This window comes from Erpetoichthys calabaricus, chromosome 8, assembly GCF_900747795.2.
Source record: "Erpetoichthys calabaricus chromosome 8, fErpCal1.3, whole genome shotgun sequence".
Lineage (NCBI taxonomy): Eukaryota > Metazoa > Chordata > Cladistia > Polypteriformes > Polypteridae > Erpetoichthys > Erpetoichthys calabaricus.
This window is the reverse complement of record NC_041401.2, coordinates 1,381,598-1,644,629: the sequence shown is the minus strand read 5'-3', so window position 1 is coordinate 1,644,629 and position 263,032 is coordinate 1,381,598. Positions and strand designations below refer to the sequence as shown.

General features: G+C 48.8%; 7 protein-coding genes across 28 annotated transcripts; 5 read left to right on the top strand and 2 right to left on the bottom strand.

The window, feature by feature from the left end:
- Positions 1–9,317: 9,317 nt before the first annotated feature.
- cdk15 (cyclin-dependent kinase 15) lies at positions 9,318–18,547 on the bottom strand. Of its 3 annotated transcripts, none has more exons than XM_028806143.2 (13): positions 18,387–18,547; positions 16,845–16,994; positions 16,486–16,580; positions 16,084–16,163; positions 15,559–15,653; positions 15,409–15,471; positions 14,892–15,015; positions 12,942–13,062; positions 12,559–12,652; positions 12,229–12,292; positions 11,161–11,209; positions 10,559–10,701; positions 9,318–9,525 (listed from the first exon to the last, which is right to left on the bottom strand). In XM_028806143.2, exons 1-13 carry the CDS (start codon positions 18,495–18,497, stop codon positions 9,428–9,430), a joined length of 1,287 nt encoding a protein of 428 aa, XP_028661976.1. In that variant the 5' UTR covers positions 18,498–18,547; the 3' UTR covers positions 9,318–9,427. The 3 variants fall into 3 exon arrangements, with proteins under 3 accessions (XP_028661976.1, XP_051787131.1, XP_051787132.1); XM_051931171.1 differs by having other exon boundaries at positions 15,409–15,468; XM_051931172.1 differs by lacking the exon at positions 16,845–16,994.
- A 1,611-nt stretch (positions 18,548–20,158) lies between these two features.
- als2b (alsin Rho guanine nucleotide exchange factor ALS2 b) lies at positions 20,159–72,571 on the top strand. The gene is made up of 34 exons (XM_028806141.2): positions 20,159–20,297; positions 43,701–43,765; positions 44,050–44,198; positions 47,544–48,502; positions 55,757–56,075; positions 56,370–56,538; positions 56,681–56,777; positions 56,863–56,940; positions 57,022–57,207; positions 57,541–57,712; positions 57,803–57,992; positions 58,214–58,279; positions 58,388–58,550; positions 58,627–58,758; positions 59,963–60,091; positions 64,672–64,742; positions 65,540–65,606; positions 65,690–65,889; positions 65,970–66,035; positions 66,113–66,211; positions 66,546–66,710; positions 66,915–67,026; positions 67,103–67,180; positions 67,265–67,398; positions 69,561–69,725; positions 69,906–70,023; positions 70,100–70,257; positions 70,691–70,813; positions 70,895–71,071; positions 71,161–71,206; positions 71,360–71,421; positions 71,522–71,671; positions 71,752–71,848; positions 71,932–72,571. The coding sequence occupies exons 2-34, from the start codon at positions 43,746–43,748 to the stop codon at positions 71,968–71,970; spliced, it is 4,956 nt and encodes a 1,651-aa protein (XP_028661974.1). The 5' UTR covers positions 20,159–20,297; positions 43,701–43,745; the 3' UTR covers positions 71,971–72,571.
- Positions 72,572–72,976: 405 nt separating this feature from the next.
- LOC114655272 (MAGUK p55 subfamily member 4-like) lies at positions 72,977–80,950 on the top strand. Of its 8 annotated transcripts, none has more exons than XM_051930457.1 (22): positions 72,977–73,090; positions 73,728–73,868; positions 74,007–74,128; positions 74,209–74,286; positions 74,367–74,447; positions 74,531–74,662; positions 76,748–76,829; positions 76,924–77,009; positions 77,090–77,161; positions 77,244–77,440; positions 78,238–78,302; positions 78,602–78,619; positions 78,701–78,742; positions 78,825–78,845; positions 79,473–79,487; positions 79,577–79,618; positions 79,698–79,868; positions 79,963–80,043; positions 80,115–80,208; positions 80,286–80,394; positions 80,477–80,611; positions 80,696–80,950. In XM_051930457.1, exons 2-22 carry the CDS (start codon positions 73,814–73,816, stop codon positions 80,885–80,887), a joined length of 1,890 nt encoding a protein of 629 aa, XP_051786417.1. In that variant the 5' UTR covers positions 72,977–73,090; positions 73,728–73,813; the 3' UTR covers positions 80,888–80,950. The 8 variants fall into 8 exon arrangements, with proteins under 8 accessions (XP_051786417.1, XP_051786416.1, XP_051786419.1 ...); XM_051930456.1 differs by having other exon boundaries at positions 78,822–78,845; XM_051930459.1 differs by lacking the exon at positions 79,473–79,487.
- A 3,326-nt stretch (positions 80,951–84,276) lies between these two features.
- Positions 84,277–97,588, top strand: LOC114655271 (transmembrane protein 237-like). Its single transcript, XM_028806139.2, has 13 exons — positions 84,277–84,602; positions 91,567–91,598; positions 91,701–91,717; positions 91,807–91,863; positions 91,949–92,068; positions 95,673–95,799; positions 95,892–96,049; positions 96,145–96,268; positions 96,355–96,546; positions 96,630–96,703; positions 96,820–96,916; positions 97,005–97,126; positions 97,223–97,588. The coding sequence occupies exons 1-13, from the start codon at positions 84,576–84,578 to the stop codon at positions 97,288–97,290; spliced, it is 1,215 nt and encodes a 404-aa protein (XP_028661972.2). The 5' UTR covers positions 84,277–84,575; the 3' UTR covers positions 97,291–97,588.
- A 3,159-nt stretch (positions 97,589–100,747) lies between these two features.
- LOC114655268 (cytochrome P450 20A1) lies at positions 100,748–142,833 on the top strand. The gene is made up of 13 exons (XM_028806138.2): positions 100,748–100,933; positions 112,426–112,475; positions 112,683–112,849; positions 118,134–118,270; positions 118,387–118,554; positions 118,648–118,726; positions 122,940–123,055; positions 141,226–141,280; positions 141,536–141,656; positions 141,741–141,852; positions 142,128–142,192; positions 142,291–142,380; positions 142,459–142,833. The coding sequence occupies exons 1-13, from the start codon at positions 100,862–100,864 to the stop codon at positions 142,607–142,609; spliced, it is 1,383 nt and encodes a 460-aa protein (XP_028661971.1). The 5' UTR covers positions 100,748–100,861; the 3' UTR covers positions 142,610–142,833.
- Positions 142,834–147,427: 4,594 nt separating this feature from the next.
- LOC114655267 (abl interactor 2) lies at positions 147,428–174,277 on the top strand. 13 transcript variants are annotated; one of them, XM_028806127.2, is made up of 12 exons: positions 147,429–147,591; positions 164,060–164,227; positions 164,332–164,508; positions 164,839–164,856; positions 165,570–165,667; positions 165,748–165,897; positions 165,994–166,115; positions 166,469–166,684; positions 167,056–167,214; positions 167,469–167,561; positions 167,659–167,832; positions 173,604–174,277. In XM_028806127.2, the coding sequence occupies exons 1-12, from the start codon at positions 147,475–147,477 to the stop codon at positions 173,777–173,779; spliced, it is 1,668 nt and encodes a 555-aa protein (XP_028661960.1). In that variant the 5' UTR covers positions 147,429–147,474; the 3' UTR covers positions 173,780–174,277. The 13 variants fall into 13 exon arrangements, with proteins under 13 accessions (XP_028661964.1, XP_028661960.1, XP_028661959.1 ...); XM_028806126.2 differs by having other exon boundaries at positions 165,991–166,115; XM_028806131.2 differs by lacking the exon at positions 167,469–167,561 and having other exon boundaries at positions 147,428–147,591; positions 165,991–166,115.
- Positions 174,278–176,474: 2,197 nt separating this feature from the next.
- raph1a (Ras association (RalGDS/AF-6) and pleckstrin homology domains 1a) lies at positions 176,475–259,139 on the bottom strand. Its single transcript, XM_028806124.2, is given in 20 exon segments — positions 176,475–177,906; positions 177,908–178,025; positions 178,027–178,151; positions 178,153–178,372; positions 178,374–178,715; positions 178,717–178,997; positions 179,448–179,566; positions 179,647–179,767; positions 179,874–179,972; positions 181,564–181,674; positions 181,769–181,912; positions 182,001–182,066; positions 182,258–182,379; positions 187,633–187,792; positions 188,625–188,702; positions 195,656–196,155; positions 197,837–197,939; positions 198,077–198,196; positions 200,794–200,860; positions 258,961–259,139. Coding segments are annotated over 18 exon segments (3,624 nt in total). The 5' UTR covers positions 200,794–200,860; positions 258,961–259,139; the 3' UTR covers positions 176,475–177,111.
- Positions 259,140–263,032: the final 3,893 nt, after the last annotated feature.

The following is a 263,032-nucleotide window of genomic DNA, read 5'->3' as shown; positions in this document are numbered from 1 at the left end:
TCTCTGGACGTAAAGGCCTTACTGTATGGTTGGCCAAATCCTGTATGTAATGTAATAGGAAAGTCGCTGAACTGGGTGGAGGACCAAGTCCAGCATGTGACTCGGAGTGGGGCTGACTGGACTGGGAGGTGGGCCAAGTCCTGGACTCGAGATTACTGGCCACACTGGGTGGCTGACCAAGTCCAGTTTATAACCTGGCATGGAGCTCAGGGCCAGGTCCACTATGTGCTGTGGCCACCAGCAGAACAGCCCTCTGCACTGGATGCTGGCTTTGGGGCCCCTGACCGCGCCAACGTGCCAGTCATGGGCTGCCCCCTCCACCCCCCCTCGCATACAGACAGCTCAGGCTTTTCTCTCAGTGTGCCCTGGCAGCCCCACCCCCTCACGGCCCCATCTTTCAGCGGCCAGCCCTCCCCACTCAGGTTTCGCTTTCTGCCCCCTTTGTGAAGCCCCCTGTGTTTCTTTCTGCCTCTTTGCTGCCAGTAATCTATTCCTCCCCTTAAGCCCACCTTGCATGAGAAAAGGCAAAGTGGGGACAAAAAGCCGAGTGTTCCACCTTCATAAATATTAATGAGGCCCACCCCTTCCCATTTAGCACTGGAGACTGGGAGGAATTTGCCCCTTTTTCACATGCCAGACGTTCCCTGAGGAGAAACGAGAAGACCCTGGGAACCCTGGCAGCAGACACACTGGCCAGGCAGAGCGGGCAAGGCCCTGACCTCTGGGACCCGGGGGGTCAACACTCATCCTGCAAGCCCACCCCCACGGCCTGCCAGTCTGTCGCTGTGCCCCCCTCATGCCGACAGACTTTGATGTGATCCTCACACACGTTGTGATTGTGATTGCTGTGAAGGTGCCATATGGACTGAACTTTGAGCCACTGGTGGTCCGTTCATTCGAATTCCTGAGTGGCATGTAAGGCCACACCATGAAAGGCACTATAGAATGTTTTGCTGCTGGCTTTGTCAAAGGCGCTATATACTGTGGCGCTGGCCCTCTGTGCCCAGGCTCATTGTCAAACTTCCACTGACGCATTCCATATTCCCGCTCCCCCCCCCCCCGGGGTGGAGGAAGCCGCCTGCTTCGCTTGGGCGCTCCGTCCAGCTGGGTAAACACCCCTGGGGGGCAGCTCACTTCCTCCTGTTTTTTTAGGAAGTTACTGATTTACACTGGGGGGGGGGAGTCGAGGGCTTAACCGCCCACCCGTACACCCGCCCTCACCGCCACTCCACTCGGGTGAATCTGCGCCAGTGAAGCGTTTGACCACCTGAGCGAGCCGCTTCCCAGTGAAAACACGGCCAGCCGAAAGTGACCTCTCAAAGTGACGGCGGGCCGTGATTTGGTCAGCTGCTGGGGTCACTGCCTGCCTGGTGGGGGTTAGGGCAGGGGGGGCTGCAGGATATTTTTCTTTCCACCTCATGCTGTTCAGGGAGTTGAGCGCGAGAAGGGCAGAGGGGTCCAGTGGTCACTCTCCGGCCTGACCCCTGCGTAGTGCTCACGCAAGGCAGTAGAGTTCTCCACTCTGGGGGACCAGCCCTGCATTTAGTGGTCAGTCTCGGACATTTCACATCTAATGCCCATATGGTACTCACACCCGGTCTTAGATTTCTCCTTTGGTCATTCTCAGGCAACACCCATGCATTGTGGTCAGTCTTAAGTCTCAGCCTGATATCTAAAAAACACCAACGCAAGGCTGCGGACTGGTCACTCTCAGATATCAGACCTGCATGGAAATGGCCACTGGCTTGATGTCCATATGGTACTCATTCAAAGTCTCAGATATCAGGACTGTGTTGTGGTCAGTCTTAAGTCTCCAAATGTCAATGTCCACTGGTCAGTCTCATACCCGATACCTAAATACTGCAGCACTCAGGCAAGGGTCACTCTCGGGCATCAGACCTGCATGCAGTAGTCAGCATGTCCATTGGTCAGTTTCATATCTGATGTCAGTACATCCACAGGTCACTTTCAGGCATCAGGCCTGCATATGATGGTCAGCCACAGGTATGTCCATTGGTCAGTTTCATATCTGATGCCCTAACTGTCCTCGGGTCATTCTCAGACATCAGGCCTGTGCTGTGGTCAGTCTCAGAAATGTCTGTTGGTCAGTCTCAGACCTGATACCTAAATAATATTCATACAAGACTGAACACTTTTTTACAGGTCACTCTCAGCCATCAGACCTGCATATAGTGGTCAGTCTCAGAAATGACCTTTGGACAGTTTCATATCTGATGCCTGTATATCCACAGGCACACTCTCAGGCATCAGCCCTGAATGTAGTGGTCAGTCCTAGCTGGCATCGGTAAATTTTATATTTGATACCTGTATCTTACTGGTGCAAGGCATTCGATTTGTCCAGAGGTCACTTTTACGTGTCAGATTTGTCTTAGATCTGATCATTAGTCCTAGCGGTCAGTGGACACTCCTGGACATCAGACCTGCATAGTGCAAGTGGTCAGTTTCAGAAATGACCACTGGTCCGTTTCATGACAGGTGTCTGCACAAGGGTTTTGCAAGATCCAGCCATAATTCACTCTTGGGCATCAGCCTTGTATGTAGTGGTCAGTTGTGGGTCTCTGAAATGACCACTGGTCAGTTTCACACCTGATGCTGTATGGTTTGTCCAGAAGTCATAGTCAGATATTAGACCTGGACTGTGGCCAATCTCAAATCTCAGATCTGTTCATTGGTCAGTTTCATGTCCGCAGACCCACCTCAGGTATCCTGGTATATAGTGGTCAGTCTCAGGTGCATCGGTCAGTTTCATACTTGACAGCTGTAGAGACCTGACATAAGGCCATCAATTTGTCAAGAGGTCATTTTCAGGTATCAGTCTCAAGTGTCAGATCTGTTCGTTGCTCAGTCACATTTGTGACCTCGGTATAGAAATCACACATGGCCACAGACTCGTGCAGAGGTCACTCTAGATTTGAAATTGCCCAGCGGTCATTTACTGGTCTCATACCTTTATGATAATCATACTGATTCACATACACAGTGGGCAGTTTTAGGTTTCAGAAATGTTTAGTGGTCACTCTCAGGCCTCACACATATATAATAATAATAAAGTGGACAGTCTTGTGGTCACTTTCAGGGCAGAGATGCGGTCACTTTAAAACCACAAATCTATGCAGCCCTTGCCCACAGTCCTTAAATGAGCTCAGAGATCTCTCTCTGGCCTGATGTCCGTAGCGTAGCCATGCAGAGGTAAACACCTGGCCTCTTACCCGGACAGAAATGCTTAGTGGTCACTCCCAGGCTGAACACCTGCCATGTCTTGTGGTGACTTCCAGGCCTTAGACCCACAGTCCTCTAAACTGTCCAGTGGTCACTGCCATGCCTTATACCTATGTAGTAGTGACAGTAGGCTGGAGACTCCCATGGTGGTCACTCTCAAGCTTCACTAAAGGCCTGATATCTGTCATGGTGGACTGGTCAGTCTCTCTTTCTTTAGCCCTGCCTGCAGTGACTCACACATGATAACAGGCAACGTCTCAGTCTAATGAGAAGCTAAGGCCTCATACTGGCCACACTGGGGGTCATCTAGTCAGGTGTCCTGTAAAGGGGTCAGTATCTCATTTGGCTTTCGAGAGTAGCCACACAATGACCACATCAGAGTCAATTCAGCGTGGCTATCAGTTTCTGTATTTCAGACCCTTCAGCACAATGTAAGGCACTATACAGTATAATCCAACTTCCTATTTGAGGAGCATTGGGTTTCTCTTTGATGTCTTTGACCTGCGCCCCCCCCCCCCCCCCCCAGGCCGACACAGGACACTGTGCTCACCACTGAGGGATTTGCAACTCTTATGGCCTGGAGGGCCACTGACCAGCGTGTCCTCTCTGCTGAGCTCTCCGGGGAGGACGGCAAATCCTCTTCATGTGGTCAGCAGATTGACTTTCAGCTCATTGTGATGGAACTTCTCCCTCTGATTGAATTTCCTCCGCAGGACTTAAGCCCCCGCTAAGCTGCTATCCATTTCAATGGCTGGCCATTTACACTGCTGGATAGGTGGGGGGTGGGCACAGGCACAGGACCTGGCCGAAACGGGAAGAAATGTCCATTGGAACAAAAGTGGAGCAAATGGCCAGCCAGAGGAGGAAGTGAGGTGGAAGAGGAGGAGGAGGCCAGGATTGCAGGTCACCCGTGGACTGTGGTGGGTGGACAGCCAGAGAAGTGAATACTGCTGTCCGTGTCAAAAGTGAGCTGTAACTGGACAGGCTGGTCCAGCCACTGGTCAGTTTTTCATCCTGCTACTGTGGTGAACAGATTGACCAGCCCAGGAGTGCCAGGACACAGGCTCTCCTCAGACCAGGGAAAGGACTTTAGCCCAGGGCTATGTACCACTGACGCGGCTTAGACAGGCACTGAGCGCCAATCCTGGCACCGAAGCACGCTGGCATTGGAAGGGTTAAGCCCGCAGTCATGCCGTTTAACTCCTTCACCTTGCCAGAGCTGAACTAAACGAAGAGAAAAGCCCAACAAAAGCCCCCCCGACAGCGAGCCCCCTAATCCCTTGTGCAATCGGGGCCGCTCAATAGAGCCCCTCCAGCTCTCCCCACTGGGCCATTGAAGTGGCCTCTCCCTGCCTCCAGAGGGGTCCGCGCCGCCTCAAAGGGCCGCTCATTAATATGCTAATTGAGCAGCTGCTGGTGCGGCTCCTGCGGGGTCTCTGCAGCGCACGTCAGCCTGCCTTCTCTATGTGACAGGAAAAGACCCCCGCCATTATTTAAGGGGGACAAGTCCGCCTTAAGAGCGCCACAGCTTCTGTCCTCTGGCTCACTAGTGTGGACTGTGCCAGTCCTGTGCCAGGCTGTTGTCTCAGATCGCAGGTACTGGTGGTACTGGTGCTGTTGGCACTGTGAGATTAAGCGTGTGTAGGGGCTACTGCACATGAAAGGCACTATATAACATACACTGTTTCCTCCCAGGTGTTCTATTGTGAACCTGGCATCATGGAGGGCACTGTGGGCAGAGATGGTCAGTTGCTTGAACGTGCCTCTCCACTGCCCCTGTGATCACATGTGAGGCTGGTGCCCCCTCCCCCATGGCCCCCCATTCCAGAGCTCTGCTGATGGCTCTTGATGGCCTTTAATCTCCACTAATGATCTCCAAATGCAATGCATTGAAAACACAAACGAGCAGAAGAGCGAGTGGAGGGGCCACTAAGCCGGACCCTCTGTCACTCAGCCACTTACAAGCTACTTGATCCCACTCACAATGTGCTATACCGAGGGTCTGCTTATCTCAGGCCCAATGGAGGGTCTCTGGACCTTAGGACACCCACACCAAGGGCCTTGGGTCATGTGAGAGGGGCTCTTAAGTGACACAGGGTGGGTATCTAGCTTCGGTCACATAGAATGGTACGGGGGGTCTTTTTGTCTGTTCTCTTTTCTTGGGTCAAAGGGGTCTCCACATATCAGATAGCCTGGGCGTCTTGGGACTTGTGAGACACCAGAAGCCTTTTGTTCAGGTCACGTAGAATGAGGGGGTCTCGTTTCTCAGGTTACACAAGTGGGTCTCTAGGGCTCAGGCATCACTGGGGTCTCCAGGCCTCAGGTCACATGTGGGAAGTTCACTGCACCTAAGTGACATTTGGTGAGGTCACAAAAAATGGTTTGGGTTTCAGGAGGGGTTTTTCTCACTGTGGGGTCTCCAGATAAAGTCACACTGGGGATCACATACAAAGATTGCCACCTCCTTTCTTGGGCTTCTCCAAGGGGGTGTGTGTTGGGGGGGCCTCTACATCTCCGACAGCCATATGGAGGGTCTCTGGACACTGTGAGCCTTTGGTCACACTGGATGGGGGTGTCTGTCTGAACTGAAGTGACACAGAGAGATCACTTGAGAGACAATAGAAGTCTTTGGCTCAGGTATCACTGGGGGTCTCCGTGTCACCTGAGAGGGGGTCCCGCTGTTTGTTTGTTGACACACAGGACAGATGTGGCCGGCATCTGCTGCCACAGCCTCCCTCTCTCTTTGTTTGAGTGGCAGGCCGACTGGGCCTCGCACCCCGGGGGCCGCAGTTGGAATCCCCCCGGGACGCCGATGCTAATGTTTGAGCTGTTCTTGAATTACAGCGCCGGCCCCCCTCACCCACAGGAATGCCAGAGTGTGAAAAGGAACAAAACACATTTGGGAGATAATCTCATTTCCTCTGAGCAGAGGCAGCTTTCAATCAAAGACTCCTGAGGGGCTGCCGCCTGCAAACAGGTGGGCTCCCTGTGCCCCCCCTGCCCCCACCGTTCTAACTTCCTAATCCAGAGATGTGGGGGAGAGAAAGAGGGGGCACATGAATGTGTACAGGGGTCATGCCATCCTCTCTTACTATGCCATGCCAATCCCATCAGCATGGCTACTCTGCCAGCGCCTGCCTTGCTTTGCCACACTCCTTGTTGCTGTGCCATAGACAGCTGGCGCCATTCCCTGCCCTGCATTAGCAGGCAGTGCCACACATTGTTCTTCATGAAAGCCTCCACTCAATTCCATGCCTGCCTTTGCCATGTCGTCTTCTGTAATCAAGCGCCTTGAAAGGTGCTATATAAATAAAGTCCTTCGCTATTCTCATGAATGTCCCGCTTTGCTTTCCTTTGCCAGCCTCCTCTTTTCCACACGTTGCCATCCCACACTCCTCTCTCATTCCCAGTGTTGTCACTTCATGCCATACCTTTTAATGCAATGCAATTCTATGCCATGATTCCTTCCATTGTGCCACCTGGTGCCATCCCATGCTCTTCATGACAAGAAGCCTGGAAGGCTTGGCACTTTGAGGGGCTACGAACCGACTCTAGAGTAGTGGGCATCACAGAAGTGGCTTGGGCATTCCCATCATGTGAGATGGCCTGAGCATCTGCTTCATTTACAGCCCACCAGAGTCCAGGGGTGCCAAAACAGCCAGGCCCACAGGACCATTTGCCCCTCCTGCAGAGAGCGTGAGTTGCGGTGGGCCGCTCTGTTGCTTCAGGTGACGGCCAGCCAGACAGATGGTGGCCAGCTTCACGCCTCCCTGTGATCTCACACTGACCAGTTGCTTGTCCTGGGAATGGGGGGGCTGGGATGAACTGGTGCTGCGAGTTTGAGATGCTGGGACTCCTGCGTGTTCCCCTTCTGAGTGTCACTAATGGTCTGTTGACCCGTCAGTGTCCCTCCATCTCCACTGGTTCCCAAATGGAGTTTCTGGGCTTAGAAGGCATCACTGGGACCTGGGGGCTCCTATGGCTCCGGTCTTTGGGGATGTGTGTGACGGTCACTGGGCCACTAACACACCTGGGCACAGTTGGGTCTACAAAATCACGTGTCCTGCTGATGTCCCCTCTGCTATGGTGAGAGTGTCTCTAGTGTCTCTGGGGTCCCGTTGATTTACTCAGCGCTGACGTGGCTGCGCATATTTCAGGCCTCCATGAGCATTGGGGGGGGGCACAGTAGGGCTGTTTTTGCACCTCACCGACTGATAGTTTGGTGTTAATGGCCAAAGGGGCCGGACGCTGCCCTCTGGGTAAACACTGGGGACCACTGGGGTCACGCTGGAGTTTGGATGGGCCGGCAGCCTGCTGTGTGTTTGTCGACGTGAAGAACGTCAAGAGGAAGTTGAGGCGAGAGGCGAGTGCAGTTGGGGGGGAACTGCGTCATCTGACTGACCACTGCCCCCCTCTGCCCACCACGTCCAGCTGCTCTGCAGCTGCTGAGCACCTAAATATAGAAGGACAGGCGGCCGAGTTCAAGATTCACGAGCAGATGGTGACAAAAGTCAAAGTTGAGATTGTTAGGAGGCCGCGGCCGTGTACTGGTGGTCATTGGTCAGAGGGGACTGCAGGCCCGAGGTCGGTCTTACTGGCCATTTAGACTGAAGGCCTGGGTTAGAGTCTGGCCTCTTTATTACTGACCATGGCAGGCTTTAGGACCTCCATGTTGACCACTCAGACTGCAGACCTCAGCTCTCGAGCTGGTGACCAAGGCAGGCTGGCCGCAGGACTGGACATTCAGACCACCCACCTGATCTCCTCAGTGCTGACCATTTTAGACTTCAGGTCCTAACTCCTGAGTGCTGACCCCTCATCACTGACCACATAGACTGCAGTTCCTCATTGCTGACCATGTTAGCCTGCAGGCTTGAACTCCGTATACTGACCATGGCAGCCTACACAGGCTGTGAGCCCCACCATAGTAACCAGTTCAATCTGAAGGTCTCAAGTCCTTGGTGGTGACAAGCCTGAGCTCTTTATTAGTGACCATGGCAGGCTACTGGATCAGGTCCCTCCGTGCTGACCACTGCAAACTGCAGGCCTGAACTCCTTGGTGCTGATGAGTGAGATGGCAGGTCCGCAGTGCTGACCACATCAGGCCACAGGCTGGAGGCCATTTGGACTGCAGACCTGAGCTCTTTATTACAGACCACGGCAGAGGCTACTGGACTGAGTCCCTCAGTGCTGACCAGTTCAGCTCCTAGGTGTGGACCACTCAGGTTTCAGGCCCAAGGTCCATAATACTGACCAAGTTAAACCACAGGCCTGACCCCTGTATTGCTGACCACACAGATTGCAGACCAGAGCTCTTTAGCTTGTGACTTTGCTTCTCAAGGCTGACCATTTGTAGATCACCCAGACGATCTCCTCAGTGCTGACCATTTTGAACTGCAGGCCCGAGCTCTTTCTTACTGGCCATAGAAGACTACCAGACCAAGCCATTCCATGCTGGCCACTGCAAGCTGCAGGCCTGAACTCCCAGGTGCTGACCACTCAGCCTGTAGGCCCAATGTCCACAGTAATGGCCATGTTAGAGCCACAGGCCTGAGCACTTTATTACTGACCATGGCAGGCCCAAGTACCTCAGTGTTGACCATTTGCTGCTGCTGGCCCAAGGTCCACAGTACTGACCACATCAGACCACAGGCCTGAACTCATTATGACTGACCACAGCAAGCTGCTGACCCCAAGTACCTCAGAGAAGACCAGGTAGGCCAGATGTCCTCCTGCAGGCCTGAGGTGCGGCTCAGTGGATGGTCTAGTGGTCATTCCTGAAGTGACCCCCTAGCCACTGTCCACACATTAGCTCAGTAACCCAATTAAGATGTCTTTGCACAAAAGAACAATGGAGGGCTGAGAGATGAAGAGCCCAGCGAGGGGCCCTGTAAGCCCCCAGGCCCACTAATCCTATTTGTACAGCTGCTGGGCGTGCAGAGGATTAGATGAGGACCCCCGAAGGCCGCGCGGAGCAGGGGTCAGTCACCTGTCCCTACAGTAAGCGTGAGAGATAAGCCTCTGGCCGGAGTTGATGGCCTCAGCCTGTCAATCAATATGCGACTGGACATTGGATGTCAAAGTGGACGATGCCACCTTTAATGGATTCTGAAGGTGCTGCACACCGAGGTCAGTGGCTCTTCTGTTGTCTTCTGTTTGGAGTGTTGACCACTTGAAAGTGGCAGAGTCACTGCTGCTTTCTGCTCCTCTTCTTCTTCTTCAGCCTGAGAACATCCTCCTCCTCTTCCTCCAGCCGCACTCCGGGGACAGTGAAGATGGACACCTCTGAAAAGAGAGAGGATGTTACACCAGTGGGGCCTGTGCCAGGTGTTTGCCACTGAGCTGCTCTGCACTACTGGAGGTCACTGGGTGCCTCAGCAGGACGCCCGCTCATTAACGCTGTCCTCATCAGCCTTCTCGTGCCGACAGCCGCCGCCGCGCCTAATGAGCTCAGGGGCTCATTGGCACCTTTAATTGCCTGGTGGGCGCTGGCACACAGAGGCTCCCTTCGTTTTTTATTTCGAGAGTTCTTTGAAGTCAGGCCGGTGTGGCCGTCAGTCGGGCTGCTCGTTTCTAAGTCATCGGTCTGCGCCAGGCGAGGGTCTCGGCTCATTAGGCTCCTTGCTGAGATGTGCCTGGGCGGGACAAGCCATGCGGTCACTTGCAGGTCAGTGGGTAATCGCTGCTCTGTGGGCAGGGGAAGGGGCCTGAAAGAGTCTATGGCGGACCTCGGCGTGACGGAGTCTGATCATCCGTGTGGACGTGGGCCTCTCAATCAGAGTCCAGAGACCACCTCACCAGTCTGCAAAGTCACGTCCAGTCTAGTCCAGGGAATGGCCACCTCAGGTCAAAAAATCAACCCACCTAAAGTCCAGGGCTCAGTCCATAGCAAAAATGGAAGTGAAAGTCAGAAGGAAATGACCTCCAGTCCAGCCGAGTCCACAGGGGCCACACTCAGCGTGGTGGTCAGTCCATGTGACAGGGGGCTCCAGCTGACATTACAGTCATAGATGACTTGCTCGGCCCAACTCAGGTGACAGGACATAGCTAGCCTCTAGTGCGGGGGGGGCAGTCAGTGACACAGAGGTGGACAACTTACAGTCTGAGTGTGACAAGGCCACGTCCAGTCCTGGAGTCACTCATGTCAGAGGTGGAGGAGAAGAAGTGATAGGTGCCTTCTGATGCCCTCCTACCTCTGGGCTCCCCCCGTGTCCATTACAGTCTGAAGCAGACATCATCATCATCATCATTACTACTACGCCAGCCTTGGGGGTCATCCTGACTGGCACTGGAGTGCCCCCTGCTGTTTACGACTTACCTTTTGGCAGCTGCAACAGCACCGGGGGCAACAGGCTGAAATACCCATGTCTGAGGGTCTCGGCTGCTGACAGCCGGTCCTTAGGGGCGCACCGGAGCAGCTGGCCGGCCAGATCTTCAGCCACTCTGGACAGCCTCCCGAGTCTGGAAAAAGAGTGAGAGAATGAAAGAGTGAGAGAAAAAGAGAGAGAATGAGGGAGAGAAAGTCAAAAGAATGAAAAGAGGGGAGCGAGAGAGGGAGGAGAGAGTGAGAAGGAGTAAGTGTGAGAAAGAGAGAGAGAGAGAGGGGAAGGTGGGAGTGAAAGAGTGAAAGTGTGTGAGAGGGAAAGAGTGAGATAGATGGGGTGGGGGGTAAAGAAAAAGAAGAGAGAAAGTTAAAAGTGTGAAAAGGAGGGGGGAGGAGAGAGTGAAAAAGTGAGAGAGTAAGTGTGTGAGAGAGAGTGAGAGAGCAAGGGAAAGAGAAAGAGGGAGAAAAAGAGAAAGGGATAGAGAATGAAAGATTGAGAGAATAAGAGAGAAAAAGAGCGAGAGAGTGAAAGAGTAAAAGAGAGAGAGAGAGAGAGAGATGTGGCCGGTGAGCCAGGAGTGCACTAGTACGCTTACCTTGGCCAGGTGTCCCGCAGCTCTGGAGGCGAGTGGAGTGAATGCCATCCTGCAGAGAAACACCCGGTCAGAGTGAACACAAATGGCCCCCCGTCACAGACACTCCACTGACTGCAGGCCTAAAATGGAGCCCCCTACCCACTTAACCCCCTGGCTACCCTCTGCACCCACGTACAGTCGAGTCCGGTTGAAAGGAGCAAAAAAGGCACCAGGGAGGGAGTGGGGGTTTGCCCCTAAGATGGGTGAGATGGTAAGTGTAACTTCTAAGGGGTGAGCTAGAAGGGCATGAGTGCGAGTGTGCCAACAGCACTCTGGGGCTCTCTGTCTGGAAGGAGTGAAGTGATTGTGGGAATCAGAGTGAACCAGCCCTGTGTGTAGGAGTGAACAGTTTGTGAGTTGACGTTGGATTGTCAAGGGCAGGAGTGAGACACCAGCGTGTGTGTGTGTGTGTGTCAGGCGTGACAGAGTGAGAGAGAGCTAACACTGTGGGGGCTATCAGAGGTCACTCTCCCTGTGTTAAAGGTGAGAAGAGTACACATCTAACAAAGCTTGGCTGGTCGCCCTGTAGTTTAAACGGGTCACTTTCACATGACATCAGTGGTGTGACTGCCCTGTCCCCAAGTGGGAAGTCCCTGGACTATTCAATAGTGCTGTGTGTGCATGGGAGTGCTTCAGGAGTGAGAGCACACAGCTATTCCTGTCTCTGATTGAACGCTGACCTGTAAAGCACGAGTGGCTTCTCATTGCTGGCGTCTCTGGCCATCTTTAGGCATGCAGCCCCCTAGTGACCTCTGCTGGCCAACCTGGAGAAGAGTCCTGAGGAGCAGAGGAGCACAGCACTGGCAGTCTATGCTAATGCAGTGTGCCATCTGGTGGCAGGGACTGGTGATGTCACCCTCGTGTTCTGGTGACTGGCTTCCCATGCTGTCCACCTCACTGTCCCTGGTGAGCCCCCTGCCCACAAACACACACGGAAGTGCTTGGTCCATCATGAACTGCGAATGAGTGACATGGCCATCTACTATAAGGAAGCCATGACGTGTAAAGACAAATCTCCTGGCCACTGACCTGCTCGGTAGTTGGGCAGCTGGCTCACTCCTGGCCAGGTGTCTTCTGTTGGAACACCCAAAACCTGCAGCGATGAAGGACATATTGGTCATATCAATATCACCCACGTACCCTTTAAGTATGGCCAGCCCTCCCATCCAGGTGAGCTCAGGTGAACACTGGCCACCATGACAGGCTGCCCTCAACCAGGTGTCCCAGGTGAGTCCAGGTCACCGTAGCCATTGACTTACCATATATGAGTAGCACCCAATCCACTATAAGTTACACTTCAATTAACAGGTGAAACACTCACCATCCTGGAGGGGGCGCCGTCTTTACAGTTTCACTTACCCTCCAGATCATCTGCAGCAGCTCACAGGCGTCTGTGGTTCCTGGGAATGCTGGGACTCCCTCGAGCATTTCGACGAACACACAGCCTGCACCCCTGGAGAGCACAGTGGGACATGTCTCAGAACGAGGCAGGGGTATTGAGACTGGGCATCAACAATAAGGCACTATTAGCCAGGAGACCAGGAACACTGCCACCCTGCCCAGGTTCAAAATCTGGCACCATCTGGGTGGCTCTAAAAGCCAAAGACCACTCCAGATTCCACATTAGGACTCTATATTGGGTTGGGGACAGTGACTCAGTGGTATCCAGGCTGTCCAATACCATGCTTCTTTGGAGCAATGACATTGGCACCCTGCAGAGTGGGTCTCAGAGATCTTCTTACCAGACGTCTAGTGCAGCAGAGTAGTCTGTGGACCCGAGCAGGACTTCGGGCGGCCGGTACCAGAGCGTCACCACCTCAGAGGAGTAGTTATGACTAGGAACAGACTGGGCGCGTGCCAAACCTGGGATGACAATGACACATGTTTCAGCATTGGTTGCTACTGTCCGCTGTTCTGTGAACTGTGCCACGTGAAAAGAGTGGCAGTCTGGGCACCTGCAAAGTGAGCTATGCCAAACATCATCCTCCTGTCCACCACATGCAAAGATCTGATATGAGGGAACATCATGATCTGGTGATCCAAGCCAGGCCAGATGGACGGGTGCTGTACCCGTGATCATCTTCACTGTGCCCATTCCACTGAATTTAGGTGGGCAGTTCTGAAGAAAACATAGCAAAAGACAGTGGGTGAGACAGGAAGAATGACATGTCCATCGGTCCAGTCCAGAAATCACCAAACTGGAAGAAACCCATTGGCCCAAGCTGGACTCCACTGCTCAATTCACCTGCTGAAAGGGACCCTCGTCTCACTAGCACATTAGTAGATCAACCCAAATGGGGGCAACATCATACATTCTGTGGGACAGCCACCACTGGCACAGGGATTGTCTGCATTATTTAAAGGGGACTTTTCCCTTCTGGGGCCCCAAATCTTTTAATGTCATTTTATACCATGTAACCTTTGTACAGGTGAGTCATCTGTAATACTGGTGATCAGAGTGCTGTACTGGTGGTGATGGTGTGTTAGACATCTACAGGTGACATACTTGTGGTCAGTGGACAGGTGTACTTGTGATGGCTGCAGTAGTGACGTGCATGTTACCTGAGCACAGGTGAGCCATCTGATGTCCTGCCATCCTGGTCCACACCAGTGGTGACCACTAGTAATTATTGACATGTACCGGGGCACAGGTAAGCAGTCTACAATACTGGTAATGTACACTGGTCAACAGAGGAGTGTACAGGTGAGTCATCTGACATACCTGGGGTCAGTGCTTGACCCTGGTAAATGGACAGGCGTGTTTGTGACTCACATGTTACCTGAGCACAGGTGAGCCATCTGACATCCTGCCATATTGGTCCATGGAGTGGTACACTGGTGACGATATTTATAAAGCACAGGTAGCCCATCTGTAACCCTGGTGATCAGAGCTCTACCCTGGTCAACAGAGGAGTGTACAGGTGAGTCATCTGATGCCCTGCCACACTGATCCACACTGGTCCACACCGCTGGTGGTGACTTTTAGTAATGCTTGGCATGTACCTAGGCACAGGTAAGCAGCCTATAATACTGGTAATGTACGCTGGTCAACAGTGTACAGGTGAGTCATCTGACATACTTGTGGTCAGTGCTTGACCCTGGTAAATGGATAGGTGTGTTAGTGACATGCGTGTTACCTGAGCACAGGTGAGCTATCTGATGTTCTGCCACCCTGGTCCACACCAGTGGTGACCAGTAATAATTTTTGACATGTACCTGGGTACAGGTAAGCAGCCTATAATACTGGTAATGTACGCTGGTCAACAGCGTAAAGGTGAGTCATCTGACATACCTGTGGTCAGTGCTTGGCCCGGCTGTATTTCTGATGACTGCAGAGCAATGACTTGCCTGGGCACTGGTGGGTTATCAGATGTCCTAGTGGTCACTTTGCTAAATTAGTCCATAAAGGAGTGAAAACTGCAATAAGGTGACTAACATGAGACTGGCAAAGGGAGACCCATCTGAAACAACTGTGACCACAGCACTGTGCTGGTCAGTGTGCAGGTGCCTGCTAGGTGACTTTTGTATTATGACTGATGACTGGCCTCACTCACTCACTCACTCACTCACTCACTGGTGTTGGTGACCGGCATATAAACTGACGGGCAGGTAACCCTTCTGACATGCTGGTCACAGCCGAGTGCAATAAGACACTGGTGCCAATTTTTTCACTTAAATGCCAGGCTACTCACTGAAGTCTGCCAGCTTTAGTTCACCCAGGTAAGTGAGAAGAAGGTTCTGGGGTTTGATGTCCCGGTGCAGAATCCTCTGCTGATGGATGTACTCCAGTCCTCTGAAGAGCTGGAACATGAAAAGCTGTGGGTGGGAGGAAGAGGGTGGTCAGTAAATGGGGCAGACTGGCACATGGCAGTGCATTCTGGTGCCTGTCGATGTTGGATTAGAAGTCACAGGACTGCCACTCGTGGAGTGCACGTCTCCATTTCTCCTTGCTAGCTGTCACAGGTGAGCCCCCTGGATGCGTCTCCATCAACACTGAATTAGAATTGAGACCGGCAGACCCTCAGGCCATTGTGCTTTCTGGGCTATGCCCTCTTGGCCTGTCCGCTGTTGGCATTGGTCCTGGGCTTCAAGGATCTTTTATTCTCCCTTTTAATTAAGTGCCTTTTGACAAGACATGGCATATTTTTGGCAGCATATTGTATACCAGGTCAGATGGCTATCACTGTGCCACTAACCTGAGTGCCTCACCTTCACGTTGTTTGGGCGCAAGCCTCCCGGGTGCTGAGTGATGTACTGTGCCAGGTCAGTCTGCTAGAGACACAATAGTAAAGGTTTAGGAGGGGGCATTACAGGCATTACTGGCAGCCAAAACAAGAGATGCCCTAAGGTGCCACTCACCACATACTCAAAGACGAAGGTCAGGGTCTCGCTGTTGTGGACAATGTCGTGTAGAAGAATGATGTTGGCATGCTTGAGACCCTTCAGCAAGGAGGCTTTGAACATGGAGAAGAGAGAAAATGCAGGAGGTCAGTGGGCAGCTGTCACGTGGACACCTGGCCATCTGGTCCTAATGACAATTGACCCCCTCAGCCTAAGAATGATGTCATCACGGATTCAATAGGGAAACCCCTCACCCCTTCACGCCCAGCCTGAAAGCTTTGCCTGCCACTCAGCCAGCTTGTGGCCAGTCAGAAGGGGTACTGCGCACCCAACTGCAGTCAGGCTCAACCTCAACCGAAAGACACTGTGGTCAGAGAAGAATGAGGAGGGGAACAGTGGCCACAGCTGGCCTGTAGTTGTCCTTGTGGACACCTGGCTTCTCTCCCATTTAAGACACCACTTGGCTCCTTCTCAATTCATACCACCTCAGTGGTGACCTGCTCTGGTGAAACACCTGCTGAGTAACTTAAAGTGGCACATTACCCTCTCGAATGGCGGTGAAGGGGATACCCTCCTCGGTCTTCAACCTGATGACCTTTAATGCCACAAGCTGTCCATTGATCCTGAAAGGAGAGGAAAGATGTGACACTGTCAGCCATTTCTGTTATATAGTGCCTTTCACATCTATCTATCTATCTATCTATCTATCTATCTATCTATCTATCTATCTATCTATCTATCTATCTATCTATCTATCTATCTATTATATAGTGCCTTTCACATCTATCTATTTATCTATTATATAGTGCCTTTCACATCTATCGATCTATCTAATATATAGTGCCTTTCATATCTATCTCTATATCTATTTATTAAAAGCTTATACTTCCTTCCATTTCTTTCCATCTGCTATATAGTGCCATGACAGAAGTGCCTCCCACTGACCGGCTTATGCCTTTGAAGACTGTCGAGTAGGCGCCGTCTCCCAGCTTCTCCAGGTTCAGGTAGGACGTCACCACTCCAAACTGAAGGCCGCTTCTCTAGAGGCACAAGAGAACAAAACCATCAGGTGAGGTACTGGGAGAAGAAGAGGGCAGGAACGCCATCCACAATAGGATCAGGACAGCTGGCAAAGGGACACTTGACCTCCAGATTTAAAGGCAGGAGGGAAGTTCACTTTGAGGTCAGGGCACTCAAGATCAGTTGGCCCCAATGGCTTACAGGCATGAGAAACCTTTTTGAGGTCTGAGGGTCTCTGTCCTCTCTGACTGCATGTTTTGTGGCCCATGGCACAGTGTCCTCACCCACTGTTGTCCAGTGTCAAAGCTTCTTCCTCCCAGCGGCTCACTGTTCCTCCGTGGCCTTTCCACCTTCGGCCTCCTGACCTGCAGGGTGTGGTAGCGGCTCGGCTGAATGGGCACCAAAGAGAATGTGGACTCAGCGAGGGGAGTCAGCTGGAAAGTAATAACATGTGACATGATGGGTGACAGAAGGAGACACCGACAGGAGACTAGCACTGGGACTGGTGTGTCTGGTGAGACCATAAGAGTATGGGATGTGATGGTTCAGAGGGGTGAGGAGATGGACACCATGTTTATCAGACACTTCATTTAATACTTGTGTGGGTGCCTTGCAGGACAACTCAAATGGACATCACTGGACACAATGTGCTGGACACTGGTAGACATCAATATAGTTCTCCTTAACAACTGGCCAAACATTCTTGAGGACATGCTGAGGGTCTGTCCCTGTTTGACATCCCTGATCACGTCAAAGTGTGGCTGCTCAGTATGTGGTTCAGTATCAGGACGAGGCACAAATAGAGATGGCCAGCTGAAAAGGCAAGAAACCGTCACAGACAGACACCTGACTGGTCATTTTGGGGCTGGGTCCACCTTGAGCTCAACTGGCTATGATGACAGGACTCTGAATACAGTGACCAGAATTAACATTGAGCAACTTGAGTGGGGATGTGTGACTAAGGGAGCAGCCTGAGTGAAAGAAACAAAGACAGATAGATGTGGAAGGCACTATATAATAGATAGATAGATAGATAGATAGATAGATAGATAGATAGATAGATAGATAGATAGATAGATAGATAGATAGATAGATAGAGGAAAGGCACTATATGATAGATAGATAGATAGATAGATAGATAGATAGATAGATAGATAGATAGAGGAAAGGCACTATATGATAGATAGATAGATAGATAGATAGATAGATAGATAGATAGATGAAAGACACTATACGATAGATAGATAGATAGATAGATAGATAGATAGATAGATAGATAGATAGATAGATAGATAGATAGATAGATAGATAGATAAGAGAGGCACTATATAATATAAAAACAGATAGATAGATAGATAGATAAGAGAGGCACTATATAATATAAAAACAGATAGATATGAAAGACACTATATAGCCAGGTCCGAGTTCTCCTTTAGTTTGACTGGCTTAGACAGATGGACACGGCCCATTGACCGCAGTGACCTGAGTTCACATCCAGAAGCTCCAAGTGCTGGCTGCCAGACTCTTTGGTGGACACTGGTTGGGAATGTGCATGGCACTGCTGTACCCACCCTTGACTCTTTGCTGGACACTGCTCTGTACTGCTTTATGCTGGAGTGGTAAAATGGGTCACTCTTGAAGTTGCGCCTAAGGTCTTCCTGGCCTAATCTCTGTCATAGGCCTGTAGTGATGTCCAGGTGATCTGGTCATTCTCCCCACCCCTCAGTCCCTCCACCCTCTTTTCTCAATGACACACTGAGTCCACCTTCCCCTCCCCTCTTAATGGACACTACTTACCAGGCCCATGGTCAGCTGGTTCAGCCTACCTGCTCTGGTGCCACAGCAGATTCCTCCTCGATGGGTGGTGCCCACAGGCCACAAGGGCAGCAGAGGCCCCTCGACTTCGGAGAACCTGTCCAGTAGTCCTGGCGCTGCATGCTGCTCTCTCAGCAGGCGTCGGCCTCTGATCATATGGTCGGCTGGTGCCTCGCCTTGAATCCCATGACTTTGTCTGCTGCTTCTCATAGCTGGGCCGGCCCCCTCAGTGATGGAGGGAGGGGGGTCCTCTGGAGGACGGCTCTGACTCTCTGGGACTAGCCATGAGCTGAAGTGGACAAGAAGGACCTCTCTAGTGCCACTGGGTGTCTGAAGAATGAGACCTGGCCAGCTTGGGTACCCAAACGTTAGTGTGACCAAGTTGAGCGTGTGACACCAGTCTACACTGAACACAAGCTGCCAGACCCACTGACCAGTTAATACCTGATTTAATTCCTGCCATTTTACTGAGCAACTGTCCAAATCATTCTCCTATCTAGGATCACGACCAGGGCCACAATGTCCAGAAGGGTCACTCCTGTGTTGGGGCCTCTGCACTGCCTCCCTGTTAACTTTAGGGCAGATTTCAGAACCCTCCATTACATAAAAGGCCTTGGCCTGCATTTGCTTAGAATGACTTGCCCCAGCCTGGTGCCCCAGCCTGCTCGAGACAGGGACCACCTATTAGTCCCGGACCAATTACTGTCACAGTGGGAGTGAGTGAGTGACACAGTTCTGTTGTGCCACCACTGATGTAAGCTGAGCAACCCGAAATCGGAGTCAAGTGAACAACCGCCATTTCCAGACAAGAAAGTCAAATTCTAGGGGGCGCTGTTTCCTATTAGAAATGCCGAATGTGCTTTATTAGCTGTCAAAGTAACTGATGTGAGTTACACCTGCTGAGGGTGTGCCGGACTCGGCTGTGGGTGTTGAGTCACACATTAGAAAATCATTTTCCCGAGCAGGGCGGCACAGTGGCACAGTGGTAGTGCTGCTGCCTCGCAGTAAGGAGACCCGGGTTCGCGTCCCGGGTCATCCCTGTGTGGAGTTTGCATGTTCTCCCTGTGTCTGCGTGGGTTTGCTCTGGGTGCTCTGGTTTCCTCCCACCGTCAAAAGATATGCAGATTAGGTGGGTTTGGCGATTCTTAAATTGGCCCTAGTGTGTGCTTGGTGTGTGTCCTGCAGTGGGTTGGCGCCCTGCCCGGGATTGGTTCCTGCCTTGCTCCCTGTGTTGGCTGGGATTGGCACCAGCAGACCCCCGTGACCCTGTGTTCGGATTCAGCGGGTTGGAAATTGGATGGATGGATTTTCCCGAGCAGCAGTGATAGTGCGCCCCCTGGGGGTCAAGCGCAAAATCAGCTGCAGATGTGTTCTGGCAGAGTGGCATGTTGGCGGTTTAGACAGTCAGCATTCTGTTTTCAAATCTCATGCCCGGTCGTTGTCTGCCTAGAATTTGTTCGTTCTCCACGCATTTGTGGTGGTGGTCTCCTTGACCGTCAGTGTTTAAGTGAGTGCGTTCTGTGATGGACTGGTACTCCGTCCTGCCTTACGCCAAGTGTTATGTCGATATGCTGGCTCTACATGGAATAGGTACCAGCCGGGGGACAATTAGGGTAGGATGATCAGTGGCCTTAAGAATGTTACGTACATGCGTCGTAAAAAAAAACCACGATGCACCGTCTGTTTTCGCAAAACGCCTTTTTTACCCGACGTGCAACATGTCACTAAAGGGCTCCCGTTATCGAATAACTGCGCGTGCGTAATCGAGAGTGCGGGGCTCTGTTGCTGTGTAACTGCGCATGCGTAGTCGAGAGTGCGGGCTCTCCTTCAGTGTCAGAGCGCTGAGTTCGGGCGGGTAGAGCAGACCTGACGTAAACAATCGTGGAGCCATCGACAGCTGGACGAGCGTCACTGGAAGGCAGGTGAGCACTGAAGTAGTGTCCGGGGGTCCCGTGTTTTTGACGACGGTGAGCTGGAGGTGCTGTCAGCGTCTTTCATAAACGGCCACCGTCGCATAGGGTGGTAAGCGTTGGAGTGGCGTAAAGCTCGTGGGGATGCAAAACGTGCTAAACATCCGAGTGACCGCCCGCTGCCCCCGCGTATAAACCACTGGACTCCCTTCTCTTGACAGTCCACAGCTACTGTGATTGTCGTCTTGGAGCTCCACCCAGCTGCCCAGCCACGGCTCGGGTTACTCCTTAAAACGGACGCAGCCTCGGGGGGCTATAGCTATGCGGCCGCTGCCAGCTTCCACAAGGCTGATTGGATGTTGAATTATATAGCGTCCGCACTCATTGTGCGCGTGTGCCACACTTCGAAGTTTACACTACAAGCACCTGTAAAGTTTGGTGTCCACTCTCCACTCTCACTAGAGTGATCCCCGGTCACTAGATTGTCCGGTGCCAGGGCGCGGAGGTGAAGTCGGCCTTTCGTAAATCGCGTTGTACCCGGGTGTTACTCTGCTGACTCATCCCATTTCTGACGTGTGGCAGATCGGACAGAGTCGTGAGCTCATGGAGGCGACTCACGGCTCTTTGTGCAACTGGTGACCTTTGTGGAGCCAGCGTTTAAGGCACGGCTTCGGGGTTTAGGGACCTTGAGAACAAGTGGCGCACTTTACCAGATTGTTAGATTGCTGCCGCCCGTCTTCATATTCTAATTTAGTGTCAGTTTTTCCGGCTCTATGAGTTCCTGCCTAAAGCTTTAACTGCCTGCTGCTGGTCATTGTTATGAAGGTATTGTGGAGCAGGTGGAGTTCTCATGGCACCTTAAAGGGCTGAGTGTTGTTGGCTGTAAGTGTCTGGAATGCTTTTAGAGCTCAAGATATTTAATAAAAGTGAGCAGAAACCGAACACGTATTGCACACTTTGAGCAGAACATCTTTTGATGTGTAACCAGCTGTCTTTGCTGTATGCTATGCAGTAAGCTAATATACACCGATCAGCCACAATATTAACACTCCTGCGTAATATTTTGTGGGTTCCCCTCGTTTTGCCAAATAACTGTGACTTGTTGAGGCTTTGACTCCACAAGACCTCTGAAGGCATCCTTAGGTATCTCACACCAAGATGTTAGCAGCAGATCCTTTCAAGTCCTGTAAGCATGGAGGTGGTGCCTCCATGGATTGGTCTTGTTTTTCCGACACTTTCCAAAGATACTCGATTAGATTAAGATTTGGGGAACATGGAGGCCAAGTCAACACTTTCAGCTCTTTGTCATGCTCCTCAAACCATTCCTGAACATTTTTTTTTGTGTAGCAGGGCAGGTTATCCTGCTTTAAAATCAGTGTCTTGTCACTTCCATCAGGGAATTGCCAGAATAGGATGTACTGCATGTGGTCTGCAACAATCTTTAGGTAGGTGGTACTTGTCAAAGTTACAACCACATGAACGCAACGACCCAGGAGATGAGACGTAACTTTCTCAGAGAGACACTTTCACGTCCAGTGAGAGGAGACTTTGTGCCAAGAGGTTTAACCAGGCTCAGGGCCGGAAATAAGACAAAAAGTAGATGATAAAGTAGAACGTTTTAAAGAACTCAAAAACATTGGCACGATACACATGCAGAGCAGGTTAGAGATGATGGAAGTAATGAAATTCGAAAGGCTCAAAAAACTGATAGTAAAGATCGCATTAGCGCAAACGGAAATTATTCCTTGGTGAAATAACAGAACAGCGAAAAGAGATCGAATATATGGTTCGGATTTAAACTTTAAGTCGGAAACTTGTAGATCGTCTAATTCATGTTGCCATCAGGGGAAAAAAAAAATTTCTTCCTAATGAAGAGGCGTATCCATGAGAATTAAAAGATTTGTTTTTTGGTGAAAGTGTAATCCCACGAGAGAAAATGTCAAGCCCTGCAAGACAAGACTTTATGCAGAGAGATTTGGAAAAGTCCTGCGCACATAACCACGTACACGGTTCAGTCATTTCTCATTTGTGTGAATGCTATTGTCAGACACAGTTTGTGTAGAGAGAAAGAAACGATATTCACTCACGGGCAGTTATACGTTGCGTTGTCACGGTCATTCCAAACACGGAATCAAAATTCAATGCGATATTGACGAAAACTTAAAAGCGAAAAGAGATCGAATATATGAACATACAGTAGGTGATTTGACAGAAGTATGTAGTTATTGTTTGGCTTTAAACTTTAAGTCGGAGACTTGCACATCGTCTAATTTGTGTTGCCATAAGGGTAAAGTCGTGTTTCTTCCCAATGAAGAGACGTACCTGCGAGAATGAAAAGATTTGTTGTTTGGTGAAAGTGAAATCCACATACGTGAGCGGCAGAGACTTGGAAGTTGCTTGCGCATAACGCAGGCGGGGAGGGTTGGCGAGCGAAGCGAACGGGGGGGGGGGGCAAAGCCCCCTAGTATTCATAAAAAAACTGAAGTGAAAATATATATATAAAAAAAAAAAAGCCTAACCCCTAAAGGCCTGTACCCATGGGACTCTGAGAAATCCCTGACAATTGCCTGCCTTTAACACACAGACACTCCATGGGCGCTCCGCTGTGTCTCAAACTCGTCTGCCACTCTTCTGAAGTCCATAACTATTCAAACAGATGTTTTTCTCAGATTTCCACTTAAACCTGTGCTGTGTCTGGCCAGTTTGTTGCTTGTTTTCAATGTGAAATATACAGTCAGGTCCATAAGTGTTTGGACAATGACACCATTTTCATAATTTTGGCTTTGCGTGCCACCACAGTGGATTTGAAACAAAGCAATCAAGATGTCATTAAGTGTAGACTTTCGGGTTTAATTTAAGGGGTTTAACAAAAATATCATACAAGCCGTTTTTACATGATTCCCACCCCCCATTTTTAGGTACTCCAAAGTATTTGGACAAACTAACTTAGTAATAAATATAACGATCATTTTTAATATTTGGATGAAAGTCCTTTGCAGTCGATGACTGCCTGAAGTCTGAGCCCATGGCCTTCTCCCAGTGCTGCATATTCTACCCCAGTGATGCTTTGCCAGGCCTTTACTCTTCAGGGGCTTCATGTATAAACGGTGCATACGCACAGAAATGTTGAGTAAGAACGTTTCCACGTTCAAATTGCGATGTATAAAACCTACACTTGGCATAAAACCACGCACTTTTCCACGGTACCTCATACCCTGTCGTACGCAAGTTCTCCGCTCAGTTTTGCAGACTGGCGGCACACAGCGTCAAAGCAGTGCTACTGTTCCTGTGTGGTTACCTTTCTTAGATCCACATCCACGAAGGCGGCTTTATCAAATACACTGAAATTAACCACATATCGTTCATAAATTTAATGCATCTGATTGTAATTAACCTGTAACAATATAACAGTCCACAGAATGGTCAAACTATTCTAAATACCATAACTGCTTTAGTGTTGTTACTTTCATTGCACCTTCTTCTTCTTCTGTCAGCTGCTCCCGTTAGGGGTTGCCACAGCGGATCATCTTTTTCCATATTACTCTCACTGCACCACTCAGAGTATTTATATCACTGTATCTGAGTGTGAATCACAGATCTACAGCGATTGGAAAGAGAATTATCAGGAATACAGCATCAAGCACTCTGTGCCTCAGCCATTCACTATTTGAACTGCTCTTATCTGACCAACACTTCACAGCCTTTCCTGTTCGGACCTCGCGGTTCACAAACAGTTTCATCCCAAGAACTCTAAACGCACTCTATCAGTCCATCAAGTGCTCCTTGTAGAACTGTTTGTACTTGTAAGTTACCGTGAGGTATTTGTACTTAGGATACAGTTATAATATTGCACAACCTGAGCCACTTTATAAAGCGCGTATTTACATATGATGATGATATCATTTTTAAGATGAAATGCAGCAAAATAGGTTGATTATATTATACAGATAAAACTTTTAACTTTAACTACATGGTGCCGCAGTGCTAGCAAGAAGCTGGCTCTCCGTTCACGGATTGTTCCTGTCTCGTGCTGTTTTCATGCTGTGGCTGGCGCAACACTGGAAGGATAGATGGATAGAATAATTAAACATTGCGAAGATATTTTGATGTTCCTTAAAAGTTTTCAAAAATCGGCGTTCTAAGCTTACAGATGGCTTAACGTCTATTACAGAGCTGATTGTGTGGCGATTGGGTATTTGGAGAAAGAAAAGTAAGGACAGGAATTAGGGGTTAGTACGTTTGAAAGAGACAGTACTTCTGTAATAAAGCATTTTATTGAAGGTCGCTCATGGCGCAGCAAGCATCTTGTTTCTGTAAGACATGAACAATCACTTTTCCAACGTGTTCCCATGTTTAATAACATGCTTTAACGCATATCATCATGAAAATGATATCACGTATACTTCTCAGTATTTGAATTACTCAGAGAGCTGTAATATCACGAACGTAATGGATTCTGTGTCCTGTCGGAGGAAGAGCACGTAGAAGATCAAATACAAAACAAAGCATTTAATGTCCTACTTTAGTTACGATGGGATTTGAGAAACTAGTAAATTAAACGATTTTAAGATGACGTTTATGATGTTCTATTTTAATGACAAAATAAACTACGTGATTAAAGTGGAAATTTTGAGATTAAAGTTGACATTTCGTGCTTTTTTCCCCACTGTGTGCCTATTTTTTTTCCACTGTACCCTAATAAGCTTTTATATGACACTCAGACGTTGGGCTATGAGTCTCCTTTTCACGGCGACTTTGATATCTGATAACTTGTTTATTTCGGGCACTGTGCGACTTTGTGAACTTGAGCTTTCGAGTTTCTCCGACACACTATGTCACTCGATCAACTTCCTTTTGTTGCTTATATAACTGTTTAAACCAACAAATAGTACGTTTTTCTTTGCCTCCATTTGGTATTCACTGAATTTCTTCTATTTTTCCTCTTACTTTTGCCATTGCCGTTTTACAGAACACTGGCCTTAAGGGCTATTTTATATTGATTTGCATATTCAAAGAGGCGTAATTCTGGGAGGAGTTGGGGCGGGACAGCAAGCGCGTGCACGTGCGTTTATTTCCACGCTTAGCGGGATTTATGTAGCGGAAGAATGCGGAAGTTGGCGAACTTCCTGCATCAGGATTTTTCTGTGCATAAGCACATTTTGGCTTTTGTGCTTACATCATGTTATAGTGCGAATTCTACGCACGGCGTTATGCATGAGGCCCCAGGTGCTGCTTGTTTGTTGGACTTTCTGCCTTCAGTTTTGTCTTCAGCAAGTGACCTGCATGTCCAGTTGGGTTGAGGTCACTTGATTGACTCGGCCATTGACGAATATTCCACGAAAGCTCTTGTTGTTGTCTCAGTGTGTTTTGGCTCGTCGTCTACCTGTACTGTGAAGTGTCATCCTGTCGACTTTGTCACATTTGTCTGACTCTGTGCAGACAGTACATTATAGCGCCCGCTACACTTCAGAATTCATCCTGCTACTTCTGCCAGCAGTCGTATCATCAATAAAAACCAGTGACCGACTTTCACTGGCAGCCATGCATAATCAGGCCATAACATGGCCTCCGCCATGTCTCACCGATGATGTGCTATTCATCGCATCATGACCCGTTTCTTCTCTTTCCATCATTCTGCTTCATATCGATCTTAGTTTCCTTAGTTCAAAAAAAAAATGTTCCAGAAGCAGAAAGGCTTTTCATAAAATATTTTCTGGTAAAGTCCAATCTGCCCTTCCTATGCCTGAGACGTGGTTTACATCTTGTGGTAAACCCTCTGTCTTTACTTTCATGAGGTCCTCTCTTGATTGTAGACTTTGGCAATGACAGGTCTACCTCCTGGAGAGTGGTCTTGGTTTGGCTAGATGTCATGAAGGGGTTCTTCTTCAGCAAGGACAGAATTCTGCAACCAATCAGCACAGTTGTCATCTGTGCTTTTCCCTGTCTTCTCGTGTGGCTGAGCTCTTCTAAAGCTTCTCTTTAAATGTACCAAATGGTTGACTTGACCACTCCTGGTGTTTCTGCCGTCTCTCTGATGGGTTTGTTTCATTTGCTCTGCCTAATGATGGCCTGTTTTTTACTTACATGGACAGCTCTTTGGACCTCATATTGAGAGTTCACGGTGACAGCGTCCACATGAAATGCAAATTCCACACTTGGAATCAACTGCAGACCTTCTACCTGCTTAAGAGTTCCTGAAATAATGAGGGACCTGCGGACACCTGACTAGGGAATAGCCTGGCAGTCAGATAATAATAATAATAATTCATTTTATTGATATGGCACTTTACAATTGTAGTAAACCTCAAAGTGCTACATAAAAAAATGTAAACAAAGACACAACAAGATAGAACAATAATTAGAGGTAATTTTGTTAATATGCTTTCCTAAATAGAAAAGTCTTGAACTGTTTTCTAAAACAGCCCACAATCTGCTGTGTTCTCAAGTTCTCATTCCAGGGCTGTGGAGCAGCAGCTACAGATGTCCAAATACTTTTGAGCCTCTGGAAATGGGGGGCTATGCAGAAAAATGGCTGTCATTCCTAAACGGCTCGTGTGATATTTTTGTTAAACCTCTTACATTAAAGCTAAAAGTCTACACTTCAATGACCTCTTGATTGCTTTGAGACCAAAATCATGAGAATCGTGTCCCTGTCCAGATACTTATGGACCTGACTGTATATTGTTGTGGCTGGTGTTGTAGAGGTCTGATGAGGGGCTCCTTTGGGTCTGTAGGCCCCCTGCTTTGTACAGGCTGCAGCGATGTCTGTATGTATGCATCTTCTATACAAAATCCAAAACCTGGCATATTTTCTCAGAATAGCTAGCAAGCCCGCGATTCTCGAAAGAGTCGCAAATCCAAGAATGGCAATCACTTTCTGTTCCCTCCGATATTTGGAGGGATGAAATATCATGGATGGTGGGAGCGTCCTGGTAAAGTTCATTTAATTAAATAAACATATTTGCATTAAAGCGGTTTCTTTTTGGAGCTGTGACTCATCTGCTTTATCCATGCAGTCTCTTTTTTGTTTTTCTATGGCTGTGTCGTCAGCGAGAAGTCGTTTGCTGACGGTGGCGGATTGGCATTCTGAAGTGACCATGTCGGCGGATCCGGGCATGGAGGCCTACATTACTAAACGAATGTAGTATATGCGGTGGTGTGGGCGGTCGCGTTCAGGCGGCTGTACAACCTGACGTGCACGCTTTACCTCAGGTTTAGTTAACAGGTTGTAGCCATGGTAAAGTTTTCATGTAATTAAATAAACATATTGTGGAGCTGTGACGTCTTTGCTTCTGGTGTGTCTGAAGCGCGTCGTAGGAGCCTCCGTGTATTGTCTTTATCCATGCGGTCTCGTCTTTGTTGGTCTGTGGCTGTGTCGTTAGGTAGAAGTCGTTTACTATTAGGAAGTATACTCCAACTTATACACACTGACTGCTGGCACAGTGGATTACAGCAGGTGTAGTTTACAGGTTGTGGTGTTTGGGCGCCATGCACTGACTTTGGGAACTACGGGCTCGGTTTTGTATTACAAATCGTTCAGCTCTTTCCATTTGGAGCCGTGACTCGTTTGCCTCTGGTGACACCAACTGCTGGCACAGTGGATTACAGCAGGTGTAGTTTACAGGTTGTGTTGTTTGGGCGCCACCTACTGACTCTGGGAAGCCACTGGGTCTGACTCTGGGGCACTGTGGCGCAGTGCGCATGCGTGTCGGTGCATCCGCCGTGCATAAATTAAACTGTCGTTTAGTAATATAGATAATATGAAATATTAGCAAAGGAAACTTAAGTTTTGAAAATAAACAGAAAACCTCACTAATAACTGTGCCTCAAAGAAACTTCTCGTTTAACTGTTTTTTTTTTTTTTCCAGTTATTTTTGACTTCCCATTGTGTGTATCGCAGTGAACAGCTTGCCCTGCCCACCTCAATGTGTGCCATTCTGCAAATGTGGCTCTCTCTGTCTCCTTTTATATAAGGAAAGTCAAAGTTCCCAATTCATGACTGCGCTAGTCGCAGATTGTAACGCATGCACTTGTGTGTGTCGTCCACTGTAATGATTTTTGTCATTTGTCGAAGTTCCAAATTGCGGTTTTTGCATATTTGTGCTTGTTGTTGTCAGTAACGGCCCGTATGCTGCGTGCGGGTGTTTATTTTATAACAGCTACCAGCATTATAATCACAATGTCTGCAGCCGGGCAACTTGTGTTTTGCATTCTCTGTTCTGTTAAAGCTTCTTGCATCCTTTTTCTTTGTGACGTAGATGGCTGCTTTAGTGCTTCTGGAATTTCCAGATAGTGTGCTGACATTTGGATGGACCTGCAGCCGTTTTGTTTCAACTAGCCAAACATTTAGTTTCATGATCCATGCCAATGCACACCTCCCTATAAAAACGTGGCATTATCAAGTCACATTGATTTTATCTTATTAACTAGTGAAATACACAGAGCTGTGGTCGTAAAATAAAATGCAAATAAAAACCAAGTTAAAGGTAAGGAGCTGTTGATGCTTCAGATGTTTTCTAACCTGGTGGCTCATCCAGAGCAAGCGGATCTGTTCTATTTTGACACCACATCCTTTTGTTTTCAGCGTTTAAAAATACATTTTGACTTTCATCACGTCACTGATGTAAATTTGCTTAGTAGTGGTCTTCATAGAAACACCGATGTGAAATCAGTGCTTTCATGTGGTTGGACTTCTTCACTATTGGACGATCTTCTCAATTGTTGCTGTGCATTTCTATCTCCTCTGTCTTTGAATAGAATGCCTTTTATAATAATAATAATAATAATAATTCATTACATTTATATAGCGCTTTTCTCAGTACTCAAAGTGCTATCCACACAGGGAGGAACTGGGAAGCGAATCCACAATCTTCCACAGTCTCCTTACTGCAAAGCAGCAGCACTACCACTTTATTGTCACTATACACATGTACAATGAGATTAAAAGCAGCTCCTTCAGTGCAGACATATATGTAGAACACAACAGGTAAATAATCAAATAAACAAATGGTGCAAAAAGTTGCAAAAAAGTTCTGCGATGCTATATACATATGGAAAGAAAGGGCGGAGTGGTGGCTCTGAGGCTAGAGATCTGCACTGGCAGTCGGAAGGTTGCCGGTTCGAATCCCGTCAATGCCAATAGGGACTCTGCTCTGTTGGGCCCTTAAGCAAGGCCCTTAACCTGCAATTGCTGAGCGCTTTGAGTAGTGAGAAAAGCGCTATATAAATGCAAAAAAATTATTATTATTATTAATTAAAAAAATTATATATGTAATTCACTAAGGCAGCCGACCATGGCAGGCACGACAGAGCCCCGCCCGCCAACTCTAACACTCCTCCCATGTCCATTACTTTCACATTGTTTTCCTTTTATTTCTGATCCCGTTGAACAACTATATGGCGACATCGATTTCTCAACTGTGACTCCGGAAACAACTCCGTGCGTGAGCTATATTAAGTGTCACTAACGAAGACTCGCTACACCGTAATGAACAAGTACTGAAACTTATCCCTACCGACGAAGTAACTTTCACCAGCGTTGCTTCCATCGTCACAGACGATCCCACAGATCAAGTTTCATTCCCCGAAGAATTTCTTAACAGTCTTACTCCCACTGGCATGCCTCCGCATAAACTCAAAATTAAAATTGGTTCAGTCGTCATGCTTCTCGGAAACCTCATGCCAGCAAGAAGTCTCTGTGATGGCACTAGACAGACTGTTACCAGCATTCACCGCAATGTACTGGAGTGTAAAACTATCGCAGCTCCTACCTCACAAACTGTCCTTATTCCCCAGATATCCCTGACCCCATCAGATTCAAATTTACCTTTTACTTTTACACACAGACAATTTCCTGTTAGATTGGCCTTTGCAATGACAATTAACAAGGCACAGGGACACACTTTCAAAAAGATATGCCTGTATCTGCCAAACCCAGTTTTCAGTCACGGACAATTTTATGTTGCTCTCTCTAGAGTTCCATCTTTTCATTCACTCACAGTCATATCCTCAAACCCACCCCATTTGGACAACTGTGTCGTTCAGGAAGTGTTCACCCATCAATAAATAATTATGCGGCGTATGCTACGCCACGGGTCGGCTAGTAATAACTATTGCACTATTGGGTTGCATTCTGCATCCACGCCCTATGAACTGTCATGTCTGTCTGCTGCTCCGTTACTCCATATTCAGGATAACGTCTTGCTTGTCAATGTGCCTCAGTGTCTTGTCATCTTATTCTTTCTCATTGTACGTCACTTAGTTGCCTTATGCGTTTTGCTCGATGCTTAGCAGATGTTGCGTAAACTCACAACTGCATTTATCTACCTTTAATAAAGTCTGATGTTCAATAATCACATAATAAACACAATACAATACACAAAGCATCTGTCATTGTAAGGTGGGCACCTCTTCACCTAATGAGTACAGACCAGTGGGACTTGCGTCTTGCATCACGAAAACCTTTGAGAGACGGTCCTGGATATATGAGTTCTCCTATGGTAGACCCACTGCTGTTTGCCTGTTTGGGCAAAGCTTGGAGTGAAAGATGCAATCAGCCATCTGCTCCATAAGGCTTATTCTCAGGTGGACAAAGCTGACAGCACCGTGAGGATTCTGTTTTTTTTTATTCCTCCAGCTCCTTCAATACCACCCAGCCATCCCTGTTAAGAGGTAAACTCAGGGATACACAGGTGGAAGAGCCTGTGGTGTCCTGGATGACGGCCTATCTGTCGGGCAGACTCAAGGACCGTGCGAGTAACATTGGAGGACCACAAGGAACAAAGAGCAGGTCAGCTCACCTCACAAATTCTCAAATGACACTGCACTTACGGGGTGTGCTGATGATGAAGGAGAGGAGTCAGGGGGAGAACTGTCTGCAACTGAACATCAGTAAAACCAAGGAACTGCTCTCCACACCAAAGAACCTCAGTGTTTAAGGAGGGGATGTAGAGGTGGTCCACGTCTACAGATGTTTGGGGATCCACAGCAGTGTCAGGTTGGACTGCTCTTGTAACACAAAGGAGCTGGAGAAGAAAGGGCAGAGCAGGCTCTTCTTCATTAGGAGACTGCATTCCTTTAATGTAGGATGTGACATCCTTCACATCTTCTACAACTCTTGAGATGGCCAGTGTGGTGTGCTGGGCTGGTAACATCACCTCAGTAGAGCTAATTAAAAGGGCAGGGTCGGTTATGGGATGCACACTGAACTCCCACCCCAAGGACGTCATAGAGGAGGAGAGAATGAAGATACAACTGAGTGCCATTATGAACAGTGCTACACATCCACTCTCTGTGACACACAAGCGCTTATTCAACAGAAGTGTGTCAGGAAGCGCGACTGGGGGTCTTTTATATCAACAGAAATACGCCGGTATAGCGTCTCACTGGGACTGACGAGGCAGAAGTTTTTTGTTTTTCTTTTTTAATTTTCTTCCTTGTTAGTCATTCTGATGTGTGTGTGTTTATTAATTTAATGTAAAAATCCAGATATCCCCCTGGAGACAGAAAAAGGGTTCTATCTGTGTAAAAGTTGTGAGGGAAAGCTTGTTAAATAGGAAATCTATAACTACAGGAAAAAATGAGAAATATCCTATAGACATTAGCTAATCTTTTGGAACAGTTTTGTGTTTTTTAATTCAATCATTTGATCTTTGATGCTCACAGCTTGTGAAATACCACAAGTTAACCCTTAAACTGCCACATACTTGGGGGTTAATGCACCCCCGGACGCTAAAATACTTTTTTGCTGCATTTTTTAAGGAAACGTCACAATTCGCCAAGAAAAAGTGACATTTTAATGGAACACATTTTTTTTGTCATGCCATTACTGCAACCCTGATCATTTTACACACCGCCGATGAATTGTAAAAACTATTAAAAAAAACTGCCGATATGTACAAGGGGCAACTGACGCCATTGATGAAATTCAGCAAATCACCGACTGCGCCAACTGTGCTTGAACTGGCTGCACACAGAGGCCAACGCTGAGGCTCGCAGGTTAGTCTAGTGCAGCGGCTGACTCCCTAGGGGGCGCCAGTGGTCATGAGCTGGCTGTTCAATGAATGTGCGTCACCGACCAATCAGCTCTCGCATGCTGGCAAATTGCACTGGGCAGCGACTTTAGTTGGTTACGGCGTTCAATGAATGTACGTTGCTGATTGTATGTCGCTGAATACTCGGCTCCGGCGTGCGGGCATTGGGAAGCGATTATAGCCGGTTCCTGCGGTTTAAGGGATAAACACTGCAAGGCAGCAGCAAATCGGCAACAAGACACACGGGATGGTAAGGATAAGCGGACAGCAGAACACTAAGTGGGATGCGACAGCAGCACACCATAACGCGGTCATTCAGCACAGGCTCTCACAGTCCAGTGGGGGCCAGGTGGTCTCGGGACCCCTGCAGATTTTTGTTTTTGTTTTCTAGCCCTCTGGAGTTTGTTTTTTCTGTCCTCCCAGCCTTTGTACCTTACTTTATTCTTTACTTAGTATTGCCTAATCTTTTTATACCAGTAACAGGGCACTGCAAGATAACGTGCAGTGAATACACTTGACTTGAGCATTCATAGTATTCATGCTGTTTCTCTGTACGCTGAGCAGCTCTTCTTCTCTCCACCCTAGCGGCCCACTTCTTCTCTTCTTTCGTCGGCGTCTTTTCGCGTTTAAACTGATTAAGACAGCGATTGTGTTGTAATTCCTTAGTATGTTTTTCTTAATTTTTCACTTAAGCTGGCACTTAAGTCTTCAACCTGCCTTTAGAATGATTTAAGATATGAAAAGGTAGGGGAAGAGATGGCAAAGGTGGTAGGGATGAGAACGGCGCCCATATGCATGGGCCGCACGGCCCACCCTGCTGCCTGCTGCTGAGAGTTGATTCTACAATAAAATAAAATAAAAAAAAGAAATAACCTTGGAGGTCAATAATCACCCCAAAAGCGGACAGTAGACGTCACGTGGTATATGTGCACCACATTTCAGGTCAACAGTTCAAACAGTTTGCAAGCGACAGGTGATTTAAAATCCAGGACAGACAAACAGACAGCCACGCTAGCATATTATAGAAGAAGATTTTTCTTTCTTCATTTTGTAAAGCACTTTGAGCTCCGTCGTTTGTATAAAAATGTGCTGTAGAGATAAATGTTGCTGCTGTTGTTGCCATCATTAGGAAGCTCAGTTCACCTGATAAACAGAAGTACAGACTCCGAATGAAAATAAAATGGCCGGTAATGCAGCTCACTCCATAACTGATACACAAACATTGAGTAATTCAAACTTCAAAAACCAAAGCAAAACAATGAGGGGCTGCTCTTGTGTGTTTTTTATTTATGAAGCAGAGGGATGAATGAGGAGTGTCGGGTGCGTACCTGCCGTGCGGACATCTCACTTCTGGCGTGACGCACTGGCTAGTACGGTTATCTGACCGCTGACGCAGGACGAGGGTTTTGTTGGTGTAAGTTAAGCGGGTGAAAGGGCGTTTTGCAATATGGCAAATTACAGCAGCAGCAGCCGCCGCCGTTCTGTCCTTCTGCCTGCTGCTCGTCCTCTCCACAGGACAGCAAACATTTTATACAACTTTATAGAACTTTTCGCAGAAATCATCAGGTAGAGGGGTCCTTTCATCGGATTGGCCAGTGGGGGGAGGCAACTTGATGGCTGAGGTCTCCAGGACTCTTAAACAAATTCAAATCCTATTATGGGATGTCATCTACTGTTAAATTCTGCTCTGTACTTGTAATATTTTTATTTTTATACTGTATTGAGGATTACTTGTGTTTTGTGTATTGAATTGTATTGACCCCCTTCTTTTTGACACCCACTGCATGCCCAGCCTGCCAGGTAAGGGGTCTCGCTCAGAATTTCCTTTGCTGAGGTTTCTTCCATTTTTTTTTTTCTTTTCTTAGAGAGTCAAGGCTGGGGGGCTGTCAGGACGCAGGCAGGGTCTGTTAAAGCCCACTGCAGCACTCCTATACACAAATAAATTGTATTGTATTTTACTTAGCTGGCATCGATACCAAAGTCTCAATTTGAAGACCATCCAACACTAGTTGTTTGCTCATTTATTATTATTATTATTATTATTATTTTTTTTTTGTTGAATAAAATCACATTGTAGGCTTATTGTTCAATGGCAGTTGGATTTTTACTAAAATTAAATCCCTTAATATAAGTACTTTTTTCTTTTTGTTTAATAATATACGCATAATGCAGGGTGAGCCAAAAAGAAGTACCATCCATCCATTATCCAACCCGCTATATCCTAACTACAGGGTCACGGGGGTCTGCTGGAGCCAATCCCAGCCAACACAGGGCGCAAAGCAGGAAACCAATCCTGGGCAGGGCGCCATCCCACCGCAGGGCAAAAAAGAAGTACCACCACATTTCAAATGTTTATTGTACAAAAATGCTATAAGATAAAATCAATTTCATTACGACACAAGAAAGGGGATACAAAATGTATTTATTTCACTGTGTTTTTAAAAATGTCGTCTTGAAGGTGGTGGCCATCATTAGCGACACGCTCTTGGAGACGATTTCTGAAGGCCTGCATGACTCGTTTGGCCATTTCGAGGGGATTTCATGGTGAATAGCGTCCTTGAGGTCTGTGTGTATGTGCCTTTGACTTGAGAGAGCCTCACAATGAGCGAGATCAGGCGAACATCTTCAACATCTGCAATAAGATGCTGCAGATGTTCTGTCAGACGGTTGTGGCGAGCGCCCTCTTCTACGCAGTGGTGTGCTGGGAAGGCAGCATAAAGAATAGGGACGCCTAACGCCTGGACAAACTGGTGAGGAAGGCAGGCTCCATTGTAGGCACGAAGCTTGACAGCTTGACATCCATGGCAGAGTGACGGCAGTAAGCAGACTCCTGTCAATCATGGAGAATCCACTGCATCCACTAAACTGTATCATCTCCAGACAGAGGAGCAGCTTCAGTGACAGACTGCTGTCACCATCCTGCTCCACTGACAGACTGAGGAGATTGTTCCTCCTCCACACTATGCGACTATAAAATGTATATCTATCTGTCTATCTATCTATCTAACATGAAGGTCACCCGACATCGCCACGCAGGGAGATCAGCTTATCCGGACACATCTCCAGCTAAACTTGCATTAATATCCGTGCAGACCATATGAGCTGTTACTCCATCCAGTCACTCCAGGCATCTGCCACATCCATTTCTTCCAGAACGTTCTCTTAGCATTTCAATGTCATGTTCTGAAGCGATGGTGATCGTTGCTCCCCCCTCCTCAAAAAAATAAGGGCCTACAATACCAAATTATGCAACGGCGCTCCAAACTGTAACACTGTGCTCACCATGCGGGGGTCTCTGATGAAGTTCACCAGGGTTGTTTTCAGCCCAATAGGGAAAGTTGTACTTATTTACACAACCATGCAAATGGAAATGTGCCTTGTCACATGACGATGGCATCTCGATGAACGGTTTGCAGAATGTTGGCACACAACTCTCTATGGCTCTGCCAGTCTCTCTCAGTGAGTTCATGCACTGCTATCATTTTGTAAGGATGGAAATGAAGGTCCTCATAGAAAATCAAAGATGTGTTGGAAATGCTGAAGGCCAAAGTGTGCTGAACGTCTAGCAGACTGCAAAATGGATGCCCTTACAGCTTGGATGTTCTCAGGCATTTGTAGAGTCCGAGGACAGCCTGGAGATTTCCTGTTCAATGTTGTACCCGTCTGTATCAATTTACATTTGTTTTCTGATTTGGGACGTTACCAAATGCTGAAGTGCATTCGTAAGGCACATTGTGTAGCAAAGATGGATTTGTCATCTTTGAAGAACACTTCGACAGTGAAGGTATGCTGTGCACTGGACCAAGGCATGTGGCCGACTGAAAACTACAAGGGATCACCTGTCAAAGGAAAACCCGCCTTGAGAAATGGGGTACTTCAGTTTGGCTCACCCTGCACATTCATATACGTGTGTCATTAACTAAGAAAAAAGCAAAAACAAAATGCAAAGCTTGTCTTCATGACAACCCAAAATTCATCTCAAATAAAATGTCCTTAAAATGCTTAGCCAGAAGATGAAGGCTAGCAGGCTTAACACCTTTATAAATAAACTACCAAGCCAGCTGTTGACTAAGCAGTGAGGCCGCGTTGTAATTCGTCGACATGCCACTCGCCGTATGCGTTTATGACAGGCTGTGCCTCCTCTAATTCAGCGCGGGAGCTCAGGGTGTCCTTTTTAATTAGAGGAGAAAATTAAAATCTCTTCATTCCAGTGCGAGGCTCTCGTCTCGCTGGCTGCTTTTCTTCCACTTTTAAGTTTAGCTGAATGAAATATTCATCTGCTCTTCCTCACATTCCTAATTTTCCGCTTATTTTTTGGGCTTCTTTAAGAAGAAATCCAGTGTTGTGGTCTTCTCCTTCCTAGATGTTGCCTGACTGCTGTCATTTCACAAGTACATGGCCACTTCCTGAAGTACAGGTGCATCTCAATAAGTTAGAATATCATCAAAAAGTTCATTTATTTTAGTAATTCAGTTCAATTGTTTTTTATCAGTATGCTGCTGCTGGAGTATGTGAATTTCCCCTTGGGATTAATAAAGTATATCTATCTGTCTGTCTGTCTGTCTGTCTGTCTGTCTGTCTTATCCACTTCATCCTTCCAAGTTGAGTTTCTGAGGGTCCCTGATGTCCTCCTCTCTACCACACTACTATACACTCCAAACTGGACCGTGGAGCCCAGTGCACCTTTTCCAATGGCTGCTCACTGTTTGAGGGGCCATCTGTCCCTGTGAGACACAAGGGACAATCTGCCTACACCACTGGCCTGGATTTGCTTTCTTTTTTCTTAATCACCCAACATGTGCTGACACCGTATACGAGTTTAATGCAAAGCAGAGTTTATTAGCAAATCAGAAGAGTAATATTAGCCAAAGAAAAGAATGAATAATCGGAATATAAAGCCTAACAGAAATACACCCTGGTCCCAAAGTCAGAAAAATGTACAATGATTAAATCAAATAAAAAAAATTTGAAATTTTCAGTGTGGAAATAAAAGCTAAAGAGCTGAATGCATAAAGGACACATCTGTGCGAGTGTAGCGGCTTTAGAATGGCTGCTGGTGATTTGGAAGAAGACAACAACAACATTTATTTATATAGCACATTTTCATACAAAAAGTAGCTCAAAGTGCTTTACATAATGAAGAAAAGAAGAATAAAAGACAAATAAGAAATTAAAATAAGACAACATTAGTTAACATAGAAAGGAGTAAGGTCCGATGGCCAGGGTGGACAGAAAAAACAAAAAAAAACTCCAGAAGGCTGGAGAAAAAAAATAAAATCTGTAGGGGTTCCAGGCCACGAGACCGCCCAGTCCCCTTTGGGCATTCTACCTAACATAAATGAAATAGTCCTCTTTGTAGTTAGGGTTCTCACGGAGTCACTTGATGCTGATGGTTATACAGACTTCTGGCTTTTAATCCATCCATCATTGTTGGAACATCATGGTGCTTTGGGTAGATGGTGGTGGCACAAGCCACCACCAATAGGACACCGGAAAAGAAAACAGAAGAGAGAGTAGGGGTTAGTACAAATTTTGAATGAATAGTTATTATAATGAATTGGATATACAGAGTGTCAGGATTAAATTACAGTGAAGTTATGAGAAGGCCATGTTAAAGTAATGTGTTTTCAGTAGTTTTTTAAAGTGCTCCACTGTATTAGCCTGGCGAATTCCTACTGGCAGGCTATTCCAAATTTTAGGTGCATAACAGCAGAAGGCCGCCTCAAGACAGACACAGCAATACCCGAATTCTGCCGTTTATTCTACAAAAGCGTCATCCACTTTTTTCTACAAGACAAGCAGTAAAGGGCACAGTCAGCACATGTAACGTCAGGCGCTCTCTGTCTCCTGCAAAAGCGTCCTCCAGCTTTTTTTTTTTTTTTAATTAACCATATATACACAAATACGATAAATACAAATTTAACAATTGAATATAAACAGCAACAATGAAGGACAATAATTAACATTGCAACATACCTACAAGACAAGCAGTAAAGGGCACAGTCAGCACATGTAACGTCAGGCGCTCTCTGTCTCCTGTAGCAAGCCAAACAAAATACCAATGAGGTTAGATCTCCGCTAAACCAAACACTTTTAAAATCCACTTCTGCCGACCAAAAGTGACAACAGAACCTCAAAACACATCAACAACCACATGGTGTGATGTTTCCACTCAGTTTCAGACAGAAAACACTCATTTAAAACTTGTCAGCTTATACAAGAGACGGAGAGCATTGAGAAGCACCTTACCTGCAAAAGCGTCCTCCAGCTTTTGCCAGGAGCCTGCTGTACGTCACATGTGCGTCCTATGGGTGTTACATTAATTAAAGCCCCCCCCCCCCCGCTACAACAGACAAATAGGAACTATATACAACAGATACAATGATTACATTCACATTAAACAAAATTCACAATATATAAAACAGAAGAATTTCAGTATAAAAAAATATAGTTTTGAGAATGTTCACAATAAAACAAACTAACTCAGCCACACGAGGTTGGGTTGGGGGGTCTTTGGGGGGCTTGTCCTAATTCAGAATTCAGGCCACTGCGTGGAGGGTGATGCTGGCATTCAGAGGAGTGAGCTTCTTCTTCTACTTCACCGTTGGTGGTCCACCTGTGTGTGCCACACACTCCACGATGTCACACTTGACAATGGGCTGGCTACTTTGATGATGGACGTCTCGGTCTAAACGCTTTCATCCCAAAAGTGTGTGCGACACCTTCTCTTGTCAAGAGTGTTTGTCTGTAGTGTGTGCTTTTCACCAAGGATAGACGTGTTACCCTTCCCCCCCGTGGCCTTGGTGACATTGTAACGTAGGATTAAACGCTGAGACAAAAGTTTGTGTATTCACGTAGACGTTTAATGGGTCAAACTGTAATGCAGAGTCCGATGCTCGTGGCTCCCAAGTATGAGCCCGGATTTGGAGGGGAGGTGAACCATTGAACCTGCATACCTCTGACACCTTCTGCTGGCACTGTCCTGTTTACTGGTTATTCCAATGTGGTCACTTTTAATCGATTTTATTTCTTTATTCTTTTAAATCTACTTAAATGAGTGGTTTACTGTTAAAGTGAAGCGATTTCCAAAAACCCACATATTATAATACTAGCAAAATACCCGTGCTTCGCAGCGGTGAAATACTGCCTTAAAATTGTTATTAAGAAGAAAAGTAAACATTTTTAAACTGAGGGAAAATATACAAATAATTATTTGTTAAGGATCTCTTTGTATACCACGTTGTCAGTTCGGCCCTATAAAACCTGCTTAACCTTTGTAAGTAAGCTGTAAGGAATGAGCCTGCCAAATTTTAGCCTTCTACGTACATGGGAAGTTGGGGAATTAGTGATGAGTGAGTCAGTGAGTGAGGGCTTTGCCTTTTATTAGTATAGATACCCTACAAAGGCGGAGCCATGATTCCGGTTGGACTTGATACTGTTGATTCACTGTGGGAATTAGTAGTAATTGACAGTAGAGACAAAGAGGTAAAGCTCAGTTCTCTTAACCCACCTGAGATCTGTGAATTCTCATTGTCCACCTCACTCATATTTTTGCTTCCACTTTCGCTCTCGACTGGAGCCGATGCTGCAGTGTGAGGTCCAAGTAGATCCATTCCTTTGCCAGTCTCTTCCAAATAAGTCTCTGGCAGGCCGTATTGTAAACTTAAGACTGGATTAGGCTTTGATGAAGCTTTAGTTGCCTTTTCCTTATCTTTCTGAACCTTTGATCTTCTGCTCATGATTTAATGTACATATACGTAATTAAAACCTCTCAGGTTGATTAAACACAGGATACCTCAAAAAAGGCAAAATAACATCGCTGTCATTAGAGTTCCATCCTAGACATGCATTTCTCACAATGGATGAGACCAACAGTTCTTCGATGTGTTCATTTAGCTCTTTATGAAGAGCTTCATTTGCCAAACAATTTACTCTTACCACCAATTTTAAATATGTACTCCTTTAAACCATTGTCCGCTATATTCTTTATAGCAAAATACCCGCGCTTCGCAGTGGAGAAGTAGTGTGTTAAAGAGGTTATGAAAAAGAAAAGGAAACATTTTAAAAATAACGTAACATGATTGTCAATGTAATTGTGTTGTCATTGTTATGAGTGTTGCTGTCATACCCACATATTATAATATGACATACAAGACTAAGGGAGACCCCTTCATTATACTAAGCTCATCTCAAGCTGGCGACAAAGATCTGAGGCTAAGGATCTGCGCTGGCATCCCGAAGGTTGCTGGTTTGAATCCCCGTCACTGCAAAAAGATATGCTACTCTGCTGGGCCCTTGAGCAAGGCCCTTAACCTTCAATTGCTCCAGGGGCGCTGTACAATGGCTGACCCTGCACTCTGACCCCCAAGGGGTATGCCAAAAAGATGCATTTCACTGCATGTTGTCCTGTATAACTATGTATATGACAAATAAATAAAGAATTATTAGAATTAAGAACATGAAACAGATTCACCAACTGTCACCTTGTCCACTAGGAAAGCAGCGGCCTCAGTATGAAATGAGCACCTCAGACAGACGACTAGAGACGTCAACGTCAAGCGCATGTTTGGAGGCTTGTCGCGTGGAATGTTCTGCCATTGTTCTATTTATGGTCTAAACCGGAAAATCAACCGGCTTTTGCAGAAGGGCGGAATCAAAACACAAGCTAACAAACTCCTTTACACGCAAGCCTACCTGCCAGCTTGGACCTCCGGATGTTTCACAGAATCGAAGGAGCCGGAGGTTTGACAGGCGAGCAGAGGCCGTTCAGCCCGGCCTGCTCATTTGTCATCCAGACAGACGCCTTTTAGATGTTGTCACGATGTGAACTGTGTTTGAACTCCACAACTCAGGGCTTTGTTTCAGATTCTTCCACTCTTTATTAAGTAAGTGTGTTAGTGTTAACTGCTTATTCGCTGATCATAAGAATTCTGGTGGTCCAGCTTTATCAGTGCCTTTGAGAGTCCTCTGCTCAGACTAACGAGCTTTAACTCCCTAAGCTTGCCACAGAACGACAAGCCCTTCAGTCCCATGATGCTCTTGCCTCGGCTCCTCGGATCCACTTCTAGTGTTGCTTTGTCTTTTTTTGTTGTGCTGTGACCAGCACCCCCAGGCACAGTCCCACTAAGTCCCTTCACTCATGTTGGACATATTTTACAGTCTAATCTAATATATGATTTACCTTTTTAATTGCATCTGCACATTGCCTTCACAAATTGACAGTGTTGTGTCAACGTAAACATACAAGTCACTTTAGCGGACGCCCATCTTGTATTTACAGTGCATCCAGAAAGTATTCCCAGCGCTTCATCACTTTTTCCACATTTTGTTATGTTACAGCCTTATTCCAAAATGGATTAAATTCATTTTTTTTCCTCAGAATTCTACACACAACACCCCATAATGACAACATGAAAAAAGTTTACTTGAGGTTTTTGCAAATTTATTAAAAATAAAAAAACTGAGAAATCCCATGTACATAAGTATTCACAGCCTTTGCTCGATACTTTGTCGATGCACCTTTGGCAGCAATTCCAGCCTCAAGTCTTGTTGAATATGATGCCACAAGCTTGGCACACCTATCCTTGGCCAGTGTCGCCCATTCCTCTTTGCAGCACCTCTCAAGCTCCATCAGGTTGGATGGGAAGCGTCGGTGCACAGCCATTTTAAGATCTCTCCAGAGATGTTCAATGGGATTCAAGTCTGGGCTCTGGCTGGGCCACTCAAGGACATTCACAGAGTTGTCCTGAAGCCACTCCTTTGATATCTTGGCTGTGTGCTTAGGGTCGTTGTCCTGCTGAAAGATGAATCGTCGCCGCAGTCTGAGTTCAAGAGCGCTCTGGAGCAGGTTTTCATCCAGGATGTCTCTGTACATTGCTGCAGTCATCTTCCCCTTGATCCTGACTAGTCTCCCAGTCCCCGCTGCTGAAAAACATCCTCACAGCATGATGCTGCCACCACCATGCTTCACTGTAGGGATGGTGCCAGGTTTCCTCCAAACGTGACGCCTGGCATTCACACCAAAGAGTTCAATCTTTATTTCATCAGACCAGAGAATTTTCTTTCTCATGGTCTGAGAGTCCTTCAGGTGCCTTTTGGCAAACTCCAGGCGGGCTGCCATGTGCCTTTTACTAAGGAGTGGCTTCCGTCTGGCCACTCTACCATACAGGCCTGATTGGTGGATTGCTGCAGAGATGGTTGTCCTTCTGGAAAATTCTCCTCTCTCCACAGAGGACCTGTGGAGCTCTGACAGAGTGACCATCGGGTTCTTGGTCACCTCCCTGACTAAGGCCCTTCTCCCCCGATCGCTCAGTTTAGATGGCCGGCCAGCTCTAGGAAGAGTCCTGGTGGTTTTGAACTTCTTCCACTTATGGATGATGGAGGCCACTGTGCTCATTGGGACCTTCAAAGCAGCAGAAATTTTTCTGTAACCTTCCCCAGATTTGTGCCTCGAGACAATCCTGTCTCTGAGGTCTACAGACAATTCCTTTGACTTCATGCTTGGTTTGTGCTCTGACATGAACTGTCAACTGTGGGACCTTCTATAGACAGGTGTGTGCCTCTCCAAATCATGTCCAGTCAACTGAATTTACCAGAGGTGGACTCCAATGAGGCTGCAGAAACATCTCAAGAATGATCAGGGGAAACAGGATGCACCTGAGCTCAATTTTCAATCAATCCGCTATAACGAAATATTTTTATGGTCCCATGAATTTCGTTACAACGAGATTCCACCTGTACTCCTATCCTGCTTCACTGGCTGCCAGTCAGGACAGTTTACAGTGCTGCCTTGTATTGTTTTTCGCTCCTCCGTATGTTTCAGATCTCCTCATCCAATATTCTTCCTCCAGAGCACTGAGGTCATCCTCCCAGTTTCTGTTATCAGTGCTACATTCTTGAAAGGTGATTGAGCTTTTTCAGTAGCTGCTCCAGAACTCTGTGGAATGAGTTGCCTTTATTTGTCAGAACTGCTCCATGGTCCTGGCAGTTTGAAGTCTCCTCTTTTTTTTGTTGGACTTTTGCAGACATTTGCTTTGGTTTGGCTGGGAAGTCATTGTGCTTTTTGAAGCTTTGGGGTTTGCAGACTTAAATTGTAATGAATTCAGTGGTTTTATGTCACAGTTTTTATTTTGGTGTTGCATTGTACAGCACTGTTTTAGGGCCCTCATTTGTGATGTCATCTCCTCGTCTGAAGCCCCTTGTGTTCATTTAGAACTAACTCAATGTCTCCCGGGTCACAGTTGACTCCAAAGAAGATGTAGTTATAGTAGTCGCACTGGGGACAGGGTACAGTGAAATTCTTACATGTTGTCATTGTAGGGCACCATGGTACCATGGTGGTGTCTGCCTCATAAAATGCTCACTACTGTCTTTCTTTCCACAGGCCTAGGACTGGCAGTTGGTACGCACTGATGGAGAGGCTCCCTTAATGGAAGACGTAGAGAAGATGTGAGTGAGACCAGAACATGCAGCAGGACATCTATGTGATGCCCCGCAAAAGTTTAGACACTCCTCTGTATGTATTGTGCCATACAGTTTGTGACCGTGAAAAGTAAGATGGCATTGAGAACCTGGCACGTGTATGCTAAGAGATCTCTTGAGTTGGTGCTTCATCTTTGGGCTCCTGTTGTACTTTGTGCCTCTTGCTGTTCTTCTCGCTCATCTTTTTGTGGGTTGTTTCTCTCTTAACTTCTCTGGTAAGAACCCAACAGTCTGTTGTTTTTCCCCTCTAGTGTGGAACCGGATCATCAGGAGAGGGGCCTGCTGTACACGTGGAAAGGATACTCCTGTTCGGTGACCCCGCAGAGGGTCCTGGGGCTTGGCTCCAAACCTGTCTTACAAGCTTCTCTCGGTGTTCAACATGGAGTGCTGCTAACTGAAGGTAAGGAAGAGAGCAGGTCACCCTGTACTGAGGGAGGCTGGTTTGTTTACCAGCATGATGGGCAGCATGCAAGTATAATGTAACAGTCATGCTGTCAAACCAGTGGCCCTCTCTCCTCTTATGATGAAATGCATTGAGATACTGGTGCAGGGTCTTATTACATGTCACATTCCAGATAGCCGGGTGGACCTCCTCCAGTTTTGACATCATCGCAGCAAGTCTACAAATGATGCCATATCCCTTGCACTTCATACCATCCTGGCACACCTGAGTAATACAAACATTATGCTCAAGTCCTGTTCACAGACCATAGCTCACACGGTTGGTTCAGCAAAGCTGGCCACCCAGCTCTTAGACTTGGGAATTTGTGCCAGCGTCTGTTGTGGGATTCTGGACTTTCTAACTGGCAGGTTCCAACATGTGTCAACTGCTAGCATCACTTTCTCCACAGTGCTCTTTAGTACAGGCACCCCCAAAGGTAGTTTGCTGGACTCCCTGCTATGACCGTTGCCTGTCCCCACTCGAGTTTTTTAATAAAAGATTCTAATGACACCCAACTGTCACAGGCCTGATTATCAACAATGATGAGATGGCATCCTGAGGTGAGATTTGCTTTCTGACAAAGTGGTGCCAAAAACTAAGCAACTGGGTGTACAGTCGCGGCCCAAAGTTTAGAGAATGACCCAAGTGTTGGTTTTCACAAAGTTTGCTGCTTCAGTGTTTTTAGATCTTTTTGTCAGATGTTTCTATGGTACAGTAGAACCTCTGGTCACGAACGGTTCTGGACACATACAAATCGGGTTACAATCAAAAAGTTTGTCAAAATTTTGCATCTGTTTGCGACCACACGCTCTGGTGGTGAACAAAAACACTGGCGGCCAGTTTCCCTTCCGGTTCGTACGCGCCAACGATTTCCCATTCTCTGTGGTCCTGGATCACAAGGAGGAGCTGACGACGGAGGAACTCTCTGAACTTCAGCAGGAGCAGCATAAGAAGTGATACAATAAAAGCCATCATGGAAAAATGGAACAAGTGCCAGGATTTTGTCAAGAAGAACCACCTTGACAAAGCGGTCGCGAACAGAGTGATAAACATGATAAACGACCATGTCGTCTCGCATTTCCGAAAAGTTTTAATGCGCTGGAAAAGGTAAGTCACATTAGGCCGCTGTTTCGTGAAGTCTGGTCCACCAGCTAAACTGTGAAAAACACCAGAAACCCCAAAAATAGAACAAATCGCAAGAGAGAAAACACCTGAAGGAGAACGTCCCACCATTGCGGAGCCGGACTCTCCCACAAAACTGTAACTTCCTCACCACTCAGCTTCCTCCTCACTTCCTTCACACCAGAACTCGACTCATGCAAGGTTAGTTTTCTTGATTGTTTAGGGTTAGTTTTTGTATAACTTAAGGGCTTTTCAAAATTTAATTTTTTCCCTGTGCTTAAAACTCGAGCAAGCGGTTCGTAAGGGTCTAGCACGAACTCTTGCAATGTTAGTTTTGTCTGTTGTTCAAGGTTTTCTCAGTGTTATTCAGTGTTTTTACGTTTAGTTTACTATTACACTGTGCATTCTATGGTATAATTTACTATTTTTGTGCTTAAAAAAAATATTTACATACGGTTCGTACGGTCTTGAACGGATTGATCGTATTTACATACAATCTTATGGGGAAATTACGTTCGAGTCGTGTTCAGAGTTTTGGAATGAATTGTGGTCGTGACCAGAGGTACCACTGTTTACTGAAGTAGAATTACAAGCAGTTCAGAAGTTTCAAAGGCTTTTATTGCACAGAGGGCGGCACGGTGGCGCAGTGGGTAGCACTGCTGCCTCGCAGTGAGGAGACCTGGGTTTGCTTCCCGGGTCCTGCCTGCGTGAAGTTTGCATGTTCTCCCTGTGTCTGCGTGGGTTTCCTCCCATAGTCCAAAGACATGCAGGTTAGGTGCATTGGCGGTCCTAAATTGTCCCTAGTGTGTGCTTGGTGTGTGTGCCCTGCGGTGGGCTGGCACCCTGCCCAGGAATTTGTTCCTGCTTTGCACCCTGTGCTGGCTGGGATTGGCTCCAGCAGACCCCTGTGACCCTGGTGTTAGGATATAGCGGGTTGGGTAATGACTGACTGCCTATACGCACAGAGTATTTTGCGTTGTGCATTCGCCTCACACTCTTGATATCGATGGCATTCTAGACGTTGTGTGCTCCATGCTCCTCACACACATGCGGGGATTCAACATCAAGTCAACGAGTCGAACGGTCCTCCTTGCAAAGAGGGTCTACCTGTAACGTAATGGTGAGGTTTATCGACGTTTACAGCTTTTAATCGCCCTCAACCCCTTGAGTTGACAAAAGTCGACATCCGCCATAAAAGAGTTAAAAGTGGAGCGGAAGGGACAGGAGTCCAAAGTGAAAACAAAAGCCTTAAAATTTATGGAATACGTCCACTTTGAGGCAGCAAAGGATTTGATTTAAGAGAACGTGCTTTCCATATTTGACCACAAAAGTAAACTGGACGTAATAAGTTAAATCATTTGGGATCCTGACAGCATTGGGCACTTGGATAAGTGATGTGTTTTTTGATTAACACTGTTGAGTACCAGCCACTGCGTGGCACCTCGATTCTGTTTGTTCTGATGTAGTGTTCTTCACAGGTGACACTCTGGAGAGGGTTTATAATTGAAAACCATTCGAGATGGGCCCTAACTGTGCTACAGTCACATACATAAGCACAAATGATCAATGACATCCTACTGTCACACACGCGCTACTAGGGGACAGTCACTGATAACACGTGAAACCACGAGAAACGGGAATTCGGAATACGGCACTAATGCTCTCTTTTCCTTTACACTCTCAGGAAAACGACAGAATAAAGTCCTTACTGCAAGAAACTGCTCTGATCTCCCACAAAGAATAATCTTCATATCGCTCCATCGATTCATTGCACTTCCGGCTTCCCCCGATGTCATTTCCGAACCGTCTCTAACCCCGTCCTTTCCATCAGTTCATTTTCTGTTGTCATTAAGCCTTCTCCATAAAAGCTCCGAGACACCATACAGTGTTGTCAAATGTGTATGTTTTGTGCTACTTTTTACTGTCCTAACTGGAACTGGAACCCCCAGCCAGTATATGGGGAGGCTCCCCAATTCTTTACCTGTCTTGTGTGCTTTGATTTTATTACACCTACAAATCTCATCCTTTCTGTCTGTTCTGTTTCTCTCTTGGTGCCACCGTTTTACTTCCAAGAAGTTTTCCTGCCCATGGAAAGACACCTGAGTGACTGGGCACCTGAGCCCCATACTCCATGTCTTCCAGTTTTGCCTTTTTCTTGACGTTGTTCTCCTTTCTTTGCAGGAGGTGAAGTGTACAGCTTTGGTGAGTTGCCATGGAGACAGCCCACCGGAAGCGGCCCTGCTCTCCTGGTCCTCGAAGAAGCTCTTCTTGGAAAGCGCATTGTGGCTGTCGCCGCCGGAAGCTTTCACAGTGGAGCCGTCTCCGACGATGGCATTGTGTTCATGTGGGGGGAGAACTCCTCCGGCCAGTGTGGGGTGGCTGACAAACGTTTTGTCCCCAGGCCCTTCGCCATGACTATTGCCGACCCTGAAAGCAGCCCACCTCAGTTGATCAAGATGGTGAGCCTGGCCTGTGGAGAGCAGCACACCCTGGCTCTGTCTGCTCGTGGCGATGTCTGGGCCTGGGGCAGTGGCTGCCAGCTTGGCCTGGTCACCAGCAGCTTCCCAGTTTTCATGCCCCAGAGAGTTGAGCACTTGGCGGGCCGGCGTGTACTTCAGGTGGCTTGTGGGGCCTTTCACAGCTTAGCTTTGGTTCAGCGACTCCCCCCTCAGGAAGCCAGGCCACCCCCAGACAAGTGCAATCACTGTAATCAGTTACTAATCACCATGACTGACAAAGAGGACCACGTCATCATCTCGGACAGCCATTACTGCCCGCTGGGAGTGGAGCTGAGCGGGTCTGAGTCCAGACAGGGGTCACCGGTCCTGAAGCTCAGGAGTTCTCCATCAGAGGCTTCTCTGAGCAGCAATGAGATGGAGACTCTTCGCCTCGACAGTCTGTCCCTCTTGAGCACTGGAGCCAAATCTGACAATGGCATTGGTGCCGCTGCCCACCAAATGGCCTCTGAAGCACATGATGAGCAGCCTCTGGACAACGACACTGGCATCTCTGGTGTCGACCTGCCCCTGCATAGCTCCCTGGATTCCAGTGAGGAGGCCATGCAGGACAACCTCAAGATGACTTCAGTTCACCCAGCAGCTGAGCAGATGGATGAGGGAAAAGGTGCCCCCTGTGCCAAGGTAAGGATGTGTCCTTATAATGCCAGTACCTAGTGCTCGGAATAAAGTCATAGGTACTTCGTTGGCACTGAAGGTCCGACCAGCCATGTCCACTCATAACCATCCAAACAGGTGCCTGCAAATAAAAGCAGTCACTGGAATCTTGAAGGAGTTGTGTCTGTGCAGCATATGAAATTTACAAAAAGAATTGAAATTGCCATAAAAGTAACCACCATTCAATCCATGCCACGCAGACGGCTCACACGGTTGTCTGGCTGCCCGTGGTATCCGAGTGCAGGAGCTTGAAGGGTCCATACAGTTGTGCTTGAAAGTTTGTGAACCCTTTAGAATTTTCTATATTTCTGCATAAATATGACCTAAAACATCATCAGATTTTCACTCAAATCCTAAAAGTAGATAAAGAGAAACCAGTTAAACAAATGAGACCAAAATATTATACTTGGTCATTTATTTATTAAGGAAAATGATTGAATATGACATATTTGTGAGTGGCAAAAGTTTATGAACCTTTGCTTTCAGTATCTGCTGTGACCCCCCAATAACTGAACTAAACGTTTCCGGTGACTGTTGATCAGTCCTGAATTTTCACCCATTCCTCCGTACAGAACAGCTTCAACTCTGGGATGTTGGTGGGTTTCCTCACATTAACTGCTCGCTTCAGGTGCTTCCACAACATTTCGATTGGATTAAGGTCAGGACTTTGACGTGACCATTCCAAAACATTCACTTTATTCTTCATTAACCATTCTTTGGTAGAACGACTTGTGTGCTTAGTGTCATTGTCTTGCTGCATGACCCACCTTCTCTTGAGATTCAGTTCATGGACAGATGTCCTGACATTTTCCTTTAGAATTCTCAGATCGAATTCAGAATTCATTGTTCCATCAATGAAGGCAAGCCGTCCTGGCCCAGATGTAGCAAAACAGGCCCAAACCATGATACTACCACCACCATGTTTCACAGATGGGATGATAAGGTTCTTATGCTGGAATGCAGTGTTTTCCTTTCTCCAAACATAATGCTTTTCATTTAAACGAAAAAGTTCTATTTTGGTCTCATCCATCCACAAAACCTTCTTCCAATAGCCTTCTGGTTTGTCCATGTGATCTTCAGCAAACTGCAGACAAGCAGCAATGTTTTTTTTTGGAGAGCAGTGGCTTTCTCCTTGCATCCCTGCCATGTACACCATTGTTGTTCAGTGTTCTCCTGATGGTGGACTCATGAACATGAACATTAGCCAATGTGAGAGAGGCCTTCAGTTGCTTAGACGTTACCCTTGGTCCTCGTTTGTGACCTCGCCGACTATTACACGCCTTGCTCTTGGAGTGATCTTTGTTGGTCGACCACTCCTGGGGAGGGTAACAGTGGTCTTGAATTTACTCCATTTGTACACAATCTGTCTGACTGTGGATTGGTGGAGTCCAAACTCTTCAGAGATGGTTTTGTAACCTTTTCCAGCCTGATGAGCATCAACAACTCTTTTTGTGAGGTCCTCAGAAATTTCCTTTGTTCATGCCATGATACACTTCCACAGACATGTGTTGTGAAGAGCAGACTTTGATAGATCAAAACTCAGGGTGCCCACTCACACCTGATTGTCATCTCATTGATTGTAAACACCGGACTCGAATTTCACCTTCAAACTTACTGCTAATCCTAGAGCTTCACATACTTTTGCCACTCACAAATATGTCATATTCGATCATTTTCCTCAATAAATAAATGACCACGTATAATATTTTGGTCTCATTTGTTTAACTGGTTTCTCTTTATCTACTTTTAGGACTTGAGTGAAAATCTGATGATGTTTTAGGTCATATTTATGCAGAAATATAGAAAATTCTAAAGGGTTCACAAACTTTCAAGCACAACTCTATGAGTACCCTTTGTGTATATGGGGCCTTCTGCCAAGTCTGGGAGGCTCACATGGCACCTCCAGTTTGGAAGTGACCTTTGTACCCTCCAAGCAGTGTGAGTGCAACGCCACCTAACTTTTTTTTTTCCAGGTGCCTCATGGTACTATTGGACAGTCCTACATTGCCCCTTCCACACTGCAGTTTGTAAGTGCCACACACCAGTGACTCCCAAAATTCCATGGGGGGGGGACCATAAACCTCCCTGTGGTTGTGGTGTGTAAGAGGTTTGTATGGCTTGATACTCTTCAGGGGACTGACCAAAGCCCCCTGTCCCCCAAATCAAACCACCTCTATCCAACCTCCAGTCTGTCGACTGAATGTAGGTGACAAACTGAAATAAAGTCTGCTGCCCGCCCTTACAGGAGCTGCGCCAGTCGGATATACTAATTCTTTGATAATAATTCTTTGCATTTATATAGCTCTTTTCTCACTACTCAAAGCGCTCAGCAATTGCAGGTTAAGGGTCTTGCTTAAGGGCCCAACAGAGCAGAGTCTCTTTTTTGGCATTTACGGGATTCGAACGAGCAACCTTCCGATTGCCAGTGTAGATCCCTAGCCTCAGAGCCACCACTGACACCTCATTGCTCAAGGTGCAGATGACTGATGTTTAATTGGTACAAGGCCTGGCCAGAATGTCTGCTGCCATATTGAGATTCATCTCTGGGTGCCCCCACCTGCCACTATGAGCTTCCGAGTGCACAGGATAAGAATAAGCAATGACACCTTGGGGGGGGGGGGTTGGTTTGAGTTGGGTGTGCTGAGGTTGTAGGGTCTGTCACAGCTGGGTGTTATGGGTGACTGACTGACTGACTATCTTCTTCATTTGAGGTCAATGAGAAAGACGGTAGAGTTCAGGGTGGCACTCAGTACAGCTGTTGCCTAATATTTGACTTCTCACTGCCCCTCCTTGACCTTCCCTTGGCACCATGGCAGTGTGCTCCATGTAAATGATGAGACCCCAGTGCCAGCTTTTAGTGGCCCATCTGGGTGAGTATGGACAGTAGAATGGTGATGATGCAGTTACAGCGGTAATGAAAAGGCTGCGTGCTGATGTTCTGTTGTGCCCATATGGTGCCCTGTCTAGACCTGCTGGTATGGGTGGTAACTGTGAGGATTCTGGAGTCATTGAAACAAAGCATAAAAAGTCGGAATCCAGCCATTAATATGTGCAGAGCTTTTATAGGCGACATTATTCTGATTGTCTGGTAATTATTCACTTCTTGATTTATAAATTGCAGTGCACCCCCTCGTGTCATATAGTGCACAGCAAACGAAGCGGTGTGTTGGGGATGAGGAGTCAAGTGGGCCTCAATCTACAGCTTGGGAGCCTGGGGGCCTGCGTTGAGAAATCCGAGACGTCAAGTCGCCTGTAGTGTGCAGTCCTGCTCCAGTAAGTTGTGAGAAGTCTGCCTCGCGAAAACTCTCGGTCACACGTCACAAATCCGGTGTGAACTCTGTCAGTAGATCATGTCAGTTGTGAGTGCATATCAGGCCAATGAACTGGCCGGGCCAGCTCAGCTCAGTGAAAAGACATGGAGGTCGCGTGTTGGCGGTGGGCTAGAAAGACACAGAATGACCCCAACTGTGTAACACTCCTTGGGAAAAACCAACACCGGTGTGTCAGAGAGAAGTGAGATGTGTTCCCTGCCGGGGTGAATGAAGAAAAAAAAAACAGTGTCGTAACGACGTGTCAACTTCAGGCCACAGATGAGTGGACGTTCTAATTAAGAATATTCTGGTAAAGTACACAAGTCAAAAATGGCGAGTCTTCCAAAGCACGAATGTTGTATTGTCGGTTTGATGTTCTTACTCTTGATTGCCAGACATGTTGGGTCCCGTGTCACCCAAAGAGCTCTCCTTTTGGACTCGTCTGTCATCCTTCCAGAAGTCTCGGGGATCATTCAGGTGTTTCTTTGCACTGACATTCCTCTTGGGTACCAGAGGTTTCTATCCTGCTTCTCTACCATGAATTCCATTTCTTTCCTCCATCTCTTTCTTATTATGGAGTTGTGAACACTGACCTGGGAAGGCCTGCAGTTCTTTTTAGATAATCATTTCTGGAATGAAATCATTCGTTGCTCCACCCTCGGGACTCATATTATTACAAGCCAGCCTGTCCCAAGTGTCCTCCTTGGGAGATAATGGCCGTCATTGTGATGCACTGGAGTGCCAGAGTGTTAGAAATAGCTTTATAACCCTTTGCTGACTGCGTTCCCCTCGCATCTTCTGGAATTTCCTTTAGTTTCTTCTAGAAACTTTGTGGTGACGAGTGCACCGTCACGGTGGGGGTCAATGTGTGGTGAGCTTTGGAGTTGACTCAGCGGGTCTGGCTGTGTTTAGGCTGCAGAGTTCAATTATCAGTGAAGTTTTGAGGGAATATCTAAGGGCCGCTTTATACTTCATACTCAGAGGGTGTATGCGCACGCATCATGGCTGCCACATGTTCCCATTTGACTTGTCCTCACAAATTAATGCGACGTGTATGCAAGTTGCAGTACCAGCAAAAAGTCAAGGGGGGCGCAGTGTGATAAGTTGGAACGTGACGTCAGAGCCTCAGTTCACTATCAACATGTGGCAGAAAGCCGCTTTGCGGATCCTACGAGATCGATGTGTGCACTGCGATGTTTGATGAATGGCTCGATGTGGTGAAGCAAAATGCCGACATACAAATGCATCCGTGGTGCTTTCATATTCAAGCGTCGCATATTCCCCAACGTAATGACGCGATACATTTTAAAGGTCTCGCATACCCTCTTCTGTGCCGTCTTTATTTGCACCTTCACAACGGCATCACAATGTACAGCGGCGTATTTGAGCCACAGAGAAAAAAAATAGTGACACTGAGAAAAGGTCTGCTTTGGGATTCAAGTGGAAATTTCTACTCAAATCTTGAAATGTCCACTTTAATCTCGTAGTTTATTTTATCATTAAAAAAGCGACTTAAAACCGACCCAGTTGTTAATCACTATGAGCTTCTGCCGCTTCCTCCTGAACCGACAGCAGGGGCGGGCAACAATCGCCACACAGAACACGTGACATTTATGATATTCCAGCTCTCTGCACATTTAGAGTCCTTAGATTTCTACCTGATGTCACTTTCATGGTGAAATGCATTAGCATATGTATATTACAGTTTACAGATAAATTGTTAACTTTGTTTAAATAAAGAATACTCTTAAAAATGACACATGGGGGGGTTGAACGATGGTGGAGCTCTAGTGCTGCTGCCTCATAGTACCGAGTCACATTCCTGGTGGTCCCTGCCTGCTCCATGTTTTCCTGGTGGGTTTCCACAGTGGGCTGCAGTTTCCTTCCAAGGACATGCAGGTCTGTGGATTTGTGATGCTAAAATGACGTGTGTGTGTGTGTGCTTGTGATGAGCTGATGCCCCATCCAGGGGTCGTTTCTGTCTTGCGCCTAATGCCAGCTTGAATGAGCCCATCCCTGGATTGCTGCATGTAATCATTAAATGTCCATCCTTTTCAGGGATATTGTGGCAGGGTGTCCTGGGAGTTTAATTGATGTTTCTAGCAACTCACAACACAGCAAAGCTGAATGTTGTTTTCTCACCGTGATGATATCTCATACTGCCACCTGGTGGAATCCTCCAGATTTACGTAAAGTGCAAGTCTTAACAGTACAACGCTGGCATAGCAGGAGCACATGTCATGCCACGTGAAGTATAAACCCTGCCTTAGGTGGGCAATGACCTTTTCACCCCAGTAATGCAGATATTGGATAACTTTATGACTTGGCACCATTTCTGGATTGCTGCTTCACGTATTTGAGTCTCCTCTGGTACCCTTATTTCCAGATCTGAAGACGTCCGTTATGACACACGTGCAGAAACCGAGGGTGGCAGGAATGGGGCAGATATTCTTTGATTGTACTCAGTGTGTCTGTGTGAACAAAAAAGTCTGAATTAGCATAAGCCGCCCCATTTCGGGGTGTTTTATAAGAAATGTGAGGATTTACATCATAAACAAGAGATGTTGTCAGATGTTTAAAATATTAAGATGTGTAGATGTTCTCTGTCATTATAGAAATGTGTTCTTTTGTGTTCTGATAGAGGGTGACCCGTGGCAAGGAGGCAGTCAGGAGCAGGGAAGAATGTTGGGGTACCACCCTGGTAAATTGGACTTGCTTTGGCGTGACTTCCCTCTTTAGGCGTGTCTTCTGGGCTGTTATAGTAGAAGTTGCCATTGGTGGCAGCGCCCCCTTTTGCCCCGGGATGGTGGTAGTGCTCACCTGGGTCGAGCTGGTCAACTGTGCATGTGTACCAAGGGCTAGAGCTCTAGTCAAGGATCATATTTGTAAGCAATGACTTTGGAATAGTCTGAACCGCACATGTTTAGGTTTGAAATTTGTCATTTTGAACCTTCTGAGAGGGGCTCTTAGGGAGTTGGGACCACCACTAAAGAATTAAATATCAAACATATAACCATATTCATGATTTGCAACCTTAGAATAGCTTAAAATGGCACTCGGTACGCCTGTATTACTGGTCCCCTTATTTTTCCAAGCCAACCATCTAAAGCTGCCTTCCATCTTGCTGTTTTTTCTGAGCTACTTCAGGTGGGCAGGCAGTGTGGCATAGTGGGTGAGGCTTTGGACTTGGATTCAAATCCCACTACTGACACCATTGTGTGACCCTGAGTGAGACACTTGACCTGCCTGCCTCAACTCCAATTGGAAAACCAAAAGAAATGTCACCAATTGTATGATAAATGTGTAAGTCGCCTTGGATAAACTGAGTTGGCCGTCTTGGGTAAAGTACAGACCCACCCGTGTGTCCTGTTCATTAAATTCAAAGTCCCCAGTTCACAGACTTGAATCCGCTTTTGTTTAATTGGGTTGAGCTCATTAGAAAAGAGGACAGCGAATGTCAGAAGTCTGAGTATCCAAATGAACAGAACTAGAAAAGAGTCTGGCAAAGGTACAGCACACGGGCACCTTAGGGGCTGCCCTGGCACTCCATAACTGTTGGCATGTCTTAGTGGTGCACTGCAGCACAAATCTCATGGCATCCCCTGCACTCCACCTTGTTGTGGTTTTGAATTCGGTTTAAGCCAAGTGATGTTTGCAGTTGGCACGTCGGTGTGTGTGTGCTTTTTTGTTTTTTAATTATTATTAGTGTGTTGGCCACTGAAGAGCAGATGGGGGCACTGCTGGCGCTGGTTGTTTTACTTCTTAAAGCTCCTGAGATTGAAGGCCTGCAGTCAGAGATGAGTTTGGCCAACTTGGACTCTGCTGACTCCACTGCTTTGCTGTAATGTGACCAAAGGGGCTCGTCACTGGAGGTGTTCTCTAACAAGGTGCCTGTTTCTCTCCATTTCAGGCAGCTGCAGACCTCACAGGTGGCACTTCACTGTCTCCCCCGCTCACTGTTGCTGCCACCCTCAACAGTCTGGTGGTCTCGTGTGCAACTGCTGTGGGTGAGAAGGTGGCATCCACCTATGAGGCCCTATCTCTGAAGAAGGTGATGGGCTACCACTGTCAAGCGCTGCCCATTGAGGTGGCCAAGGAGACCCGTGAGGAGCAGGTTCGTCTCGAGGAGTCCATGCAGGGCAAGAAGAGCTCGAGCCTTGGCGACATCCGGGAAGAGGAAGCGGAGGCCCTCAGCCGCAGGCTTTCTCTGCCCGGCCTGCTTTCTCAAGGTGATTGCTGTGCTTTGATCGATGGGCACTGTTGGTGACCCGTCCTTTGCTGCCAGTCTCACTATCCTACATTCACTTTGTGGCCATGTCATGCAATGCGAGCAGGTGGGAGTGTTGTGCCATGTGTCAGCAGTGTCAGTTGAAGCCTGTCTCATCTATATGACCAAGGGTCAGCAGGGACTTGGCACTGTGTCCTCTCATCTTTCTCATGACAGGTGGCTCTTGAAGGTGCCCACCGCAGGACACCTGTCATTGATTGGTGGTAAACCCCTTTTTGCTTTTATCCCTTTCCAGTTTCACCACGGCTCCTCCGGAAAGCTAGCAAGCCTCGTGTGCGCCCAGTGCCACTTACCCCCACCATGGGTAGTGAGAGTGATGCCCACCTGCCTTCCCTGCAAACAGAGGTCTGGAGCTGGGGCAGGGGCAAGGAGGGGCAGTTGGGACATGGCGACGTCCTACCGAGGTACGTGAATCAGGTGCCCGTGGTACCAGCCAGGCAGTCGGCATGCAGTCTCATTTCCTTTTAGTGTGTGGGGTGCTGTGGGTTCTGCTGAGCAGGTGCCATGATGTCTCCTTCCCTGTCTTTGTTGTGTCTCTTTGTGCAGGTTGCAGCCCCTCTGCATCAAGAGTCTAAGCAACAAGGAGGTGGTGCGGGTATCAGCAGGGGCACACCATTCTCTGGCACTCACTGCCCAGTCCCAGGTAAGCTACACTGACTGGCTGTCCACCTTGGGCACCAGAAGCAGCGCCCCATGTTCACCCTGTACCCATCTCTACCATCTTGTAGGTGTTTTCCTGGGGCAGTAACGTCTCCGGCCAGCTCGGGCACATGGAGTCTTTTAGTAGCGTCCCTCGGCCGGCCAAGGTAGGTGATGTCAAGGACACCGATCATGTGTCACCCTGCTGTGGCCCTCCTTGTAACCCCAGGTCATCTCTGTGCCCCCAGATGGCCGACGGGCTGCGGGTTTGGGATGTGGCAGCAGGACAGCAGCATACACTCTTCCTGGCTGATGGTGAGCTGCACCAGCCCATCCTCTATTACAGCGGCAGGCAAGTCTCAGAGGTGGACGGTGGCCTGCACGGTGATGTCAGCTATACCCAGCAGCCCGTGCTTCTGCCCTTCTGCATCAGCGTGAGTACAAGTGCTGGCCCGGGCATCCTGTTATGACTGGCAGAGGTGGGAGTGGGGTGCTCAGCCAGAAATGTGGCCAACAGGGAGGTGGCAGGTCAGCTGTGGCTTATTTAGTTGGGTGTTGCAGTGGCCAAACTGCTTGACCAAAGGGGGATGCTTAAAATTGTAGGAAGGTGGTGCCTGACTTGTTTGCTGCCTGCCGAGGGAGGGCATTATGGGTCTTTGGCTCCTTCTAAAGTGTCTGCTGGTGACATGTGACACACGCGTCCTGTCTTGTTTGTGTGGCTGTCACGGAAACCAATTGACCGTGGACCCCTCTGCCTGCTCTTTCAGCTGGGCTATGTGAGCAGCGTCTTTGCTGGAGGGAACAGCTGCCTGGTGCTGGCTGATCAGAACATCATGGGCTACGTGGCAAGCATACATGAGCTGGCATCCACGGAGCGAAAGTTCTACTGCCGACTGAGCAATGTCAAGTCTCAGATCCTGCGCCCTCTGCTGGGCCTCGGTATGCACTTCTCAAATCTTGATGAGCCCCCCCTTACAGGAGCTACATAGTGATGACTTGGCTCATAATGTTGTCTCTTCTCTTCCCCAGACAATCTGTGTGCCAGCCTGGGCACAGCATCCACCCTGCTGCTGCAGACCATGGGCAGCCGCTTCAGCCGACTCTGTTACCTGACTGGTCAGCATGCAGCCTCACTCAACACCTTCCTGCGCGGCAGCAAAGACGTCAAGAATCTGGTGATGGTGGAGTACTCGACGTTCTTCCTGGACACGTACAAAGAGTGGGTATCTTTACTGACCCCTGGGGGCTGGAAGGAGCAGCTCACTCTTCTGGGTCCTCCCATTCCAGCCTGAATTGGGACTCATTTAGGATGTTTTTTTTCATTGTGGGGTGGGGGTTTGTAATGTCCAAAAGTGCCTCCATGCCCGCTCTTGCTTCCTATGAGCTTTTCTTTCTGTCAGGCTCCTCCTCTCAGCTGCCACTTTCTGTCTTTCATTGCAGGTATTGCAAGACGGTGGGCAACTTCCTGGTGATGGGGGGTTTCCAGGCGCTGGCCAAGCCCTCTCTGTGAGTCTCTCCTCTGTTGTCTACCAGAGAGACCAGTATGTGGCACTGCCTCTGTCTGTCAGGTGCTCGCCACCTTCAAGTGATGTCATTTGATTTTTTGGCTTGCAGTGATTTTTTTGGGAAAAGCCCAGAGCTGCTGCAGAGGCTGTCGGAGACCAACGACGAGGGCGCCCCACTGGCAGACCTGCTGGCCACTCTCTTCTACCTGCCGGTCAGGCACCTGCATGACTACGGCAGGATCCTCTTGAAACTAGCCACCTGCTTCGAAGTGGTAAGTGGCACACTGGCTGCCACCAGCCCAATCAGTGTGGTGGCCCCACTCAAGCTCCCCTTCCTCTTCCAAACAGAGCTCCACCGAATACCAGAAGCTTCAGGATGGGAGCACCAAGTATGAAGCTCTTGCCATCCACCTGAAGAGGAAGAGGAAGGAAGCTGAGTACACGTTCAACTTCTGGAGGACCTTCCCAGGCAAGATGACAGTGCGTACCTCACCGATGGCTGGCCTAAGGTCAGCACCGTGCTCCTCGCCCAATGTCTGCCACCTTGGTGGACTGCCATATGGTCACTGTGTCTGTCTTGTCTGTGCATCTGTCACTGTGGCTGGCTGTCTGCCTGCAGCATGTGACACACTGGGGCTCCTTTTTGGGATGACATCATGCTGCTTGATGGTGGGGAAGACATAAAAGTAGCCAGAGATGCAGTCACATTGGGCTAGTGGGTCCAAAATTGGAGTATAGTCCTCTGGCCATTGCTGTTCCTCATGTGACACTGAAATTAGTCCCATCGTACTGTGGTCTGTCCACCCCGGTCTACTGTAGTGATTGAGTGACACAGTTGGTTCACCTTAAGACTCCCATTGGTCAGCTTAGGAGCACCTGAGGACACCCATAAAGGGGTGGACACTTTGGGGGGGTCAGTGTCTCCTCGTGGATGACCGGTATAGCCCCTTAGGCCCCTGTGAAATGCCAGCTGTGCATCATTGTCATGTTGGGCTGGTGTAACTCCCTAAACCAGTGGACCAATCAACCCAACATGTATTGCCTTAAGCCTTTGTGATGCCCTCCCACCTGAGTTGAGTCAGGTCAGACGTGCACATTTAGGCCTCTCTGTGTGCCCCCCCCCCCACCCCATGATGTGTGAAAGTCCCAACTGCCAACCCCCCACCAATTGCCAGGCCAGTGTAGTGCCTTATGTGAATGCCCTCTGTGAGGCCCGTGTATATTGACTTACAAGTTGTGTTAATTCACCCAGCGATGTCAGTCCAATATAGCGCCTTATGCTTCTCTGAATGCCCTCCCACCCTGTGATACTTTTTTGGACCCCTAAAGCAATTTAGGCCTCTGTGAGTGTTTCCCACTGAATGTCAGACTAGACAAAGTGCCTAAGACCTGTGTGAATTTAGCCCCCTCACACTTGTAGCACCCGTGTCTGGCCAGTATAGTGCCTAAGACCTTTGGGAATGCCCCCCACACTGTGTCAGGCCAGTATAGCTCCCTAATTCGTGTGTGAACAGCCACCTGTGCCCGTGCCTCTCCACCGTGTTGGTCCAGTCCTGCACATTAGACTTGTATGAACGCTCCCCCACAGTGACACCCATGTTGGGACAGTATAGCACCCTCCACCTGTAACACCTGTGCTGGCCCAATATAGCGCCTTTGTTCTGAATGATCTCTCTTGTAACAGGACTCTCTGCGGAAGCCGGCACGCCGCCTCATCTGCGAGAGCAGCAACAAGGCCCTGACGCTGCACAACGCCGGCCGTTTCTCTGTCAACTGGTTCATTCTGTTCAACGACGCCCTGGTCCACGCACAGGTAGGGTCGCCAGTTTGGTTTTGTGGTTTGAGGTCCTCATGTCTGGTTTGACCTTTTGCCCTTGTCTGCCGTCCTGTCAAGGCCTTTGAGTGCTGGTAGGTGCCACAGTAGGGGGCGCTGCTGGTCATTCGGTGTCTACAGGGGTCTTTTAATAATAATAATAATAATAATACATTTTATTTATATAGCGCCTTTCCCATGCTCAAGGCACTTACAGAATATAATAAAGAACGGCAGAATATACAGTATATAGCATTGTACAAACCAGATAAATAAATAAAGAAGATTAAGACAGTAAATTCTGAAAAAAAAAAGACAACATAATTGATGGTCTTGCACACACACATACAGGTTACATTGGCATCTTGACAGAGAAGTAAACTGAGAGAAAGGTAATAAAGTCAAGTAGAGCTAAAAGCCTTCCTGAACAGATGAGTTTTGAGGTGTTTTTTAAAGGAATTCATGGAGTCAGCTGACCTGATTAATTTTGGTAGGTCATTCCAGAGTCTGGGCGCTATACAGCTGAAGGCCCTGTCACCCATGGAGTGTAGATTAGTGAGGGGCACAACAAGATTACCAGAATCAGAGGACCTTAGTGGGCGGGCAGGCACATAGTGATGGAGGAGGTCACTGATGTAGTTTGGTGCGAGGTTATTTAAAGCTTTGTAGGTTATTAGTAGGATTTTATATTCGATTCTGTAAGACACAGGGAGCCAGTGAAGACGGAGCAGGATGGGTGTGATGTGCTCGCTGCTGCTGGTTCGAGTAAGGACTCTTGCAGCTGAGTTTTGAATAAGCTGGAGCTGTGATATAAGATTAGAAGGGGCACCTGCCAGTAGGGAATTACAATAATCGATGCGGGATGTGATAAAAGCATGGACAAGTTTCTCAGCGTTAGAAAAGGAGAGGAAGGAGCGAACACGGGATATGTTACGGAGGTGAAAGTAAGAAAGTTTCTTAATGTGATTTATGTGGGTGGAATAAGTGAGGGAGGAATCAAAAATGACACCAAGATTTTTTACAGTAGAGGCAGGTCTGATGAGATCACTGCCAAGATGGACTGGGAAGGAGCTCATTTTATTAAGTTGCATTTTAGTCCCAATTTGCAGGAGTTCAGTTTTATTGCAATTTAATTTTAAAGAGTTCTGCTCCATCCAGGTTTTAATTTCACTAAGGCAGGTTGTGAGCTGAGAAAGCTCTGATGAAGTTCCACTTTTAACATTGAAGTAGAGCTGGGTATCATCTGCATAAAAATGATAACCCAATCCATAACTACGGATAATATGGCCAAGGGGAAGCATATAAATACAGAAAAGCAGAGGACCAAGGACAGAGCCCTGAGGGACTCCTTGTGTGACTGGCGCTGAGCTGGATCTACTGTTGCCAAGACTAACAAACTCTTGCCTATCACTCAGATAGGACTTGAACCACTGGAGGGCAGTGCCAGAGATACCCAGCATGTTCTCCATTCTGGACAGTAGGATGTCATGTCTGACAGTGTCAAATGCTGCACTGAGGTCTAACAGAATTAATATGCTAGTTTGTCCAGAGTCTGCTGCCATAAGCAAATCATTGGTTACCCGTAGCAGAGCAGTTTCACAGCTGTGCCGCGCCCTGAATCCAGACTGAAAGGGTTCCATCAAATTATTAGAGGTTAGGTAATTGGTGAGTTGGGAAGCTACAACACGCTCAAGAACTTTTGACAGGAAAGGTAAGTGGGAAATAGGCCGGAAATTGTTAAGATTGTCAGCATCAAGACCAGACTTTTTTAACATTGGGGTTACAGAAGCAATTTTAAAAGTGAGTGGCACGGAGCCAGTGTCAAGGGATGAGTTTATTATTGTTGTAACAGTCGGGATTATGGCACGAAGGCAGGATTTAAGTAGTGTGGTGGGGATGGGGTCCAGTACACAAGTAGTCGGCCTCATCTTACAAAGCAGGTTATTAACAAACGCAGAGGTGACTGGTGAGAACTTAGAGAAGGAGCTGGATGGAGTGGGAAAACAGGGAGAGATATAAACAGATGATATATTTATGTTAGTTGAATTATTTAGATCTTTAATTTTGTTACGGAAAAAGTGGAGGAATTCCTCACAGACTTCAGTAGAAGAGGTAGTTGGACCAGATGCGGGTTCGAGTAGTTTATTAACTACAGAGAACAAAACCCTTGGGTTATCATGGCCACTTTCTATTATTCTGCCATAATGGGTGTTCTTGGCAGAAGTTAGTGCTTCTCTGTAAGCTCTTTGGTGGTCAGAGAAAGCCTGGATGTGCACGGTGAGGCCAGTCTTACGTGACATTCTCTCAAGGCGTCGGCCAGCTGCTTTCATAGATCGCAATTCTGAGTTATACCAAGGAGCTGAGCGCTTAAAGGAAACCTCCTTATGTTTTAAAGGAGCTGTTTTATCTAATGCTGAGTGAAGGGCTGAGTTATAGTGGTCAACAAAACTATCTAGTGGTGATGGAATAGGTGCAGACAGTAAAAGATCAGAAATAGATCCAGAAAGGATAGAGGGACAGATATTTTTAAGGTTTCTGTAAGAAATTTGTCGTTTACAGGTAAGAGGTGGGATAGGTAATGAGACAGTGAAAAATACTGCTTTATGGTCAGAGAGTCCCAAATCAGTGCTGTAAATGTTGGCAACAGATAGTCCAGAAGTGCAGATCAGGTCCAATATATGACCGCCAGAATGGGTTGGAAAATCAACATGTTGTGTCAAGTCAAAACAGTCCAGTAAGGACAGGAATTCATTTCTCAGTTTAGATGTAGTAATGTCAATATGGATGTTGAAATCACCAAGAAGCATAATTCTCTGAGAGTAAGAGCTTAGGTGGGTCAAAAGTTCAATCAGATCGGATAAGAAGGATGCATTGTATTTTGGGGGACGATAGAGAACAATGAGTGAGACAGGACCTGATTCCATTATTAGTTTAAGAGCCAGGCACTCAAAAGACAATGGGCAGTCAATTGGGATTCTTTTAATGTTTAAGTCTTCTCTGATAATTACTGCCAGCCCGCCTCCTTGTCTTGAGCTGCGAGGCTCTGAGTGGAAAGTGAAACCAATTGGAGTCGCCTCTGTGAGAGACGCAAATTCATTCGGTTTTTGCCAAGTCTCCGTTAAACACAGAATATCAAGTTTGGTGTCAGTGATGAGTTCTGACAGTACCAATGCTTTGCCATTAAGAGACCTCGAGTTAAACAGTGCAACATTACATAATGAGGCTTCTTTGTGCACAGAGCCGCAATCAGGGTTTATTTCCACATAATGCAAATTTGGCACACCGACAATTCTATTTCCAGGGTCATGAGAAGGACGGCGTATTCCTGAGCAAATGCTGCCGGTGGTCTTTTCATTCGCAGCCCGGCGGTGGCGGCGACCTGACCCGCGATGTATATATTTCGGGCGCTGCAAAATACCGGCGTCCTTTAGGATGTTGCAGTCAGACCATTTGCTCTGGACAAACTGTTTAATAAGAAGGAGTTTGTCATGAGAGTATTTTAGCATGATACTGGGCAATACTTATCTGAATAGCAGTGGAGAAGCAGCACAGCACAGCGGAACCGGTAGGACAGGCGGGTGTGGTAGAGTAGGTGAGCGGCGATAGTAAAGCTGCAGAAAGCATAGCATGAGGAGGTAGCAGGAGTTGGAGGTTCCAATACACAGCCACAAACTGTAACGCTTGGTAATTTCAGGCGTGATCGCCCCGGAGCCAAAAGCCAGATTAGTATGAATATCAGATCAGTTCCCAGTCGTAGAGTATTGTAGGATGAAACGGGAGCAGATCAGCAAAGCGAATTTAATATAATCACGGAGACAGATCATCCCAAGGTCCTAGATTGCCAGGCACAAAGAAATGCTTGTAGGTTCTCGTCCCGTGATCCACAGACTCAGCTGTTCCCAGTCAAAGTAAAGTCCATAAAATCTGTAAATATAAGCCAAATCCATACAATTCGAGTCAGCTGTATCCACGAACTATACGTACAATAAAAGAAATAAGACAAACGTAAGAAAGTGTAGAATTAGGCGAATTTTGCGAAAAGTGTTGTTTACAGGGAGGAGCGGCAACAACATGCGTGCGCCAGCGTCCCCTCACCTGAACATTTTAAGTAAGCTGCAGCTGTGGTGAGAGCTGGCGGTCCTACGATGGCCCCCATGCGGTTTCTCACCCTGCATCTCAACAAGGTGAGTTGGCAGGAGCAAGGGAGGGATTGAGGAGTGACCACAGACTGGACACTGACCATACTTGGGGTTTGATTATCATGACTAACTTAACCATTGTGGAGACTTCATGTGACCGTGATGGTATAGGGCTGCCCCAAGCACCACCAATGGGTAGGGTCTTAGCGCAAGGATGGTATGAGGTGGGTAGACCTGTGACCACCCCCTCCACTGGCTCACCAGATTTGGCTTTCCTTCTCTTTTTGTGTCTTAATGTCCTGACCACTGCCTTGTTGAGACCCCAGAGTGTTTTGTCCACTTCTTTGCCAGTAGGGTGCATTTCTGAGTGGCCTTTGTCCTTTCGAAGCCCCCCACTCTCCTGGCACTGCCCTCTCTGATGTCTGTCATTGTCTTTTGCAGTTTTCAACTCACCATGTCTTCCCCCTGTCCACTCTCTGGGTGGAGCCCATCCCTGAAGAGGTCAGCGGCATGTGAGTACCACTCACTATCTTTTGGGGTACCTTGGCGGGGGGGGGGGGTTTAAAGGAACATGTAATCTTTTGAGGAGTGAAAGTCAAACACCAGGGGGAGCTCTTTCCTGAAGGAGAGTCATACAGTGCAGTTTTTCACGTGTTGGTGCCATGTCAAGGAGATGGCATGAGTCACACGTTAGAACTGCACCTCAGGAAGATGAGCGCCCCTGGTGGTTCAGCACAAACTCACATACAGGTATTCCCAGGTAGTGGTTAATGGTGCCACCTCAAAGTTCTCATACCCAGGTTTGAATTTCATGCCTAGTCTTCGGTGTGCAGTTTGCATGTTCTCCCCAAAGGCTTTTGTGTGTAGACTTTTGTTCCAGTGCCCTGGTTTTTTTCCCCAATTTCCTGAGATGTGCCGGTGAGTTTGGTTGGCATTTCCCATGTGAACACAGGGTGTGTGCGTGAGGGGTCTGAGGAGTTTGCTCAGGATGACCCTCCACCAGCTCAACCTCCCTATGGCACTTGAACCTAGGAACTTGAAACCACAGAACAACCCTGGAATCCAGCGGGTGTTTTAACTGCTAGGATGCCTGCGTGAGGGCACAAGGTGGCAAGGTGCCAGTCTGTAGTGAGGCAGAGAGATAAAGAGCCTGAGGCACCTCTTTCTTGTCCTCACCACAGACTGGCACCCTGCCATGTTGTGTGGCCAGGTGTCCACCTGGGGATGTTTTTACTTAATGTGACATCCAGTGGAGACCCTGGCATTAATGACTGGCCAGTTGTCAATGTGTCCATTCTTGCTTGGACAGGTGTGGTCTGAAGATCACCACTCCGGAGGAGCAGTTCGTCCTGCAAGCAACATCCCCCGGGGAAAAGGTAGGTGACGCTGTCCTGGAGCGGTATGCCCCTCTTAATGGAGGCCTGATGCCCACTGACTCTTGTCATCTCCACACCTGTAGGCCAAGTGGCTGAGAGCCATCAACCAGGCAGTGGAGCAGGCCTTGATTGGCTGCCCGGATGAGCCTGTGCCCGGCCCAGGGGGTCTGTCTCGCCCCGAGCCGCCCATGTCTAGATCTGCCAAATATACCTTCTACAAAGACAGCCGGCTAAAGGATGCCACGTATGAAGGCCGCTGGCTGGCAGGCAAGCCTCATGGCCGGTGAGTGCCCGGAGACTGACCTGTCTGTCAGTGTGTGTCCCTCTCATGCCAGTCTCCTAATAGGGTCTGTTGTTTCACAGTGGAGTCCTGAAGTGGCCTGATGGGCGTGTTTACTCTGGAACGTTTAAAAATGGCCTGGAGGACGGGTGAGTGTCTTGCTCCCCCAAACCCCACCCACTTGTCTCTGTGGTCTAAGCCTGATGTGTCCATCTCTTCCTGACAGCTTTGGAGACCTCATCGTCCCTAACAAGACACTCAATAAGGATGACCACTACCGGGGACAGTGGCGGGATGGCAAGATGCACGGATACGGAATATACAAGTAAGTTGAGAACCCTGTGTGACGGGAGCAGGTCAGTGGTGGACATGGTCAGTGTCACTACAGAGCCATGGCCAAAGTGCCTTGTCTGACCCTGTGGATGGGCCCGCATAATGGACAAGTTTAGCAGCCCTCCAGAGCATGTCGTAACATAACAGAAAGACCTTGAGAGTGGACGGACAAGCTGCCCACTTGTCTCTGGTAGTGGACATATACAGTGACCCTACAAAGCTGAACTGTCTGGACACCGAGCGCCTAATGAGTCGTTCATGTGAGTGGACATGTCCACGTGACCTCAGACAACCAATGCAGATGACTGCCTGTCCCTTGTGTGCAGGTACAGCACCGGCGAGGTGTACGAGGGCTCGTTTCAGGAGAACATGCGCCACGGCCACGGGATTCTGCGCAGTGGAAAGCTGACCTCCTCCTCGCCCAGTATGTTCATCGGTCAGTGGGTTCAAGACAAGAAGACCGGCTATGGCGTCTTTGATGACATCACAAGGTCAGTGTCCGGTTCATGTTTTATTGTGTCCTGCAGCCATCACCAGACTGCAGTTGGACATGAAGGAGGACGGTGCCCCATGTTGGAGAGACTTGCTGACTGGTCTTTTATGTCTGTGTTACTGACCGCCTGCTTGCCTGCTGAGCAGATCTCAGGTCAGTTCCTACGCTGAAGTCTCACTTTTGATTCTTTCTTTTTGGGTAGGGGCGAGAAGTACATGGGCACCTGGCAGGAGGACATGCGGCAGGGCATTGGGGTCGTGGTCACTCAGTTTGGACTGTACTACGAGGGCGCCTTCAGCGGCAACAAGATGATGGTAAGGGCTGGCATCAGTAGTGGTGTGGGTGAGGTAGCCAGCAGCGTCCTGTCCTAATGAGGGTCCATCTTAACAGGGACACGGGCTTCTGCTCTCCGAAGATGACACCAGCTACAGGGGTGACTTTCAGGACGACTGGACGCTAAGTGGAAAGGTGAGTCGGGGGTCTGGTCAACTTTCAGGTGTGGACATGGCAATCAGACACAAACCCATCCAGTGAGACTCTCTGTCCTCACAGGGAACGCTGACGCTGCCCAACGGGGATTACTTGGAGGGGACCTTCAATGGAGAGTGGGGATCAGGCCTCAAGGTGGCTGGAACCTACTGCAAGCCCAGCGTCTACGAGGCCGACAAGGACAAGGGGGTCCATCCGTAAGTAACAGGGAGAGTGTGAGCTCTGGGTGGGGCTGTGTGAATGGCACCATGAGATGGCAAGGGGTCTTGAACTTGGGCTGCTGGATTACGTGGCAGCCTTCTTTGGGGCTGTGCTAATGGGGAACATCTCTCGTCTGTCGTTCTGGGCTCTCTCTCTTTCTCTGTGCCAGCCCCAATCCCCCCAAACCGGCCCATTTCCCTAACATCCTCTCATCCTACCTGAGACAGATGTGGAGACCTCAACTCAGGTTACTGAATGTCACAGTGGTCTAATGCACCACTGAACTAACATTCCGGTTGCTTACTGTGTGGTGCCAGCCTCTACCCATCCCATGTCATTTGCACCTTGCCCTCTCGTTTGCTTTAGCACAGTTGCCCATATGCCAACATACAGAAGGGAGAACTCCACGAGCCAATCAGACTTCAAACCCTTTTTTAGTGCCAGGCTCTCTGTTTGTGCTACTGGACAACATGCCAGCCTTCTCAGTGCCTGCCCTTCCCAAGTTAATCACCCCTTTCATGTCGCTCGTCCCTCTCAGAGGCCATTCTCAGCCTCTTTGTCATCCCAGGGCCTGAACTCGGGGTGCTGAGTGACACAGCCGGCTGCTTCGCTACTCCATTGACCAATCAGACTCATAACTGGGAGGGGCCTCATGTGTTTTGCTAAGTCCGCCTCTGCTGCATTCGCCCCTTCTCTTTTAGGCTCCACCCCTTCATGAGACAGTGGCAGGGTGTTTGAACTCGGGCTGCTGGGTGACTTAGCAGTCTGCCCTCACCACTCCATGAGCCAATCAGATTCATAACTGGGAGGGGCCGGGTCTGCCTCTGCCACATTCACTCCTCCCCTCTTGGTCACCACCCCTTACCATGATGCAGCAGCGGGGTCTGAACTTGGGCTGCTATATCTTGGGTGACACAGTAGTCTGCTTTACCACTGTGCTAAAGGAGAACTTGTGTCATCCAGTCGGGGTCCCAACTGCACTCTCGTGTATAACACCTGGGTCACTCTCCTCCACACCTCCCTTGTCATTTTTTTCTGATATGGCAGCAGCAGCCTGGCTTGAACCTTAGGCTTCTGGATGACACAGAGGTCTTCCTCACTACAGAGCTACAAGAGGACTCGGTCAGCCAATCAGATTACTGACTGTGAGGGGCATATTACGTAGTGCCAGGCTGACTCCATCTGTGCCCCACCCATGTCCCCCAGTTCTTCCCCCCCTCAGCCACTTGAACTTGAGCTGCTAGATGACCCAGTGGGCAGCTTCATCACTCTGCTGAGGGACAACTCTCAGCCAATGAGGTTACTAGCTGTATGAGACCACTTGTGTAGTGCCAGGGTCACTCTCTCAGCTTCCTGTGTCACTTGCCCCCTCCCTCTCCACTTCTGCTCCTTCTTGACACAACGGTGAAGCTTCAGTGCGGACTGCTGATTGACACAGTGGGCAGCTTCACTCCCAAACCCCAAACCATGCTGAAGAAAAACTTGTTCAGCCATTCAGGCTTCTAACTGCAAGGGGTCTCTTATGTAGTGCCAAGGACCCCCCTGCTCTAAGCTTGCCATTCGCCCCTTATCCTCTCAGCCTGTGCTCCTCCTCAAGGCAGTAGCAGGACTTGAACTCAGGTCACTGTTTGACACGGCTGCCAGCTTCTGCACTGTGCTAAAGCAGACCCCTATCAGCCCGTCAGATTTGCTCAATGTGTAGTGCCAGGCCCATTCACTCAGACTGTGCCCCTGCTGTGGTACTTGTCCCTTTCTCTGTCATTCACTTGAGCTCAGGTCACTGCATGAATGGCAGCCTGATGACCCACGTGCCACTGGTAGCTCTCCTTTAGCCAAGTGACACAGCAGGCTGCCATTGAGTCCTGCGCCCCAAATTTGATGGCCGCTGGCACTTTAGTGTGCCACTCTGAATCCACTCCCAAACAGAGAGGGTGGGCACTGTGACCCGATTGTTTCCTGTTTGCTAAACTAGAAAAGATTTGACTTTTGAGTCACAGGTCTTGGACCAGCCTGTATATGAGTGGACCCAAAAATAGAGGGATGATTCCCCTATGGTGGCAGTCCCCAAAGTCCAGATGCGAGTGTATGTGGAGTCCCCGGAGAGTTTGTGTACACCCACGGGCCACTCGACTTTCACTCCTTGTCTCCCCTCGAGCAGGAAATTGGGCACACTGGCAGTGCCTCCAGATGAGAAGTGGAAAGCCATCTTTGAGGAATGCTGGCATCACCTGGGCTGCGACCCCCCTGGACAAGGAGACATGTGGAAGGCCTGGGACAACATTGCAGTGGCGCTGACGGCCAGCAGGAGGCAGCACAAGGACAGGTAAGTGCGCATGCTGTGATCGATGTGCCAGAGAGAGCACACCAGGCTAATCTTAGTAATCCGGAGTGCCCTTCCCTGGAGAGGGGGGCACACTGGGGTCATTTTGCTAATCTGTAGCCGGGTGGGGGGAGGTCTTTGCCCCTTGAGTGACCTTTGAGATTTGCTTGTTTGTCCTGCCAGTCCAGAGCTGCTGAGCCGGTCTCATAACAAGACACTGGAGAGCCTTGAGGTCATTCCGCAGCACGTGGGCCCCATGACCTCCGAGAGGTACGATGGCATCCGCAAATACCTCATCAAGGTACGTGGTGACGGGCGAAGGGGGCAGCTGTGCCAACTGTCAGACCCCCACTCACACCCTGTTCCTTCTGTTGTAGGCTTGTGACACCCCTTTGCACCCACTGGGGCGCCTCCTGGAGACCCTCGTGGCTGTCTACAGAATGACCTATGTGGGTGTGGGTGCCAATCGGCGCCTGTTACAGCAGGCTGTGAGCGAGATCAAGTCCTACCTGAAGAGGATCTTTGAGCTGGTCAGGTAGGCACACCTTGGCTGGACTGACCGCAGTCTTCAGGGTGGTTAGCGGGATGTCAGATGGCACCACATTCCAGGCACAGTTCCCCATGCTGATGGTCATGGTCTGCTGAGATGCTCGGCTCCCCATAAGGCTAGAAGGCATAGGTGGCTGTGCCAAGGGCAATAGGCTCTTGAGTGGTGCCCCCAATTCAGCATTTTTTGGTAGTCTGTGGCTTCGGGACAAAATGTGGACAACACCTGAGATCTTCAAGCCGATGGTCAGGTAGACTGGCGTGTGGCTCCCCCTACAGGCCCTCGATCTCTGAGAGCCTGTTTGTTGCAGCACACGTATGGTGGCATGATTGTCCCTTTGGATGTCTGTCTGCCACCTCAGGGGGAGAAGCTGGACCAAAGTGACCCCTCGTTATGCCAGTGACTGATTTCTTGTTTCTAGGTTCCTCTTCCCAGACCTTCCTGAAGAGGGCAGCACAATTCCAGATGCTGGCACAGCAGCCACTGAACAGACAGCCCGCAGTGAAAACGTGCTAGGGTCCAGACCAGGCACCCCTTTGCCCGGGTGGGTACTGCCGCTCTCAAGAATCTAATTGGCTCTTTGCCCTGTGACATGGGTGACTGATGGGAGGCTCTTTGTTTTCAGTCGGCTGGTCAGCTGCTCAGGCCTCCTGCTGCCCGTTCTTTTGCCCCGTCTTTACCCCCCTCTCTTTACCCTCTACGCCCTGGACAATGAGAGAGATGAGGATGTCTACTGGGAGTGCGTCCTGCGGCTCAACAAGCAGCCCGACCTGGCACTGCTCGGCTTTCTGGGGGTCCAGCAGTAAGTGGGGCTCTCTGTGTGAATATGTGTGTGTGTGTGTGTGCGGTGGGCACTTCAGCAAGCCTATAAGCCCCTCTGCTGTCTTCTAGGAAGTTCTGGCCCGATGCCATCTGCATATTTGGTGAGAGGAAACAGGTAAGTGTCGCCCCCTGCTGGAGGATCACACAGCTCAACAAGTGTGGAGCAACGGGTCAGCCAGATGGACTTGTCCGTCCATCTTGCTGCTCACTTTCTACTGAAGGTCTCGCTATGTTGTGCCCACCTTCTGATCTGCTCCTGTCCCACCAGGTCCTCCAGAGCACCAAGGACCAGTGTTTCTCATTGGCCGTGGAGTGTCTGCAGCAGATCAGGTGTGGTGTGATGTGGTTGAGCTTCTGGGTGGCTGGGTGAGTGGATGGATGGGGTGTTCTGAATGGCTAGTCGCTGACCTCTGACCTTTGGCCTTTGCAGCACCACCTTCACCCCCTCAGACAAGCTGCACGTCATCCAGCAGACCTTTGAGGAGATCACCCAGGAAGTGCTGGCTCTGCTCAAGGAAGACTTCCTGTGGTCGATGGATGACCTCTTCCCCGTGTTCTTGTATGTCGTCCTCCGAGCGCGGTAAGCAGCAGCGGAGGTGGGGGGTGTCAGAAATGACCGTCCCTCTCTGCTGCACCCCTTAATGTCTTTTCTGCCCTCAGTATTAGAAACCTGGGCTCCGAGGTGCACCTCATCGAGGACTTGATGGATCCTTGTGTGCAGCATGGGGAGCAGGGCATCATGTTCACCACTTTGAAGGTGTGTAACACCCCCTTGTGGACGGTCCTCTGGTCCCCCGTTCGGCACACTTGACCGAGTGTCCATCTCTGTCTTGTCCGCAGGCCTGCTACTATCAGATTCAGCAGGAGAAGCTCATGTGAGGCTGGAGGCCACCGCTGCTGGTTGTCCTCGCTGTGGTGCTGAAGGACAAACTGGAGTGATTGGGACATTCAGTTGAACTGACGTGTGTGTGACTGGGGACACTTGGGGGGTTGGGGGGAGCGGTCAGTCGGTCACGTGTGGCTTCTCTCAGCTGCAGATCCAAGATGAGTGACCAGTCAGTGGACAGTGGGGGCAGTTACTGTTACCTGATGGCTGGGACTACACATGTGTCACTGTGTCCTCGTCACTCGGAGGAGATGACCGCCCCATCAGGACATGAATGGGTCAGCAGGCAGCTTGCTCCTTCTTTGGTGGACTTCCTGCTCTCTCATGGGGAGGCAGCTGCACTCTGCTGGGGATCCATTTTCCTCGAGATACCAGTGTGGGGGCTGCTGTCTGTTGGTCAAGTTGGCAGCCCACACTGTTGGACAGTTTGGGGCTCAGTCCTCGTGACGACCTGAGGTGGACGCTGTCTTGGGGGCTTACTTTCTTTTTCAGTGTTTACAATGTGGGGCGCCTTGACCCGACTGACCACTACTGTCTCACAGCCGGACTTCACGCTGGTCAGTGTGAAGCGGCCGCAATAAACGCCTGGATACTAATGCTCGATTCTTGTTGGTGGTCTTTTCCATGTAGTGGTCACCTGGTGCGTGTCGGGGGGGGGAGGGGGGGTCACTTAGTGATCCATTCAAAAGGTGCCACAATTTGGCCACACAGTCCGTGTCCTTTCTGTTTGACATGTCTGTAGTGTCCACACCCTGGGTGCCCAGTTTGCACCTCAGGCTCAACTGCATTTTAAAAGAGGCGTGTCACCGGACCCCTTCCGAGTGCCCACACCCTGGTACCCCATCTCACCTGGCACTGAGGTAGATGGCAACGATCAGACATGACTGCTTTAAGGGCGCCATACTTGAGTAATGGGGCGTCCAGTCTGTGTTGTCATGGCGACAGAGGGGTTAAGGCGGCTCTGGCAGATTAGAGGGGATCTGTTGGGATTAGCCCGCCTCTGGGGGAGGGGGAGGGTCTTGGACATACAGGTCGTTGGCTCGGATGAGTCGAAGGGTCTGGCTGCAGCGGCCACAGGTGGGACATCTGGACTTGGGCCAGCCGGTCTCTCTGGTAAGTTAAATAATGCTGGGGGGGTTATTGCTGGCATTTAGGGTGGGTGACCTCTGGCAGTGCCCGTTACTATGCCACCTTCTAGTCGAGTGGATATCCCCTCGAGGATCTGTGATTGTGCTGTCAGAATGCAGATGGTGTGTTCCGAATGACTTTTGCCAATGGGTGCCAGTCCACCTGCCAGAATGCCAAGGCTTTTTGTCCATTCCCTTTCTCAGCACAGTCGAGTCCTACTGGTCTGAAGTAGCCTTGACACCATTAGTGGAAACTTGGCAGTCAGCTTTCTGGTGGCACTCCCTTCTCTGCCCTACCGCCCACTGTGACCTTTTTATCCTGAGGTGACTTGAGCTGCGCCTGCAGCTCTGAGAAGGGCCAGGAAGTGGCAGTAGAGTCCCTAAGGATCACTGAAGTGTTTTGAACCCTTGGCACACTGCTAGGTGTAGAGGTGGCAGTGGGGTTGGCACCCCATTATGGGTTTGTTCCCAGCTTTTAATGCTGGGATTGGCACTGTGACCCTCTGTGGGACATGCAGGCTGTAAAGTGAATGGATGAAGTGGTGGCCATCGGCCATCAAAGAGGGCGGACACCTGAAGGTGACCAGTGACTGACACTTTCTTGTATACAGCGCCTTTTGCAGCACACACACATTTGCCAGGTTGGTGTCCTGTTAGCCCACCCAGCTGACCCGTCCTTGTCCTCGCCGCTCTCTCCTCGGCCACAAGAATGAGACAATCCTCCCGTCTGGACGTGGCACCTGCACTGTCGCTGTGTGACAATGGTAAGTGACCGGCCTTCTGTGCCCCCCTCCCCGATAGTCCAACTCCTGAGTGCCTGCTAGATGTCTACTGTGCTCCCTTCCCTGACCCATCAGCATTGTAGTCAGTCTTGGCTTTCTGATGCCCACCTGTCTGTCCAGGTCTGTCCCAAATCCTGGCCATGGTGGTGGAGGAGGTCCGTCAGTCGGTCAACCGTGACATAAACGGGGCAGCCCTGCTCTACAGCCTGCTCAATGCCCCCTGGCTTCGGTCCTTGCTCAAGGTAACCTCACACCGATGCCCGCCGCTTGCCCCTTCTGATCGCCAGCTGGGCTGCTGACTGAACGTCTGTCCCCTGTGCAGGTCTACGAGTGTCTGCAGCTGCACCTGACAACGAGACCTCCGGCTGTCCTGAATGCTGCCCTGCCGCTCACACGGGAGGTAAGGGGGACCTCTGCTGGCTGTCCGTGCTCGGTGCGCCCGCCTGTGAGCCCCATGTTAAACTGCTCTTGTTGTGCCAGGTGGTTATGGACCTGAGGCTGGTGCCCACATCGCCCGACGTCCGAGAGCTTCAGAGGCTGCTGATGAGTCCACACCTGCAGGTTGGTCTGGGCCGGTGGGGGGCACCACATGGTCAACTTGGTGGACCCCTACTTACAGTAGACTCTCTCTTCTGTTCATGCAGGCGCTGCTTTCAGCCCACGACATGGTGGCACAGAAAGACTATGAGCCCGTCCTGCCACCCTTACCGGGCAACCTGCCAGAGGACGAGGAGGCCATGAGGATTGTGTGTCTTGTGAAGAACAAGCAGCCTCTGGTGAGGAAGATGGCATACAAGAGGTCTATGGTGGTGGGGCAGAGTGGGTGGGAAGTGCAGTACCGCTCAGTCTTCATGATAAGGGGGGGATGACTTGGGGGTCATTTGGGGTAGATTGGGTGGGGGCGGGCTGGCTTGACTGAGAAGGACAATCTGCAAGTTGATGGCCAGTTAAATTGGGGAGCAAGTGACTGTGGCATGGCACACGTGGAGGCCATGCCTTAGCTGCGAGGGGATGCCGGCGGTGACTTCCATTAGCTGTGCCCTTGGGCACTACTGGATGTCACTGCTGCTGGCAGCCATACCAACAGCAAACGTGTCACTTAAAGACCAGGATGGCGCGGAGGTGGCGCTTGGGTGCCAAGGGCTAACCGTGTCTGTTCTGCGAAGAAGAACTTGCAGACTCTGAAGAAGCGATGGAGGGACCTGAAGAAGAAGACCAAGCAGAAGCTGGGAGTCTCCAAGAAGCTGCCTGAGGTGGACGGGGTCTCCAGCTGCAACTATGGCCATCGACAGCAGGGGGCGTCACTACAGGGCGCCGGTGTGGACACGTCTGATGGCGCTCTGCCCGCTGGTGAGTTCAGTACTGAGACCTCCTTACAGCTGACATAGAAGTGACCCCTTGGAGTGAGCAGTGCTGCCCATAGGTGACCCTAGACTTAGGCAACCTACTCCAAAGGTCACCCCAGGGAGGGGTGTGCTGGGGGGGGGGTGACCCATTCTAGGACTAACTTCAGTGTAGAATCCTGCCCCAAAGGTGGCACCCAGCAGTGACCTCTGAGCCAGAAGTGGCTTGACTGTGGCTTGGGGTGGCACACACCCATACTGAGTACCCACCGGTGGTCACTTGACGTTTGAGCCCCCGAGTAGCCAGCGGACACAAATGCTGACTTTTTTTTTTTTTTTTTTTTAACTTTTGAGATGACACAAGTGCCATTGATGAAGACTATGGACCCTGTGGCCATTCTGATGTGAGACGTGGCACGAGATGGGCACCGTATCCACCACCTGTACCCGCTCTGGCATACGAGTCCCCCAGCTGTGGCCGGAGGTGCTGGCCAGTAGACCACCAGCAGGCGGCTGGGAGACTGAGGGCCAGTTCTCTGCCTCTGAGCCTGGAGGACCTCCAGTCCACCACATCATCAGTGGCCAGCGCTGCAGAGTGGACCCCCTGTGACATGAAGCTCCTGGGTCAGAAGGTCCTCTCCGCCACTGAGATGATGGCCGAGAACATCCAGGAGAACACGCAGGCCCTCCGGCTGCTCGTCGATGTCTTGCAGCGGATGCAGGGGCTGCTGCTGGAGACTGAACCTGCCCCCTCGCCCACCACTCCCATGGGCACTGTGCCACCCCAAGCTGGCTTTCGAGATGAAGAGCGGCCTGCAGGAACGGAGCAGCTGGCCAATGGCCTGACCACACCAAGCCCTGAGGAGTGGCAAGCATCAGACTTGCTGACGGATACAAACATGTGACCCCAACACCCACCCCTTACCCCCATGAGAACGGAGCGGAGGAGCACACAGGCCACTAGGTGGCACTTAACTGTGACGTTCATCAGTGGTGCTGTGAGTGCCTCAGGTGGGCAGTGCCTGCTCTCTGGTGGTACAGACCTTATTACAGTTTACTGAGCCCGGAATGCTTAACGTAATGCCAAGTGAAACAAGGGCATCATGGAGAGGTGGAGTGCCCATGTGCCAATGAAGCCTTCCCCCTGTGTCTGCTTGGGGAGTACCAGCTGCATACCCAGATGTCCCTGCAGTTGGCCCAGATGCCAACTTGTCACTTAATGGCATACAGCTGCCTACTCTGCCGGTCACACACCCCCAATGCTGTCACTGTGTGCGGTATGATGGGTTCACTGGACACAGTGTCCACGGCGGGCACTGCCTGGTGGTCATCATGTGGCATTGACCTTTCCTCTGTCTTGCAGTGTGGCCCTCTTGACCCAGGGGACACCTCGAGATGTCACTTGAAGTGTCCCAGCACTCATTATCAGGCCCTTGCTCTAAGCTGTGATGGCAGAGCTGTGCCCATAGGGGTCCCACTTTGAGAAAGTCATCCGTGTGCCACCCTTTCCCATCACAGGGTGCTACAATCAAGAGAAACGAGGTGACAGGGGATATCGTGGTTGCCCGGATCATCCATGGGGGTCTGGCAGATCGGAGCGGTAAGGCAGTACACGTTTGGCACGTGCCGGTCATTCCTTGTCCATTGCCTCCCCCCAAGGTGTATCATGGCTGAGCTCTCCTTTCTCCCCCCAGGGCTGCTACACGCTGGAGACACACTGGTGGAAGTGAATGGCATCGGCGTGGATGGCTTGGACCCCGAGGAGGTCATCCAGATCCTGGTGCGTACGTCTGGTTGGGTCACAGAACTGGACAGCCTCCAGCAGGAATGGATGTTAACCCCTCTGTCTCTCCTCTCAAGGCCCAGTCTCAGGGAACCATAGTCTTCAAGCTCATCCCCATCTCTGACTGCCCGGTTTCCAGTCAGACTATGGTGAGGGTGCCAACCATACCACCTGGTCATCGACTGGCTGGCTGGCATGGGACGTTCTGACACTGCTGTCCACTCTTGACAGCTATACGTGCGGGCCATGGCCAGCTACTGCCCCCAGCAGGACCCTGCTATCCCCTGTGCCGACGCTGGAGTGCCCTTCCGTAAAGGGGACATTCTGGAGGTGGTGGACCAGACGGACATGTTATGGTGGCAGGCCAGGAAGTTGTCGGACCACTCGACTTGCGCGGGCCTCATCCCATCCAGCAACCTTCTGCGCAGGTAAGGCCTGGTGTCTGGAAGGGTGGGGGGAGGGGGGGGTGATTTGGGAGTCCTTTGCTTTGCAGTGCCCCCAATCCGGAACATGCCATGATGCCACTGTCACCTAAGTGCCACTACCCCGATGCTCACTGGGTGGAGAATCTGGAGCAGCACTTCAATCGCCACTAGGTGGTACAAAGGAGTTTGGTGAGATCTGGAAGTGCAGGAGATCAGAACAGCATACCCACTCTAGAACCCTGATGCCAGCAGATCTGAGGCACTGGGCTCATTGAGTCAGAGTTCTGGAATCCCACAGAAACTTCTAGAGTCTTGAGACCAGACGAGGTTCTAGAACTGTGTGGCGTATAGTCTGGGATCAGGTGGTCTACCAGAGCAGATGTGACTCTAGAGCTGCATGGGGTGCTCAAGTTCTGGAATGCTAGGTTTATTTGCTGTGTTCCCAGCTGCCCTTGGCTCTAGAGTGCTAGTTTTTGTGTGTGTGTGTGTGTGTGTGTGTGTGTGTGTGTGTGTGTAGAGCTTCAGACACAGTCCAGAACTCCACAGGATCCAGATTAAAAAACAACACATGGTGGAAAAGTCTAGAACAAAATGGGCTGCTCTAGAACCCCATAACCAGACTGCCCCACGAGCTTCAAAGATTATCAGATCCTTACCCAGGTGGCGTTCCCTACGTTATAATTTTAGAGCTTTGTAGGTTAATTGATATTTAGCGCTTGGCACATGATCTAGAACCCTGCACCCACCCCACATCAACGGGGTGCCCGCTGTCTACTCACCAGTCTTGTTTTTGCCCTCAGAAAGCAGCGCGAGTTCTGGTGGTCTCAGCCGTTACAGCCGCACACGTGCATGAAAAGCAGCAGCCGTAAGTGATGCCATATGCTCTGCCATGCCGTCCTGCATCCTCTGCCCTGATGCCTGCTGTACATAGGGCACTTACTGTCCTCGCTGTAGCGCTTTCCACCCCCAGTTGCTGCTGTGCCTCCTCAATCCTGTCCTGGTTTCTAAGTTTTGAGGGTTTTAGAGATTCTCAAACTCCCCTTCCTCACCTTGCCTTGGGGGGGCTTCAGTGTCCCAGGTGGTGAAGTTGAGTTTGGGGACAAGCAGACACTTGGATGACTCCTCCTGTCTCTTCTTTTTGTCTGTGCTGCCAACCTCATCCAGTCAGCCCAGTGGAAGAAGGTAGGTGGGGTGCTGGCGGCAAGTGTGTGTGCCATTGAGTGCCACTCTCAGTGCCACTCATGTGCCTCTCCTCTCTTCCAGAAGATGACACCCTGCCCATCGATGAGAGATGCGTAGAGACAGGTAAAGCGGCATGGGTGGCACAGAGTGATGGCACTTGAGTCAAGAGTGCAGGCCTCACCTGTGGCTTGTTTTGTTTCAGCAGATGAAGAAGCCTTTGAATCCGGTAAGTGAGTGCGGCTTGAACTGCGAGTGTGTGTGTGTGTGTGTGTGTGTGTGTGTGTGTGTGTGTGCGCTTGTGTGGACGTCTGCTGGCACAGTGGGCCAGTCAGTGACAGTGAGTGCTTGTGCTCCACGTTCACGTCGACTGGCCATGTCGTGTGTGTCTGCGCAGTGCCACCTAAACGAGCCCTGGCGTGACACAGCTAGTCTTCGTGTGTCTATGTGGCACTTTTTCAAAGATGAGTGTACAGGTGTGTGTCCTGTGTGACGTGACATGGCCAGTTGGCGCACACACACATCATTATTTGTGTGTGGCGACCATCTCGAGTGTGTGTGCTTAGCGCTGGCATGATGTTGCCAGTCAGCCCGAGTGTCGTGTGTGTGATTTTATGTGCGTGTCTTCGCTGCCCACACCGCCTTGTTGGCTGCCCACCCAGTGGCTTGGGACTTATTGGTAACAATGGCAGAGGATGACGATGACGTTAATATTACCATGGAGCCCTCCATTCAGATTGAGGAGGTCAGTTGAGTGGGGGACACCAGTGAGTAGCACTTAGTTGGGGGTCTAGGCCGACCCCTCTTCACTCTTGTCCTTCTCTCCTTCATGCTGTGCCACCTGCGGTCCTTCAAGAGGAGCTCCAAGAAGGTGTGTGCCCCTCTGCTTGCTTGTGTGCCCCTCTGCTCGCACGTCTGCATTGTCTTATGTTGCCATCTCATCCTCTCTTTGTGCTGCAGAAGATGACGAGTTTAACGGATTCAATCGCGGAGTCTACATCGGTAGGTATCTGCTGGCCCGTAAAGCCCCCCGTCTACCCCACCTGAACGCCGTGTCACATGGTGTCCTAATGTCCCTCAGCTGGATTCCACCGGAGCTTCCGTCTCTGCCGCAGGAAATCCCAGAGCAACCACCAGCCCTGCTACGTCCGCTGCCCGGCCAGCTGCTACAGTGCCATGGCATCACCGTATGAGGAGGTGGTCCGGTACCAGCGGCACCCCGAAGACCGATATCGGCTCATTGTGCTCATGGGTCAGTCCGCGTGGCCTTGTGGTGGGTGAGTATGCCGATGTGGTTGGGTGGTCTCCACTCGGCTTGACCCCCACTCTCCCTCTTCTGCTCGCAGGGCCGTCCGGCGTGGGTGTGAACGAGCTGCGGAGACGGCTCATCGAAATCAACCCCCAAATGTTCCAGGGCCCCGTTCCACGTAAGTGACGCCTCGCCTTCACGTATGCCACCTTTGCCCGGCCGGCTGATGACTCTTAGTTCCCCCCGCAGATACAACTCGCCCGCCTAAGAGTTACGAAGAGGTGGGAAGGGAGTACCACTTTGTGCCCAGGGAGACGTTTGAGCAGATGGTCTACAATCACAGGTAACCATGGCGATGAGCCCTCTGCCATAGCCATGGGTCCTTGGCCACACGACAAAAGATGGCATCTCTCTTGGCAGGTTCCTCGAGTTTGGCCAATACAAAGGTAACTGGTATGGGACCAGCGTGGAGGCGGTGAAGGTGGTCCTGGACAGCAGGAAGATCTGCGTCATTGACCTGGAGCCGCAGGTAAGCGTCCCACTGAGAGGTCAGAGGTCATGCAGCGATGACCAGCCTGGCAGCACCCACGTCCATCTGTCTGCCCCCCCAGGTGATCCAAGGCATGCGGACCCACGAGCTCAAGCCCTACATCATCTTCATCAAGCCCCCCAGCATCAGCCAAATGAGGCAGACGAGGAGGAGTGCCCGAATCGTCACAGAGTATTACACCCACCGGCCCTTCAAGGTGAGTTGGGCTAAAGGTGGTTTGGGGGCGGGGGGTTCTGCTCCTGCTCCCCTCCTCACCCACTGCTGGCCCCCTGTCTCTCAGGAGGAAGACCTGCAGGAGATGGAGGAAGCGGCCAGGTGGACAGAGAGCCAGTACTGCCAGTTCTTTGACCACGTCATTGTCAACGAGACCCTGCAGGATGCCTGCGTGCACCTCCTCACTGCTGTCCGCCGGGCACAGGATGAGCCGCAGTGGGTGCCCGCCTCATGGCTACGGCCTGAGTCTCAGTCGTGACTCGTCCCACCCCTGGCGTCCCCTCTGACTGTCTGGTAGACAATAAAGGAAAGAGCAGAGTGACCAATGTGCCTGTGCTTCTTCAGAGGGACTTGGGTTAGTGGGGTGGTCACCACATCGCTCCGTCACAGTCATTGAGGGCAGGGTGGCACAGGACAGGAGTTGAGGGACAGAGAAATGGTTTTAGCTTATGGCCTGTGGGCACAGCCTGGCATATAACAAGACTCATTCATTCTCTGGGCAGCTCCCACTGATGTGAGAGGAGTTTAAAGGTGCCAGTCAAATTACTGGGCACATCTTGTGGAATCTTGAGTGTGCCAATGGAAAATGTTTATAGCATGATAGAATGATGATTTCTATTTCATAGCCTTGACTGACAAGTGGTCAGTGGCATGAGAGGGTCACCTCTCTGACTGGCTGCATCATTCAGCTGGACATTCACCAGGGACATCCTTCTGCCACCTATGCGGCTGGCACAATGCCCAGGCTGGACGAAGATTGAGCTGGCTGCTGTTTAACCATGCATTCCTCTGCTGTAAGGTGCTCATTCTGGTGGGGTGCAGGGGTAGCCCCCCCATTCTAGAAGCCAGCCAGTCCCAGTTCCCCCTTAACGCAGCACACATTTTGAAATAACCCAAAGGTGGCCATCGTGTTTCCATTTGCTAAAACCAAAATGTCACTGAACTGAGCATCGCTGGCGGTTTACACAACTGAGCGCCCCCTACGACTGGAGGGAAAAATTCTTAAAAGTGAAATAAATGCACCAAACAAGCCACTGGGGGCAGATGGCATCACTTAACATGTCCAAAGGAGCAGACCCTCCAAGACGACGGAGCACTGGACACGTTCAGAGAGACTTGCAGCTAAAAGACGGCATCTGGAGCCCACGCTGCCAGCTAACCAGGCAAGTGAAGGGGGTGCAGCAAAGCCACACTGGGGTGTAGGGTGTCAGTTAGCCACAGGAATGATTGGGGGGGGGGGGGGGGGAGAGAGGATAATTATATGTTGTGGACCACTCCAGTCTAAAAGCTTCTGAGTCATCAGGGGTGATGTTAAAAGTGGTGAGCAGCAGGGGGCAGCACTGGGGGCTAATGCCGAGAAGAACAGAAAGACGACAGACAAAGACGGCCGAATCGTCACAAAGGGAACTGGACGGCACACCGGCGTGGACACATTTGAGGGGCAGGTGAAATTTAATGGAACTGAAAGTAAAGGATTACAGGTAGAAAATAAAAACGGGACATCTAAATACACGACGGGAGGTCTAAGCCTGGAAAGTACACCTTCTGAGAAGAACTTGGGAGTCACAGTGTCTGATGAGATCAAGAAAGCGAATAGGATGTTAGATTACACACAGACACACCTGTGCCCCCTTCAATGGAGGCCACGCTTCAGCTTCGTAACACACGAGTGAGGCCTCACCTGCAGTGCTGTGTGCCGCTGTGGTCCTCACGTTACAAGAAAAGATAAAGTAGCACTAGAGGAGGACCAGAGCAGAGCCACTCCACTGATTCAGGGTCTTGGAGAGACACCGAGAGAAGACTCACAGAGTGTCAGGTTATATAGCGCCTTGATGTGTGCAGTACAAGTCCCAGGAGGTTCAGCTCAAGCTTTATAACACACTGGTGAGGCCTCATCTGGAGTACTGGGTGCAGTTTGGGTCTCCAGGTTACAAAAATGGCATAGCAGCACAAGAGAAGGTCCAGAGAAGAGCGACTAGGCTGATTCAGGGCTACAGGAGATGAGTTATGAGGAAAGATTAAAAGAGCTGAGCATTTACAGGAGATGAAGAGGAGACCTGACTGAAGTGTTTAACATGATGAAGGGGATTAGTGCAGTGGATCGAGACTGTGACTGGATTTAGGAATTGTAGTGGAGTCGATACTATGAACTCCAAGACAGTGTTCAGAAGCCATTAAGAAGGCTTACAGAATGTCAGGTTATATAGCGCCTTGATGTCCCAGGAGGTTCTGCTCAAGCTTTATAACACAATGGTGAGGCCTCATCTGGAGTACTGGGTGCAGTTTGGGTCTCCAGGCTACAAAAAGGACATAGCAGCACTAGAAAAGGTCCAGAGAAGAGTGACAGGGCTAATTCCAGGTCTACAGGGGATGAGTTATGAAGAAAGATTAAAAGATTTAGGAGTCGTAGTGGACTCAACACCATTAGCTTCCAGACAGAAGCCATTAAGATGGCTAACAGACTGTCAGATTATATAGCGCCTTGATGTGTGCAGTACAAGTCACAGGAGGTTAAGCTCAAGCTTTATAACACACTGGGTGCAGTTTGGGTCTCCATAAAGACACAGCAGTATTACAGAGGGTCCTGAGGAGGAAATAATGAAGGACGTTGATGTTGATGAGGACTGAAGTGTTTATCTTTACCACTAATACTACGAAAGGCACTGAAAACAGACAAGAGGAATATGAAAAGGTGCGATCTAACAGACAGACAGATATAATAATAATAATAATAATAAATGAAATGAAATATGAAATGCGCTATTCTAATAAATATGAAAGACACGATCACAGTTGACAAAGATACGAAAGGCGCATCATAACAGACAGTAATATGAAAGGCACTAAAAACACACGGACTTATAAATAAATATGAAGGGCACTGTAACGGGCACAGCTGAATTGGAAAGGCGCTATATAATAACCAGATGGCACTTTGTCTCCAAGAGATAAATACCTTCTGTAAACGACGGCTGCCTACAAGTACAAGTACAGTGCGTATGACCAAATTATGTTTTTATTTTCATTTCTGTTGAATTATTTGTACAGATTTTAACTACGTTGGCAATTCCACCCAAAAGATGCTGCATTTCTGGACCACTCTGATTTATGCCCACGTAACCTGCCCTGGAGCAGTGGGCACATTTCTTCTCGATGTTCTTTTCTTCATGTCCTCTCTCAGCCCACCCACTCACGATGGCCGACTTTTATGCCCACCTCGGACGCTCCCAATCCGCTCTCCTCATTCGTTTCGCAGACGGACTGCCGCCCCCATTTCAACTTGCAGATTCTAATTTAACGGCATAAAACTTATAAATGGCCTTTCTTTAACCCTGTTCCTCATCCAGGACCTGTCGGGTGTTGACCAAACGCTTTTGTAATTCGTATCATCAAACATGGCATTTCGAATCCACAGCGCGGGACACCATTGGGTTTACAGATATTCCTCCACTTCCGAATCTTTTATTATTCTGCTGGGTTTCCTTTCCACGTCATCCACAAGACCCCCGGGACGCCTCCAGCCAGTCTCCACCCCGCAGAGGCGGACAAGCCACGAGTAACGCGCATGCGCGCAGACAAAACGCGCCAAGAGAGCCTTTTCTACGGATCCACGTCAGGTCCAAACTTAACGGCTTTACAGCCTCTGCGCCGATGATCAGGCGTGCACGCCGAGTAAATCGGTTGGCACGAGGCTTATCAGATGCGCCTTTCTGAAAGACCTCCATAAAGAAACATTAGGAGCTCATTGACTCCGTTTTAGAATGTCACACGAGGATTGCATTCAAGCCAACAGCCCACGTTCAACGCCTCAGCGAGAACCCGGATGTGTATCTTAGCGCGTAGCGTCGTTGCTTAGCAACTGTGAAACGCTTCCATCCGGTGAGTCGCTTGAGAGAAAAACAAGAAGAAAAAATAAACATAAAAAGAAGAAAAAGCGAAGACGAGCCATGGAGCCGGGAGCTGAGCAGCCGCGGGTAAGGGCCGTAAACGGGGTCTGCTGAGTAAGGTTAAAGCCGCCATGGGCGCTGGGCAGGGGTGAGTGTGAGATTAGAAGCCCGTCGTTGTTTAGTATAACGCCATGAATCGCGCCAGCGCGCTTCGATCATTTTTAGCAAATCGATTGACTCTGAGAAAAGAAGTTGGATGCCAAAGTTTTAACATAATGCTACCGCTACGTGACAAAGATTAGTTTAAAAATGACAGGCAGGACCTCGTGCGCCCCCCGTGCTCCTCCACACATTTTCGCTGTTTGATTCATTGTGATGATCGGCGCCTCGTCCACGGAAATGGGATGGATGGCCGAAAAGCGACGAGTCAGCGTTCCGCTTTAACATCTCGCATTTTGGATTTTAAATGATCAGACGTTTGCTGCCAGCCCGTAACCGTGCGCGCTGTGCTCGCGATTCACTTCCATTTGAAAATCAGTAGGGGGCGACGGTTAACAAGCGGCTTGATCGCCAGCCTTGTTCGGTATGTAGCGCCTTTCTGCTCCAGGAGCTTCCATGACGGCTTGAAATACATGGAGGGCTTTAGCTATGGTGGCTGACAGAACACGTAGCTTTCTTGCAGTTACTGGCCCTTCTCTTACCAACACCAACTTGTCGTTTTCAACTTGATTAGGAATTTAAGGCGCTCACGATGGAGCAGCAGCAGGGCCTGCTCTGTTATCGTCTGAAGGGTTATGAATAATTATGTATAGTGGGACGTTTATTCTGTGGAGGTGACGACATACTTAACAGTCCGTGGGAACACAAGGGGTAACTCCTCGCTGGTCTTTAACAAAGTTTACAAGTGAATATGAAAATCTAGAGTTCTTATTCCCGCTCAAAGCAGTGGCACATGTGCGACCCTCTCTTTATGGCAGACTCCTTTACGACCCTTTCTTCAAGTCTGTGAAGCGTTTTGTGTGCCCCAGACTCGCCATTTACAACTTTACCAGATTTTTAAATCAAAGTCCTGCATTTTAGGGTTGCAGATGACCCCAGATAATCACCTGGCGAGTGCAATAGACTGGCGTCCCACCCCGGCTTGCCCACCGCCCTGCAGACCTGGTGGTACTTGGTGCTCCCCCTCTTCCATTCCCTGTACGTCGGTCGACTGTCATTGTTTCGCGATGATCAACGTTTCACCACACTGGCACCTTCTCTTTGTGCCCCGGTGAGTACCGGCCCCTCTGCAGGGATCTTCACGGGGACCCCAAATGTTTGATTGAATGTCACCGTAGCACCATAATGAGTGTAGGCCAGTAAATTTGGTTTCACTGGTGAGTGAGACTGGATTGGTCCTGAAGGAGCTGGTATTGTGTGTTGTAACTGGAAGAGGGGCTGAAGTGCCAGACCTGAACAGACGGGTCGACGTTTGTGTGTTGAAATGAGCCACGACTGTGGGTTTGTTATGCAGTTACACGCACCCCACCTGATTAGCGGCGAGGTCACCTCCAACTGGGGGTCCCCTCTGGGCTTTAAGGACACCTAGAGGTCAGTGCGAGGGGCGGAGCATCACTGGGGTGCCCAGTGGGGTCCCACTGTGAAGAGCTGACGGCCTTCTGCTTTTCACTGGACCCCCTACTTTATGTTAATTAATTCTTTACATTTATATGGCGCTGTTCTCTCTACTCAAAGTGCTCAGCAATTGCAGCTCAAGGGCCCGACAGAGCAGAGTCCTTTTTGGCCTTTACGCGATTCGAAGTGCAGATCCGTAGCCTCAGAGCCACCCTGTCCCAGTTTGTGCCTCACGGGTGCTTATTCCTGTTGGGGTTCAGTACACATCTGAGTCAGTGTTGGGGTGCAGAGGCGAGTGCCGCTCGTCACTCTTATTATCCGTTGTGCTGTTCGGATTCCTGCTCGGTTGATTGGTTCGTAGTTTTGATTGACGGGTGAGAAATGAAAAAGCAGAGGAGGAGGAGGAGAAGGGCAGGTGGGTGAAGAAGGAACTCAAACTTTTTACGTGACGTCTGCTTGGCCCCCCGTCTCGCTACTCACCGATAATCCACTTCATATTCGGTACCAGCCCAAGTGCCCACTCTTGCTCGGGTATCATTTGTAGAACGGGTTAAGGAAAGGAAGCCAAGGTGTCTTTGTTTTTCTTTTTTTTAAATGGTGACCATGTGGTTATTGCCAGCTGTCCACCCATCGTCCACACGGCCTCTCCATCGAGGTCTCTGCTCTCGTGAGTCGAGAGTTTCTTCTTTTTGGCTCTGATTGGATTCCAGAATTGTGGTAACTCCGTTTTGGGTTTGTAGCCATCAAGGTGGGCTGTCATGTCCGACCCATCCTCTCACTTCAAGGTGGGCAGTCCATAGTGCTTCAGATATGAAGAGAAATCAGCAACTAAGCCGGAGTTAAACATCAACGCTCCGCTTCTCCTTTGTGTTACATCCACTCTCGACCAGGCCTCACCCAGGACCGCCCTACCAACGAGCCCGACACTTCTGTGTATATCATAGTTGGCAGAAGCTGCCCAGGTGGCATTGACCGGTCAGGCGTGTTAGGCTTTGGGCATTTGGTCTTCTAGTTTGGCTTCAGGCCATTCTGATGTTTGACTTGCTCTGAGCCAGCAGGTGGCGCTGGTGTGCAGACTCCACACACGAATTTTGTTTTGCAAAGAATTCTGTTCTGTCTGTGTGGACCTCGAGAGCAACTGTTTGGTCAAAGGGTGTAGGGTTATGTAAGAGACAGACAGACAGACAGATGGCCAGCCGGCCAGACAGACAGATGGCTGGACAGACGGATGGCCAGACAGAAGGACGGACGGCCAGGTGGCCAGACAGACAAATGTAGAGCCAGACAGACCGATGGCCGGACAGACGGAGAGCCAGACAGACGGATGGATGGATGGACGGATGGCCAGCCAGACAGACAGATGGCTGGACAGACGGATGGCCAGACAGAAGGACGGACGGCCAGACGGCAAGACAGACAAATGTAGAGCCAGACAGACCGATGGCCGTGGACAGACGGAGAGCCAGACAGACAGATGGATGGATGGACGGATGGCCAGCCAGCCAGACAGACAGACAGAGAGCCGGCCAGATGGAGAGACAGAAAGAGAGCCAGCCAGACAGACAGACGGATGGCCAGACAGATGGACGGACGGCCAGACAGACAGACAAATGTAGAGCCAGCCAGACAAACAGATGTCCGGCCAGACGGACGGACGGCCAGACAGACACACAGACGGAGAGACAGACAGAGAGCCAGACAGACAGACAGATGGATGAATGGACGGATGGCCAGACAGACAGACAGAGAGCCGGCCAGCTGGACAGACAGACAGATGGCCGGACAGATGGAGAGCCGGACGGATGGACGGACGGCCAGACAGACAGACGGACAGCCTGGCAGACAGACAGACAGACGGAGAGCTACCCAGCCAGACATTTAATTTCACTCTATTTGTAGATTGTATTGGTGATTTGGGCACAAGTGGTGTTGGCCTCTCTTGGTCTCTGTCACCATTGTGATGTCTTTCAGTGTCATTTGTCCCTTGTGTCATCCCCACTGGTCACTGTTGTCCTTGTTTTAATGAAATTTAGGTGAGTGAACTCCACGTGAACACACGAGGAACAAATGGGACAAAGACAACGGCGAGTGGAGCTTTTAAACATTTGGCAGGAATGCTAACTATTTGTCATTTCACTGTAAGATCGGACTTTTCTGAATGCAGAATTAGAAAATAAAAAGTGACGAGCTGATTAATCCGTGACGGCGCTCCAGGATGCCACTAAAATGGCGAGTGAAATCATTGGCACGTCTACACCAGTTATGTCGTGACAGTTTTGTTCTCGTTGACTGGATGTGCCACTCGTGACATAAATGGCACACTGGGCCACCCCAGCCAGGAAGCTCGCGTGGGGTCTGCGGTCCGTCGCTGCTCCTCGGTCTTCTCTCCCGATTCCTGGCCTGACGATTTGCCCACTTTTGGAGAAGACGAGGCCGACACTTGAATGAGCTGAAGTCCAGTTGAAGAACACAAGTGGTGTCAGGGCTGCACAAATGGAGTGGAGACCCCCAAAGACGCTGATTTTCGGGCACCTAACAGACTGACCTAAAGCGCCTTCTCGCCCGGATGCCCATTTCAGCAGCTCCGTCTGCACAGAACAGAATCGCATCAGAAGGGCGAAGTTCGCTCGGTGGCTTGGGTTTAGTTGGAATTGGCACATGATGCCCACTGCCTGAGCCATCCGTGTCACTTCAAAGGGGAGCACCGGGTGACGCTGACGTTCTGATGGGGGTGCCACAGACCTAGAGTGGTCTCAGTTAAGACGCCACTTGTAGTTTGGAAGTTCTAATGACATACAGTCGTGCCATCCATCAAGATGGATGCCAAAGCACACAGGAGAAGAAGGAAACGAATGGCGGAGGGTTAGGGGGCCAGCAACTGACAGGTAGGTGAGGGTCTCGCCCAAATCAGACCTGCTGCCTCTCAAGTTTATTTCTTTTCGCTTCTCTTGAGGTGAATTTTCGTCTCCAGTGCCGGGAGACAGCAGAGGACTCGCCGAAGGGGGACTTGGACCACAAAGCTCCCGCCAAAGTGCCCACCCAGGGGGGGATTGTGGTGGGCCAAGTGGATTCCTGTGCCGCCGTCCTCATTTTTGTGCCCACGGGTGGCTGGCAGGCTGTCATTTGTTTTGTTCCTAAGGTGTGACGTTCGCCTGCCCGTTTCTCGGTGGTCTTCAGGCCTGATGACACTCAAACCTGCTGAGGCCAGCGTGGGCTCCTGTCACATGACGTTAGGGTCACTTCACGGATATTGAAATTGTTTTCTTGTCGTCGTTAGGATTTCCAGTAGACGTTTTTCTCGGGTTATTTGTGTGATGCTGGCCCGTCACCATCGGGGTCCCTGTGCTGCCACCATCTGCAGGATGAAGTCCTAAACGCGCCGATCCCCTCGCTGGGTTTTTATTTGGTGCTCCTCAGTTTCTTTTTATTTTTCATTTGTTCCTGTGATCTCCTTCTTCTCACAAACTTACGTTTGCACATTTTGGTTGCGTTTTTATTTATTTATTTTTTACCGTTTTCATTTTGCCTTTTGCAGGACTTTGTTATTCTGTTACCTCGATGTCGTCACGGTTACATATTTTGTCCCCCCTGCGTGTTTAAAGGTCCCCCCCCCCATTCCACATCCGAGGTTGCGGATAAAGCCGACCTAAAAAATCCTCGTGAAGTTCTCGGTTGGCGTTTTGTTGGGTGACCGGCCCCCCCAAAGCCTGACTCTGCCCCATAGTGACGTACAGATGATTTTTAGCACTTGTAGGAAGTTCAGGTCGGCTGTGACCGTATCATGTGAGCAGGAGCTGGCACGGGGACAGCAGACATTCTAAGAAACGTGACGAGTGCCAGAAGGCCATGCAGTTCCTCCTGTGGGTCCTCGAGGTTTCGTTTTCAACTCCATGTCTCGGTGGTTTGTTCAGATCCCCAGTTCTGGCCGCCGTGTTGCCCGTGGTGGAAAATGTGGCCGCGCATCGGGCGTAGCAGAACAGGAGGTACAGCCTGTCAGCAAACGAGCCAAATGCCCGCTACGGGCTGAGCCTGAATTATAAAACCGAGAATAACAAAGAGAAAGCGCCGGAGCATTTGGGTGAATCCACAGCCTCGGACAAAGATGGAGCCCATCAGGTGATGCGATGCCCGCCGAGCCCCCGCGACTCGTGTTGTGTCGAGAGAAGTCGCCAAAAATGAAACAAACTTACGAGAACTTGAAATAAATTGTAAAAGTGAATTCTCCAGCGTGAAAAAACACAACACGAATGGCAAAAATCGTGAAACGTGGAAAACGCAGACAAACCGGCGGTGCAGAAATGCGCAACATGGAGGCTCCTGGGATACGTTAGCCACTGTGTGGTGACGGGCCGATTCACGGAAGAGAAGGGCAGACCTGAACTCGGCTTGTGATGCTAGCAACCTGGCATAACGGTGACGCGGGCCCAGCAACAAGGAGCGAGAAGCAAAACGTCACCAACGGCGTCACACGAGCCGAGACCCTGAGCCACTTTTAACTCGCCGCGTAATGAGACGAGGTACCCGTCTGAAGGTTCACCAAAGCTCGCCATTTCTGTGTTCCTCCTCGGCTCAGGGTGCCAACTGAAAGGACCTCATCACGGGCACATCATGTGAGACGTTCAGCAAGTCACCCGCCGCTCCTCCGCATCCAAAGGGGCCAGTTGTGGCGGTGCGTCAGGCAATGCCAACCAGGGGGGGACACCCAGGACACCCAGGAGAGCTTCGATACCTGAACTGGCCTGGGACCACCTCAGTGTCACCCGGGAGGAGGTGACAAGGAAAAGGAACATCGTGGCAGAGTGGGGCACAATGGGTGGCGGTAACTGGACAAGGTTCATGACCCCCAAGGGACACGAAGGTGGCCGTGGTAACCGGAGCACAAAGTGACCCGCCTGACCCGCACTAAATGGTGGCCGAGACGGACAGGAAACCTAAAAATGACAAAGTAGATGCAGGCTTTGTTCCCAAAGCTCCCAGTAGATTCATAATCTAACACCCACCCCCCATCCCCCCCCCGTTGTTAAAGGCGTGAAAAGACCCCCAACTTAAACAGGAAAGGACGGCATGTTCCTCAGTTAGAGGTCCAATATAACGACGCACGTGTCCAAGCGCCAAAGCAAGCCCACCCGGGGTGGCACAGAGGGGGGCGCCTGCTGTCGTCCTCCTTCTTAAGCTCCTTGCGGCGGATTTAGCTCAGGATTAAGTGTCCCTGAGGCGGCCGGCCATTTTGGGCACACAGCTCCCAGGGCAATGGGCAGAAAGCAGGCGGTGAGTGCAGTTGGCAGAGCTGGCAGACAACTGTGGCTTCTCCTAGATAGCTCGTCCCTGTGCCATCTGATGGCAGAGAGTTCAGGTGGCACCCGATGGCTCTAACTTGCTGTTGGCTCACTTTATTCCCATTCGGGTGACTGACTGCCTTTTTTTTTTTTCTTTACAGCGCCTTCCACGTGCCCTCCCACCGATGCCAAGGTGAGTTGTGTAAGCAGGGCGGGTGCAGCTGCAGTGCCAACTCAATCTGAAGCCCTACTAATCCTTTTTCTTTTTCCTTCTCATTTCCGGTGGGCACTTCAGCCAGGACCACCCTGGAGGTGAGTGTACATGAACTGATGGTTTACGTGTCTGAGCCCCCCAGTGCCAGCCGCTGTATAGAGAACTGACGCTTGTGTTTGTTTGATAGATGAGGTGCCACTCAGCAAACCCAAAAAGAAGAAAAGCAAGGCGTCCAATGGGATAGGTAAAGTGGTCCTTCTGGTGTGGGGGGTCCTGGACCCCCACTATGTGCTGTTAATGTCTCTCGCTCTCTCTTTGTGACACTGCAGAGGACATGGTGTCACCTGTCGAGCGACGGCACTCGGAGAGCAGAGAGCCTCTGACCCCAGAACCACAGGACGCGCCGCAGCACAGGAGACGAAAGAAGAAGAAAGCCCAGCAGACCCCAGGTGAGCCAGCGTGGCACCGAAATACGAGAGGAGTGGTCAGTGCCGCCCGAGCCCCTCAAGTAGCGCAGGTCATGTGACCTCAGCAAAGACCTCCCAGGCTCCTCAAGCCAAATAGCCCACTGTAGGCCTACCTCACCCGCTGTGCCAGGCACTCTGCCTCATTCTGTCACTCCTGGACATTCACATCACACACCAACGTTGGGCCCATTCACTATGACATGGCATCGTCACCCACACGCTGCGCTGAACTCATTCTGATGTCATTATCATTACAAATGAGCTACCAACGTGTCATCTGTCCTCGGCCTTCGACAGGGTCAACCTCCAGATCGTCCCTGTCACCCTCTGTGACCCACTTGGGCTGCCCCTCAGGTGGTTTGAGTCCAGAGCCCACCGCGTGTCCTGGCATGGAGAGCTGGCAGGTGTGCACCAGGCAAGCACAGGGGGTACCCCAAGGATGGGTCCTGGTCCTCCCATCGTCACGTCTCCTGGTTTGTCTTATCAGTGCCGTACCCGTCAGACCACCCAAGGACCCCGCGGCCTTGGCGAGGATCTCTGTGTGTCTCCCCGGATGAAGGCGCCCCCACCTCCAGCTCAGCCTGACAAAGACAGCCCCCTCTTTGCACCCCACCTCTGTTCAGCTTGACTCTTTATCGCTGTCGCCCATCATGCCAGCGCACAGCCTTGGAGTGCTGATCGATGACCAGCTGTCCTTCAGGGTCCATGTTGTAACGCTCTCTGGGTCTTGCAGATGCCCAAACCCCCACCCCCCTGTGTGTAGCCTCATCTGGACTGGACTGTCACTCTCTGCGTGTCACCAAGCCACTGCAGATGACTGAAGTGCTGCAACACATCTGGTGCTCAGCCAGCCACGGTGGGCACACGCCACTCATCTTACCAGACCACCCTGCCGCAGGAGCTGTTAAGTTCAGGTCCCTCATGCCCACCTGCCGTGTAGTCAGTGGCTCAGCCCTGGTGAGGTCCTCTGCCTTGGGGGTCCTGATGACTGGTGTCACTTGAGACAGGTTAGGGTCACCCTACTGATGACGTGGTTGTCACAATAGCAGGCCTGCTCAGTACGAGGGGAGCCGCAGCTTCAGACGTTTAGCGCGTTTGGCTGAGGTGCCAATGGTGTGACGCTAATCTGTGGCATGAAGTCAGAATCCCTCTTAAGAGTGACAATACCCTAGGTGGGCCAGGGATACCCAGATGCCACCCGACTGGCATGGAGAGCCTTTCAGGACATGATCCAGGAGAAGTCCAGATGTGCAGCTGCTCCTGTTTCCTCATTCATGGAGAACCCGCTGCTAAATTATTTGTAGATGAGCTGAAGTGCCACAGCGGTGGCATCGCATCTCAGCCCGGACCCTCTTCATGTGTAGATTCTAGCGGGTGGAACTGAGGGTCAAACTCAACAGGGTCTCCTTCCTCACCTGATTCTTCTACACCTGTTCCCCAGGCTGTGGTTTCACAAGGGCACCAATAAGGACGGGTGGGCATCTCATCACTGATTAGCTGTTGAGGCGCTTGGCGAGTTTAGGGGAGTCCTAGTTACTCCCACCATCTGCTGGCATTTTAGTGAATTTGTTTGGACATTGGACAGGTGGGGGGTGGTGACCCAGGGCATCTGTCACCTGTCTGTCTGTCTGTCACAGACCCTTCATGTGTGGGGGACATTGGGGACTCGCTGGTCCGGTGGTAACTGATGAAGGCCTCATCGAGTTCTTGTAACTGAGGATGTTTGTTCGGAGCGCTCTACTAGCGCCCGTCACTCTTGTGTCCTTCTCCTCTAACATTTATGTCCCCACACCCGTCTTTTGTAAGTCACTTTGGATAGAAGGCTCTGCTAAGCCAAGAACAGTCAACGTAAACATGGCGTTTGTACCCAATATGGCACCTTGTACTGATCAGCCAGCCTGGCAGCACCTTTCACAACTCACCTCGCAAGTTTGCTTTCAAAACTGGGAAATGTCTTCTCGACAATCGGCAACGGCGGGTGGGCCACACCTCTGCGTTTTGTCAGAACTTGCTAAGTTGTTGGCTGAAGTTACCAAATCTGTGATGGCAAACTCGTGCACGTTGGCCGAGAACGTCCCAGGGAGGGCAGCAGAGGCTGATCTGTGCCAGTAGCCATTGAGGAGTTGGCAGACATGGCGTATTTGTAACTTTACGTCTGGTATTGGGATGGAGCAGCAGGCGTGTGCTGAGCTGAGGGTTACCCCCTAGTGCAGACCACTGCTGGTGCCCAGCCATGAGTCCATAACGCCAGGATTACCCACAATCCTCAGAAGAAGAAGAACTCTCCTATTGGCCCGAGCTAAAGGAGGCCTGCCTTGGAGCGCCTCCTGGTGACATCAACTCAGCTCTCTCTCTCTGTCACCCAAAGGTGGGCACCAAGGAGTTGTTTAAGGGTGGTAGTGAGGGAGCGCAATCCTCAATCACGCCACCGCTTCACAGGGCAAGACGATGAGGTACGGCCAAAAGCTGCACTGCTTTGGATGGACCCTTGGTGGGTGATTGAGTCAGCTGACTTTGCCGCCATGAGTGGTCCTACCCGTGGCACTGATTGCACAAACCACTCTGTCATGTTAAGGTGTCTTAATGGAGGGCTGTCCCTCAGTCCCCACCGTCACCACATCCCTCCACTGCAGATCCTGCCGACTACGCCACTTGTAGCCTGTTTGAGCCTCCTTCTGCTCAGGCTGACAAATGACTTCTGAAGCCACGCCCACACTACGACCTCCGCAGCGGCCTTTTTAAACGAAAACCGTTTCCGGTTTCTCCTCCCGTACTAAAACGTGGCTGTCCATCTACACTGGGACTGCACGCGTCGCTGGAGAGGCCCTTGAAGGGATGGACCAGTGGATCAGTCGCCCTTATTCAGCATTCAAACTGTACAAATCGCAGAAGATTAACGCGACAGGCGCCACCTCGATGCCCGCTAGGTTTTCCTCCATGAAGCGTGGCCATTCAGGGAATGAGATGTTGCAGTGGGGAGGATCCAATCAGGAAAGGCCATGCAATAAGCACAAACCAATCAGAGTGCGATTAGAGGCAGTCGATGTCTTCACCCGTCCGTATCGCAATGCCAGGCTGGCATATCCACATGTGTATAGCTCTGGACAAGCGTTTTGAAAAGACCCCATTTTCGGGGTTTAGAAACCCTGGGGTAGTGTGTGGACAAAAGTTGAAAATGGAGAACGTTGGTCTCCACTCGCAGTGTGGACGTAGCCTGAGGACCACCGTAGTCCTCATGTTGTGGGTTAGCAGCTGGCCGGCAGATTCATTTGAAGGTTTGCTTAGCGGTGACAATGTCTGCAAGTCCAGGGCTCAATGGCCGCGTGCCTTCTGATGCCACCCCCCGAGTCACATGACAAGCGTGGAGTGGACAGCTGAACTTTGCCCCTGGCCCGTGTAACCTGATCGCCTGCCCTGTCAGTCTGCATGCGCCTGATTTTTTTAGATGGCACACGATTGTCATTTAACAGAAAGTGTGACGGTGGCCGGTCTCGGGCCTCCACAGCTACAGGTGCCAGGGGCAGGTCACTTGACCTCAAGAGACCTGATTGGATGTGAAGCTCATTGCGATGGTCCCCCCTTTCAGACTCCGAGACGTCCTTTATGCAGAGAAGCACAGCAGACATGCCACTTCAGGAGGACCTGCAGAACGGCACCAGCGACAAACTGCCAAGTGAAGATGACGTCCCCCGCAAGCCGAAGAAGAAGGGCAAGTGAGTGCTGGCACACCCTCCATCCTGTACATGCGAGTACTTGTAGGGACCCTTGATGCGCTGGTCACTCAGGTTTAATTTCCTTTCCTTAGGAAGACCCGGCCAGCTGACCTCCAGTATGCTAATGAGCTCGGCGTGGAGGAGGACGACATTGTCACCGACGTGCAGCAGCCGAACCCTCCGCTGGCCCTCTTTGCCGCACCACTGGGGAGCAGCCAGCCTGTTGGGAAGGTCTTCGTGGAGAGAAATCGTGAGTACGCCACCTGACGTTGGGTGAAAGGCCTAGGGAGTGGGGCGGGCAAACTGGCACTAGACCCCCGTGGTAACACCGTCTCCAACCTGCAGGGCGATTCCAGGCAGCTGACCGCTCGGAGCTAAGCAAAGTCCCCGAGAAAGTCGATGACTTCATGGAGGTGAGGCCCCTGTGGACCACCAGAGACGTGGCACTGAATGTGCACCGTGGTTTCAGGTGGGTGACATTGGCATTCCTGGGATTCAGTGCGGGTATCTGCCTATCCAGAAGCAAGGGTGGTAAATGGCATGCATGTTTTCCAGAATGATGGGGCTCTTCTGCCATGGCATCCTGGCAGGCTTTGCTGTCTGGAATATCATTGTGGTGTACGTGCTGGCGGGGAGCCAACTGGGCACTCTGGCCAACCTCCGGGTGCAGTACAAGACGCTTGCATACCCAGCCCAGTGTCTACTGTACCTGCTTCTGGCCATCAGCACCGTGTCTGCTTTTGATAGGTATGGCCGGGGGGGGGGGGTGGAGGGGGGTCTGTGAGGAAGGGTCAGTCCAGATGAGTGACCACACGTGACTGTCCTTCCAGAGTCAACCTGGCAAAGGCTTCTGTGGCTCTGCGGGGATTCATGACACTGGACCCGACTGCATTGGCATCCTTCTGTGAGTAACCTGCTTCTGCTTAACAAAAGGGATGGTGCCCGCTGGGACCAGCTTACTCTGCAATGTTGTGCCCACCAAGGACTCTCTCTCTCACACTCTCCTTGTCATCTCCTCAGTGTACTTTGCGGCCCTCGTTCTGTCGCTCAGCCAGCAGATGACCAGTGACCGGATCAACCTTTACGGGACACAGGGGGTCAACGGCAGCACTTTGTGGTGAGCAGAGAGTGGCGGGACGTGACCCGGCTCGAGGGTCTCGGGCTTTCCTGCACTACTAATTGTCCTGTGTCCGTCTCTCACTTAGGCTGCCCGGCTTGGAGCAGCAGGTCCTCCAGCCCTGGATTGTGGTCAACCTGGTCGTGGCGCTCTTGGTGGGCCTGGCTTGGGTTTTCCTGTCTAGCAGGCCGGAGCTGGACTACACGGAAGGTGAGACCACCTGGCATTGGGGCTGGCGGTTGGTGGCTTGCGGAGGTCTGGCTGTCCACTGAAGCTGCTTGTCCCTCCTCTTCTTCTTCCTGACAGGGTCTATGTTTGCACTGGACGCAGAGGACAATCCGTCAGCGGAAGACAAAGCCGAGATACAAGCCTGAGGTGGACGGCGACAGGCTTGGGTGGGCTCTGTGTTAGTTAGCGGACCATCTGTGCTGTAATCCTGTGTCGTAGAAACTAAAAGGGACGAGTGCCTCCCCGCCCAGCCTGGACCGATGAGATGATGGAGATCCAGTAGTGGAAAGTGGCGGGCCTCATCGCCGGTCACTCTGTGACGGTGGGACGCGTATCGGACCCTGCGTCACAACGAGTCAATGAGCAGGAAGGAGCCGAGTCCTCGTAAAGTGGATGACAGCAAATGTGTGCTGCCTTTATTAAAGACTCCTATCTGAGCTCTGGGTCTGCGTGCTGTGTTTGAAGAAAGGTGGGCAACACTGTGTGCCCGCCCAAAACCCACCTGTGTCATCAAAGTCGATTAAATGACACGCAGCTACTTCTGTGAGAAAACAATCAGAAAACTAAAAAGGGTGGCATGGTGGGTTCAAGGGGGCTGCTTCCATGACTGGCCAATCAGCCACACTGCAGGGGGGCAACACACAACACACACTGCCCCCTGGGCAAGAACTGGAGAGCGTCTGCCACACTCGTGGTCTCGGCTGGAGATGGCGTGAAAGTTACAAGCAGATATAAAAGTCACCAGTGTGGCACTGGGCCGGTAAAGGGGGGTCTCTGGGAGGAGCAAACCTGAGGAAGTCCAGTGGGAGTCCTGGAGATGTTTGACGTCACCACCTGTGCCCGGGGGGTCACATTAATTTGGGGGCGCACAAAGGGAGACGTTTAACGTGTGTATGGATCTCCCTGCACAAAATTCGAGATTTATACGAGAACTGGAGAGGAGAACGTGAGTAACGTTTACGGCGACCCCCGAGCCATCCGTGCTCAACATTTCTGAGAAACTGGGGGGACCCCCTGGATGAAGTGAGGAATGTGGCCACACCAGCTAAATGATGACTCTCGTGTATAATAATAATTAATGTCACCGAGCCGCTATTAGAATGTGACAAATGTGACACACAGACTCCATGTTGGTTCCCTGATGTGTTGACGTCGGCTCCCTGTTGTCCCGTCTCAGGATCAGACCCCAAAGCGTAGTACAAACACAGACGTGAATCACTCGCTGCGTACAGAAAGCACCGAATCTCATGGCCTGACCCAAGATGGCAGACTTGGCACTGCTTGAAGACCATGCCAATGGGAGCGGGCAGTTAGGGGCCGCTGGGATCGTTGTGCCCATGAAGATGACTGGCTTACTGTTGGAGTTGATTTGGACTTTCAAGAGCCGCTCTCTTAGAACTTTGTGCTGAGCTGGCATTAGAAAGACAGCCTGCCCAAAATCAGGGCACACCTGGTGTTCATATGAAGATTGGCATCCTGGCAACAGGCACCTTACTAGAGAGAAATGAGCAACAGGTCAGAAGTGTCTCTGCCACGTCTCAGCTCCATTGTGCCTGTTGTACTGGAAACCATAAACTGAGTGACAAGGCGCTACATGGTTTGGTCGTACATGCCAACGTGAAAAGGAAATCCCCAGCAGTGCCCGCTTCTTCTGATGTTATCACAGCAGTCGGCACTCACTGCAGTAAAGGGCACCGAGCGAGAAGGACGCTGCTTTGGCAGACTGTAAGCAGTGAAACTCCATTAACACGCAAGTCATCTGGGATGCCAACATGAGGGTGACAAACATCGTGGCACGGTGGTCCGGGTCAGCCTGCGATTCATTTACTTTGAGGTGACGATGTACGGGATGATGGCCGACTTGTTGGGAAGGTGACTGGCTGAACCCGCAGCCTTTCAAGTGGCCTGTGTTCGGGTCATTCCAAGTGTCAGGTGACAGTGACTACCCACTCAGACACTCGGAGCACACAGGAAAGGCGCTATAAAGACCACCACAGGACTCCTCAAACGCAGGTGGCGGGGTCTTGAGGTGTTAGGTGGGAGGGCTGCCCTACCAGCCAATGAAGCTCATTCTGATTGCATATGCATGAGGTTGATTAGCATTGTCCATATATGGTGGTCCTGGGGTGGAGTTTGAGGGGCGTTCACGTACGCACGTTTACGCGATGATTTAAATATTAATTGTGTACAAATGTGCGCACACCAGGGTGGATCAATCACATTTTTTTTTTGGCTGTACGCATTTTCCTGTTTCTTGACGTTTCATAAATGAGACCCCTGGACTCTCTCTTTACGCCGTCCACACACATAACAAAGTAAATGCAATGAAGAGCGCGATGTGAGGTGGACTCGGACAGCAGTCGGACCCTTTCACTTTCTGTGTTGTGTTTGCCACTTTGGGCCATCAGTCTGCACTCAGTGACTCAAACTGACAAAAGTGACAACGTGCTGTCGGAAAGGTTTGCAAATTTATTAAAAAATGAAAAACTGAAATCTCTCCATCATGTAAGTATTCAGCCCCTTCACTCGGCACTTTGTTGAAGCCCCTCTGGCAGCTTCAGGTCTTCCCAGTGAGTCTCTACAAGCTTTGCACCCCTGGATGTGGCCAGTTGGTCCTGTTCATCCTGACAGATCCTCTCCAGCTCCATTAGATTGGATGGGAAGCGTCTGTGAACGGCCGTCTTCAGGGGTCTCTCCACACAAGTTCTATGGGGGTTAGGTCTGGGCTTTGGCTGGGCCCCTCGAGGACACTCACAGACTTGTCCCTAAGCCACTCCTGTTAGGGGTCATTGAGCTGTCCTTCCAGTCTGAGTTTTGGTGGAGGTTTGTTCCAGACCCTCTCTGCATGTGGCTGCATTCATCCTTCTCTCATTTCTGAGTGGTCCCCCCCATTCTGTTCCCTGCACCCCCATTACGTGGTGTTGCCACCATTGTGCTTCATCGTAGGGATGGTGTTCACCTGCTCTTCACTAGACATTGTCCTTGGAGGTCTGCCCAAAGAGTTCCATTCCTGTCTTCAGGCCCGGCCTTAGGCATAGGCGCAGTAGGCGACCGCCTAGGGCCCCGGCGTCTGGGGGGTCCCCGGATCGACGGTGGCCAGGCCCCCGGCACGCCCCTCCCCTCGCATGTTTAACAGTTCAAACTGGCTAAATTGTAGCAGCTAACTACTCCGGACAAAAAAGGGACGCAGGGTGATGACCTTGTAACGTTACAAGAAAACGTCTCCTTGGTCTAATTTTCACACATTTTGCAGAGCTTCCAGGGGGGCTCCGACCCCTCAGAGGGCCCCTGGACCCCCCTTTCGCCTAGGGCCCCATAATACCTAAGACCGGGCCTGCTGTCTTTTTCCTCAGCTCTCAGAGCCCAACTGGGCTGCCGTGTTTGCCTTTTACTCACAAGTGGTCTCCATCTCTGCCATAAACACCTGATTGATGGAGTGCTGCTGAGGTGGTCATCCTTCTGCCAGGTTGTCCCATCTCAGCAGAGGGCTACTGAAGCTTCATTTCAGTGACCTTTGGATTCCTGGTCACCTCTCTGACGGGTTACTCAGCTCAGCTGGATCGCGCGCGCACACGTTATTGGGAAATCTCAAACACCGAGGCTCGGCGATCGACAGCGCTGCCTGCAGAGCTGCTGACGCGTTCAGGCCGGCAAGTCGAACACGGAAGTGAAGACGTGGTGCTGCTGTTACCGCCGAGGACTCCGCTGCACGGCACGATGCTGGACTTCGTGATCTTCGCCGTCACGTTCCTGCTGCTGCTGGTCGGCGCCGTGCTCTACTTGTATCCGGTAGGCAAGCTTTGTGGCCGCGCGTTACTCTTGCATTATGATGGATGAGCTCTGTGGAGGACTTGGGATGGAGGGGGGCGGGCTGCTGCTTTTCTGGAGGTTACGACGTTGCCGCTACGCCGAGCCAGTCCAGTCCAGACATCTGCACAACCGGCGGGTAAAGCCGGCAAGTCGAGGACCGCGAGTCCGTCCGGTGAGCTGCTCTGCTCTGCTCCACTCCACCGCCGCTGGTGTTCGGTTCAGTCAGCGCACGAACAGCCATCCGTATCTTTCTTTTTATTGCATCGCTATTAAAATACACCGCTAATGCAATCGATCCGCTAACAAAATATAGAAACGTTTAAAAAAGTAAAATAAAGAAAGTAATTATTTGCATACAAGAGTAGCAACAGCTAAAGCACGCGGGAAAAGAAAACCAGCGGCACGCAATGTCGAGAATTCCGCGGAGAATCGGCGCCTTTGCGCTTTTCTTGTTGTTATTTGAACGATTTTAATGTCCATTAAAAAAACCTGCAATATAAGGTCAAATGTACTGAAATTTATACAGATCTGTCTATTATATAGTGTCTTATCTGTCTATTTATGTATCTGTTATGTAGTGCCCGTCCTACAAATCTATCTATTATATAGTGCCTTTCATATCTGTTACTTTATATAGTGCTTTTTATCTCCATCAATCTAATATAGTACCATTCACGTCTGTATATCTTTGTATATGTCTTTAAATGATATACACATCTCTCTATCTATTAGATAGATAGATAGAGAAAGGCACTATATAATAGATAGATAGATAGAGGCACTATGCAGTATATCTATCTATCTATATTGTATAGTGCCTTTCTCTATCTATCTATCTATTATATAGTGCCTTTATCTATCTATCTCTATTATATAGTGCCTTTCATTTCTATCTATCTATCTATCTATCTATCTATCTATCTATCTATCTATCTATCTATCTATCTATCTCTATTATATAGTGCCTTTCATTTCTATCTATCTATCTATCTATCTATCTATCTATCTATCTATCTATCTATCTATCTATCTATCTCTATTATATAGTGCCTTTATCTATCTATCTATCTATCTATCTATCTATCTATCTATCTATCTATTATATAGTGCCTTTCTCTGTCTATCTATCTATTATATAGTGCCTTTCTCTATCTATCTATCTATCTATCTATCTATCTATCTCTATTATATAGTGCCTTCCTCTATCTATCTCTATTATATAGTGCCTTTATCTATCTATCTATCTATCTATCTATCTATCTATCTATCTATCTATCTATCTCTATTATATAGTGCCTTTCTCTATCTATCTCTATTATATTGTGCATCTATCTATCTATCTATCTATCTATCTATCTATCTATCTATCTATCTATCTCTATTATATAGTGCCTTTATCTATCTATCTCTATTATATAGTGCCTTTATTTATCTATCTATTATATAGTGCCTTTATCTATCTATCTATCTATCTATCTATCTATCTATCTATCTATCTATCTATCTATCTATTATATAGTGCCTTTCTCTGTCTATCTATCTATTATATAGTGCCTTTCTCTATCTATCTATCTATCTATCTATCTATCTATCTATCTATCTATCTATCTATCTATCTCTATTATATAGTGCCTTCCTCTATCTATCTCTATTATATAGTGCCTTTATCTATCTATCTATCTATCTATCTATCTATCTATCTATCTATCTATCTATCTATCTATCTATCTCTATTATATAGTGCCTTCCTCTATCTATCTCTATTATATAGTGCCTTTATCTATCTATCTATCTATCTATCTATCTATCTATCTATCTATCTATCTATCTATCTATCTATCTATCTATCTCTATCTATCTATTATATAGTGCCTTTCTCTGTCTATCTATCTATTATATAGTGCCTTTCTCTATCTATCTATCTATCTATCTATCTATCTATCTATCTATCTATCTATCTATCTATCTATCTATCTATCTCTATTATATAGTGCCTTCCTCTATCTATCTCTATTATATAGTGCCTTTATCTATCTATCTATCTATCTATCTATCTATCTATCTATCTATCTATCTATCTATCTATCTATCTATCTCTATTATATAGTGCCTTCCTCTATCTATCTCTATTATATAGTGCCTCTATCTATCTATCTATCTATCTATCTATCTATCTATCTATCTATCTATCTATCTATCTATCTATCTATCTCTATTATATAGTGCCTTTATCTATCTATCTCTATTATATAGTGCCTCTATCTATCTCTATTATATAGTGCCTTTATCTATCTATCTATTATATAGTGCCTTTATCTATCTATCTCTATTATATAGTGCCTCTATCTATCTCTATTATATAGTGCCTTTATCTATCTATCTATCTATCTATCTATCTATCTATCTATCTATCTATCTATCTATCTATCTATCTATCTATTATATAGTGCCTTTCTCTGTCTATCTATCTATTATATAGTGCCTTTCTCTATCTATCTATCTATCTATCTATCTATCTATCTATCTATCTATCTATCTATCTATCTATCTATCTATCTATCTATTATATAGTGCCTTTCTCTGTCTATCTATCTATTATATAGTGCCTTTCTCTGTCTATCTATCTATTATATAGTGCCTTTCTCTATCTATCTATCTATCTATCTATCTATCTATCTATCTATCTATCTCTATTATATAGTGCCTTCCTCTATCTATCTCTATTATATAGTGCCTTTATCTATCTATCTATCTATCTATCTATCTATCTATCTATCTATCTATCTATCTATCTATCTATCTATCTATCTATCTATCTCTATTATATAGTGCCTTTATCTATCTATCTCTATTATATAGTGCCTCTATCTATCTCTATTATATAGTGCCTTTATCTATCTATCTATTATATAGTGCCTTTATCTATCTATCTCTATTATATAGTGCCTCTATCTATCTCTATTATATAGTGCCTTTATCTATCTATCTATCTATCTATCTATCTATCTATCTATCTATCTATCTATCTATCTATCTATCTATCTATCTATCTCTATTATATAGTGCCTTTCTCTATCTATCTCTATTATATAGTGCCTCTATCTATCTATCTATCTATCTATCTATCTATCTATCTATCTATCTATCTATCTATCTATCTATCTATCTATCTATCTATCTCTATTATATAGTGCCTTTATCTATCTATCTCTATTATATAGTGCCTCTATCTATCTCTATTATATAGTGCCTTTCTCTATCTGTATTATATAGTGCCTTTATCTATCTATCTATTATATAGTGCCTTTATCTATCTATCTCTATTATATAGTGCCTTTCATTTCTATCTATCTATCTATCTATCTATCTATCTATCTATCTATCTATCTATCTCTATTATATAGTGCCTTCTATCTATCTATCTATCTATCTATCTATCTATCTATCTATCTATCTATCTATCTATCTCTATTATATAGTGCCTTTCCCTATCTATCTATTATATAGTGCCTTTCGTATCTATCGATGTACTTTGGTGGGCTTCTGTCCCCCCCCCCATAACAAAAGCCAAATTTCCCCCCGGAGACAAACTAAGCTCTAAGTGGTCTACTGTAGTAGTGGGTGGACTTGTCCAGGTGAGGACACAACAACAGAGTGTGAGGTCCAGAATTGTGCAGATGTGCGTATTTAAACACAAACATCTAAACCAGGGGTCTCCAGCACATCACTCGCCACCCCTTCCCAAGTAGCTCGCCAAAGGGTTAATGAATCCTACATAAATTTGAAACCTTGATTAGTCACATTAGGGCTGGGTGATCTTTCCAGAAAATCCCATCACGATCCTTAATGTGAATTGCAATCTCTCTGTTTAATGTGGCAGACACTTCAGAGAATATCCGGATTCGGACTCATGGAGACCTAAGTAACACTTTATCTTAAATATCAAATAAGCGGAGTTAAGGACCGCGCCCCGAAGCTGGCGAGTGACTGAGGAGAGACCCAAAGGCCCGTTGCGTGTTTCTCGGAGTCACACAAATAAATCGGTACGTCAAGTGAACTCTGATTCTTAGCGCAATGAGAGAAGTCACAGAATCAACCGGAATGTTCAAGCAAATTCTAGAATGAAACCCGATCTGAATCCGTGAAGTAGTCCTCTTGTGAAAAGCGGACAGACAGACAGAGAGACCTTGGATTTTCTATTTTATATATTAGTAAACCTTTAACATAATGTGCAGTTCAAGTCTCAACAGCATTTCTGGAGCTTAGCAGAGCGAGATCACTATGAGAATCTTCACCAAGCAGCTCTGAGAACGTCTGCTGTGTTTGGGTCTCCACACCTCTGTGAGTCTGACGTGAATGTCATGAAGTCAAAGTTCAGAACACGACGGACAGACGGACATTTAAAGGACTCCATAAGTGTGATCCTGAGGGGCTCCACTCCAGCACACAGCTCAGTGCCAGTCATCTGACTCCCTAAACAACACGTCACACATGTGACTGGACCTGTGAATAAAGTGACACAGTGACATGTGACAGAGTGACAAATGAAGAAGTCAGATCGGTGTGTTTAGTTTTAATTCAGCGGTGTGAGATACGCTAGAAGATGCGGACAGACGTACAAAACGCACTTGCAGGTGAACTCGATATTTTTTGTGATGTTTTAATGCACAGTTGTGGACTCCGACATTCTGTAAACGTTCAGGTAAAACGAGCTTATTGAGTTTGTTTGGGTTGAAATAAGCGATGAGAATAAACGTTAGAACACCTGAGGAGCTCTCAGGGGGGAAAACAGGTTGGAGACCCCTGGCCTGAGCGGGGCGGTCATCGGGCAGGACAGTAAAGAAGCCCCTTACAGTAAATGAAGAAGTCGGACGCACGTCAGATGGGTTGGGGGCTCAGACCCTCGCAGCCCTGCCCTCGGCTTGTGGGTGAAGCTCGACGTCTCCATCGCCGCGGTACAACACGACGTAACTCCGTTGTGTCCATCGAGTCACGTTGAACTTGTCAGACGTGCAGTTCCACGTGTGGTTTAGTTGCTCAGCTGTCTGGGCCTTTAAGAAGATGAACGGCCGCCAACAGTAACACACGACTTGAGTATCGCAGAGGACCCTGAATATCTGATCCCTAACTAATCGATGTGTCGGAGACTTGACAAGAGGGCGTCCCGTAGATGCTGACGCCCAAGTGCAGAGCCGATGCTCATAAACGCGGAGGCTCAGTCACTGGGTGCGAGTCTGGCGGCCTGCGTGTAAACTCGAAGGTTGGGACTTCTTTTCCGATTTCTCGTACGCTCATTTGATTCGACTATTTTTTCTTGCAGACTTTTGCCGGACGTTCAGCTTCTTTTATAATTTTGTAAGTTGTATCCAATGTGTGACGTCCCTCCGTGTGTGTAAACCCGAATGTGACCGGAGTCACCTGACGCGTCCCGCTGGCAGCGGTGACGAAGAACCTCGTGTGCTTTTTACGTTTGGTGCTTTTAGTCAACGCTGCAAACGTGCGAGTCGAATTACAAAGAGAGCCGCCGAGTAAGTGGAGGAGTCGACGCCACAGCCCTGCAGACAAGAAAAGTCAAAACTGACAAACGACGTGTGAGCCGACTGCTGAACCGCCTGGCTGCTGATGTCACTAAGCGACACTTTGAGCTCATCGGTGCCACAGACGCCCTGACCCACAGCTCCCCCTTGATGCCCTCATGTCTCTTGCCCTCTGCTCGCCATTAGCCAACTTGACTGTGCGCCTGAACTCGGACCCCAGGGCTGCCACCCCCTACGGTCCTTGCTGCAGTGACCCTGCTGTCATGGAAGGTACACCACTCTAGGGAGACTTTCAGCCCCCTTTCTTTTACTCTCTCTACTTCTCGTCTTGTTTCTCCATCCCCTCCTGCTCTCTGTTACAGTTGGTGGTCTTTGCGGCCCTGACCCCTCGCACAGCTTTAGCCGCTAAGGCCGTCAAGTGACACCTCAAGCAGACAGTCGCTCGTGGCAGTGGTCTCATCGGCTTGGTCCGAGTTCATACGTAAAGTAGGCGCTGAACTGGCTTCACAACCAAGAAAATCGCCACCCGCTAATACAAATCTGTTATCTTTCTAAAATACTTTAGAGAAGGTGAATAAAAAATAAAAAGAAATAAAAACCAAAGCCTCGCAGGAAGTGAAGCTGCACTTGGGTGGTCCTGCTTAGGGTCCCAAAGACCTGCTGCAGGCTGCTGAGGCCTTCTTCATTTCAGTTTCTCACTCACCATTATTGGGAGGCCCGTCCTCACTGGCGTAACTGGTTCTGGGAGCTCCGTCCTCGCTGGCGTAAGTGGTTCTGGGAGGCCCGTCCTCGCTGGCGTAAGTGGTTTTGGGAGGCCCGTCCTCGCTGGCGTAACTGGTTTTGGGAGGCCCGTCCTCGCTGGCGTAACTGGTTTTGGAAGGCCCGTCCTCGCTGGCGTAACTGGTTCTGGGAGGCCCGTCCTCGCTGGCGTAACTGGTTCTGGGAGGCCCGTCCTCGCTGGCGTAAGTGGTTTTGGGAGGCCCGTCCTCGCTGGCGTAAGTGGTTTTGGGAGGCCCGTCCTCGCTGGCGTAACTGGTTTTGGAAGGTCCGTCCTCGCTGGCGTAACTGGTTCTGGGAGCTCCGTCCTCGCTGGCGTAACTGGTTTTGCTCCTTACTTCACTAACAGAGTTGCGTGTCCTCCTCTCAGTAACTGTGTTGCCTCTTCGAATTCACACCCGTGTCTTGTGCCCGTTTGACTCTCTTTATTGCTCTTGTGTTTGTCTCTGGACGGCCGCCTCGGTTACATTCCTTGTGTTTTGTGGGTGGTTCCCCAAGAGGCGGGGCCACCTGCCCATCACCACCGGGGATGAGCCACAGTCTCTTGCGGTTCATTTGATTGCCCTTGGGAGTCGGTGAGTGTTTCTTTGTGATGAGCTCAGTGCTTTTGGGTTTCCTCTCTCTGTCACATTGGGACTTTGTTCTCCTTGGGTTGCCTTTGTCTTCTTTACACAATTCCTTTTTGCTGTTTGTGCTTGATGGAGCTGCTTGTTATTACAGAGCATTTTTGTGAAGATGAATCTTTTTCTTTATTAAGCCGTTGGGTGGGCACTTATGGGCTGTTTTGGAGCCCCTTGTGCTTGTGAACTCTCGAGCATCTAAACATCGCCGAGCCCCTCGCTCCTCCTCCTCCTCAGCTTAGTTAAGCACCATCATCGTTACACCAAACCAACTCCGACGTGGTCTCTTGTCCCCCCACCACCACCTTGACTCTCCAAGAAGACAAGAAAAACTCCCAAAAAAAAAAAAAACCCTTGAGGGAAAAAATGGAAGAAACCTCCGGAAAGGGAGTTCAGAGAGAGACCGCTGTCCAGGGAGGTGGGGGGTCAGCACAACACAATACACAGAACAGGACAAATAATCAATACAGTATAAAATATTACCATTACACAGCAGAATTCAACGGTAGATGATATCCCATAATAGGATTTGGATTTGGCCATTCAGCTGGGCCAGCCAATCCGATGACAGGACCCCTCTACCCCACGATTCCTGCGTTCCTCCATCAGAGATGACTTTACCTTAGTCTGGCAGGTGGGCCGTGGCACCGAGTGGCACATTTGAGTACCCAGAAGAGGTGAGGGTCAGTGACACATCAGAACGGTCATGTGACTGATGGTTTAGTGCCAATGACAGTCTGTACAGTTAATCAGCAGCTCTAGTCAGGGTGTGCTAAACTGAAGTGGGGAGTCTTTGAAAGCTGAGACCGAAGGGGCATCTCTTATAGTAGCAGGCAGACCAGTCCACAGTTTAGGGGCCCTGTAACTAAAAGCTCGACCTCCCACTGTTATTTTATTAATCCTTGGAACCATAAGCAGACCAGCATCTTGAGATCTTAATGTGCACTCAGGTTTGTAAGTCATGATAAGTTCAGACAAGTAAGCCGGACCTCGGCCGTTTAATGCTTTATATGTTAAAAGGAGGATTTGGAAATCTGCCCTAAACTTAACTGGACGCCAGTGTAAGGACTTGAGGACTGGGGTGATGTGTTCGTATTTTCTTGTTGTTGAAATCTGGGGTCCATGGCCAGGAAACTCCCCAGATCTTTAATCCCATTGAGAACTTGTGGTGAAGAGGCAGCAGTTGGACAAACAAAAACCCACCAATTCTGATTCTGCAAGAATGGGCAGCTGCCATCAGTCAGGATTGGGCCCAGAAGTTGATTGACAGACAGCCTGCCAGGGTGAATTGCAGAAGAAAGAAGGGCCAACAGTGCAAATCTGGACTCTGCATCACATAAACTTCATGTCATTGTCAATCAAAGCCTTTGCATCTTCTGAACTGCTCGTCATTCTACTTCAGTACACCAGAGAAACATCTGACACAAAGATCTAAAAACACTGAAGCAGCAGACTCTGTGAAAACCAACACTTGTGTCATTCTCCAAACCTTTGGCCACGACTGTAGAGCAGTCAATGAGAAATGTGATGAGTATTACCAACACAAAAGAAATCCAACGAAGCAAGAGACCCCCACGACGTACGCTGTCCGGTGGTCCGGTTATGAAGTGAACAGCCTCCCGAAAGTCCTGTAAGGTTTTGTCCTACCGTCATGCTGATGTTTGTGCAGATCTGTAGAAGTTGGTTGCACTCCTCAGATGAAGACATTTTCTAACCCTGACGATTCACACAAATAAGCGAGTGCAGGACAAGAACATAAATCCAGAGAAAGCCACAATCCGACGGGTGCAGTGAAGCGATGACACAAAGAGACCCCACCGAGTGTGGCCCTGTCACTTTATTATGGCCCACTTGTAAAACGTGTGCCTTTACGCAGCAGTCCCTGCCCAATGACACCGAACTCCCGGGGTTGCTGGGATTTGTGGTCCATTTAAGTAGCGCTGCTTCAGCGTCATCTGTGGTTTTAAGCAGGGGGTCGCAAAACTTGCAGAATGATTTCCAGTTAATTATCGATGACAAACTCTCAGATCGGTGGATCACAAACCCACGAATTGCGAGGGCCGACCCCCCTATTCAAACGCGTCACTTGGACATTTACATACGAGTTTCTCCGTACTCGCGGTGATGTTGCTGCTACCATCTCTGCAGGCTTGACGTTTGTGGAGTTTTAATGTCGTAAGTTTGTGAGGAGCCGCATCAGACATGATGGGGGGGTGGGGGGGTCTCAAAGATGCACATTTTCTGTTTGGTGTCTTGCCCCTTCTGGACCACAAGCTGTTCTCTGCCTGATGAGCTCATCTTTACAAGTAAAAGCAAAGGAGGAATTATGAGTCCTGTCCGCTCGTCCGTAGATCTGACCAGCACAACGCTACACACTCTGGACGTTATACATTGAGCATGGGAAAGGCGCTATATATAAATTCAATGTGTTATTGTACGTCTTTGTACTTTTGTGGCGGACGCCTCTTCTATAGGTGGTCTGGGGGAACAAGTATGGACTGAACAGTACCTCCCCCAGGGCGCTAGATGGCAGCCCACCTGGGTGGCAGTGGTGCCTTGGATTCCTGCAGGGCTCCATGGGAAATGGAGTTCTCTACAACCCTGTTGGGATCCGGCGGGTGCCGCCAGGGGGCGCTGCAGTTGTTCCTGAGCCCGAGTCGGGTGGTAGTGGATGACACTTGCTTTTCCTTCTTCTTCTCCTTTTTTCTTTTTCTTTTTGTTTTTTTCTTCTCCTATTTTTCTTTTCCTTCTTTTTCTTCTCCTTTTTGTTTTCTTCCTCTTTCTCCTTTTTCTTTTTCCTTCTTTTTCTTCTCCTTCTATTTTTCTTTTCCTTCTTCACCTTTTTTCTTTTTCTTCCTTTTTCTTATTCCTTTTTATGCTTTTTTCTTTCTTCTACTTCTATTTTTCTTTTCCTTCCTTTTCTTCTCCTTTTTGTCTTTTTCTTCTTTTTCTTTTCCTTCTATTTTTCTTTTCCTTTTTCTTTTTCCTTTTTCTTTTTTCTTTTTCTTTTCCTTCTCCTTCTATTTTTCTTTTCCTTTTTCTTCTCCTTTTTGTCTTTTTCTTCTTTTCTTTTTCTTTTTCTTCTCCTTCTATTTTTCTTCTTCACCTTTTTTCTTTTTCTTTTTATTCTCTTTTTTCTTTTCCTTCTCCTTTTTTCTTCCTTTTTCTTTTTCCTTTTTATTCTTTTTCCTTCTCCTTTTTCTTCTTTTTCCTTCTATTTTTTTCCTTCTTTTTCTTCTCCTTTTTGTCTTCTTCCTTTTTTCTTTTTCTTCCTATTTCTCCTTTTTCTTCTTTTCCTTCTCCTTCTTTTTTTCCTTTTTCTTCTTCTTCTTCCAGTAACGTTTACTTATAAATTTGAAGTGGACTTCTTTAACCTTGGTGGGTAGAAAAAATATGTATGGCACATGCAAGGCCATTTTCCAAACGGGGTCCAGACACGGGGGTCCCCCTTTAACCATTTCAGTGATTCTGGGTTTTTATTTTTTGAGTATTTTTTTCTGAACTGTTGCTATTCACGTTGAGTAAGTACAGCTGGAGACATAGTTTTGTTTTTGTGAATATTTTGGAGGGTATTCCCCCCCATTTGTACCCCCACCATAGCAATCCATCTGTCCATTTTTAACGATAGATAGACACTTTATTAATCCCCAAGGGGAAATTCCCATAGTCCAGCAGCAGCATACTGATAAAGACAATATTAAATTAAAGAGTGATAACAACACAGTGCAAGTTAAAGAGTGCCAGGTGGAGAGTGCCAGGCAGGTATACAGACAGACAATAACTTTATATAATGTTAATGTTTACCCCCCCGGTGGTACTGAAGAGTCGCATAGTGTGGCAGAGGAGCGATCTCCTCAGTCTGTCAGTGCAGCAGGACGGTGACAGCAGTCTGTCGCTGAAGCTGCTCCTCTGTCTGGAGATGATCCTGTTCAGTGGATGCAGTGGATTCTCCATGATTGACAGGAGTCTGCTCAGCGCCCATCGCTCTGCCACAGATGTCTAACTGTCCAGCTCCGTGCCTACAATAGAGCCTGCCTTCCTCACCAGTTTGTCCAGTCATGAGGCGTCCCTCTTCTTTATGCTGCCTCCCCAGCACACCACCACGTAGAAGAGGGCGCTCGCCACAACCGCCTGATAGAACATCTGCAGCATCTTATTACAGATGTTGAAGGACGCCAGTCTTCTAAGTCAGTGACCTTCGTTCCTCAGGGTGGTCCACCCACTCCTGCAGCTGTCCAGTAATTCTGAGATATTTTGTGCGTTTTTGCTGTGGCCCCCCGCGAGTCGTCCCCTCTACGGTGCCATTCAGTTGCTATCGCTTGGCCCTCGTCGTGATGTCCTCTTGACAGATGTGGACGGCTCTCCTTGCACTGCCGGCCTGCTCTGTCCGAGCCCAGGAGTGACTTTGTTCGTCCTCAATGTGTTTCATTTCAGAAGGCTGACCCCTCTAAAGACTTGAGTCTGTTAGTTCTAAGGGGTCTGAGACCCACCAGACATGAGAGGACGCTTCATTGACTCAACTTTTCCCTCATTTCAGGCATCAAGAACAGCTCTGGGAATTCCTGGCCTCACACCAACGGAAGAGAAGTAAGTCCAGGGTGGGAGTGTGGAGACCCCCCTGTATGTTGAGGGGCTCATCAGAACACGTGGGCGTGTGAGCTGGTGACGCTCTGTCATGCAGGTCCACTCCTTTGTTGGCGAGTGCAGCAGGGCACCAATGGGGGCACTCGGACTTTGTCAGGGCACAAGGTGGAATGCCGTTACTCACGTCTGTTAATCTCTGCTTCTCCTCAGAGACGGGAACCTGCCAGACATTGTGAACCGGGGCGGCCTTCACGACTTCCTGGTGGCGCTGCACGAGCGCTATGGCGCGGCTGCTTCCTTCTGGTTTGGAAGACGTCTGGTGGTCAGCCTGGGCTCTCTTGAGCTTCTGCAGCAGCACAGCAATCCCAACCGGACCAGTAAGTCTGGGCACTCAGGGGCGGGCAGGGGGTCTCAGAATTTCAGAGTTGAGTTTTTTTTTTCTTCTGTTCCTCTTATTTTATGTGAGTATCTTAAACGCACTTTTGCATGCGCCCATCCGTCGTCTGTAATGAGTGTACAAGTTTACTACGTCACTGTGTTCTCTGCAAGTCCACCTCATAAATCTGCTTTCTCTGCTCACGTGCCCAGCTGACACAGGGCCAGATTTAGCACCGGGGTCCACCACATGAGACACCCTGGACTGTCAGACTATGAGATGCTGTGTCCGTCACGCCAGCACAGAATCGTATCCTTGTGTAAGCTCCGTTGGCTTGTTTGGAATTGCATGTTCACCTAAATGGGGGTCTGCATGTGGAGAAAACCATAATAAAGCCTTGGAAACAGCCAAACACACCCTTGAAGCCGACAGACGGACAGACGGATGGGAGGCAACGTCATCCGATCCTGAAAATCCTTCCGCTGCACCGACGAGGTTGACAGACCCTACGCCTCGGACCCCCACTCCCGGACTGGAGCTAGTCATGGCTTCTGTTATGCAGCGTGAGCCGACATTAAACCAAGCAAAGTATGTGATTCACAGCCTTCAATGTAAACACAAACTCAGGTTTCTTCCCAGCTTCACTTACTCAATGCCACCTCAAACATCCAAGTGAAAGAAATCACAGCTACAGTTCAGAAGAATTATAAAAAAATCAAAAACAAGAAATCCTGAGATGAATAAATGAGCCCCCCAAACTCCATCAGGTGTCAGTGCCCCCCATTTCCATTGCGGTTACTGGCTGTGCTCAGTTGTAATGAGTGGGATTAGTGAAGCTGTTCCTGGCTCATTCATTCCCTTGCTTGGCAGTGCCACTGACAGCACACAACTGACTGTGGGTGGCAAGACACTTTCAGAAGATCTCAGGGACAGAGTTGTGGACGGACATAAGGCAGGAGATGGAGACAAAAACATCTCAAAGGCTTCATCAATCCCAAGGAGCTCAGTAAAGTCCATCATAAAGAAGTGTTTGGTACGACTAGGACCCTCCAAACTGGATGGAAGAGCAAAGAGGTAACTGGTAAGAGAGGCGACTGAGAGGCCAATGGCCACTCTGAAGGAGTTCCAGGATTTGATGGGACAGAGTGGTCATTAATGGTGTGCAGGTGACAACAATTTCATAAGTGCTCCACAATGGTGGCTTGTTCAGGAGGGTCACATTTCTCACGAAAGGCCACATTAAGTCTTGTTTGAGCTTTCCCAGAATGCACTTTGAAGATTCTGATGCCAAGTGGAATAAGGTCTTATGGTCAGATGAGAACAAAATCAAACTATTTGGCCTCAACACCAAACAGTCCACCAATGCAGCTCACCATCCACAACACACCATACCTACAATAAAGCATGGAGGGGGCAGCATCCTGTTGTGGGGGGCCTGGGGCTCTCGTTAGGGTAGAAGGAAAAATGGATGGGGCAAAATCCCATCAAATTCTTGAGGAAAACCTGCTACCCTCTGCCAGACAGTTGAAGATGGGCAGAATGTTCACCTTTCAACACGATGACAACCTGACGCACACAGCAAAATGGACCACACAGGGGCTGAAGGAGAAAAAAGTGAATGTCCTGGTGTGGTCAGTCAGAGCCCAGACCTCAATCATAGTGAAGATCTGTGGAAAGATCTGAAGATAGCAGACCACCGACGCTCACCATCCAATGTGACCGAACTTCAACAGTTAAACTGTAAAGAAGAGTGGGGGGCAAATATTGAGTGGGCTCAATCTAGATGTGCAAAGCTGATAGAGAAGAATCAACAGACTCAGGGCTGTCCTTAAAGCAAAGGGGGGGTCAACAAAATGACATTGACTTTGGGGGGGCTGATCCTTTATTAATCTCAGGATTTCTTGTTTTTCATCCATCCATCCATTTTCCAACCTGCTGAATCCAAACACAGGGTCACGAGGGTCTGCTGGAGCCAATCCCAGCCAACAAAGGCACAAGGCAGGAACCAATCCTGGGCAGGGTGCCAACCCACTGCAGGACACACACACAAACACCCCAAGCACACACACGGGCCAATTTAGAATCGCCAATCCACCTAACCTGCATGTCTTTGTACTGTGGGAGGAAACCCACGCAGACACGGGGAGAACATGCAAACTCCACGCAGGGAGGACCTGGGAAGCGAACCCGGGTCCCCAGGTCTCCCAACTGCGAGGCAGCAGCGCTACCCACTGCGCCACCGTGCCGCCTTTCTTGTTTTTATGTTTGAGGTGGCATTGAGTACGTAAAGCTGGGAAGAAATCTGAGTTTGTGTTTACATTTAAGGCTGGAAAGCAAATAAAATGGGAATATTTCGAAGGGGGGATTCTTTTCGGTGCCCACTGTAAGTAATTTCAGGTTATGTAACACACCACAATTACAAAGGAACTCATTCCCAGGGAGCTAACGCCCCCTGCTGGGCACAACACCTTGTGCCATTTTTGCCCAGTTCAGTCATTCTGTTGTAACTGTTGCTAGATACGCCTTCTGCAGCTCCCCATAGTGTCTTGAAAGGGGGGTCCCAAACTCCGTTACTGGTGGGTTTTTTTTCCAGTCCCTTTTTTTTTTTTTTGTTTTTTGATTACAGTTGCTAAACTTGCATACTCTGCATTACTGAGCCAAAGGTGGACAAACTGGTCAGCCTCCTTGCCGCTCATTGAGAAAGCGCTGTGAGCCCCCTGAAAAGGGACAGAGTGAAAAGCAGTGGTCCCCTGGCTACCTGCATGCCTGTGGTGTGTCACCATGTAAAGCGAAACAAGTGTGACGAGAGACCGAGTGTTGCTTATTCCATGAAGATCTTCTAAAGTGGTCTGGACTCTTTTTTTTGGGACCCCCTAGAAAAGACCCTAAATCTTTGGACTTGAGTGGCGTTTTCTTGAATTCGTATCACACGCGTGTGTCTCCAATTGTGCAATCAGTCATTCAGCCTCTAAATGGAGAGAAGACGTCACTCTGCGGTTTGGTGTCATCGTCGGTCCCACCTACAGTGAACACGGAGCAGAGAAAGCAAAGGCGAGAGTCGTCTGAGGAGATCAGAAAGGAAAGGAGAGACCAGCATGTCAAAGACAAAGACTAGAAGACCACCATCTCCAAGCAGTGACCACAGCGTCAAATATTCTGTTTCTGAAGTTTAAGGACCCTGGGACTGTAGCCCACCTCCCTGGACGCGGCTGACCCCAGAATGGGCAGAAGGAGAGCGAGAATGGCAGACATAAAGCCGAGGACGACTCCCAAAGAGATACAAGCCGACCTCCAAGGTGGGGGTCCATCGGGGTCTGATCCATCACTTTTCAAATGACATGAAGAAAACCCAGCAGGACTCCAGAGTGAATTTGCTCAAATGCGTATTGAGAGGCCACAGTGGAGCTTCTTGGCAGGTCACATCAGCTCAATGTCTACTGATGACAAAGGAAAAGACCACCATAGCTACTGTGAAACATGAAGGGGGCTTGCTGCTGTGCTGCGTCTGGCATGGGGTGCCCTGAGTCTGTGCTGGGAACAACGAAATCTCAAGACCTCCAAGACATTCTGGAGCAAAACGTCCTGCCCGATGTCAGAAAACTCTGTCTCAGTCACAGGCCATGGACCCCCCCAATAGGTTTAGGAGCCCAAAGCCCCCAAGAATGGCTGAGAACAAAACATTGGACTGTTGTGACTTGGCCTTCTAGGAGATGCCTGCCACCTGGAGAAGACCCCCTTCACACCGACACCGATGGAGCAGTTTGCTCAGGACAAGTGGGCCGACTGACCTGTGGAGAGGTGACAGACGTCTCATGGAGACCCCCAGGAATCGCTGGTGTTCAGGGAGTGCAAACTCTAAAGGGTGGGCAACTAAATATGAGGTGAAGAGTCCCATCATTTGTGTTCAAGCCGTTTTGAAACCTTCTGTTGAATCGGATTCTGTTGACGCTGGGGGGGCCGATGCCTTCTGTTTCAAGTTCGTTTACAGACAATATGGGGGGGGGGGGGGGGTTCTTCGTTTTTCTTACCAACAATTTTGCCCGTGTGTGTAATTAAATAAAGTAAAGCGTATCCTTAATGGCAAGGACTGAACTCAAATGATAAAACTGGTTGCAGCAAAAACCTCAAGCAACTGTGGCCCTCCAGGAAGTGAATGTGAGCCCCCGCGTTGGGGCTGTGCAGTGCGTTTGCTCTCATCCACCAGACATTTAAGATCCTTTCTGCTCCCAAATGTCATTTTGGCTCTGGGTGTTAAAATAACAAATAAGCGGCTCGGTTTTGGGAGTCTGAGTGAGTGAGTCCGTTAAAATCGGAGCGGCAACGGGTGGTCCATCGATAGCAGGAATTGGCAGCTAATTAACAAAATGGTGAGAACAAACACACGCATTAGCCACGCCGCATGCCGAGACCCCTGACGTAGAATCTACATGCCAGTGAGCAGAGCTGTCTTTACGGGGGGTGGCAACCTTGCAGTCCTGGGTACCCCACACTGGCCAAAAACTAAACTCCATGACTGGTAATCCCTGCCCACACACACAGAAGGATGCGGACAATTTGAAATATCTTTGAACAGAAGAAATTCGACAAACGGGAGGAGGCCATTCAGCCCACCCTGCTTGTTTGCTGAGCTGTCCCAGAAGCCCATCCAGATATTTCAGTAAAGTAAGACACACAACTGTCATTTTGACGCCACCCCTAACTCCCACCCCCATCTCTGTATAGTGCCAGTCTTGCCCATCATCTTCGACTTGATGAGATCTCCTCCATGCCAGCACTGATGCCCCCTCAACCCCCTATTTTTTTTTGTCATTCTTGTCTATCATTTCAAGTCCGATGAAATTGACTGGACGAATCCCCCCCCCCCTCTTATGCCAGTCTTGCCTGTCATTTTACACAGAAAGTACTCTACCATGGACCCCCAGTCCCTTCCCCTGCTCTTATGTAGGTCTCCCTTTTGCTCCCCACCATTGCTGCTATGCCAGTCTTCCCCTCAGCTTCGCTCACCCTGCCAGTATGTCCCTAATCAGTGAGACCCTCTATTACAGTGTGAACATAAAGCACTGTGCCAACTCCTCCAAGTTACTGTAGATAAGAGTCAATGCGCCAGGGTGGCGACTCCTGCAGTGTGTGGATTTGGTCAGCAGGTCCTCTGAACCCACTATGCCTCTGCCCTGAAGACCCTGCAGAGCTTGTGCCAGTCATTCAGCCCCTCTTCCTCGTTAGCTGCTTTCCAAGTTTGGGTTTTCCTGCTCGTGTCGTCTCACCCTCTTCCTGCCTCTCTGCAGTGGATCCTTTTGAAACCGTGCTGAAGCCCTTGTTGGGCTATCATGCCAGTGATGGTACAGAGGGCATCGTTCGGAAGAAGATGCACGAGACGGCGGTCAGCAAAACTCTCCAGAGCAACTTCTCTCTCCTGAACAAGGTAAGTGATTGGCAGACCCCCCGAGGTCCCCCGTAAAGCCTGTTGGCTGTGTGTGACGTTGCCGTCATGACCCCAGACTATGCAACCTCAAGGCTCATTTTGAATTGTTTTTGCAGCTGGCTGATGAACTGGTGGACAAGTGGGCATCCTACCCATCTTCCCAACATGTGCCATTGTGTCAGCACCTGTTAGGCTTTGCCATGAAAGCGGTCACCCAAACAACCATGGGCAGCAGATTCATAGAAGACCGGGAAGTGATTGAATTTCGTAAAAACCACGACACGGTGAGTCGGTGCTTGGGGAGAGCGGGCACTGTCGTCCGAGGCGGTGGGTGGGTTCAGCTCCGGTGCTGACTTTTTGTTTGCTTTCTTGGGCAGATCTGGTCAGAGATTGGAAAAGGCTTTCTCGATGGGTCTCTTGAGAAGAGCTCGACAAGGAAGGCACAGTACGAGAAGGGTATGTTGAGCACCTCCGCCGCCGCATGTTGGCATCTCACAGATGGCACAGGGAGTGGCACAGGCTAGGGAGACAAAGGTGGCAGTGGAGCTGTTCCTGCCAGACAAGTGTGGTTGTGGAGGTGGCAGGGGGGTGCCAGCTGCAGCATTTCTTGTAGAGCTGGGCAGTGTTTGCCAGCATCGGCCCAGCGGAGTTTTGCTCATTTCGGTTCTCTTGTAGTTCGCTTGCTATCCTCAGAAGGGTCATGTGACCTCGTTTTATTGGCTGGCACTGAAGCTGCTCATTTGAATGATGGAATGCCAGCTCATAATGCTACTAACGCTGTGCTGATGTCATCCACGGCTGGCACAAGAGTTGGCACAGTTACGTTATGCCCGGTATATATTTGAACACATTCTTCTTTAACCTCCTTGGCGTTAACCCCGAGTGTTACCTGGCCTTTTTAATTGTATGCAGTTCCGATTCTTCCCGAGTCCGACTCGGGGTGATGTTTAATGATCCGTCTTAAGCCTGACTAATTCTCAGGACAGTATTATGCTGCCATCTCATGGATAAAATAACGAAATAAATCTGAAATATTTCAATGCGGTTGTCCACTCTGGGGTAACTCACCCGTCTTCATAGGTGGGACGGGGGCCTTCTGCCAAAGCACAGGTCAGCCTGGGGAGCCTGCACTGGTACACCACACCACGACACGGCTCAGGATCCTGGTTGGCAAACCCCCAGGCAGACACAGTCTCACCCATCTATCTGCCGCAGCCAGATGTCACGTGGGTGTCCCTTTGGCCTGGTCCTCAACAATGCAAAAATCTCAAATAAACTTTTTTCACGTTGTCATTATGGGGTGTTGTGTGTAGAATTCTGAGGGAAAAAATGAATTTAATCCATTTTGGAATAAGGCTGTAACATAACAAAATGTGGGAAAAGTGATGCGCTGGGAATACTTTCTGGATGCACTGTAGCAGCTGTGGCGGGCAGCCGGGTCCCCCCTTCTACATATGTTCCAGGGGAGCAACCATGGGCGTCTCACTACCTCCCCGGGACGCTTCGTGGCAGTATCCCTGGCTGACGATGGTGCCTCAGTTTCCCGCAGGGTTCCATGGGAGATGGAGTTCTCCACAACCCTGTGGGGATCTGGGATGGCCGCCAGGGGGTGCTGCATGGATGCTGGAGCCATTATGGACACCTCTACAGCCCCACCCGGAAGTGCAATTAGACACAGGTGATCAAGCACCTGGAGCCCTTCTGGGTGGGCTATAAAAAAGGTCAACATCCACCACTCAACAGCCAGAATCGGGAGGAAGAGGATGAGGTTGCCTGGAAGGAGTGGTGGTGCCAGAAGAAGATTACTGTGAGTGCTTTTGAGACTGTGTATTGCCTGTGGGGTTCACGGGAAAGATGTGCCCCACAGGTGAAGAAAAATAAAAGTCTTGTGTGGTTGACACGCGCCTCAGTGTGAATCTGTGCCGGGTCGGGCGCCTATATAGCGCCATAATTCACACAGCACAAGAAAAGGTCCAGAGAAGAGCAACAAGGCTGATTCAGGGCTACAGGGGATGAGTTATGAGGAAAGATGAAAAGAGCTGAGCCTTTACAGGAGAAGAAGAGGAGACCTGAGTGATTGAAGTGTTTAAAATTAAGAAGGGAATTGGTGCAGTGGATTGAGACGGTGACATTAAAATGAGTTCATCAAGAACACGGGGACACAGTTGGAAACTTCTGAAGGGGAAATATCACACAAACGTCAGGAAGAGAACCACAGACATCTGGAATAAGTGACCGAGTAGTGATGTGGTTAGTAGGACTTTAGGGACCTTCAGAACTCGTCTTGATGTTATTTTCAATACACAATGGGAGGTCAGAAAACTGAGAGTCCACCTTATGAGAAGGATTGAGGAGTCGTAGTGGACTCTAAGCTATCAACGTCCCGACAGTGTTCAGAAGCCATTAAGAAGGCTAACAGAAAGTCAGGTTATATAGCGCCTTGATGTGTGGAGTACAAGTCACAGGAGGTTCTGCTCAAGCTTTATAACACACTGGTGAGGCTTCATCTGGAGTAGTAGGTGCAGTTTGGGTCTCCATAAGGACGTAGCAGCACTAGAGAAGGTCCAGAGAAGAGCAGCTCGGCTGATTCAGGGCTACAGAGGATGAGTTAGGAGGAAAGATTAAAAGAGCTGAGCCTTCACAGTGATGAAGAGGAGACCTGACTGACTGAAGTGTTTAAAATGATGAAGGGCATTAGTCCAGTGGATCAAGACGGTGACTTAAAAATGAGTTCATCAAGGACACGGGGACACAGCTGGAGACTTGTGAAGGTAAATTTCGCACAGACATCTGGAATAAGAGACCAAGTCGTGTGGTGGACAGTGAGACTTTAGGGACTTTCAGAACTGGACTTAATGTGACTTTGGACTCTACAGCTGGACAGGACTGGCGCGCTCTGTTGGCCTGAATGGCCCGTCCTCCTCGTCCTGATTGTTCTAATGTACGCTCCTAGCGCTAACAGCTTGTGTGATTTTGAAAGTTGTGTTGTGTTTGTATGATAAGCTGAGTCAGCAGACCATTTCAAAGTAGTGTTTCATGTATTGTAGCCATTTTTATTTTATCGCGTTCAGTTAAATAGTTACACATTTCTTTACCTGTTTTAGTTCTCTAGCAAGGGAGAATGTGGTGATGGTGGCGTGAGGTTGAACTGGCGTTTGGTGTTCCCTTGCGAGTCGCCCCTCTGATTCAAAGGCCTGCTAGTCAGAGGGCTTCTCCAGCTTTGAAGGGGCACGATGCCCAGGTGTGTGCCCGATGCCGCTTTATCATCCCCAGGCGTACTTTCAGATTGAAGCGGCCTGACAGCCGAGTGTGTGCCTGAAGCCACTGCTGGGGGGAAAACATCAAGAGTGCTGAGATGAAGAAGTTGCCGGCAGAGAGAATACAAAGGAGGGTGAAACGCCGGAGTGGGAGAGATGAAAGATGACCGCGTTCTTTACCTGCAGAGGTGAACCAGCAGCGGGCACGGCATGTTTAGGGGAAGGTGTGATATCGTGACCCTGCACCTAAAAAGAGGATGCTGCCTGCTATTGGTCAACCCCAGGAGACCTGAGCAGTGATTGGCTAGCGATATAAAGCTGAAGTCCTGGCCGGCCTTGTCACTGCTCTTTACACTTGCAGACGGCTCTTTACTGCCGAGTGGGGAGTGCGTTAAGGTCGGACATATTAGCGAGGACAGTTGACTTGTGGTTTGGAGATATTTTTGGGGGGAAGTCATCTGGGTTTGTGGGAGCTCATTCTTTCATTATTGTCTTTGTGAATAATTTTTGTTTTTGATTATATTTCTGTCCGTCCTCCATGGACTGTCTACTGAAGAAGAAGAAGAAGGAGGAGGAGGAAGAGGAAGAAAAGGCTTTTTGTTTGTTGTTGTTGGATTTTCTCATCACTTTGGCGTCACTCTCATTACTGTGTGTACAGTGGCACCTTGTGACTGGTATTGAACTTGACATATCTGACATTACATTACTGTAAATAGTTTTTTGTTTTTATTGAACCCTCATCATCATCGTCTGTGTTTTTGCATCCCCTGGTCAAGTCGCTCGTCTACAGTCTACAAAAAAAAAAACTAACAAACACTGTTGTAAGTCGCTCTGGATAAGAGCGTCTGCTAAATGATGTAAATGTAAATGTACAGCTCCAGGTGCCCGGTGTCTGACCCTGTGCTGTGGTGCCAATGCACTGGGCATCACAGTTTGGTTTTTGTCTATGGCACTAGCTTCATGATTTGCAGGTCTCTAACACTCGGACAGTAATGCCTGTTCTGTTCTTCAGTCCGATTATACCGGGGGTCTCCGAACTGGAGAGATGCTGAGCCCCGCGGTACCTCAAATTCATGCAGGTAAAAGGGGCGAACAGGGTGACCCTAACACTAAAACGCTGTCCTTCCTGCTGGTGCTGTGCTGCCGCTCCTCTTAGGTGGACCTTCACTTGATTTGGTTTTTCTTCCGATTGGGGGTCTGGACTATTGCAGGCTGTGCCACCTGTCTCAGGATCTTCATGGTTTATCGTGCATTTTACCTTAATATTACACACCGCTGATGCCATGATATAAAGCTTGACTGGCAGACGTGGGCTCCTGTGCAGGTTATTGATGATCCTTGAGGCTCACGCCTGCCTGAAGCCCCCTCAACAGTTTAAGGCCTCCTGTCATTTTCTGTATTTGGGTCCACAGCTGTGATGTACGTGGAGACGGTGATGAAGGACATAATCAAGGAGAGGAAAGGAACAAGCTCCCCTCAGCACATTTTCATGGACACCTTACTGCAGGCCAACCTCAGCGAGAGGCAGGTGAGTGTCTGCCGCCACAGAAGGGGGGATTTCCTGCTGTCTCGAGGGGTCTGCTGTGTGTGCTCGTGCCCACTCTGCCATGCTCATGTGTTGTCTACTTTGCTAGGCTCCCTTCTGCACGTCTTCCAGTGGTTGGTTTGTTCCTCTGAGGTGACTTGGACCAGTTTAATTCACTTGACGTCAGTTTTTATAAACACAGTCCTGACTCTGAGCACCCAGCATTAAGCTCGGTTCTACAGGGACAGTAATGTAGTAGTCGTCGTCGTCGTCATCGTCATATTGTTCTGACTCGCAAGTCCAACCAACATGCAGCACGCCCCCTGGCGTCATGATACACGCAAGTGGATCCAAATCCAGAAGTTCATTTTAGTTACTGAAGCACTCCGCACTCCTTTTGTCTCAAAGCTAAGACGCTAAACATTCCAGCATTCACATGTAAAGTCGCACACCGTTAAGGTTCAAACGGCCAAATCATCTACAGTGTCACACACGTGCCAATAGGCAGCAGCAGAAGGGCTTAAAGAATACTGTTAACACGTCCGCCATGGCACGGACTCTTTTTCTAAGTCTCCTGCAGACGTTTCCCGGGAAATCCCACCAGTAGCCGGCGCCTCAACTCTGAGCACATCACTTCCGGTCCCAGGCTCGAGGACGACGTCACTTCTGGTCCCAGGCCCGAGGACGACGTCACTTCCCCCAGACCCCCCCCATAAAGCCTCTGTCCCCTCCTCTGGATTTCCGTTCTGTTTTGCACTCAGTCTTGTAAAGGACTCTGGTCTTACAATTCATGTTATACGGGTGGCTGCCCCAAACCTTTATCGTGTCTGGAGTCTTGTTTTGTCACAATGGATAAACTCCCATCAAACCCTGGTACTGTGAAACGTGACTGCATAGACAGGGGGTTTCTTCTGACCCTCCCCTAAACCTTTTTTTTTAATGCTAAATTTTATTAATCCTTGAGGGGAAATCTTTTCACTTGACTTTTGGGGATTAGAGCATCTTGCACCCCAAAACCACTTCTTACTCCTCAGTAGTTCTGACTGGCAAAATTTGTCAAAGCACTTCTTCAGCAGCAAATTTGCCGAGTTCCCTTGTGACCGTGATCGACGAACATTCTCCTGGAAATTCACGGTTTGGCTGGCATAGATGAACATTTTTATTTTTTTTTCCCAGCGGCCCATGATACTTTGTGAGACCAGTGTGTGAGCCGTGAGCAGACCTTTCACTCATGCGTACAATAAGTGTACCCCACCTCTGATCTGCTTTGCACCTGTGTGATGTCGCCCCCCCCCCCCCCCAATTGGCACTCCAGCCAGATTAACAACAACAGAATGACCTTTAACCTTCACCGATACCATCGCACAATCATTAATAACATCAAAGTCGCCTCCTTCTGTGAAGGACGGTAGCTGGAAATCTTGGAATGTGTGGCCTTTGTAGATCTACTCCTTGTACTCATTGCCGGTTGTGCTGGTTTCCTGGTTCTGTTGTGGTGGGCAGAACTGGCATTTCCTCCTCTTCTGTCACTTTGGAGTGGTCAGCCCTTAGAAGCGCTGCAGGCAGATGATGGCGTGTGGGGAATATGGCGCCATCTTTCTGTGAGCAGAGTCACTCGTTCCCATCCAAAAGCTGCCACCTCCAGCTCCTCCTGCTTGGTTTGGCTCACTTCAAATCACAAAGGACTTGTGGGAAGAAACACCAATTGTGTTGCAGAACATGGCGAGCGCTCGGACTTCTTCTTGTAGCTGCGACTTTATCGAGATTGTCCAGCCCTCCTTTGACGGGCACCATAGTCAAGGATATTTGCTGATTTTTTGTCTTCCATTGAATATCCACACTATTGGGTTTTCTTTAAAAACACAGACGTCAGTCTCCATTGTCACATGTTGTCCATTCTACCCCGGTATTTGTAACCCCAGGAAAGGAGGCTTTTGAAAAGCCTCTCCAGAGCCACGTGTTTCTGAAAATGTCGGCTCAGTGTTGCAGTTTGGCTGGGCGGAGAGTTTTGAAAACGCAGACTCTGACTCCTCCTCTGATTGGTCGTTACAACGTCTCGTTCCCTGATTGGTCACATTGGTCATAGCGAACCTAAAGGAGTTGCTTTCCATGGCGCTTGTTGTGTTGCTTACTTGTATGTCTCCAAATTGTGTGTTGTGCAGTCTGAATGGCACACGCAGTATCTATCTATCTATCTATCTATCTATCTATCTATCGAAGGCAAATCGTTTACCAGTTGCTCCAGTTTTGGGGTAAATTCTGTGACTGCCAACGTTGCCATCCATTCATGGAGGACACTTTTGCCAGTGCCCACTTGCCAGTTGTAAGTGTCCAGCTACATCATTTGCGTTTTTGCTCGTTTTTAGCCTGGGCAGAGATGATTTTGTAAATGATGTTCAAACGCTCGTGTGGACGGAGATCGTTTTTGTGACAATATTTATATTTTTGTAAATTTTGGGTGACCTTAGGGAAAGTCTTCAAATTTCAGGCTGGAAAGATGGCGGTTTTTGTGTTGTTTGGTGTTCTCTAAGTTAAAGTGACCCAAACAGGATGTTCACATTGTGACCACCAAACCACCGTCCCAGCAATGCACCATACGTTTAACAGAACAAAAGAAAGTTTTGTATTGTTTTCTCAGGCACCTTCTCTCGATCCTCATGTCCAATCACAATAATAATAATAACAGTAAACCACCAACTACACCATAAATGATCTTCTTATCCTTCCTCCTTTTAGGTCGGACCCAAGATTCCTTCTGTCCCCACTTCCGGGTCCTAGAAAAAGTAGAGGTGACCTCCCCAGACAGCGCCCTCTGCTGATCCCAAGGGTCTCCCACAGGGCTACACCCCCGGACTCCATGTCCCTAGCACCCCTGCAGGTGTCCCAACTGGGCTCTTACACGAGGAGCACTGCCACCTAGCGTAGGGGGGGATGGACCCACTGCCAAGCTCTGGCCTCTATTATTTTATACTGGCTAGGCACGATGTGATCTTTCTGCCCAGCTGGCAGATAATGTTTCTCTTGGGCGTCCCGTCCAGGTAATAATCCATGCTCTTCCCTGACCGGGATGCCCGTTCGCATGCCACAGCACTACATGAAGTATTGAGATGTGGCTGGCTGGCCGTGTGGGAGAAGAAGACAAAAATTCCGGCCAGGAGTCATTGTGGAGAAATTAGACTTCTGATCTCCACGGCCGGACTTGGGATTGTTCTGCCGACAGGAAAGTGAAGGGCAGATTTGAATGCTAAGGGACCTGAAGATGAACCATAAGCTGAGGTCTTTACCGGACACGCACCCAGAAAGTTGTGGTGGTGATGTCATAAGCCGCACGTTTCCAGGCCTTAGTAACGTTATGGCAACCGCTCCACAAAATGGCGGCACTCATTAAAAAACGAAATGCCGTTGGGGGAAAAAGACACAACGATATTTTTCGTACTTTAAATATGTTCCTGAAACAAGAATAACAATCCAAACTGGCACTGGCACGTTACAGAAACACAAAACCAAAGGCGCTGGCGACCCTCCAATGCTGAAATTGAGACCCCTATAAACAGACATGTGATGATGTGCTGAGGTGTTGTGTCAGTAACCGTTGTGACCCCCCAAACGCCATCACACACAGTCCTGGGTTCAAATAAAGGATGGCTTATTAACTAAAAAAGAACTTCCATAGAGTTACAAAAGCGCAGGTTTTCTTTCTCCTTGCGATTCCTCGCACCGCCGAGTGTCGCTCCACGTCCTGCCAGCTCCGACTGGTCTGGATTAATTAAAGACCTGGTGCCAGGGCCACTGCCCGATGGAAGCACTTCCAAGTCATACAGAATTGGGGCATTGGCACATCGCCCAACGGCGCCCCCTTGCTGCACCCATGGCCCCCAGCATATCTCTCCCAGCATTCCCTGCTCGTCCCCAAATGGGCACCGATACGGAGGGCTGCTGCCATCTGGTGTTCTGGGGGAGTAAAGAGCTGATGGGCTGTCCGTCTCTTCTGAGTTGTGGCTTTGGCCATGATGGCCATCTGCCTGCTCGGAGCCTCCCGCCCGGGTAAGGAAGCAGACCCTCGTTCTGCCTGCCCAACCTCAACCACCGTTGAATCCTGACAAGCGGTGTTCTGCATCTCTGGTCACTTTATAATCCAATGGACGTATTTCAGCAGTGGAGTTACACATTAAATGGCGCGACCTCTGCATGTGGTGGTGGATGTGGTGAGGAGCACAAACTGAATTTGGATCACTTGACAGTAATGTGCGTCAAAGCGATTAGAGCACCGTTTTCTCATGGGGGGGTCCTAGGGTGACCCCGTTTTCCCTTTTAGCCCCACAGATCTGCACAGGATGTCCCAACTCCCATCTCCTGCCCTTCTGCATTCACTCATATCATCCTGGTCACTGTCACATTTCTTCTAGATAATCAGAGAGAGAGAAGCAGGGTACAAATGGGAGTGTCGGCAACATATGAAGACCGCCAGCGTAACAGGGTAGCAGGTGACTCTCAACGCCTTCAGGCCTGGTCCGTGGATGGAATGGCGGAAACGGACAGCATGGCCACCTGCACGAATGAGCCACCTGAGAGAGGTGATTGATTTGCCTCCCTCGGCCCTTCGTTTTAAGTCTGGTGGTCTTGTCCTTGACACACCAACTGGACTCGTGGGTGTGGACTCGGCCACCCCAGTCTTGTTCTGATGCGTTTTATTTCAGCTGGACGCTAAACACCTGCATGCAAAATTCTTGTCACGATCTGGTAAGTGTCCCCGACATTGTGACATGTATATGTTGTGACAAGCGTAGTGGGCGTAGCAGCCCACTCAACCTGACACAGACGGACGCAGGAGGCACCCTGATGAAAACACAAATGGTTTTTATTTTCTTTCTTCACCGGTGGGCAACGTCTTCCCCGTTCCCCACAGGCACACACCGTCCCACTAAGTACAATAACACAATACACAATTCTTCTCCTCCCGAGTCTGGCTCACCGAGTACTGACCCCTTATAGATGGCACCCAGAAGTGCTTCATGTGCCCGTTGCCCCACTTCTGAGTGTGGTAGAAGAATCGCCCACACGGGCTCGGGCCCCAAGGATCCCAACAGGGTTGTGTCTAAACTCCATCTCCCATGAAGCCCTGCAGGAGTCTGAGGCACGGCTGCCATCTAGCGTTCTGGGGGAGGTAATGCTCTGCCCACACTTGCTCCCCTGGTCCTTCTAAGGAAGAGGCACCCTGGCACATGACATGTATGTGTGTGTGTGTGTGTGAATGTGTGTGTCAGCCGATATCTCGATGTTACCCTCCATTACAAGCACAAAGAAAGTTCCTTTGGGTTAATAAGGCCTCAAGTACTTCGATGACAATGCCAGCCCTCGAGCACAGATGGAGAGAATAGCAAAGACCACCTTAACCCCTTGTTGTCTAAATTTATTTACAATTCTATACAAAAAGAAATGATTTGTGTTTTTGCTGTCAAGCAGATGCTAATATTAGCTGGCGATTGTTCATTTGAATCGAACACACAAGCAAACCGTAAGCTGGTACGTATTTTTATCTTAGCACCACTTACAGGTCATCCAGAAAGTATTCCCAGCGCTTCATCACTTTTTCCACATTTTGTTATGTTACAGCCTTATTCCAAAATGGATTCAATTCATTTTTTTCCTCAGAAGTCTGCACACAACACCCCATAATGACAACGTGAAAAAAGTTTACTTGAGGTTTTTGCAAAGTTATTAAAAATCAAAAAACTGAGAAATCCCATGTCCATAAGTATTCACAGCCTTTGCTCAATACTTTGTCGATGCCCCTTTGGCAGCAATTCCAGCCTCAAGTCTTGTTGAATACGATACCACAAGCTTGGCACACCTATCCTTGGCCAGTTTGGCCCATTCCTCTTTGCAGCACCTCTCAAGCTCCATCAGGTTGGATGGGAAGCGTCGGTGCACAGCCATTTTAAGATCTCTCCAGAGATGTTCAATCAGATTCAAGTCTGGGCTCTGGCTGGGCCACTCAAGGACATTGACAGAGTTGTCCTGAAGCCACTCCTTTGATATCTTGGCTGTGTGCTTAGGGTCGTTGTCCTGCTGAAAGATGAACCGTCGCCCCAGTCTGAGGTCAAGAGCGCTCTGGAGCAGGTTTTCATCCAGGATGTCTCTGTACATTGCTGCAGTCATCTTTCCCTTTATCCTGACTAGTCTCCCAGTCCTCATCCCCACAGCATGATGCTGCCACCACCATGCTTCACTGTAGGGATGGTATTGGCCTGGTGATGAGCGGTGCCTGGTTTCCTCCAAACGTGACGCCTGGCATTCACACCAAAGAGTTCAATCTTTGTCTCATCAGACCAGAGAATTTTCTTTCTCATGGTCTGAGAGTCCTTCAGGTGCCTTTTGGCAAACTCCAGGTGGGATGCCATGTGCCTTTTACTAAGGAGTGGCTTCCGTCTGGCCACTCTACCATACAGGCCTGATTGGTGGATTGCTGCAGAGATGGTTGTCCTTCTGGAAGGTTCTCCTCTCTCCACAGAGGACCTCTGGAGCTCTGACAGAGTGACCATCGTGTTCTTGGTCACCTCCCTGACTAAGGCCCTTCTCCCCCGATCGCTCAGTTTAGATGGCCAGCTCTAGGAAGAGTCCTGGTGGTTTCGAACTTCTTCCACTTACGGATGATGGAGGCCACTGTGCTCATTGGGACCTTCAAAGCACCAGAAATGTTTCTGTAACCTTCCCCAGATTTGTACCTTGAGACAATCCTGTCTCTGAGGTCTACATACAATTCCTTTGACTTCATGCTTGGTTTGTGCTCTAACATGAACTGTCAACTGTGGGACCTTCTATAGACAGGTGTGTGCCTTTCCAAATCATGTCCAGCCAACTGAATTTACCACAGGTGGACTCCAATGAAGCTGCAGAAACATCTCAAGGATGATCAGGGGAAACGGGATGCACCTGAGCTCAATTATGAGCTTCACGGCAAAGGCTGTGAATACTTATGGACATGGGATTTCTCAGTTTTTTTAATAAATTTGCAAAAACCCCAAGTAAACTTTTTTCACATTGTCATTATGGGGTGTTGTGTGTAGAATTCTGAGGAAAAAAATGAATTTAATCCATTTTGGAATAAGGCTGTAACATAACAAAATGTGGAAAAAGTGATGAAGCGCTGGGAATACTTTCCGGATGCACTGTACCTCAAATTTGGACAATTTCTCCAAATTAGCAGCCAGAATCCACATACTGTACGTGCACAGCCAGGCCAACACTTTGCTTCCTTCAGGCGGATGTAGTTTCCACTACGACTGCTAGATGGCGTGACCAGTGCTTCCAATATGATCCTTGGGACACATCAACCGGTATTGGCGGGATACGGATGCCACCTTGGCTGCATTCAGGCCAGAAGCGTTTTGAAGGGACTTCATGACAGTTGTCTACAATGAGCTCCGAGGACAGTTCTGAGCTGCCACCTCATGTACTGACTGGAAACGTCGCTAAGTAGACAAACAGAAAAAGCGAAACTGCTGTGCCAGACCCCTACAAACACCAGCAGCTCAGATTTGACCAATCGGATCACGGAAATCATTCACAAGATCCCGGATTTCACATTCATCTCGTAAACTTTGCCCCTTCTGTATCTGCGTATGCTGCCTTACTCATTTTAATGGAATAAAATTGAATTTTAATTCACCACCACCACCTATTCAAAGCACCGTGATGTCCCTACGCTGATGTCCACATGACCGTCATCGTCCAGTTCTTCCATGTGAACCCTGAATACCATGAGGACTGATTGAGGTCATTGATGTCAGGTAGAATGCCTAGAGGGGGCTGGGTGGTCTCGGACCCCCTGCAGATTTTGTTGCTTTTTTTTTTCTCCAGCTGTCTGCAGTTTTTTTTTTGTTTGTTTTTTCTGTCCTCCCTGGCCATCGGACCTTACTTTTATTCTACGTTAATTAGTCTTCCCTGATGCTATTGTCTTCATCATGTAAAGCACTTTGCGCTTATCATTTGTAGGAAAATGTGCTCTAGAAAGAAGTGGTGTTGTTGTTACAACGGAAAGTGGAAATCCTAAAGTGTAACCTTCCCCGTGTCCCATAGAGCCTGACAAGTGCAGGGTCCATAGCTCGCCGTCGACTGGGGACACGTCCTAAAGCACAAAGCGTCACTTGAGAGGTCATTCGTGAATAGCCCAGTATTTATTTCAGATTACGCACCGGACATACAGCTTTACCTCCAGTTTGCTCTTTTCATTTCACTCAGCGCTCGAACGTCTGCCCTTGCGCCTTTACATTGGCTTCCAGGTTAGTTTAGGGCTGACGCCAAACTCCTCCTCCTTGGTTATCGGAGCCTATCAGTACATGCGCCTCACTGCCCAAATGAATTAATAAAGCAGCGGGATTGAGGGAGGGGCAAACTTTAAGCCACTGTGCAGTCAGGAGTGATCTGCCCGCCTGTGCTTCCTCTAAAGCGGGGGGTCTCCAACTCTAGTCCTGGAGGGCCGCAGCGGCCATAACCCTTCTCCTAATCAGTGACCAGATGTTGCTGCTAATGAACTCTTTGCCTTCATTTTAATTGATGCACAACTTAAGACTCGGGGTCCCTTAATTATTTCTTTTTCCTTAATTGGCCACTAAACAATATTAAGACACAAAAAAAACGCACCTGCGTCCATCACACCATAACTGAAAAAAAAGAAAGGTGAAGGGCTCAGGAATGTTGATCTGCTCAGGTCCACAAAACATTTTGACAGCCAGCGCTCTTAAAAAAAAAAAAATAAATAAATAAATAAATAATGTTTGCCATGGAATTAAATAACAGGTTTAATTAGTAACGAGATTTGGCTTCAAATGAACGAACTGAAGTTGGTTGGCGTTTGAGGCCCCAACTTAGTTGATCGTCTGTGGTCTCGCTTCACATCAAATTTATGTTTAGGTGCCGTTTAAGGACAAAAGAATCAATTCAGCGGTCAGAGTCAATGAAAATAAAGGGAAATGGTGAATTAGCAACAAAAACTGGTCACACAAATTAAGAAAAGGGTCCGAATGAAAACCTGCAGCCACTGTGGCCCTCCAGGACTGGAGTTGGAGACCCCTGAACTAAAGACTGAGGAGGAGTTCACGGGGGGCCCCTTTTATTAAGGTGCTTGGCGTGAAGAATGATGTGCTGTGAAGTGTGGCGCTCAAAGTCCAAACTACAGTGGAACTTCGGTTTGCGAGTAACTTGGTTTACGAGTGTTTTGCAAGACGAGCAAAAATTTTTAATAAATTTTCACTTGATAAACGAGCGAGGTCTTGCAGTACGAGTAGTTTGTCTGCTGAGCGTCATGTGATCACAACTGAGCTGATGGTTCTTCTCTCTCTCTCTCACTGCGGGATTGTGGGCAATCGTCTCCTATTCTCTGTCTGAGTCGGTGTGCCTCACTCATATAGTCAACATCCATACGAGCGTATAGTGTTTACTACAGCATTAACATTGTGACTGTGTGTGCGCGCGCGTGTGTGTGTGAGCTGTGATGTGCGAGTCAACAACAACAACAACACCATTTATTTATATAGCACATTTTCATACAAAAAGTAGCTCAAAGTGCTTTACATAATGAAGAGAAGAAAAATAAAAGACAAAATAAGAAATTAAAATAAGACAACATTAGTTAACATAGAAAGGAGTAAGGTCCGATGGCCAGGGTGGACAGAAAAAACAAAAAAAAACTCCAGAGAGCTGGAGAAAAAAAATAAAATCTGTAGGGGTTTCAGGCCACGAGACCACCCAGTCCCCTCTGGGCATTCTACCTCACATAAATGAAATAGTCCTCTTTGTAGTTCGGGTTTTTCACGGAGTCACTTGATGCTGATGGTCGTACAGACTTCTGGCTTTTAATCCATCCATCATTGTTGGAACATCATGGTGCTTTGGGTAGATGGTGGTGGCGGCGCATGCCACCACCAACAGGACACCGGAAAAGGAAACAGAAGAGAGAGTAGGGGTTAGTACAGATTTTGAATGAATAGTTATGATAATGAATTGAATATACAGAGTATCAGGATTAAATTACAGTGAAGTCATGAGAAGGCCATGTTACAGTAATGTGTTTTCAGTAGTTTTTTTAAAGTGCTCCACTGTATTAGCCTGGCGAATTCCTACTGGCAGGCTATTCCAGATTTTAGGTGCATAACAGCAGAAGGTCACCCGCCTCACCACTTCTTTTAAGTTTTGCTCTTGGAATTCTAAGGAGACACACAGTTGAGGATCTGAGGTTACGATTTGGAATATAAGGTGTCAGACATTCCGATATATAAGCCGGGGCGAGATTATTTAAAGCTTTATAAACCATAAGCAGAATTTTAAAGTCAATTCTGAATGACACAGGTAACCAGTGTAGTGACATCAAAACTGGAGAAATGTGTTCGGATTTTCTTTTCCTGGTAAGGATTCTAGCAGCTGCATTCTGCACTAGTTGCAAACGATTGATGTCTTTTTTGGGTAGTCCTGAGAGGAGTGCGTTACAGTAATCTAGCCGACTGAAAACAAACGCATGAACTAATTTCTCTGCATCTTTCGATGATATAAGAGGTCTAACTTTTGCTATGTTTCTTAGGTGAAAAAATGCTGTCCTAGTGATCTGATTAATATGCGATTTAAAATTCAGATTACAATCAACGGTTACCCCTAAGCTTTTTACCTCCGATTTGACTTTTAATCCTAATGCATCCAGTTTATTTCTAATAGCCTCATTATATCCATTATTGCCAATCACTAAGATTTCGTTTTTTTCTTTATTTAATTTGAGAAAGTTACTATTCATCCATTCTGAGATACAAGTTAGACATTGTGTTAGCGAATCAAAAGATTTGGGGTCATCAGGTGCTATTGATAAATACAGCTGTGTGTCATCAGCATAGCTGTGGTAGCTCACGTTGTGCCCTGAGATAATCTGACCTAATGGAAGCATGTAGATTGAGAAGAGCAGTGGACCCAGGATAGAGCCTTGTGGAACACCATATAGAATATCATGTGTCTTTGAGTTATAATTACCACAACTAACAAAGAATTTTCTCCCTGCCAGGTAGGATTCAAACCAATTTAAGACACTGCCAGAGAGGCCCACCCATTGACTAAGGCGATTCTTAAGAATATTATGATCAATGGTGTCAAATGCGGCACTCAGATCTAAGAGGATGAGAACAGATAAATGGCCTCTGTCTGCATTTATCCGCAAGTCATTTACTACTTTAACGAGTGCAGTTTCTGTGCTGTGATTTGTTCTAAAACCTGACTGAAATTTATCAAGAATAGCAGGTTTATTGAGGTGCTCATTTAACTGTATAATGACTGCCTTCTCTAGAATTTTACTTAAGAAAGGCAGGTTAGAGATGGGTCTATAATTTTCAAGAGCAGAGGGATCGAGATTATTTTTCTTAAGTAGGGGTTTAACTACCGCAGTCTTAAGACAGTCTGGGAAGACCCCCATATCTAATGACGAATTTACTATGTCAAGAACATTATCAATAAGCACGCCCAATACTTCTTTGAAAAAATTTGTTGGTATTGGGTCAAGGGCACAGGTGGAGGGTTTCATTTGAGAAATTATTTTATGTAAATCAGGTAAATCTATCCTAGTGAAAGACTTTAATTTGTTTATTATGGGGTACTGGGGTTTAGGAGGATCCTTAGTGTTGGGGAGATATACTATGTTATTTCTAATATCATTAATTTTTTGATTGAAAAATGCAGCGATAGCCTCACAGGTTTTACTGGAAGTACTTAGGAGGCATTCCTTTGAGTTACCTGGGTTTAACAGATGATCAATTGTCGAAAATAAGACTCTGGGATTACTAGCATTGTTATTTATAATCTTAGAGAAATAGCAGCGTCTCTCAAGACGGACTGTGTTATTGTATTCTGTTATTTTAACTTTTAATATTTCATAGTCAATAGTTAGTTTAGTTTTCCTCCATTTACGCTCAGCTCTACGGCATGTTCTCTTTAAATCAGACACTCTTTGGGTCTTCCATGGTATAACAATGCTAGAAGATTTTTTAACTGTCTTTTCAGGTGCAACTAAGTCAACAGCAGCCCTCACTTTAGTATTAAATCTTTCCACCTTACTATTTACATTCTCCTCGCTATTATAGTTGGCACTATAAACGGACTGATTGGTTAGAATGTTTGAAAGTTTTAAAGCTGCTGATGAGTCAAAGAAATGTTTTTTAACAATATGCTTCTCATGAGTGTTTTCTATCATTATTTCTATATTAAAGAGTAGAAGAAAATGGTCTGATAGACCCGTATCAATGACCTGCTTTATATCAACTTTTAGTCCTTTAGTAATCACTAAGTCTAACGTATGACCTGCTTTATGTGTAGGCTGATTAACGAGCTGTCTCAAATCAAAAGAGTCCAGGAGGTTCATAAATTCTTTTACTTTCTGGTCACATTGATTATCTATATGAAAATTAAAGTCGCCGACTATTAAGAGTGTGTCATAGTTCGTAATTAAGATTGACATCAAGTCAGAGAATTCCTCAAAGAAAGACGCGTTGAATTTTGGAGGTCTATACACGGATAATACTAGAACGTGAGAATCTCCCTGAATAATAATGGCGAGATACTCAAAAGACTTGAATTTACCAAAACTGATATTTTTACATTTTAACCTGCTTGAGTAAATGTTTGCTAGTCCTCCACCCCTCTTTCCTTGGCGATCAGCACGAGTAAAACTGTAATCCGGAGGCGCAGATTCGAGTCCCTGTCTTGCACCCTAAAACACGAAGCTGAGTCTCAGTACTTTAGCAACACCAGCTTTATTCAGCTTGAAACAGCAACAGCGCGGTTATTTATACACAGACACAGCAGTCAGGCAGGGCCCTGCACATTTCTAATGTTTCTTGTTCCTTGTATCACCCATCGACGGCAGGCGCTTACAGCATGTCCGCGATCTTTTCGGATTCGCTTTTACAGAGAACTGCTACAGCGCTGGGAGACTGCGATTGCTTTGGGACGCTCTTCCGCATGTCGTCCCGTTGGGTGCAATCCCACAAGAGTTTAGAAACTCACTCACACCAGCCATGATTCTTTTCAAAGGTAAAGTGCAGGTTAATTTGTTTTATGTATTTTTACTTTATATTTTGTATTAATCATTTTTATATGAATAGTTTTGGGTTGTGGAACAAATCATCGGAGTTTCCATTATTTCTTATGGGGAAATTCACTTTGATATACGAATGCTTTGGACTACGAGCACGTTTCCGGAACGAATTATGCTTGCAAACCGAGGTTCCACTATAGTGGCAGCTTTGTAATATGGTGCCAGGGCTTGCCAACCACGGTTGTAGCAGACTCAAACCCATCTAAGGTTCATAGCGTCGATGGGATGGTGATTTGTTTTTTTTTTTTTTTTTTTTTTTTTCGATGGGGATCCCAGGAACGCACCCTGGCCTTGGCCCGACTCGCACACACACCCTCACAGAGACAAAAAAGCAACCGGTAATAAAACAGAAATTAAAGAATGGATTAAACAATAATAAATGAAACGTATGAAACTACAGTGTTCGCTTTACAGTGATACACAAGAATAACAAACCACTAACAGAAACCACACACGACGAAGTCCATGAGAAACGGCAACTGGTGAAATGAAACGATGGAGGTGGAGAGTCCAGAGATCAGCCCGCTGTACCGTATGTGAATGTAAAGGTCAGTCCTACCGGGATGAGATGATGATGATGATGATGATGTGTGACGGGATCAGGACGACAGGAAATCCTCAGACAGTAGGAAGACACCAGACGGTCTGTACGCCAGACACAGGAGACCATCCAGGACAAGACGAGAATCCACAGGCAGCCAAACGGGAAGGCAAAAGTGCAGCAAGTGTTGTTGTTTTAGTGTTTGCACCCAGTCACGTCTCGTCACAGCACCCCGTTTAAACTAATCTGTATGTTTGTTTAAATGTCATCCACGTAATGAGAAACAGGGAAAGATGTTGCAGGGAGGCAGCGAGCCCTGGAAACGGCAGAACCCGAGTTTTGGTAGTTACAAGCGGCTCATTATTATTTAAACAGTAAGGAGGGAAAGAAGACAGACGAGAGGAGAGGAGGAGATTCACTTCACCTAACAAACCACCAATCATCTTTTTTCTGCCTTTATTCACATCGTGCCTTCTTTCAAGTTTGTTTCTCATTCAGCTGGACTCACAACAACACAGTCATCAGCAGAAACTCCGGGGCTGGACATTATTTTCCACCATCGCTGATGAATCACGGTGAGATCGTTCTGTATGTTATTTACCCGGACTCATACAATACAATACAATTTAATTTTGTAGAGCCCAAAATCACACAAGAAGTGCTGCAATGGGCTTTAACAGACCCTAACCCTCTTGACAGCCCCCCAGCCTTGACTCTCTAAGAAGACAAAGAAAAACTCCCAATAAAAACCTTTGTCGGGAAAAAAATGGAAGAAACCTCCGGAAAGGCAGTTCAAAGAGAGACCCCTGTCCAGGTAGGTTGGGCGTACAGTGGGTGTCAAAAAGAAAAAGGGGGTCAATACAATACAATACAATACAAAGAACAGAACAAATCCTCAATACAAATAAAAATTTTACAAGTACGGACCAGAATTTAACACTAGATGATATGCCATAATATGAGGTCCTGGAGACCTCAGCCATCAAGCTGCCTCCCCCATTTGGCCATTGCATAACTAGGCCAGCCAATCCGATGACAGGACCCCTCAACCTGACGATTCCTGTGATCCTCCATCAGAGATGACTATACCTTAGGCAGATAAAACAACTTGGCAGGTGGGCCGTGGGCACCAAGTGCCACATTTGAGTACCGAGAAGAGAAACCGAACAGGTGAGGGTTAGTAACCAATTAGAACTATCATGTTACTTATGTTTTAGTGCTAATGACAGTCCGCTCAGTTAATCAGCAGCGCTAGTCAGGGTGTGCTAAATTGAAGTCATGAGTCTTTAAAAGCTGAGACTGAAGGGGCATCTCTTATAGTAGCCGGCAGACCACTCCACAGTTTAGGGGGTCCTATAACTAAAAGCTCGACCTCCCACTGTTATTTTATTAATCCTTGGAATCCTAAGCAGACCGGCATCTTGAGATCTTAATGTGCGCTCAGGTTTGTAAGTCATGAGAAGTTCAGACAAGTAAGCCGGACCTTGGACATTTAATACTTTATATGTTAAAAGGAGGATTTTGAAATCTGCCCTAAACTTAACCAGTGAAACAGTTGGTGGTGATGGTGCGGAAGATGAAAACATCAACTTACCATATCACGAAGAATATCTACAACCATTAACACCGTCAGGTCTTCCACCGGCCGAATTACTGTTGAAAGAAGGATGAATCGTAATGTTATTACGTAATCGATGTCTGAGTGATGGGCTATGCAATAAGACAAGATTAGTTGTATTCAAAGTTGGTCAAACAATTCTGACATATAAAATATTAACAGGCGACAAGAAAGGTAATGAAGTCCATCTTCACTAATGACATGAGACACCAAAGGAGATCTTGATATGCCATTTCTGTTAAAACGTTTACAGTTTCCTGTTAGAACAGCTTTTGCAAAGACGATTAACAAATCACAGGGACAAACATTCGAAAAAGTCGGTTTATTTATTAGAGAGAAAGAAACAAAATTCACTCACAGCAGTTGTACGTTACGTTGTCACAATGACAGTCCAAACACGGAATCAAAATTCAATGCGATTTTGACGAAAAGTTAATTCAAAAAATTGTTTTACAGTAAAAGTGTACGTTTAAAACGTATTTGTGTGCTAATTTCAAAGCCAAACAGAACGAAAACGTATAACACAATGAATACCTCGAACGCAACATTAAACAGAATTTTCTTTCAATTTATTACGTTTGACTATTTTGTACTATAGTTAATTACTTGCTGTAATGTACAATAGTTAGTTCTATTATGCATATGTAACAATTCCCATGAAAATAACAATCTGTTTAAATTGTACATCTGCATCCCCATACGCGAGTGGCAGAGCCGTGAAGTGGTCAGTGTGTAGCGCCCGCCCGGGGGTTGGCAAGCGAAGCGAGCAGCGGGCAGAGCCCCTCAGTTCTAAAGTATTATTTTTTCCCATAATTACATATATTTATCAGACTGTCACACCAATCTTACATGTATTTGTTATGTAGTTAGTCATTTGTAAAGACACAGATTTATTTAAACACACAGGAAGGAAGAGCAGTTCGGACTGATTAACATAACTGGACCTTCACCATATCTCTCCATTACTCTGGTCAGCGGAGGAGAGGAACACAAAACCTCAGTGGAGCATTCTGGTCCGAGTCCTGCAGACGTTGGCCACCCGCCTGCTGCTCATTCTGTGCTTTCATATTGAATGTGGGCACAGAATGTTTCCATCCTTTAATTCCAGGGCTCCCCGTACCTAAGGTGTCTTTTCTGTGAGCAGTGGCACCAAAGTGGGACAGCAGACCATCAAAATGAGTAACGGGACAGAGGTGACTTAGTACCTTAGGAGTCACACTGGACTGGTTACTAACTACAGTACATCCAGACCGTGGACTGAAGCCATTAAGAAGGCTCATAGGATAACAACAACACCTTTTATCTCTAGAGCAGATTTTCGTACAAATGATGTGCTTTACAGGATGAAGAAAGAGAAAAAAAGACAAACTATAAAAATAAAATGAGGCGACACTAATTAACATAGAATAAAAGTTAAGGTCCAATGACCAGGGGAGGACAGAAAAAAAAAAACTCCAGATGGCTGGAGAAAAAAAAAAAAAAACAAAATCTGCAGGGGGGTCCGAGGCCACGAGACCACCCAGCCCCCCACCAACCAAACATCAATGATCTCAATCACTCCTCAGGGTTTTCAGGCTTCACCTGGAAGAATTTGATGATGATGATGGTCATGTGGACCTCTGGCCTTTAAACCATCAATGGAGGGACAGCACGGTGGTCTGATCATCTGCACCACCACAGAAAACTGGAAAGAGAACAGCAGGGAAAGTCGGATTTAGTACAGAGTGTGGAGACACCATGAATGATAAGGATAATTAAATAAATATGAAGCTATGAGGAAGCTATGTGACAATAATGGAGTTTTTAGCAGTTTTTTAAATTTCTCTTGGTAAACTCGTATTCCAGATTTGAGGTGCATAACAGCAGATGGCCGCCCGCCTCCCCACTTCTTTTAAGTTTAGCTCTTGGACTTCTAAGCAGACCCTCATTTGAAGATCTGAGGTTATGATTTGGAGTGTAAGGTATATAGGATGGAGCAGACCATACGCCATATTTTAAAGTCAATTCTAAATGACATGGGTAACCAGTGTAGTGACATCAGAACTGGCGTGATGTGCTCGGAATTTCTTTTCCTAGTTCTGTGGCGCCCTGATGTGTGGAGTACAGCCTGATGGGTGTTAGACTTGCACCTCGTAACACACTGGTGAAGCCTCACCTGCAGTCCTGTGTTCACTTTTGGTCTCCATGTTACAAAAAAGACAAAGCAGCGCTTGGAAAAGTCCGGAGAAGAGCAACGGGGCTGATTGGGGACCATGGAGAGTGAGCAAGGGGGAAGGAGTTGAGCCAGTGAAGATTGTGAGGTGTCGTAACTGAAGTGCATTTAATAATTAAACAAATTTGGAGAGTGGATCCTGGCTTTTAGTTTAAGATGAGTTGTTGAATAAGGACACAGTGGGAAACGTAAGGATAATTTAACTGTAAATGTTAAAAAGGTGTTCCTCACATAAAGAACCACAAAAACAAGGAATACGTGACCACATAGTGTGGTGGACTGGAGGGCTTTAGGGAGCTTCAGAATTTGGGAGAAATTAGGATTGAAAAGCTTTGTCGGGTCCTCATCAAAACTGTCTGTGTGAAGACATCGAGCTGCCATAGGCCTGGCTCTTTGCCCCTCAAATCCTTGCTCGGGTGGTCTTCTCAGCTGCCGTTCATTTTGTTGTCCATGGCACAACTCTCTTTGCTTTGGGTGCTCTGCCTCTGAAGTTCCTTCTCTCTTGTGCAGCCTGACGAAGCTTTCCTGGACTTGTCTTCTCCCCTCACGTGGCTCAGCTTTGTCCACCATAGCCATGACTGGCAAAGCAAAAGGACACAGAGCTACAGTGTCTTCTGTTAGACCCGAGCCCAGGTGTGCTAATGATGGCTTCCTCTCCTTGTTACTGTCTCCCCAGGTGCTAGAGGACAGTGTCATTTTCTCTTTGGTGGGCTGCATCATCACAGCTAATTGTAAGTAGGACTTTAGGAGAATTGTGTGTGTGATGGACAGCTGAAGAGTGCCACCTCATATCTGTCAAGCTAGCCAGCTAACCAAGGGGGGCACGTGCTGTACTCCTAGACGTGGGCCACTTTTTGCTGGTCATCTGAGCCAAGCAGTGTTACATGTAAATTAAAGTGACATGGCATTATGCAACTGACCACCTGCGCCATGATGTGAGCTGGCATACCTCGATTGGTTACTCACTACTGCCCACTTCTGTTCAGTATGCAGCTGGGCGGTATATTTTCTGTCCACCGTGGAAGACGTTCAGGAGGAGCTGCACCGTGAGCTGGAGGAGGTCCTGGGCCAGGGGCCGGTGACACTGGACAAGTTAGAGCAGTTGAGGTGAGTGTCCTTGTCCCTCTACACTGGCCATGTTCTCCAGGAGCCCCCAGTCCTAATACGCTGTGTCTGATTTGTCTTCATCAGGCTCTGTAGACGAGTCCTTCATGAGACCGTCCGAACTGCCAAACTGACCCCTGTGGCAGCCCGTGTGCAGGAGCTGGAGGGACGTGTGGACCAGCATGTCATTCCTAAAGAGGTATGGCAGGGTTTAATGGGACTCTGCAAAACATGGCCAGCTGATTTGGCCAAGGAGTGGACTGTGTGCCTCCAGGTGCTGTTGGGATCTGCAAGTGGACAGGGCATCACTGGGTGCTGATGGCATTTCTGTGTCTGTTGGGTGTTGCTGGGTATGGCAGCTCTGCCCACTGATGGAGTATCTGCATGTGGCACCTTCTTTCTTTCAGTAGGTGTTGCCCTGCTAGTCCCCCTTGTTTTTTTTTCTCTCTCCACACAATGTTCTCTTTGTTTCAGACTCTGGTTATCTATGCCCTGGGTGTGGTGCTACAGGATGCTGCCATCTGGCCCCTGCCTTACAGGTTTGTAGGTGGACCTTGGCCTGTGCTGTTTTACTCCTTTGCTGCAATGTCTTCTCTTTTTCAGCTGCTTTGTGCTTCCTTGTGTTTCTTCTCCACAGGTTCGATCCTCATCGATTTGATGAAGAATCAGCAAGGAAGAGCTTGTCTTTGTTGGGTTTCTCTGGAAGCCAGGAGTGTCCAGAGCTGCGGTGAGTAGAACGTCCTCCATGAGGTTAAGTCCTGGCATTAACCATCATTCACTGACCTTGCCACGTCTTGTACCTCAGGTTTGCCTATGTGGTGGCAACGGTGTTACTCTGTTCGCTGCTGAACAGACTGAAGCTCTGCAAGGTGTCCAGCCAGGTTGTGGAAGAAAGGTGTGAACTCGTGTCATCCCCAAAGGAAGAGGCCTGGATCTCGGTGAGCCGCAGAAGCTAGAGGAGGAAAACCTCAAGGACACTTTCATTGAGCACAAGGAGCTACCATTGAGCACTCTGGACTGTACAAGATGGACATCTTGGTAGACAGCTTGAGCAGAAGGAACTCGGCCAATGAGAGGACGAGGACAACCAGTGGGCCCATTGTGGGAGCCAGCCCAAGTTACAGATGTCCCAGAGTGCTTCCTGCTATCACAATAAAGAGCAGTGGCCTTTCTCACTTTACTCTTACTAGTTGGCTGACATGCTTTATCCAAGGGTGACTTGCATCATTTCAGATCCAGTTGGTTACGTTTGTTTTTTGTCTTTCCAGTTGGAGCCCAGGCAGGTGAAGTGACTTGTTGAGTGTCACACAGTGTTGTCAGTAGTGGCATTTGAACCCACAGCCTCAGGGTTTGAAGTCCAAAGCCTTAACTGCAACACCACACTGCCTGAATCTCTCTGCCGTGTTGCTCTTTGTTCCATCCATTGGCCTTCATTTCAGGGCTTTTGTGGCCTACCAGCACTTTCTAATAAAAATAATCAGACCCACCTCCACAGAGCACAGGGGAGCCTCTTTCTTTACCCTTCTGCTTTCATCTTTCCTCACTGATTTCATCCCATTGATCCCAAGGTTGCCATCACACCTGTTGGTGATCACCATTTTCCACACAGTTCTTTACAGTGGGCTCTACCGTTGAGGTCCATTCAGATCCCATGTTCTCAAACTTCTACCCCTTACAAAGGGGACAGATGATCTCCTCCCAAACCTTGTCTGGCTGGTCCCAGCACAACCTCACTACTCATTTGGGTCTTCTCAGCAGTGGCTCCATTTTTAAGAGCCAAGTCAACACCGAGGTGTGATCAGTGGGTCCAGACCTTTAGATCAGATGACTACAAAGCTGACCGATGGCCTTTAGCCCAAGGGTAGCAGAGGTGGATCAGTACAAAAATGCTGACTTTCAGTATTGATACCAAAATGGTACCGAAGCAAATAATTGAGAACTCCCCCCTTCCCGATGTTTTGTACACCCTGCCCATAGACACGTGCACCTCCCTGCTACGCTGCAGTCCTCTAATCATTATGAAGAGCGCGTCCCCCTCGGAATCACCAGTGCGTTTTATATATATATATATATATATATGCCAAATCCCACTGACGACTCGCTCATCACGAAATCTCCCGCACCATGAGGACTTGGGACTTGAAATTTGGAATGTGGGGTACCCTTGGCCCAAAGCTGCTCGCTAAGAAACGGTTTGAAAAATTTTGTGGTCCAAGTGTGAAATTTCTATTTTTTTAGAACCGTTTGTATGTCTGTCAGCGTTTCACGAGAGAACTACTTCACGGCTTTAGATTGGGATATTTTTCTAGAATTTGCTTGAACATTCTGTTGATTTTGCGACTTTCTCATCGTGGTATCAGAGTTCACTTGCAGTACCGATTCATTAGTGCAAATCCTAGAGAGACTGGCAGCGGGGCCCTCCTCACTCACGCGTCTGCCTCGGGGCGTAACCTTAACTCCGCTTAGTTAGCGAACAAGAGAACGACTTCACGGATTTAGATCTTTTTTTTTCTATAATTTGCTTGAACATTCTGGTTGATTTTGTGACTTCTCTCATTGTGCTAAAAATCAGAGTTCACTTGTAGGAGCGATATATTCATGCTAATCCGAGAGGAGAGGGCAGAGTGACGTCAGGAGTAGAGAGCTGGGCAGGGCCCTCCTCACTGTCCTGTGTCACTAATACTGGCTAGTATAATATAAAATATATATATGTGTGTGTGTAACTAGGGGGCTTTGCCCCCTGCACTCACCAACCCCTGGGCTTGCACTACACGCTAGCCACTTTGCGGTTCTGCCGCTCACGTGTGGGGATGCGCATGTTCAATTTAAACAGATTGTTATTTTCATGGGAATTGTTACATATGTGCCTCACAGTAAGGAGACATGGGTTCGCTTCCCGGGTCCTCCCTGCGTGGAGTTTGCATGTTCTCCCCGTGTCTGCGTGGGTTTCCTCCCACAGTCCAAGGACATGCAGGTTAGGTGGATTGGCGATCCTAAATTGGCTGCCGTGTGTGGGTGTGTTTCCTGTGGTGGGCCGGCACCCTGCCCGGGACTGGTTCCTGTCTTGCGCCCTGTGTTGGCTGGGATTGGCTCCAGCAGACCCCGTGACCCTGTCTTCGGATTCAGCGGGTTGGAAAATGGATGGATAGATTGTTACATATGCATAATTGAACTATTTTACATTACAGCAAGTAATTAACCATATTAAAAAATAGTAAACCGTAATAATTTAAAAGTAAATTCTGCTTCGTGTTGCATTAGTTATTTGTTGCGTAATACGATTTTATTGTTTGTCTTTGAAATGAACACGCAAATAATTTTAAACTTACACTTTTACTGTAAAACTTCAGTAAAAACAATATTTGGAATTACATTTCCGTCAATATCGCATTGAATTTTGATTCCGTGTTTGGACTTTCAGCGTGACAATGCAACGTATAACTGGCCGTGAGTGAATTTCGTTTCTTTCTCTCTAATAAATAAACGACTTTTTCAAATGTCTGTCCCTGTAATTTGTTAATTGTTATAGCAAAAGCTATTCTAATAGGAAACTGTAAACGTTTTAAAACGAATGTCATATCAAGATCTCCTTTGGTGTCTAATGTTACCCCTGAAGATGTACTACAATACCTTTCTTGGAAATATCCTTCTTTAAACAGTAATTTGTGCGGTAGAAGACCAGATGGTGTTAACGGTTGTAGATATTCTTCGTGATATTGTAAGTCGATGTTTTCATCTTCCGCACCATCACCACCAACTGTTTCAGCAGAGTCTACTGATATGCAGTTAACCAATTTGCCATGTAACCGATCGTCAATTTTGGCATTAATTAGTTTGACTTCATCGTGTTGATAACCCTTTGTGATAAAATTCTTCAATAAGATTTGGATATAATACGTCTTCTTTAATTGGGAACTTTAAGTGGGGAAAACGTTAAAATTTATAAGAGCTGAGAGAGCAGGAACTATGTCTGATAAAAGCATTGACACGAATGAGAGGTGAGAGGACCGTGAGCGTGGCTGAATGTGGTTGAGAGGCGGGTGGGATTTGAAAAAATCTCATTTCAAAAGTCTCGTCTCGCGGGACTTGAAAAAAATCTCTTGGGGGAAAAAAGTCTTGTCTCGTATCAAAAGATTTTTTTAAATAATAGAGAGATATAAATGATTCCAGGCAGATACAGGGTGGCCCATCTTGTCTGCAACTGGATAGGCGGTCGTATCGCCTGCATTATTTCCTTGCTGCCTGACCCCTGGAAACCACTTTTGAAGTGCATTGTTACTTCCAGCAAGATGATGCGACTTGCTATACTTCTCACATATCTATGGCTACTATTACTAGCAAGAGTTTATGGCCACCACGATGGCCTGACTTAACAACATGCAACTATTTCTTGTGGAGTCATTTAAAGTGCTGCGTGTATGAGACAAGTCCGCGGACTGTAAATGAACTGAAGCTGAACATTGAAAATGCCATACAGAGAATCGGTCTCTTGACATTGCAAAGAGTGTACATGAACATGCTGAAACGGGCACAGAGATGTATTGACGCACAAGGAGATCACTTTCAGCATCTTCTGCACATGTGACTACCACATTTGATCGTTTTTCTCTTCACCACGTAATGCAGTTGTCTTGGTGGAGACGGGCCACCCCGTACAATACATATATTACATCGAAGAGAGGGAGTCTTGGGCCCCACAATTTAGTTCTGATCATGGTAATAAATGGACAAGCCAGAGGTGCTTGAAAACTATCATGTACTTCAGGTACCCAAAAAACAAAATCCTGGTACCATACTGTTTAGAAAGTCTTTGCAACTTTTTCAGTACCAGTATACTGGACGACCATATTTAGTACGCTTTGTTCGAGCAAAGAAATCCAACAGGAATTGATCAGACAGCCAGGTTGCCTTGCGGATATGCGCCCATGGGCCTGTGATGGCAAAGGCCCTTTTCAGGAACAAGTCTTCATACACCAAAATGACAAAGGAGGACCCCCAATCACTTTTGATTAAACAATCGAGTGCCCAAGTGCCGAACCCAAGAGTGGGAAACACTGTGCAGCATTAAACCACCAGGTGTTGGCACGCTGCTCTGTTCAAAGTATGATCAACTCACCCAGGGGTCTGCGGGGGTCTTAATCCAGGCTTGCAAACAGGGCTGTGTGTTTTCTACCTGGGCTTCTTTCTGTGCCACCTGGTAAAGGGGTGCTGACATCTCCCACTTTTGGGGGGCAGTTGGTTTCTTTGTTGGACGATGCAGCTTTTATGAGACTGATAGCCGGATGCCAGTAAAGTTCAGCAGCGGTGGCGGGCGTTGACATGGGTGTTACAGGCAGCCATGTCACACCTGCCCTGTGTGGGGACATTGACACCGGCCCGTTTGCAGTCTTGTATGGGCGCATTTTCAAATGAAGCAGGGCCAGGAAAGTGCACCACACTGAGGCTGCTGGCCACAAAGGTGCCAAAACCAGAAGAAAGGGGTAAGTGAGGGACACCCGCGGCTGATTACGGAATACCATGGCGGAGAAGAGGCCGCGAAAAAGAAACTTGGAGCAGGAATAAAGGGTTAAAAAACCGCGACACGAGCACACAAAAATGAAACCCCACTGACAGGAGTGTAAACCTGTGGAGGGCGAAGCCGAGGTCCGGTCGCCGAGCTCCGAGCTCCTCTGACGCAGACGTGACCGCCTGGCCTGCTTGCTTGCTGACTGACTGACTGACTGGAACGCCCGCGCTCTCCCGCCCCTCCCGCCTGATCTAGACCGGAAGCGCTGCCGAGCCTCACTTCCTGTCCGCGCTTCCCTCTGTTAAAGATGTAAAGATGGCGGAGCTGCAGATGCTGCTAGAGGAGGAGATCCCGGCTGGACGGCGGGCTCTTCTGGACAGCTACACTAACTTGGAGAGAGTAGCGGACTATTGCGAGAATAATTACATACAGGTGGGCGGCGTCGAGGTCGACCGACTTGGGTGCCGTGGCGAACGGGGATGAAGGGGGCGCCGAAGACTGGGGGGACAGCAGGCGTTGCGAGGCCCCGCTACGGGGAGCTGCGAGGTAAGATGGACTGGGAGGCCGCTCTGGGGCTGAGGCTCGGGGACCAATTGGCGCTGCCACGACTGGCCCCGGGTGAAGAGGAGCTGGCAGGCTAGCTAGCTAGCTGGATTCCTTCATGTCTCTAGGCATCCAGGTGATTGTGAGCAGAATTCGTGCACCTTGCTTTCGGAACGAGCCAGTCCCTTATTGCAGGAAGGTGACAATCTATAATGGAGTGGGACTCGAATTTGGAGTGGCCGCCTTGACAGCGAATAGTCTAAACGGTGAAATCTCGGGGGGTGCGCGTGTCGAGCCAGTGCGGCAGGAGAGGTGAGCAGGTGGCATCGGGTACGAGCCCGAGTGACAACATCGGAGATCTCCCAACTGGCAGGGAGCAGATGGGCATCTTGAGACCCTTGAGTTTGAAGACGCGGTAGGTCAGGTGTGCAGTGCAGCGGGCACAGCATGATGATGGTGGGTGTCTGTATGGTTGGCAGCCTGGTCGGCACACCGAGCTTGTAGTGTGGGATGTCGGGAGCAACATACAAGAATTTCTGTGTGAGTGAATGTGTGAGATGAGTGGGAGGAAGATGAAGTGCTCCATTAAATTGAAGAAAAGCTCCAGCTGTCGGCTCGGTGCCCTCTGACGGCTTTCACCCTCCTGAAGCTGTGTGCCAGTCCGGAGGGGAGCCTGCTTGGAATTTCCCAGTTGTGCGTGTAAGTTGCCTTTTTTATGAGCACCTGTGTTTAATTTGCCCATAGGGTGTGTTGAAGAAAATGAAGGGTTACACGGCTGTCCAAATATCTAATGAATGCCACAAGCTGGCGTCTTCACAAGCACATATAGTTGTATTTAAACATTTGGTTTTTAGCTTACAGTTTTGGACATGAGGTGTGGTCAAACTGTAGAGAAACTCTGGTCCAAAAGAAACGTGGGCTCATCGCTTTTAACTAAAATAAACACACGATGGCATTGCAAAACCTGAACCACGGCTACTGCCTTCTCTTTAATTGGTTTGTGCTCCTTGATTGAGTGGGTCTTGGCTTGGCGTGGAGCTCCATCCTTTGGTTTGGCTCAACTCAAAGTGTGACGCCTGCTTCCTTGGTTGACTGGCCTTATAGGCCTTGGCAGAGTCGGGGCCCTCACTGGGTGTCTTGTGGGTGTAAATGGATTTCAATAGTTTGGGGTGGTGCCCCCTGTTGTTTTGGACTGGTATTAACAGAAGGTGACCCTCTGATGCTCAGGCGGGACAGAGGTAAGTGTGCGCTCTGGAGTGTCTGTGCCTGGGAATGTAACATGCTGGATTCAGAGGCCCATTCGGACTGCAATGGATACATAGAACTTGGGTTGTCCCTAGGCTATTTACAGAAGCTCACTAAGTAAATAAATCTACACCACAATGACTAAAAAGTAAGGAAATTACAGTGGAAGTGAGGCACTATATAGGCATATTGCTATAAGAGGAAGCCCCACTAGTTTCCTGACTCGCTTCGGTTGAGCAGTTCATGGGCTGAAAGTCCTCGGTGTCGGTGTGTAAGAGAGGGGATGTGGAGCATTGTTCATAAGGACACTCCGTTTTGTCTTCGTTCTGTCCGCTACTCCTACCTCCAGGGGTTCCAGAGTGGATCCCATAACTGAGCCTGCCCTTTTACTTAGCCTGTTGATTCAGTGGGCCTCTTTTGACGTAAAGTTTACCAGCTCTGCCCACCACAGCGTAGAAAATCGCACTGGCCATTGTAGAGCTGTAGAAGATGTGAAGTAATGTCACTACCCACATTATTTGAGTGCAGTCTCTGAAGATAAGAATCTGCTGTGCTCGCCCTTTTACAAGACGGGTCGAGACTGTCCTTAATGTGGACCCCCAAGTACATTTAGGAGCGCCCCACCTCGACCTCCACTCCCTGAATAATGACCAGAGATATGGAGGCTGTCTGCTACAGTGAAAGTCAATTATATTTGATAGACCTGCTGACTGAGGAGATTCACATCACACTATCAAAGCTCGTTAGTCCTGTGTGTGTGTGTGTGTGTAGGCAGCCTGAGCTGGCATGGAATTGTGTCAAGGTGGCACGCATTCATTTCTTAGCCCCTCTTTACTACTTGCAGTGCTGAAAGTGGGCATTGTCTACAGCCTGAGATGACTGACTGGCCAAGTGATCATTACGAGCTAGAGCTCTTTATGAATTGTGTTCAGAGAGGATTCTTCTCTTAAGTTATTTTTTTTCCTCTCTCTCTCTCTGAAGTAGTGTTGTGACTAACCAAAGTGGGAAGAAGCAGCTTTAATGAAAACCAAATGTTTTGTGTGGGCAGGCAGGCAGGCCTGTCAAGAGGCCTTCAAATAAATGCACTGAGCACACAGATGTATACATGACAAATAAAAAAGTCACAAGACCATCTGCATTTTATTTATTTTTTTTCGTTTGGAGAAAACAGGCATTAGTCATAAGTATGATCTGCTGTCTTGGACTCAACATTCATTGTGCAAAGGCATTCTGCCCGTTTTTTTTTTCCCCCTCAAGTTAAGCCGCTCTGTGTGTTTGTGATGGCGGGTATTCTAGCGTCATGAAAAAGGCATGGGCGCAGATCACAAAGGGACGTCCGGGGGGAGCAGCTCATACCTTATTTATTACATGCCCGCTATTGTTTCTTTCCAAACCCATGTCTATGAATCAGTGTGCATTTCAAAGAGCACGCCATTCTATCGCTTAAATATGAGCCGTCTGCATTGAACATCACTGTGCAAAGTGCTTGTAAGAGATGGGTGTCCTCCAGAAGTTAAGGACAAATTCCTGACATAATGGCACTCCGAGCCATGTTGTAACCCAAGCCAGGTATTATCTTGGGACAGGATTTAGTTTCACTCAGTGTTTTACAAAATGTAAGAAAACACGAAGAAGACTGCATTAGGTGTCTCCTCCGCCAGTAGTCAGATTTTAAAATTGGGAGAACTTGGATTGTTGTCAGCATATTTCAAGAGGTCTTCACTCGATGTGCCGCCGGCACTTTTTGTTTCTGATGAAACTAAGAAAACAAAGTCATATGCTGAGCTGTAAACAGAAGTCTGCTTGTACACAGAAATTGAGTCTTTGTGTCACGCAGCTTTGTATGTCACATGAACTCCTCTGCACACACCCATACTGCTTTGTGCTGACTACCTGTTGGAAATGAGTTGGTCTCAGCCTGGGTGGGTTATTGGGTTACAGCAGGAACTGAGCGTGAAAGGGGTAGACGTGGTCCCACCTGAGGGGCCCCAGGACCAAGATTGAAAGAGTCCTCTTGTGATAGTCATGGGGACAACTTCTTTTAGCTTCTTTGTTTGTGGTCATTGGAGTTGTCGCTAGGTAAGCCGTAAAAATAAAATCGAGTGAGGGTGCTGTGTATACATGTAAAGGGGGCCTGTTGTCCTTGTGGGAGCTTTTTTTCCCTCATTGCCATGTGCCATTTGGGTTGGAGATGTGAGCCAACAGCAAGTTAAACTGCCTGTTCTTCATTCCTCCAGGGAATGCAGCCTGGCCACATTTGTCTGGTCTCGTTAGTCCTGATGGGCCGCTTGAGTTATCGAGCACCGAGTGTGCACAAGGACTGGGCAGCACTTGTCGGAAGTGTTGTCAGCTGCCTGAAAACACAAAACTGTGGCAGAGACAGAGAGAGAGGTTGTTTTTGTGGTTGGTACATCTGTGAAGGGTGCTGAACAAAACAAAAAACCTCAAACACGGTCTGCAGGAGACGGGCATTGGCAGTTCTAGGCTCACCACTGACTCCCTTTGTGAGGAGTCATTTCACTGACTGTTGAAAATATCCACGGAAATGGTTTTCAGTCCGCTCTTGTTGTAGAAGGGTGCTTTATAGGTAGAGGTTTCGTTTTTATTGAGATTGGTGTGCTGTTGTCCAGGGTCATTCTTTAGATTTGTGTCCGGTTTGTACCTGGCAGATGTAGGGCGCTGGTGGCGGGGGACACATTTGAGTGTGCAGGCTACCTGTACACGTGGCTTTCCTCTTTTTTTTTTTTTGTTCAGCTGCACACGCTCCATACATAGTCGGGAATGTGAAGAGAAGAGATTGTTTCTGAGAGGCAGGGACTTCCCCGGGTCTTGGTGGCTATGTGAGGGTAGCTTGACAGAAATCATGTCCCATCTCTGTGTTCCCTTGGGGTCAGTGGTTTAGACTCAGTGAGTAGGAAGGAAGAGGTATTTGTCTGTGGCTTTGCTGTGGTTATCAGAGAGTCACGTGAAGGCTTGGTGTGAAACTGTGCATCTGCAGCCTTTCTATCTTGGCACCCAGGCGTTCACGTTTAGACGCCCAGAGAAGGTTAGAATTCCCTGGTGCAGGTGACTCTCTTGGATATTGGGAGTTGATCACACAGTCCGGTAAATGTGTTTAGTCAGATGGAGATCTGAGGAGAAGGCAGAGTGTGGAGTTGCACTGCTGCACTTTCTCCTTCAACAAAGGACAGTTTGTCATTTCAGTTGGAGAAAGTAATCATTTTAAGATTCATTTTAATCTGTAGAATGTGCTTGACACCGAGTCTCAAAGCACTTTATTGTAAAAACTCAATTAGCTACTTCTCCATTTCAAATCCCAACTGGAGTGCCGTCTGTGTGGAGAGTGTGTGTGTGTGTGTGTGTGTGTGTGTGTGTGTGTGTGTTCCCTCTGTGTTGATTAGCATTATTTCATAAGAGGCAGACGGCTTTACCCAAGGCATCTCGCATGTTCAGAATAATTTACATTTGTTGACGTACATTTTGTTACAGTTGCAGCGCTAGCTGATGAAGTGATTTGCTCAGAATCACAGAGCGAGTGGAAAGTGGGAATCAATCTGGCAAGCGTGTGGTTTGAAGTCCCACGCCCTAGCAGCTTCACCACATTGCCTGCCCTCATTCCATGGGTTTCCCCATCCGATCCAAATTAGCCGAATTGGCCCACTGGGAGGGTGTGTGTAGGCACAGAATGAAGACCGTTGATTTAGTGTTAATGTTTGCATTGCACCATCTATTGTACGGGTGTCAAACTCCAGTCCTGGAGGGCCACAGTGGCTGCAGGTTTTCATTCTAACCATCTTCATAATGAGTGACCAGTTCTTGCTGCTAATTAACTTCTTTTGCCTTCATTTTAATTAAGTTGACTCAGGCCCCTTTGTTGTTTATTTTGCCTTATTTAGCAGCCAAACAATAAGGAGACACAAACGAGCCGCCATGTGATCAGCTCACCTGTGCCCGTCATGCGATATCTGAAAATAAAGAAAGGTGAAGGTCTCAGTAAAGTTGATCTCTCAGGACATCAAAACATTTTGTGTGTGTTCTTAGAAAAAACAGAAAATCAGCAGTTTTAAAAATGTCTGCTGTGGCAGAATGAGAGCAGCAACAGGCCATGGAATTAAATAACAGGAAGAATCGGCTTCTCGTTAAGAAAGTGGTTGGAGTTTGAAGCCCCAGTTTAGCTGCTCACCTGTCAGTTCGTTTCACGTCTCACTTCTGTTTGGCTGCCATTTAATGAAGAAAAGAATAAATTCGGAGCACTGAATCCTTAAAAACAGGGATATTAAAATGAAGGGAAAAGAATGTAATTAGTCGTGAAAACTGATTAGGAATAAGGTTAGAATGAAAACCTGCAGCCCACCAGGCCCAGAGTTCAACACCCCTAATCTATTGGAATGTGTGTTGTGATAAATTGCTTTGCATTTTTCATTCCAGCAGATGACGGATCACAAACATGAGCACTACTGTTTTAGAATCTGATAGCAAATGCTGTATACTTGAGCTAACACACAAACTAAATGTATAACTTAATAAAGGAAAATCTTAAATTGGAAAAAAATCTTCATACATAATTCGCCTGCCTCCTCACTCACTCACGTCCGTCCGAAGCCGAATGCGCAGTTGCCTTCTGTGCAGCTGCCCGAAAAACCTTACGAGACCGACATCCAACCCCAACATTGTGGCAGGCGGCGGATTTACGGCCGCAAAAATTCAAAGAGAAAGGCAACTTCAATTAAAGCTCTACAGGTCGTGGCCTAATTACGCTTTCTGATTCAATTACACATTCATTCAATACACCTATATCAGGTTTGTGGTGCTTATACTTATTACTATTCCATATTGTACTGGAACATTCATCATTCAATATTATACTATAGGCCTGGAAAATTCATCAACTAACAGTACAAGCCTGTACAGTAATGAGTAAAGCGGACTAGAGTCATTACAAAACAACTTCTTCGTTACTTATCATTTGTTCTTCATACACTGCTGACACAAACTCGTGCCCGTTTCATCTTACGTTGTCGAAACGGGCTCTTTATCTATTAGGAAATAAAAGAAAGATGCTAATCTCATTTGAGTCCATTAAACATTCTGGTGATCTGATTTTCATTAAAGTCAAAAAAGAGAGAGCAGAAATAAATCATGCAAGTAGTTAACTTTCTATTATCAGCTATCGAGGGCTCACTGGCCTTCAAGGACCCGAGTCTGAGACCCTCATGATCAGAACATCACTGTGACAGTCAGTGGACTCTAATGGGATTAGAGCTTCTTCTATGTGCTTTTTTTATTTCTTATATTCCTATTTACATTCCCCATGTTAGTTTATTGTGTCGTTTGTATTCACCATCTGTTGGAATGAAAAACACAATGCTCTTTATTCATACGTGCAACAAATGCCTTGGAATGGCTGTGTCGACAGTGACAGACACCCTTGACAGGCTACATCCACACTTGATTTCTCTGCCCACGCTTATGGCATAGCAGTTCAAACAACACTGGGCACTGGCTGAAACAGGACGAGGAATTGTCCTCCTTGAAGGGATGGTTATGTGGCCAGCCATGGGATTTATTTTATTGTAAAACGGTAACAATTGGTAAGTTATCCCCTTTCTGTCTGTGTAAGTAGCACTCCTGTTGTACAAAGTGTAATTTCGATGCATACGGGTAAAGCCGATGTCTCATTACGTGATTTCTAGTTGTTGGCTTTCTCCGACTTGCCGACAGCTGATCTTGTTGCTGGGCATGTCACGTTTAGCAACTGTGTGTGTAACTGACTGCAGTCCGCCTTTCTCTGCATTGTGTAAATGATCGTCACGTAGGGTTAAAACACAAGCTTTTATTTTCCTCTTCAAGAAACTCTTTTCAAAACAAAAGGAAAGAAATGGACAGGGCATTGCATGATTGTCTTCTCCCCTGTGCCCCACAGCATCCACTGCGCTTCTCCCCTTATTAGTTATACAAACACATTGCATGTAAAACTATTTACAAAAACATTACTCAAATTTTCCAAAGTGAACTATTTACAATAGACATACCTTTATACAAAAAAAAAAATCCTAATTTTATAAATACATATTCTTAACAAAAAGAAAGAAATATATATAAAATACCTTTTCAAAACAAAAGGAAAAAAATGGACAGGGCGTCACATAAACGTCTTCTCCCCTATGCCTGTTAAATAATTAAATCAATTACAAATTATTAATACAAAATAAATAAAATAAAAATCGGGGGAAAAACTTCGGGAGAACTGAAACCACAACCTACCCCCACAGCATCCACCGCACTTCTGGTGTTAAGAGCAAAAAAACGTGGTGCATGCAGGTTGTGAGGTGTGACGGTAATGAATGCCCGTACTAAAACAAATTATAATTGTTAGTATGCTATTAACTATTTACAGGGATCAGCTCTTTTTGGGGAAGTTCATAAGTAAAAAAAAAAAAATTATAAATAACATTTTACACTTCGCTACATGTGCTGACCCCCCAGAACAGTTGTGCTTGCCCATTTTTGTAACATGCTGCCTATAGTGTGCTGCTTGACGAAACCAGTGCTGTACTGATGGTTAATGGGTAAGGCAGTCTCAGGCCTTTGTTTCTTTTTCCAGGCTGTGGCGGTATGTGAAATACAAGATGTCAGACAGGTGAGCTTCTCTTCTGTTTGTAAGGTCACCCACGTTCTTAGTCCTCATTGCTGCATTATAGACATTGTTCTTCCAGATGAGCACTCATTGGTTGTCGGCTCTCATGCACACGGAGCTGCCACCTACAACTAAAGACATAATCAGTCCTGTTTTGATTTTGTCAGAGCGAGTCCCTGGGAATGTCACATTAGGCCACTGGCTCGATGGGAACAAGCTGCCAACTGCCTCCAATTTACTAATTACGACTGAGAAAGTCTCTTAATCTGACATGGCCTTAAGTAACTTGGTACACACCACAGAAAGCAACTCCTGTATGTTGCCATTTTGCAGAATGATATCCTTCTGTGAAGGGTAGCTGACTAGTCAGGGAATGATGCATCATGAGCAGAATCATGTGATGAGCATGAACCTATCAGAATGGCATTTGAGTGTGTGTTTTCACTCATTCACACACAAGTTGTGAGTCAGCATTTTCAAAAGTCTCCTTATTGAGAGTTAACAGTGCCAGGGTAGCGTGTGTGCAAATGGAGAGTAATGTCTGCGTTTTTAAATGAAAACTGAGTAGTGTGGATGTAGTCGGAGCGAGTCACGGGTGACGTCATGGTTATGGCAGAGTGCCACTTCATTCTGTTGAATTTATTTCAATTAGCTGATGCTTCTGCACACAGACTGAAGAGCACCATTTATTGTGGACTTGAACAGCTAGTTTTTAAATATAGTTTTTAAAAAAAAATAAAGGAGCTTCAACAGTACACAAAAAATGTGCTTTACATACAAACACAATACCATCAGCAGTTGCTTGAAAGGAGAATGACGGCCAGCGTGGCTCTGTGATTTAGTGTCCAATCCTTGGGCCATAGAGATTCTGTTTGTTGGGAGCGGCTCCCGTCTGTGGTGCTGGCCTCACTACTGTTGTGTGTCGACGTCTACCTCTAGTCTTTGTTTTAATGAGGTACATTTTCACAAGTGTGCCGTGGTGGTGGATTTCTCTCATAGCTGGAGAGGCTGAGAATGCCGGAGGTGTTAAAGGCAGAGCAGAGTTCCCAACATGAACACAATTCAAAGCTGCACTTTGACAGCTGTGTGGAATGACGTAAGTGAGGTATGTGCCATCTGTGGTGAGCAAGGAGGGCAGACAGACGGCGGCCATCCCTTGAAAATGGATTGGGGTGACCAACCGAAATCGATCAGACTCTTTTGTTTAGCACTTTTAATGGAGGTTGGCTGTTTTGTGTGGAGGTCTGACGTCTAGTGATGAAGTTAGCAGCTGTAGACCCTGCCACCAGCTCCTCGGTTGAGCATGAGTGTGTCACTTCACAACTGCACTGTGCAGTACATGACAATTATGTTTCTAAGGTGGTGACTCCTGGTGGGCACTGCTCAACGCGATTGGTTTATTCAAACTGAAATGTTTTCAGACAGCTGGTTTTATGCTGAATATTTTTTTCCTTTGGCAGAGTGAAACATTGAGCAGCTGATACTTGGTGTGACTCATGCTGGAGCTTTTTAGTAGCTGTGACGACTTCGTTTGGTGACATCATTAACACCTCACAGAATTGTGACTGACGTGAGCTGGACAGGCACTTGTGCCTTATTAAATGAATTAGACCAGGGGTTAGGGTTAGGGATGGACTGAAGAAGCCCTGATGAGCTGCCGTGAGGGGCTCAACACCTGCTAGGGGTCAGAGGCAATCCCAATTGTGCAACAGGTATTGGTGGGACTGATTTGGACATATTAAGTTGTGGCAAAGGAAATTGAACATCGACTCTTGGAGTCTCCTATTTGGTTGGCATAGTCTGTTAGATCTGAATTTTCATAAGAGATGCTTTGCTCAAACAAAGAGTACCAAAGCTCGTCTGGTTAAAGGCCGCCATCAACGTTTTAGTCTTCTCATCTGATCTAAAATGGTCTGGAGGTAGTGGAGAAAAAGGATTGGGAGCCTCTGATCACAACTTGGTATTGATTTAGCTCTAAGAAATGGAACAACTGTTGGAAGGACCTGGAAGACCCAAATGAGTAGAGAGGGTGTTGTGGGAACAGCCAGAGAATATCTGTGTTTGGGTGGAGATGAGCCGGCCCTTCTGGAAGAGCTTCTTCTGTACGCAGGTAGAGTTTGAGAAAATGGGATCTGAAGGAATCTGTCCTCAGTGGTGGTGACAGCTGTTAGGACCTGTGAGAGAAAGGTGGTCAGTGACTGTCCTGATGGCAACCGTAGGTTCTGTTGGGGGAAGTTAGTGGTGAAGGGTGATGTTAGGCTAAAGAAATAGGTCTGTGTAGGTGGGCCTTCCTATTTTATTAGGATGTGCTAGCAGGCCATGAAGGACAATGGAAGGAGGTAATAGTGACATTATGGAGAGGTGGAAGGAGCCCCAATCCCCAAACCTTGTTGTTACCCCTCCTTCCAGGAGGCAGTTCCGGAAACGTTGAATGAGATTGAGTCCATTTCTCTGCTTGAGGTCACTCTGGGAATGAATGTGTTCTGAGGTGCCAAGGCCTCCGGTGTGGAGCTCCTCGGTCCAGATATACTTTGGCTGTTGAAATTGTTGGGAGTTTTCCCTCAAGCCTTGGAACTACACATCCTGTGCTTGACTTGCCATGTCTATTTTCAATTGTTAATGTCCTACTTTCAAATCATTCACAGCATTACCCATGATGGTCCACTTTAGTAAGCTGCTTTGAGTAAAGGTGTCTGCTCAATATTGACTAACAGTGATAATCAAGGGCCTGTCCGGGCAGCATTATCCTTAAAGCCATCTTCAATGTGCTTTGTTTTTAATGCTGCTGTATCATGACCACCGTGTTCTGAGATTTTCCAGGTAAGGAGGACAGAAATTTCAAGGTCAGGTTGTTGTTCTCACCAGCCATGGCACTGTAGACTGGTGACATGTTGTATGTTGATTAGCACATGCAAGTAAGAATTTCTCTGGACTTAAATGACTTTAAGTAACCCGAGGTATGGGGACAAGCTGGCAGAGTACGGTGGCAGTCCCAAATTTGAGAAAGGGAATAAGAGGAAATTTCTTTTTCAGCTTCCATTGGGTAAGCCTGAGTCTCGGACCTGATGGTTGGATTGTCCCCACTTGTGTCTTGTGGATGGGGCTGCCGGATTGTGGTGTTCTGGGTGTGAAGCTGAATGCCTTAAGTTGAATTTGTTTAGAGTTGGCATAGGACTTTGTCAAGGGTACATCTTGTCTCCTCCTTGGTTTGTGATTCTCATGGATAGCACATCAAGGCACTGGTGGCTATCCAGTTTGGAGTCCCCACATGGTATTCTTCTGAGCCCATCTCCGTTGAATGTGATGACATTGTAATAAAAATAAGCTCCTCGGCACGTGAAATCTCAGAAGGTAAGTGCAGAGCAACATCCAAAAGTGGAGAAATTCCAAGATCATGGAGTCTCGTTCATTATTCAGGGTCAAACTGAGGTGGTCTTGCAGGATTGCTGAGTGGTAACTCTGTGACAGGTAGGGAGATAGATCTGTAGAACTGGGGCCAGTCAAGATGATCTGGATTTGCATTGCAGATTCCCTCGATCATCTCAAACAAGATGTGTCTACAGGGAGATTGTCTTTCTACTGGCTTGGAGGGATCAGCTCAGAACAGTTGGAAAGGGTGGGCTGGGCTGGTCTGGTCATTGTGACATGTTGCCACCACAACCTCACCAGAGCTGAAGCAAATGGTAAATGAGTGAGAGGTTACATTTTAAAGAGAAGGATCTGGAAATCCAAAGCTTAGGGTTAGAACAGGCAGTGAAGGATGATGTGCAATAAAATGTCCTGTCGTTTTGGGCTTCTTATCATTGGGTGCAGGTTATATTCTGTCAAGATTTTGTCCAGAAGTCATTGTGTAATGATGAAGTTTTTTCACACTCTAAATTAGATAAGATTTTTGTTCAGCCTCTTTAATAACCAGCTACGAATGTAAATGACATGACGTACACAGACAGACAGACGTCAAAAAGAGGAGAACTCCAGCGTAACCATTTTAATGTGTAGAGAGCTGTGAGGCGCATATTGTGTTAACAATCCCAAGTACAAATACGTCCACTTCTTACTCTGTGGGTTGGCGTGTATGGTATACGCTAGGGCTGGCAGGATGACAACATTTCAAATTTTGATACGATACTGAAAAAGGATAGAAATTCTGTACCATTTTTAACACCCTTTAAGTATACAATGTAGCTCAATAAAAAATGTATTTAAATAAATTTCAATTCTGTAGGCATTAAAATCCTTGCATTGATGAAAACAAATAATACAAATTTTAGTTATTAAATGCAAATACTTGAAGTTATGCAGGGTTTTGTAAAAAGTAAGAGTAAAGTTCTGTAAATGATAAAAAATATAGAAGTATCTGAGCACATGGAGGAGTAGCTCCACTGTTTATGCAACTGAACTCTGAGAAGTTATAGCACCTTACATTATATAGTATAAGTGATGAAACAGAATTTTAAAATGACACATAATGAAATAAAAGAAAGTAACGTGCTAGAGCAGCACACTTGATGGTCAAGAGTTTAAAAACTGAAGGACTGTCACTGGCGAGTGTAGAAAACCATCCCATAGGTAGAAATAATCACAGACCCCATCCCAGTGCATTAAAAACATTTAACTGACTACAAAAAAAAATGTTTTAACCTGTATGGGGGGACAACAAATGTCACATCCCTGTCCATAAAAGTTTACAGGATTAAACTGCTTAATGTTTCTGTAAGTTAGACATTTGATACTACTGCTTGAAGTTCTTTGAATTGACTCACGTGTGTCGTTCTTACAAGTGTTTGACTAGATGGCTGGCATTGCCCCCTTTAGTTGGTATTGTGTGGAAGCAAATCTCACATACTGGCTGCCGGGTTTCTTGTGGTTTTCTGTCCCCATTTGCCATAAAACTGTTTTTCCATATGCCACCCTGGATGCCCTCTGTGTTGGTGAAGGCTGCAAAGGCACTGAAGTTGCCATCTTATGAACAAACCTGCCAGTGGGTGGAAATGAGGCTGCAAGTCTAATTGTGTCCATTGGGAGCTCAACTGTCAAGAGCCACAATGACCTGGAAGTGCATTCAGTACCATGAGAGAGAAGCATTGATGCAACTGAATGCTACCGTCGATACTTTTGACAATTGTAATACTGTATATACTAATGATGGTGCAGAAGCCATAGAATGTGTTGGCACATTTATACAGAATTAGTAGCTGCTGGCTTATGACAAATGTGTTACTGAGGTGACTCGGGTCTCTCTACTCGCTTACCATTGCACTGGTGACGTGTCACGTGTTGATTAGCATGTGCAAGTCAAGTGTCACCGGACTCTGAACACAGACGGCGCAGTAAGGGCTTTACAAACCTTGAAATCTTCATCTTTTTTTTTCTCCCATGTTTGCTCCAGTCTGTTTCTTCATTCGAAGCCCAGTTACATTAATAAAGCTGGATGTTTAATGCTGCACTCCTTCTAATGCATTTATTTTTTCTCAGAGATTCCCATCCAAGAGGTTTTTGCGGACAGAACTCTTTGATATTCCTCAGCCCTTCGCTTTTCTCTTTTCAAATATTTCATTAAAAACGTATGGTGATGGTGGAAAGTAACGAATGACATTTACTCTTGTTCTTATACTTGACTAGGTGATATAGGGAGTTGTACTTTTACTCTTTAAAATATATTTTTTAATATTGACCTGCATTGAAAATGTAACAAAGCCAGAATCATTACAAAGTATGCTTGGCTGACTATGTTCAAAATCTGCAGTTCTCCGTGGCCATTTAAAATAAAACTCTATGCAAAGCCATTCAGTGGCAGGTCACGAGCTCGGAGCGTGAAGCGTTTTCGCGGATGACGCAGTGGCTTTTCAGTTTTTGGTAAGTGTGTGTATCAGTGAGACCGAGTGTGTGCTTCAATCATTCAGTCTGCAGCGAGTTCAGATTTCTTGGATGCCTGTGCAGTAGAAGATGCAACAAGAAGTTTTCAGAGTAGTGGTGACAGTGACACACTTTATTAAAAAGAGGGTGGTGACATTTAAGAACCATTCAGTCTCGAGGACAAAGGCCAACACAGCTTTGTTATGTGGATTTGCCTGCACATTTGACATGTTTAAGTGGTGTTTTTACAATGAAACTGTAGAGCAAGTGAAGTTCTGTAGGCTTCTTGTCCATTGACCATAAAAATACTAAAATAAATAAAATCCCTTTTTTAAATTACAGTACGCTAAACATAGTGTACACAAAATATTAATCCATAAAAGAAAATAAAAGGCTCGTCACCGTTGTCATAAGATGTTTATCCAGGTTGGTATGCCCATCATGGTTTTTTTTTTTTTTTTTAAGCTAACATGCCTGTTGTATCCTCACCAGTGATGGCAGATTCTCCTTCATCGGCTCTCTTTGAGCTTCTCCTTTAATGTCTGCCTCTCTTTTCTACCACTCCATCTTGTGGTGAGTAACATGGACATCTGCCGCTCCTCTCCATGCACAGGGTGGCTCCTCAGATTCCCTTTTCTCTGCTCGTCACTCCCATGTTTGTAAATGTAAAAACACGTATTCCAGTCTCGTCTCTCTCCTAAGTTTGTCTGCTCTCTGTTCACACGATGGCCTTGTTTCCTCCAGAACCGTAATGGTCTGCATAAAGGAGCACGGCAGCTACATCACCGTAAAGCTTAGAAAAGCAGATTCGGAAAAAGAAATGTTTTCTGAGATGAGCCGATTTGCTGATAACTAGTTGAGTCATTTGGAGTCCAAATCTACATTGACGTCTGATCGACTGTAACATCACTACTGCATTCAAGGACTCTTCCTTAAATTTACGATAACCAATAGGAGAGTACAGTGATCTTCATACCATAAATGATTAAAATCGCAGCCAATGGTATTGACATATACTGCAGTAAATGTCTGATAACCCAAATGCCCAGTTGTGCAAAGGCATTAGCTGGTATAACAAGTGGCATCATTTTTAAAAGCTACTGCCCATTATTGCGTACTCCACATTCAGCATGTGTCATTACGTGGTGTATATTGGCAAGTTTGTAATATTTAGTATTGATTTTCTGTCTGAGAATATGGACGTCTGGGAAGGCCAGAGTAGAAAGCTCTGTGATGGCACATGCAGAGCGCCTGCCTTTCGTTCTCGTGAATCTCCTAAGAATTAGTCACACGAAGAGCCGCCAGCAGCAGTCGCGTCCAATTAGTAAAGAAACCAAAAAAACAACCTCTTGCGACTTTTCATTGGCGACACAGGCCTTTATTCCTCTAATCACATATTTCAGCTGTGCCAGTCTGGAGCATCTCCTGGCAGTCCTGCTCTGTACTTGTGTGCCCCCCCATTTGAAGGATGTTTGGAGGTGCCAGTGTGAGAAGACCCCTCCTGCAGATGTCGTGCTATGGTGGACGTGACAGTGAAGGTCTGCCACCCTTTTTATGATTGCATTGCTTCAACTGCCCTTTGTCTTTTGCTTGAATTGAGTGCAGTGCTTTGTGGGGGGTGTTGTGGTCATGTGGTATGTGACAGCGTTCATTAATGTTAGAATATCTGAGTTTGCAGGGGGTCTTTTTTTTTTTTCCTTTTCAGAGCTCTGCTGTAGGCCTCAAGCCGTTATATCCGCTCACTACAGCACTTCTGCCCTCATTGCCGTAAAGTGCCAAGATGAATTTCTTCACTTACTGTGTGGCAAGAGGCGCTGAACGGTCATTGTGTGTCATTAGCAGAAGCTTCCATTCACAACATGGGTTCTGTGAAGAATGTGGACAGGACCACTTAGCCTTACAGCCTGAGTGGCTCTGAGGCAACATGGGGGGAAAGTCAAGTGTCCTGAAGTGAAGTGCCACACTAGAGACCCTCTCTGTGACGTCACACGGTCTCTTGAATGGATTCCCTGGCTGAGCACAAGTCCTAAGAGTTCAGAACAGATGCCACCAGTTAGGATCTCGAGGGTCACATGACAGCGTTTGTGATTAAGCAGTCGTTTCTTTTTGTGTGTTTTGGGTTGGGCTTCAGGAGTTGAGCAGTGGAGCCTCTCAATGAGAAGACTGGGGTTCATGTCACAGGTGCTCCCACACCCCAAAAACATACTGTAGGGTAGGTGACTTGGCCTGTGTCTGTGTGTGTGTGCTCACCTGACAATGGACTGGCACCATGTTCAACTGTTGTTCCTGCCTTGCACCATTTGATTACTGGGATAGGCTCCAGCTGCCTTGTGACCCTGCCTTGGGTAAGCAGATTAATAAAATGGGTGGATGGGTTTGGACGTTGGAGTTTGCCGTTGCCTAATAATCTGGCTGTGCTGTGCGACATTCTCTTCACATACTTGTGGACTGTGGGTACAGAGGTCCCAGTATAGATTAAGGAGCCCTGTCCGTCACCGTGTATGTACAGCAAGCTTATTTAAAACATAGGTGGCCTGCCAGATTGAGATAATTTAAGGCGCAGCACGGCCAGGGTCCCAGTCTGCCTCATCCAATTTCTCTTTTTTCTTTTCTTTACAGTCTGTAGATAAACAGAGAGCTTTAGAAGAAACCAAAGCCTACACAACACAATCCCTCGCTAGTGTCGCTTACCTGATAAACACCTTGGCCAACAATGTCCTGCAGATGTTGGACATCCAGGCCTCCCAGCTGCGCCGCATGGAGTCCTCCATCAACCACATTTCTCAAGTAAGCCAAAGCGTGCGTCTATATGGCTGAGCGCGCCAGCCAGCCAGCCAGCCTACAACTGCTGCTTCCATTTCCTGACCTAACCTGTGGGGTTTTCTCAACAGACGGTGGACATTCACAAGGAGAAGGTGGCCAGGAGGGAGATTGGAATCCTGACCACAAACAAGAACACTTCCAGGACCCACAAGATCATCGCACCTGCCAATCCGGAGCGGCCTGTGCGCTATATTCGAAAACCCATCGACTACACCATGCTAGATGACATTGGCCATGGTGTCAAGGTAAGTGGCACTGGCACTCACTCTTACATTGCAGTCACTTATGCAGGAAGGCCTCAGTCGTGGGTGGGCCTGACAGGGGGGCCCAGCATGACACTTGGAGGAGGACAAGGGTGCAGCATTTCAGCAGCTGCCTGACAGGAGAGATGCTGCGCCGCTGCGCCTGTCCCGTAGAACGTCCCACATTCTGCTTTCTGACTGAAGACATTGTTTGAATGCTCAGTGCTTTAACTCTTTAATTTTTTTTTTCTCTTCACGTCCTACGATTTCCCAACTAACCCTTCAATGCTCTGTTTTCTTTACTTCTTTCATTTGCTTCATTTACACATTAAGTGGTTGCTTAGATTTAAGGTAAGAGACCCCAGGACCTCCCACTCTCCTGTTCAGAACACGCTGCCCAAGGAAGGAACGAACGGGAAGGGACAGATGTATCCTCAATCGCCTATTCTACCTGAGACCCCAAAAAGAGTCTGCCAGTTGAACTGTTCTGGTGACAGCGGACGGACCAAAATGTGGCTTTAAAAATTGGACCTGGTCTTAGCAGTGAAGCAGGTTCCTTCTGCCGTGCTGATGTTCTGCTCTTGATCCGGATACTTTTACCGTAGTAGTGTGTGGGGCTTTGGGTCGCAGTTTCATGGGGAGACTTCAGTCATTGACGGGCCTGGTGGGAATCTGCCATACCCTGGCCTCACACCCTATTTCAGTGGAGACCCTGATTGCAGGAGCTCGGCTTCCATTTACTGGCAGAGTTTCCTTCCCTGTGCCCCATGTTCTCTGTGCATCTTTCACCCAGTTCTCTAGTGAACACATTAGGGACAGTTGCTGTCTGCTGTTGTCTCGTCCCAGTCCTGCGCCCCTCTCCCCTGCAGTGCTGCTCGTGCTCGACACCTCGTGTGTGAGTGTGTGTTTCATGAGTGCGGTGACTTTCCTCCTCTACAGATCTTTTGCCTGTACTGCCGCTCCTGCTGTCTGCATGGCCTTTCTCTTCCCAGCTTGTTGTGTTCCCATCCGTTTGTGTGAATCGTGTGCTGCTCCTCCACCTCTCCTGCTTGTCCTCCTGACAGGTCAGCACACAGAACATGAAGATGGGGGGTCTGCCACGAACCACCCCACCAACGCAGAAGCCGCCCAGTCCTCCCGTGTCGGGGAAAGGAACGATTGGGTATGTAATGGGACTCCATAGCCTCTCTCCCACTCTGCCTACAGCCCGAGTGCATCTTCATGTGTATCTCTGCTCTGCAGCCGACACTCTCCTTACCGGACCTTGGAGCCCGTGCGACCCCCAGTGGTTCCTAATGACTATGTGCCAAGTCCAACACGCAACATGCCACCTGCACAGCAGCAGAGCCCAGTTCGGACAGCATCTGTTAACCAGAGGAACCGCACTTACAGGTACTGCAGCCTCTCCGTGCCAGCCGGCCGGCCCTGGGCCCAGTCCTGAGCCTGGTGGGCCGTCACTTGAACGTTTTTCTTGACCTTCCACAGCAGTAGTGGCAGCAGTGCAGGGAGCCACCCCAGCAGCCGGAGCAGCAGTCGGGAGAACAGCGGCAGTGGCAGTGTTGGTATCCCCATAGCTGTGCCCACGCCTTCCCCGCCCAGCGCGTTTCCAGGTGAGACTCCCACAGGTTTGGGCGAGAGCCCCTTTGTGCAGTGTTCCCTGTGCCCCCGATCTCTCCTGTCCATTTACACCTTCTATGTCTCTCCTTTCCTCCAGCACTCATTGCCCAGTATCCTCCTGTCATGCCCTTACTTCCTGTGTGTCCTGATTTGCCTTTGTCCCCGTGTCCATTTCTGTGCTGTCCCTAATGTCGTCTGTACGTCTGTTGCTCCGAAGTGTCGGACGTGCTGTTGCTCGTCTCTTCTACTCTTCTTTAACTTGCTGGCTAGCTGTTTGCCTTCTGCTGACTAACTGCACTAAAGACCTTCTCTTCTGCTCCCTTTTGCTCTTCCTGTTTTTTCTAAGTCCCCGCCCCCTCTGCCGGCACTCCTCCCACTCCTCTTCCTACTTCTGCACCTCCTAACCCGCCCCCTCCGGCCCCTGCCTCCTCCCCCACCCCTCCTTTGGAGGCCACATCGGGGGCCCAGCAGTCTCCTGCTGATGGCTTTAGCTCTTCAACCCCCACTGCTGTGGCCACAGCTACCACCACCACCACCACCACCTCTACTGCGCCAGCAGCAGGTGAGTTCAGATGTTGTACCCCAGGTGTTGTGTGTGTGTGTGTGTGGGGGTGGGTGGGTATGGCAGTTTGCATGTACATCTTCGTGAAGATCAGCTTACTGGACAGGAATCTTCTTCTGTCTGGACAAGAGGACAGGCACAGTATGTCTGGGGGGGTGGCGGGGGGCCCTCTAAGCATGCTGGTTGATCTTATATATGAGTGAGTGAGTGAGCACCCATCCTCGATGAGGCAATCTTGGGCTGCATGCCACCTGGAGCACTTCATGCTGTTTTGCTTATAGATGCTTTCCTGCCATCTTCTGAAACCTCTGAAGGTTTGCCTCCCTCCGACAGTACATGTGCAGGTATGTGACCCCCGGCTCTTGTTGCAGGTCACACTCCTCAGTTCTACAGTATGAACAGGCCAGCCTCCCGTCATGCTGCTCCCACAATAGGAGGGTCCCTGCCATACAGGCGCCCACCCTCTGTCACATCCCAAAGCAGTCTGCAGGGCCAAGTTAATGGTGGCCCCTACTTCAACCAGAATCCAGGTAAGTAGTCGGTGTGGCGTGGCGTGGCGTGACCCCCTGCTGGTCATTTTGGAGTGCCCAGTAGTCTGATGAGTTGAATGATAAGCTGCTCACCTCTGTTGGTCACTTGTGGGTCACTGCTCCCTGGCTTTTTTCATTTCATGGTTTGCTGATGGCCAGTGCTGACCTCTGCTGTTGTCTGTGTGTGTCTTTTCTTTTTTTTTTTTTTCTTTCTCTCTCTCTCTCTGTCAACTGTTCTGCTGTGGCTGCTGCAGCCTCTGCCCCCCACGCTCCTCCGCCCCCCTCCATCCTGCAGATCACCCCACAGCTGCCGCTCATGGGCTTCGTGGCACGTGTCCAGGAGAACAGTAAGTGTGTGGTTGCACAGCCAGGCCGCTAATTGGGGGGGGGGGGGGGGGGGTCCAAAGCCCACCTTTACCGTTGTGGTCATTGAGCCTTGTTTAGTTTCAGACACTCCACCACCCCCTCCTCCCACAGAAGAGCCCGTGTTTGACGAGTCCCCACCCCCACCTCCTCCTCCAGAGGACTATGAAGAAGAGGAGTCAGCAGTGGTGGAATACAGCGACCCCTACGCTGAGGAGGACCCTCCGTGGGCCCCAAGGAGCTACCTGGAGAAAGGTAAGGAACTGACCACTCATCCAGGACCTTCAAGACAAAGCCTTGGGAGTCGTGTGGTGTTATGGAGTGCCATCCATTATCCAGCCTGCTATATCCTACCTACAGGGTCACGGGGATCTGCTGGAGCCAATCGCAGCCAGCACAGGGCGCAAGGCAGGAAACGAACCCTGGGCAGGGCGCCAGCCCACCGCAGGGCGCACACACCAAGCACACACACACATGGGACAATTTAGAATCACCAGTGCACCTGACCTGCATGTCTGTGGACTGTGGGAGGAAACCCACGCAGACACGGGGAGAACATGCAAACTCCACGCAGGGAGGACCCGGGGAGCAAACCCAGACAGGTCTCCTTACTGCAAGGCAGCAGCGCTACCCACTGTGCCACCTCTACGGCGTGCCATTTGTTCCAAAATGAACTGAATAAAAACTTGCATGAATAGTTCAGTGATACATAGAAATGAGTCCATAAAAAAGGTAATTAAATAAACGTCAGCTAATTATTACGAAATACGATGTCATCACTTTATTTCAGTTCACCCTAACATTGACTTATGGCAGGTTTTATACAGTAATGGGACTTTGATGGGCTGTTTTAATAAGAATGAACAATAATTCATTTTATTTAATAGGCGCCTTTCATCGCTTGTCAGTCGAGACAAAGACCCCCAGGCTGAAAGTCCTGCCTGCTGTCCGGCACTCCTTGGTCACTTATTCACGAGTCTTTGGTTGTTTGTGTAGACCTTTCAGATGTTTGTGTGCAGTCTGCCCTTAAGTCTCCAGTCGTGCCGCTCTGTTCTTGTTGCACAATTTAATTCATTGTAAGGACTGGGGGCCACCGTAAGAATTCCTTTCATAAATTTAAACGCTCCGGTCACGTCGCCTCTTAATGGCGGTTTGCTTACACGGAGAAAGTTCTGCTCCTTCAGTGTCTCCTCGGAGCTCTTGGTCCTTTGATCAGGCTGGTTGCTCTTCTGTGGACTTTGTGAAGGGGTGTGGCGATGAGATGTGTAGGCGATACTCCAGGTGAGGCCTCACTAGTGCAGCCCAAGCAGAATCTCTGTTGACTTGTACTCCATGCTTCAGGGCGCTATATAACCCAGCATCCTGTTGGTTTTCTTGATTGCTTCTGTCCAAAGACTGGATGTAGACAGTGATGAGTCCACCGTGACTCCCCGCTTCTTCACATCGGAGCGATTTACTTAACGGTACTTCTGTACAGATCCGTGTGTTTGGGAAGTTGTGAGCAGATGACTTGTGGACGTGTGTGTGTTTTACTTTTTTTGATATTATTTGATGTTACCCAACATTGGTCACCATTGCTGCCTGTTCTTTCAGAAACGTTTTGCATGAAGACATGACATTAAATGTTGAGCTTAGCACCTGCTTGGGGTGGGTAGCGTATTAAATATATTTTGGGATGGAGTATTCCCTTGAACTGAGCAGGTTCAGCTCCCTTCCTCCTCATTTGCCCTCTGTGGTCCTCCATTGGCCCAGCCGCTCTTCTTTGGCCTTTCTTTAGCACTGCTGTGTCTCTTGTGTTGTATGGAGACCAACAACTGAACATGAAGGTACTCCAGGTCTCTCTTACCGATGTGCACTCGTACTCCACGTATCAGGGCGCTGTGTGCTGTGCTTGACAGCTTCTGTCCACTGTCTGGATGGAGGTAGTGACCAGTCCACTACAACCCCTTATACTCACTCAGACCTTACATTTCACTTCATCTTCTATAAGTCTGTGCAGGCCTGTTTGCTGACCAAGTCCCTCTGTCTCAACTGAGCTGATTCTCCATTACCTGCCCATCCTTGGCTCCCCTAACCACCTTCTTGCTGTCAAATCGTTGGGCGCTGCTCACCCCATCAGGACACCACTCATGTCACCACCTCATTCTCAAAGTTCCTCTCCCCATAATCCTTTGCTTGCTGTGTTTTTGTACCCATCTACTTCTTTTACTTTGATTATGAACCGTTTACTTTGTACCCCACCAGCAGCCTTCTTCTCCAAGTGTGGCTGGTGGTCTACCAAAGGTCTTTAGTGCTGTTTGTATTCCAGCAGGCAAAGGCGTGGAAGCATTTAAGAGTTGGGATGAAATAGGAGGTCTTTTAACACAGGGTCCTACTTTAGGTGACTTGGTAAAGGTATTGGAAATGACGGAGCGTCTAAGTGCACTTCACCTTGATGAAGAAGTCATTGGTAGTGCGGCTGACCGAGCGCCGTGTCTGTGCAGAAGTCACCTCTTCATCATTTGAAGGGCACTCAAGTCTGCCCAGTCCAAGTCTGCCATCACTTCTTGTTAAAATCGCCTCACGTTTTTGCTGACAGTCGCTGTTCAGACAAATGGGACCAAGCTTTTAAGTGACAGTGACCCACCCATTGGACACAGACAGGATGTCCCTGCATTCAAGATGACACATGGAGATTACTAGAGAGCTGATAAACCGCACCTTCATGGAGAAAGAAAGCGATGGGGAAAAAGAGACCACTGGAGGTACTGGCAGGATCACATTAAGGGACAGGGACAGCAGGGGACGAGCCCCATCGCTGTGTCATCGTATGAGCCGTTAACTGTGGTTTGCAACATCAGGACAGTGGAACTAAATGGCTGAGCTTTTAAGGTTCAGTGTGATGTTGTTTAATGAAGGCGACCATCGCTCAGTTCAGTTACCTTGTGTGCCGTTGTCTCCACATCTTAATAATAATAATAATAATAATTTAATCTTAATCATAATCTTTGAGCCTCAAAGTTCTGCCAGGTTGAATTCCTGCAGCGGGTGTGACGAGGATGGGCAGGATTAGAAATGAGGACATTAGATGATTGGGAGACAAAGTCAAGAGAGGTGAGATGGCGTTGGTTTGGACATCAGGAGGAGAGATGAGGGTACTAAGGATGGAGCTGACAGGGAAGAGGAGGAGAGGAAGGCCTAAGAGGAGGTTTATGGATGTGCTGAGAGAGGACAAGCAGGTGACGGTGTGACAGAACAAGATGATGAGGACAGAAAGAGATGGAAGAAGATGATCTGCTGTGCTGACCCCTAATGGGAGCATCTGAAAGAAGTAGCAGTAGTAGTAAGGGCTCTTTAGTAGATTATGGGGGTTAGTAATTGACAGGAAACGACCTGATGGTCCTGATTGACAAGTTTCGAAACCACCTTGAGATAAATGGCGCCAGCATTAAAACTGTCTGTTGTTAAATTAAGGGGGTCTTTAAAACTAAGGCTAATTCAGCGTACGGCGACTCCATTGTTGAACTGAAATCAACTGAGTTTGTACTTCAGAACACGCAGGAGACGTGAACGTTCTTAACAACTGTGGGCCCACCACCTGAGTCCTAAGGGGCTTCTGGTGCAATGTGGCGGTCAAAGGTGAAGCTTTCGATTTACTGCTCAACGTACGCAGCCCCCCTCGCCTACGGTCACGAGCCCCGTGCACACACCAGGAGAACTCGATCACCAATACAAGTGGCAGAAGCCGAAACGAGTTTCCTTCGCAGGGCATCTGGGCACCGCCTTAGAGGTGGGGTGACAGTCTGGGGGAGCCGTTGAAAGGAGCCAACCGAGGTGAGGACCTCCCTGCTGAGGTGTTCTGGCGTGTGCAGCCGTGACGAGACCACCGGGCAGATTATCATCTCTCTCCTGGGCTGGGGACAAAACAAAGAGGCATCAGTGCTAGGACTGCTGCCCCCTTAACCCAAATCTACGTGTGGTAACGATGTCTCTATCGGAGTTTTAACGACTTCTTTATTTATACGTGTTTTTATGTGTTTATTTGATAATTGCCCTTTTATTTATTTCATTTTGTTCAAGTGGCATTGTGTCATCCGGGGCTCCCCGGGTCCATGATGGTGGGCTGCAGTCACCACAGCCATACATTTCATTTGGCCTCCATTTTAGTGAAGACGTCGCTAACTCTTACCTGTGTTGTTTCATTTTAAATGGCCACATTTCAGTTTTTACTTAACTGGACACCAAAGTGACAAAGGAGCCACCAGCAGCTCTCAGCGGACGAGAGGGCAGGAGGACCAAAGGGTGCAAATCTGCCTCAGAAACTGGAAAGTCTGCAGGGGGCTAGCGCTGTGCCCACCAAGCCCCACTGTCCCATTAATCACAAGTCTCATTATCTGTGAAAACCTGCAGCCGTCCTGGACCACGAGCGAGCAAAACCAAACGCTAATCAGTAAAGAACAGAAAAACTGCAAAGCATGGCGCCTTTGAAAGGTCACCTAATACACAATTTGGGGACATTCACGACCATTAAACATGAGCTCAGCGTGTGGGGGGGGGGGGCACCTGCGTCACTCCGGACCTGGCAGCGATGTGCAGGTCAGATGACCTCTTGTGCTGATCTTTCGTTCAGTTCTTTAAGCGTAAAGCAGTCATGTGACTCACCTTGGCTGCCATCTCTGTTCACTCCAAGTGACGTCTAACAGTGGCATCCGTCTTTTGTCCCCAGTGTTGACTTTTGTTGACTGCACCTCTGATGGTATAAACTTGCTAATGAGTGACTTTTTAGCAAATGTCATTTTACGGCGCGTTTCTATCTTTGTCGTGAAAAGACGAGAGATGAAGAGTTTCCACGTTTGAGTCAAATGCCCCAAAATTACCAGCCAACCAATTGAGTAGCAGAAGAGCAGGTGCCCTCAGCCCTGGTTGACCTCACAGACTAGAAATGTGTGGCTGCAGAGGTTTGTCCCTTCAGTGTCCCAGTCACTTGTCACTCTGAGCTCAGTCCGTGTTGCGATGCCAACACTAGCGTGACGTTCATCTCTCATGTTAATGTCAAGCTGTGGGCAGAAGCCAGTAAGGGGGATTGGAGACCAGTGGGGGCCATGGGCTGCTGTGGGCACTGGCACCAAAGCTCAGAACAGTCTTCCTCACTGTGCCCTTTGGGTTTGCTGCCACTCATGAGGAGGATTACATGCCAACTGGTATGCCCTTGTGCCAGTCCTGTAGAATGTGGATGGGTGGGCATGGGGTGTCCAGTCAAGGAGACTGAGCCCAATGTGTGATAAGAGGACATGCCACTGCCACCATTCTGCCCCCATTGAGTGTTTTCATTTCTTAGAAGTTTGACAAGCTGCTCCACGGAGTCGAGTTTGATGCCAACTTATCAGTGCCCATTTGAAATGAACTGACAGAAGGTGGCTGCCCAGTGTAGAAGTGAGCTGCTGGCTTACACAGGTGGTGTCACCAGACCAGGCACTCACGGGGAACATTGAGACAGAAATGGCGTTGTGTGCCCACCGCCTCTGGCAGCCTCTTCCTTCTCATGTCTGGGTGCTGCTCCTGAGTCCTTTTAGCCATTTTAGTTTTGTCACATTATGCCCCCCATTGTGTCTGTCACCTGGGTTTGTGACACTAGCAGCCTTTTACAGGTTGGTGGGCATGTGTGTTGATGAGTGGGAGCCTGAAGCCACGTGTCCCTTTACACACAGGTGCCAGTTTCATTATTTAATGGAAAGAAAAGTCAATTGGCAACTTACACTGGCACAAGACCCATTGAATGCTCAGCAGTGTGCCCTGTGCCTTGGCACACCACCTCACTATTGGAGTGGGGATTGGATGAGCAGGTAAATGGTTTGAGAACATCACGTGTGTGACCTGCCATGTCCGGTGGTGGCACATTGGCATCCCCCATCACATTCTTTTTTACCAGCCATGACTGGAAAGCAAGAGGGGGCAGCATGGGGTGTAGAGGAATTGGCATGTGAGTTTGGGCGTCGTCCTCCTCTTCCTCACGCACACACATTTTGTCTTTTTGTCTCCCCGTCCAGTGGTGGCCATCTACGACTACACGAAGGACAAGGAAGACGAGCTGTCCTTCCAGGAGGGCGCCATCATCTACGTGATCAAGAAGAACGACGATGGCTGGTACGAGGGCGTGATGAACAGCACGACGGGCCTCTTCCCTGGCAACTACGTGGAGTCCATCATGCACTACGCAGACTGAGCTGGGCTGGGCGTGAGCAGACCGACTGGGTGGCGTCTCTCCCTCCCGCCAAGACCTCCGCCAACAACACGAAGGATTCCACTGTAACAAACCAACCCGCCATGTGTGTCGTCCACACTTCCAGGAAGAGGACCGCTGCCCCCAGCTGAGCGAGGGGCTCGCTGGTCCGGGGCTGGCGCTGATCTCACCGAGCCGTGCCCGAGGGCTTGAACTGTGAACCCTGGATGCTGTCTGTCGTCCCCTCGGAGAAGTGAAATGTGATTGGTCAGCCCCTGTGGTGATGCAATCTGTACTAACGGTATCGCCCCGCCCCTCCCGCTTCTTGGCATTTTTATTTTTTGGTTTTGTTCTTTTTTTGTAACCCCCCCCCCCTCCCCCCTTTTGTTAACTGGTTAGAACGCTGTTGTATTCTGGGTAGGAGCTGGCGCCCAGTTCCTCTGACCCCTTGTGGATGTAGTGCCCTCTCTCCACCGCATGCTCCAATAAAGCTAACCTGCAGGCGCTGTGTCACCTGACTGGGCAGAGGGGCGGGGCCTCCAGTTGTGGGAAACGGGCGTCTGCAATGGGATTGACAGCTGGGGGGGGGGGGGGAGAGGGGGTCCATGGCTCACACGTCACACACACACACACCCTTATAGTAGTTTAGCCGAAAAAATGTTCTTGAATCGATGTGGAGAACACAACACAAACCTGCCAGTCCTCGTGCCACGTGACCCACACAGCCAGCCCAGTGCCCCCCCATCTCGTCACGTAGAGTTTAGTGCCGGTGCCATCGAGTTTCTGGGTTGAAATCAGGACCCCCAGTGTGGAGACTGGAGTACAGCGGCGCCACTTAGTGGCCATCTGTGAAACTGCAGGGAGTCAACATCACATGACACTCACCGTCTGCCAATGAATGAGCTCACAGGGGGGAGGCGGGGCTTCAGCTCACACCCTCAATGTCCAGAGGAGGGTCACGTTTGGGGGTCTGCAGCCAATCACAGCTAGCATGGGACCTGCACACAAACTCCAGCCAGGGTCCAGGACCAGCACCCCCCCACTGTCCTTACCTGTCACTGTGCCACCACCCTGGCTGGTTTAATGGTTTAAACCCCCCTGTGTGATGTTGGGACCATTCATCTGGAGGTGTAGACTACAGGAGCTCTTGGCCTGTTTTCATGTCTGAGGAGGTCCAATGTTAGTCGTTCACAAACGTCACTGTCACCACGTGGTAAGGAACATGAGAATACCTCAGGGTGGGCACATCCCCTTAGACTGCCCCCCATGGTCTTCACTCAGGCTCGTCCTTCATCGCTGGAGACCTAAACAGACCACAGGCTTCCAGGTCAACCTCACCAGGGGGGATGAAGCTTACACCTCAGGGCGTGTGTCCAGATGGTGACAGTGACGAGACCGCCAGGAGGCTCAGCTCCATCTCACAAGGTGGTCTTTGACACTTTCACTTCCTCCATAGCATTCTGGACATTTGCTTACATTAAATGTGGAGCCCCTCGCCACTCGGCTGTCCTTCCACCTTGTTTGATACCAAACTGCTTGACCACATCATTGATAAAGGACCCCCCCCCCCAAGAAGCTCTTCTCCCATGATCCTTAGCGTTGTCACCCCTCATTTCTTCTTCCTCCTCACCTGCACTTCATGTTTAGCTTCAGCTGGAGGGACCGGTCCTGTTCAGGTGAGCACGGGGGCCAGCAGGGGGCGCTCACCCTGTGTGTGGATTGAGGTGACTGCATGGGGGGCTAATCCGGACCCTCAGAATCCACAACGGCTTTGATGAAGCAGAGTTCTTTCATCTTGTTATCCATCTCACAAAACTGGAGGACACCAGTGGTGACGAGGTGGCAGCAAGGAAGCCCCTCATAATGCAGACAGCTGTGGGAGTCTGAAATGAACCATCGAGTCATGGAGCTGAAGCTCAACACCAAGAAGGACCCCGAGCAGAGGTGGGCCAACTCAGCTAAACAAGTAGGTGACAAACAAACTGAACGGCATCCCCTCGTCTGTCAAAGCCCACCCCACCTGCTCTCGTCAGGTCTTCATCTCACCAGCCTGCCACTACTCTGATGCCCGCTCACCTTCTTAACATAACCAGGTAACATTTGCCAGGTTCAGTCAAACGCATCGGAGGGATTCTACCTGTGCCCACCAAGCTCCTTAATCAAATGGTGATGGACGTCGTCTGGTCCTGGTGGTCCATCAGCTTTCCCCCTTATTAAATAATCCAGCAGCTCTTCTCCTCCTACAGATTTCCAGATGCCTCAGTGCCACCTTGGCATTCCCTCTGACTACGAAGAGGCACCTTTAGACCACCCCCCATGTCACTGGCAGGATAATAATATTTTAGATCCCCCATGTTGTCTCATCAGTCATTAAACATATTGGGGGGGCGGGGTCTAATCTGACCACTTTGGCGCCAACTACTTGAAGCACAGCTGCTATGGACTGGGGCCCACCCAGCATGATGCCACAACTTGGGGTCCCACCGGTGCCATCAACACAATATGGCTGCACCCTGAAAAAGTCTAACAGAGCAGCTGTCAGCCTTGGCACTGATGGGCAGGACACTTCTGCCCCCTGCTGCAGCTGGTATGGCCAACTGGCTGTGAACAGGGACTCGGGTGGGCCACAGTCTTGTTGGGCCCACGCATGGATGGAGCAGACGACACAATCAGGGGCGCACACAGCCGGGTGGGCTCATTTATTTTTTTGGAAGATTTAATGGATTATGTGCTTCCATTGTTAATGTCGCAGTAATACATAGCTTGGCAGCGATGGCACAGCACCCTCATCAGCACCTCAAAGCCCCAAATCCTCCCACTTCAGCCCACCCCCCCCCGGGTCCCTGGCACCAGGCTTTTTGGAAATGACCCTGGCACCGTGCACATTTGTACCCGCGGAGAAAGCAAACAAAAAAAGAAAACCAAAAGAAGGAGGAGGAGAAGAAGAAGAAGAAGAAGGTGATCCTCGTATAAAATGTGACGCATGCATACACAGTCTAGACTAGCAGTGCTATCCCACAATACCCTGCCACCACAGACGACACACACTGGGGCAGGCAGGGGGGGGCGGGCAGATCCCAGAAGACAAAGGCATTCTGCGGCCACGAGACCATTGGCAGTTGGCGCTGCAGTGGCACGCTGTGAAAGGCAAGATGAGCGGGCACCGAGCCCGCCGGCGAGTCCATGTTGAATACAGAGGCCATGCAGTACTGATATTTTGCCACGAGGGGGCTCTCTTGTTGCCACAGAACAAGCTGCACAAAGATGGGTTCAAAGCCGGAGAGGTTTGGTCACGCAAACACGTAATTACAAGGAGTGGGCGCCCGGCGGGGAGGCTACCAGTCTCCGGTCAGTTTGGTACTTTGGTCCCGTTTGGGGGGCGCGGGGGGCGGCCCCCGCCGTAACGTTGCATAGCCTGAGATGGCACTGGAGCCGAAGGCGCCCTGCTGCTGCTTCTGCTGCTCCAGCAGCTCGGGGGGCGGCGGGGGCAGCGCCATATCGTCCATGGTGGTGCCAGGCTCCAGCTTTGACCCCCGCGCCGAGGACAGCGAGCTGTGCCTGCTGAAGGACTTCCTCTGTAGAGTCCGGTTGAGGTCCGCCAGGAAGTTGGGCTGCATGCTCAGGCTGCCCTTGGGCGAGGTGGGCGCCGGCTGGGGGGGGGGCGTGCCGGGGGGCTCGGGGCCGTCGCCCTGCGTGAGGCGGGTGCTGTCGTTGCGCCGGGGGAGCGTCGGGGGCGGCGTCTTCTTCAGGGAGGCTTTGTTCCAGCTCTGCGGCTGGGGGTTGACCACCGCCACTTTGGGGGCTCCTCCGGGGGGCTCCACCGGCGGCGGGGGAAGCAGCTCGTTGTCCGGGGGCGGCGGGGGGAAGAAGTCACAGTCGGAGGGAGGGGACGGGAAGTCCGTGGCCGTCCCCTGGGTGAAGGCGAGAGGCAGGCTGGCCAGGTTGAGCTTGCCGGGCTTCTGAGGGGTCAGGCAGTCCTTGGCGGGCGAGCTGGCACCGGCGGCAGCGGGCACAGGACACTCGGCGGGCTGGCCAAACTTGTTCACCAGGCTCTCCACCTTCTTGCTCTCGTGGTACTCGCTCACGGTGGACGACTTGATGCTGGAGTTGCGCTGCGGCGTGGGGGGGGGGCTTCTTGCCACCTGGACTGGACGTCTTGGTGGGCTTCTTCACCGGGGAGCCGGACTTCGCTGGGGGAGGAGGCGGGGGCGGAGGGGGGGGTGGTGGTGGGGGCGGTGGTGGAGGGGGGGAACGCCAGGCTGCTCTCAGGCGGTGGAGGGGGGAAGTCGGGGGACTGTGGGGGGCCGCCAGGCTGCCACTTGGGTTTGGCTTTGACTGCGGGGGGGCGACTGAGGGGTTGGCGCTTTGAGCTCGGCAGCAGGGGGCGCCGCTGGGAACTGATTGACGATCTGCTTGACCAACGAGGAGGGTGGCGGTGGGGGGGTGTGGGGGACACGGGGGCTCCCGGGAGCAGGGGGGGGGGCCTTAGAGGAAAAGCTGTGCTGCTTGGGCAGCGTAGGAGGGGGCTGGGGGGCCGAGGAGCTCGGCTGCTTTTTGGGAGGGGTGGGAGCAGAGGGCGGGGGTGGCGGAGGGGGCGGGGGAGGGGGGCGGCGCCAAGGCCACCGAGATAAAGCTGGGCGTGGGGGGCTTGGGGGCCGTCTGCGGGGGAGGGCCTCCGTGAAAAGGCTTGGCAGGGGCGGGGGGAGCTGGTGGAGGAGTGGGGGCCGGAAGGGGCGGGGGCAGGGACAGCTCCACCCCCAAAGAGGTCAGAGTGCTGAACTTGGTAGGCGGAGCCAGTTGAATTCCGTTGCTCTGAAACTTCTGGGGAGGCGGCGGGGGGGTGAACTGGGGCGGGGCGGGGCTCGGGGGTCCCGGCTTGAGGACCGCCATGGCCGAGCCCGGCACGGGAGGGGGAGGGGGAGGCGGTGGTGGGGGGGGGAGGCGGGACAGCCAGTCCCGGTGGGGGGACGGACAGGGGGGGCTTCTGGGACGCGGCTCGTGACTGGGAGGCGTTCTGCAGGCGGGTGATGGTGCTGTACTTGACGAACATGTTGGGGGAGATCTGCTGGGGGGCGCTGGGGGGAGGGGGAGGGGGCGGAGGAGGGGGCGGGGGCGGAGGAGGGGAAGGTTGAGGTGGATGATGGGAGATGTTGACCCGGGACTGGGGGGCCGGCTGTAGCAGCTGAGAGGAGTGGGGTCTGCTGATGGAGTCCAAGCGAACCTGCAGGGGGCAGGAGAGAGAGAGAGAGAGAGAGGGGGGGTGAGCGAGCGACTTGAACCCGAGTCCCGATCCTCCACACGATCCTCGCGGTGGGCACAGAGACCTGTGAGAAAGAGAGAAGGCCGCCCACCACAAACCACGTCACCACAAGGCCATCCCAGGGTGCTGTGCGGCACAGTTAATGGGAGGATGCAGTCACCAGTTGGATTAGCGTGATGGGGGGGGGGGGTTAGTCATTTTTAGGGTGGGCAGGTGGATGGGTGGGTGGGTGTTACACATGAAGGTCCAACAAGCCCCCTGACCTTAACTGAGCCCACTGCACAGCAACACAGGCTTGCCAGCCTTGACCTCTGACCCCTGGATAGGCAAGCGACAGGAGAAAAAGGCAACGTAAGAAAGAGAGTGGCAACGGCCCGGCAGCCTCGGGGGGCTACAGGCGGCGGCCCCTACCTTGCTGATCTCCTCCATCTGAGTCCCCCGCTTCCAGGCCTCCGAGAAGATGGAGCTGACGATGCTCTGGGAGCGCACGTGGCTGGCGGGCAGGCAATCGGGCAGGCTGCCATCCGACTCTGCAAGGGCAAAGAGCGGGTGAGTTACCTGGGTGCCCGCGTTCGAGGCGACGGCAGTCAAGGGGGGTCCTGGCACTTACCGGGCAGACTGGACGAGCTCAGGCCGGACTTCATGCTGGAGCTGGACAGCGATGACCACTCGTAGGCCGCCTCCGTCTTCTTCATGGCCTCCTGGTAGTTGGCGTAGAGCTGCCTGCCATACTGAAGGGGGGGTGGGGGGGGGGGAGAGAGAGGAGAGGAACGTCAGAGCAGAGCGGGGGGGGGGTCACCAGTTATGTCACACTGGCAAGTGACAGGCGGCCGTTACCTTGGCGATGCGGATGCCATTCACCCATTGGTGCAGAGTCCGGACGTCGTCACAGCAGAGGTACTTGATGTACTGCGACTTCTTCTGAATCTGAGGGTGCTGCGTGGGGCGGAGAAACAAGGGGGGGTTACGGGCTGGATGGCGCGGCCCCCCTCACTCATGACTGGCTGGACAGTGCGGCCCCCCTCACCATTCGCAGGCTGGACAGTGCACCCCCCCCCCCCACTCATGACGGGCTGGACAGTGTGCCCCCCTGCCCATCACCACTAGATGGCACTGACACTGCAGACCGCTCCACATATTTGGCCCCCACTGTGGAGTCACCACCATCTTTACCGGGTGGGGGCCATCACAAACGCCGTCCATCGTCAGATTCCTCGCCAGCGATTCTCCAAGACAGAACATCAAACGCCCCAAATGGACTATCAGCATGGAGAGGGTCTCAAAGACACTAAGGTGGGGATTTAGGGCAATCAAGGCAGGACCAGTCATGGGGGGGTCAGGTATTTAAAGTAATGCTAAACTGGCCTGCCCGCCTGCTGCTCAGCCTGTTAGGCATGAGGACCTGGGGGTTGGGGGGCAATGCAGGACTGCAGGGGGCTTCATAGCCCTCTACATGACATAAGCCGGTGGACCTTAAAGATCTCAAGGCACCTCGGAGGTGGGCTACTGATGTGACATCACCTTGCAGAAAATGGCACCTGGTGCAAAGAGAAGAGCGAGCGCCTTGGCATGAGGGCAGGTGGCAACATGTGGCACGGTGATGATCAAATGCAGGACAGAATTTCATTAGACTCTGCATGTGACAAAAAGGACCCCATAAATCCAAGTCTCCTCCAGCACCTCTCACGCCCGCTCTGCTATATAGCGCCTTCAATCTCTGTCACCAATCAGGGCCACCTGAGGTGTTGTGTACTCAGTAGCAGGTGACAGTAAGAATGTCACTGGCCCCTGCACATTGAACAATAGGGACCCTATAACCCTCGTCTAATCGTGACTGTGCTTTTGGACCCCACTAACGGTGCTGCTGAAAGCCCCCCCTTACGGTTTGTTCCGTAGTGGATGTCACTTTGTGACTTTTTCTACATTTCTTCCAACATCTGGAATTTAAAATGCTTGACCTTGCCGAGTCCTTTGGGTCCACTTTGACCCATCGTCAGCCGGGCACTGATGTCCAAGGGTGGTCTCATTTCAGCACAGCCGATACACACTTGGAACTCGGCCGAGTCCTGCGGGTCCACTTTGGCCCACCCTACACGGCCCCCTTCCAAGTCTCGTATCCTTGTGCCACAGGCCTGGCTGGGTATCACGGGCACATCCATGAACGGCTTGAGCAAGGACAGGTCAGAGGTCAGCCATCCCCTCTAAGCCATCAACGCCTTGAGCTAAATGGAGATTCAATAAGGGGTCTCGTCTCCACTCAGCACTCGGACCCCACAGGGCTGCAGTCCATTCGTCTCCGGCCTTCTGCCCAAACTGCTGCAGGTCAAGCCTCAGCACACCTCCCTAGACTGGCACATGGGCACAACACGACCCAGCATTCTCTTCACCAACCTAATATCTTCTGGTATGGACTTCAACGAGCCCACCATACAGTGTCGGCCCCCAGAATCACATGTGCCCACGATACGTACAGAGCTCAGGTGTGTCTGCCAGCTGCCCACAACTTTACGGGTGGTCTGCCACCTACCTTGAGCGCCAGACAGTAGTCGGTGGGGGCCTTGTACTTGTTCCGGAAGTCCTGCCCATAGTAAACGTTGACGTGGTCCAGTTGGAGAAAGCAGACAAGGTCACGTGAGACCTGAAACACAGGAAGCAAGCGGGATCAGCGGGAGAGCCTGGCACCGATGTCACCTCCAAGATACAAGACCTGCAAAGCCACCTGTCCTCCTTACCTTTGCCTTGCCTTTAGGGACAAAATAAATGCCCGACGCGCGCAGCAGGAAGTAGCGCTTCTTCCACGACTTCTTGCCGTCATCCTTCAGCCACAGCACCCCCTCGATCTCTGGGACGGTGACAGAGCTGCCACAAAAGCACTCCTGCCAGAGACAAGTGGGGGGGGGTGAAACATGGGGACTACAACAGGGGGGCATTATGGGAAGGGGGAGCAGGCACGTGGTAGCTCACCTCCAGTAAGGCTTCCTTGTTCCTGTCTGCCATCTCTGAAGTTTCTTTCTTGCCCAGCAAGTAGTTCTGTAGAAAGACCAAAGTAAGAGAAGCTGCACAGGGGGGGCGGCGTCGTCGTCATCCTCCTTTAAAAACGGGGGCTTCTGACCCAGCGGCTGGTGCTCAAATCCCCCTGCCGCTATGTCTCAGGGTGGACGTGCAGTGCCGAGACCCCCAGAGCGAGCCCAGTGACCACCACTGCCCCCCAAAGCGCTCACCTGAGGGTTCTTGAACAGCGCGTACTTCTCAATTCGCTCAATGAACATGAGCTTGTTCTGGCTGTCCCTGGTCCAGTTGACGAGGTTCTCAACGAGGTTTTCGTGGTCTTCAAAGATCCTCTCTGTGGGGGAAAGAAAGAAGCACAAGTAGACATGACGGTCAGGAAGAGGACCACTGGGAGACCTCGTCTCATTGGCTGGGGTGGAATGTCAAAGGGAGTTGGCACTAAAAGTGGCGCTTTATCATGCAGCGGTGCGGACGCGTCACAGGTTATGACGTCACGAGCCGAGGGGTGACAAAGCCCACCACAGTGTGCGTAACGGACGGCTACTCCTCGATTTAGCAGTGCAGGACGAGGCCAACGGCAAGTCCTCCACCCAATCAGCAATGGAAAAGAAGTGAAGGACGGACGGGCAGACCGGCGGGCAGACAGGGTGTCCCCCCCCAGAAGCTCAAGAGAAAACATAAAACAGACATGAGGGGCCGAGGTCAGACCTGCTCGGGGGTCTCTGCAGGCGTACCTTGGCATAAATGTCATAAAAGAATCACAGGACAAACACACAAAGCACACGCAACACTCCTGCCAAGTCCTCGCCAAATTGAGATGGCAAACCTGAGGTCGTCTGGGAGAAATCAGCTGGTGTCTCAGAGGGTCCGCCACAGTAAGGGTGAGCGGGGCGTCTTTATAATGGAAGGTCCTCACCCCCGATACACAGGGGGGTAAGCCTTTCCGCAGCTGATTTGGCCCACCCACAGTGCAACCTGGGAGTTGTGGTCCTGGACAGCAGCCCTGCTGGGGTACTTGGGGACCACCAGGCAGAGAGAGGCCGGCCATCCATCCATCCATCATCTAAACCGCTATATCCTAACTACAGGGTCACGGGGTTCTGCTGGAGCCAACACAGGGCACAAGGCAGGAGACAAACCCCGGGCAGGGCGCCAGCCCACCGCAGAGAAAGAGGCCATCACCTGTTTAAGGAGACCACGCCAGACCTCGAAGTGCTTCGCAGGTGTGACATTGGGGTATAAAACGAGCCCAAGTGTTGGGGTCAGGAGGACATGGACAAGAGACAGGGTGGGCTGCCCTGCTGTGTACCGAGAGGTGCGTCCTTACTAATAAACGGTTATTGGTACCCAGTGTCGTGTCTGGGGTGCTGCTACTGGTGAGCTCTGCTGGGTGGCATGGTGGGTTCTCGTCCAGATTGTTCTCACGTCCTAACATCCAGCCAGAGTTCAGTGTCCACGAGCGCCTTGTTTTCTGACAGGGGTCTCTGCAGAGGTGTCAGCTCAGCTCGGAATCCCACCTTTGTAATCAGAAGTGCTGGTGGGGGTGGCAGACCACCAGGTGGGCAGCTCAGTGTCTGCTCCTCTGCTACATCTGCTGTCCTATCAGGCCTTGTGTGCCACTAAAAGCCTAGAGAAAGGGCCAATCTCCCCACTTTGTCCTTCCATAATGACAAAAACATTTAGAACATCGCCTCCCTCGAGCACGGACTCCGTTAAGAAGGTGGTCTCCATGGCACACTCCCACTTGGGTCTTCAGAAGTGCAGCCCTGTACATGGAGACGAGGAGCTCTTGATCTTTACACGAACCTGAGGACTATGTCAGCCGGATTCATCTTCTCCGATGGTTCAAAGCACTGAAGCTTCACGGCCGACTGCTCCTCTCTTTGTACATTCGAATCTCCCTTCCCATCATCGTCGTCCTCCTCCTCTTCAATGCCACTCACTTCCCGTTTTACGTGGCACCTCCACTGAATGCTGGAACTCTGACCCTAGACCCTCTCCACCCCTATGATGGGCACAGTTCCAAATGTCTTTGCACCCGTTAGCTACACATGCCATCCACAGGCAGACAGGGTAAGTCACAACCTTGTAACTGCTAAGCTAGGCAGGCTGCCACCTCCTTAACTCCCCAATACGTAAGGCGCTGGAGTCGAGGGACAGGCCAGTGCCACTCCGGGTCTGTGGCCAACTGGAAACTCACTGAAGATTCAAGTGGATCTGCTGAGAAATGGCTAAGAATGACAGCAGGGGGCACTTTGAGCAACACACAATCGCAACCTGACAACTACATGCGCGGTGCCCACACCCCCCGACGTTCACAACACAGTCCGCACTTCAGACACTGCAGCTTTGCAAGGTGGTAGAGGAGAGTCTGCCCGGCCAATGACTAAAGGATCAGTTGGCACTGTGCCCGCCCCGGGGGTCCACTCATTGATCTGCTGGCTCAGAAGTACGCCAAGCTGCTGATCTCTTCACAGGACTGGCCTTGTGAATTTTAGTGACTGTGTGCTGACCTTCCTCCACCATTGTGTTCGTCGCCCATTTCTCTGACCGCCACTGCCGTACGGAGGGTTGACGGGTACGCCGAGTTCAGCCCTAATCTCGTCCCTTTTTTCCATTTCTGGTGGAGCTGCGTGTTCCTTAGTCCTCATCGCTGCACTTCATTGGTGGTCACCTGCCCTGCACACCGAGCCCACCCTGTGACTAAAGATGAAATCAAAGCAGTTTGAGGGGCGTGGAGCAGAGCGAGTGACTCGCTGGGGATGTCAACTACACGACTGGCCTTCGGTTAGACCTGTCTGTGATTTGCCACCACAAGTTCTGATTTTTGTTTTAAACTGTAGGGGCCGGGGCGGCACGGTGGCGCAGTGGGTAGCGCTGCTGCCTCACAGTTGGGAGATCTGGGGACCTGGGTTCGCTTCCCGGGTCCTCCCTGCGTGGAGTTTGCATGTTCTCCCCGTGTCTGCGTGGGTTTCCTCCGGGCGCTCCGGTTTCCTCCCACAGTCCAAAGACATGCAGGTTAGGTGGATTGGCGATTCTAAATTGGCCCTAGTGTGTGCTTGGTGTGTGTTTGTGTGTGTCCTGCGGTGTGTTGGCACCCTGCCCAGGATTGGTTCCCTGCCTTGTGCCCTGTGTTGGTTGGGATTGGCTCCGGCAGACCCCCGTGACCCTGTGTTCGGATTCAGCGGGTTGGGAAATGGATGGACGGACTGTAGGGGCCGCTGTGTGTGTGTGTGTGTGAGCCGAGACCCAATGAGGGCTCAGGGTGAAGCACACTAGAGGTAATGTGGTCCTCACCTAAACAAAAGAGCCCCCCTGCCTGTCTGATGTCGTGTTTTATATCCCACAACACAAGAACAAAAAAAAGGAAAAGGGAGAACTCGCCAGCCCTGCCAAGCATCTGAGCAGCAGCAGCGCCCCCATCAGGCAGCAGTGTCTCATTTCCAAAGTCCCCACAGATTCGTCTAATTTGTCACGTGTGCCGACTCCACGTCATGTGATCTGACACACCCTGACGTCACGGTCAGCGACTGCGGTCATTACGGTCGACACCCCCTGCGACCCGAGGCTTTAGGGGTGCGTTGTGTTAACTCCGTCCTAACTGACCATTAAACCCTCCTTGTTTTGAAGGCTCCTGTCAGCCCAATGGCTGTTTGGCCCAAAAAGCCCCCCCTTGTGGTCACAAAGTACTTCTGACGTTATTTGTTGCTGAACGTTCTCTCTTCATCTTACCAAGAGTGGCGTGTGGGCACACGTGTGTGTGGTACAGCTGAAGTCACACTTGGGGGGAGTGAATTCTTTAAAACTCGCTTTATGACCCCTCCACAGATTAATAAACAACATGTGTCACATTTGTCACATCAGACGTCTGTCCACAGACACTTTTTATTGACCACATCACAATCCCAGTGGCTCTCTGTTCATATTTGGTGGCTTTGCCTTTAAATCGTTTCACTTGAGCCACACGTTTTGGGGGTCGCCTTCCACAAGCTCATCATAAAAAGTGCCCACTCCTCCAACAGAACTGGTGTAACTGGGACCAGTGCGTGGGCCTCACTGCTCACACACACTTTCCCAGTTCGGATTGAGGTCAGGGCTTTGTGATGGCCACTCCAATACCTTGACCTTGTTGTCCATTTTGCCCCAATGTTGGAGGTCTGCTTGGGGTCGTTGTCCAATTTGAAGACCCATTTGTGACTCCTCTTCCTGGCCGAGCTCTTGAGATGATGCTGCAGTGTCTCTCCATCTTTCTCGTTCCTCATGATGCCATCTAATTTGTGAAGTTTACCAGTCCCTCCTGCAGCACCCCTAATGCGTGACAGTTGGGATGGTCTTCTTTGGCTTGCAGGTCTCACCCTAATGATGGTCATTCTGGCCAAACAGTTTGATCTTAAGATTCATCAAACCAGAGGTCATTTCTGCAGAAGGTTAGCTCTTTGTCCCCGTGTGCCACTGCAGTCTGGCTTTTTGATGGTGGCTTTGGAGCGGTGGCTTCTCCCTCGCCTGAGGAGCCTTTCAGGTGATGTGGACATCATCTACCAGTGTCCTCCAGCATCTTCAAGAGGATTGATTTGCACTTTTCTGTTCTGAAGTCTGTTCTTCTCACAATGCGTCTCCTTCCCTGAGTGGTGTGATGGCTGGGTGGTCCCATGGTGTTATAGTTAGTTGCCTATTATCATTTGTACAGATGAACGTGGAACCTTCAAGCATTTGGAAATTACTCCCAAGGATGAACCAGACTTTTGGAGGTCCACCGTTTATTTCTCTGAGGTCTTGGCCAATTTCTTTTGATGGCAGTGAGTTGGATGGTTGGCCTTAACATCCATCCACACGTTGGCATCAATGAGGCTGACTGGCCATCAGAAGCTCACAGTCGAATTGCCTAAAGGCTTGACGTCATTTTCTGGAATTTTCCAAGCTGTTTAAAGGCCCAGTTAACGAAGTGTATGGAAACTTGTGACCCACTGGAATTGTGATGTGGTCAATAAAACGTGAAATATTCTGAGATCTGGGAACTTTGGTGGAAATAATGACTTTGGCTTATTGTTTAAACGTATTGTTTGTTAGTATAAAATCTGTGGAGGGGTGAGATTTAAAGAATTCACTTCAAGTGGATGGAAACTCCGGACTTCAACTGTAGATGCCCAGTCCTGACTTGAGATGCGTGTGACTTTTTATCAAAGTGCAACATTCAAACCGCTCATCATTACGTTCTTCTCATTAGCCACACAGCATTGTGACACTCCAGCAGACACATGACAACAGGTAATTATTGGACCACCATGACTATAATCATTGGCCTGCATTGCCATACAATGACAGGGCACAACTGGTTTCCAAATTTCCCCAAATGGCCACAACCCCACCCGTGCCTCTCTTTACACGTCACGTCACGTCCCTTCAGCCTGCAGACAGATGTAACTTGTGGCCTCCTGGAATCCGAATGCTACCAGATGTTAGGGACAAGACAATCCAGCCCTGTCCATGTGAAATGGCGGCCACACCGAGCCACATCATTGGGGTTTGTACCCTGCTCACACAGTGGCACACACAACCATCACTGCAGTTCTCTGGCAGTGCCACTCACCCATTTGAAGCTCTGAAATGGTCTCCACCAGCGACCAATCAGGGCTGTACCCGCAGTGAGACTTGTCCAAGAGGCTGTCCAGCACCTGCCTGACCGTTTGTCTCTCATCAACCATCATGGTTTTGGAGCTGTCGTCAGACATGTGCACCCGAATCACCAGCTGCAGAGAACGACGACAAAAAAAAAAAAAAAAGTGTTAGAAACCACAAACCAGAAGTCTCTGAGACACAGCAGGACCAACTCTAGGGGTCTTGGGGTGTGCCAGCCATGCAGGAGCCCAATGCACCTCACCACCCGTGTGAAACTTACAGTCCATGAGCCGCATGACAAGTGAACGAGAGAGTGAGCAGCGGCAGCAGCGACGCTATGTCGAGAGAACTTCAAATCCCAGAAGTCCCCGGGATCACCTGTGCCACCAGACTGCTCTGGCCAGTGCACAATTTAAAGGGACGCCATTTTGATTCAATGTCAATAATGACCAGCATTGACTGCGGACTGCAGCTCTTTTGTCCAACTCCTGGTTTTGTTTGTTTCTGAGGTTTCTGTGCACTCACTTCAACTGCAGACATGTCATGTGGTAGGGCAAAACTCAATTCTCTTTACTTCCTCATCATCATCATCATCATCATCATCTGCTTCCAGAGTTTTGGACTGTGTGTGTGTTTTGTTAATAAACACCTCAGCATCATTGGCTGGGTGGCATCCTGGCTTGGCCATTTCAAATGAGCAGGCACTGTTTAAACAGCCACTGCAAATGGACATGTGCGGGGGGGGGGAGCCACGTCTTGCCTAGAGGACCCCTTATCTTCCCGGCCCACCTAGCAGTGGATCAGCACATGCAGTCACATGCGCCTGCTGTCTAAGAAGACCGAAGAAGAGCAGTAGGTATCTGCTTCTCACAGTGCCATCCTGCTGGCAGAGGGCATCAATGGACACCTCTCAGGCTGAGCCCAAGTCCCCCCGGTCCCGACTTAAGTCAGCTCCTTGCTCACCTTTTTGACTTGTGCTTCTTTGATTTTCTCTAAGGCCACACGGATCTTCTCTGCCTTCTGCTTGGCCGCCTGCTCCTCCTACGGATTTGCAAAAACAAGTTAGCGACCTGTGCCAAAAGAAGCTGGCTGCCTCCGAGAGCAGCACGTCACTGTACCCGTGATTTGTGGCAGGGCACAGGGGATTCTGGGACAGCCACCTGCCTGGCATTACCCCCCTCCTCCTCTCTCTTTCTCTCTCTGTCTCTGTGTGTGCCCCCACTCACCCTGGAGCAGACGGTGCCCTCCCAGGATGTACTCACCTGAGCCTTCCAACAAGTTGCCATGGCAACAGACGTCCCTCAATGCAGCTGCTGTGATCCCACTCTGCACCCAAAGCGATGCCCTCACAAGAAGGGATTCAGAGGGGGTCACCGAGAAACGTGCAGCTGGATGAATAAATCAAAGCCTTGGTGCAGCTCCTCATCCTGTACAGACTGAAGGCGTCCACACATCGGGGGGTGAGGAGGCCAAGCACCTCTGGCGGCCTTACCAAAAATCGGCCTCTTCTTAGCTCCAGATCCCACTTTTATGTTAAGAACAACCAGTCTTACCCATCCATCAGCAACCTAATTGGCACATTCGGGACGGGGGTCAATCAGGACTCTCAGACAATGAAGGTCCCAGAAAACAGGAACCGGTCTCTCTTGCCAACTCCAACCCTGGCCAGCACTCCTGTGGACGTCCTGCCTTCACCTTGACCATTTGAAACATATGCCAATGACCCCCGGCCAGTGCCAGCTGGCAGGCAGGCAGACAGTCGCGTACGCAGCGGTCCTCCTGACACAAATCCCACAGAGATGCATCTACTTGTCCAATCCCTGCAGAGCTTCTCTCTAATGCCGCCATTAACAGCAAAGCGAGCTGGCTTGACGTGCCGGAGGATGGCGGCTCTGCTAAAGAGGATTAGGGAGCTTCAGCCAGGCAGAACACAGCCGAGGGAGCACAGCTGGCTCCTCAAATCACAGGCGGTGTCCAAACCCAGCCTGCCACCTTCGAGCTCTGTGAAGACGGCAGCGGGGGCCTGTGGTGGGCCAGCCTGCTCACAAAGTCACTGGGTCAAGTTCCACCACTGGCTCCCTGGATAAGTCCCTGCGCTTGCCTTGGCACACGTAGCTGTGACGGTGTCAACGATGTCTTCAACTAAAGGTCCATTTGAGCCCCGAGAAGAAAGCAGAAGCAAATTCCACCTCCAGGCATGGAGGCCAACGGGCATCAGTGCCACGCTGGATCTTCCATTTCACATCAGCTCCCGTGGGCTTTGTCTTAGCGAATGGCTGACTTCCAGCTCCAGCCGATGTCCGTGGAACTTCATAGACCCCCACAACTGTCTTGACTGCATACTGAGTTGCTCCTGCCCCACCTCCTCAGTCAACTACACCTACTTTCATAAGCTCTTTTGGGAAATAAAGAACCAAATTCACAGAGCTGTGAAAAAGTATTTACCCCCTTCCTGATAGCCACTATTTTTGCATGTTTGTCACAATGTATGGCCTCTGGTATTTAGACAACTTATTGTTCTTTCGCTGCTCCTGTTAGGGGTCACCACAGTGGATCATCTTGTTCCATATCTTTCTGTCCTCGTCATCTTGCTCTGTCACACCTGTCACTTTCATGTCTTCTCTCACCACATCCATAAACCTTCTCTTAGGCCTTCCTCTTCTCCTCTTCCCTGGCAGCTCTATCCTTAGCACCCTTCTCCCAGTATACCCGTCATCTCTCCTCTGCACATGTCCAAACCAACGCAATCTCACCTCTCTGACTGTCTCCCAACCATCCAACCTGAGTAGACCCTCTAATGTCCTCATTTCTAATCCTGTCCATCCTCGTCACACCCAATGCAAATCTTAGCATCTTTAACTCTGCCACCGTCTCCAGCCCATATAACATAGCTGGTCTCACTACCGTCCTGTAGACCTTCACTCTCACAAATCACTCCTGACACTCTTCTCCAGCCACTCCAATCTGCCTGCACTCTCTTCTTCACTTCTCTGCCACAATCCCCATTACTCTGTACAGCTGATCCCAAGTATTTAAACTCATCCACTTTCGCCAACTCTACTCCCCTCATCCTCACCATTCCACTGACCTCCCTCTCATTCACACACATGTATTCTGTCTTGGTGGTCCTACTGACCTTCATTCCTCTCCTCTCATATCTCCACCTCTCCAGGGTCTCCTCATCCTGCTCCCTACTTTCACTACAGATCACAATGTCATCAGTAAACATCACAGTCCACGGGGACTCCTGTCTAATCTCATCTGTCAACCTGTCCATCACCATTGCCAATAAGAAAGGGCTCAGAGTCGATCCCTGATGTAATCCCACCTCCGTCACTCCTACCTCAGACCTCACCCCTGTCACACTTCCCTCGTACATATCGTGTACAACTCTTACGTACTTCTCTGCCACTCCTGACTTCCTCATACAATACCACAGCTCCTATCTTGTCACCCTGTCATTTGCGTTCTTATGGTCCACAAAGACTCAGTGCAACTCCTTCTGTCTTCTCTAAACGTCTTCATCAACATCCTCAGAGCAAACATCACATCTGTGGTGCTCTTTCTTGGCATGAAACCATCCTGCTGCTCACTAATCATCACCTCACTTCTTAACTGAGCTTTCACTACTCTTTCCCATAACTTCATGCTGTGGCTCATCAATTTTATCCCCCTGTTGTTACTACAGTCCTGCACATCCCCCTTATTCTTAAATATCGGCAACAGTTCACTTCTTCTCCAGTCCTCAGGCATCCTCTCACTTTCCATTAAAAGCTCCACTGCCGTCTGTCCTAAACACCTCCATGCTTCCACCAAAAGGAACATCATGCAGCATTTCAGAATCTTTGCTTAGTATGTTAAAGTAATAAAAGTCATCCAACGTTTGCGTTCCCTCCTCAAACAGCTGACCACAGCTCACTCATAACCGGACTCAGCTGACTAAACACCACCGGTCCTGCTGAAGCAAAGCCTCTCCCTAAACTGACCCTCACCATGGTAATGAAGTCATCAGCAGCAGATTTCTAAGATGTGAGCAAAGGAAATTCCAGAAAAGATGCGGGGGTTAATCAAGAACGGAGATTTCAACGTCATTTCCAAGGCTCTGGTGGTCCATCAACTCCAAACAGAGAACTTCTGGAACAGAGGGGAATCTTTCCAGCCTGCCAAAATGGACTCCGCAGTAACGATTCAATGCAGATGAAGAACACCGCAGGCCTCTCTAGTCCCAGTTAAGGTCAGCGTCCATGGAGAAAAAGAATGGGACTCATGGGAGATGGAAGCCTCTGCTATTGAAGAGAAACCTCAGCCACAGAAACACCGTGATGATGGCCACGACAAATGAGGGACGTTCAAAAGGTTTCCGCACTTTTATATTTCCGTTGGTGACAATGAAGGCGGAAGGAGCAGTGATTGGTCGTGTCTGAGCGTGTCATGTGACCAGTTCTGCAGTTTAGAGTATCAAAGATGTCACCCTGTGGTGAAGATGGCTGCCAAACGTATAAATTGCACCAAAGAGGAACAGCGTTCTTTATCATACGCTTTATGTGGGCAGGTGGTGTGCTGGGAGCACCAATTCATCTCCACATGTGTGCTCAGTATGGGTATCAAGTTCTCCTTCATCGAGTTGTCTATGAGTGGATTGAAATGGCCGTACTGGTCCAGCTACAGCCATGTGATGATGATGTGAAAGCAGCGGTGCATCAGTGGCTATGCGCTTTTGGCTGATGGCATTAAAAAGTTGGTTTTTGCATCACAAAGGAAGGTGACCACGCAGAAAAGTGATGTCAGTCGATTTTGAAATTCTTAATAAACAGAGTAAACAAAAGTGCAGAAACTTTTTGAACGTCCCTGGTACTCCGGACAGACAAGTCAGACTCTTGGGATGACGCAGGTCCCACTGGGTCTGCTGGAGACCATCAAAGCTATAATTAAACACGGGGGAGTAAGCTTAGAAGACCAAGTGATACATGAATTCTGTACTTGAACCAGAAGGTCCACTCACCTGTTTACCACCTGAAGATGGAAAAGAGCAGCTTTCCAAAAAGGACCCCAGCAGTAACGATTCATTGAAATACACAAACACCGACAGAACATCGAGAGCACCGGTCTCCTCCCAGCTGAGGTCCGTACTCAAGTCTCTACGACAAAGAGACTCGCGGGAGAGCGGCAAGATGGAAACCGCAGTGCACGGAAACACCAGGAGGACCCCCAAGTGTTTTGGAATAATCAGCGGTGGTCAGTAAAACTCAACAAGGCGTCTGGCATTCAACAAGAACATCGACAGACCTACAAAGATATGTGGGAATGCTAGTGAGGAGCGGCGTGGAGACCTGAACCTAACAGAGGGGTCTGAAATGAGCAAACCTCCAGCATCTCTGAAGAGAGACGGGCATCAAAGGAGCAGAGGCCTGCAATCGAGTACTGAGCCCATTTGGCCAAGGACCTCATGCCACGGGTGATGAGGGTTGCTGGGTAACTTTACTCCTTCTCTGCATTTTAACCTGAAGGTCTGAGGCCTTTCACTGTGCAAAATACACAACAACAAGAAAGGGTCAAATTCTTTTTCACAGCCCTCTAGCTAGGAGAGCAAGGCTTCGAGATGATCAGAGGACACAACTGGCACTTCAGCACATGGCGCCCGTGGCTCAGTGCAGAGTCTCACGTTTTCAGTTCACGTTGTGGGCCATCGTGTGCACTCACCTTTGCCAGCAGAGACAGAGAGAGACAGAGAGACACGCAGGCTGTGGCGTTGCTTCCCAGGCCCTGGCACCGGCACTCACAGTCGCTGATATCTTGCAGGCACCCATTGGCAGGAGTACACAAGCATGCTGTCATGCAGACCGCCTGCCCAAAGGGGGAGACACGAAAACGGCGAAACAAAAAACAAACAAACCAACCAACAAGCAGGTCAATACACAAAAAACACAGGCAAACATTGTGCCCCCCCCCCCACCCCCTTCCGGCAGTGACTGGGAGAGACACACAAAAAGGGGGGCCGCCGGAAGGACAGGGCAGTGGACTGGGACACAGAGGGAAGACGAGCAACGCAGAGCCCCTTTTTAATGGTGTCGTGGTGAAGCTCACATGGAATGGAACACCATGAAAAGTGGGCTCTGACCAGCGTGAAGAAGACTACAGGGCAGGATGGCATGCAGGGGGTGGGGGGGCGGGCAAGGAGAGGCATCACCTTGGTCAGCAAGTGAGAAGGCTTCCCTGCAATGTTTTTCAGAATCAGGGACGTTTCCCTGTCCAGATAGGAGTGCTTGGTGCAGAAAAGAATGAGACAAGAAAAATCAGTGCAATGATTCACAAAAAAAGGAGAGAATGTGAAAAAGCAAAGGGAGAGCAGCATCTGGAGTGACCAACCTGTCCCCTAGCACCCACGCAGCACCACCAGGCTTCATCACGGTTAATAACCTCCCACCAGGGTCCCGGCCCACATGCAAACCCCCAGCGGCAGGGCAGTGGCCACCGCTTAAAAAGAAGGGCAAGAGCTTGGAGGAAAGGCCCCTGCACACGGAGGCCTTTTCCTACCAGAAATCCCAACACAACCAAGCCCCACTAGAAGAAACCCAAACCCCCATCCCAAATGCCAATGGGCACAGTGGCCATAGTGACCTGCAAATGATGAGACTGGGCAGTGCCCAACACAGTGACTAAGGAACACTTTACTTCAACAAACCCCACACATCCCATCCCACCCCAGCCTGCATCATAAACCCATTAGAGCCTCCACAGTGACATGCCAGCATGACCGCACTACTGAGGTGCGATGCCAAGCACACAAATGCACAGTCGCCACGTCGCCTGCAGGCTTCGGGCATGGAGGAGTCTGAACTTGTGTGGTCCACGTGAAGCCAAGCATGTCCCAGGACCCGAGGAAATGCACAGCAAACCCAGCCAACTTACTGTGTGCAGATCCACATCGTCTTCCGAGAAGTCGAGACGGCACCTGGGTCGTCGCAGAGGAACATGCTGAGAGAGGGTGAGGAGAAAAGAGAAAGGGACGGGCAAACAGAAGAAACTTTAGCCATGCAGATGAGTGAAAGAGAGCAGACATGCTACAGAGGAAGCAAGGAGCCGAGTGGGGCATCGCTGGGCAAAGTGTCAATATCCCAGAATCCACCTGCGTCCCACAGTACTGCATGGCAGTGTCCAAGCCCCGACAGCAGTCCTCAACTTCTGCGAGCCTCACCAGCTTGGCCAATGTTTTACATGCGTGGCACTGGAGCAGCCTCACTTTCACACCGCAGCGACGGGTCATAAAGACCACCATTGAGGAAGGCCAGAGAGGATGAAGCAGCATCTCGAAGATAATGACCCCCACCACGCTGCTCTGGAAAAACTACAAATGCCACCCCGTGTATGAAGGCCACAACCCAATGAAGGAAAGGCCGCAATTAGACCAACCTGTCACCTCATGATCTGTCCATGAGACCATGGGGTCCAGGCAGGAGCAGGGTGGCTCACGGGGGCAGCCTGTCTGGAATGTGAACAAGGAGCACCTGCTTACTGTATCTTACACACTCAAACCCGTCGACTCCCACAGCTGCCATCTAGGGAGTGTCAAAGTGGGCACAAGCAGCAGAGATGAAGAAAAGAAGGCAAAATGAAAACAATGGGCAAAAACACAGGGGGGGAAAAAAAAAGCATGCCATTGATGCCCCCCACCCATGACAGGACCAAGCACTGCACAGTAATTCAAAAAGTGTGCCCTGTGCCAAGAGGGCGTCACACTCGACATGCAGAGAGGGAAGGGGGAGTGAAGTATGGTACGCATGCAGCTCCACATGAGGACATGCCAGTCTGAGGAAAGGGGGTACACCATCGGGTCGGGGAGGGGGAAACAAGACGGCACTCTGCTCACTCCCTCACGACACAGCTGTAGCACAAACCCACCCACAGGCTGATCACTAAGCTGTCGTCACAGGTCAATGTCACATCCTGGCCGAGTAAAACCCTTCACAACCGGACCACCTTAAGGACATGCGTACCTCTGAGGAGGGCTGAGGCTGAATGTCCACCTCCTGCGCCCGAAGCACTTTGTCAATGTCCAGCGAGTCCATGCTGGAGGTAGCCGAGTTGATGCTCGAGCGAGAAGAATTGCTGATGGACCGCACCTCCGCGTCACTCACGGTGCCAGCTGACCCCGTCCGGCGGTGATGCATTGTGGGCAATGGCAGGGACGAACCAGTCTGGCGTGCCGCCTCATCCATGCTTAGCGAAGCCTGCTCCAGCTGGGCTGTGATGTCATCCAGGGAGAAGTTGGATTGCATGGGCCGGTGCCCACGAAGCGAAGAGGAAGGTGACCCCCGGGCACTGCTACTGCTGTTGGCAGCACCCAGACGCCCAGCAGTTGGCTTGTGATGCGTTTTCTGCTCCTGCTTAGAGATGCTGTTGGACTTGGAGCCCATGCTGCTGAGCTCCTGCTCGATAGAGCAAAGGTCCGCCATGAGAGCATCCAGGTCCACCGTGTCCCCCTGGCTAAGAGCTTCTGGAAAGGAAGGGGGTGGAAAACCAAACCTCAGAAATTAGACTGCACTTACAGACCAAGTAGATAATATTTACCCTCGAGTTCTTAAGGAGGCTAGCGAGTACAGATATAAACCCTTGAGACATATTTTTAGGAACTCTTCACATATTTTTAGGAAGTCACTGTGCACTGGAGAGATTCCAAAGGACTGGAAATGGCAAATATCCTCCCATTATATAAAAAGATCAGAGCAACTATAGAACCAGTAAGCTTAACGGGCATCACAGGAAAATTAATGGAAGGCATTATTAAGGATAAGATTGAGCAACACATGGCAAGGATGGGACAGACATCATGGGGTTTTACTAACCTGCTGGAATTCTATGAGGAGGCAACAAAAGGATAAGACCAGAGTGGAGCAGATGAGATTATTGATGAGGACTTTCAGAAAGCATTTGATAAGGTGCCACATGAGAGGGTGGGCATCAAACTACAAGCAGTGGCAGTTCAGGGTGTGGGGTATAGGTGGGTGCAGAATTGGCTCAGACACAGGAAGCAGAGCAGATGTTAAGAGTGGTGACCAGCAGGGGGCAGCTGCTACTTTTATTATCTAGAAATGATTTAGATAGGAATATAAGGAACAAGCTGGTTAAGTTAGCAGATGATACCAAAATAGGTGGATTAGCAGATCATTTGGAATCCGTTATATCATCACAGAAGGACTTGGACAGCAGACAGGCTTGGGCAGATTTGTGGACAATGAAATTTAATGTTAGTAAATGTAAAGAATTACACATAGGAAGTAAAAATGTGAGGTTTGAATACACAATGGGGGGTCTGAAAATCAAGAGTCCACTTTATGAGAAGGTTTAGGAGTCATAGTGGACTCTAAGATATCGACTTCCAGGCAGAAGCCATTTAGAAGGCTAACAGTATGTCCGGTTATATAGCGCCTTGACGTGTGGAGTACAAGTGCCAGGAGGTTCTGCTCAAGCTTTATAACACGCTAGTGAGGCCTCAAATGGAGTCCTGGGTGCAGTTTGGGTCTCACCAGACATAGCAGCACTAGAGAAGATCCAGAGAAGAGCGACTAGGCTGACTGAGATCTACAGGGGATGAGTTATGAGGAAAGATGAAAAGAGCTGAGCCTTCACAGTGATGAAGAGGAGACCTGACTGACTGAAGTGTTTAAAATGATGAAGGGAATTCGTCCAGTGGAACGAGACAGTGACTTTAAAATGAGTTCATCAAGAACAATGGGACACAGCTGGAGACTTGTGAAGGTAAATTTCACACAAACATCAGGAAGTTTTTCTTTACACAAAGAACGACAGAAACTTGGAATAAGTGACCAAGTAGTGAGGTGGACAGGAGGACCTCAGGGACTTTCAAAACTCAACTGGATGTTATTCTGGAGGAGTGAAGTGGACAGGACTGGCGAGCTTTGTTGGGCTGAATGGCCTGTTCTCATCTAGAGGACTCTAATGTTCTAAAGTGGTGGGCATTATTTCTGATTCCTCACGCCAATTTCACCCCTCACTGCAGTGAGCTGTCCCATGGAAATCAGTTCACATCCTCCACTCTCCACCAGTTAGGTGACAATTTAAAATCTGCACACTTAACTCCAAATGGACCTCCCTATCCGCCCCAATGGGCCCAGATTGTGACCCCTTCTCATCCTAGCGGCCTCCCTGGCACTCACCATTGAGATTGTAGACTGAGAAGCGGTACGAGAAGTTTGCCAGGTTCGTCTCCTGGCGGAGCGGGGACTTCCTTAGCTGGTCGGGCTTGCCATCATCAAGGCTCTGAGGGACAAGAAGGAGGAAGATGAAGGAAGTGCAGAGAACAACAATCACACACACACACACACACACACACACACACACACACACACAGGATAGCCAATGGCAGTGACAACAGCAAGTGCCTTTGCAGAACTCACCTGTGTCAGCTTGTCCAGCTCCCCCAACCAGGCCCCAAACATCTTGTCCAGATCCTGGTCCTCCTTGTCACTGTCCTCCTCAGCGCCATGGTCAAGCTCTTCATCGGACAGCTGCTCCATCTGCAGACAAAGCATCGGGTTAGGGTTATTCTGTCTCAGTGACGGAGGGCACACACAACCATGAGCAGATATGCGAGAGCGGAAGATGATGATGATGATGATGACATCTGTAAAGCTGCAAAGTATGACAGCGGCCCGCTCAAGTGGGTGAGTTGATAACAACACATAGCACAAGCGGGTAGAGGCGCACACTGGGGCACAAACCAGCAGGAGACGGTCATCACTTGCCCTCAGAATCTGGTTTGCCACCTGGTGGACAATCAGGTAGCGGGCGAGGGATCAAATGAATGCGCAAGTAAATCGAAAAGTAACACCACATCACAGGGAGATAGACTGGCACAGAGAACTTACCAACATGCCCTTCTTCTGGCCCCACAAAGCTGGACTACTGAGGTAGCAGCTGTTCAAGTGCCAATGGGTGCACGTGGCAAAGAGCCCAGCTCCTCTCAGATCAGGTGGCCCTGTCAATGCCTGTTTTGCCTTCACTTCACTGTAACAGGACTGGCAAGTGACACCTGACTCAAACTGCTAAAAGGGTGAGGGGCAGGAGAAGGCCTGCCCAGATTTCAGGCCAGTCCTCCTCCCATGCCCGTTGGCACTCCGCTGCATGCTGAAGACTTCAACTTGAGCATTCGGTTACTTTAGGAGACGGGCATCAGGGCCGAGGATGGAATTTGGGAAGATATGGCAGTCATCAGCAAATCACTGGCCAGGCTCTAGAAAGCTGCAATGCTAACCGTGAGGGTCCTCATGTGGCAACCAAAGTCATCATCACGCCCCTCTTTTGTTGCACTTTAACATTTAGTTTCATTGCTTTCCATTTGACAATAATTTGGAAGGCGTGTCAAGAGTGCGCATCTCAAATGGGAGCTAAAACATATGAGGAATAAACAGACATGGCACCTGCAAGCCGGGCTCCGAGTATGAAGGCCACTGTCCAAGCAGAGCTGGGCACTCAGGGGACATTGTAACTGGCACATCACACACTCGCCACTATAGAAAGGCTCAGGGAATGCTGGACGTTAAGCCAACACAAACTCAGACCTAAAGGCATGCTGGGAATGTAGAACACGAGATGTTAAGACCCTTCTTGAGGTCAGGAATCCTGATGCCATGCCACGTGGATGAGGCCCTCCTCCCCTGCAGACAAATGTCCCAGTGCAAGAGGACTCTTCCCACTGTCAAGGAGGACCCTAAAAATCACAGCTCACCTTCAGGAATGTGCCACAGTGTGCCAGTACCACTCGAGAGCAGACTGGCACCCATGCAGGACACAGTACCCCACCAATGACTGAAGCTAATATGGACATTTGGCAGGCCCCTTAAGCCTGAGCTACGAGACACTAATATTCAAACCCAAGACAAGTGACAAAGCCCTCCAAGAACCACTTGAACCCAGGGGGCCATCAGCAGACCGTTGTGACTCCCCACTACAACAGGCCACCTGCAGCCTCCTGTCATCTGAAGACCGCACAAGGAGGACAGACATGGCAGCTTCTTGTCAACATGAGGGTTCTTGGTGCAGAGACGGCGGGTCAAATTAACTGATGCCCAATGCTATGAAGTCATTCATGCCCAGAGACATCCACCTGATAACCTTAAAAACGCCAAAACTGTGGGTTCGGCCCCCATGTGTATGCCCTCAATACATGAGCCCAGTAAGCCTGCCTCAATCCTTGTCCATAGGGTAAATGAGGTGCGGAACAGAGAGTGGCAGGAAGGCATGGCATCTAACATCAACCAAGAACGCTGTGCACAGCAGCCACCAGCCGGTGGGCACAAGGCCACAGGTGTTAAAAGATCTCGAAGGCCACCGTCCAAGGTCCTCATTCATGCGAGGCACTGGAAACCGAGAAGCTTGCCAGACATGGGCCTGGGCATCAAGAGCTAATCAGAAGAAAGTCACCTGGGCACAGGAGGGGCAGGAGAGCGTTTAGCTGCTGCCAGACAATTTGCACTAATCACGTTATAGCCATATGACAACTGCCAGGCCCATTTCAATGCCCAAATATCACCATATGCTTGGCAGCTACAATGTAATCAAAGCCGGCTGTGCTGGCAGCGCCACCATCTGTGCCTATGGGAGGGCTTCACATGCTGCCCACAAATGGCTGCATTTGTCCTATAAAAGACAAGGCGATGGGCATCAAAAGATCCAGGCCTCTAGGAGTTGTGACAATTGCATGGTGGGCAAGTTGTGTCTGTGGGTGTCTACCCAGGAGCAGTCTTGGCAAACTCCACCCACCCCCACTCCGTATTCAAGCTAAACTTGTGCTGCCAGTTGTTGCCCCACCTTTGTGGCAGACCAAAGGGCCAGCATTACTGCTGCATTACTCTAAACTGGCCAAATGCCCACCTTGACACGGGTGGCTGATATTTAGGGCATGTGTGGACTGAAATAGTCAGCGATAATCACCTGCTGCCAGCCAGGAGAGCCTCCACCCAGTGACAAACCTGTCATTTTGACTCGAGGCTGGCGTGCTGCAGTAAACACAATTAGCCACTCACCTCCTACACTTGGCAGCCCGCTGCTTTCTTTAACACCTGCACTACCCAAAGAACGCCAGAAGGGGTCAGGCTCGCTGCCCTCACCTTACCTGGACTACGGGTGAGGTCACGGGTCACTGGGTTGATAGATGAGAGTCACTGCTGCGGAGGCTTGGCCTGAAATGAAGCAAACACCACAAGTTAGCAGGGTGGTCTCAGAAGGGACAGTCCTCCACTAAGGTGGCACCCTTGGGCAGACGACATCAGGAACTTCTTGGACTGCAGCCTGGCACGGGCTCCCAGCAAAGTCTAACCACACAAACTTCCCCACCTGTCCCACTGCAGCTGTCACAAGGATGATGACAGCTTATGGCCGTCGTGTCACCTCTGATTGGCTGTAATGATTGATGGGAGAAGCAAGTCAACGTCACCACATGACGCACTGTAGTGACAGAAGAGACTCACTGGACCTCTGCTTACATGTGACAGTTCAGATTGGGTGGCTTTGAAGCGGAGCCACGCAAGTGCTGGCGTCCCCCCCCCCCATAGTGAAGGTCTAATTGTGTGGTGGTCTTCACCTGCATCTTTAAGTTCTGGCTGATGAGCAACAGCAGGAAGGGCAGACGTGACAGGGACAGGCAGAGCTACACACAATCGAAGGCGCTTTGGGAGGAGAAGGTACTTCATGACTAGAAGAACACGGCCTACCAGCAGGAGATGTGTGCTGCACCATCTACAAGTGCCACACCAAGGGGCACCTCCTTCAACGTGTGAGAGAGATGTGCCCATGAACACATGGAAAAAAAAAAACATGAAGAACAAAATCCCAGGTGATGGTTCACCGACAAACGCACGATGGACAAATGCGCGACGACAAAACCGAGAAATTTTTTTTTTTTTTCAGAATTCACTGTCTTAATCTTCTTTATTTATTTATCTGGTTTGTACAATGCTATATACTGTATATGCTTCCGTTCTTTATTATATTCTGTAAGTGCCTTGAGCATGGGAAAGGCGCTATATAAATAAAATGTATTATTATTATTACTAATTATCGCGCATTTGTCGGGTCACGCCAGGTGACTTGGGTCACATAGTCCAGCGTGGAGTTCGGCTGAAGGCATCACCCCGATGGGTCGAGGTCACCACCCATTGGCACCACTTTTGGACTGAGAGCGTTGACAGCTTGGCTTGGTGGTCTTTGGACAACTGATACCCGTGTGGCGTCCTGTGATCGCTGGGTAAGGGGACTGCAGCAGAGGAGGTCACAGCGCTCTAGAAATGGCAGACGCCAGCTGTGGTAACCCAATCTTCTATTATTATTATTATTATCATCTCACGGGGTCTTCTGTGTTTTCTGGCCCTTGAAGTCCCCTGTGAGGTTTGTTTTTCATCGGCTCTGCTCCACGTGGCTAACGTTAAAGCATTCAGCCCACCACGGCCTTCTTGAAACTCATTGAGGGTCCACTAGCAGCCCCCTTGGTGAGACGAGTTCACACACACACAGGGAAACAAATCACACAGTGCTGGAGACCTTTTTTTGAGTCACGGCCCCCTTTAAGAATCTGATGAAAGCTGTGGACCCACTTCCTCAGAAATATTACAACTCTGTGTGCAGTGAACTGAACGCACTTCATTAATCGTCTCTCTCACACACAACACACACCAAGGGTCAGTCAACTTTAAAGACGCCACTCATCAGAATTAGGAAATCAAATCTACAACATCAACATCTAAATCAACAGTACCGGGCCGTAGTGTGAATGTTCATTTTCATCTGACCCCCACGGACCCCCTGACAACCATCCATGGAGCCCCTAAGAGTCCACGGACCTCAGGTTGAGAACCCCTGACTTGCGCGAACCAATGATGGCAACCACTGGTGACAACTCACCATTTGGGAAGCACCGGCTTAGTCATTATCAAGTTGATGCCACCCTATGCATGAATATGGCAGCAGGTGTCCACTTCTTGTGTAAATGAGTCACAGCGGAGTGGCGGTTATTTATAACAGTCGAGCATTCAGTCACACTGCTGTGACACGTGGAAAATATTGTCACCTCTAACTGTATCACTTCTGCAATCGCCTTTACACTCAGTTGGTACACATGTCTGCATATACACCGACTGGCCCCCACATTAACATCCCCCTCCCTCACATTGTGCCGAGGTGCGGACCCCTCAAGACCCCCGCAGGTGTCCTGTGCTGTGAGCAGCAGATCCTGGACTGGACTGGACTTGTGTTCCCAGCTCATCGCACAGATACGCCACTACCAGCCATCACCCCAAACTCTTCATCACGCTCCCCTCAAACTTTCCTGATCAATGCCTGCAGTGTGGCAGGGCGCCGTGCCCTGCTCTGCCATCAGGGAATGCCAGTGCCGTGACGGAGTGAACGTGGTCTACAGAGATCTTCAGTTGGGTGGGGTTTGTCAAAGTGACATCCACATCCAACATTTCCCAGCAGCACACTGCACTGCCTCCTTCCCATGATGCAACCTGCTGCCACCTCTTCACCAGGTAAATGACACACACATACACCCCCCCACGTGACCTGAAAGAAAACGCAACTCACCAGAGCAGGCCACCTTGTCTTGCACTGCTCTTTGGTCCAGCTCTGACGCTCACATGCCCACTGTGGGCACTTGGGGGGCAGCAGGGTCACTGTGGCCCATCTGTGGCTACACACTGTGTGGTGACACCTCTCCTTCATGGCCAGTAATTTGTACTTCAGTAGCTCTTCTGTGCGACTCAGCTAGTGGGGTTGGCCTTCGCTCGTCATTCACATCAGTGAGCCTCGGCCGCCCACGACCCTGGCGCCGGTTCACCAGCTGTGATCCCTTGGACCACTTTGGTAGACTCAGACCACTGCACACCAGGAGGTGCTCTGACTCTGTTCAGCGTCACTCAGGTCCTCACATCACATGCGTTTCTAAGACATCGCCTTTAAGAACTGACTGGTCACTTGCTGCCTTATATATGCCACCCCTTGACCGGTGCCATCGTAAGGAGATGGTCGATGTTGTTCAGTTCACCTGGCAGTGACTTGAATTTTGTGACACACACGTAATGTATAGAAACAGACACACACACACACACACACACATACAGTACGTACTCCATAGCCACACACACACACACACACACACACACACAAACACATACACAATCGGGTCAAAGGTCATGCCAGACTGAAAAGGAAAGGAGGCAAGTGACCCAGCGTCTCGGTGGTCTACACATACTGCAGACCACTCTAGATGAAAGTACCTTCTGAGGTCACAGGGGGCGCCAGAGAGTGGCAGCACGTGGTGTGTTTACTAGCACAGCAAACGTCACTTTAGTTTATACCTGGCACAGTGAGGACCCCGCAGACCCCTGAGTGTCTTCTCATTGAAGTGCCGCCCTCTAGTGGCCACAGCACCGACTTCATGAGCTGCAAGGTGGAAGTTTCAGCATCAGGCCATTGACAAGGTGCACAGGACAGTGAGGACCCCGGGAGATGCACACGTCAGGGACGCTGTGAGCACACCTGACACTTGACTGACACAAGTAACTGAAGATTTGTTCCACGGATATTTTCATTTCCTGTGCCGCTGCTCAAGGGTGGTATCCAATGTGGCCCATTTTACCGTGAATTGTCTCCTCTCCATTCTTCTTGAAAACGTGAGACTCAACATTTTTCTCGCCGATCACTACACACGACGTGGGGTTAAGTAAGTAACAGATTACCGGTCCTGTAAATCCACGGTCACCGATCCTAACCCTTCAGCGGAGGTCCCACCCATTCAAACACTTAGGTGACGCAGTTCAGTCACACGTCACTCCACCACAGCAGGCGTGCGCTGCCCACCATTAAAACTCACTCGCCAGTCGCTCCAAAGCTGACCCGCTTCCTTTGTCCCACCACACAGGGTCTTTTGTCATTTAGGGAAGCAGAACAAGCCTGAGGTGACGAAGGCAGAAAGAGCAGTGAGACTCCCAGCTGAGGGAGGGACAACTGGAAGCGGATGGCAGTGTGGCGTAAAGATTGACGGAGACGAGGCTTGGGTCACCGGGCCACTCTCTGACCCCAAGGGACATTAACAGACGTGCAACAAGGTGACCACCCTGACTGCCTTGTATCTTCACACTGGCCGCCATGCAATATAAACACAAGACCCTCAACCCGCTGGTGACCAGGAAGGCCCCGCCCCCCCCCCCTTCTCGAGTCAGGCAGACTGGCCATCAGTGCCCCCCACACCTCAGCGGCCCTGGAGTTTGCACAAGTGTGTTCCTGTCTGGGTGTTGTGGACGCCCTAATCGGGTCAATGAGGACATATGGAGGAGCAGACAAGTCAGCAGGTATAAAATGTCGTCACTTTAAGGGCACGAGTGGCGCAGATCCAGAGGACTGGATGTGAGGGACCCAAATCGGGTGTGACACAGGAGTGACACTCAGACGTACCGCTGTCTGAACGGGCTCAGCAACGTCAAAGACGGGAGCCACTCAGCTGTGACATTCAAGGCCACTGCGACTGTCATTCGTAGCCCTCTGGTCCATAATCTTAGCGAGACAGCTCCACGCTCACCTAACGTGACATACCCAGTGACCGGGGATGGGCCTACAGCCAATGAACACTCACCTGGGCAACGACGCAGATTTAGGACCTTGAGTGCCTGGCACACCTCACGAACAGGAGAGGGGATCGTCTGTCTGATGTCTCCAGTTTTAAGGAACTCCACAGAGTGCGGTATGGGGGGCCGAGACTGCGTAGCGTTTAACCCTTCGTAGAGCTCCGGTGGTCACTAAAGGGGGCGAGCGAGCACCGAGTCGTTAAACAGGACATGAACTACGACCTCCATGGTCTGGCGATGTGATCATTAAATCTGACCTGCCCCACAGCCACAGGCTGTACATTGGAATGGGGTTGGGTTGGGGGGCAGCTACTTTTTTACATGGTGGTGCTGGGTATCTGTACTGCTTGAATAAAGGAATTCCCAATTTAAAATGGTACTGTGTGCCCACTCTGATGGCCTGAGGCCATTCATTGTGTAAAATGTGCAAAAACAGGATATCTGGAGGGGGCCGTTACTTTTTCACAGCCCTGTGTATAAAACACATGGAAAATGCCTTAAAGAAAAAGATCATCCAGACTCCGCTGGAAATTCCCAGTTTCACCCAGTAATGAAGCCTATGAGCCGCAAAGTCTGAAGAGATAAGGGAGGGCACGGTGCCCCCTAACTCTGTTAACATCAGGGTGGTCTGAACCCCAAAGCGGTGTCTGCCATCCCCTGCACTTTAAGAACAGCGTGCCATCTCATTAGTGGAGAGCACAGGAAACGGGCAATAAAGCCCAAAGCCGCTGCCCCCCACAGCTGCACTGGCTTTGGGGGGGGTGTCAGGAGGGGGGGTCCCTGTGATCCATCAACTGCTACATCATTTTCAAAGCCCCCAAGCGGCCTCCTCCCCAGACCGTTCCAATTAAACAAAGAGAGAGGCTCGTGAAGCTCCCAGAAGACACGCCATCTCCGATGCCCAGCTAATGCCGCTCTAAGGCCTACGGCATCCAGGAAGCTGGGAAATTCCAGCAAGGCGTGTGAGTGGCAGACAGGGCACAGTCACATCTGGTTGACACTTGCAAGCCGCTGCTAGGGGAGCCACACGTCACTGGGCTGCAGGACCCACCCCTCTGCCATTAGCACCAAGGCCAAAGGTCAGGCTGCCCCCCAGCCATGAGCAAACTGGACATGTTGCCTCCCGGGGGGCCACCAAAGACTCTCCTTTGGGGTCCCGGCTCACTTGACTCGTTTATTAGAATTTTACAAAACGTTTTTACAGAACACACGAAGCCAACGTCAAGTCAAGCTCCTTACCCACTGCAAGGCCTCGAGAGCAGAAGTTTAAAGGGCACAATGGGTGGCACAAGCAGCAGAGCACAGGTGGATCCTGCAGCTCAGTTTATTAGTGACCCACCCTGTCCTCCCTGGCTGGATGGCAGACACAAGCCTGCTGCTGGCCTACCAAGTCTAACACAGACAAGAAACCCACCCCCCCCACCACCCATCACAATGTAAAGGGGTCCCTCCACAGGCTGGCGTCCAAGCCCACTACTCCATTACCACTCACTACCTGCCCATTTCACTGAAATGCAAACTGCCTGGCAGAAGTGCTACATACGTAAAACAAAGAAAGGCCGCGTGCGCCACTGAGGTGCCCACTTCAAGAGGGGCCGTCTGGAAACGGGGAAAAAGCGTGCAGACCCCTCAAAGCGACCACGAGACGGGAGATGCCACGCTGGCAGTTCAAAAGCTTCCATAAACAAGACACGGCTGTGGTGCATCCCAGAATTCCTGTGGACTCTGGCACCAATCACGGGCTCGCAAGCAAGACGTGGAGCAGAAGAGCCAGAAAGGCGCTGTAAAGAGCAAAAAAAAAAAAACAAAACTGCCCGCCTGTCAGAAACCCCTCGCTTTACCAGGCCTCTCAGAAGGAGGGTGGGGGCGAAAAAGGAAGGTGGCAGCTGTGGAGGAGATGGAGTCGACAGCAGGCGCCGGCACTTCCGGTGCTATTTTAGGAGAGGTTTGGGGGCCACGCGTTTGTTTTCAAAAACACAACACAAGCAGCAAGCAGGACACAGCTGTTTCGAGCACAGCGGGGGGCGCCAGGGTGTCAAACAGGAGACAGCTGGGGGGTCAGCCACCTGTGGTTTGTCACACAATGCCCGAGCGGAACGAGCAGCTAATGTGGTGGCAGCCGCGAGAGTCGCAGGATCAGAAATCCCCACGCAGCACTAGAGAAGCGGCCAGCAAAGCTGCACGTGGGGGCACAGAGACCCTCTTGGAGCTCACCAGCAATGCCCCGCATGGCATCGGAAAGGGGGCTGCACTCATCGGGGAGCCACACCACATGTCATTAGCCCCAGTAGAGCACATGAGATGAGATGAGATGACCTGCATGTCACAAGGCATTTGAAAAAGAAGCCCCCCGCGGGTGTTTGGGGCGATCTGCACCCCCACTATTACACAGAGACCTCAGGGGTCACGGACACAGGAACCGATGCATTCCAGCAAACACAGCCGGGCACTGAGGAGCACATTAGGACCTCAAGGGAATCGGTGCCAGCAGGATAATGAATGGAGAGGATGACAGAAACAGAAAGGGTGGAACGGGACAAATGGCATCCAAGGAACAGCAGGGGACAAATGACCTCAAGCAACAGGGGGTCGCGGGAGGCCAGCGTCCATACAGCAGCAACAGCCCCTCAACCTGCTGGTGTCCAGGAAGGCCTGGCCCCCCCCCTTCTCGACTCTGCGATCAGTGGCCGATGAGCCGCTGGGCCCGACTAGACCATCATCTTAAGTGGCTCAGAAGAAGACTGGCATCACAATTAAATGGTGGGCCCAAGAAGTTAACACTGTGACGGTGGCACAGCAGCTCTGTCCACAGTTTGGGAGGAAGAAGCAAACACAACATTCTGATACAAAAAGACGACATGGCAAGGTGCAACCTCTAGGGAGCGCTCTAGATCAGAATGAAAGGGCACCGTGATGGCCCCTGCTTATAAGAACTGACTGTGCTGCCAAAGTGACCCCGGTGGTCCTCTCACTACGTCTGACCCGAGGCTGCAGCTGCCCCTTTTAGAGAATCCATTCACACAGAAACAGAAAAAGACAAAGAGAGGAACACAAAGCCGCCAGGTGAGCGGTGAACCTCCCCCCCCCCCACCTCATGCCCTCGGCCCGCCCCGACATGTCATTAGGCAATGAGCTCAGTTTGAACGAGACGGATTAAGACAGCGGGCGTATGCAAAGCTGGCGCCACCAAGACAGGGGAGTGCGGACCACGGCAAGCCAGAAGCAGTGCACTTCATGATCTGGGGACAGGATCAAACTCCAGTCTGAGTCAGTGACCCTTCATTTCATGTAGTGCCTTACATCTACAAGGGACACCACGAGTGCCTCCACCTCACCCCGCCCCAGTCTGGCACAACGTATGATCCGAGTGGACTACTGGCACAACATGCTCAATGAGGAGCTCCCTGGCAGGTGTCTGGTGCCAACGGGCAGTCTGACCAGCCTCACCCACCCTGGGGTACCGTCAAGAACACTCACCGTCTCGGGAATGCGGGCAAAGAAGCAGTCCATAACCTAGCCAGGGTCTTGGCTGGCACAGCTCTGGCTCTCAAGGTGTGGTGTCTGAGATCGGGACATCGTACTCGGTGTTTACTAAGTGACAGCCAGCCAGTGACTCAGCGGGACTTTGAGCTGCGCTAACACTCGCCCAGTAACCCTTTGGTGGCCTATTTAACCCTTTAGGCACAGCCACCAGTGACACCCTTTACTCCTCCCTCACCCAACAGAGCATTTCAAACAACACATGAGCCACCACTGCAGTGAAAGCATAAAAAGCTTCAGAACTTCAGATGGGGTCCGACGAGAGTCCGAGGTGGGCACATACTCAGTGCCACGAAGGTGGAGGACCAAATGTGATCAAATATAAAAGTCCGCTGTGCTAAGGTTGAACATCGGTGACCACCAAACCTCCGAGGTGTCAATCCGAGAGCAAACAAACCCTGACTGACAATTCAAAGGTTTCTCCACCACCAGGAGGTGTCAGCTATGAACGGACCCCCAACATTTTAGGGGCAGAGGCTCCAAACAGATCCGCGTAACTGTAAAGTGCCAAGCTGAAGAAAGGCGAACACAATTCTAATGCCAAGGTTATCCTGATAGTGAAATGAAACGAAAAGCATCCAAGTAGTGTAGTCGAGGATGACGGGGAAAACACACAAAATATTTACAAGAGCAAAAACGGTGCCAACAGGGCCCAGCTGAGCCCAGTGTCGATCAGGATGATGGGGGGTCACAAAGAGAAATCACAGAAGCAAAGATGGATGGATGGAACTTCATTTGTCCCAAGGGGGACAATATTATAACAAAACAACAGAACCCCCTCACACACACACAAGCAAAAAAAAAAAAAAAAAAAAAGAAAAAAAAAGGAGGAGATGCCATCTTCTCGGCTCAAGTCCCTGTGAGGCGCTATAAAGGAGCCACAGTGGCCAGCGTCTCCTAAACACGTCTACTGAAGAACTTGCTGGCCGAGGGTCCTCAGGAGAAGATGTGCCGCATTCTTCAGAATGGCCATCAGTTCATCTTCAATCTCTCCTTCACCACCACCACCACCACCACCACCATCAGCAGCGCCAGCGGGTCCAGAAGGCGTCCCATAGCCAAGTGTGCCATCGTAACCAGCTTGACGATTGGATGAGCCCTTCTTTTTAGTGATGTTACCAGCCCAGCACACCACAGATTGACTATCAGAGCTGTCACCACCACAGCCACCTCAAGAGCCCGCCCTGCAGTTTCTTCTCTAGTCCCTCCATGTTACGAGATCAGTCCAACCGGTCCTTAATGTGGACCCCCCCAAGTACCTGTAGCAGTGCACCACCTCCACACAAACCCGACTTAACCCTAACCTGGCATAGGAGCTCTTTGGTGGGGTGAAAGTCCATAACCAGTTCAGTGGTTTTGCCAATGTGAAGCTGCAGACAGTTCTACGGTGGACCCCCAGCTCCTCTGCCTCACCCACCCCCCATTGGTGCAGAACCAAGAGCATTTCCCAAAGAGACACGACCTGGCGTAATGTTTCTAGTCTGAGGTGACGGTGCCCCTCAAACTCAAGGACTGTTGAGTCCCACCAGGTAGACACCCCCCATCATCCAAATGGATTCAACAAGAACAACACGGGGACACTGCTGGAAGCTCATGAAGGGTGAATTACACACAACCATTAGGATCACAGATGCGTGGAATAAGAGACCAAGTAGTGTGGTGGACGACTTTAGGGTCCTTTAGGACTCAACTTGATGTTGCTTTGGAGGAGTCAAGTGGACAGGACCGGCAAGCTTTGGTGGGCCGAGCAGCCTGTTCTGATGTTCTAACGACACCGTGGGCTCCTCCACCCGTGTACCCCTTAACACTGATGGCTACTGGAGAAATCAAAAGCATCCTCTTCACAGGGAGCCCACCTTTGTCCAGCCTTGTGGAGCAGACAGCATCTTCCACTCTAATCTATGTCTGACAGGCAAACTGCAGTGGGTGGTCTACCACGACAGGACTCATGGTGTCCAGGGCCAGCCTCTCGGAGGTCTTTAGGAGGGCCACTGGTCTGAAGTCATGAGGTGAAGCATCTCCAGAAGAAGAGCAACGATCAACAGGTAAGGGCAGCAGGTAAACTGCACTCCACTGCTCCGGCGGTTTCCTTAGCAAGGGAAGTGCCATTCTTCCAGTTGGCATTTCAAACTGGGCAAGTGGATAAGTCGGTTAAAAAAAAAAAAAAAACCACCCCCCAGCAGCTGCACCCATCAATTTACCAAACTACGGTGCCCACAACTCTCTGCTTGACGACACAGACCCCACCATCCTGGATCTGAAACAGAGCAGCCACGCGGCACCACTGCCAGCTCACATGATACACATCAAGTCACTCTGAGGACCTTCAATGGGATTTCCACCCAGATATTCAAGCCCGAGGGTCTCCAACAGCCTCAAAGACCGCCAATCAGACCGGATGGCACTGGACACTTCCTGTGTGGCTCCCAGCTGTGACCAACAGGTGGCCATGGAGAGTCGGCAGCAGGTGAAGGGACTGTTCACGGGGACACAGTGATGGCTTTATTGGAACATTCACAGGTGACAATAATAACTAATGGTGGCCTGGAGAGCACAGGAGTAGTGGCAGTGCATGTGGCTGCATTGTGTCCAGGAGAGCATAAGGACGCCTCCTCCTGGAGGTGCCATAAAGGGGCCAAAGAGGCCGGGGACAAAGGGCAGAGCAGAGCAGACAGATGGGGACATCACAAGTGCAGTCTCCTTATTTTGAGAGCAGGCTGTGCCACTGATGGCCACCGGTTTTGTGTCCTGGAGGTTTAGCCAGCCTTGGTCATTTGGTTGCCCACCTAACACTGAACAAACCTTCAGCTGCGGCGGCTGCACAAGACACACACGCGGAATGGGGGGGGTTTCAGGCGCCGCCTGTGTGAGTTCATGCCAGCATTCCTTGAAGACTGCGGAGCCGTTCTCGTCACGTCACTCTGTTCTACACACATGGCGCCTCTTTTCCCAGGAGCCCCTTCTAAAGAGTGTCAGCTGCTTGTGGTTTCGTGTCTAAGGCTCACGTGACTCTGTGATACGCGGGGCGGGAGGGCAGCACTTCATATCCTCGTCTTCTTGGAATTCCTAGGATCACATTTCAGTTTTACTTTGACTACAAATTTGGCTTCTTTTGCAGACACACGGAGTGCATTTTTAAGGACAGTTTCACATCGGAGTGTTGATGTGGCCGAGTTTTATAAAATCGTCATTACATAGAAACACACACACAACGGCCACTTTATTAGGTACACCGCTTTTGACTGCCTGCGAACGCAATCATCAAATCAGCCAATCACACGGCAGCATTTCGGCCTGCAGAACTTGTCAACCTTGACCACCTGCTGAAGTTTAAACCGAGCATCAGAATGGCAAAGAAAAGGGACTGAAGTGACTTTGAACGTGGCATGGCTGTTGGCGCTGCCAGACGGGCTGCTCTGAGCATTTCAGAAACTGCTGGGATTTTCACGCAGTGCCATCTCTGGGGGTTTTTACAGAGAAGGGTCCGAAAGAAGGGAGAAAATCCAAGAAGTGAGTGGCAGTTCTCTGTTGATGTCAGAGGAGAACGGCCAGAGTGGTCCAAGCTGACGGAAAGGCAACAGGAACTCAACAGGAGCAGCTCTGAACGCACAGCACGTCAAACCTCGAAGCAGATGGGGGGCTACAGCAGCAGGTGACCACAGCGGGTGTCACTCCTGTCAACTAAGAGCAGGCAATAATTCACACATGGGGCTCACCTAAAGACATTCAGATGGTGGGGTCAACAACATGACAGCAGGGCTCCATCCTGCCTTGTATCAACTGGTGGTCTAATGGTGTATGGCTTATTTTCTTGGGACACTTTGGTCCCCTTAGTACCAACTGGGCATCGTTTAAATGCCACAAGTCTACCTGAGTATTGTAGTCCATCCCTTTATGACCGCAATGTGCCCATCTTCTGATGGCTCCTTCAACTTGATCATCTCCCACTGGTTTCTTGAACAGGACTAGGAGTTCACTGAACTCAAATGGCCTCCACTGTCACCAAATCTCAATCCAGTAGAGCACCTCGGGGATGTGGTGGGACGCGAGATTCACATCATGTGAGAACAATCTAGACAAGAACGGGCCATTCAGCCCAACAAAGCTCGCCATCTGACAAATGTGAAGCAACTGCGTGATGCTATCATGTCAACATGGACCAGAATCCTCAAGGGATGTTTCCAGCATCTTGTTGAATCTACGCCATGAAGAATTACGGCAGTTCTGAAGGCAAAAAGGGGGTCCGAGGCGCTACTAACGAGGTGTACCACATAAAGTGGCCGCTGAGTGTATATTTCACAATTCAAATCCGCTCTTAGCACCCTGGACTGGAGGCCTGGCCTGGCACACCACCACTCGAGTCCCATCCCGATGCCTTTGACGAGGGTTTTTGTTCATCTGGCACATTCACAGACGTTTCTCACGCCAAACTCCATACTCGGACTTATGCCCTTCATGAAGTCGCTCGTTGTATAGGTGAGACCACCATACGGACTCCAGATACAATCAACTGAAAGCCCAGACCGGTGACCTCCATTGAACTGATGATGGGACTTCTAAAACCAAACGGGCTGCACCAGTGAGGACTGGGGGGTGACTGCTGATGCCATCCGTTCTTTTCCCGTTTTTAATTTAGTTCGCGTTGCAGAGATCAGTTTTCAATTTCACACTAAAACATCTTCAAAAGGCCAAATCAAGACCACCGGGAACTACAGAACACGTGAAGACCCCCGCAGGTGGGCTCTTCTCATGGTACCATTTGTGGTTTCTGGCATTGTGCTCTCTGGTGCCCACCATTTTACATACAAGTGTTAGACTTGGTAGTCCACCCAACTTACTGGAGAGTAGGCCCCCTGGAACGGGAGGGGCTGCCAGTGACGTCATCTCACGCCAGCCGGGGACGTGCAGCTACCCGTCGGCTCATGGAAGTAACGCTGAGAGCAGACAACACAAAACAGAGCCTGCAGAGGGGCTCAGCAGAGTGTCTAATGCCAAGCATCTGCCATGGTGTGTGCGCACCTTCTTCACTGACACTTCTTATATTGGACTCACAAAAGTTTCAGATACAATGGGGTCCGTTTCTTTTGGAGCCCAGGCAGGTGACGTGACCTACCAAGGGTCACCCAGTGTCACCCACAGCCTCAGTGTCTGAAGACCAAAGCCTTAACAACTGGCACAAATGAAAGCAGCTCACAGGGCGGAGACAGTCAAAGAGACAATCAAATCAAAGTGACCACTGACCTTCACGTGACGATCACAAAAAACAGACGGCAAACCAGGAGCCACCACATTCAGACAGGCTGGCACCGCTCAAGAACCTGTAAAGACGCCTGCCAATTGGCACAGTCAGAATCCGAGGCACCCGATTACGGTTACTAAACAGTGCGTTGATCTTGCACGTTCATGTAGAGGACCCTTCATGCCATTGATTTGTGACTCAAGACCAGAGAGAGCTGGAGCTGCACCAACAATGCCACGGAGAACAACATGTGACTAATTACGCCATTAGCTCATTGGCTGTTTTCATCTGCGCGGTCTGCTGCGAGCTTTACCCATCATTTGAGTAGAACATGACTGGCATCTCCATTCCCACACTCCTTTGTGCCTGATGCTTCCAGGATGGACGACCCCCAGCGCACTGCAACCACCCAACTCCAGACAGCGTATGGATGACGGAGGAATGAAGCGGGGGGGTCACAGGACCGTCACACAACACCCTGTCACACATCATTGGGTCCTTAACCTGAAAATTGTTCCGGGTGTGCTGGCTGACCCTGCACTTTGACCCCCAAAGGTCATGTGATCACATCACTTCCTCTCAGGGATTAAAATCACATCTTAACAAAAGAGCAGAGGTGCCAACCCTGACGGTATGGGGCGTCACTGCGACCACGAGGACATTGGCACCACATGATGGCGGGCCAGGCAAAGAAAGCCATCGGAGATCCCAGCCATCCCCGGTCAGGTAAACGCCAGGGCGAGGAGGGGCTTCTGACCACAGCCCACCCAACATCTTGAACGAGGACAGCGCCTGGAGCTACGCGATGCCATATTGTTAGCACACCTATGAGAAGTTATTTATTTAGTTCTTATTTCTTTCTATTGTGTATTCTGGTCATTGTCTGTTTCTTCTTCTTAATGACACCATCACTGGGGCTGAGCCACTAAGCGTGACACTACATGTGGTACCCTGCGTGTCCCCCCCCCCCCGATGTGACCAATGACGTCTGACTCGATCAATGCCACTCTGACTTGTTATCATGGACCCTGCTTCTCAGGTGCCCAGTATACTTTTGTGCTCTGCCATTTTAATGCCAATCTCAGTTTTGGCTGTTGGGTCCCTAAATTCAAATTCTCCAGGACAGGAAGTGCAAACGGTGGGCGTCAAATGGATTGTCCAGGGTCCGCCTGGCTGTTCCTCCTTACAGAAATCGAGGCATTGGATTTGCTTCCACATATAAATACTTGGGCGCTGCTGGTCACAGTCAACATTCTGGCACTCGCGTCATTCACACCAGTCTTCTGGGTGGCATTGGGCCCAGCTGGTGGGCACCCCACTTACTAATTGTTTATAGGATCCAACGAGGAAAAGTCACCGACTTGACTGCCAATACAGCACGACGAGAAACAAGACCCTCAAACAGGAGCAGAGAAGGGGCACGGCCCACCGGCACGTTTCACTTTTAAGAAGGAACACACAGATAAGAAAAGCCACAGCAAGTCGAGATGGGGGCCTCAAAATCGCCCACGGACCCTCACAGGTCACCAAGCCCCACACCATCCCAGCTGGGGCGCACATCACAGAGCGGGCACCTCCAGTCTCTCAGTGTTCTGCTAACACAGCACCCTCACTGCCACTTCATTGTTCATGCCAATGCAATTCAAACATCGCCAGGCTGACTTAAACTTAAAAGGGCCAAACACCAATCAGCGCTCAGGCTGAAATGGCAGGTTTAACATTCTGGAAAGCTTCGAGTCGTAGTAAATAAAATGAGCAACTCGAAGAGACGACAGAAAAAGCAGCACAGCAGAGCGGCAGACCCCCTCCTGGTTACACCCCCCGACCACCCCAAGTGTGCCAGTCTCCAATGGTCACTTTTGGGGCCTGTGATGAAACTGGGACCAGGTGCTCCATGCCAATGCAAGGGGACTTGTTTTACCTTTGGGTGGTCACAACACCAAAAGACTTAGGCGGGTGAAAAATGCAATGCGGTGGGGGGGGTGGGCTTCTCTTAGGTAAAAGCAAATGTGAATAAATGTAAATGTTGGCATGCAAGAAAGGAAGCTTTAAAGAATTAGACCCCATATGCTGAACTGTAAGGTGGCTAACATAAGGATCGGCCAATACCTCGGAAGCACCCCACCGTATGCCCCCCTTTAAACATAATCAACTCTCAACAATTACAAGACAATTTTAGCAAAGAAAGACACAAAGATGAAAACAGCAACACACAATACCCCCCAAACGTGACTAAAACAAACCTGGTGAAATCCCCCCGAAGTTCACACAAGAGTCCAGAGTTCAGGTGGTCTCCTTACACCAGGCAGATGAACAGCAGAAGGCGGCCAGTGAAATGTAAAAGGTTTCCACAGTCAGCCCTGCAGAACTTCGACACGCTCACCCGGACCACTAGACGTCGTAACCAAGGGCGATTGCGGCCCCCCAGAGATGAGCGCTGGCCTTGGCCTATCTAGACAGCTCTCTGTTCCTTTATCACGGCCACCGCAGGTGCCGATCCGTTTAGTCCATTCGCCCGTCTTTGCTGTCCTCCCTTCCTCTTTTTGAAAAACGGTGCCATTGATGCCAATGACCTCTGAACCCGGACGTCCAGCCTTCAGGGGGCTGCCGCCAATCACCCGTCTATTTGGAAAAAGGCATGACAGGCAAATGGCAAACACACAACGTGATCTATGTAAGGCTCCTCTGGAAGGGTCACTACTGTCACAGGTAGAGGGGACCTGCTGATCAGCTTTAAGAAATCGAGAATTTAAGAGGGAAGGACAGAAGACAGGATAAGGGTCCAAATGGGGACACTACAGGCCGAAGTGCCAGGCCGGACACACAAACCTGAGTGTCCCGTGGTTGGTAGTCTAGCACAATGCCCTCTAGCCATTTTTGGAGTGCCGGGGGGGGGGTTCAGGGGGAATTTTTTTTTTTTTTTTTTTTATAATCAAGACCACCCCAGTTTGCTTGTACAACAGCAGGCACAGTGAGGCCACCACACTTAGGTCAGATTGGGGAGCTGGCATTGGTACAGAGTGTTGCTGCACCCACCACACAACAAAACAGCTCGGGATCCTGGTTGGCAAGCCCTAGGCAGACACACGGTCCAGTGCCCCCCTCCGGAAAGGACCCTCCACCTGCAGCCAGGTGTCATGTGGGGGTCCCCTTGGCCTGATCATCAATAATCAGGGTCCTGTGGGCATCGTGCCACATGACGGTAGTGTCGTAAATGACGCTCCCTCACAGTGCAGGTCATGTGCCTCATTCAGGACTCCGTGAGCAACACAAAATCACACCAGCAGGACCCCCAGGACCCTCTGAAGAGACACACACATGAAGGAGTCCAGTCTCAGTCTCAGGTCACTGGATGGCGTCCACGTCTCACAAACCAGAAGCACCAGGACTCTAAACACTCGGACCTTCGACCTTTCACAGAGATATCGGGGGGCACCACACACCCCTTTCCAGAGCCCTCATGACCCCCCCACGCTCTCATTAAACCAAAACAATTAAAAAGAAACTACAGGTTTAAAAAAAAAAATCATAGAAAACAAATCGTTTAATTGAATCAGAATGTGAGAAATTGGAAATTCCGGCACATTCTATTCCAATTAGTCCGAGTTGGTACGTCTTTACCAAGCCCAGAGTCCACGGCCTGGGGGGTGCAGGGCGACTGTAAATGCTCAATTATTATGAGCGACAGAGCAGTGTGCTGTCTAATCAAGACCCTGTAGTCAGACGTCTACACGCTCCGAAAAAGGGGAATCACAACGGATATTACGGGCACTCGGAAATCCCAAAAACAAAACGGCACCCGCTTTCTGATCGATTTAGTTATTAAACTTTATTATCAGTACTACGGCGTGAAAGTCAGCACTACACTCAGGTGCAACTGCATGTACTCCGATTACTCCAACAGCCAAAGCAACATGTAAGGAAACGGGAGGGAAAACGGCACATTAGTGGGGGGCAAACAGGAAGGGACGCCAGACAGGTACCCAGAGGTGTGCCAGCCTTCCAGAACAACTGTAATGGCTGCTACAGAAATTCTCCGGTGACTCCTCCATCACAGACTGCATTAATAATGGAGAGGAGCCAGAGTGCAGGAGGCTTGTGGAGGACTTCATCGTGTGGCGCAACTCGACATTAACAAGACAAAAGAGCCCCCGAGACCAGCCACCATTCAGGGGGAGGGCATGGAAGTGGCACAGAGCTACAAGTACCAGCAACCTGGACCCTAACCCAAACCCTGGCCAGACTGGACTTCCTAAGGATTCTCAGGTCTTTGGATGAGAGCAGCAAACTGCTGGAGATGTTCTACCAGCCCATAGTAGCCAGTGTGACGTTCTACACTGTGGTCTCCTGGGGAAGCAACTTGAGCTCAAAAGACACACAATGGCTGAGCAAACCTATCAGGAAAGCTGGCACCGTCACACGGCAAACTCTGGGCACATTGGAGGCCATCGTGGGAAAGAGGAGGACGCCATGAAAATCTCCTGCAGGTGGCGCTCTCTTGAAGCACTTCTAGCCACGGGCTCCTTCTACAACAGTGTGCTAAGAAGCGCCTCAGGGGGTCTTTTGTGCCCACTGCTATCGGGCGATTTAAGGCTTCCACCCGACATACTCATTCAGTTTATTTTTATTTATTGATTGATTGATTGATTGGCTGGCTGCATTATTATATCCATGTGAGTTTCCCCCCCAGGATTAATAAAGTTGGTCCAATCTGATGACACACGTCAAACCAAATAACAGCAGGAGTCACGTCTTTACGAGGCGGGAGAGTTACAGCAGAGGATTGTGGGTATCGCACTCATCACTACGAAAACACAAGAACGCGGGCCGTCATCGTCACTTATCGACACGGGATGTGACCAATCAGACGCGAGTCGTCCTCGTTTAACTTGTGCTATCACAAACGTGTACGAGATCCGGGTGGGTGGGCTTTTGTTCTTTTTGTTTTGTTTAAAAGCCAGTTAGAATCGTCGGTTTCCTTTTTCATTTTAGGATCCCAAGAATTTGGTAGGAAGAGACGGACGTGAGAGAAGATCCATTTTTGAATTCCATGTCCCATACAGTAGCGATAAAGGAATGCCATTCCTTCTCTGACACGTCCACAGATACTCGTTGAAGCCCCCCACTCACGTTCTAACTGGTTTATGCAGTTTGGTGTCATCACCACAATGGAGGTGTGCAGGACTGTGGGCATCACACACTGACAATGACAGTGACAAGTCGCCTCCATCCTGTCAGTTGGCTTGACCACCCGGTGATAAAATCAGTTGCTGATACCCAAGTAGGGTGTGTTTAGCGCTTCACAGCACATCTGTGCGTGTCGACAGGGGTGCTCATGGCGTGGCACACGATAAGGAGCTCTTGGCACGGCGCATGTGCGGTAAATCATTAAGACCTTCGCAGTTCCTGTGGAATTTCAGGCTGGTGGCGTCTGGCCGGGTTATCATTCGTCATCAGTGAAACGACTCCAACACTGAGGAAGGGTCACGTATGTGGGGTGCGGAGGAAACGGTCAGCGGGTGTCTGTCCTGCCTGCACTGTGTGTGGAATTTGCTCCCCCGTGACCGAGTGTATCAGTTTGTTTTGCACTTTGAACTTTCTGTGGACGTGAAGCTGGGGGTCTGGTGTGTGTCAGCAACGCTGTGTGCCTGTGCCACCCCTCCCCGTCCTGTCCAGCCAAAAAACTCACAAGGAATGGCTCAGTGGGCTTTAACAGGCCCAGATTTACACTTGGAGTGAGCAGGTCAAAGGTGCCCCGAGGAATCACAGGGGACAACCGATTACACGACTGCCTCAGCACGTCTCAAAACACCCTTTGGATTCCCAAAGTATCAGAAGGTCTCCCCCATTACGACGGCCTACTGACGTGCTGGCAGACATCACCGGTGCTCGTATGAATACTTCCAGGTATACAAAGTTCTCCTGCAGTCCCAGCCCATCTTTATTCACCTGTTCCAAGTACGATACGCACGACACAGCTGAGCCCTCATCGGTCTGTGCAGCTCACGTCACCCCTGATCTTCTCGCGTTTACATCGAACTTCAGATTCGCTGGTTGGCCCCACTCACAAACCCCAAAGGCTCACTCCATGTTGAATCAGCAGATTTTCCAGAAATCCCAAGCACTTTAGTCTCAAAAACGTCTGAAAGCAATAGCAGGTGTAGCCCCATGTTTATCCAGGAGACCCCCTGTGAAATGATTTGGATGTCACATCAACACTTCCCAAGACGAAGGCCAATTTTGTGAGGGGGGGGGGGTGTCACATTTGACATCAATCTCACAAGACCACCTCTCAAGAATTAAACTGTTTAGTGGGCTCACGTTCAACATCCTGGTACCTTTATAGGTGGAGTGCCTGACCCTCACCTCTTCTGTTTCTCGTCTCAATACTCAAATGTGCCACTTGGTGCCACTGCCCACCTGCCTGCCTAAGGTAAGGTCGTTTCTGATGGAGGATCGCAGGAATCGTCGGGTAGAGGGGTCCTGTCATCGGATTGGCTGGCCCAGCGCTGACTCAGCTGTGGAGTGGCTAATAGGTGGAAGGCAGCTTGATGACGGAGGTCTCCAGGACTCTGAACAAATCCAAATCATATTATGGGATATCATCGACTGTTAAATTCTGCTCCGTACTTGTAATATTTTTATACTGTATTGAGGATGACTTCTGTTCTGTTCTGTGTATTGTGTTGTATTGACCCCCCTTTTTCTTTTTGACACCCACTGCACACCCAACCAACTGCCTTTCTGGAGGTTTCTTCCATTTATTTCCTACAAGGGTTTTTTCTTAAAAGGAGTTTTTCCTTGTCTTCTTAGAGAGTCAAGAGTGGGGTCTGTTAAAGCCCACCGCAGCACAAATCAACTGTATTGTATTATTAAGATCACTGGCAGGGCAGGGCCCACTCAAACCACCCCCCCAAACTGCAACTACCAATAAGAGGTAAGGAATTGTCCAATCATTGCTTACAAGAACATACACAGATTTTTTGTAGGTTTGGCCAATCACTACGCTAGTGTTGTCACATGTCAGTCAGGACCCCAACCCCGCAAGGGTTCAAGTGGCATTGTGTGTTTTCCAGAGAGCTGGCGTAAACCTGATATACCTGACGTGGTGTTTCATCATCCTCAGGCAGACACAGAGCCAGTGAGGTGTGGAGAAAGACAGGAGGGTGACTGGTCATCTCTGTGAATGGCGTCAACGAGGGCATATTAGGGTTAAACCTGCAGACACTGAAACTCTGGCTGTTGGAATTCATCCCCGTTATTTACCCAGAAGGACACATTTCATCATCCTTACTGATGTTTATATTCCTCCATCTGCAACAGAAATGATTCATTCTGCCACCGATGAATCCCTTTGACCCTACAGTTATGGTATGTGGGGACTTCAACCATGTGACTCAGGAAGGAACAATGACAAATTTCCATCAGTTTGTGACCAATTCCAGTCAGGCCGGACCCGCAGTATTTAAGTGTAAACTGCTGGCGCCTTTGGGCAAATGTGCCCACAGCCCGACTCATCGTATTCCCAGCCTGTTATTAGATGGCATCCTGTTATACCAGCAGGACTGGGAGGAAGTCGAGGCAGAAATGGCTCTGAACGTTTGAACTGAGAGACCAGGAAATGATGTGTGAGTCACATGGGGACGACAAGGAGGGACTCTGTCACTACATCACAGAGTCTTATGGGCTTCTGTGTCGTCACTAAGGGGCTAAAAGACCTCCTGAATCAGAAGAAGAGAACATGAGCATTCAAACCTGGTGGGGGGGAGAGAGAGAGAATGAGAGAAAGAGAATGAAGGATAGATGGATGGATGGGCTGCCATTACTGGACTCGAGCAATCCTGGGCTCAGGTGCTACAAGGGGATGTGAACAAAGCCAACGCTCTGAACCCATTTTATTACAGGTTGTCCCCCCTCATAGCCACTTTCATCTAATGACCAGTGCCCCCCCTACACCATCTCTACTACATCAAAAACGCCCACCACATGTGGTAGACCACCTGGACCCACTGCAGTCTGCCTAATGGACAAAGACTGGAGTGCTGGACACAATTATCTATCTGCTCAACAAGGCTTATTCCCACCTGGACAAACCTGGCAATTCTGTGAGGATGAGGGGTTTTGATTTCTCCGGTGCCTTCAGTACCAGCCATCCATCCCCGTTAAGGAGGTCACCTCAGAGATAAGTAGGTGGACGAGCCTGTGGTGTCCTGGATGATGGACCACCTGTCGGGCGGACCACAGTTTGTGAGACTCAAGGGCTGTGTGGAGCACCACAAGGAGCAGGCCTGTCCACCTCCGACTACAAATACTTACAGATATTCTCAGGGGATTCTGCACTTATAGGGGGATGAGACAAGATGGGGGGTGACGGGATGAATTTGAGAAATGTCTGCAACTTAACAGAGGAAGTGCTTATTGACTTTCACCACACCATTGAGCCTCAATGTCCAGTCACTGTTCAAGGAGTGGATGTGGTCCACTCTTACAAGTATATGGGGGTCCATTTCAATGACAGGCTGCACTAGGCTCGTAACACACAGGAACTGCACAAGAAAGGGCAGAGCAGGGTGTTTCTTCTAAGACGACTGCCTTCCTACAACTCTGTGATGGCCAGTGTGGTGTGCTGGGCCGGTCACATCACTTCAAGTGAGGCCCACCACATCAGCAAGCTGATTAAAAAGGCAGGCTCAGGTAAGGGGGGGCACTCAGGACCCCTCGGAAGGAGTAAAGGAGGAGAATGAAGACCAAACTGAGTGTCATTATGAACAATGCTGCACAAACCACCACTGAGGACTTTCAGCAAATGAATTATTCAGCCGAAGTGCGTCAAGAAAACGCCAGCGGGGGTCCTTTATACCAACAGCAATATGGCCGTACAACGCCTCATTGGGACTAGGACTTCTCCTTAAATCTTCCTTTTCAGCCATTCCAGTGTGTGTGTGTGCTTCTATTTCTCTATCTACTTACAGTATGTATATCTAGGACTTCTGTAAAAAGTCACATTGCCCCTGAAGACAAATAAAAGTTCTTTCTGCTTGTAATTCTTTTATTTGTATTGAGTATGAGCGTCACTCTTTATTTCGGACTAACCTGCCTTTGTGATGTTCCACTGCACTGGGGCGGGGCCACCTGCCAATCACCATCAGGAACCGTCCTACAAAACTAGAGGGTCCCCCTCAGCTCCCGGTGGTTCACTGTGAAAGCGCTAGGGTGTGGCGAGGGTCTGCGATTTCCTCCGTTTATAGTCATTTTTTGGATTTTGGCTTGCACTTGGGAGTCATTGAGCTTACTTGTTACTTTCTCGTGTACATAGTGAAGAGAACGTGAAGGAATCGTGAAAAAAAAATCAACCTCGAGATTTTCATGAATCTCGATGTTTTAGACCTTCCCGAGTCTGAGAATACCATTTGTGGAAGTCTGTCTGTTTGTCTGTAAACACGATAATTCAGTCAGTGAGATTTGAGACACCTGCTTTATATCAAACATAAGGAATCCTATCATCTTTTGGGCCACTTCTGGTACTTTAACTGAATTTTCAAGTAAACTTTGGTTATAATTACAGACGGATGATTCAAACTGTGTGAAGATATTTATAATGATATGACATTTGAGAAAAAATACTCAACCGGAAGTCGTATTTTATTTCAACAACCATCCAAATTTTTTGTATCATGGAAAGTGTGTACACGATATTAAAAACACATTCTTTCAGTTAGTATTATTCATTTTATTTTAATGACATGCTGGTTAGGTGTATTGGCGATCCTAAATTGTCCATAGTGTGTGCTTGGTGTGTGTGTGTGCCCTGCGGTGGGCTGGCACCCTGTCCAGGGTTTGTTCCTGCCCTGTGCTGGCTGGGATTGGCTCCAGCAGACCCCCGTGACCCTGTGTTAGGATATAGCGGGCTGGATGACCATAATTAAATGTAGCTAAATGCATTTTTATCTATTGCAACGTATTGTAACAAATATTCTAGAAGACTAACACTTTTTCTATGTTTTAGGTGACTACAACTCTTTTGACTTTGCACGTAATCTCAGTACTGCACATGTAATCATGAGAAAATTCCACCAGCGTTTTCAACCTCCTTAAGTGCGAAATTATCATTTTAATAAAAAGTTGGATTACAGATAGAGACACAAGATCGTGTATGGATATGATCAATTAGTTAAGATGAGAAACAAAGAGATCAGATATTTGAGAGACACTTCACCACTGTTCTACATTGGCCCTAGTGTGTGCTTGGTGTGTGGGTGTGTTTGTGTGTGTCCTGCGGTGGGTTGGCACCCTGCCCTGGATTGTTTCCTGCCTTGTGCCCTGTGTTGGCTGGGATTGGCTCCAGCAGACCCCCGTGACCCTGTGTTCGGATTCAGCGGGTTGGAAAATGGATGGATGGACTTCACCACTGGCCGCGGCTCTGCTGACCTTTTCCTCCATCTCGGTATACGAGGAAGTCGAGGGGCTCGCAGTCCCAATTTGTTTTTTTGCTGAGCTTACGCGTCTTGAGTTTTTTTGGATTTTGGACCTTCTGCCCAATTTATTGACCTTGCCATGGATGATCTGTAATGGGACTTTGTCACCCTGGGTGGCCTTTGTGGCAGCCCCTTCATGCCTTTGGTGCTCTTCAAAGCTTCACAGTGTAACAGAGCATTCTGGGAGAATAAAACTTCATCACGATTCTATGTGGCCCTTTTTCTAACAAGCTGGGGTTTTTCATGGGGTTCCCCCTCTATTTCAAGAAGACTCATTTAGTGCTTTGGGACTATCTGCTGGCTGCTCTGATTCAATGCTGACGTTTTATTCCCCGGATAGTGGCATGTCACCCCAGCGAGCCCATTAACCGTCCTCTGGCACTGCAGGCCCATTTGAGTTCCGTTGGGAGAAAACCTCTGAACAATGAGAGGGGAAATGAAAGCAGCCGTCACAAAGCTCCAGCAGGCGGCCTCCCATGATGCATTTGACACCCTTCACCTCGACCTGGTGTGCTGGACAGACCAGGCTATCGTAACCCCCCCCCCCCCCACGACAACTTCTACTGGGGACCTCCCAGCTACTCTCACGCTAGCCATCAATGGCGTCTCTCCGCAGTACGCGTCACAAACAGGGGTGCGGATTTCATCGTTGACAGTCAATGAGTAATTAGTCCTCGTTAAAGTGAGACCCCCGCCTCATTCCACACAAAATGCAAGGACGACTCTCCCAGTAAAGGCTTTATTCATGCCTGTGAGAACTGAACGTGAAATGAAAACGTCCCACAAATCGTCTCATTAAATTAAAGGAAACCATTTTAGGATTTGAATATTGACGAGCTCAGGGGTCAATTGCCCCCCCACTCAGCCTGGTAGCTGTCGGAACAGCAGCCGACCACCCCGTCTGACAGCAGCGATGTTCTCAGTATGCTAAGGGGGTCTCTCACCACAGTTAAGATGCGGATTAAATCCCATCAGTCACTGCAACTTGCGGTGCAAGCATAATATGCAGCCAAGGCCCAGTTCACGAGCAGCCATGACGTCTCGAGCATCACTGGGAGCAAAAACTTCTGAGCAAGAATGGCAGCTGTATGTCTCTTGGTGTCTGAGCAAGAGAGGCACCGCCTGTCACACCGGTCAGTCTGCCTCCGTGTGGTGGTCCGACTGTCACTTGTTAGCGAAGGCCAAAAACTCACATGGGACTGCGGGCCTGACCGGGTAGAGACAGGTTTTACGTCTTTTTAAAATGGCTGACGAGAAACGATTACAGAAGCTGCCATCAATCACAGTGACGGACGGCTCAATCACAGTAAGCCCCCCCATCCTGCTGTGGTTTCCTCCGACTGGTGGTCAGCAGTTTTAGGTAGGGATGCCGATACGGTTGGTTGTAATGAATTATGGATGTGCTGGTTTTATATTTCAGCACAATACGACACAACAACAATTCATGCCCTCGTCGTTGGCGTGTCTGCCAAACCAGCATATTATGACAACACCTCATGGGGGGCTTCTGACTCTCTTCTGATGGTCTGTTTTTTCACTTTTATGCCATGACTAGAAAATGCAAAATGGTCGAGGTGTGCAGAAGAGGAGAGCGGATTGGCATTGGGCTTAAAAAACCTGAGCGGAGCATCGCTACTGACATCACTGCAGACCACCTGACACGAGCAACATTAGTGCATTATGGGAGGTTTTACTTAGAAAGCTGTTCAAATAATTACAGAAAGGCATTTATTATTAATAATAACAATAATCTACTCCATTATATATATATATATATATATATATATATATATATATATATATATATATATATATATAAAATCCTAAGCCTAAAAGTGCAATGATTTTATGTGACTTTTTTTGTCGCGCTTTAAATCAGGCTTATTTTAAAACCTACATATATATGTTTAGTATTCTTTTCAGAATTTATCAAACTTTAATGTGATGTTAGATTTTCAGATTCTTACTCTGTTTTTAACTTATAAACTAAAATATCAAGAACTCGCGTCCCATGAGATGAGACTTTTGTGCCAAGAGACTGAACCAGGCCCGGGGCTGGAAATAAAAGACAAAGAGAAGGACGGCTGCTGTCCAGGCTTTTAAATGTTCAAAGCGCCACGGGAGACGCAGATCACGTGACACGGTGGCAGCAACTGATTGGGCAAAGAGGAGGTAAAAAAATTAAAACTGTGAGGGGGTTTGGGAGGATCGACCACATCTACATGGGGAGCATTCAGCCCCCCTCTTCACAACACGAGCGGCAGAGACGCGAAGTGGACGGATGGATGGATAGATGGATAGATGGAGAGATAGACAGATAGATACTTTATTAATCCCAATGGGAAATTCACCTGTAGTGCAGGCTTGTTTGGGGGGGTGTGGGGGGGGGGGGGGGGTAGTTGGCAAGCAAAGCGAGCAGGAGGCAAACTCCCTAGTAGCATTAGTAGTAATAATGTGACGACCCAGGCTGAGTGTGCTGGTTTGGCTCATGCCAATTCTAAACATGTGGCTGTCATTACCATATACGAGGGGGGAACAAAAATTCCTGATTTGATCTACCTTATTAATCCCTGAGAGGAATCGTCTTTTCACACAGCGCCTTTTTGGGGGTCAGACATTGTATAGCACCCTAGAGCAATTTTCAGGTTAAGGGCCTGACACAAGGGCCCAACAGAGTAGGATCCCCTCTGGCAGTCACACGATTTGAACTGGCAAACCTTCAATGAACATCTATACGTGAAACTGCACCACACCAGGAAAAGCAAAGAGAAATAGCATTCATGATGCCAACCAGCAAAGAGTTACCACCATTATGGGATCCAAAGGACTAATGAGAGGAGACAAATCGATACAACAGTTGAGTGGCGCAGTGTGACACGGCAGCACCTGCCCATCGTCAGTCAGAGCGCTTTTAAGCAAAAGCAATATGGCTGCTGCTTCACACCCACTGCACTCGCCAGATCTCACTGCATGTGATGACTTCGGAGTCTAAAGGAGAAGATTTACTACCATAGAAGAAATTCAGAAAAACAAAAACCCCACACAATGCACAAAGGAGAGACAAAGGAGGAGAACAGGAAGGGGGTCCGGGACACGCGCAGTGCACCTCAAGGACTATAAGGTGGCTGCTCCAAGCCATTCTGGAAATGTTGGGGTCCGCTCCTGTATGTAATGGGGATTTTGTCTATTTTACAGTATTTTTATGATCACTGAACACACACAAGCCTACATAATTTCATTTTGCTAAAGTATAAAAGTCCCACTAATTACACCTTAATATAAAGTGACAATGTGGCGCTTACTGCAGGAGCGGATTGTCAGACAAACCAGAACTGGGGTTGGTCAGATCTACAAACATGATATATCAGCCCCCCAAACACCTGATCAGAGCACCCCTAAAAGTGACCATGATAAATGACTGCAAATCCTTCACACATTAACTGTCTCGGATGTTTAAAGCCACCACGAAACACAATGCAGCAACAACAACAAGAACAAAGGACTGCAAAATGGCAAATATCATCCCATTATATAAAAAGGGTGACCAGGAAGATCTGAGCAACTACAGGCCAGTAAGCTTAACGGGCATCACAGGAAAATAAATGGAAGGAATTATTAAGGAGAAGTTGGAGCAACACCTGGCAAGGACAGGACAGTCAGTGTGGGCTCAGAAGAGTGTTTGACCAACAGGCTGGAATTCTATGAGGAGGAAACAAAAGGATACGAGCAGAGTGGAGCAGAGGAGATTATTGATGAGGACTTTCGGAAAGGATTTGATAAGGGGCCACATGAGAGGGTGGGCATCAAACTAAAAGAAGTGGCAGTTCAGGATGTGGGGTGTAGGTGGGTACAGAATTGGTTCACAACACAGGAAGCAGAGGGTGATGAGGGTGCGAGGAACTTCATCAGAACAGGCTGATGTTAAGAGTGGTGACCAGCAGGCGTCAGTGGTGGGGCCGCTGCTATTTGTAATATCTATAAATGATTTAGATAGGACTGTAAGGAACAAGCTGCAGTGGGTTGGCACCCTGCCTGGGATTGGTTCCTGTCTTGCGCCCTGTGCTGGCTGGGATTGGCTCCAGCAGACTCTCGTGACCCTGCGTTAGGATATAGCAGGTTAGAAAATGGATGGATGGAAATAAGGAACAAGCGGGTGAAGTTAGCTGATGATACCAAGATAGGTGGATTAGCAGATCATTTGGAATCCGTGATATCATCACATGAGGACTTGGACGGATTTCTGGACGATTAAATTAAAAGTCAGTAAATGTAAAGAATTATACATAGGAAGTAAAAATGTGAGGTTTGACTACACAATGGGGGGCTACAAAGCAAAAGTCCACCTTATGAGAAGGATTTAAAAGTTGTAGAGGACTCAACACTATCAACTACTCAACAGTGTTCAGAAAACATTAAGAAGGTATGTCAGGTTATATAGTGCCTTGATGTGTGGAGTACAATAATTCTTTAATAATAATTCTTTACATTTATATTGCACTTTTCTCACTACTCAAAGCGCTCAGCAATTGCAGGTTAAGGGCCTTCCTTGCTTAAGGGCCCAACACAGCAGAGTCCCTATTGGCATTTACGGGATTCGAACCGGCAACCTTCCGATTGCCAGTGGAGATCCTTAGCCTCAGAGCCAGGCCTCATCTGGAGTCCTGGGTGCAGTTTGGGTCTCCATAAAGACACAGCAGCACTAGAGGAGGTCCAGAGAAGAGTGACTGGGCTGATTCAGGGCTACAGGGGATGAGTGATGAGGAAAGATGAAAAGAGCTGAGCCTTCACAGTGATGAAGAAGAGACCTGGCTGAAGTTTTTTTAAATGATGAAGGGATTAGTCCAGTGGGTCAGGATGGTGACTTTAAAATGAGTTCATCAAGAACACGGGGACACAGCTGGAGACTTGTGAAGGGGAAATTTCACACAAACATCAGGATGTTCATCTTCACACCGAGAGCCACAGACACGTGGAGTAGGTGACCAGTAGGTAGACAGGAGGAAGTTAGGGACTTTCAACCCTCGACTTGATGTTAGTTTTGGGAGAATTAAGTGGAAGAGAAGTAAAAACAAGCAAACTGGTCCACAGTGTAACGTATGCCATTAAGAAGGCGGTCAGAATGTCAGGTTATCTAGCGCCCTGACGTGTGGAGGTCCTGCTCTGTGTGCTGCCCCCCCCTGTCAGCACATTTTAAATGAGGTGATGTTGTTTGTGTGGACCCCATGGGATTTCTCTTTTGATGCCAGGAGTTCCCTACTAAGATTTCTGAATGACGTTGAGTCCGGTCTAATTTTTTTTTATCAGGTATAACAACATGCCATTCATCATTTCATGAATTTCCCAACTCCATTTGATTTTAGGATCGCAGGGAGCCAACTCTGTGCAGTGAACACTCGCACTCGCAAACTCAAACCTACAGCAGGACGTTAGGCTACATTGCCAAAGATCGATGGCATGAGCCACTAACAGGAGGGGAGGCCAGGGAGCCGTCCAGAAGCTCAAATGGACCACCACCTGGCTGCCGGAGGAGGTCAGCACTCAGGAAGGCTGCCCGCGTGTGTGATGCCCACAGGTTGACATTATCCACATAAACACACACAGTGTCCCAGCAGCACCTTGTAGGGACTCACACACAGCGGCGTCGAAACACAGACAGGAGAAGGTTAAGGGGGACGCCAGATAAATGGCCGTCATTCTAAAATCTAAAACACTGAAGAATAAATGAAGCAAATCTGACAAAAAGATGAGAATCTGTCTGTCAAAATGAACTTGCCTTTAACTGATGGCAACTCAAGCGGTGCCCCTCGCCAAGATACCCGCATACTTTAACATTTGTCACAAATTACAGCAGAGCTCCTCTGCATTGAGCCTGCGGCCGCACTTGGTTTCCTTTTTTAAGTTTGGGCAAAGTCACTTTAAAGAGTATTTATGTCACATAAGACCCCACAGGAGGAAATACTCCTACAGTATGTGTGTACACACAAACACACACACACACACACACACACACAGAGTCACTGTTTACATGGAGGTTGTCACAGCAAAGTCACAAGAACACTGAAGTGCAGCAATATGGGCACAAGCAGAGTCACATGTCTCATCTGCGGCCTCAGCGACAAATTCACAGATTGGTAACAGAAAGCGACTGACGGGGACGTCATCAGCGTGACAACATGTGGTGTCGGAATGTCTTGTTAAGAAGGAAATCCCCGTGGCTGACAAAGTGCACATGGAGACATCTGCATGGAGTCCAACGAGGGGAGAGCACAGACACCGCCAACTAAACCAAAGCCACCATGCTGGAAATCTACCCACCACAAACTGGCTGCTCAGAGAGCCCCGATGAGTGCCACGCGCGGATATTCAGGGGGATCTCTTCAACAAATCATCAAGCTGCTGCACTTGTCAGTACGGCCACTAACTGCATGAACTGCTCCGTTTGCCAAATGGCTCAATGTTGGGATTTTTCTGGCTTTAAAACGTTTCTTTTCATCTTTCAGAAATTGTTTTTCTGTGATTTTTTTTGAACAGTAGGGTGGCACAAGGGCACAGGGGTAGCACTGCTGCCTCACAGGAAGAAAAGCCAGGGTTTATGTCTCGGGTCCTCCATGTGTGGGGTTTGCATGTTCTTCCTGTGGCCGCAGCCTAAAGATGGGCAGGTTAGGTGGGTTGGCAATGCAAAACTGGCCCATGTGTGAGGGGTGTGTGTGTGTGTGCACCCTGTGATGGGCGGCTGTCCAGGCTCGGGACTGTTCCTGCCTTGTGCCATGTGCTTCTTGGGATGGCCTGCAGCTCCACAAGACAATCCTCAGGATGAAGTGGGTTTAGAACATGAATGGATGGAAAGAATCCAAATAACCTTTGTATGTTTGTACCTGCGGTTAACATTAGAACAATCAAGACAAGGACAGGCCAGTCTGCCCAACAAAGCTCACCAGTCCATTCTTCTAAAAAAAGCATCAAGTTGACTTTTGAAAGCCCCTCAAGACCTCCTGTCTACCACTCTAGTTGGTCGCTTATTCCAAGTGTCTGTGGTATCCTTACCTTCCTAATGTTTGTGCGAATTTCCCCTTCACAAGTTTCCAACGGTGTCCCCGTGTCCTTGATGAACTCATTTTAAAGTCACAGTCTTGACTCACTGCACTAATCCCCTTCATGATGTTAAACACTTCAGTCAGTCAGGTCTACTCTTCACCTCTCTAACACCTCAGCTCTTTTCATCTTTCCTCCTAACTCACCCCCTGTAGCCCCCCGTAATCAGCTCAGTTGCTCTTCTCTGGACCTTCTCTAGTGCTACTGTGTCTTTATGGAGACCCAAACTGTACCCAAGATACCAGAGAAGCCCTCACCAGTGTGTTGGAAAGCTTTCCATGAACACCATCATGAATCTCCATTTTGGTTTTCTCAGGCACCTCCATTCTTCGGCTCTGTCACTCGGTTGCACTCATTACGTCAGAAACAGGGGTGGGGGGGGGGGGGGGTTTAGGGGGTTCACAGTCAGAAACTTAGGGATGGATTTTGCACAAACATCAGAACGCTGTCCTTCACGCAAAGCAGCACAGATATTATGGAATAAACGATCAAGCAGTGCAGTGGACAGGAGGACTTTAAGGGCCTTCGGATGGACAAGCCCATCCGGCTGAATGGCCTGCTCTCATGTTGTAATGCAGTGGGCTTGATGCTTTATAAGATGGCACCAGCGGTGTGTAGAGAGCTTCCAAGATTGCGGAGACTTCCTGACCATCAAACTAGTTGTTGTTTGTTTATCGGTTTTGGACTTCAGGCTACGTGTTGTGACGTGCAAGTCCTTGTCTTGCAGGCTCAAGTCCTATCCGACTGATAGCCCAGAGTTTGTTAGTCTTGGTGACCAGCAGGTCCAGCTCAGCGCCAGTCACACAAGGAGCTCCTCAGGGCTCTGTCCTCAGCCCTCTTCTCTACTGTATTTATATGCTTCCCCTTGGCCATATTATTCGTAGCTATGGACTGGGTTACAAAACTGACCTCCTGTAAATTGGGACTAAAGTGCAACTTAATAAAATGAGCTCCTTCCCAGTCCATCTTGGTGGTGATCTCCTCAGACCTGCCTCTAATGCAAAGAGTTTTGGTTTCATTTTTGATTCCTCCGCCCACATAAATCACATTAAGAAACTTTCTTACTTTCACCTCCATCACATATCCCGTGTTCGCTCCTTCCTCTCCTTTTCTAATGCTGAGAAACTTGTCCCTCATTGATTATTGTAATTCCCTACTGGCAGGTGCCCCTTCTAATCTTATATCACAGCTCCAGCTTATTCAAAACTCGGCTGCAAGAGTCCTGACACGGACCAACAACAGCGGGCACATCACAGCCATCCTGTTCCACCATCACTGGCTCCCTGTGTCTTACAGGATTGAATATAAAATCCTACTAATAAACTACAAAGCCTTAAATAACCTCACGCCAAACTACATCAGTGACCTTCTCCATCACTATGTGCCTGTCCGCCCACTAAGGTCCTCTGATTCTGGCCATCTTGTTGTACCCCACACTAATCTACACACCATGGGTGACAGCAGGGCCTTCAGCTGTATAGCGCCCAGACTCTGGAATGACCTACCAAAATTAATCAGGTCAGCTGACTCCATGAATTCTTTTAAAACTCATCTTTTCAGTTTGGCTTTTAGCTCTCCTTGACTTTACTACCCTTCTCTCAGTTTACCTCCATGTCAAGATGCTCATGTAACCTGTGTGTGAGAGACCATCAGTGATGTGGTCCGTTAGGCTTTTTTTTTCTCTGAATTTACTGTCGTAATCTTCATTTATTTATCTGGTTTAGTACAATGCTATATACTGCATACCCTGCCGTTCTATCTTAAACTCTGAAGTGCCTTGAGCGTGGGAACGGCGCTATATAAATAAATGTATTATTATTTATTATTATTACCCCAAAGTTGAGGAGGAGTCTCAGTACTTTAGCAAAACCAGCTTTATTCCACTTGAAGCCGGACCAGCAGTGGGGTCTACCGCCCTCCTATACACAGACACAGCAGTCAGGCAGGTCATGGCCAAGTAGTCCTGCTCCCTGCATTTCTAACGTTCTCTGCATCACCCATCGATGGTAAATGCTTATAATGTGACGCCGATCGACTCGGATCTGCTTTAGCTGTGAGCCACTGCAGCGTTGGGAGCCCACGGCCGCCCTGGTAACTGATGCACCGTCTTCCACAGATGCGGGTGTAAGAGCCATTTGCTAGTTATTTAAGTTCTAGGAATGTTTTTTCTACATATTAGTGCGTAATCAATGGGAGGTTCCTACAACACCCATCAGTTGAACAGACAGACAGACAGATAGACAGATAGATAGATACTTTATTAATCCCAATGGGAAAGTTGGTATATTCTAACTATTTCTAGCCTCTCGGACTAAACATTATTCTCAGTTCGTGACCAGCCTTGCCACGTGTAAGGCGTATTGGGCACATGCTTTTAAACCGGCCCTTTTGTGCCTTGCATGCCTTGTGCACGTGTTTTGTGTGCCAAGTGACATGAAAGACAAAGCACTTAAATGAAAGTGCCGCGCCATACGTTTAAAGCGTACAGAAGAAGAAGTACTGAAACAACTAAAGTTTTACAAGAAAAGCCAAGTTTAGAGAAGATGCATTTTTTTTGCCTTTAATTCTACTCTAATCCGAGTGTGAAGCGGCTGGGATGGGAATCAGCACCTCCAAATCCGAGACCATGGTCCTCAGCCGGAAAAGGGTGGAGTGCCCTCTCAGGGTTGGGAGCGAGATCCTGCCCCAAGTAGAGGAGTTCAAGTATCTCGGCGTCTTGTTCACGAGTGAGGGAAGAATGGAGCATGAGATCGACAGGCGGATCGGTGCGGCGTCCACAGTGATGAGGGCTCTGCATCGGTCTGTCGTGGTGAAAAAGGAGCTGAGCCGAAATGCAAAGCTCTCAATTTACCGGTCGATCTACGATCCTACCCTCACCTACGGTCATGAGCTGTGCGAGATCGCGAATACAAGCGGCTGAAATGAGTTTTCTCCACAGGGCATCTGGGCTTTCCCTTAAAGATAAGGTGAGAAGCTTAGAGTAGAGCCGCTGCTGCTCCACATCGAGAGCAGTCAGATGAGGTGACTCGGGCATCTGATCAGGATGCCTCCCTGGTGAGATGTTCTGAGCACGCCTAACCAGGACATGGCTGGCAAGGGAACGCCTTGGGATCCTCCTGGAAGAGCTAGTAGAAGTGGCCAGGGAGAGGGAAGTCTGGGCATCTCTGCTCAAGCTGCTGCCCCCGCGACCCGACCTTGGATAAGCGGAAGAGGATGGATGGATGTGTAACAACTTTTTTCTTTATTCTTGTGTGGATTGTTTGCTTTGAATGTTCACTAAATATTATAAAACAAACTTTTTCTTTCGGTACTCGTTTTACCCGTGCTTGAACTTGCCTGCGGCTACAGCGGGGATTGCACTTTGGGATGCTCTTTGGCATGTTGTCCCATTTTTGGGAGTCCCAAAGGAGTTTAAAACCTTACAATGCGGTCCGACTTCATCGTTGGTTTTAGTGTTAAAGGTTTGTCCTTCTGCTTGGGACACTTGTCTATTACCAATGACACTCATCACTTGTGCACTGTTGCACACTTGCCCTTGTGGCCCACCATATTCTAGTCACTGGCAGTGCACTGCAGGGTATAAGGGAGTCACCTAAGAACTCCATGATGCCACAGAGCCAGTTCTGCCATCTCTTGAGAGAAGGACATGAAGTGCAAATGTGGCAGACACATCCTGAGGAAAAACCACACGCCCCATGCCAGCCAGAACATCACAAGCTCTAGGGGTCCAACTCCCACCTCAAAGAGGGGCACCTGGACAGGATGGTCAGTTTGTGTTTGGTGCCCATCCAGACAAGTCGTCTCCCTGAGCTAATGTCGAGCCAACATGGTTACTTCAGGAGATGTCAGGTCTGTAAAGGGACAGCTCAGTCAGCAAAGGCAGAGAGATGTGTGTGAATTTCAGTCTGTCATACGGTGGGGGGGGGGGGGGGGGGGGGGGGGGGGGGGGGGGCGGGATTGTAACCCGCCATGACGGTCATTTCAGTCACATTGTCATCAGAGTGCTGTGTGGACCAGAGCCGATCAAGACTTCTCAGAACTTCACTTCTCACATATTTTATTGACAACGATACTCAATAATTAAGAGGCTCATCTGCTGGCTCACTCTGATTATGGTTCAAATGCTAAAGAAAAAAAAATAAAACAATTAAAATATAAGAGAATTAAAATCAAGGCAACACAACAGGACTCGGTATTGGCAGCACCTGCTGACTGGTAACAAAACTGAGAAAGAGGTCCAAGGGGAAGCCTGCACCCACTGTAGGAAAGGCATCTGACACCCACCTACCATAATGGTCAGAATGTGTGTTACAAGGACTTATGGATGACTCGCACAGACACATCACTCCGAATGGACAGTGATACCTTGCGACTTGCAGGGCTTACGGGCACAGGACCCCCGAGAACACGTTTTGGGCCAGTGATCACAGTAGAGTCCAGTATTACTGCACTGAATACGATGTAATTCAGAATAATACATTTTATTTAATAGGCGCCTTTCTTAACACTCAAGGTCACCTTACAATGAAATTAAACAACAGTAACAAGATCTAAAAACAAAGAGGACGATAAGATCAAACAGCAATGAGGGACAGAGGGAGTGCCAATCATCAAAGATAACAGGCACCAACCGGGGTAAACTCAGAAGTGGCACGCCAGTTTGGAGGGCTGCTTTAAAATGTGGCATTGAGTCAAGTGGACGGATATGAGAGGTAAGTCAAGGGGCACTAAGAGAGGACCCTCGAGCCCCCATAGCACAGCGCTTGACGTGTGGTACAGAAAGTCGAGCCACAGATGGGGGTCTGTAGGAGATCAGCGAGGCTGTGGAGAGCGGGACTCTCTATTGTATTTGAGAGTAAACAGGGGACCAGTGAAGTTGGGAGAGAATCGGCGTGAGATGGTCAGTGGATTTAGAACAGCAGGTTATTGTCCTGGCAGCAGAACTCTGAATACGTTGTAAGCGATGGACACGGCATTGCAGTAATCTATACGTGAGGCGACTAATCCAGTCCTGGAGGGCCGCAGGTTTTCATTCTAACCATCTTCTTCATTAGTGAGCAGTTCCTGCTGCTAATTAACTTCTTTTGTCTTAATTTTAATTAACTTGACTCAGGCCCCTTTGTTGTTTTTTTTTTTCCTTAAATAGCAGCAAAACACTGCGGTGGGCCGGCACCCTGCCTGGGGTTTGTTTCCTGCCTTGCGCTCTGTGTTGGCTGGGATTGGCTCCAGCAGACCCCCATGACCCCGTAGTTAGGATATAGCGGGTTGGATAATAGATGGATGGATAGCAGCCAAACAATAAGGAGACACAAAACGAGCCGCCACCTGACCAGCTCACCTGTGCCCGTCACACAGTATCTGAAAATAAAGTGTAGCAGTGCTACTATTAGTTAAAACCACATCTCCCAGCAGTCCCTGCAGAGGCTCGGATTGGTCTTCTGTCTGGGGTGCAGAGGCTGTTGGGGTCAAAGGTGGTCAGAGTGGCTCTTAAAAGGAGGGCAGGTGTCCAGGTGTCTTTGTTATATTCTGTGTCTCGTGTGCCTGTCTGGCTGCCTTCCATTGGTTAACCCAGCAGTTCTCAAACTGTGGGGCGTGAATGTTGCCATATGTGGCGTAATTTCACTATTTGTAGGGAAATTTTAAAGGTGTATCAGCAGCAAAAAATATAGGAACAAATTTTATTAGGGTTTCAAAAAAACGCTAGGGGGGCGCAATTAAAACTTATGAAAACTCGGGTCTCAAATACTTAAAAGGCTGAGAAACGCTGGGTAGTTGCTGTGTCCTGCACCATCTTCTGTCTACCTGTGTGCTGAGGACTGATAGTGGATTCATGGCTCCTGAACCGTCCAGCCGTCTTCACCTTCAGTGTCTTTTCATTCCTTTTCAACGTACAGATCTCTGGACTTACTATCTTCATCATTTCATTACATCCGGTGCTGTTTTCCATGGACTTTGCTGTGGGGTGTTGTTTGTGTTTGTCGTTTAATGTAATATCGCTGTAGGGGTACAGGGGTGTTTTTTTTGTTGTTTTCATTTATTTCATTTCATTCTATTCTTTAATTGTTGTTTGATTCCAGTGTGCATTACTTTGTCTCCGTTTGTGAGTGTGCGCGGGTCGGGCCGAGGCTGGGAGCGTCCCTGGGATCTCCTCTACAAAAATAAATAAATCACCGTCTTCTTGAAGGTGTGAATCTTAGCAGCACCGGACCGCGTCAAAAGAAAGGCGAGGGTCTCAGTAAGGCTGATCTCTCAGGTCACCAAAACATTTTGACGTTGGTCTTAGAAAAAAAAACAGACAATCAACAGTTTTGGAAATGTCTGCTGTGGCAGAATGAGAGCAGCAACAGGCCTTGGAATTAAATAACGAGTTTAATTAACAGCAAGAATGAAACTGGTTGGAGTTTGAAGTGTCAGTTTAGCTGGTCATCTGTTGGCTTCTTTCACGTCTCATTTCTGTTTGGCTGCCATTTAATGAAGAATCGAATCAATTCAGAGGACTGAATCATTAGAAACACTGCCATTAAAATGAAGGGAATTAGCAGTGAAAACTGATTAGGAAAACCTGCAGCCACTGCGGCCCTCTAGGACCGGAGCTGGACACCCTGGACTAGGGCATTAACCAATACTTCAGTACTGTGTTGTGGTGGACGGCGGTCGTCCAAAGCCTGTAACAACCTTATGGTCTTGAATGTGTCTTATCATCCAGCTGACGCTCTGAATGTTTACTGAAGTGCCATCTGTCAGCCGATTAGGACGTTGACATGTGACTATCTAGATCTCTCTCTCTATCTCTGTCTTTTCATGAGAGAGCTACTTAGCGGATTTAGATTGTTTTTTTCTATAATTTGCTTAAACATTCCAGTTGATTTAGCAACTTCTCTCATTGCGCTAAGAATCAGAGCTCGCTTGCAGGAGTGATTTATTTGCGCCAATCCTAGACCAGGGGTCCCCAACTCCAGTCCTGGAGGGCCGCAGTGGCTGCAGGTTTTCATTCTAACCCTTTTTCCTAATCAGTGACCCGTTTTCACTGCTAATTAACTTTTTTCCCCCTTCATTTTAATAGCCCTGTTTTTAAGGATTCAGTGCTCTGAATTAATTATTTTCTTCATTAAACGACAGCCAAACAGAAATCAAATGTGAAACAAGTCAACAGGTGACCGGCTAAATTGGGGCTTCAAACTCCAACTAATTTCACTCCAAGCAGTTTCTTAATGAGAAGCCGATTCTTGCTGTTATTTAAACTTGTTATTTAATTCCATGGCCTGACGCTGCTCTCATTCTGCCACAACAGACTTTTCCAAAACTGTTGATTTTGTTTTTTCTAAGAACGCCAACAAAATGTTTTGGTGACCTGAGAGATCAGCCTTACTGAGACCCTCACCTTTCTTTATTTTCAGATATTGTGTGATGGGCACAGGTGAGCTGGTCATGTGGCACCTTGTTTGGTGTCTCATTGTTTGGCAGCTAATTAAAGAAAAAGAAACAACAAAGGGACCTGAGTCAAGTTAATTAAAATTAAGGCAAAAGAAGTTAATTAGCAGCAGGAACTAATGAAGAAGATGGTTAGAATGAAAACCTGCAGCCACTGCGGCCCTCCTGGAGTTTGCCACCCCTATCCTAGACAGAGGCTGCGGGCCGAGGGGACGGGCAGCGTGACGTCAGGAGTGGGGAGTCGGGCAGTGCCCTCCTAACTCACGTGCCAGCCTCCGTTCAAGTCGGTGTACCTCTGCGTTTTGGAGTGTACCTCGCCTCCGCTTACCTAGCAATACCTTTTTGTTTATTGATTTTTTTTAAAGTTTGTCCTGTTTCACTACTATGCGGGCAGAGCCACGGGGAACGGCTAGTATCTCTATATATAAATCAGATCCAACGTCCATCATCTCTCTGTCTGTCTGCTTTTCATGAGAGAGCTACGTAACGGATTTAGATTTTTTTTTTTCTAGAATTTGCTTGAACAGTCACGCTAAGAATCAGAGTTTGCTTGCAGGAGTGATTTATTTGTGCTAATCCGAGAGACAGTAGCTGTGGGCCGAGGGGAGGGGGTAGCGTGACGTCAGGAGTGGGGAGCAGTGCAGTGCCCTCCTCTCTCACGTGCCAGCCTCCGTTCGAGTTGCTCTAACCTCTGTGCTCCTTGCCTCCGCTTAGCTAGCCGCTTGTTTACGGATTGTTCAAGTTTGTCCTGTATCACAGCTACGCCGGCAGAGCCGCAGGGGACGGTTAGTCACTCAAATGGGAAGAAAAAGAGAGGCTACCGTCTAGAATGACGCCTGGGCTCTTAACCTGGGAAGAGAGGTTTGTGTTAATGTTGTCAATGAAAATGGAAGGATGGTTAACCTTAGTGAGCGTAGGTTTAGACTCGATGAGGAGCACCTCAGGTTTATTGCGATTTAATTGGAGAAAACTGTGAGTCATCCATGACTTTATGTGTTGGAGACACGCCGTAAGAGTATGTCCAAAGTTATGAGAAACATGTCGTCTAGCTACATATACACCGTGGGGTGGAAGTTGTAAAGGCAGATAGGTCGACTAGCTGCGTGGGACTAAAGAGTAGGCACCCCAACAACGTCCGACAAATGAAAAGACAGAATTCAGCGCACGACACCGATATCTTTAAGAATCGGGACAATGACCTCTCTGGAGCAGAGCTACACTGTGAGGGTCTCTCCCTCTGTAGAGCTTGGGTAGGACGCCGCACTGACAGCACTGCCTTACATTCACTTGCTTTGGCAGACAGAAGATGTCAGCCATTGGCCAAGTGAGCAAGCGCCACACACTCAGGTACGTCAATGGAGGATGTGTGTGTCCGAAGTTTAGACAGCGCCAAGCTAAAACAAACTGCACGAGTTAAGGGCCATTAGAAAGAAAGGGACGGACGGACTTGAAGTGCGCCAGGCTTGAGATGCTCTACGTCACAAACTGCACGTCTAATATTTAGAGCTGAGCTCATTTACAATTACAGCCTGAATGTCTAGCTGTTACTGGAAGTGTACACCAGGGGTCCCCAACTCCGGTCCTGGAGGGCCCCAGTGGCTGCAGGTTTTCATTCTCACCCTTTTCGCTGCTAATTCACTGCTTTGCCGTTCATTTTAGTTGACTTGCTCTTGAAGACTCAGAACACTTAACTGTTTCTTTTTTCTTTAATTAGCAGCCAAACAATAATGAGATACAAAACAGGACCATCATACAGGGTGCCAACCCAGCCATCGTAGGAGATCACTTTCAGCATCTTCAGTACATGTGAGGACCAAATCTGATCGTTTTTCTCTTCATCACGTAATGCAGTCGTCTCGGTGGAGGTGGGCCACCCTGTACAATACCTCAAAATACAAAAGGGTGGAGGTCTCAGGAATGTCGATCTGCTCAGGTCCCCAAAACATCTGAACAGAGCTCTCAGAAAAGTAAAGTGTATTGTGTTGTATTGACCCCCCACTGCACACCCAACCGACCTGGAAAGGGGTCTTTCTTTGAACTGCCTTTCCTTTCCATTCTTTTTCCTTCTTAGAGAGTCAAGGCTGGGGGGCTATCAAAAGACAGAACCTGTTAAAGCCCATTGTGGCCCTTCCTGTGTGATTTTGGGCTACAGAAAAATAAATTGCATTTTATAGTAAAGCAAAAAATCAACAGTTTTGAAAATGTCTGCTATTGCACAATGAGAGCAGCAAGAAGCCATGGAATTAGTTTAATTAAGAACAAGAATCAGAGCCCAATTAAGCAACTGGTTGGCGTGAAATTAGTTGAAGTTTGAGGCCCTGACTTAGGTGGTCTTCTGTTGGCTCAATCACCTCACATTTCTGTTTAAGGAAAGAAATGAAGCAAATCAGAGGACCGATGAAGGAATTGAGGGATACAAATCTTAAAAAACAAGTCAAGTAAAATTAATTCAAAAAGAAGTGAATTAGCAGCACAAACAGGTCACTAATTAAGAAAAGGATGTGAATGAAAACCTGCAGCCACTGTGGCCCTCCAGGACCAGAGTTTGAGACCCCTGGTGAGCGATTCCAATAAAAAGAACACAAGGTGCCATTTTCAGCATCGCTTGTGTTACTGATTCGACTCCATGTGCTTATCTACAGTACAAATTGGTAAAAATCCAAACCTCTGAATTGAGGAAGTGCGTTTAGGACTGAAGCCAGGCAGCACTTTTTTGTGCAAAGACTTGTGGGAATCGGAACAAACTACCGAGACACGGAGTGGAAGCAGAAGCCTTGAGGATCATTAAGAAGGGCCTGGGTGAGACATTAGCTGAACAAAAGGGCCTGCTGGGCTGAACGGGCTCCTCTCGTTCGTCAAAATGTCTTCTGTTCTTATGTAAAGTAAATCTGAGACACTTCAAACAGAATCTGGGGGAAAAAATGGCCTCTTGTGAGCCTTCCCCTAGCTACAGCAGCCCCTCTAAAAAGCCACTTGTCAGGACACCAACACCCTTCTGTCATCTTTGTAAGTGCCCACCTGTTTAATCATCGCACTCCACTGCCCACTGCCTTCTGCATTTAGTCACAAAGTTTTCCATCAGTACCGTTATCAGTCTAATGATCACTGGTTGGCACATTCACTTTGTCAAGCAGGACCACCATTGCCTTTTATTGACCACTGCACACCCTCTGAACAAATGCCACCTCATCACTACAGGCACACGCACCATCATTTCCTATGCCAGTCCTTGCAGAACGTGGTGGCACACAACTCTAATACGTGGCTAAGATGTGCCAACTTTAAAGGAGGCAGCCAAACCTGAGCAGACGTACTGCAGAAGGTAACAGTCCCAGAATGCATTATCATTTCAAGATAAAAATTTGAAGAAAACGCTTCAATTGCCGTGAGCTCGTCGAGTAGAAAGAAGGGCGAGGTGTGCCCAGTTTTATACCCAATCGCTAAACCGGACTGAAACTGTCCAGAAACACCAATGGGGACTCCTTTATGGCACCTCGCTGTGACTTTGACCAAGCCGGAGGTCTTCTTTCTGTTTAGCTGTTCTTGTGTTTAAGTGGTTTGGCTGTGGGTGGTGGTTATTGTTTGTTACACATATTGGGCTTCTGTAAAAAAATGAAATTCACCAGAGGGCACAAACAAAGTCCCATCTATCTACTAAATCTTCATCACAATCTTTCATGACTCAGGTGCCGCCGTGAGTGTCAGCCTTTCCAGCAGCTCTATCTATCTAAATCACAACAGGGAGGGAAAGCCATCCATGGATGCCAGCCGAGTCTCCAGCAAACTGGCAAACCTGAAGGGGCCGATAACAGGAAGCCCACCGACCAAGGAACATAGGAAACAGTTTGCCTGAGGGGGAGAAAAATAGGAGAAGATGTCTGAAAGCTACAAGCAGGACTACGATATCCACGCAGGGGGCACAGGGGTAGTGCTGCTGATTGTGGGTTCACATCCCGGGTCCTCCCATATAAATGTAAAGAACTATTATGATGATGATGAGGATGATGAAGTAAAGGCCTTGGAACGTGCAATCACCCCATTCCACCTTGAGAACTTGAGTAAAGATCAATATGGCGCACACCATCATGAACAGCGATGACATTACAGACAAGGCAGTAATCTAATAAAGCACAGCGAGGCCGGGATGACCCCCAAGGCACGAGCAGCAGAAAGGGGGTCAGATAAGCTGCAGATCCGCAATGTAAGACACAACCCAAAGAGACGAGCCCGCCAGTAACCTGAGACCCCTTCCCTTAGTCCTGGCCACATAAATCAGAGAGAAGCGGGGAGGGCTGCTGCGGCGGCAGGGTCTGCACAAGGCTGTCAGACGCCCTCGGAGCGCCACCCCTGCACACAGGCAGAGTCCTGACATTCTTTTGAACAAACGCACTCGAGACCTCGGCCGGTCACAGACAGCCAAGGTGCGCAGATCTGCGTCCCGTGTAACGTCCTGCCATGTCAAAGCGAGAAGCGACAGATTAGCCCCCCGACGAGACGCGCCGTGTCACGGCTTACTCGGCGGCGTTTTCAGATCATCACCGAACGACAGCGTGAAGCGGGCACCTCAACTCACCTCAAACTCTCTCTCCCACTGGGGGCCGCGTACCCTTACGCCGGACACCGGGGTCCGTCAGCTGTGTGACTGGAGCTCCACAAACTCGCACTATGCGAGGCGTTTACTTCCCAGAAAGTGAAAGAATTCTCCCCCCCTCCACCCCATGATTTGTGCACTGCTGTCTTGTCCAGGCAAGCAAATGCAATCCAAAGAATCCAGAAGTCTGGCATTAAGGACATATGAAACAGGAAAGCAGTAATGGGCTACACGCCGAGGAGAGCTGCACGATGACAGGACGAGCGACGGTTCCAATGGGGATTGGGCAGTCGAAATCCAGGCCTGCCGCCAAAGCAGAGATACAACATCCCGTTCTGTTCAGCAAGGCCTGGAAAGAAGTCAGGAAAAAAGGAGTAAAGGCGGCAAGCAAACACAGCCCTGCCTGTGAGGCTCGGCGCTGGCGTGCACCCACGCTACCTGAGGAGTGGTCAGCACGCACCACACGGTGACCGCACAAGGCCTAGTGACGCTCAGGTCACAGGCCGGAGAGAGCCGCACCAGAAAGGAGGGACCCCAGGGGCACCTTCACTGTCCGTCTGAACTTGTCGTGTCTCATTATCCTGGGCCAGTGCCCTCCCTCCAGCCGAGCTTTCAAGACTCCAATAAATGGCCAATAAACTATTTTTAGGGGTGGGCGTCTAATGGGTGTGGGCCTCACATGCGACAGACACGGCCTGCCTTGTGCCAGCAAGCTCAATAAAAAAATAAAATAAAGACATTGGTGTATTCAAGTCATACAGTGGGGTGGGAAGGAACGCTTCGTCGTTTGGTTTCTGTTTACTCTCCTCGCCCGAGTAAGGTGTTCGGTTTTGTCTTTAAAAATACCCTTTCAAAAAGGCAGCACTGCTCACCAGGCCTTCCACCGCGTCACAAATCTTAGCAGCAGGCGCTGGGCAGTGGCACTAGAGGATCTTGGGAAATGCAGCAGCATGGAGGGTTGGGCGAGCGGATACATCCACTCAGGGGGCCACAGGTGGTGGTGTGTGCTTTGTACCTGGGTTCTTCTTGATGGCACTTCTTTGGGCAGCAGTGGTAATGTAGGCACCTGGTATGGCTTCAGAGTGCCAGGGTGAGTTGTGGCTGGGAGCGGGTATGCGAGTTAATCGAGTTGAGATTTAGGGAGTAGCACGTGTGCATGTGATGGTGGCCAGAAAATGTTGTGGTCGGCTGTGAACGGTGGGAGTATAAAAGCTGCGAGAGGGGAGGTCAGATGACGCAAGTTGGTTCAGGTGCCCGCTGAAAGTTCAGGGAGGGGGAATCCTGGTGTCACATTAGCTCCCTTTAGGTGAGGAGGTCCGCGTACTTACACTTGTGGATGTATCACCAACCCTCCCTCTTGCTCTGGAGCAGGGGGGTCTACAAAGTCATTCCTTGGGGGCCGTGGTGGATGCAGGTTTTCGGTCCAAGCCCATTGCCTAATTAGAAACCAAACCGTTCTTCTAACAGATCTTGAAGTTACGGCTTGTCGGTGTCCCTATTCGGCCATGTCAGCTCACTCTTGTATTGTGTTGTAACAAACGACTGGTAGCCCGACATGGAGGACAACTTCTCAGCCCTTCACTTTTCTCTCTGCAGTTCCCTTTTCAAGATTTCATTAAAGCAGGGAGCCCACCGTGAACACACTCGGGTGTAACTGGAGAGCAGACAGATGGGAAAACTGCCGCTTCCTTTGTCACCTGCACCCTCCTGCTAAAAAGGAGCCAGCAAAGGCAGCTGTTTAAGACCAAAAAAAAAAAAAAAAAAGCCATTAAGGGTGGGGAATCTGAACAAGAGAGACCACCGCTAAATAGAAAGGTGCTGCTCAAGGAACATGGGGGGATTCAACGGCAACAGCTGGCTTCTCATTAAGGGAAGAAATCCCTTAATGAGAAGCCAGGGAACAAAACCCTGGAGCCACTGCGGCCCTCCGGGACTCGCTTTGTAGACCCCCGGTTTAGAATATTTAGGGGGATTTTCATCAACACTATTATTGTATTTGCTTCCAGGATTTTTAAGAAAGAATTTTGAGATATTTGTACAATAAAAGCTGAACTTTTGCAGATGTATTTCTCTTTGACTGCTCTCCCACTGGTCCTTAGCTATATGACTTGACGTCCGTGTCCCAGTCTACACAACTTAATCGCCATCTGCAATGCCCTTCATAATGTGACAAATTAAGGGACCAAGACCCCCTAAAACAAGCAGGAGCTGAAGATGGCTGAATTAGAGGCTCGGCAGTGAAGACCCCCAGCACCTGTTGATGTCTATGAATCACAGATGTCAGGGACATGTGACAAAAGTCCTAAATATGATGGCTTTAACAGACCTGCCACTGCTGTGTCCAAACATGATGGTGCCCTGAAATATTGGGGGTTAGGGGGGGAACGACACATAATGTGTTGTGTGACTGCAAATCCCCTTAAATAAAAATCTGCTGTGTGAATGGCTTCATTTGTAATTTTAAACTATGGGGCAGAGGGGGAAAAATGTCAGTGTCAGTCATTATGGAGGTCACTGTACATAAATAAAATTGTGAGCTGTTTGTCTGAATACCAATCACGTAAAAACGGAGGAAATGATTTTCACGAAATTTTGCATGCATGCTGACTATACATGTGGGCTTTATGGCGCATCAGTGAGAGGGGCTACAATGGAAGGGGGTAACCCAAAAAGCCACTGCTAATACAGGGACAACAATTCCCATCAGGCAGCAGGAATGTGCAAGGGCCGATGGGAGGACACCTTCACCTTCTCCAGCTCCAAACAGAACCTCATCTAAAACCTCAGGTACTGCACTTACTCCTCGCCTAATTTAGAGAACACAGGCAGTGCCCGCCTGGACTGCTGCTGCTTTTGTCTTCTTGTCTCACAGCGGGTTGTACTTGCCATGCTGTACTTACCTCCCTGGTTATTTTCATCTGCACCCTTTTCTGTGACATACACGGGTCCAAAAGGGTGAGTGAGGTCAAACCCTTAAGGAACTCTGATCCTCTCTTTCCACCCCAGAAAAACTTTTCAAAAACTCAAACGCTTTTTTTGTGGTTGCAAAAATTGCATACAAGCCAAGTTAGGCATCAATTTCACAAACTATGCAAAAGGAAACTCAGCCATAGAGCTCGGCACTACCTTTAACCGTGGGACGTTAGATTGTGCATAAGCAGTGGAGCGAGGACAAGGACATCGGGGGGACTTCCTCGTGTTAGTTAAACAAGCAGATAAGAGTTTCACTGCACTGTGTCCATGTGACAATAACTCCGAAATGAACAACATTACAATATTAGACACACATACATACAGCGGGCAAAAGAAGCATTGAACGCATATATTAAATAGATTTCTAATGGGGCCATTGACATGACATTTTCAGCAGATGTCGGTAACAACCCACGTAATCCACAAATACAAAGACATCAAAACAAAAGTGATGTGTAATAAAGTGGAATGACACGGGGAAGAAGAATTGAACACACTTAGTGAAATGGACTGAATACCCAGTGGAAAAGCCTCAGTGGGTGATCACAGCCAAGAGACTGACCCAGGACCGTCTCACGATGACGCAGATCATGAGATTCTTGCAAGACACGCCCTACTTACAATCTATCAAATAGGACAAGGGGGCAGCAAAATATTCAGTCTTGTGAAGGATTTGAGCACACACAGATCCAGAGCTCTTATAAGGACAGTACGTTATAAATGAAATGTCGACATCTAAGCGAAGAAGAAAGTAGCGTAGAGAAAAGAGACTCAAAAGCGTTGGGAGAGAAAAAAGAGCAAAAAAGAATAATCGAGTTGCAAATTCAGAAAATAAGGGAAGTAATTATCAGCGTGGAACAAGTGGAATTGAAAAAAAAGCACATCCAATTCGGCTCAGAATTAAAAGAGAACGAATAAAAGACAAAGTAGAACTTATAAGACGTTTACAAACGTTAGCGCTAAACACATGCAGAGCAGTGTACACATGTGGAGAAAGTTAAAGGATATGAAAGTAGGAAAATTAGAAAATATAAAAAAAGAAAGAAAGTAAAGATCTCATTAGCGCAAACAAACAAACTGCCTCATTTAACTATGCACCAGTCTAACTTTGGTTTTGCACAATAATTACTACACTATTGCACCTTAACACTTAATTCTACTTTATTCACATAATTTTACTTCTTTATTATGTTCTACTATACTGTTATCTTTCAATCTAGGACTTTGTGTTAATCTATTGCTCTAACTTTGCAGTTTTTGATAAGCGGATCAGGATGCATTTCACTGCGTGTTGTCCTGTATAACTATGCATGTGACAAATAAAGAATCTTGAGAATTTCAAAAACGGAGTTTACCACGCCTGCATTTATTGGTTACTTTGTAAAAAAAAAAAAAATTAACTGCTGATGATGTCGATCGTTTTGTCTGTGCTGAAATTCCAAACAGAGAAACCTGTCCTGACCTCATTAAAAAGATTCAGCATATTGAGACTCGCAAGATTACAAAAATTGTTTTTACAGAAGTTCTGAAATAAAAGTGAAACTAATGAAATAGCAACAATTCAAAGAAAATAAAAATCTTAAAAGTGTGTATCCGGAAAACCAAACATGGTGGTTGGCGAGCGAAGCGAGCAGGGGGTGAAGCCCCCTACTGTATATAAAATCCTAAGCCAAAAAGTGAAATGATTTTGTGCAACAATTTTATATTACGTTTTTTGTCACACTTTAAATCTGGCTTATTTTAAAACCTACATATATATGTTTGGTATCATTCTTTTCAGAATTTATCAAACTTTAATGTGATGTTGTTAGATTTTCAAATTCTTATTCAGTTTTTAAATTATAAAATATCAAGAAAGTCATGTTTTTTATTTTTGATCGAGTAAACTTTCTTTCACAGGAACAAACTCTTACAAAAAATAAATAAATAATCTCTTCATAACACCGATGTTTGTATTTCGGTGATTTAGTTAGCTGAACGTCGCGTTACGATGACCCATTGCATACCACTTCAGTTTTCACCTGATTTTTCCTTCTATTTAAAATGAGTCATTTAATATAAGAATGTCAGTTAAAACGAGTGGATTGTTTATTTCGTCTCTTATAAATACTCATTGAGCAGAGTGGACTTCAGTTTAACACGAACACTCCAATCAGTGAGAGGAAATATTTTATTCTCATTTCATGATTTTTACTCCATTAAATAACAGTTTTTCTTTTATATATTTAAAGAATTTCATGATTTTGACTCCAATAAATAATAATTTTTCTTTTGTACATTTACAGATTTTACTAATATTCTGGCTGCAACTGCCAGTTGGGCGCTGAAGGCTTGCCCCCCTAGTGTGTGAGATAGATACTTTATTAATCCCCAAGGGGAAATTCACACATTTTTATTTATATTATATACATATATACACACATTATATATATATATATATATATATATATATATATACACATACACACATATCATATATATATATATATATATATATATATATATATACACATACACACATATTATATATATATATATATATATATATATATATATATATATATATACACATACATACATACACACACACAGGGTAGGATTCAAAAGTAATGAGCCTTTGTTCAAAAAGACAAATTTATTGAGCAAATCGGTACAACTAATTAATAGTCTTCAAAATAGGCACCTCCTGCATCAATACACTTTTGTAGGCGGCTTTTCCATGACTCGAAGGCGTCCACGTAGGCCTGTTCCAGGATGGCTGCAAGGGCTGCCTTGACATTTGCTTGGATGTCCTCGATCGAGTCGAAGCGTTTTCCTTTCAGCACTGATTTTAAGCGCAGAAACAAGAAGAAGTCAGAAGGCGACACGTCTGGACTGTAGGGAGGCTGGGGGACCACCGGAACGTTCACCCGGGCCAAGTAGGCGCTCACGATGAAGGCGGTGAGTCTGGGCGCGTTATCGTGGTGAAGCTTCCAGCTGTCCTTGATGTCCCTTCGCTTGCGCGCGACGCTTCTTTTCAGCCTTTTCAGGACTTCCAAGTAGTAAGCAGCATTCACGGTCTGTCCTTGCAGGACAAACTCGTAGTGGATGATCCCCTTCACTCCGAAGAAGGCAATGAGCATGGTCTTCGTCTTCAATGCGTACCGTTGCTCTAACGAACTTTCCATTCCACCATGTAATGCACTACTGCACAGGGGTGCCCGTCAAGGCCGATCCTACGGAGCGGTAGGAGCTCCTTTGCGTTGTGAAGCCAACACCCACCATCGTCGTCGCTGGCAAGTGGGGCGCGCGGCAAGGTACATTCGCGTCAGAACAAAATGAGGCTCATTACTTTTGAATCCTACCCTGTATATATATATATATATATACACACACATACATACACACACACAGTGATACCTTGGAATCGAACTTAATCTGTTCCACAACCCTGTTTGAGTTCCAAGACAAGTTTTCCCCTTTAAAATAATAGAAATGGGATTAACCCGTTCCTGGGTCCCGTGAACTTGAATTTTCAAAATGATATTGACAGCAAATACACAGGATTTTAAGGTAAAATAGTAACAAATAATATTTGAATAAAAATGTAAATTAATGAAATTAAAAATATAAAATCCTGTACAGTATTTACCTTTAAAAGGAATGATGATGATGATGGCACATGTGTAAGCTGGAGGAGGAGAGAATTAGAATTAGAACTGGCAGCCTCTCCATGCATAACACCACTATGGACCGCAGGCCTTTTCTTAAAGTTCCCGAAGCCCCCCTACTGGCTTTAACCTCCTCGTTTTGAACACCAGTATCAGGTCATCCCTTTCACTAAATCATCGTGGAGGACCTTGGCTTTCTCACAAATTATCGTCTCAGAAATCACATCGCCAGCCAGCTGTTTTTCATTAATCCAGAGGAGTTTTTCCATCTCTTCCATATTTTTCGATCTCCTAGAGGTCAGAGTCGTAACCCCTTTCGCCACATCAGCTGCTTTGATAGCCTCTTTATTTTTTAAAATCATACAAACAGTCGATTTAGGCATCCCGAACACAGCAGTGAGATCAGCCACATGTGTACCTCTTTCATGCTTAGCCATTACATCTTTCTTAACTTCAATTGTAACTCTAACAGTGTTCCTCTTACTCTTATATTCCTCACTACACTTTTTAGGACCCTTGGCGAATAAGTTGTGATTATATAAAAAAAACAACACAAAACAGGCACAAAATCATAAAATTAGCAGTGAAAATCACACAAGGTGCTTTCACTACAGCTTCTGACAACAAACTGAACGACAAAGCGTATGGGTGGCCCGAGTGCCGGGGAGACGTACGCACAAACGCACACAAATAATGTGCTGGCCGTTTGGGTTATGGGGCAAAATTTGCTTGAATATTTTGTTTGAATTCCAAGTTGTTTGGATTCCGGGGGCAATACTCTTTATATATTTTAGATACACACACACACTCACAATGTCTCCGGTATATTTTCACATACAAAAGTAGCTCAAAGAGGTTTACAATATTTGCTAAATCAGAGTTACAAAAGGAAGTCTAAAAACCAATAGAAAGGCCTGATGTCCAAGTTACAAACTCTGGTCATATGACCTGGGGGGGGGGGGGGGAGAGGAGGGGCCTGCAGTTGGTGGGACGTTGGACAAAAACAAACCTGTGGGGTTCAAAGGCCAAACAACCAAGAACTGATGAGATTACATTCTTTATCAAAGCAAAACCCTCCATTTTAAAGACAGCCGATGCTATCGCACACCTGAACATCATTACAATGTGGATGAAGCACGAATATGAAGGACAGCAGCAGCACCTTTTGCTGTTTCTCAAGGGTTGACAATCACTCAAGTTCACATGATGACGAGGCCCTTATTTTCACCTTATCATCAAATACCTGCCACTGCCATCATCTCCTGTGATTACACAGAGACCTTCACAAGCGCCTGTGCACCCTGATCTCCTGCGCCCTACACCCCCAAAAATGTAGATGCTTTCTGGGGTCCACAGGCGCACTTATTCACCCAATGTGGGATTACATGCATATTTGTGATGCCAAGGCAAAGGAGTTACCACAATTGTGCAGCCCAGTAATACACAAAAAGACCAAATTCTTGACTAAAGAGAGCAGACATGTTGATAGAGAGGTAGTGCAGATGACAGACGGGACACTGGTGCTTCAAACAGCAAATGACAAAAGGGTCAACGCTTAAAAACACAAACATTTGCTTTCTCGCCGGAACTCATGGCACAAATACATTCAAAGTAAAAAGTATGTGAACCCCTAGGAAATCTCTCCATGTCTAATTCCCAGATAAAACCTGGTCGTATCTTCATGTCAGTCCCAATAATGAACAAGCACAGTCTCCTAGAACTAAAGACACACAGATTTTCAGAGAATTTTTGATCATATTGAATAAATTATTCAAACTGTGAAACTGAAGGTTGGAAAAAGTAAGTGAACCCTAAGCTACTGACTTTTTAAAGAGCTCATTGCAGTCCGAATTTAGCACACCAGGAGTCCATTTAATGAAACGAGTTCAGAGGTGCGGCCCAGAATGACTTTGATGGATCACAAACACGCTAAACTTTGAGTTTGAGCTTTTGACAAGAAGCATATCCAGATGGGAATCATGCCTCGCACAAAAGAGCTACGATCGAGAATTGTTAAGGCTGGAAAGGGTCATCTTAGAGATTTGAGATCTTCATCAGTCTACTGTTAGGCAAGGTGTCTATAAATGGAGACAGTTTGGTATTGTGGCTCCTCTGCCTACAAGTGGACGCCCTGCCAAGATGACCCCACGAGCACAATGCAAAGTCAGCAATGAGGTAAAGAAGAACCCCAGAGTGACAGCAAAGGACTTGAAGAAGTCATTAGAACTGGCTAACATCTCAGTTCATGAGTCAACTATATGCCAAACATTGAACAAGAAAGGAGTCCATGGCAGGACATCAAGAAGGAAGCCACTGCTATCAAAAAAGAACCTCGCTGAGAGCACTTGGACACTCCATAACGATACTGGGAAAAGGTTTTGTGGAGTGATGAAACCAAAATTGAACTATTTGGGAGGAACAAGCAGAACCTTCATTTGGCGTAAAATGGGCACAGCATATCAACATCAAAACATCTGCCTGCTACTATAAGAGATGTCCCTTCGGTCTCCACTTTTAAATCCCGGCTGAAGACTCACTACTTCAGTGTATCACACCCTGACTAGAGCTGCTGATTAACTGTACAGACTGCACCTCTGTTAGTCATTAGCACTAAAACATCAGTAACATGGTAGTTATAATTGCATACTAACCCTCACCTATTGTGTTTCTCTTATCTGTACTCTGATGTGGCACTTGGTGCCACGGCCCACCTGCCAAGTTGCTTTGCCTGCCTAAGGTGAAGTCATCCCTGATGGAGGATCGCAAGAATCGTGAGAAAGAGGGGTCCTTTCATCGGATTGGCTGGACCAGCTGTGCAATGGCCAAATGGGGGAGGCAGCTCAATGGCCGAGGTCTCCAGGACTCTAAACAAATCCAAATCATATTATGTGATATCATCTACCATTAAACTCTGCTCCATACTTCTAAAATTTTTATTTTTATACTGTATGGAGGATTTGTTCTGCTCTGTGTATTGTATTGTATTGACCCCCTTCTTTTTGACACCCACTGCACGCCCAACCTACCTGGAAAGGGGGCTCTCTTTGAACTGCCTTTCCAGAGGTTTCTTCCATTTTTTCCCTACAAGGTTTTATTTCTTATTTTCTTAGAGAGTCAAGGCTGGGGGGCTGTCAAGAGGCAGGGTCTGTTAAAGCCCATTGCGCCACTTCTTGTGTGATTTTGGGCTATACAAAAATAAATTGTATTGTATTGTGTTGTAATTGTATAATTTTAACGTTATGGAATTGAAGAGTCATAGTGTGGTGGAGGAGCGATCTCCTCAGTCTGTCAGTGGAGCAGGACGGTGACGGCAGTCTGTCGCTGAAGCTGCTCCTCTGTCTGGAGATGATCCTGTTCAGTGGATTCTCCATGATTGACAGGAGTCTGCTCACCGCCCGTCGCTCTGCCACAGATGTCAAACTGTCCAGCTCCGTGCCTACAATAGAGCCTGCCTTCCTCACCAGTTTGTCCAGGCGTGAGGCGTCCCTCTTCTTTATGCTGCCTCCCCAGCACACCACCGTGTAGAAGAGGGCGCTCACCACAACCGTCTGATAGAACATCTGCAGCATCTTATTACAGATGTTGAAGGACGCCAGATCTCAATTCTATTGAGGAGAGCTACCCACAGAAGACAACCAAGGAATATGGAAGAGTTAAGGTAGTTCTGTAAGGAAGAATGGGCTCAAATTCTTCCCCCTCTCGATGTGCAGGTCTGATCTGCAGTTACAGGAAGCGCCTGGTTGAGGTCATTTCTGCCAAAGGAGGCTCAACCAGTTATTAACTTCCAAGGTTCACTTACTTTTTCCACTACCACTATGAACGTTGAATGCGTTTATAAAATAAGGACATGATTTAGCAGAATTGTGTGTGTGTCATTGGCTTAAGCTCATTGTGTCTATCAGGACCTGTGACTTCGATGAAGATCGCATCACTTTTTATGACCAATTCATGCAGTAAACCAGAGAATTCCAAAGGGTTCACATACTTTTTACTTTGACTGTATAACCAAGCAGTGGCACACGAGGCCAGCGCCAACCCACCGATTATTCATGAGATATGCCAGTTGTGTCACAAACGAGTGCAGCCCAGTCACAGGCCCACGTGCCATAAAATGTGAACGTCACAGAGCCCGGCTGTGGCTACCAGTAGAGAGCAGTGCACGAGCCGCATGGCCACCACCTCAGCTAGACTGGCACACACACCACCTCAGTCAACATGGAGACAAGACTTAGAAAATAAAATAAATGAAACATCACTGCGGGTCGCCCTGTGAAATTCTCATTTCAAAAAAAAACACTTTTGTATCGTCGTCGTCTTCATCATAAAGGTAACCATGGCTGTCTAATGGCAGTGGCTGCTTCACTTTGTGTCAGACCCCCACAACACACACTCGGGCGCCGATCAGCACTGCCAATGTTATCAGCCAAAAGCAGACATAATAAACCTGAAAAACTCCCAAAGTCTCAATGACATCGAGGCCAACGACTTGGGAAAAAAAGGCAGAAGAGCACAAAGCAATCAAACCGTCAGGAGCACACGCGTCATGTAAAGGTCACAACTTCACAAAGCAATCACGCCACGATGAAAAAAAAGTGATGAAGAAGTAGAACGGGGTCTGGCCGAGAGGCAAGGAGCATGCAGTGGTGCACCCTACTCTATAAAAGACCCTCCTGAAGTCAGCAGTCCCGTCACACAAACAGCCAACATGTAATTGATTTTACAGACATGGGGAAGGCACAAACGCTCAGCACAGGACTCTCACGAGAGAGACACAGTGCATGATGGGATATGGCTGTCTGTGAAGACCTGACTTGCACAGACTCCTGTGACACGGTGACAGCTCCTTCTGCACAAAAGCAGCACAAAGTTCAGAAACCAACAGACTGGCTGAAGCAGCTGCAGCAACACAGCACCGCTGGCACGGCTCACGTGGCACCATTTAATGACCCAAACAAGCTACTGTACTCTCCATCCCCTGGCCGGACGTGGGGCTGTACGACAGATAAAGACAACGTCCATTGGCCGCATGCCGCTGCATCACACCAGCTGGGGAGGAAGGAAGGAAGGAGAGACGGAGAGAAGCGACCATCCTGTCTAGAAGACCACGTGTAGCCGATGTCCTCCTGCAGAACGCGGCCCAGGAGCTCCACTCTCTCTCACGTTCCAAGTCACGGAAATAAGGATACGAAACAAAGAGGCGGAGGCAGCAGACGGCGAGAGCACAAAGCACTGGGGACAGACCACACTTAAGAGGGGGTGAGCAGGTGATGTCAGGTGCCACAGAGACATCAAATTACAAAAAAAAAATCACTTCATGCAGCCGGGAGGCAAATCTGGCAGACACAGACCCCACAAAAAAAAAAAAAAAGGGACGCACAGGGGATTAAGAGACGGCAGGGGTGACATGAAAAGCAACAGTATACTTACAAGATGGAGCACCGGTGAGGAGTAAAAAGGCAAGATAGGAGCGGCATCTCTGAAGGAACAAAGCAGGAGGAGCAGCAGGCCACCACCAGGTCTGCTTTGTAGAGTGCAGAGGGTGGGGCTGCACGGCCGGCACTCCCACACATTCACAGACTTGTTTTCTTACCCTTGAGGTATGGGAATGTTACACCACATTCAAAAGATCACAAGTGACACCGAGATAAGGAAAAAGGGCAAAAGACGGGGCCTGGAGGAGCAGCTGCTCACATTGTGCTCTCCACAACGTGACGACAGACAGACAGACGGACAGATCAGTCGCACTCGTCCTTCACTTTATTTACCAATTGTTCCAAAGTTTTGCTGGAACTTGAAAGAGACGCTTTGTTTTCCTCATAGGAGCTCCACACAGAACACCAGCTGCCCACTTCACGTGTTTGGGATTCATAGACCAGAAGGAGTTAACAAGCAGGACTCGGCGTTCACGTTCCCCGCCATGGAGACGGCAGAACACGCAGCACAGTGACCGGCCTCTGGGTCACACAGGAGTTGGCACGCTCCGTTTCCGTCTTCACACACACACACACCTTACCCACCGACACAGGGTGTCACACTCTCCCAAGAGCGGTTTGTGAAATCTGCAGCCCTGAACAGCCACATGAATCCTCCCTTTTAAAAAAGCCATAAGAAGCCACATGCTTACAAAACTAAGCCTGCAATTAAAGGCTACAGACTTTAAAAAAAATAAAATAAATAAAATATCACGGATGAACTTTAAAGCATTCACTAAAAATAACTGGAGACCTCAATGCATCCTAAATAAAACAATAACACGCTCAAATCTGCTCGGAGTTGGGCGGCCGGCACTCCAGCACACAGATGCGCTGGGACGTCAGCTATGCAGTTGGGAGTTCCCGTCAAGGCTCGCACAGGCGGCTGGCACCGTAACGCGCCTGGCCGGGGGACACAATTCTCCAACTGTATTTCGACTCTCTTACCCAATTCAGAGTGGCAGTCTATCCCAGGAGCAACAGGCGTACCGACGCCAGTCTATCACCCGTGAGACGCTTTCACTACATAATTGATGGGTAAACGTAAAACGAGGAGCATAACAACAGGTCGAGGAAATCTGGAAGGCGGCACCCAGTCATGTTCTAACCCGCCAGGGGGTGCTGGGGCCTATCCCAGTAAGCAAAGGGCGCCATCTGGAACAGGTACACATTTCATTTAGGCTTTAAAAATGTACAGTTCACCCGCCATTGTTCTTGTGGCACAGCACTTTCAGCTTTGGCAATATCCGTGTGTATGCTGGTTATCCCAGTAAGGCACTTAGGACTCGACATGCCAGTTCAAATGGAGACCCTGGCAGCTTTAAAGAACTGGCTGACTGATATATTTTAAATAGACAAGGACCTCATGTTCCGATCCCGTCTGTCATCACTTTCAGTTTCATTGCCTGGTTTAGTGGTCCAGCAGATTACTAGGCACGCAGCTAAAGTTATTGGGACCGATGGACATGATCTGGCCAGCGTGTGTGTCAGAGGACAATGCTAAAGAAACTGGAAATAATCAAAACTGACGACAGACGTCAATTACACGTAGAACGGAACTTCGGTAAATCAGGAAGGAGAGTCACTTTGAAAATCTACACAAATCGCCCCAGAAATTCCTTTCTTCCTGGTGCCATACGGCTTTTTAATAAGGAATATCGGAGAAAATGAGAAAGGTTTGACGTGTCCTGTGTGTGTAAATATGCATTAGACAGATAGATATATAGAGTGGAAGGCACTATATAATAGATAGATATGAAAGGCACTATATAAGAGAGAGACAGATAGATACTTTATTAATCCCAAGGGGAAATTCACAAATTCACATTATCAAACTGCCTAACCTTACCCCGTCTCGTCTGTCTGTTTTGTTTCATTTCTTTCTGTCTTGTTATTAGTTACAACTGAGAAGCCCAATTTCATGTTTTCTTGTTTAACCAGGACTAAATAAAGCAACCTTAAACCGCGATATTCAGGACAGGTTAGCTCTCCACCTACTAAATAAACGCCACAAAGTCTGAATGCACTCCTCTTGCCTCTTTCCAGTTTATTTTATGAAAGTGACGGCCTTGGTGTTCAAGTGTTTTGAGTTACCTTGCACTGTGAAAAAGCAGATTCAGAAAATGCACTGATAAAAATTCCAACGAGTGGTGCCAGGGTGCCATTTCAGAGGACAACTTTGTGAAGCATCTTCTCCCAGAGCACACCATAAAAGTCACAACAATGACAGTATTGGATGGCTGGACTCTTATTTTAAAACACAAACCCCCCATACAAAGGGGAAGACCGCTGCCCTGACAATTCCTGAGTTCAGCACCACAATGGATTCCACCGAGCGACTGCTTACACAAATGGACTCTTGTAACATAACAAGAGCAAAGTACAAAAACTTGCAGCATACAAAAACCAAGGCACCAACCCCTCAAGGCACATTGAATTCCGCGTACATTTGTACAAGAAAACGACCCTCGTCAGCCCAAGGTGGCGTTAGCTGGCACACATATAGCGACTTGCACGGCCCCGCAGTCCGCACGCGATCGCTCCCCGTACGTGTGCCCCCCCCTTCCTCCCCATTACAAGCGGCGTGTAAAAGCCGCGACATCCCCTCCCCTCGTCCCCAGGTGTCTAGTGGGAATCGTCGCCCGCCCCCACCCAGACACAGGCAGCTTGAGATGACGCGGTGGCGACACCCTGGGAGTCGAGCCCCGGGAAGAGAGGGGGGAAAAAAAGAGAAAGAGAGCAAGCATGGGATCGGCTCCTGAATCCATTTCTCGGAGCTCGGCTCGTCAAGGAGCTCGGGGTGGGGTGGAGGACAGCAGAACCGCTTTCCATGATGTCATGCCAGTCGCAGCCCCGTCAGCGGTACACGACCCCCTGACAGCCCGCCCAAGCCAAGCCGAGCCGAGCTCCGTTCCGCTCAAACCCAAGCCCGAGGCCACTCGCCTCCTCGGACTCGGCAGGCTGGACGGGGCCGCCTTCACTCCCCGGCTCTGCCCCGACCACAACAATACACATGGAAAAAGAGCCGCAACGAAAAGGCGGGCCCCCGGGGAGGCTCGGCGCCCAGTCCTCACTACCGAAGAGCCCGTGCGGGACGCGCCGTGTAGACAAGATACAATAAGAAAGAAACGAAGGGAAAAAAACACCGAGAGGGAGAAAACCAGGGAAGAGAAAAGCCCAGCACGCCGCTGACTCGCCTACCTCGAGGGTCGCGTCCGGTGCCGCTCACTCCGCCGGTCCGCACGCAGCACACACACCGCCTGGCGCTGGGCTGGCGCAGCTCCTCATTTCCTGTCCAGCCCCGCAGCAGCCACGACTAATCAAGTCGACAGGAGCCGCAGCAGCATCCCGGCCGTCCAGCGCGCCCCCGCCACGCAACAAGACTGAGCGAAGGCGCGCGACACCAAAACCCGGCAAATGGAGCGCGCGCAAGAGGGAAGGAGGGAGCGTGTGTGTGCGCGTGCGCGCGCGCGCTGGGCGGGCTCCTGTTTCCTGCACGGATTTTTAAAATTCAATCCATTCATTTTCTTGAGATCCTAATCGTCAGCGGACGGTTAAATCGGTGAATAACGCCCACGGCGAGGACTGCTGGTGGACTGTGTGACTTAGCAGTGCAATTTTAGTCGTGAATGCTCTGTCCCAACGTTTCATCTCTTTTTTGGTGTGGGATCTTTCGTTTATGATGTTAATAAACGTGGAATGTCATCAGTGACGCTTGACGTCAGTTTTCCTCTGTTCAGTTCGTCAAATTTCTATTAAGGGTCTCGAAAGTACGTGAGGTGTGCAGGGCAGAGCGCGTGTTGGGGTCGCACTTACCGATTTGACGAGAAGAGGCTCATCGGGTCGGGTCATCTCATTTCTCCGAGGTGAGTTGTGAAGGTCCATCCTGTCCATCACGCTACTTGTTCTCCGTATCTGTGCTTCCTTCTAAGTTGTGTGCGTGAACCTTCCTCCTAAAAACGTTTATCATTTATTGTATCATTCATTTTAAATTAACAGCTGGAGTCTGCTGTTCTGTTCAAAATTCTGACCCCTTGTGGATTATATTTGTGGTCCCTCCCGTCAGTCTACGCTCAGTAACCCATAATGAGAAACCTGAGTTTCTTTCAGACATGTTTGCAAATGCATTAAACTCAAAAACTGAAATACCTGAAAGGTATTTGGACCCTTCAGTCAGTATTTTGTAGAAGCCCCTCTGGCAGCTTCGAGTCTTCTTGGGTTCGTCTCTACAAGTTCTGCACACCTGGATTTGGGCAGCTGACCCCGTTCTGGGTGGTCTCGTGGCCTGGAACCCCTGCAGATTTTATTTTTTTCTCCAGCCTTCTGGATTTTTTTTTTTGTTTTTTCTGTCCACCCTGGCCATCGGACCTTACTCCTTTCTATGTTAACTAATGTTGTCTTATTTTAATTTCTTATTTTGTCTTTTATTTTTCTTTTCTTCATTATGTAAAGCACTTTGAGCTACTTTTTGTATGAAAATGTGCTATACATGTATAAATAAATGTTGTTGTTGTTGTGAACGGCCATCTTCAGGTGTCTCCACACAAGGGGGCTTACATCTGGGCTTTGGCCGGGCCACTCGAGGACCGTCGCAGACTTGTCCCAAAGCTGCACCAGTGTTGTCTTTGGGTTGTTGAGCCATTGTGCCAGTCCGAGGTGGCATGCACTCTGGAGTTGGTTTTGTTAATTGAATTCTCTGCATTCATCCTTCCCTCGATTCTGCCCTGTCTCCGTGCCCCCTACACCCCCACAGTATGACGCTGCCACCACCATGCTTTACCATGCACTGTACTTTACCAACTGAGATGTGCCAGGCTAACACCGTACAGCATAAAAAAAAAAACTCCTAAAAACCCACTTTTTAAATTTGGCTTCTTTGTAGCTGCATTGTAGTTGCACTCTTAATAGCAAGTATTCTTCATATTCTTCAGGGATTTGCAGTCTTTACTACGCTCTACTTTTTTTCTGCTTTCTTTTGTGGTGGCGTTTTGCTGCATTGCCACCCGACTGAGGCACTGGCACGGCTGTGACATTGGAGTGATGGTGGGCACCCCACCCGTCCACAAAGCCCACTGCATTGAATCCTTAGGGACAAAGCCTGGAAACAACGAGGACCAACTTCAGAACATTTATGTGAGGCAGAATGCCCAGTGGAGGCTGGGTGGTCTTTTGAGCCCCCCCCCCTTGAACCCCTGCAGATTTTATTATTTTCTGCAACCTAACTTTTTTTTTTCTGTCCTCCCGGCCCTCTGACCTCATCACTGGACGACTCTTCTACTAATTATAGATAACTAGTAGGTTTTATAAGAGCTGATGGATTTCTTTTTAGTCACGTATTATTCTTCTTACCTAATCTTCTTTGTGTTTTCGTTTCTTGTCACTTTCTCTTTGACATCTCGTAAAGCACTTTGAGTTCCAGTCGTTGTATGAAAATGTGCAATAGAAATAAAGGTGGTTGTTGTTTATTGCTATTGTGAGAGAAAAGTTCATATAAACTGCTCACAAAAAATGAAAGGATCTCAATGGGAAAAGAAATCCTGCTGACTGTCTCTGCTGCAATGGACTGAGATGGTGAAGTGTGAGGAACCGACAGAGACACCCCGAAAATCAAAGATAGATAGATAGATACTTTATTAATCCCAAGGGGAAATTCACATACTCCAGCAGTAGCATACTGATACAAAAAAAAAAACAATATTAAATTAAAGAGTGATAACAATGCAGGTATACAGACAGACAATAACTTTATAATGTTAACGTTTACCCCCCCGGGTGGAATTGAAGAGTCGCATAGTTTGGTGGAGGAACGATCTCCTCAGTCTGTCAGTGGAGCAGGACGGTGACAGCAGTCTGTCGCTGAAGCTGCTCCTCTGTCTGGAGATGATCCTGTTCAGTGGATGCAATGGATTCTCCATGATTGACAGGAGTCTGTTCAGCGCCCGTCGCTCTGCCACAGATGTCAAACTGTCCAGCTCCATGCCTACAATAGAGCCTGCCTTCCTCACCAGTTTGTCCAGACGTGAGGCGTCCCTCTTCTTTATGCTGCCTCCCCAGCACACCACTGCGTAGAAGAGGGCGCTCAACACAACCGTCTGATAGAACATCTGCAGCATCTTATTGCAGATGTTGAAGGACGCCAGCCTTCTAAGGTAGTATAACCAGCTCTGTCCTCTCTTGCACAGATCATCAGTATTGACAGTCCAGTCCAATTTATCATCCAGTTGCACTCCCAGGTATTTATAGGTCTGCACCATCTGCACACAGTCACCTCTGATGATCACGGGGTCCATGAGGGGTCTGGGCCTCCTAAAATCCACCACCAGCTCCTTGGTTTTGCTGGTGTTCAGGTGTAGGTGGTTTGAGTCGCACCATTTAACAAAGTCCTCGAGGTTCCTATACTCCTCCTCCTGCCCACTCCTGATGCAGCCCACGATAGCAGTGTCGTCAGTGAACTTTTACACGTGGCAGGACTCCGAGTTGTATTGGAAGTCTGATGGCTGAACAGGACCGGAGAAAGTCCAGTCCCCTGCGGCGCTCCTGTGTTGCTGACCACAATGCCAGACCTGCAGTTCTCGTGACGCACATACTGAGGTCTGTCTGTAAGATAGTCCACGATCCATGCCACCATGTATGAATCTACTCCCATCTCTGCCAGCTTGTCACTAAGGAGCAGAGGTTGGATTGTGTTGAAGGTGCTAGAGAAGTCCAGAAACCTAATTCTTACAGCACCACTGCCTCTGTCTAAGTGGAAGAGGGATCGATGTAGCATATAGATGATGGCATCCTCCGCTCCCACCTTCTCCTGATATGCAAACTGCAGAGGGTCGAGGGCGTGTTGAACCTGTGGCCTCAGGTGGTGAAGGAGCAGCCTCTCCGTGGTCTTCATCACATGTGATGTCAAAGCGACAGACCGGAAGTCATTCAGCTCACTAGGACGTGATACCTTTGGGAGTGGGGTGATACAAGATCTTTTCCAAAGCCTCGGGACTCTCCCCTCTTCCAGGCTCAGGTTGAAGATGCGCTGTAGAGGACCCCCCAACTCCAATGCACAGACCTTCAGCAGTCGTGGCGATACTCCATCTGGACCCGCTGCTTTGCTGGCACAAAGTCCCCTCAGCTCTCTGCTCACTTGCGCTGTTGTAATTATGGGTGTCTCATACGATGTCTCTCCTATGCTGGTATCAGCAGAAGGATGTGTGGAGGGTGCAGTACTCCGAGGTTAGAGTGGGTTAGGGTGGTCAAACCTGTTAAAGAAGTTTTTAAAAGGGAAAAA

What these genes read in the sequence shown, in the direction of transcription:
- cdk15 (XM_028806143.2), bottom strand. Translation starts at nt 18,497, where the DNA reads ATGCAGCGCCAGGACTACTGGACAGGTTCTCCGAAGTCGAGGGGCCTC. An exon ending in TGCGCCCAAACAACGTGAAG is followed by an intron (nt 15,016 to 15,408) that starts GTGAGGCACTCA and finishes TCCCACCCACAG; the next exon opens with CTTTTCATGTTCCAGCTCTT. An exon ending in GCTGCCCAACTACCGAGCAG is followed by an intron (nt 11,210 to 12,228) that starts GTCAGTGGCCAG and finishes GTTTCTCTGCAG; the next exon opens with GATGGCATTCACTCCACTCG.
- als2b (XM_028806141.2), top strand. Translation starts at nt 43,746, where the DNA reads ATGGAAGACGTAGAGAAGAT. An exon ending in TTCCTGGACACGTACAAAGA is followed by an intron (nt 57,993 to 58,213) that starts GTGGGTATCTTT and finishes CTTTCATTGCAG; the next exon opens with GTATTGCAAGACGGTGGGCA. An exon ending in GCGCTGGCCAAGCCCTCTCT is followed by an intron (nt 58,280 to 58,387) that starts GTGAGTCTCTCC and finishes TTTGGCTTGCAG; the next exon opens with TGATTTTTTTGGGAAAAGCC.
- LOC114655272 (XM_051930451.1), top strand. Translation starts at nt 73,814, where the DNA reads ATGAGACAATCCTCCCGTCTGGACGTGGCACCTGCACTGTCGCTGTGT. An exon ending in ACTGTCGCTGTGTGACAATG is followed by an intron (nt 73,869 to 74,006) that starts GTAAGTGACCGG and finishes CTGTCTGTCCAG; the next exon opens with GTCTGTCCCAAATCCTGGCC. An exon ending in AGGAGGTCATCCAGATCCTG is followed by an intron (nt 77,010 to 77,089) that starts GTGCGTACGTCT and finishes TCTCCTCTCAAG; the next exon opens with GCCCAGTCTCAGGGAACCAT.
- LOC114655271 (XM_028806139.2), top strand. Translation starts at nt 84,576, where the DNA reads ATGGAGCCGGGAGCTGAGCAGCCGCGG. An exon ending in CGGGAGCTGAGCAGCCGCGG is followed by an intron (nt 84,603 to 91,566) that starts GTAAGGGCCGTA and finishes TTTTCTTTACAG; the next exon opens with CGCCTTCCACGTGCCCTCCC. An exon ending in ACCGTGTCTGCTTTTGATAG is followed by an intron (nt 96,547 to 96,629) that starts GTATGGCCGGGG and finishes CTGTCCTTCCAG; the next exon opens with AGTCAACCTGGCAAAGGCTT.
- LOC114655268 (XM_028806138.2), top strand. Translation starts at nt 100,862, where the DNA reads ATGCTGGACTTCGTGATCTTCGCCGTCACGTTCCTGCTGCTGCTGGTC. An exon ending in CTCACACCAACGGAAGAGAA is followed by an intron (nt 112,476 to 112,682) that starts GTAAGTCCAGGG and finishes GCTTCTCCTCAG; the next exon opens with AGACGGGAACCTGCCAGACA. An exon ending in AGCATGTCATTCCTAAAGAG is followed by an intron (nt 141,853 to 142,127) that starts GTATGGCAGGGT and finishes TCTTTGTTTCAG; the next exon opens with ACTCTGGTTATCTATGCCCT.
- LOC114655267 (XM_028806126.2), top strand. Translation starts at nt 147,475, where the DNA reads ATGGCGGAGCTGCAGATGCTGCTAGAGGAGGAGATCCCGGCTGGACGG. An exon ending in CCCGCCCAGCGCGTTTCCAG is followed by an intron (nt 166,116 to 166,468) that starts GTGAGACTCCCA and finishes GTTTTTTCTAAG; the next exon opens with TCCCCGCCCCCTCTGCCGGC. An exon ending in CTACTTCAACCAGAATCCAG is followed by an intron (nt 167,215 to 167,468) that starts GTAAGTAGTCGG and finishes TGGCTGCTGCAG; the next exon opens with CCTCTGCCCCCCACGCTCCT.